A 267,500-nucleotide genomic window follows, 5' to 3' on the forward strand; every position below is an offset into this window, starting at 1 on the left:
TGATACTGCAAGGAGACGTATTGTGTGAAAAGAAATGTAAGATGTTGTTTAACTGCTGATATATTTATGATCCACATCACGTTTTCAGTTCCTCATGTTTGTCTAGAAGTCTTCTAATCAGGGCTCTATAAATACAGAACTACGGCAGATATGTAATATTTAATGCAGCCGAACCGTGTATTACAATGCCGTTATGTGATCACTTTCAAAGAGAAAAGCAAGCACACTCGGAATAAAGTATTTTATTTTTTAAAAATGTTTCGGTCTGTTTCCGGTATTTGTTAATGACGATGTGCTGTGAGATGTGAGACTGGAATTGCACAGGGGAAAATAACGTAGGCTATCTTTAGATGCGGATTTTGTTAAACTAATATGTTTTGCGCTGTGGACCAACACTATACATTCTTTCACACACACATACGGGTATTGGGCCGAGCGCGACACCGTACTTCCGGTCTGCGCCGTTTTACGCAAGGTGCAAGCAGCCGTACACCGTCTAGGTGTTGCTAAGCTTCCTGTACTGAATATCATAGTCTATTGCCTTAATCAATATCTAGTCAACTCTAAAATACCACATATATATGCAATGGCATGATAATATTATTGTGACAAGTGGGGTATTCACCTGGTGTTTCCAGAAGTTAGACGTAGATGCAGCCAAAATCGACGAAGGCCACTGTCGTTTTTCCATACATCTGCAGGCAGTCTGTAACAACCCACACAGCTCTAGTTTACGCTGGTAACGACCTAGAGCACACCCCTCAAGTCCAGAGATGTGATCCGAAGACATGCAGCGATTTCTTCGGTCGTTAATTCAGAAAAAAAACCTACTGCGCTCTGCCTGACTACGTTAGCTAGCTGTTTATATTTGCACTTCCAGGATATTAGCACCTCCAGGAAAATGGCGCATTTATATATATTTATATGGCGCGTGTTGCATTGTGGGTAGCTCGTGACATCACTGTGTGTGAAAGAATTGACGGGGAAGGGGGTAGCAATAAAGATAACACCATTAAACCGTTACATAACAGAAATAATATCGATAGCAGCGTCCCTAGCAACCACCTTGGTAACAATGAAAACTTCCTGAAGTAATCTTCGTAATAACTAGCAAACTAAAGATCATGTACATCCACTGCACACATAATCTGAAATAACAACTCATATTTCTCGCATCAAATGACATCAAAACGCATTTTAATGGCCAAACTAACTTTAAAAATAGGCATTTTTCCACCGAGAATAAAACGAAGTTCGGCCATGTTTTTTTTTTTTCTGCAGGGAGAAATTTGAAGATCACGTGACATAGACGCCAGCCATTGGAATGAATGGGGAAAAAAAACGGGGGTTTGTCAAACAGAGCACATGGTGTAGTTCAAACGATATGCTGGGGATTCTGGGTAGTTGTAGTGGGCTTCTGCCATCCTTTACTACGAATCAAAATTTGTTTCTTCCGAATCGAAGGGAAAAATACAAAGCATGCACACATTTAAACCAATCAATGTTGTGTAATTAACAAGGATAATTCTGCGTGTTTTTTGTCGAATTGAGTAGTGCAGGAATCAGATATCACTGTAAAATCAATCGACAGTAAGCTGGCATACATTACTTCCGGGTGTCCAATTCTCCGTTATCCAATGAGAATGGACGCTCACATTGCCTTTTCTAAGGGCAGCCGACACAAACGAATGCCGTGCTTCTCCATGACCGTCATTACCAGTAGAAATACAGTGCTTTTAAAATCGTGCTGTGCAACACGAAAAAAAGGGGAAAATCGTGTTGGTGAACACGAATCAATAGATTAAAAATCGTTGTTGGTGAACACAAAATGCCATGAGACTGGGTTGACCTACCATGAGTCCTCATTTAGCTTAGCAGTGTTGACTGATGTAGTTTGTTTATAGCCTTAGCATTACTTTTTGCATTTACACTTCAACTATTATAGAAGTAGTGTACAAATGTGGAGATTGTTGTTCTGAACAAAACCTATAACTATCATGAACGTACCAAAGAGCACATTTTCTGCAATATAACAAACTCCAATGGAAAATCCCATTGGCTTTTGGTCAGCCAGCACTTTCGATGCTATCTTCAGGGTCGGCCAACACAAATACTCATCTCGCACCACTCTTTAGTCTGTGATTTTCCTGTGTTAACCTAACTCATTCCCTTTTCAGTCCCACTGTGTGCTCTACTATATGGTGTTTAAGACTATTGCCTTTGGCAGGAGCTGAACCTGCTCGGGTTTGGTTTGTTTTAGTGCTACACTGATCGTGGTTTGTAGTGTATGCCCCAGTGGAGAACAAACACTCCAGCACACACACTTGTATGTACTGTAGTCCCTCTCTCCTTTTTACACACACTGCAAGCTGCCTTTCCCTTCTGACGAATCATCTGTGAAAATCAACAAGGATTGGGACCGCTATTTTTAACTTAATACCGTCCAAAACATACAAATCACATTACTTCTCAAAAGACTTTGATATTACAGCAATTAAGAGGTTTTTTCCCGTGTTTTAAACTAGCATATGATTTTGTTGGGAAAAGGTTATTATTGTAACATTCTTCCACCTAGTATTTGTGTCATGTCATATCTAGGATTATATCAAGGAGTTTTGACACATGTCAACTCAATCCCTGCTTTTTCAAAAACTAGACCTGTGCAGAATGCCAAAAAGCTCACTTTCACTTATCCAAATATTTATACTTTGTTTATATGGCAAAATGTAAGTATTTAGTTAGCAGTACTTATGAAGCAGCCTGTCCATGTCTTTGTATTTCTTCTGCTCTTTTTGTATGTGTGTGTGTGTGACGCAATTACAGAGCTGTCAAACAAAGCTGATGGAACGTGTACGTAGATGACACTTATGTAATGTTGAGGGAGGAAATGGGGAGTTGTGTTTAGATGTCACATGAATTGCGATATGGAAATAGGATGGTGTTGTGTGTGTGTGTGTGTGTGTGATGTGTGTGTGTTGGTGTGTGTGTGTGGTGTGTGTGTGTGTGTGTGTGTGTGTGTGTGTGTGTGCTGATGTGTGTGTGTGCTGATGTGTGTGTGTTTTGTCGTGTGTGTGTGTGTGTGTGTGTGTGGTGTGTGTGTGTGTGTGTGTGTGTGTTGTGTTGGTTGTAGTTGTGTGTGTGTGTGTGTGTGTGTGCTGTGTGTGTGTGTGTGTGTGTGTGTGTGTGTGTGTGTGTGTGTGTGTGTGTGTGTGTGTGTGTGTGTGTGTGTGTGTGTGTGTGTGTGTGTGTGTGTGTGTGTGTGTGTGTGTGTGTGTGTGTGTGTGTGAGATAACCTGTGTATCACTTCACTTTATCCCTGCTGTGTGTGTGTGTGATGGTGTCCAGTGCTGACACAGCTGTTTCACAGTAACCACACTGTTTTCTCCACACTATCTACAGCTCACTTTCTTCGATTGTTTTCTCTTTCTGGCCGTCCTGCAACTGTGTTCGTAGCATGCTTTGGTTCACCGTCAGTAGTTATACACATACCACTTTCGTCTCATTAGTATGCATAGAAAGTGACAGGTCACACCTCTCCCTACTTATTAAGCCCCGCCCACTTCCGGCTAAACCCCGCCCACTTCCGGCTAAGCCCCGCCCACTTCCACCGGAAGTCCCGCCCACTTCCACCGGAAGTCCCGCCCTCCATAAGCCCCGCCCCTTCCACCGGAAGTCCCGCCCCCACTTCCGGTTTTTCAAAATAAAATTAAAAAATATTTTAAAAATGATAAAAATAAAAATGCTGCCCCTACCGGTCACCCCCACTTCCGGTTTTTCAAAATAAAATTAAAAAATATTTTAAAAATGATAAAAATAAAAATGCTGCCCCTACCGGTCGCCCCCGCTTCCGGTTTTCAAAATAAAATAACATGAAATGTAACAACCATATATTTTAAAAGTAATGTCTCAGCTCTAAAGAGCAAGGTCCCGCCACCTAACCACTTCCTGTGCCCCTGTATACAGCAGTATTGACTGTAACTTACAAATACTTGCAAATAACAAGAAATATACAACCATATATTTTTAAAAGTACTGTCAATCTCACTAACTCTCTCTCGCTCTCTGCTATTCTCTGCCGTGAAAAGTTTGGTGAACAGTCAAGACAGGTGTGGGGACCATAAAACCCCCAGACATCCTCTGCGGGACAAATGGTGGGGCGATGGGGAGGACACACACACACACACACACACACACACCCACACACACACACACACACACCACTCACCCCCTCTTCCGTTCAGGATGTTTCTTTCAAGTTTTTTTGTGAAACTGCTAAAGAAGTATTTGTTTTGCAAAAGAGGTTATTTTCAAAAGATCTTATTTAGGTTTTAATAGTGTTACCTAAGGGTATTCTCTTTCAGTATATGGATTTGTGAACTAATGTGTAATTACTTTTATTAACTATAATTGCACAGGATCATTCTAAGAAGAGTGAGAGGGCTAATGAGCCAGCACCATACCTCCTCTATGCATTTTCTTGACCTGTATCTGATCATGAAAAACTTGACTCTTTTTAAAAAAGTTATTTTTCATCTATCATTTTCAACCATGCAACAAGAGATCAAATTTAAGAATAAGTAATAGTTTGTCACGATTTTACGGGAAATAGTCAGTGCGCAATGTCACATCTTAAAGACAGCTTTAACTGGATAAATGGTTAGTCTTTTTTCAAAACATACCGTACGTTCTGCATGTTAGTATATTTGGTCAATCGATTAGACCCTACTGCCCTAGACGCATGCCCTCAATAGGGAAGTCACGCTTTGGGAAGAGGTGTTTCATTTCACAGATCCACCTTGATTTGTTGTTGTGAGGGGTGAAGGAAGAGGGACGGGGGAGGAAAATTCAGAGGATGAAAAAGCAGAAAACATAACTTGTTTTTGTAAAACGGTCAGCACGTCAGTTTCAAGAAAGACGTTTGCATACATAAAAAAGTGTATCTTACAGTTCCTTTTGTGAGAGAATTACACACAAATCTGCAGAGTGTCACTAAAAAGTTGTAACACAGGGACTGACATTCTGTATGGGGTTTCACACGGACACAAAGTCTACTTCATTATCTACTTTGTCAGCTTTTATACACAAAAGTGTATCTTTCAGTAACTTTCTCAGAGAATTTAAGCATAAATCTGTCAAAGATTCTTAACGAAATCTACTTCATTATCTACTTTGTCAGCTTTTATACACAAAAGTGTATCTTTCAGTAACTTTCTCAGAGAATTTAAGCATAAATCTGTCAAAGATTCTTAACGAAATCTACTTCATTATCTACTTTTCAGCTTTTATACACAAAAGTGTATCCTTCAGTAACTTTCTCAGAGAATTTAAGCACGTCAGTTTCAAGAAAGACGACAATAATTAGTAGTTAGACATTTTGGAGAAATGTTCTCTGTCGTTCTTAATGCAAAAACAAATCATCTCTACTCCCTTTGGGTGAAGTCCAGGAATGTTCTCGGGGGGAGTGGACACTTGCTGTTACATGGCATAAAGCTTCTGCAGTGTGCCAATAAATGTATAGTTTTCCCTAAAGCACCATACATTTACACATATTGACTAATGACTCAGCACATGAGGGGTAAATACAAAACAAATCTAAATATCACCAATTATTCCAGAATGTGACTAGAATAGAGTCTAGAGAATGGACCCAGGCTTTGTCTTCAGCCATCAACTAAATAGGGGCGTGCTTTTTTTTTTGAATCACCAGTATGTTACTCACCATTGAAGACAGTGTTGAGGGGGCAAGCAAAGTGTACTCAGCGGCAGATTGCATGGAAGCAGAAAGGCCTGGCTCAGACACCATGTCTCCAAAGGTTGACGGGGAACTTCCAACCAGTTCCATCACCTGTTTAGCTTGAGGGAATTTAAACACCATTCAAAATATGGATTACAGAAAAACAATATATGTAGTAAATCGGGTAATCATTAATAAGGGGAAAATGTGCAAGTCTAACCTGAGTCTGGCATGAGCACTTGATCAATAAGGTGGATGACAATGTCCTTCTTGAGCACCATCTTGATGCCATTGACTGTTAAACTCTCGCCATCACAGCCTTGAAATCAAAGTAACGCTTCTAAAAACATATATTTTAGAAAAGTAATGTTAGTCATGTCAAGTTATCAAGACTGCTGTGTTTCATCGAAACAGTGTACAGAGCAGAAAGGGGAACATTTGTCGCCACATTAACATACCGACTCCTCTATCAGTTTTTGCATACATAAAAAGTGTATCTTACAGTTCCTTTTGTGAGAGAATTACACACAAATCTGCAGAGTGTCACTAAAAAGTTGTACACAGGGACTGACATTCTGTATGAGGGTTTCACACCTGAGCTGCTGGGGGGAGGGCGTTGAAAAGGGGGTGAGTATGTTTGGCTCTCTGGTGTGTTAAGAGTCACAGTCTTAAAGAAAAATCTGGTCAGAAAAAGTACTTAACTTTCTACCAGTTGTAAATTGTCTTACATATAAAAAAAGTAAGAGACTTACTGTTTCCTTTGTGAGAGAATTACACATAAATCTGCAGAGTGTCTGTAAAAAGTCTCAAAATCACAAACTGCAGACGCCTCAAGGAGAGACTTGAAAAGATCCATGCCGAGTGGGGGGAGAAGAAGAAGACTAATAACCAGCAGTTGACTGAAGCCAGGGACTTTTTTCTTTAAAGTAAAATAAAAATGGGAAACTACTATGCAAAACGCTCTGTATATATTGATCAGAATGTAGTCAATACCCTTTTAATAAGTGTGGTGATGAGGACGATTGAAAACAGAACGAGTAGTGACCCCTGTGTAAACAGAATGGCTGAAGTTTGTAAACTAGAAGACATTTTGGCTATCGTGCGTTCTGGCAGTACTATCCCCGGTCATTGGGAAACGATTGTAAACGAAACATTTAAAGTGGTCCTGGAATCTTCATTTTCCGAAACATTCTGTAACATTATCTCAGAAATGAAACAAACATCAAAAGTGTATCATGTGCTATCAGTGTATGCTCTGTTTGTAGATGTAATGCATCTCTGTGCAGAAAGCAGCATACACATGAATATTCTGACTGAAGTGAAAAAACTCCATCACGATATCTCCAGTCATATGGGGAACTCTAAGCTGGAGACGGTCCTGCGGATGTTGCAATCAGTATAACTATTTGATTTTTGGGTGTGAAAAATAAAAAAGTGTTTTTTACATTTAAAAACTGTTGTCTTCATTATAGCCAGGGGGGCGTGTCTGATACATGTGTATTACAGTCCTTCTTTTTGTGTTTTTCAGTGTTTTTCTGTGTGTCTGTGTGACAAAGCACAAATCATTTCAAACAAACCCTGAATCAAATTTAGAGAGGACCATTAAGAGTCAGAATCTTAATGAAATCTACAGACACAAAGTACTTCATTATCTACTTTTCAGCTTTTATACACAAAAGTGTATCTTTCAGTATATTTTTGAGAGAATTTAAGCATAAATCTGCCAAATGTTTCAAAAACAGCCTTGTTTCACTGAAATAGCCTCAAAATCACAAACTGCCATTAAGAGTCAGATGCTTTTACGGAATCTAATAAAACAGAGTATTTTCTACAGATGACTCCTCCCACTCAACGCAATAAGTACCATCCCATTCAGCAAATCATATAAAACTAAGGACCCCCACTAAGACGACCGTTGAAAGTAGCCATGAATCTGAGAAAAACCAAGTCTGATATAGCCTCCCCTTATTATCACCAGGATAACGGATATGGGCTTAATGACTGGATGTTACAAAGTAAGGGGGAGGATGTTCCCGAAGAAGAGCCCTCCTCTATATCATATCCATGTAAGGTCTTTAGGACAAAAGAGGACCACGATAACATGACATATGAAGAATATCTTTCTTTAAAAGAGGGTATTATAGATAACCTTGATAGAAACAGTATATCTCATACCACTCGCCAAGATCGCAAACGACAATTAGCAGAAAAGAAAAGAAAAAGTAAAGAAAAACGAAGAAAAATGAAAAGGAGAAGAAAAATGAAAAGCAAACGCAGAATGCGAATGAAAAGAAAAGGACGGAAAACCAAAAAGACAAAACGAAGGAAGGTGAAAAGAAAAAGGAACAAAGTGAAGAAATGTAATGGTGTTGTTGAGTCATTACCGGATCATAATAATCTTATAGATCATCTACCGCTAACCGACTGCTGCGAATGTGTTGAACAAATACCAAAAGCAATGGCAGAGCTTTGCTTCAATATAATGAGAGAAAAAGCACGATACTGTGGAATTGCCCAAATTGGTGACAGTGCCAGAACATGCATTAAAAGACTGTTGGAGGATTTCTATTCTAGTATCGGTTTTCATTACATCGAAGGATATGCCAAAACGTGTGACGACATAGACAAAGCTTTTGAAGACAATTATATGGTACCTGTCCTTACAGCTAAACAAATCCTACGCCAGGTATTCAACAGACCACAAGAAGCACAAGAAGCCCCAGAAAGGATTACATTCAGAGCTAATAACGGTGAAACCGAAGAAGAAGCAAAGCAGATTATAATCGTTGCGGGTGAAAGGATAGAGAATTTGCATGTGATGTTAATGCATTTATCTGATATAAAAAATGCATTTGTTTACTTCCAAGAGACCCCTAAACATCTACTTTGGCAATGTGAATTGAACGATAAACCGATCACTGTCAATGAAACGCGGAGAGAAGCAGCAGTGCAAATCGTTAAGTCTATTACCTTGTATGCACTACGGCATTAACTTGGTCAAATGTAATGTGTTTTTATGAAAGTGTGTTGAATGTTGTGTTTTCAATTAAACAACCATTACAAAATGAAAATGTGTTTTATTTTTTTTTGCTCTCATATATAGTAATAGTATTGTAAACGAAACATTTATAATAAATCTTCGACAGGCTGCCACACAGCCTGCAGTCCGTCACCCCCGACCCTCAGTATGTGCACTAAAGAATGGGCAAAGATTACGGCTTTTTCGGTTTTCTAACCACCATTAGGCGTCTAAAAAGAGTTGGTTTTACTGAGGCACCATTTTTTGCACGTAATGGATGTCCTGTGGTGCTGGTCAGTCAGAGTTGAATAGACCTGCGTCAGGGGTTCACACCAAAAGCCATAAAGGAGTCTTTTGTCATTGATGAGCGAGGTCATCTCTCTCCTCCACTGGCCAATAAACTTTCACATTCTCCACTTTTTTATGATTTTGTTTAGCTCACGGACCCCAAACAAAAGTGCAAAGAATTGAATTAATCACAGGGAAATGAATAAAGGATTAATTTGCATTGATTTTTGCTCCACCACAAATGGAGTCATTTTCTTGACCATAAGGACCTGAGATGTGCACCAACCTGGTGACCAATACAAGAAGCATCTGACCTATGTGCTGTCCAACAAGGGTTTCTCCACCAAGTACTAAGACATGTTTTGCAAGGGGATCAAATACTTATTTCCTCCACTATATTTGACTCTTCATTTGCTGTAACAAATATGCATTTCCTCTCTGGGGGACGAATAAGGGTATTCTGATAATTCCTCATACATACTCCTTTAAACCATTTTTTTAAAGTTAAGACATTCAATGGTAACCTTGTTAACAGAAGTGGCAATAACAGAGTGATATTGACTTTTAGTGATTTATTTATTATGCACTTTTTTCCTGCAGGTGTGGCTTGAGGAAGGAACACAGCGGCGGAGGAAAATGCCACAATGTCAATGGGGGTACATGAGCCAACCACCTTAGGTATAAAGGCAGGGTGGGGCTTCAGCAACACTCTCGTTTGCCCCGGGGCAAACTGAGTGCACGAAGGATGTACAGGCAATAAGGCTGTAAAACTCCTGAGCTCTGTGAAGTGTTTTCACTTATCTTTTTTATGTCTTGAGTATATTGTATGTTGCATTATTGGAGAAGCTTAGGACCCAGGGTTAGGTTTAGGATTTTCATTGCCTAAACAACGCTGTTGTGCATACAGTATGTCAATACAACTTGGTATGTTGAATTGAAACTTGTGTCCAACAGTATAATCAACCAGTGCTGCTATAAGCTGCCATCACGTCTCCCCCTGCCACGGAGCTTATAGCAGCACTGGTTGATTATACTGTTGGACACAAGTTTCAATTCAACATACCAAGTTGTATTGACATACTGTATGCACAACAGCGTTGTTTAGGCAATGAAAATCCTAAACCTAACCCTGGGTCCTAAGCTTCTCCAATAATGCAACATACAATATACTCAAGACATAAAAAAGATAAGTGAAAACACTTCACAGAGCTCAGGAGTTTTACAGCCTTATTGCCTGTACATCCTTCGTGCACTCAGTTTGCCCCGGGGCAAACGAGAGTGTTGCTGAAGCCCCACCCTGCCTTTATACCTAAGGTGGTTGGCTCATGTACCCCCATTGACATTGTGGCATTTTCCTCCGCCGCTGTGTTCCTTCCTCAAGCCACACCTGCAGGAAAAAAGTGCATAATAAATAAATCACTAAAAGTCAATATCACTCTGTTATTGCCACTTCTGTTAACAAGGTTACCATTGAATGTCTTAACTTTAAAAAAATGGTTTAAAGGAGTATGTATGAGGAATTATCAGAATACCCTTATTCGTCCCCCAGAGAGGAAATGCATATTTGTTACAGCAAATGAAGAGTCAAATATAGTGGAGGAAATAAGTATTTGATCCCCTTGCAAAACATGTCTTAGTACTTGGTGGAGAAACCCTTGTTGGACAGCACATAGGTCAGATGCTTCTTGTATTTGGTCACCAGGTTGGTGCACATCTCAGGTCCTTATGGTCAAGAAAATGACTCCATTTGTGGTGGAGCAAAAATCAATGCAAATTAATCCTTTATTCATTTCCCTGTGATTAATTCAATTCTTTGCACTTTTGTTTGGGGTCCGTGAGCTAAACAAAATCATAAAAAAGTGGAGAATGTGAAAGTTTATTGGCCAGTGGAGGAGAGAGATGACCTCGCTCATCAATGACAAAAGACTCCTTTATGGCTTTTGGTGTGAACCCCTGACGCAGGTCTATTCAACTCTGACTGACCAGCACCACAGGACATCCATTACGTGCAAAAAATGGTGCCTCAGTAAAACCAACTCTTTTTAGACGCCTAATGGTGGTTAGAAAACCGAAAAAGCCGTAATCTTTGCCCATTCTTTAGTGCACATACTGAGGGTCGGGGTGACGGACTGCAGGCTGTGTGGCAGCCTGTCGAAGATTTATTATAAATGTTTCGTTTACAATACTATTACTATATATGAGAGCAAAAAAAAAATAAAACACATTTTCATTTTGTAATGGTTGTTTAATTGAAAACACAACATTCAACACACTTTCATAAAAACACATTACATTTGACCAAGTTAATGCCGTAGTGCATACAAGGTAATAGACTTAACGATTTGCACTGCTGCTTCTCTCCGCGTTTCATTGACAGTGATCGGTTTATCGTTCAATTCACATTGCCAAAGTAGATGTTTAGGGGTCTCTTGGAAGTAAACAAATGCATTTTTTATATCAGATAAATGCATTAACATCACATGCAAATTCTCTATCCTTTCACCCGCAACGATTATAATCTGCTTTGCTTCTTCTTCGGTTTCACCGTTATTAGCTCTGAATGTAATCCTTTCTGGGGCTTCTTGTGCTTCTTGTGGTCTGTTGAATACCTGGCGTAGGATTTGTTTAGCTGTAAGGACAGGTACCATATAATTGTCTTCAAAAGCTTTGTCTATGTCGTCACACGTTTTGGCATATCCTTCGATGTAATGAAAACCGATACTAGAATAGAAATCCTCCAACAGTCTTTTAATGCATGTTCTGGCACTGTCACCAATTTGGGCAATTCCACAGTATCGTGCTTTTTCTCTCATTATATTGAAGCAAAGCTCTGCCATTGCTTTTGGTATTTGTTCAACACATTCGCAGCAGTCGGTTAGCGGTAGATGATCTATAAGATTATTATGATCCGGTAATGACTCAACAACACCATTACATTTCTTCACTTTGTTCCTTTTTCTTTTCACCTTCCTTCGTTTTGTCTTTTTGGTTTTCCGTCCTTTTCTTTTCATTCGCATTCTGCGTTTGCTTTTCATTTTTCTTCTCCTTTTCATTTTTCTTCGTTTTTCTTTACTTTTTCTTTTCTTTTCTGCTAATTGTCGTTTGCGATCTTGGCGAGTGGTATGAGATATACTGTTTCTATCAAGGTTATCTATAATACCCTCTTTTAAAGAAAGATATTCTTCATATGTCATGTTATCGTGGTCCTCTTTTGTCCTAAAGACCTTACATGGATATGATATAGAGGAGGGCTCTTCTTCGGGAACATCCTCCCCCTTACTTTGTAACATCCAGTCATTAAGCCCATATCCGTTATCCTGGTGATAATAAGGGGAGGCTATATCAGACTTGGTTTTTCTCAGATTCATGGCTACTTTCAACGGTCGTCTTAGTGGGGGTCCTTAGTTTTATATGATTTGCTGAATGGGATGGTACTTATTGCGTTGAGTGGGAGGAGTCATCTGTAGAAAATACTCTGTTTTATTAGATTCCGTAAAAGCATCTGACTCTTAATGGCAGTTTGTGATTTTGAGGCTATTTCAGTGAAACAAGGCTGTTTTTGAAACATTTGGCAGATTTATGCTTAAATTCTCTCAAAAATATACTGAAAGATACACTTTTGTGTATAAAAGCTGAAAAGTAGATAATGAAGTACTTTGTGTCTGTAGATTTCATTAAGATTCTGACTCTTAATGGTCCTCTCTAAATTTGATTCAGGGTTTGTTTGAAATGATTTGTGCTTTGTCACACAGACACACAGAAAAACACTGAAAAACACAAAAAGAAGGACTGTAATACACATGTATCAGACACGCCCCCCTGGCTATAATGAAGACAACAGTTTTTAAATGTAAAAAACACTTTTTTATTTTTCACACCCAAAAATCAAATAGTTATACTGATTGCAACATCCGCAGGACCGTCTCCAGCTTAGAGTTCCCCATATGACTGGAGATATCGTGATGGAGTTTTTTCACTTCAGTCAGAATATTCATGTGTATGCTGCTTTCTGCACAGAGATGCATTACATCTACAAACAGAGCATACACTGAGAGCACATGATACACTTTTGATGTTTGTTTCATTTCTGAGATAATGTTACAGAATGTTTCGGAAAATGAAGATTCCAGGACCACTTTAAATGTTTCGTTTACAATCGTTTCCCAATGACCGGGGATAGTACTGCCAGAACGCACGATAGCCAAAATGTCTTCTAGTTTACAAACTTCAGCCATTCTGTTTACACAGGGGTCACTACTCGTTCTGTTTTCAATCGTCCTCATCACCACACTTATTAAAAGGGTATTGACTACATTCTGATCAATATATACAGAGCGTTTTGCATAGTAGTTTCCCATTTTTATTTTACTTTAAAGAAAAAAGTCCCTGGCTTCAGTCAACTGCTGGTTATTAGTCTTCTTCTTCTCCCCCCACTCGGCATGGATCTTTTCAAGTCTCTCCTTGAGGCGTCTGCAGTTTGTGATTTTGAGACTTTTTACAGACACTCTGCAGATTTATGTGTAATTCTCTCACAAAGGAAACAGTAAGTCTCTTACTTTTTTTATATGTAAGACAATTTACAACTGGTAGAAAGTTAAGTACTTTTTCTGACCAGATTTTTCTTTAAGACTGTGACTCTTAACACACCAGAGAGCCAAACATACTCACCCCCTTTTCAACGCCCTCCCCCCAGCAGCTCAGGTGTGAAACCCTCATACAGAATGTCAGTCCCTGTGTACAACTTTTTAGTGACACTCTGCAGATTTGTGTGTAATTCTCTCACAAAAGGAACTGTAAGATACACTTTTTATGTATGCAAAAACTGATAGAGGAGTCGGTATGTTAATGTGGCGACAAATGTTCCCCTTTCTGCTCTGTACACTGTTTCGATGAAACACAGCAGTCTTGATAACTTGACATGACTAACATTACTTTTCTAAAATATATGTTTTTAGAAGCGTTACTTTGATTTCAAGGCTGTGATGGCGAGAGTTTAACAGTCAATGGCATCAAGATGGTGCTCAAGAAGGACATTGTCATCCACCTTATTGATCAAGTGCTCATGCCAGACTCAGGTTAGACTTGCACATTTTCCCCTTATTAATGATTACCCGATTTACTACATATATTGTTTTTCTGTAATCCATATTTTGAATGGTGTTTAAATTCCCTCAAGCTAAACAGGTGATGGAACTGGTTGGAAGTTCCCCGTCAACCTTTGGAGACATGGTGTCTGAGCCAGGCCTTTCTGCTTCCATGCAATCTGCCGCTGAGTACACTTTGCTTGCCCCCTCAACACTGTCTTCAATGGTGAGTAACATACTGGTGATTCAAAAAAAAAAGCACGCCCCTATTTAGTTGATGGCTGAAGACAAAGCCTGGGTCCATTCTCTAGACTCTATTCTAGTCACATTCTGGAATAATTGGTGATATTTAGATTTGTTTTGTATTTACCCCTCATGTGCTGAGTCATTAGTCAATATGTGTAAATGTATGGAGCTTTAGGGAAACTATACATTTATTGGCACACTGCAGAAGCTTTATGCCATGTAACAGCAAGTGTCCACTCCCCCCGAGAACATTCCTGGACTTCACCCAAAGGGAGTAGAGATGATTTGTTTTTGCATTAAGAACGACAGAGAACATTTCTCCAAAATGTCTAACTACTAATTATTGTCGTCTTTCTTGAAACTGACGTGCTTAAATTCTCTGAGAAAGTTACTGAAGGATACACTTTTGTGTATAAAAGCTGAAAAGTAGATAATGAAGTAGATTTCGTTAAGAATCTTTGACAGATTTATGCTTAAATTCTCTGAGAAAGTTACTGAAAGATACACTTTTGTGTATAAAAGCTGACAAAGTAGATAATGAAGTAGATTTCGTTAAGAATCTTTGACAGATTTATGCTTAAATTCTCTGAGAAAGTTACTGAAAGATACACTTTTGTGTATAAAAGCTGACAAAGTAGATAATGAAGTAGACTTTGTGTCCGTGTGAAACCCCATACAGAATGTCAGTCCCTGTGTTACAACTTTTTAGTGACACTCTGCAGATTTGTGTGTAATTCTCTCACAAAAGGAACTGTAAGATACACTTTTTTATGTATGCAAACGTCTTTCTTGAAACTGACGTGCTGACCGTTTTACAAAAACAAGTTATGTTTTCTGCTTTTTCATCCTCTGAATTTTCCTCCCCCGTCCCTCTTCCTTCACCCCTCACAACAACAAATCAAGGTGGATCTGTGAAATGAAACACATCTTCCCAAAGCGTGACTTCCCTATTGAGGGCATGCGTCTAGGGCAGTAGGGTCTAATCGATTGACCAAATATACTAACATGCAGAACGTACGGTATGTTTTGAAAAAAGACTAACCATTTATCCAGTTAAAGCTGTCTTTAAGATGTGACATTGCGCACTGACTATTTCCCGTAAAATCGTGACAAACTATTACTTATTCTTAAATTTGATCTCTTGTTGCATGGTTGAAAATGATAGATGAAAAATAACTTTTTTAAAAAGAGTCAAGTTTTTCATGATCAGATACAGGTCAAGAAAATGCATAGAGGAGGTATGGTGCTGGCTCATTAGCCCTCTCACTCTTCTTAGAATGATCCTGTGCAATTATAGTTAATAAAAGTAATTACACATTAGTTCACAAATCCATATACTGAAAGAGAATACCCTTAGGTAACACTATTAAAACCTAAATAAGATCTTTTGAAAATAACCTCTTTTGCAAAACAAATACTTCTTTAGCAGTTTCACAAAAAAACTTGAAAAGAAACATCCTGAACGGAAGAGGGGGTGAGTGTGTGTGTGTGTGTGTGTGTGTGTGGGTGTGTGTGTGTGTGTGTGTGTGTGTGTCCTCCCCATCGCCCCACCATTTGTCCCGCAGAGGATGTCTGGGGGTTTTATGGTCCCCACACCTGTCTTGACTGTTCACCAAACTTTTCACGGCAGAGAATAGCAGAGAGCGAGAGAGAGTTAGTGAGATTGACAGTACTTTTAAAAATATATGGTTGTATATTTCTTGTTATTTGCAAGTATTTGTAAGTTACAGTCAATACTGCTGTATACAGGGGCACAGGAAGTGGTTAGGTGGCGGGACCTTGCTCTTTAGAGCTGAGACATTACTTTTAAAATATATGGTTGTTACATTTCATGTTATTTTATTTTGAAAACCGGAAGCGGGGGCGACCGGTAGGGGCAGCATTTTTATTTTTATCATTTTTAAAATATTTTTTAATTTTATTTTGAAAAACCGGAAGTGGGGGTGACCGGTAGGGGCAGCATTTTTATTTTTATCATTTTTAAAATATTTTTTAATTTTATTTTGAAAAACCGGAAGTGGGGGCGGGACTTCCGGTGGAAGGGGCGGGGCTTATGGAGGGCGGGACTTCCGGTGGAAGTGGGCGGGACTTCCGGTGGAAGTGGGCGGGGCTTAGCCGGAAGTGGGCGGGGTTTAGCCGGAAGTGGGCGGGGCTTAATAAGTAGGGAGAGGTGTGACCTGTCACTTTCTATGCATACTAATGAGACGAAAGTGGTATGTGTATAACTACTACCGTCCTTGTGTTCTGTGTGTAATGTGTTTACAGTTCTGGATTTTCCTTTTAGTTTTTGACTGCTTTTTGGAAACTGTCTATCCTAGCCTCGTCAAACTCTTACCTATCGATCTAATCAATCAATATTATTAAGTTCGACGCTTTGCGATCATCATGCGGACTCCAAAATAGTTGACCTAAGTCACGTTCACCCAAAATAATTTCAAACTAACGCAATCTGTTTCAGAATTACATTTTAATGGACAGTTTGCTGTTTACAGCGATGATGAAGAAAAATAAAAAGTCTGTCGATCTTGTTCCCAGTATTTAACAGTTTTTTCACTACACGGCAAGACTGCAGTCATTTTGAGCCAAACCTTCCATTTCCAATTAATCTAGATTTCAGAGCCTCAGGCTATCATCAGCGGCAGTGTGCCAGGAGGCAGTGGTGGAACACTTTGAGAAATAATAGTGTTGAGTCCAAAGCAGCATTACATCCAGGCAGTACACTAGCTGCATTTCTGTCATGTCATATTCAAGGTCTGACTGATGCTCTCTTAATTATATCTTCTTGTTTCACCCTCCACTTCTGCAACTTTTCTGACAAGCACCACCTAAAGCTTATCTCGATGAAATACTCAAAATAATTGCACACCGTGGATTGAATCTAGCATTCATTTTAATTGCCCTTTTCAAATGTTCTCAAAACTCAGTTAAAATGTGTGATACAGCATGATGGACATTTGGCTAAAGATGCTTCCTAATCAATTTCATTTGCACATTTGTCATTGTTTATTTTCCATGTTTATCTAGCTTTTTAGTATTGAATTGATAATCACTATGAAGCTTAGGCTGAACAGTGTTTGAGGTAGCATATCTATATTGGTACTTTACGATTTGTATCCATTTTTAAATTAGCAACATTCTAAATGTAATGACAATGTTACATCATAATGATAGTTATCACGCAGCAAAAACGGCCAATGACTACTTTTCCAGTGGAAATGTATTTTGCCCAGTCATCTTAGGTGGCCTGTCCTCAGTCGAACTGGAGATGCCTCTCACTCACTGGAAAACAGACTGATGTCAATGTCCTAAAACAAACAGGAAGTCAAGATACCTGGCATGGTGTCACTATGAAGGATTAACAAAGAGGATATAGTCTATTTTACAGACTACTTTCGATCATTATCTGATTTAAAATGGTTCTTTATCAACAAAATCACTTACAGGATTGGTTTAGTGTGTAGTGAGACTCTGTGAGTGTAAGAAGGAGGATTTCAGCCCCCATCATCCAGGCTGAGAGGCCCCTCAGCTGGCTGGGAGCCACGGGCAGCAGGGAGGTCAGGTATTTTAATACACCTTAGCCAGGAGAGGACATTGTTAACATCAGAGTACAAGAGGCAAAGAATGGGAACAACTGTTTCGACTTTGCATATGCCATCAGACAGAACGAATATAACATCAAAAGAGTCTCTTTTTAGAAGTTAGTGATAAGTAACTAAATGCCTATCAATATTCTTGGCCACTGAAAGCCCTCTGTCAATGTCCATGGAGCAGGTCATTAACACTCCATGATACACATTTGTGGATCTAGTCCAATACAATTAGCACCTGTTGATGCATAGTGTCTTCACATCTTTCCCCACAGAGCCAAAAATACCCAGCTATTGTGAAACGTGACGGATTCCCAAGTCAACCTGTTTACTTCACTTTAGGGATTCAAGGATATTCGGTTTGTCATTCTGCAACGTATGGCACCAAAACAAAATGCATTTTATGCCTAGTACATTTTTTGCTACACTAGAAAACAGAACAAAAACAGTAACTTACCTCTGTTTTCCCCAATTGATTCCTGCTGTTAACATTACATTTCATGTTATTTAGCTCATGCTTTTTTTCCTTTTCGAATCGACTTACATATACTAACATACTGTAAACATGCCTATATGATTAATTAAGAGTTGGGTATCTTGACCAAGGACACTAGGACATGTTAACTGCACTGACCCTTTGGTTGGTAGCTCAGCGCATTGACCCTCCGTAACTGTGGCTAGTGGCGATCAAGGGACACACCGAACACAGAGCAGTGACTGACTTTAGCTGTGCAGCAGATGTCGGGGGGCCCCTTTTTTGTTTGTCTCCCTAAAACAACATGCCGTTTTATTCCATTGGAAATAATACTGTGTGTACATGTTCGTGTAGATGCGTGTACACAGCCGCAGAAACCAGAACAGAGTGGTTATGTTTTCCGAGGACGTATGCTAGTTTACTCTGAGAGGAAAAACCATGCAGCAAACAACAGCCACAACAAGTCTAAACAGAGGTAATGATTTGTATTCCTTCAGCCCCCTTTCCTGTTTTCTCCTCACTCTCTCCCTCTTTGCTCTGTATACGATGTCAGTTGGTTGTGGTTTTTTGTGTGTACTGTTACTATGTGGATGTAGTGATTTGGTGAAGAAATACAGAGCGCTCTGCTTCTTTGGTGCATGCATGTTGACACACAGGAGATTAAACGCATACATCTGTGAATTTTGGCAGTAAAAAAAAACAGGAAAAATCTGCACGATCTGTTCCTCATCCCACTTATTTACAGCTGTGCGACTCACAGCGGCGTTGAAACTGTCACTCAGCATCTGATTCTTGTTCACATGTGGTGATTCTGACCGCCTGTTTAAAAAAACAGCCATCATGTTTGACAGTGTTGTTCTCTATGGCTTCACTGAAGACATGATTCACAAAGCCTATTTTGACATTTGCTTGTACTTGTGAGTTTGTGCATGCGCTCTTATAGGGAAAAGTACGGAGCCCCCTAGGGGACATGGAGAAGAAAAAAAAAAAAAAAGTTTTGCGAGATCTCGCAATACTTTTGCGAGATCTCGCAATACTTTTGCGAGATCTCGCAAAACCCCTTTGCGAGATCTCGCAATACTTTTCATTTAGTACTTCCTGGTCAGTTCGGCTGCTACGGCAACACAGAAACCACAACAATGGAGTGGTTCATCGATTTTACTTTGAGCTTGGCCTTAAATATAAAGATATAACATCAGTGCTTGGCAATAGGCACGGGTTTCACACATAGACTGTATATATAAAGGGTTTCACATAAGTGAAGACACCTCAAGAGAACACTCAGAGCGAGGGGACATGCACGTCCCTCTGAGCTGAGTTATTGACAGATTCGAATTTCGCGGATCAATAACTCATGAACATAACGTTGTAAAAATACAAACAACATGACTTTACAATCATAGCAAGGTAGACAACGAGCTACAGAGTCGTTTTTATCCGAACAGTTCGATACGCGCCGTCATCTGAGCTAAACATCAAAAATTGGTCACAATCTGCAGCTTGAGGAGGGAGAGGAGTGCTTAGGGACCGTCTACAAACTGCAACGGGGTTTTGTGAGATCTCGCAAAAGTATTGCGAGATCTCGCAAAGGGGTTTTGCGACATTTTATTTTTTTTCAAATAAATTTTTTTTTCTTCTCCATGTCCCCTAGGGGGCTCCGTAGAAAAGTGAATGTTCCGGATGTTGAGGCTCATGTTTTAACTATTTTGTCCTTGTCAATACTGCCACAGTTGTATACTCTCCTCCAGTCTCTTTCATGTATGCAAGACATGTGAAGAAAAATAATCCACAAAAGCAGTGGCAGAAAGAACTTCAATGGCTTTCTTAATCGAAGCAATGTCATTTGAAGATCAGAAGAAATTCCAGTTAACAGAAATACACGAGAAACTGTATGCAGGTCAAGTATGTATGCAAGTCATTACTTGAAAGACAAAAGATTTGTTCAAGATGTTCAAAAGAAATTATAAATACTTGAAACTTAAAAATAGAGGCAATTGTACCTCATTTTCAATTTGCAGGGCAACTTTTACATGTCATTAGCCATATATACTATAAAACATTATGATTTCTGGTTATTGATATTTGTTTTATTTAAACACTGTCACTAGCAGTGTTTCCGCCAGACCAGGGCTGAGAGGGCGTCCACCCCGAGAGCGGGGGGTGGTGGGGGCGTGTGACGTCACTTGAATTTTTAATTGAGCCGTCCCTTATAGATACTATCTCTTTACGTATTAGTGATGGGAATTCCGGCTCTTTTTAGTGAGCCGGATCATTTGGCTCGGCTCACTAATGGCGCGTTTCCACTGCAGGCCTCGCTCGGCCTAGCTCGGCCTCGCTCTTTTTGGTTAGGCCTTATTAGGCCCAGCTCACTTTAATGCTGCGCTTCCATTACAGTTTAGGAACTGGGGTAGTTACTATAGTAACGCAGTGTAGGCGGAGCCGTGACGTCATCTTCAATGAGCGCCCCAAAAAACAACACAGCCGTTAGCTCTTAGCACTCAGAGCTCACAGCTCCTCATATCTGTTCAGAAACTAGACAAAAGTTAAACAAGTACAAACCACAGACTGCCTGTGTCATGGCGAATACAGTCGCTGGTTTATTTATGTCTGTATAGGCCGTTGTTGTGAGTGTGGACGGTCGGAGCATATATAACGTTAGCTTAGCCAAGCTCCATTTAGAAAGCACGCATTTTAAAAGGGTTTTTCGCCTGCCGTCTGTCTGCAGACTTGTCAAAGCATTAATTCATGGTTTTTACTAACCGGTATCAGTATGTTGTTACTTCGGCATCATTTTGAAACGTGTATTACAATTAAATCACGGTCAAATATGTTCATCTTGTTGTAGTTGTAGCCCCCTTTCCAGCGATTCTCTCTCTAGTTTAGCATACTCAGCCCGACTCAGCCTGGTTGTTCCTGGCCCTTGAACCACGATTTAGTCAGGCCAGAAAAAAGGTGAAAAAGTAGCCCCGGGCCAAAACTAGGCCAAGTGGAAATGCAACCAAAAACGGGCCCCGCACGGCTCGGCACGCTTAAAGCGAGCTACCCGCTGCAGTGGAAACGCGCCATAAGAAGAGCCGGCTCTTTCGACTCCTAAATGGCTCTTCATTTTACCACAGTTTACCACGGAGCCTAAGTTTCACCGCCATGAACCGTTAAGGCTCGCCGACAGTACACTTTCCGTCACAGGAACACACTTTGCCGGCGGCGAAAATAATCCCACCAGACTCCTTTGCCCCTCCAACAGAGGGATGTCCTTGTCCTTTTTCCTTTTCGTCATTTCAAGCGATTAAAAACTCTCGATCTTCTCTCGAATTATTTATTTATTATTCCCTCGGCTCGGGTTCGGAGCGTTCTGAGCTGAATAAGGGCGTCAAATGACGGCATTACGCCCCCCTGGCGGAAACGCTGGTCACTAGTTGTAATCATGTGACAGGATTTTCATCTTTAGATTGGTAAAAAACCTGAAACTCTTCTTGCATCTAGACTGGGGAATAGAGTTAGAAATGGTATTACCGTAGCGATTGCTCTTACACATGCAGGTTTATGTATGCCTCTGGTCCCAAACAAACCAAAACATGATCTAGCATGCACATGGCCATCGGCCATTGAGCATGGGCAATAGTCGGAAAGCATTTAATAAATTGATAGTCACGGATGCAAGCGATTCCTAGGAACTGGAAAGCTAGGAACTGTTTGTCAACGGGAACTCCATTCCCATCCCTAGTCATCACTAAATATTTTACAGCTGTGAACTGTACAGAACCTTCATTCCATTATCACTTAATCTTTTAGATCAGATACTGTCGTTTATGGTGCCTGGAAACTTGGGCATGCCAGAAAAAAATCATGCAGTGATTAAAGTCTTTTTTCAGTGGTGACACACACACACACACACACACACACACACACACACACACACACACACACACCACACACACACACACACACACACACACACACACACACTTGCATGCACAGCCACAGACCTACATTTTTCATACAGTACACTCCTCTAAAATAGTACATCTTGATTGGAAAATACCAGTTATTATGGAGTGGTCTCCAATGCTACCTTTAAGGTCTGTATTGAGTCAATGGCTAACTATTTGTGTAAGAAAAAGAAAAGCAATATTCTTTCTTATTTATAAATATAATGTGAATAGCATTCCTCGTACGGTAGTTGTTTTGCCAAATGGGTTATACTGTCTCTCCCACACACTCCTCCCCTCCTGCCTGAAACTTCTCCATAGGACTCCTTTGTTTACTGCCATGACATAGTGAAATCACTATGTAACACTATATTCTATTGGCAAGCACTCCAACACATTGTACGTGATAGGCTAAGGGGTGGGACGGGATATCTCTAAGCAAGTGACCAATCACAACGGAGCCGGCCAGCTAACCAATCAGCAGACTGGGCTCTGGTTTCAGACAGAGGGTGAAAAGAGGTGCTGCAGCACAGGCAGTATGAGAAAAATAAAGAGATTTTTGAACATTAAAGCATGGAGACATGTCAAAGTAGAGGAACAAAATACTAATATCAACCTGAATAATAGGGCCCTGTTACTACATAGTTGTCTGCAAGTATCCGGATTTGCTTTCAGAAAACGCTGAGAACGACATGTAAGAAAATCTCCTCCACTGTGAAACACTGAGATACGTTCCACTCGTAGCTTAGTGTTTTGGACTAGTGATTTGTAGCTCAAGCTTTATAAGCCTGGCTGTGTAAGACAGAGTCTCTGCGTCTTTGTATCAATTCCTCCCCGATAAAAACATGTTCTAATATTTATGTCTCTTCTCTGCGTATATCCTTTTTGCTGTCCAAGTCAAACTCTCCCTGCATTCATCATTGATGTCAGAATACATTGACAGTGGAAGCAGACCAGGCTGCATCACCTATAGGCACTCTTTGCAAGTAACCCGGACATTACAGAAATCCAATGAATGATTAAAGGAGACATGTCATGGCCATTTCCACTGATCATAATTCTATTGTTGAGGTCTACTAGAATAGATTTATATTGTGCAATTTTCCAAACTCACATTGGTTTCTCAAACAGCATCTCTGTAAACTACGTGTATTCACTGAATTTCACTCTCTGCCTTTAACGGCTCGTTGTAGCTCCAATAGCTCCAGCCCCCACCCTCCCTGTGAGCACAGTGTGCTCTGATTGGTCGGGACGTTGTGAATCGCGCTGAGCTCCGTGGAGGTGTTGTTTCCTTGTTTAGCGACAGCGAAACACAGCCAAACTCATCCTGAGCACACACAAAGTCACAGCCAAAGTAAAAAACAATAAGTGTGGCTTGATATTGAGTAAGAAAAAGGTTGATAAATGCTGTGAGAATGGGTCTGCAGAGAGAATATTGCCGCAATCCCAACTGTCTGTTATCAGCCTGCAGCCAGGGAGGAGAAATCAGCAGAGCTGCCTGCACTGAGTGTGTGTGTGAGGAAGTCCGTGGATTGGTTCATTTGGACCAATCAGCCTGGTCATAGCTCTGGGCGTGGCTACTGGGTATTCAGACGTCACAATGCCCAGGAAGAACATGAGAAATCTCCAACGAGGCGTTTTGGGGAGGTCTTTTCTGTGTTAGAGCTTTACTCCCTACAGGGTGCACTTTGAGGGTTTTTGACTCTGCAGACCGTTTACATGCATAACAACCTTCATAACACACAAGGGGGACAGGTAATAACCGGAAAAGCATGACATGTCTCCTTTAAGGTTCAAAACCATTCTTAGGCCCTTTCCTCATTTGACATGAACTGAACATATTGTTCCTGTGTATTGTTTTTCATTTGGACGCTGTGTTTATTTCTTGTCAGAATGCCCCATCAGTTCTTGGAACAGCCTGGTAAACGTGTTGTTCACAGTACTCGTGTCTATTTTCTCATTCAAGTTCAGCTATGTTTTTATGTACAGGATGTGCGGGTAACTACAAAAGAGGAAGGGAGAGAGCGAGAGATGGAGGGATAGAGCGAGTGATGAGTCATTTTCTCTGTCAGACGCTGTTGTTTTCCACTAAGTCCTGTTATTTTTGCTCATAAATGGATGCCAGGTAGTGGGTGGAAAGAGTAATTTCTTTTTCTTTTGGTGTAATTTTCAACGGGGGGCGGGCTGTGGTTGAACTTGAAAAATGTGCATGGATTTGTCCCCATTTAACTTCTCCCTTTCTTCTATATAGAGTAAAACATGTCTTTTTAAAAATGATTTATTACATGAAATATTCATAGCTTTAGTATGTTGTGAATAACGTGTCAAGTTACAATACAAAGTTGTGCAATAACAGATTTTTTGGCAACAAAAAACTGAAGATATTATAGTGATATTAGTAATTTGCCTGGCCGCCTAAATGTAAGTTACTCTCCTATAGCGCTGTGTTGGTCCCAATGTCATAAGGGAAATATATGAAAACTTTATCTTTGCCCAAAGCTAGTTGTCTGTCTGCTGGACATGTAGACAGTCAATCAATCAATGTTTATTTATATAGCCCAATATCACACATTTTACATTTGTCTCAGTGGGCTTCACAGTTTGTACAGAATATCAGTATGACAATAAGACACCCTCTGTCCTTAGACCCTCACATCGTACAAGGAAAAACTTCCGGAGAAAACCCACAGTTTAAAGGGAAAAATGGGAGAAACCTCAGGGAGAGCAACAGAGGAGGGATCCCTCTCCCAGGACGGACAGACGTGCAATAGATGCCGTGTGTAAATCGAAGAGATAATACATTTACAACATATAGACCGAATGTTAGGAAATGCATGTGTCTATAATAAGAAGATGAATCCACGAGGATGTCAACAATCCTGTGGGAGCCATCAGGGAAGTAGTATGATGAAAGTCAGACAGGACCGCAGAGACAGGCCCAGCCACGACCCGAAGTCCAGGACTCAGATCAGGACTCAGGACTCAGGATCAGCCACGACTCAGGATTCCGGCGTAGATAGACACCAAAAAGAAATTTGGGGGAAGCTGGGTTATTTGGAACATGAGTACACAGGTACAGACAGACTGTATTTCAACAGCTGTGTGCTACATATAGAAAGACACTGTGAGAGCGCTGGAGTATCCCAAAACAGTAAACTTGCGGATCCTAAAACAAAAACAATGAGCTGAAAGAAGCTACAATGGTCAATTGAGCAGAGGGGACTGCCCTTGAACCAAATATTACATTTTGTTAGATAATATTTTAGTCAGTTATGAACAATATAAAATGTGATGAATAAGGTTTTTAAAAATCAATCGTACATCATACTTTATGTTGTGTGTACAATACTACACGAAGAAGCAATTTTTTCAGTTTGACTGATTGCTTGTTAAATGTTCATAAACCATTGGCGACATGATGGGGTACTGCTAGAAGTGGCTGACAAGTTGCTCAGCACAATAACCAAGCACAGGTAGCGTAAATCTGTCATGTTTCGCCAGCAGTAGTGTTTGTGCTAATCAGGAAAATGATTTCCCTGTTCATCTCTCCTGGAGACACATGAGGGCACTTTCCCATTAAGTCTCCACTACTTACTGGGAAAGTCCATTTAGTTTAACCGTTACTCTATTTGATTATAACTTTTTTGCCGGTTAACAACTAACATAACTGTTTACATCAATACCGCTCATTCTTTAGTGGATGTTATGCAAAGGTAGTAAAAGTAGATTTATTTTGTCAAGGCCCTAGAAATTATGCAGGAAGTTGAGATGCTATGGTAAACTTCATAGTGTTTCATTTAGATTCATTCTTGCCAAAGCCATGTGAAAGATGCGTGAGTTGGTGTGTATCGTTTACAATAATGTTGACAAGCCGTCACGTGGTGTTGCTACATAGAGCTATGGATATGAGTTGGCAGAAGCAACATGTGCTTTTTTTGTGTGCCAAATTGAAGTGGACACCATGTCTGTTCCAAGCTGCACTGTGCTGCTCAGGTTTCCGAGCTCACCCATGAAGGTCATCAACATCCATGTACTGATAAGATGCAAGCTGCCCTGCCCCAACAGGTGCTACACAACAGCTGAGTGAGGAAGGCATCAATGAAACATAGTCTGTATACAACCTAACAGTCTAGGGCAGAGCTGGCATCGGGAAAAGTACAACAAACTCTTGTGTAGGCAGGTGCTAGATTTTAGCTAAATAAATGTTCTATAGCTTAAGAAAATAATGTATCACCATTTGTTTTAACCAAATAACTCTATTATAGGGTTGTCCATTAATGAAAATGTTGATCAATAGAAATGTGGATTTATAGACTAAGAGGGTAATGACAGAATATAACTGCCAGAACAGTGTGGTACATTCAGAAATGTACATAATTTGTACTGTCTTGCAGCCTTAGAAAAACAGGAAAAGACGACACAATATCCATATTATATCCATATATTTCCCCAGGCCTAATAACTAGTGGTTTCTTGTGAACATAAATATTGTAATGTCTCATTTGAAAGGGAAGGGAATATTACATGTGTAATAGCTGTGCTTAACTGTGTTGATTGACATATTAGAGAAGCAATAGATTTGTGGCATGACATTGAATTGGATAATCAGCGTTTGAGTGAGAGCTCATGTCTCTGTTTGGGTCTGAAGGATCTCCTTCAAGAAGCCATTTTCACTCTGCTAATCTGCCTGTGAGAGTTTCTGCTTTTTATCACGGCGGCTAATCTCGGCCCTGGCCGCTGCACTGTAACCACTTCTCTCCCGCCATGACTCGTATAAGATTGTGTGCCAGCCACTCACAGTGGAAGCCATTGTAGAGAGCGGCATTCATCCCGTATCTGTAGTACTATGTTTCCGTTGGCGCTACTACTATCAATTATTCTGGATTTCTCAAGAGAACACACACATTTCAACATCAGACCATGTTCAGGCTCATAGTCATAACGAATCATTTTCACTAATGTGTGTTTATATATAAATATGTATGTAGCTACACTTTTGTACACACACTATACATCTTACATTTGCCCACAGCCTATCCTCATCTAAATTATAGCCACCGGTTGGTGTTCTTTAATGCTCATCCATCACCTGACACACCATACACTCCTTCATTTGGCAGGACCTCTACACGGAGAAATATAAACACACTTATGCCAAATAGCTTATAGCTCGGTTTAAAGCTTCTGTTCTTACCTGTTAGGTAAGGATACAGAGGTTGAATATTTTTTTTGAGAGATGTAAACAAGTGGACACCTCATTCGGCGACTTTAAAGTCGTAACCTCGCCTTATTTTCTTTTTCGGACAGTTTTTTCTCATTCTTAGCATCACATAGTTCTTTAGCAAAACATCTTTGTTTTTCTTGATCAGCTTATAGTGTTTGGATTGGGATGTGGTTACCTCAAATGACTTATTTTTATGGTTTTTTTTCTCCAATTTTTCCTTTCAAGAAGACTATGTACTGCAGCTATTAATTTCCGTGGCATTTTAACATGACTCATTTTCTGTGTCCTCGCCTGTCTGACTCACCAGACAATTACAGTTTAATACATAAATAGACAAAAAAGGGCACCTTGAACACATAGAATTCCACCAAGGCCAACCCTCTATATTCCATTGCTATTGAAAGCTAAAACAAATGTGTATATCTAGCAATCCAAAATGTAATTGGTTCTACATACTTGAACCAAGTTTCATGAAGATCTGGGCAGTGTGTTTTTTTTCCGTATCCTGCCGACAAATGGTCAGAGAAACAATCAAAGAAACAGAAGTGAAAATGTGACCTTAGCTGGAGGCTTTATGTTAAATGATCAAAATATAATTATTATAATAATATATTTATTATTATAAAATAAACTGCAGTAGTACACTTTTTACGCATCAATTTTACATTTGTAACCACAGACCAGCATTGTTTTGTTTGATTTTCAATGTTTTAATCACAACTCCTATGATGGTTTAACTTCAACAAATGTTGAGCCTACATTTTTAGGGATAACTCTGTTACATATTAAACACTACATTTAGAGTATCTGGTGCCTGTTAAAAAAAGCCCGAACTTAAACAACCACACATTGTTGCAGTTTCTGGACTGTCTGGTTCTGCTATCAGCTGAAATTATGATTTACAGCAGCTCCCTACTATCTTATAAATAACACTCTATTATCTTGAAAGGGCTCTTCTCCTCTAGTAAGAGGCCCTTTTGCTTGAGTGCCAAGCCCTTCTGCTTAACAGCTCCTCTGCTTTTAAAGAGCCTGCAAAGCCACGTCAACGACTGAGAACGAGTCAAGAGTTTTCAATCACAGACTCAAGGTCCATCACTTCACTTTATTATATTCTAACCCCCGCCCTGGCCCTGAATTATGGCCGTTATCATAATCACCTGGTTTTTATGAGGTTGTACGCTAACATCTAAGCCAGGGGTGGGGAACCTCCGGCCCCCGGGCCGTATACGGCCCGCGAAACCATTTGGTATGGCCCTCGAGGTAATTTATAAACACACGCAAAAAAGAAAAAAATTAAAGAAATCTAGACCGCAAAATAATTAAACAAGCGAGTGCCTTTTTTTTCTGGCAACGGTCATGGTCCTTGAACACAACACGAGCCTAACGTGTCATCACGTGGTATATGTCTCATCTGACAGGGGTGCAGTACTGACGGAGAGCACCAGAACGCCACTCCGGGACTTCAAAAAATTGCAGTACCCATAAGTCCGTAGGCTACACATGCTGCAGTTTCTGCGTGGCTGTGTCTTTAGTTGAAAGCCCAGTGGCGATCTGTTCATCTGTCATACTGATCATACAGTCAATAACTTTGTTGTTATTAGCATCTGGTTAGCTAGCTATGCTAACGAATATAAGAAGCTTTTTCTCCAACCAGTGAGGTAAAGGCACATCTTTATATGATCATTATAGTTATAAAAAAACAAGAGAATAAAGTAAACAGGTATAAAATACTATGACAATAAAAAAAGTTATTATTAATAAACAAGAATACAGTTTGAAAAGAGAGTGATTTGTAAAATATCCATAAAGAAAAAGTAAATCTGCTTACAGTTCTGTTTCATATGGGTGTTGAGAGATGTTTCCATAGATCTCTTAATTTTGCTCTCAAAGTGCACCAGATTGATGCTTTCAACTTCAATATTTAAACAAATATATAAGACAACATAAGGAGCATGCCCCCGGACCCCCCTAGAGGAGGTTAGGTCCCCCCCACTTAAATCATGTCCATGGATAGGAAACTAAATACATTTGCACACATCTTGTGTCCATATCTTTCTGTTTGGTGGTCACGCCACAACCGTGCACGTGAATGCATGCGCGAGTCATGGCAAGATATCTGGATTAAGAGGTTGCTTTTTCTTTGCACAGCATGAAAGAAAGGCCAAATGAATGTGCTGTGATTTTTAAGCAGAGGTCAATAATTTGTACGGCCCTCGGAGGATGTTGAACAAATTGAAATGGCCCTTGAGAAGAAAAAGGTTCCCCACCCCTGATCTAAGCGATAACACTGGGTAACCTATTTGTTTGTTTTCTTGTTGAACTGAATATTGGTTTAACTTATGTAAATCTTGCTTAAAGCATGCCGTTGCACTTCAAATTCCAGGGAAGTTTAAATGTCAACTGTGTGTGTGTGTATGTTGGTGGAGGGGGGCGTGGGGGCTGTATCGGTTTACACCAAGCGGCAACTCTGGGGAAGAGCCGGGACGCCAATACGGAAGTGCCACACACTGCAGTTCATCTAGTGGCCAGTAGGAGCAGGCTGCAGAAGGGAGCAATTTCCATAGACCCCCATGTTAAAATGCCCAACTTTACAGCAGAAATAAACATGTTTACATTGTGGTTCAAAAAACCATATTCTCTGTATAGTTAGATTCCCCCTTCATGACTACTGTGTGGGGGGTGAATTTTTTCTCAACTCATCTGTTTCATTAATATCAAGCCTTAAAGCTTTTGCATAAATTAGGGCGTGGTCACTTTGATGGACACGTACATGCCTCACTGTCAGCTAACAGCAACTTGTCCACTCTGCTAGGCTACAACCATAGAGGCTACAACGTTAGTTAGTTGTAGTTACTGTACTTGACCCTTTAGCCGTGTTCGTGGTGATTGTGCCTTTTTGGGAATATTGTTACAAATACCAGACAATTCAAATGTTGTGCTGTGCGCTTGAATGTACTAACAGAACTTCCAAGAAGTCTAAAATGATAATATTATACATGTTAACCCCGTTCGCAGGTGTTTGTGTGCTTGGTAGCTTAGCTTGTTACTTATTAGCCAGCTAAGGACGTAACCCTTTATACATACATTCTTTCACACACACATACAGGTTTTGGGCCGGCGGCGACACCGTACTTCCGGTATTCGCCATTTCACACGAGGTGCAACCAGAATATCAGTCTATTGCCTTAATCAATATAGTCAACTCTAAAATACCACATATATGCATTGGCATGATAATATTATTGTGACAAGTGGGGTATTCACCTGGTGTTTCCAGAAGATAGACGTAGATGCTGCCAAAATCGACCGAAGGCCACTTTCGAGAGTCGTTTTTCCATATATCTGCAGGCAGTCTGAAAGGGCAATCGGACAACCCCACACAGCTCTAGTTTACGCTGGTAACGACCTAGAGCACACCCCTCAAGTCCAGAGATGTAATCCGAAGACATGCAGCGATTTCTTCGGTCGTTAATTCAGAAAAAAAACCTAGTGCGCTCTGCGTTAGCTAGCTGTTTATATTAGCGCCTCCAGGATATTAGCACCTCCAGGAAAATGGCGTATTTATATATTTATATATATATGGTGCGCGTTGCATTGTGGGTAGCTCGTGACGTCACTGTGTGTGAAAGAATATACATTTTAGTTTATGATTCAGCCTTGGGTAAGACTTTTATAGTCTATGGATATGACGCCATAATGCTAAACGGGAGCAAATGTTAATAGGGGACCCAATTATCCCAGTGGTGGCCGCCGGAGCTAACGGAGCCGCAGGGGGGCTAGCTCCAGCCGGCGTCCCGGAGCTAGCCCACAGTGGCTCCGTTAGGTCCGGGCGGTGGAGTCCGTCTTTTCTCCAACGTGTGAATGACAAGCATTAAGAATAACAAAATATAGCTAATTCTCTTGCAGATTGTCTCATTTGATTATGAATGTAACGTTTATATAGGGGAACTACACCGTTAGCAGTAACTTGGTATGCATGTATTTCATATTAGCTTAGCTTCTTAGCCTGAGCTAGCTCTGTTTACTTCCAGTTCAGAGGCAGCAGGTCCCGCCTCGGCTCCGCCTCTTTGCCCTTATTTGGAGCAGGTGGGATTAGACTCTGACGTCACAGTCGAGCCGTTAGTGGCCGACTCCGCCTACTAAGGGCTTCTCGGCAACTCTGCAGAATCCTATGAGTGACGTCACGGACACTACGTCCATTTATATATACAGTCTATAGTTTACACCTGCATACTTGGCAGTCTAGACAAACAGGGAGGAGTCCACCAGCACAAAACTGAGGTACAAGATAAACTGATACTAGGCTTAATGTTGCTATAGAGTGGTGCAGTGATGTTGACTCGGAAATTAGCATCACAAGCGCTACCTCAACAAACAAGCCAAAATGGGTTTCTGTGTTTCCTTCTGTGCCACCTTTGTATGATGCCTGATGACACGTTTTGCAACTTTTAAAATAGTTGAAGTGTAAATTCTACCAACACATTTAAATCAGAATAAGAATCAGAATGTCTTTATTGTCACTACACTTTGGTACAACAACACTTCGTAGGCCCCTCTCGGTGCAGTAATAGAAACAGGAACATATAAATAAAAGCAGTGATAAAAGCAGTAGTAGCAGCAAAGAGTAGCAGCAAAGAGAAGGCACTGGGTAAATCAAATGTAGTTCTACTTACACATTTTACAAACTACAAAATGAGCGGGTGTTAATAAATAGATGCTTAAAAAATAAACATAAACTTAATGTATAAACGTAGCTAACGTAATGCTTCAAAACAAATACATGACTTCACGTAAACCGTACTAAGCTAAAGTCGGACTTGTGTTGGCCTGATGACATTGAGTAGTGTCATTAAGTCACATGTTAGAAACTCCCTTTTTTTAAGACACGTAAAAGCTTCCGACAAGCTTCAGTGGGGTATTTACTGACGTATTTCATGTCGTTGAACAACACGTGAGACTTTTGCGTGAATTAACTGCAGTCTTTAATTTCAGACAGCTACATAAAAAACACATTAGACAAAAATTGAGTTGTGACATAATACCAAGTTTGTCACCATTTGTCTTTTTCTACTCAACCCCCTGCCTGTTCCCATTAAACGTGTGCAAATGAAACACAAAGGAATAACCTTTCTGGCTTTGCAGAGGATGAAGTCGGTTATGAACTTGCAGTTGCATTCCAGACGGGCTTATCCTGTCTTTTCGCAGTTAGTGGCTCCTACAAAAATGCCCCCCCCCCCCCCCCCCCCCCCCCCCCATACACACGAAGCACAAGCTTTCAACTTAGGAAAGAACAGTATTGGATTTCCCTCAAATGTCCAAGCTCAAAACAGGCATTCAAAGATTGCTCAAAGTTAGTCCTAATACAAAATATATTGTGAAGCTAGCTCAGGTGTGATTGGAGCAAGGGAACAGGAAGTAGAGGGTAGGAAGGAGGGCTTTATTGTAAGTGATTCCTTTTCCTGGTTTTAATAGCTGAATTACAATAAAGTCATTCTCCAAATGAACAAGACTTCGCTATTAGGAAGTTGGAACGGAGCCATTGCAAACGGACTATTATTCTATTATGTATTTGTTCTCTAGTCGAATCTCAGGTTTAACATTAATTATAACGGTGCTATAACGGTCTGTTTGCATTGACAAGATGTGCTATTCACGCGGGACACCTGATGGCGGGTGTTATAAAAGATATTCCAGAATCGGTTTTCTTCATATATTTTATGTATCTTTCATTGTTTGTTCACTAAAAGGTCCAAGAAGTCCCACAATTGAATTTAATATTCATTTGACATGTTAACTATATCGTAAAGCGCTTCATCAGGAGTAATTGTGGGATGATACATTTTCAAAGTATCACGATATGTATCGGTTGAGTATCGGTATCGTTCAGTGGTATCGGTATTGGTATCGTAAAAAAGTCAACGATATGCATCCCTAGATGACAATAACTTTAGTTCAGCTTCTGTTTGTTTCAACATCAGTAAGATTTAATACAACCGCAAGATGACTGGTTCTAGCTCTACACTGCTGACACACCTTTGCCTACAGAGAACAGAATGTTTTATTTCCTTGAATGATGTTTCTTCAAATAAGTAAACAGCAAGAGATGCTTTTCTGTGCGCTGTAGGCTGACGTAGAAGAGTAGCAGACTACATTTTCAGATACTTTCGGTCTGCCACAAAACCTCAGCTTAATGGAGCAATAATCATTTAATAATAGTCAAAGGAAACTATTTCTTGATGATAATGTTTCCAATTCCAGTTAAGTTCCCTCTTAGTGCTATCTGGCCACATTAAGCACCTTACATTTCAATGAGCTAATATGTTGGCTTTGGCCTCTTGCCTTTTTTTTCCTGTGACATGGGGATTTTGGCAGAGGGCAAAAAAGGCCTCACTTTTTTCTTTTACTTTCTTGTGAGGTGATGAAATCACTGGGACTCTTGATCTGTGGACTTTGCTGCATGTTCGCTCAGAAAATGTTTACAACACCATAATGGTAAATCCATGAAGGAAAGTAACCATACATTTAAAAAATAAAGACTTAATCCTTTTAAATGTCAGCCTATGTAGGTTAATGTGCTAAAAAGACAATGAATGAATAACCATGTAGATAGATTTTTAAGTTTAAGTTTCATTTAATACAACTTTAAATCTTGCATACTGTTTCACTCTCCCCATCAAAAGCCACTTTAATGCATAATGTATAGTACATTAAACTTCCTGAAAAAAGCAACACACTTACGTTTCTACTGACTTTCCTGTCAGGTCAGATCAGATCATATCAAGCTCTTGAATATTTAACCCTTTCATTGAATGAATCCCTTTCTTTCTAAAAACTCTGTACTTATTTAATAGAAAGTAGACAGCAGTGTTTCTGTTAGCCCGTAATTTCCGTAATTTAACCGGCAAAAACATACCTTTTTTAAAGGGGACCGATCATGCAAAATGCACTTGTGTACGTCTTTTATACATGAATATGTGTCCCCGGTGTGTCAGGGAACCCACCAAGTGTCAGAAAACACAACCCTCTCTCTTTTCCTCCATACCCAAATCTCTAAAAACGGGGCTGCAATGGATCTGATTCAGACTGATACAGATTTTAAAATAGTCTGACGTCAGTGACGAGGAGCTCCGCCTATATGGGCAACTCTCCACCTATCAGGGGAATGGGGGGTTGCCGTGGCATGGTAACAGCATGGTAACATGACACTCGTGCCTCGCCCCCCTCCTTTGCAAAATGCATGATCTGTTTGGTATTTTGAAAAAAAACTTCACAGACATGTTTTATATAGGTATGGCCCTAGAATATATTATTCAAATATGGCATGATAGGTCCACTTTAACCAAAATGTGTGTTTTGATTTGTTTACAAAACGTTTTGTTTTATTTATTTATTTATTCATCTATTAATTTATTAGATTATCTGTCAGAATTATATGGAAACCAATGCCTAAAATCTGCTAAAGGCCACTTTAAAATCGGATGGAATGTTTTGATTTAGACCACAGTCATTTAAGGAGATATATATTTAAATTCAATGTATTCTTCAGCAGAGAAAGATGCACCAGAGCGTTTTGGTGGGTTTTATCTATTGCCAACAAATGCACATAATATATCCAGAAATAAAATCAACAATCATTCATTCTCCACTTTCCCTATTTGTTTCTTGAGATTAGGGTTGCAAAGGGGCGAAAAATTCATGGGAAGTTAAGCTGGGGAATTTTGGAAATATTAGATGCAAAATTAAACACAAAAACTGACATTTCAACAGATTTTTTTTTTTTTTTTTAAGTAGAACAGAACAAGTTTTAATTATTTTATTGAACAATTATTTGTTTCATTGAAGAACGAAAACAGGAATGTTGAGTTAAATATTACTCATCCCCCCCCAACCCCACTCATTAAAAAAATAACAAAAATGCACCCCCCATCCAAAAATCCCCACAAAGTCCCATTCAAAATGTTAAATGAAAAGAGCCCTTCTCCCTCCAAAAAGTCCCATTAAACATGCACATCTTCCTTCAAGCAATCCTCTGCATTTTTGCTAAACCCTTTCAGTCAACGGGCTCTTCCTGGGCCTCATCAACATCCAACTCTTCCTCTTCCTCTTCAGTGTCACTGTCCAGCCTTGTTGCGGATGGCTCTGTGTCAGGCTCAAAGAGCCTTAGGTTTGCCCGAATGCCAACCAGTTTTTCCACTCTCACATTTGTGAGCCTGTTGCGAACCTTTGTGTGGGCTCAATAGCTATGTGCTATCGCATGGATATTCAAGTGTACTTGAATGGCATCTGTTTGTTTTAGTCAAGATTATGCTAAAATATACTTTCCCCAACTATATTTAAGTTCCCTATGAAGAGCCAACCTTTAATTTGGAAAATTCCCAGTTTATTCCCATAAATTCCATCTTTGAAAATTCCCGGAATTTTGCAACCCTACTTAGGATTGACTTCCTGAAACTATTTGAGGCTTAAGATACTCGCCCTAAGTTCATTGCCCTATAGCATTCCAATGTCATGTGGCCTGCACCCTTAGCTTAGGCCGGTTTCACCGACCTAAAGTAGTAGTCACCAGATCTGTCATGCATCGGTCATATGGCTTTGATGGTGACCTTGGGAAACCCCATCTTGTCAGTAGTAGTCTCATGTTGGCATGTTATGGATACCATAACATGCAGCAAGTAATCAGCAGCAAACCGCTTCAACACGTGTATTTCGGTTTATTCACGGCATTCATTTTGTTATTCTACAGTATTGTTGTTTTATAGTTATTTGTTAATGTATCCAACCCAATTTGTGTTCTTTGAAATTGAAAAGGATATTGTATTGTGTTTGTTACTTTCGTTGCAGTTGTATATGATATCAGTGTGAGAAAAAGTTTTTAGAGAGTACTTGTCCATGGACAAAAATTGGGGCCACTGGAATCTTCTTCTTCGCCATCGTATTTTACATTTTCCCACGTTTTTTACGACACCGCTAACGTAAGTGAGCGGTAAGATTTTACTGCATCACACATACAGTGTAGGGGTGTTGAAAATAAACGTTTCAACGATGCATTGCGATGTGGACGTGGACGATTCGGTATCGATGCAGTGTCGGAAGATAATCGGTTATAGCGTAGTAACGTTGCTTCCTGATTTTCCGGCCGCTGCGTTTTATTTTCTGTCACTTTAATATCAAATCGGTTGGTGACGCAGAGATCAGGGAACAGACGTGACAGCGGCACAGCAACACCAAACACGGAGCAGTCTGCTTTATCCACCAACACAACACACCACCAGTCCAGAACCAACAGCAGAAGGACCCGCTCTGAATCACTCCGTGTCGCTGCGGCTCAGGGATTTATGTTTTTCAAAAATAATCGGGTTACAATCATGTCAGGTTTTTGGTGGATTTAATTAAGTCTTGGATTGCAAAGTATGAATGTCCTCTAGCAATTTTCAGACGATATATACTTGTGTAAAGTTTGTGAAGGCAGGAGGAAAAAAGCTTCCACGATCACCGTCTCCTCTCCGTTCCTCCAAACCCCGCCCCCTCCCTGAAAATAATGAGTGACAGGCTGAGAGTGACCCGATAGAAACTTTATTATTCACTTAATCACTGAGATATAATGAAGCTAACTTAGTCTCATACATTCATGGGATTTATGTAACAGTAAGACAGAGAATGTAAGTGTGCACCCATATGCACTATTTTTGTTTTTATAATGCTGTTGTAAATACTCCTGTTGTCTGCTGTGTTCAGACTCAAGTCCTGTGTGTGATGCCACATTCAGGACATTCAGTGTCCTTTTTTTAACAGAAGACCGTTGCTAGAAGCTGCAGCTAGACTGCAGAAGCATTATTTTTTTGTTTTTGAGGATGGAACAACTTCACACACAGATATAGGGAGGCTAGACCTATACAATTCATTTATTTTGGTTTATAAATGAATGTCAAGACATTTATGTTATTGATTTCTGAAGCACTTTCTAAATAATAAAAAGAGAGTTCATATGTATTTACTGCATGTATGCATTGATGAAAAATAAGCCATGTGCAGTAATATAGAAAATTGAGGATGCAACGCATTGGTATGAATCGTGATGCATCGGGATATCGAATTGAATCGAATCGTTGACAGGATAATCGTAATCAAATCGTGAGACCAGTGAAGATGCACAGCCCTATAGGGTTGGGTGTCGTTTTGATTTTAACGATTCCGGTTATGCTTTTCGATTCCGGTTATTTTCGGTTCCGGTTCTTTGAGAGGGTAAAAATAAGTCCCATGACAAACTGGGAGAAAAATATATTTATGAAAACATTAAGTCAAATCTGTATTCCTATTTACAAATCACTTCACACTGTTGAATTTCGTTACGGTTATTGAATCAAATTAATCTCTGCATTGTTTAGTTAGTTCTAAGTGGTGCAGTTTGAGAATGTACAATTGGCCCAGTCTCCTCTGATGTTACACTGCAACCTGCCTGTGAGACAGAGTCCAACCACATATGTCCAACACATAGGCCTAATAATAATAATAATACATTAGATTTATAGGCCTAGCGCTTTTCTACAACTCAAAGACGCTTGCACGCTTACACATGTCCTGCAATACACATGCTGCAGCTGCCCAGCTGCTTACTGTTTGTAAAAGTAAATAAATAGTATTTTCATTTCAATAATGTACTTTCTATACCCTGCTTCATAAACAATACTGACATCCCTGTGCTCCTCGGAGTCTGGGGGTCAAGGGATGTGACGACAGCGCGAGGACACAGACAGGGAGGCTGCTTCACTTCATAAAGGAAATGGCGGTCAATATTAACAACACAGGAGCTAAAACGCTTAATAACCTTCATTACGTGTTAGAGAAAGAACATAAGAAAGTTTGACAAAGATGAGGCTGTTAAACGGGCAGCGGATCCGCTGTGTGTAGAAAGAGAGAGAGAGAGGGACGCTGAGCTGCAGCGATCAGATGATCCGGAGCATAGAGAGAGAGAGCTGCAGTCCGCGGGGCTCGGCCTCGCCTCCTGTCCTCACAACTCTTATTAATCCCGATACTGGACAATTGTTATTTGTTCTTACTCGGAACCGAGTTTTGCTTCCCAACCCTGCCACTGTGCTACACGTCGTTCTTATTATACATCCATGGTCCCGCCCCGCCCCGCCCACATCTAACAGTACAGAAAGCGGCGAGATGCATTTCCTTAGGAATCGACAAGCAGAACCAAAACTAACATTTCTAAACGAACAATGGCGGACACGGACAATTTGCGAATGAGTTCTGCGTTTTGTAAACTGAATTTATCAATAATTTGTCAATAAATGAAGGCGAAAAAAGTCACTTGTCCACCGGACAAGTCAATTGAAAGATCTACTTGTCCGATATCGTAAGTAACACGTCCCGGACGGTGGGACGTGTGCTTTTTCGCACACTGATATGTCTTAAGTGTAATTTGGCTTGGCTTCCTATTTTGTATGGACATGCTTTTATTTTGAAGGAGAGTTAGCGCTGTTGACAGGAAGTTGTTGTTGCTATGGAAACAACGTGACGGAGATTAACAGAGATAAGTCATATCTACATATAAAGACGGAGAAAGTAAACGATAACGTTTATGGTTAAGTGTTAGCACCCCCCGAAGAGGCACAAGCTCTTACGTTGATATTGGAGATTTCAATAAATTCAATCAAAAACGAAAAGAAAAAACGAATATCCGAATAACGAAATTGAAACCCGAATAGTACATTACATTACATTACATTGCATTTAGCTGACGCTTTTATCCAAAGCGACTTACAATAAGTGTGTTCGACCAACAAAATACAACCTTGAAGAAAACAGACTCATATAAGAACATCAGGTTTCATAGAGCAAAAACATTTCAAGTGCTACTCAACTGGCTTTAGATAAGCCAGTCCTTTATTAGTATAGAAGTGCTTTGTTAATAGTTCTATCGCTCGAAGTGGAGTCGAAAGAGATGAGTTTTCAGTCTGCGCCGGAAGATGTGTAAGCTATCTGCTGTCCTGATGTCAATGGGGAGCTCATTCCACCATTTTGGAGCCAGGATAGCAAACCCACGTGTTTTTGCTGATGGGAACTTGGGTCCCCTTCGCAGCGAGGGTGCAGCGAGCCGTTTTGTTGATGCAGAGCGGAGTGCACGTGCTGGGGTGTACGGTTTAACCATGTCCTGGATGTAGGAAGGGCCAGATCCATTCGCAGCATGGTAAGCAAGTACCAGTGTCTTGAAGTGGATTCTAGCAGTTACCGGAAGCCAGTGGAGGGAGCAGAGGAGTGGCGTGGTGTGGGAGAATTTAGGAAGGTTGAAGACCAGACGAGCCGCTGCATTCTGGATGAGCTGCAGAGGTCGGATGGCACATGCAGGTAGACCAGCCAGGAGGGAGTTGCAGCCTGCGTGAGATGACGAGAGCCTGGACCAGAACCTGCGTGGCTTTCTGGGTCAGCTGGGGACGTATCTTCCTGATGTTGTAAAGCGTGTATCTGCAGCAACGGGTTGTAGCAGCGATGTTTGCAGTGAAGGACAGGTTGTTATCTAGGGTCACACCCAGATTCCTTGCAGTCTGAGTCGGGGAAACAACAGCGGTGCCGATGTTGATTGTTAGGTCAAGAGTGGAACAATCTTTTCCTGCGAACGAATATTCGGATATTCGGGTATCAGCCCTAGATTATAGATTATTTATTCATCGTTTTGCAACAATTTAATTTATATTTTGCATCTCGGAGATGCACTGTGAATAAGATCTTGTTTGATGCATGATTTATAAAGTAGCAGGAATTTAGTAAAATATGAAAGCGAAAGCAGTGCTGTTTATTTAAATAGAAATGTGAAAGCACAAACAATGTAGTCCCTTCAAATAATGAATAACCGTAATAAATAGTGATTATCTCAATGCTGCTAAAAATAATTAAGAGATTGCAATAAAAAATTCCAACCAAGCTTTTCATCACATTGTTTTCAAGTTGATATTTAACTAAGAATGACTTCAGTTTTATTAGCAGTTATTATAAACTGGCACTTACTTCTGGCTCCAATAATTGGTCCTGGACACAGCTTCTGTCAAAATGGCTATAATAATTGCAACATCAAAGCCCTCCATTTGCATCCAAGCGTCTGAATTGAACCATTATGTTGTTGTCTCATTTTTCAAATTTAACATTCATGAGATATTAATGGAATTATGGGTTGTAAAACAAAGCTGGCATCACTTTTAATGAACTTTAATAACCTTTCATCACGCTCCCTTGATTTGCATCACAGTGTAGTGGGTGAGAATATTGTGCAAGTGTGTTTGCACAGAGGTAACTATATGTCAGCTTCACTCATAGTTAGGGAAGCCTTCTTTCTTTTGCTTTTGTTTTCTTTTACATCCTAATTTCACTCTTCTTTCCTTGTTTCCTTTCTCTTTACTTCCTTCCTTTTTTCATCTTTATCTTTAACATTTTCTTGGTCTAAACTATCTACATTGTGTCCATTCCACTCTAAATCTCTCCCCATACTGTCCTTCCATTCCCTAAAGTCTTTCCTCATGTCAGTGTGCTATATTTGTGGAGTTTGCCCTTACCCTGCTGACCGCAATTATCAGGTCAACCATTAACTTTCAGGTTTCACCTTGTAAGCCCTTTGCCCCCATTCTCGTCTACACCAACAGTGCTTTTTGGCCGCGTCAAAACATACAAGCCGCTGGCAGAAAAGAAAGACAGAGAAATGCGTGGTGGTGTAGTGGGAGGATAGGATTTGAGGTGTAAAGAAAAAGGAGCATAGGGACTATCAATGAGTGTCCAAATTATTGGAGCAGCTAGAGTGTTAATCCAGAGGAAGGGTGGCAGTGCGAGTTATAGCTCGCGACCCTGGGGATTTTTTTCTGGAGGAGTGTCGACTTTAAGCTACCGTGTTTGGCTGCTGGGAAGAAAATGGAGGAAGCTCTCCCATAGTAGTTAAAGGTCAGTGGCAGAGGTAGAAGAAGTAGTCCGATCTTGTTGTTGGGTAAAAGAAGAAGCACCAGAGTTTACGAATACTCTGTAACAAGTACAATTTGTGCAATCAAGTAAAAGTACAAAGAATTTGCATCAAAGTAAAAGTACTCAATAGGAAGTGTGGCCCATTTCAGAAAAATATGATATGTTTTGATTATAATTATTGATACATTACAGTGTTTATCAAAGCTGGTAAAGGTGCAGCTAGTTTGAATGACTTTGGCTGCATCTCACTTCGGTTAAATGAAATCCTTGCGTCCCTCACTTGCGTTGTTTCCACGAGAAGCAGGGAAATGTTTTAAGAGCAATGGGACGTCCTTTCCTCCGGAGCGTTACGTGAAGCGACGTCCGTTTGTGATGACTCCGCACAGCTGATCGTTTGACAGCAGCCAGCTCTGTCCCCGTTATTTTCACAAACACCCCCGCCACACATTTACTGACATAAACATTTGTATCATCTGTTGTAGACCCAAATAAATATAATAAAATAAGAACTAATTCTCAAAAAAGATAAACGCCATTCTTAAAATGTATAAACGTACAATAGTTTGATTAATATTGATTAGAGTGCACAATATAAAATAATTGAGAGAAGAAAAAGAGATATGTTATCTATCGGATAACATATCTCTTTTTCCAGTTAGATTAACATTCATTGGATTGCACACTTTGTTTGTTTGTGTGGATATGTAGCACATTAACATTTTAAATAGTACTTAATGACTGACTGTAAAACCAAAAAAGCGATCATGAAAATGTTTCCAATAAATTGTTGTTCAGATATATCACATATTTGTAACTAAATGAAACATTAATTGAAACAAAACACAGTATAAACTGAGGAGTGAGTCCCGTGAGTTTCATGTTTTCTTCACTCCGCTGAGAAACTGCTCTCATGTCAAGAAGCAACAGATCAGTGCATGCGCTGCATCGTCCAATCAGTGAGCGATACACAGTAATGGGGCGGGGCGAGTGTCTGAGGATTTCACCGGAGGATGGTCTGGCAGTTCCTCGATTATCGCTCCTCGATCCTCCGGCACAACTAAGGCCACTGGGACGCTACTCAAGATGGCGCAGACAAATCAACTTCCGGTGATACCGAGACCGAGGAGCGAGGAAATGAGAAATAACCGAAGTGAGACGCAGCCTTTGTATACTGCAGGGTAGCTTTTGAATGTTACTCCAGGTGTAACAAGTCTTATTTAAGGGTTGATTACTGATATTTCACATAAGTAATCCAAATCTGCAAAATAACTTAGGTATTAAACAAATGTAGTGGAGTGAAAATACACAATATACCTCTGATTTGTAGTGGAGTAGAAGTACAATGAAGCAACAAATGAAAACACTCAAGTAAAGTACATAGTATTTCCTTTATATAAGATTTTATTCATCTTTTGTAATTCTATCTGCAAGTCTTTTTATTCCTTGGAGATTCTGTAGCTCATAGTTTTCTCACAGGGGTCATGTATGATTCATGACAGGATATGCCAGCATATTAATTACGTGTACTAATGGACATGTTATGCTCTGTTATGGTGTCTTCTATTTTTGTTTGAACCAGCATGCATTCTGTACAAAATAACGAAATTCACTTAAACCAAACCAGATGAGTAACCATACGATTAAAACAAAGACAAAAATAGCAGTGGGTGGAAACGAAAATCCCCCAGAAAACTCTTCATTTAAATTGTTTTGGACTTGAAACTGGTAATGGTGCAAGTTTATTCTTTCTCGATCTTTTTAGATTATTTTAAATGTTATAATGGATACTGCTTTATTGATAACATTTATTTTTGAAAGACACATATGATATCAGCCTTTTAAACGTGAATATTTTTTGAACAATAATCTATTTTTTGTCATTCTAAGTTAGCAGTTTTGACACTTTTCTGCTAATTTATTGGGATTTTCCTTCGCTTGTCAGTTTATTGGTACAATATTTGGCACTTTTCACTTTTGAGGGTTTTTATAGGGTCAAATAATAATACATTGATATAGGGCAGTGGTTCTCAAAGTGGGGGGCGTGCCACCCAAGGGGGGCGCAGAGGCATGACAGGGAGACCAGGAGGAAAAATGGTTATCAAAAATATTTTGAAAAATTATTGATTCGAAAATAATATGATACAGTACTATTATGTCTGGGTCTCTTTGTTTCATTAAAGCGTGGTGTGTGTGTGTGTGTGTGTGTGTGTGTGGTGTGTGTGTGTGTGTGTGTGTGTGTGTGTGTGTGTGTGTGTGTGTGTGTGTGTGTGTGTGTGTGTGTAGTGTGTGTGTGTAGTGTGTGTGTGTGTGTGTGTGTGTTGTGATGTGCTGTGCTGTGTGTGTGTGTTGTGTGTGTGTGTCGCTGATTGTGTGTGTGTGGCATAGTTGTAGGTGTGTGTGTGTGTGTGTGTGTGCTGATGTGGTGTGTGTGTGTGTGTGTGGTGTGTGTGATGTGTGTGTGTGTTCGTGTGTGTGCCTGTGTGGTGTTGTGTGTGTGTGGTCGTCGTGTGGTGTGTGTGTTGTGTGTGTGTGTGATAGTGTGTGTGCTGTGTGGTGTGTCGTGCTCGTGTGTGTGTGTGTGTGTGTGTGTCGGCTGTGTGTGTGTGTGTGTGTCTGTGTGTGTGTGTGTTGTGTGGTTGGTGTGTGTGTGTGTGGTGATGTGTGGTGTGTGGTGTTGTGTGTGACGAGCCAATTTTGACGTGCTACTAGCGCAGAGCCGAGAGAGCACCAGTACCGGAGATTGTTGTTATTAGCTTCTGGTGCTAGCAAGCTATGCTAACGGATATAAGGAGTTTTTTCAACAACAAGGTGGAGGAGAGTCCTCTCCTGTCAGACTGAGAGACTCAGTGAACTAAAGGACTCTCAGTGTTATCTCAGTGGGTCTCAAACGTTTTGGTCACGATTAATGTAAACAATTATTTCCGAGGCACACGTTTATATGATCATTATAGATATAAAAAATTAAGAGAATAAATAAAAAACAGGTATGAAATAATATGACATTGAAAAAAGAATAAAGTTTAAAAGGGAGTGATTTGTAAAATATCCATAAAGAAATAGTAAATCTGTTTACAGTTCTGTTTCAAATGGGTGTTAAGAGATGTATCCATAGATCTCTTCATTTTGCTCTCAAAGTGCACCAGATTGATGCTTTTAACTTCAATATTTAAAAGTCTTCCCGGGGGAGCATGCCCCCGGACTCCCCTATGTGAGGTCCACACACCACCTATACAAATAGCACTTTACCCCTGTTTACACCTATATGCCGTGAGCTGATTATCGAGCCTTCATTGTAACAGTCGCGGGTGCACTGTGTATATGTGTGGGGATTGTTGCAGTGGAACATTCCACTGTAGCGACCGGTACATTAATGGGAAACCCTAAATGTTTGAGCACCCTCTATGAAACGTCAAGCTACCCCACATCACCCCCAAATAAATCTCTGGCGCCGCCACTGAGCCTGACTATTTGTGTTGGGGGGGCCCGACTTTTTTTTTCTCCAAAGGGGGGGCCTGACAGAAAAAGTTTGAGAACCACTGATATAGGGTTACATATATATACACTAGGGCTGTACCCGAATATCCGAATATTCGTTCGTTCGAGTACTATTCGGGTTTCAATTTAGTTATTCGGATATTCTTTTTTGAATTGATTGAAATCTCCAATATCAATTTAAGAGCTTGTGCCTCTTCGGGGGGGTTGTAACACTTAACCATCAACTTTATCGTTTACTTTCTCCGTCTTTATATGTAGATATTTATTTTCTCCGTTAATCTGCCTCACGTTGTTTCCATAGCAACAACAACTTCCTGCCAACAGCGCTAAATCTCCTTCAAATTAAAAGCAAAATTACAAATTACACTTAAGACATACACAACTGCAACGAAAGTAACAAACACAATGCAATATCCTTTTCAATTTCAAAGAACACAAATTGAGTTATTTACATTAACAAATAACTATAAAACAACAATACTGTAGAATAACAAAATGAATGCCGTGAATAAACCGAAATACACGTGTTGAAGCGGTTCGCTGCTGATTACTATGCACCCCCCTCCCCCCGTGCGGGCCGAATATCCGAATATTCGCTGCTGATTACTACCGAATATCCGGAGCCCAAAAAATGGTATTCGGGACAGCCCTAATATACACATACACATGCACAGACCACACAGAAACTTGTCCAACAGCTTCACTAGATGAATGTTCAGGCCTAAAAGAGGCTGTCGCTTTTTTTTGGGTTGTTAACAGTCGGAGCAGCATCTCACAAGAACACAACTTATAATGTATCTTAATGTTGTCCAAACATATTTAGCTTGGAGGTCATATTTCTATGTGATAGGTAGTTTGTCTGTGGAGGTAATGGGTGGCATTCTGGAAGATGTCTTTGACGGTTTTAACATGTAAAATGGATGCCCTTTAGTAATCGTTAGTAGTGCAGTGATGACAGCTTTCTGTTAGCTGATCCAGAAGATGGGATTTTGCCCATTGAATTTTGAAATGTGCAGAATATTAAATTAAGCTTCATGGGAAAAAAAAGCGTTGATACTTGTTGAAGCGTAAATGCAATCACCAGAAGTAAAAAGCAAACGTTGGGCTATAAACAAACTACATCACGATAGTATGACTTCACAACACCACCGCCACGCTAAAGGCGGCTAATGTTCGACGTGATGGCGTAAAAAAGTCTTATTATTTTAGTCATTTATTTTAGGCATTAGACCAAAAACCCATTCAAATAACAATTGACTTACAAATGTAGCACCTCATTTCAGACAGTTTGAAACGCGAGGGCCGTGGCCGGCACAGGGTCTGACCTCGCTCAAGGGAAAACCTCCAGCGTGACTTGAGACCGCCCCCTTGATAAATAAATGTAATTATAATGAAGCCAGCTGCAATGGATAATTGATCCACCAGGGGGTGCAGTGGGGTTCCACACTGGAGCTCATGTGAAATAAACTCTGATACAGTACGGCAGATTTATGTCTGGTCGGCTACTACTGTATAGCGGATCTTTGTTAAGATCCATATGTCATGGATAGGATCATACTCTGTGCTAAATAAGAGTAGGCTACAAAACATCACCATGTTTTTATTTAACGAAATAATGTTGGTTAGTCTACTGTACAAAAAACATCAGGAAGCCCGCCGGCTCCAAAAACGAACAGGAGGAAATGCTCTCAATTTTTCATTCTAATTGAATCATCATCTTCACCACGATCATTTATGTTCGCCGAATTTACATGAAAGCACTGACAAATATGAATATACTGTAGTCAACTTAATTACAACTTTATTAACGTGCCTAAACTCAGTAATTCACTAAAAATATTTATATTTTAATGGAGCCTCGTCAGGCAGATCAGGGTCCCGACGCGTAGCGGAGGGATCTTGATCTGGATGATGGGTGTTATTTTCCCCATAATGACCAAGTCGCTGCACATTATCCCGCTTATTACATGGCCACATTCTCAACAAAGTAACGACATGACTCCCAATATTAATTGAAATGCTTTTATGGATTTAGAAAATGTTTTTATTGATTTAAAAAATAGTTGTATTGATTTAACACTAGAACCGCCAGAGGTCGCTGTATACCTAAAACCGCCAACGGGTAAAATGTACCCGCTATTGATTTTCAAGGTACAGTGTTCTTTTATTTATCATACAGAACAGTGAGTTTTGATCGCACAGGGATGAAACTTATACCAATAGAATCTGTGGACTCTCAGCTCTTCATATGATATAGTTTGTGCAGATAGCATGAAGTATAAAATATCGCTAAGAGTGCTGATTTAAACGCTTGGTGTTAGACTTGTATTTTGTTTAGGTACAAATCTCTCTCTCTATCTATTTATAACTATCTATCGATCTATCTGTAATGTTCTGTTCTATGGACATATAATTGTCTACATTAACAGACGACATGGACTACTTCTCTCATTCCGAGTGTCCATCTTTATTCAACTGGCACGTAACCTGCACACATGCATTACGTCCTCAACGTGAGCTCAGTCATCCAGTCATATTTATTCAGTTTGGATGTACGATTTTTATGTTATTAGTATTAAATACATATAAGTATTTTTACAACTTGTATTTAGAAATACTCCGTTGTAATTATTGATGCATAAATGTGTTCATCCCTTCAATGTGGCATCTGCTATAATTGGGTTAATGTATGATATTACTTAATAATACAATACATTATAATATATGATATGATAATTACATTTCAGTTTTATTCATTTCTTATTTCATAGAAACGTATCAAACATGTAGGCTAATTAAAGAATGGTGATATACACAGTGATAGATGTTAGGACTAACGTTTATAATAAATAGCCTAGCATTTATCCATATTCATAATAATATTTATATATTCAACAACAATTTTTAATGTAAAAGGTTAATAAAATAAAAACACAACACTGTCATTGCAAGTCACACTCAGTTGACTTTTATGTTCAACTGCTAAATTCGTTACTGATCAAAAAGGTCTTCTACCTAATTACCTTAAATAAACTCATTAATCACGTAAAATTATAAAATACGGCGAAAGTTATTAAAATATATGTGCTTCCATTTTTCATACTTTTGAAATATATTTGTATTAACTTTATATCATCGTATCTCCGTGTTTACTGGGTCTTTTTGCATGAAACAAAGACTGGCATATAGTTTCAAGCCAGTACTTGTCCGGACTGTTGTTTTTATGCGGCACCGGCTTGAACAGGTCATGTGATCTGATCACGCCGGCATTATTCTTATCATTCTTTATGAGCGCAGTAGCCTAATGGTAAGGTAGTCTATCTAGCCTAATTACTTATTTTTAAAGTGGAGACAAGGCAGAAATCCTACAATGAAGCGGGACAGTGTTCTCCGTGAGATCCAGAAACTAAAACTAAATTATTTTCAAATTCCAATTCTTGACGGGAAGAGCGGTGTAATGGGTGGCAGATATGCATTTGAAAATAAATAGTAATCACACAGTTATCATACAATAGGCTTAAACAAATATAGCTCTACACCCCTGGCCGAAATGTCCTTAAAATGATTCATGTCCTGCCAACACTGGCAGGACAGAAGGCGACACGCCCGTTCTAAGCCGTGTCCCTCACTTCTCACATCCCAAGCTGCATCTCCAAAAAGTGTATTATGTTGTTACATCGTTTCAGATGTTATATATAGAAATGTTTATTGATTGGGATAAACCCCTTGAGATGCACCATCTCGTTTTCAAGGGGGTCCGGACAATAGCAACAACTTACAGACATACATAAACAAAAAGACAAAATGCAAAACATGACACACAAGACAAACCACATACAGTCTGTTCAGTAAAATTCAAGCAATGCACACAATCATTACAATTTGAGACGGTCAAGCAAATCAGTTTCATCAATATCAGTTTAATTAATAACAAGTACAGACCAGTTGAAAGTGAGATGATAATGCATGTTTAAATATACCCAATGATGCAAGAGATCTAATGGCAGCAGGTAAAGTATTCCAGTCAGTTGGGGCTTTAAACATGAACGCTCTTCTGCCAATCAATTTTTTTGCAGAGGGGACAGAGAAATAAATCTGAACAGAATGTCTAACTTGATGATTTGGTGAGTAAGGTACAAAATACTGCTTTAAATAAGGGGGATAGTTAAGATAAATGCATTTAAATATCAGCTGAAGCCAATGCGTGTGTCTTCTTACATTTAAAGAAGGCCATTTAAGTTGGTTATACATTGTGCAGTGATGTGTACGAAAAGGACAACCAAGAACAAATCTGCATAGTCTGTTGTAGGCTATGTTGAGTGGAGCAAGATCTGATTTATGTGCATTTTGGTAGACAACATCACAATAGTCCATAATCGGAAGAATAAGTTGAGAAGCAATTCTCTTTCGGACACTGAGCGTAAAACAATTGCGAGAGCGGTTTAAAACACCGATTCCGTAATTGACTTTTTGTATTACATGCTTTATATGTAGTTTAAATGAAAGTTCTGAGTCTAGCCATACACCAAGATATTTAAAGCTATCAACTTTATGCAGAGAAGTGCCATCCTTACATGTTATTACTGCATTAGGTTTGGATTTGAGCTTCTGCCTGGTACCAAAGACCATGGTATAAGATTTTGATTTGTTAAGCAGTAGTTTATTGTGTGATAGCCAGTCCTGTAAGATATTAAAATCTGATTTATGTTATGTTTCAGTTGTGCTCTTGATAAGCCATTAAAACAGTAAAAACACGTTCAGTTTCCTTTTGCTTTTTGTGTCTCCTGTACACCAAAACGTACCCATCAGACAGGAGTTTTACTGTATTCAGTAATCAGTAACTGATTACATTTACAAAGTAACCCTCCCAACCCTACACTACACATTTTTCTTGGATTTTTTACAGGGTTCGTACGGGTGCTTGAAATCCTTGAAAATACTTGATATTTGACGTGGTGTTTTCAAGGTTGGGAAAGTTCTTGAATTTTGGGAATGGTGCTTGAAATTGAGATAAAGTGCTTGAAAATGTAAATGCTTTACTTTTACAATAAATTGCTGTCTGACTGAATAGTTCGCTTTTTAGATTAAAAGAAAATAATTGCTTCGCTTCTACATAAAACAGCTCCGCTGCACCTTCCCGCGCTATGCGCGCGACCTGCAAGTGTTTGTGTTACGTGTGACCTGGGCATTCTGATGAGAGTGATAGATGACTGTGTGCCAGGAGGTTGCAGTTTCAACGAACGTTGGCTAGCAGAAGACAAATACAAGCCATGGCTAAGACGAGGGTCAAGCCCACGAGTAGCCTCCTGCAAAGTTTGCAAAAATAACGATGCGAGAGTCTGTGCTGACGAGCCACATGAAAGGTACGCCGTAGTAGAACATTTTAGATTAGGCTAATATTGCATGTTACGTTTGTTTAAGCTAACGTTAGCAAGCTGAATAGCGAACTCGATTGAGGGATAATAATAATTGCAGGGGACAATCATTTCAGAGGAGCGTACCTATGTTATGTGCGTTACAGTCGCCATCCTGTGGTCTTCAGAGGATGAAGCACTCACGGCATTTCGTGTTATAGTCACGAAATATAATCTATTGATTCGACACAGAGCGATTTTGAAAGCAATGTATTTCTACTGGTAGTATGTTTCGTGCCTAAACCAAATGTGACTTGATCTATCGAAATCAGTCACATTGACCCGAAGACACATTTTCGTTTGTATTACTGGTCTGGGGGAAGCTCGCGAGTGTGTGTGTGTATTTTTGCGTTTGTGTACCGGGGAAACACTTACAAGACACACCAGCTGTTGTTATGCTTGCTGTGATGTTACATTAGTCCGTTCTCCGCTTGTAATTATGCCGAAGCTTCAAAGTTGTATTTATCATCTGAATTTGCCGAAACAAGTTTAATATTCTGAAAGCCAATACTTTGTTTATTTGAAAACAGATGAAAACAAACTGTCTTTTATATAACATTGAAGTATTATACAAGTAAAACTACATGTTGCTTTAATCCCATGTAATTGTAGAATGAACACAGTCTTCCTTTGAAGATGTATAAGTCAGGTGTCTTGAGTAGTCAGCATCACCTACAAATCATTGTACACATTTGTAAATATTATTTTCCACTTGTTACCATTGTGAGACTATTTGTATGCAGCTCTGCGTGATTGTGTGGCTACAATTCAGACTAATACACTACCAGAGGTGGAATAAGTACAAGTACTCAGATCTTGTAGTGAATTTATAAGTACTCAGATCTTGTACTTGAGTAAAAATAGAAGTACTCGGATCTTGTACTTAGTAAAAGTAGAAGTACCAGAGTGTAGGAATACTATGTCACAGTAAAAGTCCTGCATTCAAAATCTTCCTCAAGTGAAAGTAGAAAAGTATTCTCATCGAAATATAGTGAAAGTAGCGACAGTAAAAGTATTCGTTGTGCAGATTGGTCCATTTCAGAATAATATATATGATATGTTTTATAATGATTGATCATGAAAGTGTTCTCAAAGCTGGTAAAGGTGCAGCTAGTTTGAATGACTTTGTATACTGCAGGGTAGCTTGTGAATTTACTCCAGGTGGAACTAAAGTCTGATTTAACACTTGATTATATTTCACATCATTCATCCAGATCTGTGAAGTACCAAAAGGTATTAAATACATGTAGTGGAGGAAAAGTACACCATTTACCTCTGACTTATGTTTACTGCCAACCTAAAAGTACCTCAAAAATAGTAATCAATAATGTATTAAAGTAAGTTGTAAGTTATTTGGCTGATTGTTTTATATTGGCTCAGACAGGTTATATGGGATACCCAGTCTACGTACAGATCACTCATTTTGAAATATTAAATGTTGTTTTATTTTCTTGAATTTTTCATCCTCATGTAGAATGCTATCACGAAACACACATTTGGTTGTTTATAGCATAAAGAACATCTGATTTAATGTGAGGTAGGGAAATAATCATTTGAGTATGTGTAGATAAATATGTAATTTACAACAGCTGTAAGATGCTGGAAAATGCACCTTGAAAATGCTTGAAAAGTGCTTGAATTTGACTTTGGAAAAGGTGTAAGAACCCTGTTTTTAACACCATAGTCCCTAATATATTTGCAGAAAGGCAGGAAATTGAATTGAATCGGAATTTTTTTTATTGTGTTCTGTGTCCTCCCCTCCCCCCCCCCACTTCTCAAACCAAAGTTACACCCTTGGATTATAAACAAAGTCAAGACCTGTTTTTTAAATGAAATCTGACGGCAGGCAGGCAGCTCTGATCACCTAATGATAAATGCGCCACACCTAATCGCCGGCCATTCAGCCACAGCTCCCTCTATGCAAATCAAACTGTAGACGGTGTGAAAGCGCCTATTGTTTTAAATAATGGTCGGAATGTGAGCCAGAGAACTCTAAACAAAAACGTGCAATCAATAAAGTAACATCTTATCTTATCTTAATAATATCTTCATATTAATAATAAATCATACAGTAGGCCTATGTGTCCGAAAGGGAGCAGGAGGAAGCAAACACCAAAAAAACATTACAAAAAATATACTGCATATTAAAGCAAACTATTGTAAAGGTATGAGGATAACAAATAAAGAAGTGTAAACATTTACATTATAATTATGATTATTTAATATATAAAGACTATATATTATTGAATTACAAGATTAGATATACTTTATTTGATCTAAAATATTGATGTTTTTTCGTTATACTGTAGTAAAACCATAACAAATATGTGTGCAAATGCTCTTCACCAAAACACAATTGAAGTACTGAAAGTCTATGAAACTTGTCTTTCTGTATTTGTGAATGAAGCGCCATCTAATGGTTAAATCCTGAAATTGAAAATCTGGCAACGCCCTCTTGGAAAATAGTGGGAGGGCTTAACATTCCCAGCCGCTGGGATCCGTTGGGTCTTTGGCAGGAAGCTGTTGGCTGGAGTCTGTTCTAGAGTGCTACATCTGTATTAAACTGATTTTTTGGGTTTTAGGCAGGGCCGGACTGGGACAATAAGTCAGGCCGGGAATTATACACCCAACCAGGCCACTACCAGTTTCTTTTGCATAATTTTCCTGGATTTATTTGTCAATATTTACAGCGTTGCTGCCCATAGTGATAGTCATACACTTAAAACTACCCCAGAATAAACATATGGACATGGGTTACTATTTAAAAAAAAAAAGTGCAAATCTATTTAGGAACCTATCCATGTGAACATATTTTAAGTGGAGGTGGACATCAAATCCTCTAGGGGGGCCCGGGGGCATGCTCCCCCGGGAATATATATTTTGTTTAAATGTTGGACTTAAATGCATCAATCTGGTGCATTTTGAGGGGGAAAAAAAGAGACTACACCCATATGAAACAGAACTGTATCCATTTAAATAAAATCATAAGAACATGGCCATAACCAATAACCAGAGATGGGGTCGTTACTAAAAAAAAGTAATATATTACATATTATATATTACACTACTTCGTTACTATCTAGCCTACATAACGTAACTCGTTACTTTACTCGTTACTTTACTCGTTACTTTACTCGCAGGGCCGGCCCGCCCCTCCCTACAGGCAGATCACGCAGACTGCGGCGCACCTACAGTGTAAGCGCGCCACAGTTTTGCCTCTGCGAGACTCCACTTGCACCCCCAATTACTATTGCATTAAGGAAGACATAACACAAGTCTTTCTTTTTATATGCTCTAAAATAGGCTACCAGCCACACAACAAGCTAACAGTCTGTGAAACGTCAAGACACTAATGAATGAAACCAGTTCAAGACGCATTATTCTATTATCATTCTTTATGAACGCAGTAACGGTACGGTATACAGTATATACTGTATAATTACTTATTTATTTAGTATTCCATAACTTAGTAACATAGATGGTCAAACTAAAGTGGTAGAGACAAGGCAGAATTCCTACAATGAAGCGGGACATTGAACTGTTCACCCGTGAGAGGGCGATCAACAAAAGAGAGCGAGCGGCCCCGTTGAGGGAGTTTACAGATGAGAAGACTCAGCCATGTTTATGCAGCACTGCACGTGGAGATGTGGTCTCGCAAATCGCGCAGATTACATAGGCCTACATGTATATAAACCTGCGGCGGAAACCCCTCTTGTCTGTCAGTGAGTGTGATTATTTTTATAAAAGTAACGAAGTAACGCGTGTCGGGGCAATGTTAGTAACTGTAGTGTGATTACTGTATTAGTAAAGTAACGCGTTACACTACTCCGTTATCGACAAAGTAATATTATTACAGTAACTATCTAAACACTCTAAAGTCCTTTACCTCACCTGGGGCCTCATTTATAACGCCGTGCGTAGGATTAACGTGGGAAGGTTGCTTACGTAGTAGAAATCCAAAAAATAGGTACAGAAATGTTCCGACATTTTCCGATTCACCAAACATTGCGCACCGGCGAGGAAAGTGCGTGCAGCACTTCCTACGCCGGTTTCCCTTTATAAATCACAATCGACTCGAAATGCGGTGCAGCTTTTGCGGGCTTCACGTAACGCCCATATTAGCCTATAAATAGTCAAAGAAATGCCCATTCATTCATTCATTCTGACTGACTTTATGAAGAAGATAGCAGGAAATGACGACAGAACAGCTAAAAAAGACATCTCACGCCGTGTCAGATTTTGGTTATTTTGGGGAGGTCGAGATAAATCATATTGTTTGGTGGATGCAGTTTGAACCAGAGTAGCAGCATGGAGGTCGGATTGTCACCAAAATAAATAAATAAGTGGTCCGAAAAAGGTTCATGACAAAAAAAACACACATAGCCTTCCTCAGGCAGTGTGTTTGTACCGGGGACAGGAGACCCCCCCTTGATGAGAGACTGTAAGAAATGATCGGGGAATCCCTCCGGAGTGGAGTCATGACGACTGGATCTGAATTATGTTTTCGTATTTGGTGGTTTGTGTCCCAGCTGTCGATCAGCTGTGTGCAGCGTCTCCACTGCAGCAACTCTATATCCACCAGTTAAAGGAAATACAACCAATGTGTTGTGTTATATTAGCTGTACAATTTACCACATATGGTGTTCTTAGTTTCCATACCTCCTGTGTTTTATGAGCGATTTATTAAGTCTTAGCAAACGGCATAAAACATGATTAAACATGGTAGTATATAAAACCATGCTCGTACAACCTATAGAAATGCAAAACCGCATCATTTATGAGAAAACATTTCATAACATTAACACAACATATTCGAGGTGGTTTTAAATAACATATCCGTATTTATTTATTTCTCCAAGTTATGTTTTTGTGTGCACTGAGGAGTCTCAAACAGGCGTTTGTTTAATCATTTTAAGATTGGCTTTAATCAATGTTTGAAAATGAATTCTTCATATCTGATAAATGAGGTAACATTTTATTTATGGTATTATTTCCACATATTTCTCTCCATTCTTCCTTCTGCCAACGGTGTCGCAGTTTCTCGTCTCACCCGTTGTTGTGCTTAGTGCGTACGCATGGGTCAGAGTTTGCGTGGAGGACCGCACGTTTTCCCGTCAAGTTAGTATTTTATAAATCGCAAACTTTGTGTAGAAACTGGCGTACGCCATTTTTTGAGCGTATATCCCTTTATAAATGAGGCCCCTGAGCTGTAGTTATCAGTCTCTCAGTCTGACTGGAGAGGACTCTCCCCCCACCTTGTTGACAGCTCATTATATCCGTTAGCGCCGCTAGCTAGCACCGGATGCTAACAACAACAATACACGTAACCGGTGCGCGCGCTTTCTCTCTCGCTCGCGCCACACATACACACCCTCCCGAGCTTGAATGACACACAGAGACCAATAGAGGGCTTTAGTGTATGATCTGTTTGAAAGTGGCCATGTCGGCAGGCCATATCATGTAGACAGCCAGTCACCCTCTGTGAGGCAGAGTCAGACCCACCCACATTTGCGCAGCGTTGCGTTCACAATACATACATAAAAAAAAATCCTCAGGCCAGCAGGCCACTTAACAGGCCAGGCCATCGGGAAACCTCCCGGTCCTCCCGATGGCTGGTCCGGGCCTGGTTTTAGGTCTCATTCCTGCACCACTCTATACCAGCCTAGTGCCTTATAGAGTCAGATGAGAATGAAGGTTGGCCAGTGAACACAAGAAAGTAAAAAACACTTTACTGCTATTAGAAAAATTGCAATTTGTGGCCAATATTTGTAATAGATTTCAATAATCCCAATCATCTTTGTGGTTCAGTTACACATGCTGTGACTTGATTTACACATTTTGACTCCACATGACACGATGCCCAGTCAATCAGCTGGTGTCCTTTTGCCCTTATTCACATTTTCTAGGTCAGCAATTGACAAGGATCTATTGATTCTCCATGAGTGAGCCTCCACTCATCTGTGCATGCATACACAGAGAGGGATTTTTCCGTCAGTCTTGTCAAGTTATTGAATTTGGTTTGGAAATGTGTGTGAACATAAACTACAAACAAATAGCATAATGTGCAGGTAGATTTCTATCTGACTGTACGGCATTAAACCCTTCTGCGGTTGAACTTCTGCCAAGATCACTTTGCTTCTAATCACCAACAAACAAAAAGAAAAAGCACTGGAAAAAGGATTGTCTTAGATCACATGAAATCGGTTTATCTTTATAATTTTCTTCCCTCTTATTCCCACTTGCTTGTCTCTTTTCAATATACCTGCATTTCCTCAACCATGTGTCCTTGCCATCGTTCTTAATCTTCCTTTACCAACATGTTTTTTTCCATTTCTCATTATTTTCTTTCCTCCTTAACCCCTTCAACCCATCTCTCTTTCACTTTCTCCTTTCATTCCTCAGTTCCCGCCTTATTTATTTTTCCTTGTCAATGCTTGATTCCTTTCTTTACAAGCTGCCCTCTGTCTCGCCCTCTGTCTCGCCCTCTCTTCCTCTGGCTCCGCCCTCTCTAGCAGCCCGACCGTCTGCTCGTTTTCATCCTCTGCCTAGAAAACAAGGTCTAAAGTTCAAAGCTTGCTGTAGTGGATTAGCAGCAGTAAGGGGGGGGAAACACAGGGAAGACTGGCCCGGGTCAAAACTGATTTAAATCTTAAATCGATGGAATTTTAATCTAATCAGACACCACATTTCAATGTTGTATTTGTCCAAACTTTTGTCTTCTTGGATTTTGTTTATGTCAAACACATTGTCCTACAATCTTTAATGCATTCAGAAGTATTTGAAATGCAACATGGAGTAGATTTAGGGGAAATAATCTAGGAGAGGAGTTAGTGAAGTGATGTTTCAAACACGTTTTGATATGTTATTTTGCCTTGGAAGAGGACACTTCTTTTGCTTTTATGCTTTTACTCTTAATTAGTGTGGGACCTATATATTCTGATTGGCTTGTCATATTCATATTCTCACATATGCCACTGCTTGCTGTACACCCACTCGTGTGTTTAATTTCATTTCTAGTTTTCGTGTTTTTCCGGGCTGCTCCCATGTTTAAATCTGTTTGTGTTTGAGACGGAGATGTGTGTGTGGGTTAGTCTGCCGCCACCTGCACCATTAAGAAAAATAAAGAAGAAGAGAGTGAAAGAGGATGCCACCCCTCTTCTATCCCAGCTCAGCTTTCCTTTCCCTGTTATTATAGTGCCTTAAGTAACCCCTCTACTTATGTATACACACTAACACACCATGCAGACAATTAGCAGCATCTTCAGCACTTCTGCTGGGGAGTAGGCGTGTGGGAAGGAGATACAAACATATTTTGGTACGTGTGATAAATAAGTGTGGTTGTATGTAAATGAAGGAGGCTGTATTTCATTTCAGCTAATGTGCATTTGAGCATGATAGGGATGTTAATCGAATGATCCTTTATTACTGGAGCATTTAATAGATAAGATAAGTAAATATATTTGCAATTGCACTGCATCAGTGTAAGGGCAGCTGGATCAGTTAAAATATGTGACTGTTACTGCACAACACTTATTGGTCACCGTTTTAAAAGTTGGGGCTTTTACAACATGATGGATGCACTTTAAAACAATAAAAAATAGAGCATCAAGTGCATGACATTTATTTGTTGGAATAACAATTATTTTGATTACAATCTAAAGGTAAATATAGTAGTAGTATTATCTTAAACGTGGCTGGTTATTTAGCACATTTTATAATGTTTAAAGCGATCTGAAGATTCTATAGAGCATGGACTGAATCTCAAAGCATGTTTCTACATGTTACTTTTACAGAATTAAAGGAAGATTTGTATAGTACAACACAACATTTGATATTTCTTTAATTTGTTTGTGCGGTTTAGCAGACAACAAATCTTCCTTAAGTCTTTCTCAATGTGGATAGTTGTGTGAGTCTGATATTGGTTGAAGCTAGGGCCACTTAATTGTGTCAGGGGCGCGCCATGTAACAGCCAATCACATCAGTCCCTCTGTGTAGGGTTCATTTGCAGCCAATAGGGACTCTCCATTAGAATCTTTCAAACAGACCACACACACACACACACACACACACACACACACACACACACACACACACACACACACACACACACACACACACACACACACACACACAGACACACACACACTCCGCCTTCTTTTAATGGCCTGAAGGCTCGTTTGTTGTTTTTATATGGTGCTATAATTGCTGCTCGAATGGATTAATTTGTACGTCCTACTGTGTATATTATATATTCAAATGCACTTTCTTTTATGCCCTTCCAAACTTTATTACTTTATAACTTTGTTTGCCACAGATCCATAAAAATTGTCTAAATATTTGTTTATATGTGAAGGAATTTCAAATTCCTGTCGCATTTACGTCACGCAGATCCAGATAGAGAATTTTGTCTTGTTATATACTCAATGCCAGTTAGCAAACTAATGCTGTGAAACAGGCCTGCAATACATTCTCCCGTTTATACAGGTTATTATGATCTGTCTGTGTTGGATGTGGTTTGGGGAGATAATAAAGGATGTTGAACATCTGTACTGCATTATACAGTAAGGTGTTTCCATCATTTAGCCTTCCTTCATTGGTAAATAGGGCGAACGAAATAATAGAAACACGTTGTTACTAGGGCTGTCAGTCGATTAAAAATAGGTAATCGCGATTAATCGCATGATTGTCCATAGTTATTCGCAAATGAATCACACATGTTTTTATCTGTTCTAAATGTGCCTTAGAGGGATAGTTTTTAATACTCTTATCAACATATAAGTGGACAAATATGCTTTATGCAAATGTTTGTTTATTATCATTTGAACAATGACAAATATTCTCATGAATATTAAACACAACAACCTCTGAACATTAAAAAGATTTGCCTCAATTCAACCTGGAACCTCTCTCATACGTTTGCGTGTGCGTGTGGAGACACTGTGATGGATCGTTGGAGCTATGTGCAACTCAAGGCATATGCTCGAACGGGAGCTGCCTGGACGCTGCAATCATGTTGCGCGCACTATCTGTGCTGAGTGTGCTGACTTTTGTCCCACTGTCCACTGTCCCACTGTCTGGCTGCCTGCATAAAGTCAAGTGTTCGGCGCAGTTGTCGGCGAAATGTCGCTCCTCTGTTTTCATTGAAACAGCTCCTTATATCCGTTAGCGCAGCTAGCTAACACCAGATGCTAACAACAACAATACACTTAAGGCGTTCTCTCTCTCGCTCGCGCCACATTCACACACCCTCCCGGTCCTCCCGATGGCCAGTCCGGGCCTGCCGGTGAGCGTGGAAGTGTGGTCTGCCGCAAGCGGGCGGCAGGAGCGGGGCTGTCAGCATCAGCTTGTAGATGGTATTTTAAACTCGATGCGCTCTGAAACTACGGGGCGGCCGAGGACAAAAAATACACATGCGTTAATCGCGTTAAAATAAAATTGTTTGCGTTATTAACGCGTTAACTTGACAGCCCTAGTTGTTACACAAAATAATATTATGTTCAGCCTACCTAAGATGGATGGATGGCTTTGGAACATAACTATGGATCCGTTTTAATTTCCATTACCCACTGTTGACTAGAAACAAAACCCCTAGCTTTGATCTTTTTGTCCCACATTGAGGTTGAACCCAAAGTTGGTTGTTGAGGTTCACATGCTGCGCGTCCTCTGGGATTTCTTAGTTTACCTTTTGATGAGGATTTATGCAGCCAAAGAAGAATCAAATACCTTGGGAGCAACTTTTTATTTTTCAATTGATCTAACGGAATTTCACACATTTCACTGTCAAGATCCGTAAACACCCCAAAGATGAGAGGAAATCATCGTGAGGAAACATGAGGAGCTGCTGTTTAGTTTTCCAGCGGATGGTTGTTTAGTGTGTGTGTGTGCGTGCAAAGCTCTGCCCTGCTGCCGCTTTGTTGTATTGTACTGGACTGGGTTTTATGGCAGTTAGCTGTTAGTGAGGCCCACTGTGAGGCAGCTGGTGGTAAAAGTAGGCCATGCGCCCTGTTGTGCCGCCTATAGAGTGAACCCCTCAGATTTCATTTCCTATGGTACCCTCCTATATGGAGCCATATACAGTACTGGGTTACTGCTGGGCTTTGAAGGGAAACTATGTGGAAGGAGAGGGAGTGAGGGTATCATGACTCTTTGTTGAGAATGTTACTCGGCCTGACATTCTTAGGAAGTGAAGCCCACCTGAGGGAGCAGAGAAGAAGAGGATGCTTGTCTAAATCGAAACATCTTCATTTTAAACAGATGGGTACAATCGATTCAAAGGCTTTATTGTCATATGCAAAGGAGCTATGAGTCTCATTCTCCTCCAACGATGCAACATATATATATATATATATATACAATACATATATATGTATATACATATACAAGACATAAAACGATAATAAATAGTACAAGAAATATCAGACAAAAATAAAATAGTAAAAGAGAATGTTGCAAGACTAATGTGCAAGTAATGCAGGAGAAGTGAAGTGTTGTTGAACAAAAATAAGAAGAAAGGAGTCGGATTAGTTTCAATTCCTGCTAAAGTGAGAAAAGTAGACTTATCTTATTCATCAACATGTTGCTTCTCTGCAGGTCTGACTGTGGTCCATCTATTAATAGGATCTGATTCGTTCTGCAGCCATGCATTTGCGACAGAAGTTTATATATGCTTGGCCTTCGTTTTCTTGCCGGACTAAGCAGCTATACATCCATCTTGGCAGTATTCCCATAGTCTGTGTAGATGAAAAAAGTCAACTTCTTCCCTGTAAGCAGATGGCAATTCAAACAAAGAGGGTCCTCTTTCAGACAATGGCGTCACTTTATTGATCCCAGTGGGGGAATTGTCCTTTCTCTTGGCACCTCCACTGGGAGGTCGGAGGTCGGGGTCAGCCTGGGAGCAGCAGCACTGCAGCTGGCAGGGTGTAGTCTGGGTGTAGAAGTTCAGGGACACTTATGTAGTGTTGATGCCTGCTGGGTTGCTGGGGTGAGCTCCGGTTTAGGGACAATCTCTTGAACCTTTATGCCTTTATGTCGCCTGCTTAAACCATAGACTGGACATAGTGTCCGTGAAGTCACCCATAGGTTTCTGCAGAGTTGCTGAGAAGCCCTTAGTAGGCGGAGTCGGCCGCTGCCGTCTCGACAGTGACGTCAGAGTATAACTCCAGCCTGATCCAAATAAGGGCAAAGAGGCGGAGCCGAGGCGGCATACGATAAGTCCGTTATTTAAATGAAGAATACGCCACCAGGCTCCAACACAACAAACACGTCCAAGTTCAAGTTGTGTTCCCCGGATCAGCCTCACAGCTGAGCCCCTGTAGCATCCTGCAGCTAACAGAGCTAACGGAGCTAACAGAGGGACAGAAAGCTAGAAGCAGCAGTCACCGCAGAGACCTGTCCATCAAAGTGACCACGCCCTAATTTATGCAAAAACTTTAAGACCTAATATAACTAAAAGGGGTGCGTTATAAAACAATTCACTCCCCAATCCATTGTCATGAAGGCAGGGGCGGATCTACGGGGGGGCAAGGGCAGCTGCCCCCCCACTGTAGAGCCTTTCCCCCCAGCTGCCCCCTTAACTTTTGTGTCTCTAAAACTGTACTTGTAGAAACAAACCTACACTATGTCCACAAGCTTCTCAAGCAACGAAATAAGCAGTTCATTAATTAAAAGTGAATTATTTATCATCTTAGGCCTGTTAAAAACTTAGCTACGGCCCTGCATTAAACTGCGGAGCGGCGTTCACACAGACAGCGGCTCTCACAGCTGCAGAGAGGTGGATCAGCTTCCCCTGGGAGCATTTCCCCTTCCACTAGTTTTGTTTTTACTAAAGACGAGAGCTTGAAACTAAAATATTAATAAAACGCTGCCGTTTCAATCGATAGCGTTTAACAGACGGTCGCTGTGTGGGACGTTACGTTACAAAATACTGCGCAGACAGTAGTGTTGCACGGTGTACCGATACTTGAAAGGTACCACGATACCCTGCCGTTAAAAACGTTACGATTCCTCCGTTTCATTAGTATCGGTACATTAAGAATGACGGGGAAAGGTACTCCGGAGAGAAAGCGCCGTTTTAATAAGAGCCGTGTGTATTCAGCGCTCTGCTTCCACTCCGTGCCTGCAGTCCCGCCCCTCTCAAGCACGCTCTAAGTCCCTCCCCTCTCTCGTGCACGCGCTAGCTGCCAGAGCATGTGAGAAAGCGAGAAGCATGTCTGCAAGTGGGAGTGCAACTGCCGCTGCGCCTCGGCTTGTTGACAAAAAAGACGCCAGAAGCGGAAAAACAAAAAGTTGTTTATATATGATGCTTAATTGTATTTAATACAAATTCTACCCCTTTTTTTAAGAATAGTATCGAAAAAGAATTGGAATCGCAATTCTTGACTTGGTATCGGTATCGAAACCAAAATGTTGGCATCGTGACAACACTAGCAGACAGCGCTAGCTGGGAGATCGATCCCTTTATTTGCTAAACTATGCGGTACTATTAAATCCACGTAAATTACACATCACAGCAATGAGGCCAGATAAATGAAACCAGGATACATTCTTTACCGTCAAACTGGATCTAAACACAGCTGCCTGTGTGCGTTTGATAAATACCTTCTGATTTTATATTTATTATAGGCTACTTATTAGCTACATGGCCCTAACGTGTAAAGTTATACAAGCATTTGTACCAGTGCTTTTCACAAGTACTCTTGCAGGCCAGAGTAGCTGGAGTGATTCAACAACAACAAAAATAAGTGGTCAGGACGAACAGAAAAAGGAAAAGAGAGTACACTGAAGACACCTGGAGGGTCAGAGCAGGAGAAAGCCAGGAGGAGATGAAGACATTAGTGAAGAAGAAGAAGAAAAGAAGAAGAAGAAGAAGAAGTGTCAGTCAGAAAGAGGGACAGAGGCAGTGATCAGGAGGCAGATGAGACTCCAGCTGGACCACATGGTATGTTTTTATTCTCCTTGCATCCATTAAAGCAGCACAATCTAGTAGTGCTGTGCATCTTCACTGGTCTCACGATTCGATTCGATATCACGATGCATCACGATTCATACCAATGCGTTGCATCCTCAATTTTCTATATTACTGCACATTCTTTTTCATCAATGAATACATGCAGTAAATACATTTGAACTCCCTTTTTATTATTTAGCAATCAATCAATGTTTATTTATATAGCCCAATATCACAAATGTTACATTTGTCTCAGTGGTCTTCACAGTGTGTACAGAATATCAGTATGACAATATGACACCCTCTGTCCTTAGACCCTCACATCGTACAAGAAAAAACTTCCGGAGAAAACCCACAGTTTAAAGGGAAAAATGGGAGAAACCTCAGGGAGAGCAACAGAGGAGGGATCCCTCTCCCAGGACGGACAGACGTGCAATAGATGCCGTGTGTAAATTGAAAAGATAATACATTTGCAACATAGGTAGTCCAAATGTTTGGAAATGCATGTGTATATAATAGGAAGATGAATCCACAAGGATATCCATCCAGGACCTATGATCCAGGACCACAGCCACGACTCAAGATCCAGGGCTCGCAATCCAGGACACAGGACCGCAGGGTCATCCATGACTCCGGATCCCAGCATATATAGACACCAAAAAGAAATACATTTGGGGAAGCTGGGTTAATCGGAACATGAGAGTACACAGGTATAGACAGAGAGAAGGAAGAAGTAAGATGTCCCCCGACAAACTAAGCCTATATCAGCAAAACTAGGGGCTGAATCTAATCAGCCCTAACTATAAGCTTTATCAAAAAGGAAGGTCTTAAGCGCACTCTTAAAAATGGATAGGGTGTCTGCCGCCCGAACACAAACTGGAAGCTGATTCCACAAATGTGGAGCTTGATAAGAAAAGGCTCTGGCTCCCATTGTACTTTTAGAGACTCTAGGAACAACCAACAACCCTGCATTCTTGGAACGCAATGCCCTAGTAGGACAGTAGGGTATAATGAATTATTTAAGGTAAGATGGCGCCTGCCCATTAAGGGTTTTGTAGGCGAGAAGAAGAATTTTAAATTCTATCCTGTGTTCTATAGGGAGCCAGTGTAAGGCAGCCAGAACAGGAGTAATGTGGTCCCTTTTCCTAACTCTGGTTAGTACACGAGCCGCAGCATTTTGAATCAGCTGAAGCGACTTGACTGACTTCTTGGTACACCCTGATAATAAAGAGTTACAATAATCCAGCCTTGAAGTAACAAATGCATGGACTAGTTTCTCTGCATCGTTTTGAGGCAAGATATGCCTGATTTTTGCAATGTTACGTAGATGGAAGTAGGCGGTCCTTGAAATTGATTTTATGTGGTCGTTAAAGGATAAATCCTGATCAAATATAACACCAAGATTCCTTACAGTCTCACTGGAGGCCAAATTAATGCCATCCATAGTTAGTATATCTTTAGATAATTTGTTTCGTAGATTCTTCGGGCCAAGTACAATAACTTCAGTTTTGGTCGTGTTTAACATCAAAAAGTTTAAGGTCATCCACGTTTTTAAGTCCTTAAGTCAGTCTTGAATTTTATTTAGATGATTAATTTCATCAGGCTTGATTGATAAATATAGTTGAGTATCATCCGCATAACAATGAAAATGTACAGAATGATTCCTTATAATATTGCCTAACGGAAGCATATATAATGTGAACAAAATAGGTCCGAGCACTGAACCCTGTGGCACTCCATGGCTAACTTTGGTTTGCGTGGAAGATTCATCGTTAACACGTACAAACTGAGAGCGTTCAGATAGATGGGACCTAAACCAGCCTAAAGCAGTTCCCTGTATGCCAAATAAGTGCTCTAGTCTTTGCAATAGGATATCATGGTCGATAGTATCAAATGCAGCACTGAGATTGAGCAAAACAAGAATAGAGACAAGTCCCTTGTCTGAGGCTATTAGAAGGTCATTTGTGACTTTAACCAGAGCTGTCTCTGTGCTATGATGTGTTCTAAAGCCAGACTGAAAATCTTCAAAGAAATCATTGTTTTTTAATTAATCACATAAGCAAGTGCTTCAGAAATCAATAACGTAAATGTCTTGACATTAATTTATAAACCAAAATAAATCAATTGCATAGCTCTAGCATCCCTATACAGTATCTGTGTGTGAAATTGTTCCATCCTCAAAAACAAAACACTAATGCTTCTGCGGTCTAGAGCTTCTAGCAACGGTCTTCTGTTAAAAAAAGGACACTGAATGTCCTGAATGTGGCATCACAAACATGACAACAGGAGTATTTACAACAGCATATAAAAACACAAATACTGCATGTGGGTGCACACTGACATTCTCTGTCTTACTGTTACATAAATCCCATGATTGTAGGAGATTAAGTTAGCTTCATTATATCTCAATCAGTGATTAAGTGAATAATAAAGTTTCTATCAGGTTACTATCAGCCTGTCACTCATTATTTTCATGGGGGGGCGGGGTTTGGAGGAACGGAGAGGAGACGGTGATCGCGGAAGCTTTTTCTTCATGCCTTCACAAACTTGACACACGTATCGTCTGAAAATAGCAAGAGGACATTCATACTCTGCAATCCAAGACTTAAGTAAATCCACCAAAAACCTGACATGATTGTAACGCGAGTATTTCTTTAAAACATAAATCCCTTTGTGTCTGAGCCGCAGCGACACGGACTGATTCAGAGCGGGTCCTTCTGCTGTTGGTTCTGGACTGTTGTTCTTGTGTTGGTGGATAAAGCAGACTGCTCCGTGTTTGGTGTTGCTGTGCCGCTGTCACGTCTGTTCCCTGATCTCTACGTCACCGACCGATTTGATATTAAAGTGACAGAAAAAAAACGTTATTGTAAAGCCGCGGCCGTAAAATCAGGAAGCAACGTTACTACGCTATAATCGATTATGTTCTGTCACTGCATCGATGCAGAATCATCCACGTCCGCATCGCGATGCATCGTAGAAACGATTAATTTCAACACCCCTACAATCTAGCGGCTCTTAGTATTGACAAATATGTATTGAAATGTGTTGCTGCACAGGTCACCTTTTGCTCTCTTAAGAGATGGGTGATGTCATATGTGTAATTATAACTACGTAATTTTACTCTACTTACATTAAACAGAATTCTAGGGTATCATGAGTATTTTCTGCTGTTTTATACTATATTTTAGTTTGTTTCTCTGAACACTTTGTTTATCTTCTACATTAAGAACACTTGTGTTAGGGCAGGGGTCTGCAACCTTTTTGACCAAAAGAGCCATTTTGCCCCCTTTTCCAACAATTTGTTTTGCCTGGAGCCGCAACACATATTTGATAGCTTATAAAGTTGTATTTATTGTTATATCATACACAAAAACTACAGTTTTTTGCATTTATTATTTATAAAACTGTTAACCTCTAATAAGAAACAAAGAACTCTAATAAGGAGAATAAAAACAATTATACAGGCCTACTTTAAAATAAATCAATACAGCACTTGGGGAGTCCTCTGCACATTTGAAGGAAAAAAAATACAATTAAAATTCACCCACTTTGAAATAAATAAAACATATAGCTGCACCCTAAAAAGAGTTAAGTGATTGAATTATGACTGAAGATCGTCAGCTGTCTTCCTCTTCCGTGTTGTTCCTCGATACGTAAAGGCACCTTTGACAACTTCTCTCCACATATCAAACATACCGGTAAACCAGCATCGTTTGCTGTGACAGCATATAACTCTGTCCACGCAGAATTAAACCCTCTGTGTTCCTCCGATACTTTTATTTTCTTTGATTTATCCATAGTTCGCTCATCGAGCCGGGGGTCAGGTTATTCACCTGCAAGAAAAGGCACTGGCGGGGGACCGTAGCAGGATATGTGATGCATATTTTAGTTGACGTAATTAAAACCGTTTTGTTTTTTATTTATGTGTCACAGTATCAACTCAAAATACAAGATACGAAACCTTTTCAACCATGCAACAACATTTAAATAGTCCTACAAATACTTTAATTGAATGTCCTTCTTATTTATGTCTAAACTCAAGGGAGCCAGAGCAGAGGGCTTAAAGAGCCGCATGCGGCACCGACCCCTGTGTTAGGGCATGATTTAACAATAAATAGGTTATATATACAGTATAAAATACCATGTACTCTCCGCCCTCCTATGCCACCCTGGCATGACCACTTGCCCCCCCTTTGCCACCCCATGTAAAATGTTCTAGAACCGCCACTGCATGAAGGTGGAATCTAACTATATCCAGAATAATTTGTATTGCATCCAGGGGTAGAAACATGTTTATTTCTGCTGTAAAGTTGGGCATTTTAACATGGGGGTCTATGGAAATTGCTCCTTTCTGCAGCCATCCCCTATCGGCCAATAGATGAACTGCAGTTTGTGGCACTTCCTTATGGGCTGCCCCAGAGTTTGCCGCTTGGTTCAAACCTCTTAAGCAGCTTGTGGCGTCTGCAAACACGGGATATAAAAGGGGGGAAAGGCACCAGTCAAGCAAGAATGTTAAATATTATTTAAGTGAGTTTATGGCAAGAGTTGAAAGGTATTGACAGAGGAACTTCAGTGTGTTTTCTCTTCCATTATCCATAACTCTTTGATCACAGTGGGATTCCGTCATCAGAAAGAAAACAGTAATTCATGCTGTTTGTAGGTACCTGTCATCATTAATAAATTACAATGGTAACATAGTCCTAACCTATCTGACATCATTCTGAAAAAAAAACATTCTTAGAATTGGTTTGCTCAACTCCTTGTGGGATGGACCTGAATACAAATTGGCATCACTATGTATTTTGTAACATCCTTTTTTTTTAAAGCTCAGAATCACAGCATAATATGTTTATTTTGAGTTCAAGCGGCTTTAATTAACCAGAAAATATATATTTGCGAATAAAACAAATTATCTTGCAGCAAAACTTGCATGAGTATAATGAGCGAAAAATTGATTTGCGTTTGGTTTGAAAACAGCATTAGACATTATTTTTCTAGCGTCTTTCCAAAAAAACTACTGCAGTACAGTTTAAAAGGACATATTATGCTAATTTTAAGGTTTCATATTTGAAATATAGAAACTCCTTCTGGCGTGAGTTTGGATATTCACATGCACAAAAACCTGTATATCACCCTACAGGAAAGGGAAAACCCCAAATAGGGCCTCTTTTAATACTAAATCTACAATTCCAAATGGGGTACAATATATATTTTTTAAGTAGATCTGTCATTCTATGTTATTGTACACAAACCTCCATTTCCACATCATCCCAAACCATTTATTCCACTAAAACCTAGCCCCCACACCAGGCTGAAATTGTTGTTTAGCAACTTTAATGATTTTATTCTCAGCAAAAAAATCAGTTTTGTCGGCCTGTGGTTTCTGAAAGTATTTCTCATATTGTGTAAACAGCACATTCTGGTGAAGGCCAACACATGATCATTCATTATCAGACAGTATTGTAGTGGCAAAAAGCTCAATCATGCTATTGATATTGGTACTGGTGCAGGTTAATCCATACATTGATAAGACCACCTCATACTCCATTTAACCGAAAGCCTCTTTCACAAGCTTGTATTTCTAAGACTACATTGTTTATTACACAGTATTTAGACTGCAATATCATTCTTATGACATATCATAGGACATGTTCCTCTTTCCAGGAAGGTGGTCTTGTTGTTTTAGCAGCTCATGGGCCCTATAGGTTTTTTTTTTTTAAATGGAACATCAGATTTATGATGGGAGGAAAGCCAAACAAGCAGAGCACAGTAGTTGGACTGGCCTCCAAGGGGTACAGAAGGGGCTGCAGGGAAACAGAGAAGAACAGCACACAGAAAGTTACATGGAGCTTTTGAATGAGGTACAACAGTTTCTGCACTGTTGTAAATTGGACTGTGTGGGCTTTGTCTATGTTGATACAGTACTTTTCAATGCAGAAGCAGGTCATCATTTTGATAAAGAGATATAAGTGGTATACTAATGGAAATGTTTTTATTTGAATTACACTGTTGAAGGTAGGGCTGTGCGAATATGGCACAAATCATAATCACAATTATTTCTGGTCAATATTGATATCACGATTATTAAATACAATTATTCATTGACTTTGAAAATATCCATTTATTGAACTTTAAAACAAATTAAAATAATAATTTGAACAGTATGTTTTGAACAGTTGAATACCCTGAACTTTAAGTATAATTCAACTGAAGAACCAATAAATAAAAAAATAATATATTTATATCTACATTTAAATAAATAATATCAAAATGATAAATACCAATAAAGAAGATAAACAAATATTTTTGAGCGCACTTCCACAACCTACTAAACATATATAAATATGATAACTAATGTCAGTCACAACCTGTAATGTTTAATTATACTGCTACACGCAGTACTCTTATTTTGGTAACCCCTTATCCGGAAGCCAGAAGTAGCGAGCTAAGAGGCTCCGGCTTGACGGGGTTAGTAAAAGTTGACTGAATGCTAGAGACCGGAGAATAAAGACACGGCAACTAAAGCTTCCCTTGTAACGTGTTTATATGGATTTATTAAACAGACTGCAAGCCACAACACAACCTGGCTGAGAGGGCTTTTAAGGAGGGGCGAAAGCGCAGGATGTGTAATGCAAGATGAATTGAGAGCATCATTAGGCGCGTTCACACCAAGTACTTTTCCCACAAAGGTTCCTGAGAACTACGATTTAGTTGCGTTCACACCAAAAAGTCCCAGGAACTAAATTAGTTCCTTTTTTACCCCCTTTTCAGTCCCTGCTAGAGAGCAGGGACTTTCGTGGGAGAAAAAGGTTCCTGTGTCTGATTGGCTGGGCGGAATGCAAACCACGCCCTGTCAAACTCCCAAAAAATGTTGTGAAGCCGCCATTTTATTATCCTCGCATTGCATTATTAGCATTAGCATTAGCCCAGCGCAGAAACGCAGAGAGACTAACTTATGACAACACAAAATAAAACATGGGAGCGGTGGAGATGAGGAGGTGTCGGCGTTCTGGCCGTTTACTCGGAAGGCTTCAGTAGAAGCTGCTGGGACTCCCAGCAGCTTCTACTGAAGCCAGTCCCCAACTCCGGGGACTTCCGGCCGGGGATTTTGGGCGGCAGTATACACCGTGAAGTTGTTTGCGGCCTGCCAGTAAACCCAAAGCAGAAGAAGAAGAAGTGACGTCAGCAGCTTCATTTGCCTAATCCATCCCCAGGAACTAATTTCCGGTGTGAACGCGATCTGTACTTAGTTCATGAGAACTAAAGAGTTCTCGGGAACCTTTGTGGGAAAAGTACTTGGTGTGAACGGAGTGCTGCAAAATAATCGTTTTTTTTCGATTACGTTGTTTTCATAATCGTTACTTGCAAGCCAAAAATCGTAATCGAGATTAAAATACGATTAATTGCACAGCCCTAGTTGAAGGTTTTAAATAATGTTATGCCTCAGCAACAACCAGCCGAAGGAAGATGCATGTGTTTAGGCGGTATGTCGCTCCATCAGTCCCTCAGTACATCGGTATGTCCGTCTTTAAGTCAGTCTGCTGTCTTTCCGTCTGTACCTACTCCTGTATGCCTGTCTGTCCTACTGTACGTACAGCTGTATGCCCCTCTGTTTAAAAAAACCCCAACAATTAAGATTGAACATCTCTTTTATAAGACAGTCCTGGCCAAGCTTGGCAGCAGCACAGTAACAAGCAATAATCGAAAACAAGAACAGAGAACATTTTAGTCACAATCTGAATTGCGTCATATAAAGCATCTATTGACTGAGTTGCCTGCTTCTCGGTCATTTAGAAGATCCATACAAATTCCCTGAGTTTCAGCTCATATAGCAGCTGAATAACACCAATAATAGCCTTATTAATAACAATATGCCCCCTGAGTAGGTTCTTCTGTACGACAGTTTGTGTGTCCCTCTTGAAGTTTTATTTTTGTATTTTATTTAACCTTTATTTAACCAGATACATGCATTGATACAATCTCAATGTCCCTCTGTACATCCATCTTCACATCCCCTGTACTTTCGTGTGTACCGCCACATTGTTCATCACAGTGTACGTTCCTATGTGTGTCCCTCTCTACCTGTCTATCCAAAACTTCTTTCTATTATCTTAAACCCAGTATTTTAGTAATGCCTTGACAGAATTTCATCAATACTTTTCTGCTAAGTCTTTTAACCTCTTGTTGTTGACCAGTATGTGCATATGTACTTAAGCACTGTTCTTAATCTATTGTCATCATTGTGTGGGGAAGTGCAGTCCCTGTCCTTAGTGGCAGGTTTCAATGATACCCTGCACGATTCAAAACAGAACCCAAAGTTACTAAAAGCTTGTTTTTATACTGTGAGCAACCAACCTACTTGAGTAACCTTTACCGGTGTACCACAGCATTGTTTTTGCAAATACCAGCTGATCCATTAATGGGTTTAGTGTGAGAGCTTGAATGGATTCACTGCTTTTTAATAGGCTCCGTTTTATTTTGACGCATGTCCTGAATGAAATACTTATGTGTGGAAAGGAAAAACAAGTTCGGTAAGTGTTGCCAAATGTCCTTTATTGAATACTTCTTTAGCACACTGCCTGTTGTTGGGGTCTTAATGGTCGGCCTCCCGAGACCGAGTGTTTACGTGCAATGAGGGGATTTATGAATTTGAACACGACGGGATGGCACTCAGCTGCCGCGCTGCTCCGAGAGGAAAATAAACAACAGCATCAGCGACTGTCATCCAGCCTGATTATCCCTCTCACTGAATCTTTCAGCTGTTGACATTAGATGGCACTCTCAGTAGCATCATGGACAAATGTGTTTACAGTTTACAGAGGATAGAGGGAGATTAATGCACAGGGAGGGAGAGAGGCCTCTAACGGTAAGGGAAGAAAGAGATGGAGCTGAAACTGGGGCTTCAGTTTTAAAGGGGCATTTATTTTGCTTTTTGTTGTTTTTCCCTTTCCTATAGTGTGTTATGTAGGTTTTTGTGCATGTTAATGGTCTGCAAAGGCTAAAATCCCTGTGTTCCCTTCAGAGAAAGACATCGGGACATCACAACAGAGCTGGCCAGCTAACCAATCGGAGCAGACTGGGCTCTGGTTTCAGACAGAGGGTGAAAAGTGGTGATGCAGCACAGGCAGTATGAGAAAAAATAAAGAGCTTTTTGAACATTAAAGCATGGAGACATGTCCCAGTTGAGGCAATAAATAATAATATGAACCTGAACATGCACATAATTGGGTCCCTTTTAATTTAAATGTTATCGTAAGTGCTTTATGGACTAAAGGCAATAAGCGAAAAATATTTGGTCATGGACAAATTCTGGAAAATATTCTGAATAAAGTATTGTGGTGCAGTTGTAATTGCAATATCAGTGAATCTAATATCAACTAGTTATCATTTATAAATGATTAAGCCCTAGATGAAAAAGATATATGGATGGCATGACAGGAAAAGGATCAACTATTGCCACGACACAAGAAACTTGACTTGAGTAACATTGTATATGTCTATAGTGCAATGGTTTATAAGAATGATGTGCTGTTAAAAATTCGGATTTTTTTATGTTTCTGTTATGTTTTCATTTCCAAATGTTGTAGTACACGTCCAACATCCAGCCTCTGTTTCGTTTTTATGGGCTCAGAACAGTCTCATAATACACACATGCACACAGAAGGATTCACATTGCACAGTATAAATCTATTCTAGTAGACCTCAACAATGGAATTATGATCAGTGGAAATGGCCATGACATGGGACCTTTAAGGTACAGCGCCACTTTCTGAACTATTGATGAATGCTTGTGTACATAAAAACGGCAGGCAAAACCGTTTTAAATGTGTGTTTCCTGTATGGCAAATACAGCTGCTTTATTTATGTCTGTATGAAGTTGTTGTGAGTGTGGAGGGAGCACCTACAGGTTAGCTTAGCCTAATCGATCAGTGCACTACGAAGCCAGTGCTAGACAGTGAACTGTCAACGGGGGGAGCCCCGCCAGTCATTATCGGCCGATATTCACTCTTAATAGTTTGATCGGTGCTCTCTATAAAGGCCGATCAGGAGAACTGGATCTGATCGATATGGACATAAACGCGAGTGAAGTATAATCGGACACGAGAGAGAGATCAGATCAGCTGCTGAGTCTGACTGAGACACGCAGCTCTGCATGATCACCTGAAGCTCCGCCCTCTGTTTAGCGAGCTGACCGGACTGCGCAAAATGCGTATATGAAGTGTCATGAACGCAATAAATCATACCCTCGTGGGGGCGCGCTCATGTGATTGGCTTAGAATGAAGGAGACATCTGATTGGCTATAGATAGAAAAAATTACAAGTACGAATCGGGTGAGCGTCAGGGGAGTCTCAAAAAACCCACACACGAATGCACAGCGATCCATGCACAGAAAGCTGTTTGTGTTTGAAGGTTCAGAGGTTTTAAACGGAAAACAAATATGTGAGGATACATGTGGATACATGTGTAAAACTTTTTTCTGTATTTGGATTGTATTTACATGTATATGAAACGGAACACATTTGTGTGTGCATTGAAAAACACAAGTGTGGATCCGGAAATACAAGTGTGAATCCTTCTGTGTGCATGTGTGTATTATGAGACTGTTCTGAGCCCATACATTTGACTTATTTATACTATTCTGCAGATGTACACTCTTAGGACCCACTTTCAGGTGAAAATGAATCACTTGGATTTCGTTTCACCACAGTTGTTTCAACTCTGAAAGTTTGCAAAAAAAACTTTTTCTGTGTTTTGCAACACTATTGACGTAGCATTGGATTTGTTATTGTGTCACCAGCAAGGACTGGTGGTGCAGTGAGTGATCGAAAGTTACAAGGCTGTAACGGGGGGAACAACAGTGGGCTAGCTTGACAAAAACAACAACACAGTTCTACTTTGTAGCCATCCTAGGACAGTCAGCTGGGTAAACATGACCCAAGGGCAAGTCTGTAAAACGTATGCTTTAGGTACTTTCAGAAAATAAATCTTATATGTCCTGTACACTTTAATCATGCTCTTGTATGACCTTTTAGTTGTGTATATTTTAAATAACTACAATAATACATACTAAGTTCCTGATGTGGCCGTATATCGGAATGAAGTGTGTGTGTGTGTGTGTGTGTGTGTGTGTGTGTGTGTGGATGTGTGTGTGTGTGTGTGTGTGTGTGTGTGTGTGTGTGTGTGTGTGTGTGTGTGTGTGTGTGTGTGTGTGTGTGGTGTGTGTGTGTGGTGTGTGTGTGTGTGTGTGTGTGTGTGTGTGTGTGTGTGTGTGTGTGTGTGTGTGTGTGTGTGGTGTGTGTGTGTGTGTGTGTGTGTGGTGTGTGTGTGTGTGTGTGTGTGTGTGTGTGTGTGTGTGTGTGTGTGTGTGTGTGTGTGTGTGTGTGTCATTGATTTAAGGACAGCACAAAGTCTACACATATTTAAAGTAGCACTTAAAATGTTTGGCTTAGTTAAATCCAAACCGGTAGCACTCAAAGTGGTTTAGCTTATTAAAAGCACCTGCAGGATTCTTGCTTTTTATAAACAATATTTATTGTTGAATGCACTTATTGTACTTTGGTAAAAAGCGTCATCAAAATTTGATAAACTGCACTGTTGCGCAGTATATAGGTTTTTACTTAGTGAAGATGTTTAAAAATGTGCAACTGGTTACATTTAAAAAAGGATATAACTGATGTACTTCTTTAACCAGATAAGTGAATGGTGCAGGAATGCTTTTGAATGCTTTTTTGGTTAGCAGCCTGACAAAAGGATGTGAGAGAACTTCAGAGATGTTTTTGTCTTTTTCTTCTACAACATTAAATACAAAATACTAGCCCCTCATGATTGTCCAAAGCCTATGTGTCATAAAACAGCGGTTGCTAACAAGTCACTAAATCAGACAACTATTACAACTATGTACTTAAAGGTATACTTGACTAGAATAAACGTTGTTTGTTTATTCTTTGCAAACCATGAAGCAAGCTTGCATAAACAAGAAAACAATGTATTATTACTTTCTATTATGCTTGCCAACTCTTCCTGATTGTGCTTTGTTTATGCCAGTGGTTCTCAAACCTTTTCTGTTTGGAGAAAAAAAAAAGTCGGGCCCCCCAACACAAATAGTCACGTAATGGACCAAGTTAACATTTATTAAAATACATCAATATGAACGTGAGCATTCCTTTAAAAAAATAGAACAGTGACTCTCTCTCTCTCTCGCTCGCACACAAAATGGCTCGTTCCACACACACACAGAGCCGAGCTTGAATGAAACACAGAGACCCAGACGTACTTGTACTGTACTGTATCATATTATTTTTGAATCAATAATTTTCCAAATGTTCATATCCATTTTTCCTCCTGGTCTCTCGTTCCCCCCCCTGCCCCCCTGGCATGCCTCTGCCCCCCCAGGGGGGGGCGCGCCCCCCACTTTGAGAAACACTGGTTTATGCCAAGAGGGAACATGTATTAGTAATTCTACAATCAATATGAACTTGTGTATGTGCTTAAAGAATATCTTGGTGTCTTCCACACACACAGACATGACCTTAGACGTGTAACTCGCTTAGTAAATCATTTTTCCGGTGTCTACTCATGCATTGTGAATGAAAATGGATCTGTGAAGAATCCATTATAAATGTCTGAGGCCTGTTTTGTTCAGCAAAATTGCTTGTCTTGTTTCTCTCACTGTAATTTGTCCTGTTGGCTTGCATGTCATATTAACTGGTCTGGTACCCAAGCATCCAAATAAACATTTAAATTGAACAAGTGATCCACAACATTTGATTAGTGAAGCATTGATGACAATCTTTGTAATTGGTGCCCATTTTTCTCTAGTTGCATCTCCTGAAAAAATGTATCATTTCATCTATGTTAATAGTGTACTACTGTTATATCGCTAACAATCTTACACAAAATAATCTAAATGTTAATTATAACCATTAACTAGGCAATTTCTTCTTATCTGTATTGCATACGCTTTATTTTCATTCCTCTGTCTCTCTCTCATTCTTTATAAAGCATTTTACACACGACAATTAATTAACTGATTCACAAAATAAAATAACAATCAAACATCTCTTCTCTTTTTGTGAAATTAAAAACTCATGAGTTTTTCACAGACTGCTGCCTCTAAAAGAGAAAAATGGTGATGAAGATCACCCTCGTTGTAAATAAACCAATAGCTAATAAGGTTCATCTGTAGTCCCAATAGGAAGGTTTTTGCAACATTAATGGACTAATGTTGTCTACACAATGCTTCAACAAACACAACAGTCCAACACAATTCAGTATAATACAGTAAAATACATTAGAAAACTGGCAGTGCCACAAATGAAGATTATGCTGATTGCAGAAGAGATATGTTGATTGGCAGATATAAAAACTAATGTACTCATGAGTAAAAACAACACGGGTTGTTTTGGTAGACAGAGATTGAATTTTGCAGCTAAAGTCTGACACCTATTCTCTTCCAACTGATCATGATGACTAATTCATGCTAATTACCAAGGCAGTGTTACAAATGAGAAACAAGTGAGATAAATGGAGTGATTAGAGGACAAATAACACCAGACATTAATTACAGAATGCTGTTAATTAGCGTCACTAATGGAATTGTTTTTGTAGATTTGTTTGGATGTTCGACACGTCGCCTCTCAATTTCCCCCTCTCCGTCTTTTTCATTATTCACTTGTTTTTGTGACGCAAGGATTAATGGTGTGTGTCTTGTTGTTGTTGTCTGTCAATGCGCTCCTCAACTCGCACTCTGACACAAAATCACTCTTTTGTTTTGTGAATGAGACAAGCCCTCTTTCTTTGCATTAGGAACACATGATTGGGGAACATTTTTAATCTTTTCACTTTTATTTAGACGAAAATTGCAATTGAGAAATGATTCACATTATTGGAGGGCGTTATCATTTTTGCATCGTTATTCCTTTTATCATTGTAAGACATATTTCATCGTGGTGTGATTTATTTTCTTTTCGGATCTGTACTAAACAAATGTGTTTTTATAAAGTCAACCTAATACGATTGATATGCTTCCCATAATCCATATATTGTGATTAAATTCAAATTCATTTTCCAGCCCTAATGAGCATGTGAACCATCTGCACACCATTACACACTCAAAAAACCACGGCAAATGTGGTCAAGATGCATTAATGTGATACTCCACCTGCATTGAAGTGTGTGTTAGTGCGTGTCTAGCTCTCTCTATGCAGGGCATTCTGGGTAATGGGACTGATGCTTCACAGCCAGCAGCAGCTCATGGCTCAACTGGTGCTGAAGCTTCCGCTAGCCAACATGTAATGAGAGCTAATGGACTCAGCTTGTGTTTGCCTTCCATCCCTCTCCTCTTTCATTATTTCTCTCCCACCATCCGACACTCCGCCGCGACATTCCCTCCTATCTCTTTGTCCTTGTTTGACACCATCCTGAGTGCTACTTCATTGCACCCCCACCCCCCCTCAGGCTATATTCTGCAGTCACGTGATCGGGCCCAAGTTTGTTTTATGCACCACCTCCCCTCTTTGTCTTCTCCTCACATGACCTCTCCCTCTCTCACACATAGCATATCTCTGTATTGTTTGTCTAGCCCAGAGGCCTGTACGATGAAGCGGGTTTTTCGCTTAGCGAGCTAACTTCAGGGAAAACTCTGGGTTTCCGGTCCTACAACGCTGGTTTTCTTCTTAGCGGTCTAGATCTCCATGTTAACTTATGCTGAGCGGCTAACCTGGTCCGGAGCAACATCATCACTCCAATCTGACTTCAGAGGATCTTTCTGTACACATTGATATGGATGAGTTTGCTTGCAATCGGTGTGTGTTACCCTACTGCTGTTTATTTCATAACGGACAGCCAGATGGTGTGAGTGTGGAAAAAAACGACAAATCTCAACTTGGCAGTATTAAACGTAAAAGTCATTTCTCAGCCTTTGGCAGAAAAAGCTCCATCATTCCCATTACCAGTGTAATTTCCCCATCATTAATAATACTGTGTGTGTGTGTGTGTGTGTGTGTGTGTGTGTGTGTGTTGTGTGTGTGTGTGTGTGTGTGTGTGTGTGTGTGGTGTGTGTGTGTGTGGTGTGTGTGTGTGTGTGTGTGTGTGTGTGTGTGTGTGTGTGTGTGTGTGTGTGTGTGTGTGTGTGGTTGTGTGTGTGTGTGTGTGTGTGTGTGTGTGTGTGTGTGTGTGTGTGTGTGTGTGTGTGTGTGTGTGTGTGTGTGTGTGTGTGTGTGTGTGTGTGTGTGTGTGTGTGTGTGTGTGTGTGTGTGTGTGTGTGTGTGTGTGTGTGTGTGTGTGTGCAGCTATTAGCCAATAGCTGCGAGAGTGTGGCTGTCAATGCTGAATATGCTAATAGCCTGACACCTGTTTGTATAAGAAGAGAGAAAACACACACCTCCCCGTCAAAAACTCCCACACAACACACGAGCAGAACTGATTTTGAAGCTTTGGGGCGAGGTTGGTGAAAATCATTGATGCGGAAAGATAAAATATAAAAGATGAGGAATGTGCTTTCTGCTAAAGGAGCAAGGCGGGAGTGTGAACAGGCTCTGATGTCTCCTCTCTTTTCTTTCTTTCTCTGCAGTGATGGAGCCCATGACGGTGACGACGTCGGTGGTCGGACCGGACGAGTTCGACCGCAACGCCCCGCGGATCTGCGGCGTGTGTGGCGACAAGGCCACTGGCTTCCACTTTAACGCCATGACGTGCGAGGGCTGCAAGGGATTCTTCAGGTGGGTGCTACGTCCCTGAGAGGAGAGTCCTTTGTTGCTTTCTGTGTTCTCTGAGTGTTATATTCGTACCACAACAGAGAATAAAGCTTTCAAATGAGTTATGGATTCTGTCTCCTATAGGCGCAGCATGAAGCGTAAAGCCTCCTTCACCTGTCCATTCAATGGGACCTGCACCATCACCAAGGACAACCGACGTCACTGCCAGGCCTGCCGCCTCAAACGCTGCGTCGACATTGGCATGATGAAGGAGTGTGAGTACACTTTTCCTCACCTTAGACATTACAATTGCATTTATTAAATGTTTTTGTAATGTAGTTGCACTTTGCCCTCTTGATACAAACGACAAAACTTGACACAGACCTAGAACTATGTAGGTTGAATCAGATTCAGTCATCTAAAGACACATTATACACATTTTAAGGTCCATATTTGTATTTTGTCATTCTACTGTGACATGTTTCCATGCTTTAATGTTCAAAAAGTTCTTAATTTTCTCATTCTGCCTGTGCTGCAGCACCTCTTTTCACTCTCTGTTTTGATTGGTCAACCGCTAACATGTGTCACGCCTCTTAGCCTATGATGCACAATGTGTTGGAGCACCAGCCAATACATGTGTGACTGTTACATAGTGATGTCACTATGTTGCTGAAGTAAACAAAGGAACAATGGAGGCGTTTCAGGCAGGGGGGGGGGGGAGTGTGTGAGAGAGAAACTCCCTCTGGAGGGAACTTTGGGATTTTAGCCTTTGCAGACCATTTACATGCACAGAAAACTATATGACACACTACAGGAAAGGGAAACCACATAAAAAGCTAAACAGGGCCCCTTTAAAAAAACGTTTACATTAAAGGACTTCTAACCAGATGTAATTACTACATAATCTCGTATAAAGTAGTTAAAAAATGAATTATTAGGTGGAAATATGTAACATCTTGTCCTCATCTTGACATTGCTTTGATGTTAGGCATCTAAAGCCCCTCCTGATGCTTCAGGACCCCTGCTTTCCTTGAGTCCGCAGCCATCGCTGCATGAAATACAGTTAACTCTTTATTATTTTTGTGCACTAGCCCAGACTGTATTTTTTTTAGCAGTGCCATTTTTACATTACTCATAGAGCCAGTTAGAGGACGGCCCCCTACAGTCTAATTTAATGAGCTGTTGTGTCTCGCTCACCTAAACCACCCCTCACCGCCCCAGTTTTAACATGTCAGGGTCCAATTAGGACAGTGGAGAAAAAAGAAAAAAAAGCTTGAATCCAGTTTTTAGATCAATGCATTATTGAAATCAACCCTAAATCTGAAATATTAATAATTTATTTTAGTCCTGTTTTTTTGCTGTTATTTTGTATTGTTGCTTTTTATAATCATTCTACAATTACACCTAACATACATTGATTATATCATCTTAATGTTCTTTTTTTTACTCCGTTTTAGTACTGAAAAAATCAATATATGCATTTTTAGATGTACCAACCGCCTGGAGAGATAAGTGTCAGGTTGGCTGGTGTAGGCAGTACACTGGCTTCCTGCATTTAATCTAATACTTAAAGAAATTCAGGGAGAGCAGCAGCCAATAGAAGCAATGGTCGGGTGCAAATTGATCCGATTTGAAACAATAATGGATATACACACAAAAAGGCAGGATGTGCCATATGGCAAAGTCAGGCGCGGGATAAATTAATTAAAGTTAATTTACTTAATTCTGCCAGATGGGGTTTCATTATTAATGTGGTGTAGATGGCATTAATCAAAGTAGTTATTTATCTTAAATTGATGTAAAGAGCATGGTTTTATGTTTGAAAGGCTGTTTGACGAGAGTCTGCTCTTACTTCTTTGTTATTCAGTTCCACGATGTAATACAAGTCGACAGGGGTTTGTGAAGGGAGATTGAGACATCAGCTCGATCCCATGTTAACACGAAATGACACATCGTGTCACAACTGATTCTAAGATAAATCTTCATTCTGCAAGCAAATTATCATTATCTGGTAGTTTATACTTTATCCGCTCTGCGTCACAGATTTATATGTCAAACAGTGAGGAAGCACCGTTTTTCTTCATAACATTGTTACAAATGTGCAAATGAATTTTAAACAAACCAGTAGGAAGTAGCACCAACAGTAGAGTATCAGCTTAACCGTGACAAGAAGTAGACAACAAGAGTGGAATGAGAGAGTGGGAAGGGAGGAAGGAAGGAAGCCAGGGGGGGTTAGGTCCTGTTCAACAATGGCTGTCTTTCTATCACTATCACATCACCCATTGGCTTGTGGACTACCGTTTCGAGGGCTTGGCAATTTGGCCGTCACCATCTTTGTTTTAGCAGTTCAAAGTGACAAGAACGGGTGAAGCCAATAGAACGCTAAAATTGATCTTTTAAGGTGACCAAAAAAGTAACCGATTAACTTTTATGAACCAAAACCAAACTGATAACGGTTAAAGTTAGAAGAAGATGAACACACAAACTACACCCAAACAGGACAACACATAAGCAAGGCCCTAAACATACCTTGCTTTATCATCTCATGTATTCCAAATGGGACCATAATTTACTAAATCATTATGCAACGGTCTATTAAGGAAAACGTGATGCTAAAAATTGAGACCATACACTCATTTGGATAATGTTTACTTAGGTTATAAATCTAGTGACCAGTAGGGTCATTGTTTCATAGACTTCTATACAATATCACGCGATGGCAGAGCGAACAGGTACAGGCAGAGTCCATAGTGATAGCCCTATAGTTTAAATCTACTACCAACAAATAAACATATGGACGTGGGTTACTATTTTTAAAAAAAAATGGTAAATGTATTTAGGAACCTATCCATGTGATTTTAAGTGGGGGTGGACCTCAAATCCTCTAGGGGGGTCCGGGGGCATGCACCCCGGTAGGATTTTTTTGTTAAATGTTGGAGTTAAATGCATCAATGTGGTGCACTTTCAGGGGAAAATAAAGAGACTAGATCTATGAGAACACCTATATGAAACAGAACTTTATACATTTCAATAATCATAAAATCAAGGCCATAACCAATAACATACCATTTCCAATATGAAAAAACACTGAAACTTGTTTATTTATTTATTGTTGGTTCATTTATAGTTGTGAGTGTGTCTGTGCTCCTTAACCAGCCTCTCCTGTCTCCCTCCTCTCCCCCTGCTCCTCTTTGAGGCAGCAGCAAAGACTAGTTTTAGCTCTCAACAAGTTGTAAAAGTTTATCTTACCTTTTTTCACCTACTTAACTTTTTTATTTTTTTTATTCATGCATATTTTACTAATCACTACCGCTCAAATGGAAATATGTGTTTAGATAAATGGTGACCAAAACATTTAAGACCCACTGAGAACTTAGACTAAGTTAACTATCTAAACACTCAGAGAGTGCTTTACCTCACCTGAGCTGAGGTTATCCTGAGCTTGAATGACACACAGAGACCAATCAAGGGCTTTGATTTATGATCTGTATGACAGTGGCCATGTCGGCAGGCCACATCATGTAGACAGCCAGTCACCCTGAGTGAGGCAGGCCACTTAACAGGCCAGGCCATCGGGAAAACCCCCGGTCCTCCCGATGGCCAGTCCGGGACTGGGTACAGGAGGCGTAGAGCGAGGGATCATTGTCCACAAGTTAATCGATCGCAGATGGTGTCGTGGTCGCGGACGAAAACAAATTAAATTAAATGGGTCGCAAAATATACTTGGGCGGCCGTTAATATACCTGGTCGGCCCGCCCAAGTATAGTCCAGGGGCCCTTCTCACTTCTCTTATTTTTCATTTCCTCGCTCCTCGGTCTCGGTCTCACCGGAAGTTGATTTGTCTGCGCCATCTTGAGTAGCGTCCCAATGGCCGTATTTTTGCCGGAGGAGCGAGGAGCGATAATGGAGGAGCTATAATCGAGAAACCACCAGACCATCCTTCGATGAAATCCTCAGACACTTGCCCCGCCCCCTTACTGTGTATCGCTCACTGATTGGACGATGCAGTGCATGCACTGATCTCATGCTTCTTGACATGAGAGCAGTTTCCCAGCGGAGTGAAGAAACATGAACCTCACGAGAGTCACTCCTCGGTTTATACCGTGTTTTGTTTCAATTAATATATCATTTAGTCACAAATATGTGATACAACAAAGTTGACAAAAATCATTTTATTCATTTTTTGGAAACATTTTCATGATCGCTTTTTTCGTTTTACATTTTCATTTATTGTCATTTCCATTCAGTCAGTCATTAAGTGCTATTAAAATATTAATGTGCTATATATCCACACAAACGTTAATCTAACTGGGTTTTGATAGATAACATATCTCTTTTTCTTCTCAATTATTTTATTTATATTGTGCACTCTAATCAATATTAATCCAACTAATGTTCGTTTAAATACATTTTAAGAATGGCGTTTATCTTTTTTGAGAATTAGTTCTTATTTTATTTAATGTATTGGGATCTACAACAGTTGATACAAATGTTTGTGTCAGTAAATGTGTACTAACAGAGGCGGGGGGGTGTGTGGAAATAACGGGGACAGAGCTGCTGTCAGACGATCAGCTGTGCAGCGTCATCACAAACGGACGTCGCTTCACGTGACGCTCCGGAGGAAAGGACGTCCCATTGCTCTTAAAACTCATTTCCCTGCTTCTCGTGGTTTCCTTGCGTCTCTCCATGCTTCCCTGGTGGGAGGGACTAGTCGCAGGGAAACGACGCAAGTGAGGGACGCAAGGAATCCATTTAACCGAAGTGAGAAGGGCCCTATGTGAGGGAAACCCTGCTCTCATGCAGAGATCCCACAAAAAATACAGAGCACTCACTCCGACACCCCCATAAGATCCAACAAAATAAAGGCCATGCACTTTGATCCTGGAAAAGCGACCCAGCTACCTACAACACTGAGGTGGCACAGCTTTACTTTTCACTGTGTCGACCACAAATAGCCACATGACACATGCAATGAAAATATAACAGGAGAACAAGCAGGATGAGAACAACTTGTCAGTACAAAGCAGTCTCTTTGTTTCTGACAGCTAGTTATCATGTCCGTGGGGTGAAGGAAACCCACTGTACTCACAGCTGAGTATCACAGCTGCTCGGCTCTCCTGCTTCTACACTGTCCAATTGTCCAATGCCCATTTTTTTTTTTTCCCACATAGAGAACTTCCAAGGCAACAGCTTTTTTCATATTCTGAATTGCCCGTACAAAACCTGACCTTCTGCAATAACAACACAAGAATGTTGCATTCATGCCAACTGCAAGGGCAGAATCCCTCCAGGGGGGCACTGAAGAGAAAGCTGGATGATATGCTAGCAATTAGTGCTTGGCAATAAAATAGTTTGTTCACATTATTGAGTCTTCTGAAAAACGCAGGTATGTGTTTGCCTGCGGTCCGTAATTGGAGTGACGTGCACTGTCAAAATGTTAACATGCACTTCAGATCCACAGGCTGCATTTGTTAAATGTTTTGCAACGAGCAACAGGCAGGCAGAAAATAACCAGACACATGCGGTATAACTTTAATTAATATCATACTGTTGTCATTGTTTTTGCAGTGCATATCAGTACTCATTGGAAGAAAATGTAAGTCTATTTTAGAAATGTACTGGCAAATCTGTGTTGATGTCTGCACACTCTAATGTCTTTGCTTTCATTTCTCTGATTAGTTTTCCCCCATTATAAATGTACAGAATCCCTCTGTCCAGAAATATGTATTCTAAAAGCTGCTTGAGAATATTGAAAAAAGAACAATCACACAGCCCAATATTTCCTAGTTTTTACATATATGGCCTTTGGATAGTGGGCGCAAGAAGATAAGTGAAGTGGCCTTGTGCATTTGCCCAGTTTATTTTCCTATTTAAAATAAATGAATCCAGTTTAAGTATGTCATGGTTGATTTTCTATTCTTGCCTTATTTTAAGTGTTACACAAAAAAAACATCAAAATGCCTGCTGATGCCAGGATGAAGGTGGCACTGAGCATTGATTGGTGGGATGTTGACTCATAACCAATTATACAGTCTTGTTTGTTAAACAAATTGTTGTGCATGTAAATGGTCTGCAAAGTCTAAGATCCCACATTTCCCTCCAGAGGGAGTTTCTCTCCCACACACACTAAACTTTAAATCATGAATATGTCACAGTAATGGCACAAAATACAAATATGAACCTGAAAATGAGCAAAATAGGAATCTTTAACTAGAGCTGGGTCCAAACACAGACAAAAATACATGGGTGCACTGCACACTAAGCCGCATGTGGAGTTAATAATGGATGCACTCATAAAGGTCACAGAATCAAAGGCAAATTCTACAAAACAAACAAAGACAACAACATGTAAGATGATCATATGACTACAGACAAAAAGGAGGATGTTTACATGTTTGTCCTATATACTTATTTCATCAATATTGTCAACAACAATGACAAATGTGATAAAAAGGGACTTTTTCCTTTATCCTAGAGACATGTACTGTGACGCTTAATGACAGTGTCCATTGGCACTTGCAGATGAATGTACGTATGGTAATACCACTTTTTTAAAATAATATCTGATGAGTTCTTGGAAAGATAGGATCAATTGTCACAAGGATCATGTTTCAAGATGTACTCATGCGTTGTTTAGATGTCATTGAATGCGTCATTGAGGACTGATTATAATTCAGATCCCCTGTGTTTTTGTGGGTAAGTGGTTGTCTGCCTTTATGTTGCCCTCTTTATATTGGCAGCATCAACACATCAGGTGTGTGTGTGTGTGTGTGTGTGTGTGTGTGTGTGTGTGTGTGTGTGTGTGTGTGTGTGTGTGTGTGTGTGTGTGTGTGTGTGTGTGTGTGTGTGTGTGTGTGTGTGTGTGTGTGTGTGTGTGTGTGTGTGTGTGTGTGTGTGTGTGTGTGTGTGTGTGTGTGTGTGTGTGTGTGTGTGTGTGTGTGTGTGTGTGTGTGTGTGTGTGTGTGTGTGTGTGTGTGTGTGTGTGTGTGTGTGTGTGTGTGTCCTCTGTGAGCTGTGCCAGCTGAGCTCGTAGTAAACACCCCTGTGCTGTCATGGTTTGACAGAGGTTAGGGAGATGCCAGGAAAAGATTTCCACGCGTGTGTGAATGTATGTATTTGCATGCTCGTCTGTTTTCAGGGTTTTCTTAACAGGATTATTATCACGGGAGAGTTTCTGAAATGTTTCAGCCTTTTGATGATTGAATTCCCGCACTCGGTGTCTTTCAGTACCAAATCTTCTCCTACGGTGCTGCCCTCCATTTGCCTCCCTAATTTAAATTCTCCATCCTCTCTCGGTTTCTTTTGTATTCTGTCTCTTTGACAACCTTTACACCTCCATTACCATAAGCTCAAGATGCTTTATTTATAGTTAGGTTGACATGTCTAAAAAGGGGTGAACCTATATGCAGAGCATACACAAAAAAAAGGTCAGTCTATATAGTTTTGTGCGATGAGCTGATTGATATTTAATTATTGTGTGCCTTTTAGTCTTTCAGGGTTCCTGCAGATCCTTAAGAAGTCTCAAAAGACATTCATAAATCAAATTGGTATAAATCTATTCTTTAAAAGTAATTGCTTAGACACAAGAAGTAGGATTTTATTAAGCCCTTTTTCTGATGTTTCAATGTACGATTTCAAAAATATAACTTTAAATGGGCTCTATTATGCTAATTGTTCAGGTTTATGTTTGTATTTTGTGCCTCTACTGTGACATGTTGACATGCTCTAATGTTCAAAAAGTGCTTTCTTTTTCTCATACTCCATGTGCTGAAGCAATGTGTTGGAGTGCTAGCCAATAGAAGTGCGCGTGTTACATAATTATGTAATTTTGTCACAGTAAACAAAGGAGTCCAATGGAGTCAGAGAAACTCTCTCTGGAGGCAATTTAGGGATTTTAGCCTTTGCAGACCATCTATATGCACAACAAACCTATATAACACACTACAGGAAAGAGGAAACCTTAAAAAGCAGAATAGTTATAATACATATTTTTTTAAGGTGCCTTTTTTAAAGACACCCAAGGTCACCTTACAATGCATAAAATAAATACTGTAAAGGCAAAAATACATAAGATTCAGGGCAGACGGAAAGGTAGACAATATTTATACAAATTAAAAAAAGTCCCTCTTGCATTGACAAAAATGTGTGTAAAATGGTGTTATGAGTGGCATTAAAAACGTCATTAAACTAACTTACCTTAAGCTGTTGGATCCTTGTTTTTAATTTGAAATAAACCACACTGTGAGTGTTGATTAAAGGAAAAAAAACGTTTTACCTAACCAGAAAAGTGGTTAACTACAGCCCACATAAAAACATGTTATTTAAATTGCTATGTAGACGCAACTAAGTGTTCCCAAATGGGTTTATATCCCACATCTTCCTGCCTCCATGCACAGTGCCATTGTGAGCTGTTGGTAGCTATGTTTGCACTCGGCATGTGCCCTGATGCCTGACTGACCTGAATTCACCTCATGGAACATCACTGTCCCAGGCCAGCAGTGCAGTCATATTGGCCCTGCACCAAATCCAGCTTGACATATATCACACCAAATCTGAGTAGCATGCATTGTGTTTAACTGGTCGCTTGGCTGTCTAATGAGTAAGCCCGCTGTGAACCTCCACTGCAGGGCCTTTCCTTCCATGTCAGTGTCTCTGGCATTATCAGTGCAACCCCCACCCTCTCTGTTTGCCTTTCTTTCTTTCTGTCTTTCTTTCCTAACCACATCACAGCATTCAAACAGTCACTTTCTGAACAGAAAACGTTCTTTTGGCAAACTGCGGTGTGTTTGCCAAGCGCTGTGGGGTGGTCAACATGTTCCTTTTTATGGTCTGTTGTTTTTTTATGTGGACTGCCGCCTTAATGAGGCTCAAACTTGGCCGGGCACTGACTGGTTCAATCACGTTCTCGCCCTTAGAATAGCTTGCTTTGATGGCCCTTGCCAAACTTGACCAAAAACTGTGCCTATTCGCAATGGGGCTTCGTGCTCCATCCTTGGATGTCTTCACCACAAGGAGTCCTTGGAGGCTCCTGGCTGGACTTGGACATTGGATGGCAGCCAGAGCCTAATTAATGACGGTGGTTTAAATGAGATGAAAGCCAAGTAAATCCTTTGGTTAGTTTAGCAGTCATTCAGTTGCCTTTTTAAGCCAACAACTGTTGTTGTCGTTGGTGGCGTCTGCGTCGGCACATTAGTGGTTATGTAAAGCAGCCTCGGTGGTTTCAATCCAGGGTACAATCACTGTAAATCCTCTTTAAATATAGATGTTTACAGCTTCCAGGAAAACAAGCAGTATTTAGTATTAAGTTAGTATTAAGTTAGCATTATTTACTTTAGAGTCTTTTATGCCATTACATTGGCCCCTTAAATGATCAGTAACTGAAAAGTATGTATTTATTTGGTGTATTTCATATAATCTTCTATATTGTCAAGGCAATCATTTTTGTTCTATGACAAGTTTAAAGCCAGGTTCAAAAAAAAATGTGTATTGTCATATTAGAGTCAAGGGTTATTACAAATATAATTTTGAATATCTCTATCACTCAATAAATCTATAAACAGCTATTACAAATAATACCGTTTTGCTATTTTTTTTTTAAAGTAAAATGTTTTATAAATGAGACTGCTATATACAGTATATACAAAAACAATGTTAAGATAATGGATAGGAATCTAACTGTAACGTTTGGTAAATAGTAGTGCTACTGAAGTCAAGATGTTTTTGTCTTTTGTCTTATATAATTGAATCATTAAAAAAACATCCTTTAAAGATAACTATTGTAAAATGCCATGCATTTTGTAATACACACAAAAACAGAATAACAATTGTGAAATAATATTAATATCACCATTAAACATCCCCAGGTGATTACTTGCATTACCCAATTATTTGTTGTATTACAATTGTTTTTGAGTTTTTTTGCACTTGGATATAAATATTTGTGCTTAGTGACAGTGCCTGAAAAAACAATGTTTTTGCTTTAACAAATTAAGACATTAAATAAGTTCAACAAATAAAACGCAGATTTAGAAGACGTTACTACAGCAGCCCAACAAAAATAGCGTATACAAATATTATCCTGCATTTAGCCTACATGAACAAGTTATCATATAAAAACTGTAAATGTCATGCCTACAAATTTGATGGAGCCACATTGATGTGCTTGCCGTCACCTCATGGCTCCGGGCCTGTCTCTCTTTGGCAGTCATGGTGTCTGTCTGCACAGTTGAGCGCTTCATGGGTAATCGGTCACTGTGTCAAAGAGTCAAAAGGATAATACGAGCGGAGGTATCCAGGGGTCAGTACATTACTCCCGCAGGCCAGGAGGAAAAGGATACTCATCGTAAAATACATTTACTGTTATTTTATTGCAAATGTTTCCTTTATTCTTTGTTCTTTGTGTGCTAATTTTAGGGTGTCACAATATACTGAAGACAAAAGCCTGTGAGCAATTTACTCAATCAAAATATGAAATATGGTTTTGCAAATATGGTGCATCTCCTTTTGTTTAGTGGTACATATTTGCTCTGCGTATATAACCGAACAGTTTGTTTTGTGATGTTTGCTCTGCACAGTTTCCTGTGTGAGTACTGGGAAGCCTGCAATGTGTTCCTGTTGTCGTCAGCAACATCAAACACTGATGGCATAACACTGTTTATCTGGGTTTAGAGAAACATCGTGTTCTGATATAAATGATAGATAAAAATGTACCTGAAAAGGGTATTTGAAAATGTAGTGTGTGTTTGTTCTTTTGTAATGAGCATTATAGGCAGTTATTGTTGACATTTAGAATATAACATCTCCATTAAAACAATGACCGTTATGAAATGTGTTTCCATTTAAGTTCTTTTTTACATAGAAGCCTTAAAATAATTGTTACACATTAAGTTTTTTTAACTTCATTACATATGTCACATCCATACATGGAACATTAGAACTGCCTGTTTTTCATTTTTATAAAAATGTCTTCAGGCATGGCTTGATTCAGCGCTTCCTGTTTCACACCATGCGTAGCCTCTCCGCACCACACATCCAGATGTTTGGTCATTTAGTCCGTTGCTCAGAGGCGTCTCTAAAAGAAAAATATTGTTCTGCAGGAATTGTGCGTTGGGTTAGGGTTTTGGCATTCTGCCTGACTATTGAAAATAGCCTTTCCACAACTGATCTAGAAAAAGAGCTCTAGAGATTCAACACTGAGTGAGTCATTTTAGAAAGCCGATAGATTGCTGCAAGAATGAGTACTCAAACCAGGGAATGAGTCGGCATGTTTGCACCGGTTCTCTTGTCTTGACGTTTTTGTAAGGTGCCTGAAATCAAGTATGTGTTTTAAGAGTTTTTTTATACAGTGTATGACATTAAAATACCTCACACTCTTGGATTTTGAGGCCTTTACATTTCTACAAAAAGGCCTTTGCTAACAGGTGCCTAAATGAGACTGCAGATGTGTTGGGGACATTAAACATCACCAATATTTTTAGATTTATAGTCATTTCCAATTATTACTTCTTTGACTTCCCAAACATGAAGATACAAGTTAGGTAGTGATGTCGAAGTCATGTGGTGTAGTTTGCTAAAGGTTTAGCTTTTTTTTCTTTTGGTGATTTCATTTTCGTTTATTATAAAAATGGTGGTTATTTGGGAGGATAACTCGATACAATTATTATAAACTTCATCGAGTTCTCAACCACAGAAATTAGTTAGCATGTTTGCACTTCTGTTCACTTATGTTGAGGTTTTGAGGTGTCTAAAAAAAGGTCTATGGTTACATCAGTTTAGGAGCTTTTGATTATTTATTTTCTCTCTTACAACATAAAATACGTCATTCAATTTTCAAGCGTTTACATGTCTTCACAAGGTGGATGCCTACAAGTGCCTGAGATTGCAGATGTCGATAACATTTAACGTTGTCAATAGTTCGCCTCACAGCCTCGTGACTTTGTTTTAGTTTCTAGTATTTTCAAATGTTAGTTTTGTATCACTTTAAAAAAACAAAACAAGATACAAGTTGGAAGCTTAGTTGTGGGGATAGGGTTAGCCGATTTGCTTATTGTTGTGAGGAACCAGAGTGATGCTAGGTGTATCTTCCCTGAATAAATCAATAGGCAGAGGTGCAGTTGCTACTGTGTCTAAATTAGGGATGGGAATTTGAAAGCAAATGTATATTTGAATATTCGACCCCCAGAAAAACGGTTAACCGATTAACCGAAATGTACATAACCTAATTTAGAAAAATAAATAAATACATGTTCAAATAAGTATAGAAACCAAGTCGAATTTGTCAAATGTATTGAACTTAAACGCGAGTGAAGTATAACCGGACGCGAGAGAGAGAGAGATCAGCACCTGCAGCTCTGCCCGCTGTGAGGGACCGGTGAGCGGAGCAAAACACACCTTTAGTCACCTAACACATTTAGCTGTGGCACTATCGTATACATTGAATTATTCCATTTGATAATATGTAATCAACTTAGGCACCCCTCCCAAAAAAATAAAAAAAATAAAATAAAATTACAATAAAAATATTCATAACTCATATTCTCACACCTGAATAATTTCGAATATTCGATTAATCGTTCCCATCCCTAGTCTAAATCAGTATCTCCACTAATGGCCTTCAAGCTGGATTTTCAGTACTCAGTTCATAGCATAGCCTTATCTAACACGGCTTGGCAACAGTCTTTCTGTCATTCACACTATATTTTCACAGCACAGGTGCCGAGGTTTTCAGTTCTCCCCTACTCCCTTCTGTTATTTTACTGCAACAATGATCCATAAGGCTACAGAGCACATCCTGCACTCTTCCCAATAACAGCATTTTACTGTGAGGCAGTGGTTGGCTCATACTAAAATGCCACTTAAATCTAATTTATTTGTTATTTAAAAGGTATAACAACTCTTATACTAATCATTCTTTGTCTTGGAGTGCATTGGGTTTCATATCAAATAGAGGTAGATGCAAATCTGTTCTGATCCATAATGAATAATGAGTGTTGTGAATATAAGATCACAAAGTAATGTAATTCTTTCAGGCATGTTGAAGTGGCATGCAAACCCAGGAATTCCCCAACGCTTCATCTCAGCGTTCCTCTCCGCCTGCAGTCTCCGCTCCTGCAGCATGAATAAGGCAAAAGGCACATAAACATCCAACACCCGCCGCATCAGCCGTATGAAAAAGCAGAAGACAGCCTCTCCTGCGTGCCAAGCTCAGGAGATGTATAGTTCATGGATGAAAATATTTGGAGCTTACATTACAGCTCCTTCACTTAGTTCTGAAAGCTTGTTTAACTGCTGACAAGTAGCACTTATTTTTTGTTAAATCCACAACCCATCTTTAAAACTGAGTGTTTTCAAGGTAACACATCCAATTTCTTCCTTCAGTGTTGGTCAAAACTAGGCGATCTCAACTTTTCTTGGACAGTATATTGTCCCCAAAAATAAGGGCAATAAAAGATATAATGGTATTTGAAGAGAAACTCCCTCTGGAGGGAACTTTGGGGATTGTACCCTTTGCAGCCCATTTACAGCCCATTTACATGCACACATTCCTATACAACACACTTCAAAAGAATAATAGGGCCTTTTTAAGGGAACTACAAAATTAAATAACCCCCCGAAAAAGCATAACATTTTAAAATACCACCCTGTAATTGTAAAACACCTTGGAGAGAAGACAATAAGCTGAAATTGTAAGATGATATTAGCCTGATGCACAATACATATAATACATTACAAACTAGGGGTGGGGGAAATAATCAATACAGCATAGCATCTCCTTTTCAGGTTCAAATAACACAAAAATGTGGGTTATTTACATAAACTATTCATATTCAGTGTTGTGCTAGTTACTGAAAACCAGTAACTAGTTACTTCATTTCAAAAGTAACTCAGTTACTTTACTAATCACTTACACAAAAAGTAATGCGTTACTGTGAAAACGTTATCGTTACTTAAAAAAAGGGCTCCCATTAATGCCCTTATAGCCTTCATTTCAGTACTGTTATTGCATTGGAGAATAATACAATCTGTTGATCAACTTGACATGCCTTATATGCAATCTGGATTGCATCGATATTAGCTGGCTTTCCATTTTTGCATATTCTTTCTCCAGGTAGTTGGAAAACGTTTTCCGTCCCATATGCCGTGTGCCGCCCGGACATGCTATCATGCTAACTAGCTCCCTGAAAGCGGGTGACTCCACTGTAGCAATAGCCTGCATGTGTTCTACAACATACCGTGCAATGGCTTTATCGACTTTTCCCTGGCTAGCAGTCCCTTGGTTAAAATCCAGCCGCTGTTGCTTAGGTGGAGGTGGAGTGGCGTCGGCTGAGTCTCTGTGGTCTTAGCTACTAGCTTCGTCCCAGCATGTTGTTTTTGCAGATGTTTTAAGAGATTTGAATTACTGGTTTGGGCAGTAGATAGGCTCTTTGACCCGCCAGGACACAACTTACATTTAACTAAAACGTTCTTTTCTTTGTGCTCGACAAAAGTCAAATAGTGAGAATATCTCCAGGTGGAGAAACTAGACTTGAGCTCCGCCGCCGCCATGATAGTCTTTGTTAGTAAACAACACAAACACGCCCGTCTCCGCACGTGACACAGGAAGTATCTAAGTACATTTACTCAAGTACTGTACTTAAGTACAGTTCTCATCTCTGTTCGCCTGGCTTTTGACTATATAAAAAAACGTAGTAACGGAGTAACGCACCATGTAGTAACGGTAACTGAGTTACTGAATTTAAAAAGTAATGCGTTAGAGTACTAGTTACTGCCAAAAATAACGGCGTTACAGTAACGCGTTAGTCCCAACACTGTTCATATTGCAAATACATTTTTTCACCAGGAAGGGAAGACGGACATGGATATATGACCCATGTGATTTGCAATATTGCAATATATTGTATCGCAATACTTAGCATATCGTAGAATCGCAATACTATCGTATCGTGGCTTAAGTATCGTGATAGTATCGTATCGTGGGGAGCCTGATGATTCCCACCCCGATTACAAACCGAAAGGCATATCATGAGAAAACGTTTTATTTTTATCTTTATGCAGTTGTATTACTATCCTCTTTCACACAACGACAGATTCTCCTTCGTTCCTGCACGCTTACCCCTAGTTTCCACTGGGTCCGTCTGCGTCGTGTTACGGGCGCGTTGCGGCTGCGCTGCGGCGTCCACAAGGATCGCGGCCACTCTAGTCAATGGGTGCTATTCCACCAGACGCGCCGCGTTACGGCTCAGAAGCGTCACAGAAGCGTCTCGCCGTTGGGCTCCGCTGGAAATAGGATTGAAGTCTATTTTTCGACGCGACGCAGCCGTAAGGTAATGTCGGGCAGGAAGTGGAACGGTGACAGCATCCGGCCCACCCCCCAAAACCGGTTCCTTCTCCTCCCCCAATCCCTCCTCTGTAGTCTTTCCAGTAGGAGAATAAAGGCCAGCGTTCTCCTTCGGTTTACAGGCACTGTGTGTAAATTATATAGAATAATTATGATGATGAATGCATTTTTTTTTACCACTAAAATACAGCAACCCATCTTTGATTCATGTTGCTTTTAACTGGACTATTACAATTATTATTAATTATGTCTGTAGTCTACAACACATCAAAATAGGAAATAACAACAATAAACACGATTTAAACAGACACAAAAATAAACCATTTAACTACGTAGCCTACTTACTTTCTTGTAGAAGTACAAATGTCCAGGAAATATGCCCAAATCAACAAGAACTGCGATCCGGCATGCACGACGCTCCGCTTCCGTAATGCTTCTGAAACGCTCGTGAAACGTGCCCGGTAGGGTATGACGCTGGAGGAGGCCGGACCAAAACCGCGGCGCTAGGAAACTAGGGGTGACACTCCTCAAGTAACAATTATGACCGTTGGTTTTTTCCTGTGCTTAACACCATTGATATGCAGATAGTATAAGGAGAGCTACACCGTGTGACACCACGTGTGTGGACCTGTGGATGTGTTTACTTTCACTGGATTAGACACAATGAGAAGATCAGTTACAACCTTGTGATACACGGGGTGTTAATAGAGTTACCTCTTGATGCAAGACTTGTTTGCAGCTGTCTTTTGGTTCTTTCATTAAAGATAAAAAAATACTTTAAAAAAAGTTTTGCAATGTTTGTATTGACATGACTGCGGGAATTATTTTCTTTTTCTTTGAACTTTTCTTTTGGCACATTCAATATCAGTATTTGTGAAATTGTGTGTTTTTCTTTTTACTGTTCTTAGCTAGAGATATTAAATATATCCTCTGTTTCATCTGGATTGCAGTCATCCTGACAGACGAGGAGGTTCAGAGGAAGAAGGACATGATAATGAAGAGGAAAGAGGAGGAAGCAGCCCGTGAGGCGATGAGGCCACGTCTAAACGAGGAGCAGGCCCGCATCATCTCCAGTCTCGTGGAAGCCCACCACAAGACTTACGATGCCTCCTATTCCGACTTCTCCCGCTTCAGGGTGAGTCCAGTACAAAGTCTCTTATTTTACCAAAACCACAATCATATTATCCTCAGTTCAGCCCTAAGTCACTTTGTTGTTAACTGTGGGGGAAACTTCTGTGTAGCAATGCAGTGGGAGTCACCGACTCATGAAGGAGACACGGGAAGAGCAGGAGCTTTGATGTCAAACACTGATGGTTTATTTGGAGTTACGGCCGGAGAATTCACAAAACAAGTCACAGCAGCCACGGTCTGACTGCACGGGAGAGTTGCCATGTCAATTCTGGAGTGCCTCTCTCTCGTTAGCCCATTTAACTGGTTTCACAGAGAGTAATCAACATATTTGAGAAGATAGCCTAAACAGTTGGGAACACTGAGTTACTTGCGTCTGACACTTATGGCCTCGAAGATTTCACACCTTGGAGTCCACAAACACCGAGAAGGAAGTGTTCCAGTGTACCCACAACAATAAACCATCTGTGACCTAGGGTTGCCCGGTCATAGAATGGGAAAAACAACATTATGGCTGAAGCAGCCTATCTCCTTAAAGGAGATAACAGACGTCAGGGTTGGTCATGCACGTCATATCTAGGAGTCTCGGACAATTATTTCCCTAACATTAACCATAACTATGGGTGGAGCAGGACATGATGTCATGCAATGGAAGGGAGGGTTCCCTGAAGCATGGTATCCGACCATAATAATACGTGTTATTTTTGAAAAGTAAATTAATACAGAAGCAATATTTACCAATCGAGATACATACTAGTGTTGCATGGTGTACCGATACTTGAAAGGTACCGCGATACCCTGCCGTTAAAAACGTTACGATTCCTTCGTTTCATTAGTATCGGTAAGAATGACGGGGAAAAGTACTCCGGTGAGAAAGCGCCGTTTTAATAAGAGCCGTGTGTATTCAGCGCTCTGCTTCCCACTCCCTGCACTGCAGCCGTGCCTGCAGTCCCTCCCCTCTCAAGCACGCTCTAAGTGCCTCCCCTCTCTCGTGCACGCGCTAGCTGCCAGAGCATGTGAGAAAACTGTGATAGATAACATAATTACATCATGCTCAAGCCCATGCCCTCAAATCTAAGTCAAACAAGTGTAATTTATTTTGTGACAAACAAACGTTTTCGTAGTTTGACGAGGCAAATAATGGCAATGATAACTGTCTAATATGGCTATCTTTTTAGCTAACTTACCAATGTGGCTAACATCTGCAATGTACATTTGGTCAATAATTATTTATATTACTGTAGCCTACTATTACATGTTAATAAAATATAAAGTTAACTATCAAAGAAATCACATAAACTCAAGTATAAAGAAGAGACCACGAAAAATAATCGGAATCGCAATTCTTGACTTGGTATCGGTAACGAAACCAAAATGTTGGTATTGTGACAACACTAATACATACAGCACATTGTATGCGAGTTAGCCTTCACTTTATGAATAAAGTAGATGAATACTATATTCCTTAGATGTCCAATGCTAAGTCCTAAGAACTGATCAAACAAAACAAAACAATTCGACAATAGGACATGGATGCCATCTGCTCTGGTTTACCACACCACAACAGACCTTGGCATTCTCTCTCTTAGTTTGTACCCTAGCCGTAATTGGTTGAAGGTGAAACTATGTAACTGCACTTACTCACCTTCTACCATGGCCACTGATAATTTCAGGTTTTTGTTGGCTGGATTAACTTTTAGTAACGAGACAGTATAACCCAACATCTTTGGGTAATTTTTTTGTACTTCTAGATGATCTCACCATTATTAAACTGAACGCAACGAGTCAGAACAAGTGAGGCTTTGGTACACATCTTGGAGCTAGTCTTTTTTTGTGCTTGGTATTAAATGACTCTTGATGTCTAAACGGATTCAGGAAGAGACTTTGAATGCATTGGTAAAAGGCCCTCGTAGTAAAGGAGTGCACTCTGGCACAAACTGGACTGTTTGCTAACTGAGTGCTGTTGAAACCTACTTTTGATTTTCTCAGCAGTTCAGTCCCTGCACGACAGAGCAGCAGAGTGCAACAGTGATTGTGTGCATGTTACGTTTTTACTGTACTACTTAATAAATCATTAAGCTAGCTAACTTGCTTAGCTAAGTCCTCTAATGTTAGCTTATCGTCTACGCTTTTCTATATATATATATATATTTGTAAGCATATTGTTACAGTCTATTGTTAATAAGCAAGAGGTGCCACGTTTTCGTTGTAATACGTATCAATAGGAACTTTTTTTTGTCAGTATTTCAAACAAGAAGATCTTTGTTTTATTCTCTGGTGAATCCTATGGCAATTAGATGTAATGCAGGTGTGCTTCTAGGAGTTCAGTTTACGGTCACCTGTTTTATTAAAACAATTCTGAGGCTTGGGAACTGTATTCAATGTTTGTACATAAGGATTACATCTTGAAAATGTCCAGATAAAACACTTATATTTTAAATATGGTGTTTTTCTGGCAAGTGGCTATGGTATAAGGCAGGGGTGCCCAACCAGTCCCGACCGGTCGATCACGGGGAGATTCCCAGTCGAATGTGTCTAAAAATAGAACAACAATATTCTGTTTTATCGAAAATGTCCTAGAACATAATCTTCCTGTGCCAGAATAATGCACTTGAACGCATCAAAGCTTTGTGATTGGCCGGCGTGACCCCATGTGTTGGGGCGTGGCTGGTGGGAAGTGGGCACTATTTCGCTGACGTTGTTCGTGTCAACAGGAGTGACAGTCCGCACACACACAAGACCGCAATTATGGCAGAAGCAAAAAAGCCCAAAATATATAATTTTCACTCCGAGTGGGAGGATGATTATTTTTTTATCTATTCCAATTCAAAGTCCATCTGTCTCATCTGCAATGCGAGCGTGGCTCTATCGAAGAAGGGTAATTTAGGAGGCATTTCAAAACAGTGCACAAACGCTACGAGACGGAATTCCCTCCTAATTCTGCCCTACGCTCCCAAAAGGGGAGGGGCCTGAAAGGACAGCTAAATGCACAGCAGTCCATTTTCACCCGGCCCAACAACAAGAGCAAGGCTGCTACCAGAGCATCTTATCGTGTCAGTCACGTTCTTGCGAAACACATGAAGTCTTTCAAAGACGGCGAAGTTGTGAAAGAAGCATTCCTGGAGGCTGCCGACGCGCTTTTTGGGGACAGTAAAAATAACAGTAGCATTTCAACAGGTTTTTGATATAATAAAAACTCAAGTTAGATACTGTTATTAATCAGCTGTAAGTTTTAGTTTGTTTGAACTTATTCATTATATTTATTGTACAAAATGGTATAAGAATGCAAACTTAAATTGATTATAGTCTATTATCAATTCAGGTTAAGAAACTAGTGTTGCTTGCATCCTATTTTAAAGGCATTTATTTTTATACTCTACTAAAATGCAAAAAAAAAGGGTTTGATTCTATTAATTTTGTCTTTTTTATTGCACTTTGGCAGCAGATTCCTGTGTAGCTTCAGATCTCAGTTGTCTTATTAGTAAGCCTCATTTATACTTTTGTAGCAACACTATTTTTATATAATGGCAAAGAAAGGGTTCAGAGTATTTTCACATTTTTACATATGTGGCAGCACTGTTCAATGTTTCTTGAAAACATTACCCACTGTAGTATGTGACGTGTGAATAAACTCCAACTCTGTATCAACAACACTGTTGTGTAACTTCAGTTAAATACTTGTATGATTAAAAAGAGGTAAGATAAAGGATCTGCTGCAGTATTTTATGAAGTATTAATCGTACAAAGGTCAGTTTTATACAAGTAAAAGTGTGTATTTACCTGGTAGTAGGCTGTCAGTAACTACGCCTCTCTATTTGGACTGGTAGATCTCGGCAGACTGGCAACTTTAAAAGTAGCTCTCAGTTCAAAAAAGGTTGGGCACCCCTGGTATAAGGGTATTAATAAGTAATTAATACATACTAAAGTGTAATCACATATGCAATGGTTTTCACTAAACAAACCAAAATGTACAAGATTAACTTAAGCTGAATTGTTGTTTAGCTTACTGTGCTCTTCTCGGATCTTCAAAACAGTTTGGGTAAAGGCACTTATACATGTGGGGTGGTAGTGACAGTCTGATTTATAATAAGTGTTATCAAATGAATGAAAAGCCATAGGATTTTAGTTCCTGTGATCGTGGGATAGCTTTATTTAAGGCCCCGGCCACACGAGGACGAAAACGCAATCGCAAAAAAGCTTCTGTCCACACGCAATATTCACCGGATAGTGTCTGTCCACATGAGACAGCTCCGTTTAGCTCCAACCGCTGGAGAAGCTGCAGTACATATGCAGGAGCCTGTACGTGGCGCTGTAACTTCCTCCACAAAAGCAGTGAAGAAGCATGGTTGTCATGGTTGCTCTTCTGTTTATTCTCCGCGGTGGGGGCCGAGGGAACCGGGCAGAGTTGTTCGCCAGTCAACGTGTATTAAAGTTTAAATCTTCCTGACAAAATTATAAAAGTGCCGGTCAAAGGTCTTCTTTGTTATTTATTGAGCTTTAAAACAAATGAATAACAAATCTATATAATATAATAATAAAATACATGGAGCCTCTCTTTTTCCTCCCTCTCTTCGGACAGCGTCAGTGTCTGTTTCATGCAGCAGCTGATCCAGTAATGAGTGACCCGGCCGACAGTAAAAATAAACATATTTATAACTAGTTTAGGTAGTTTGAGCGGTGTCTCCGTCCTGTCAGATTAGACTTCACTCGCGTTTATGTCCATATCGAGAGAAAGATAAATAATCTGAATTCAGTGTGCAGTTTACTTTGACGCTGGGGTGAGCAGCAGAGGTGGGGAGAGGTGGGGCTATTGCCTCATCATTATCAGAAAATTATCGTATAGGGCGTACAGCCGTTGGACCCCCCAGAGCGTTGCGTATGCCGTTCTATCCACCTTGGGACCCGTTATCGTTTCCGCAATCGTTTAGTGCCGTATTCGGTCGTCCTCGTGTGGCCGAACGGTCTATATGACACAACGGTAACGCAAACGACCGTTTTCGTCCTCATGTGGCCGGGTCCTAATTTGTGTAACCACAGCCATATTTACTTCACACCAACACGTGAGCCAGCATTGCCCGTGTGTGTTTTAAATCTACTCGACACCCGTAACACGAGTCAACAAAGGCGTTTATCTGCCCGACAGAGGCGTCCTCTTTTCTTCCTGCACATCATGAACTCGATCTTTTCAGACGGCTTTCTTTCTCTGCAGATCAAAACAATCAGGTCGCCCTGGGATGCAAAAATGTACCTTACTATGTTATTAACCATCTTTTTTTTATAATGATGATACACAAAGGCATTTTCAAGGTCTGCAAACCTAATCAAATGTATTTAGTTTCATTCCAAGCTTCCATTGAGGTTTTCAAATTAATAATAATTCATTTATTTTATATAGGTTTTCGAATTAATTGGAAAGGTTTTTTTTTTATTACAGTGAGAATGTTGTTTTTGGAAGGCTATACACGAAACAATATGGATTGAAGCAGAACATTTAATAAGATAAAAACATGTTTTGAATTTGGAAATGATTACATCTCTCATAAATCAATAGCTTTCCACAGTAAGTGCTCTCTGTCCTGAGTTTTAGAATAAAGCTCAAGCTTAGATTTTGCATTGATAAGGTCATGGAGATACAACATTTTCTTGTCAACACACTGTGTCCTCGTCTGTCAAAATGACGGCGGCCTTCAGACTTTTCCATCAATGTTAAAACAATTCAGTCAATGTCGCAAAAATATTTTCTTAACACCACCTCTGATGAGAGGATTAATTGAACTAGATTCTTAACCATCCCCCAGCCACAGGGGCCTATTGATTATTCAGTGTATTACAGTGACATATTAGTATTGATATTAATATTTGTCTGTGTGTATCCGCAGCCTCCAGTGCGTGAAGGTCCAGTAACACGCAGCGCCAGCAGAGCCGCCTCCCTTCACTCTTTGTCTGACGCCTCCTCTGACTCATTCAACCACTCACCTGGTGAGTCCTCCTCTTGGGGAATGCAGCGTGTGCTGTCACCCCTCCCTAAAAGCCCTCTCAGTCAGGTTGTGTTGCAGTCTGTTTAATAAATCCATATAAACATGTTACAAGGGAAGCTTTAGTTGCCGTGTCTTTATTCTCTGGTCTCTAGCGTTCTGTCAACTTTTACCATGGATGTATAATAAGAACTGGATACAGCGTGGGAGGCGGGGCCTCATTCATTCCTATGAGAGTTGCTCATTGGCGCATGATGATAAAATGGCCCAACTTTTGAGAGAGTGAAACGTCACAGATTACCCAGCATGCCTGAGAAGTACCCGTATGTGCGCTCATAGCGCATGCGCAACTTTAACCAAAATGCTCGTGCGCTCATAGCGCATGCGCAACTTTAACCAAAATGCTCGTTCACATCAAGCACGTCAATCTGCGTACACGTAACAGCACCGCACGTTCATGATGGATTTGATATTAACCAGGCGGCAGTTAGCAGCTAGCGGCTAGCTAGTAATTATGCTAATGTGAACATCAATCGTTATGTACTTATATTACGCTGTAACAGGATCTAGTGATATCCAAGCAACAGAGCTTCATTTAGCATGAAAGAATGATTGCACTGTATATATATATATATATATATATATATATATATATATATATATATATATATATATACACACAGTGCAATAAGCTTCTTAGTGCAATAAGAAGCTACAGGGACGTTAATCTAACGTCGGTAATATTAACTTTAATTTAATACAACATTTACGGTACAAGATTTAATCATACAGCCCATGTAGTATAATATTTTACAAATGATGAATTACAGCAAACATGTGCAATATATCCATTCTTACAGCTCCGTGGGATGGCAGTAAGGCGATATGGGTCCGTTCTTATTGTGCATCCATGGGTAAAGAATAAGATAAACTCATGTAGTGCTGAACACGTAACATGAAGGTGCCGGGCGGCGCGGTCCCGTGGGTTAGATGCGCATAATGCAGAGGGAAATAACTCTCAGAATAACGTTATTAGCACATTTTTACAACTTGAGGAACTAATGTTTTTAATAAGGGCTATACAAGTGTTCATACTGGGTTGTTTATTTAGTTAAAAAAAATATATCCAACAATTTACAGACCACTCTTTCCCCATGTAAGTCAATGGGAAAAAGTGTTTCCGGGCCTGGCAACCAAACGGAAGTGTAGTACCGCTGTTAGGCTACCACGAATATTTTCATCTGAGTCTGGCGCACTTCCTGGGGGCTTGACTTTTACTAACCTCGTCAAGCCGGAACCTCTTAGCTCGCTACTTCCGGTTTCCGGATAAGGGGTTACCAAAATAAGAGTACTGCGTGTAGCAGTATAATTAAACATTACAGGTTGTGAGTGACATTAGTTATCATATTTATATATGTTTAGTAGGTTGTGGAAGTGCGCTCCAAAATATTTGTTTATCTTCTTTATTGGTATTTATTATTTTGATATTATTTATTTAAATGTAGATGCAAATGTATTATTTATTTGATACAGTTTTGTATTGGTTTTTCAGTTGAATTATACATAAAGTTCAGGGTAATCAACTGTTCAAAACATACTGTTCAAATTATTATTTGAATTTCTTTTAAAGTTCAATAAATGGATATTTTCAAAGTCAATGAATAATTGTATTTAATAATCGTGATATCAATATTGACCAGAAATAATTGTGATTATGATTTTTGCCATAATCGAGCAGCCCTAGCTAAAACTATTGCTTATAAACAAATTCAATATTAATATATACAGATAAGTTACAAGAAAACCCTTTTTAAAGATGAACCAAAACAAAAATAATGTAATAAATCCTTGGTTAACCCCCTGGACATCTTTATATTAGTGCCACTGTAATGTCATTTGATGTCTTTCCTTGTTTTCCATCTCTTTAGCTTATAATGTTAGGAATGTTCCTTTTTGTCACCTCTCCTTACCTTGTTGTTCATCTTGTGTCCTATCGTCTCCTCAAACAGAGTCTGTGGACACCAAGATGAACTTCACCAGCCTGTTGATGATGTACCAGGACGGGGCGAGCAGCCCTGACTCCAGCGAGGAGGACCAGAAGCTCTCCATGCTGCCCCACCTGGCAGACCTGGTGTCCTACAGCATCCAGAAGGTCATCGGCTTCGCCAAGATGATCCCAGGCTTCAGGTACGAACTGCCATGATGGCTGGTAGATGTTCAGGTTCATCACAGGAGAGCAGCAGGGACTACTGTCTTGCACCCTGTATTTTTCTTCCTATCACTCAACAAAGTCAGATGTATCTTTTATGTCACAAAATAATATGCAATACTGCAATTTAATGTCTTCTATTGGTGGGCTGAGACAGATTTTTCAAATTTGGTTCTACTCGAGGAATTAAAAATGAGACATTGGATCTTATAAGATAACAATATCGTTTGATCTTTATCTTATAAAAAAACAAATCTATTCATTGTTTGAGTCATTATCAAGTGAAAATGCCAACTATTCGCTCGTTCTACTCTCTGAAACTGATTTGCTGATTCATTGGTTTTAAATAATAATGATATTCTGTAATAATTAGGGCCGGGACTTTAACGCGTTAATTAAGATGAATTAATTACACAAAAATTAACGCATTTTAATCGCACTTATTTTTGCACCGCGGAACGTTTCTCACTGGATGAGTTTCAGGCGTACCGATTATACTGGAGCACCAACTAATGTTCATGACTTCAGACAACAACAAACCACAGTGAACAACAGTGGGAAATGTTGTTTTAAAAAACGGACGGATGGAAGCGTCGATAAGAGCACGGTTGTGTGCAAATTATGCAAAAAGGAATTCGCATATCACCGCAGCACATCAAGCCTCAAGTATCACCTCAATGCAAAACATATAGCAGCTAGCGTGGACGTTAGCCTCTTTTATCGCGTTCACACCAAAAAGAGCCGGTACTCAAATTAGTTCATGAGAACCTTTTTACCCCCACGAAAGTCCCTGCTAGAGAGCAGAGAGCTGCTAGAGAGCAGGGACTTCCGTGCGGCTCTCTTGTGAGAAAAGAGCTATATTTCTGATTGGCTGGGCGGATTGCAAACCACGCCCCGTAAAACTCGCAAAAAGTTTTGTGAAGCCGCCATTTTATTATCCTCGCATTAGCATTATTAGCATTAGCCCAGCGCAGAAACGCAGAGAGACTAACTTATGGCAACACAAAATAAAACATGGGAGCGGTGGAGATGAGGAGGTGTCGGCGTTCTGGCGATTTACTCGGAAGGCTTCAGTAGAAGCTGCTGGGAGTCCCAGCAGCTTCTACTGAAGCCAGTCCCTAACTCCGGGGACTTCCGGCCGGGGACTTTGGGCGGCAGTATACACCGTGAAGTGGTTTGCGGCCTGCCAGTAAACCCAAAGCAGAAGAAGAAGAAGTGACGTCAGCGGCTTCATTTGCCTAATCCACCCCCAGGTTCAAAGAGTTCTCATGAACTAAGTTCTCATGAACCTTTGTGGGAAAAGTACTGCGGTGTGAATGCGCCTAATGGTATACTAAAATCCCTGTGAAAAAAATTGCTTCTCACTGTTCTCAGGTCAAATATTTATATGTGATTAAAAATGCGATTAATTTCGATTAATTAATTACAAAGCCTCTAATTAATTAGATTAATTTTTTTAATCGAGTCCCGGCCCTAGTAATAATATTTCCATTCGTTCTGCAAAATTATGGTGGACATGTTTATGTATCGACATTTTATGGAAAACATAGAAAATGAGACTGATCAAGAAAATAATTGTCAGATGAATTAAAAGACACAATTTGTATGTTGTAAGGCATTATAGACTGGATTTGAATTATTCTAGAATCACATGCAGAACAATTTGAAATGTATTACTTTTTTTAATTTGTATCTAACTTTTATTTTTACACTATTCCTGTTTAGGATGAATCATTTTCTTTACATTGTATAGCTTTATTTATTTTTAAGCTTTTTCATTAATTCATTTATCTTTCTATTTTTACTAATTTGCATATTTATTTGCCTTGTTTTTCTTTTTAATAAGCTGTGTTGTATATAAGGTGTCTACCTTAAAGTATTTCCTCGTAGATTGAATCAAGTCTGCTGAAGCGGCCTTTGCTCCCAACTTTGTTCATAAATATATATTAAATCCACTGGTACAATAAATCATATTGTGGCCATGTTGAAAATTAAACTTTGTTCCCCTGCAGCTCTCTGCTGCTTTGCTGAGTGCTGTAATGATTTGTTGTAAAAATCCTGCTACATCCAACCAGTAGCACGTACAATCACAAAGGCTAGCAGCCCAAACAGGCCTCTCCCACATGCAGAGCACTTTGATTTGCTGCCTGCCAGTATGCAGGACAGCATTGGGTGAGGTGATATGTTATTATCGCTCCCAAACAAACAAGCTCTTCCAGGAATACACAGGAACAAGCTGAGCTTTATAAATGCACGCTGTGCTGAGAGATAAGTTTCTAAATGTATGCACATACAGAGAGCACATAATGAAATAATAGAGGAGGCACATATGGGCATACATAATGCATACGTGTGTGTTTGCATGTAACGTAAACAGGAATATAAACAGAGGGACCTTATATTTTTGGTATATTTAAGTATATTCCTTCTGCTTGCCTTATTATGATCTCAGCTGTGTGTAGTTAGGAGGCTTTCCTGTGGGAAAATAAAGAGAATGTATTGCAACAATGTCATAACGTATAGCTCTGTCGTCAATGTTGAGAGCTGCATTGTTAGGGCCTGTGACGAAGGTAACTTCGTCACTGTGGACTGACGGCTTCGGGGCCTTGTAACTCAGCAATTTAGTGAACAGTTTGGCATTGCATATTTGCACATTTTACATAATTTATACTAATTATTGAGGTAGTATTTATTAACTGATTAAACCGTATTGATTGGAATGTCGTCTGGCAGGTGCTGGTCGGGTCCTCGGCTCCGCCTGAAAAGATAGGGGATTTAGCGAGAGCGCCGACAGTATTTATGCTGGTGTAAGAATGACAGCGGTTGAGAATAATCAGGGTGCAAATAATATGTTGAGGGTGTGAGAATCATGACGTTAAGCTGCATTAATTGTACAAGTTACCACTGTGTAAAGTTGACATATCACTCACCCATGTCTGTTGCTGCTGATTGTGTGCATCTGGTGCCCTGTGTTGTCTCCTCCCCCCTCACCTGTGTCTTGTTGATTGATTAGTCTGTGGGTATTTAGGCTCTGTGTTTCCTGTTTGTAATGTGGTGTGAGATCCTTGTGGCTGCAAGATGTGTTCAGGGAGAACAGCAGGATTGAGGCTGTGAACTATGTGCACATGATTTTAATAAATGCCCACACCGGGTTGCATTTGGGATGTTTTGCCTCTGCCTCCTTGCTTGGTCGGGACGCTCAACGGTCAGTCTAACAGGGCCAATACTATTTTCAATTTTGGTAGACAATTAATTGTCCTACAAATAATTACACAAACTTTAAAGGGGCCTTAACCTGCTTTTCAGGGTTTCCCTTTCCTGTAGTGGGTTATATGGGTTTGTGTGCATGTTAATGGTCTGCAAAGGCTAAAATCTAATAGTTTCCTCAAGAGGGAGTTTATTTCCCACACTCCTTTGTTTACTTCTGAAACATGTGTCTGGAGAGGCCTGTACTACGAAGCCGGATTTTCGCTTAGCGAGCTAACTTCAGGGAAAACTCTGGGTTTCCGGTCGTACGACGCTGGGTCACTTCTTACCGGGCTAGATCTCCATGGTAACTTATGCTGAACGGCAAACCTGCTCCTTGGTTCCAGGATAAGAGATCAACTCAGTGAAAGCACCGCCTGCTGACCAATCAGAGCTCAGTGTGTGGAGTTTAAAGCTCTCAAGTCATATTACAGGAGAAAGGAAATACAGTTTAAACTGCCGTTGCAGGAAAGACGGCCGGCAAAAATCACCGACTGTAAACATGAAAATGAATAGAATATCACCTCCCATCTTCAGAGCAATCTGACTATTATAACATTAGCGTTAAGAACGCTTACTTAAATATCTGCCACAACACAAGTAACCGGATCAAAGTAACATTACGTACAGTCTGCGGCACTGAGTGCCCCATTATCATCATAATGTATCATATCTCCTTATCTGAGTCAGCTGAGCCGTATCTGGCCGTGCAACACTCAGTGTCACATACTGTATGCAGAAGTATTATTTTAAGCAACACATTAAGTTGACGAAACACTCGAGTCAAATGTAATTAAAGTCAGATCCACTCCTGTCTTAGACGGGGCAGTGATATCATAAACCTGTTCATGCACGCATTCAAACACTTTTTTTTTACCAGCTATGTTGCTTTTATCCTGGATTAAGTGTTTAAGTCATGGATGTTTAAAGTTTAACGTCTTCTTCATATTTGTCTAATATTATAGTTTTCTTCTCATTCAGGAAGTATGACGCTGCGCTGTCAGTATGCTTGTCCATGTTTGTGATAGGTCAAATGTTGCTAACCCCGCCCCTTTCATGTGAACACCCACTCAGCCGGACAGAGAAACCCTGGCTTGAGTTACCGAGTTGATAACCAGCGTCGTAGGACCGCTTAGCGAGATCGCGTTTGTTTTGGGTTAGTTAAGCCGGGGTAACTCAAACATATCCAGGGTCTGTTGAACTGGATTCGTAGTGCAGGCCTCAGGTGCACTGTGCTTGTGTTTGCGCTTTTCATGGCCTGTTGTTACCATACCAGTGTCTGAAATGAGTCCAATAAAGCCTAAATGTTGAATCGTTAATGGGCTAGAACTCAAGTCAGTACGCCAATCTGACTTCACGTTATCATATTATTTATCAGCTCATTTATGCTACGAAAGAACAACAACAACCACGACAACAACAACACGTCACTCGCTACCCGATCTGTCCTCCCTTCCCGTGAGAGTACTAATGTTGTTTTGAAGTGAATTCTCATCCCACTTCATTTGCACCACTTGAACTGCTGTTTGTTTGTTTGTTTTCCACACACTGCCAAAGGACGTCACCTTTGGCATTTGCTGCTGTAGTTAGCTAAAAGCTATTGCCGAATCTATGTGTGTTACAGTGTTTCTCTTGTGTCTTTAGTGAGACATATTTATTTTATCTTGTAAGCAGATCTCTAACTAATCTTTTTTTTTCCAAAATGAACTTAAGACAAAAATGCTTTTTTAATTTTGGTCACATTTTAGTCATTTTAATCCATCTTAGTTTGAGTCCATGAAAACTCAAAACCTTTACTCCAGTTTTTGTCGACTAAAGTCATTACATTTTAGTCAACTTTTGGTATATATTTCTTGTCAAAAGGTTTTTTCTTTTAATTTTGTTATATTTTTCAAAACGTTGACATTTTTGTGAAACGAAACTCACAACATTTTATCCTATTACCATCCCATGAAAAACACAAGTTTAATTATTAAGAATGCAGTTTTGCTTAAAATGTCCATATTAACTTGTGTTTGTGACTCTGTGTTCCAGGGATCTGACGGCAGAAGACCAGATTGCTCTGTTGAAGTCGAGCGCCATAGAGATCATCATGCTGCGTTCAAATCAGTCGTTCAGTCTGGAGGACATGTCCTGGAGCTGCGGAGGACCCGACTTCAAATACTGCATCAACGACGTTACAAAGGGTTGGTTACTCCTCACAGTCACAGCACCACAGTGAAACTAAATAAACAAGAGTGGCAGTTTCATGAGTTCTAACTGCGCAATCAATAAATAAACACATGAGCAGTTTGTTTGGATAGAGCATGTCAGAGTACAATACACACAGTCCTCTATACGGAAGCACATCTTGCCAGTTAGAAAAAAACAAGATGAAAAACTTTAAAACAAAATATTTCCTCCTGACTTAACATGTCACAGAAAAGAATAGTTTCACAAAACAATGACTTAGTATCTCAAAATAATGACTTAGTTCCTCAAGAAAAAAAACTGAGAATCTCTAAAAAATATCTATGTATCTTGTTTGTTTGTTTGTAGCCTTTATTTAACCAGGTGAAATCCCATTAGGCACTTTCACACCAAGTACTTTGCCGTACTTAGTTCCCAGTACTTAGTTCATCAGAACTCTTTAGTTCTGATGAACTAAAGAGCAGATCGCATTCACACCGGAATAAGTCCCTGAGGGAGGATTAGTCAAATGAAGCCACTGACGTCACTTCTTCTTCTTCTGCTTTGGGTTTACTGGCAGGCCGCAAACAACTTCACAGCGTATACTGCCACCCGAAGTCCCCGGAGTTGGGGACTGGCTTCAGTAGAAGCTGCTGGGACTCCCAGCAGCTTCTACTGAAGCCTTCCGAGTAAATCGCCAGAACGCCGACACCTCCTCATCTCCACCGCTCCCATGTTTTCTTTTGTGTTGCCATAAGTTAGTCTCTCTGCGTTTCTGCGCTGGGCTAATGCTAATGCTAATAATGCTAATGCCAGCAAATACAATGGCGGCTTCACAACATTTTTCTGAGTTTTACGGGGCGTGGTTTGCAATTCACCCAGCCAATCAGAAATGGGAACCTTTTTCTCCCCAGGATAGTACCTGCTCTCTAGCAGGGACTAAAAAGGGTGTGAAAAGGTTCTCATGAACTAAGTTCTAGTTCCGGATTTCTTTTGATGTGAACACAAAATTCCAAGAACTATCGGAACTATACTGGAAAAAGTACTCCGGTGTGAAAGCGCCTATTGATATCAACAATCTCTTTTTCAAGGGAGACCTGTGTTGGTTACACATGAAAAACAGAAAAACAACAGAAAACAAAAAGGACATCATACAACATAATTACAGGGGTACAATTTACAAACCTATTCACAATGACAGGTACCAAGAGTATCAAATAGCATTTCATCCAGCCAAGCTTTAAAATGATGCAGGGGAACCAAAATGCTTAGTTTCAAAATAAATTGCAGAGTATTCCAAGCTAGAGGACCTGCGCACATAAAAGCTTTAGTACCTAAAACAGTCCTAGCACTTGGCACATGTAATAAAAACACATCCTGGAATCTTAGGCAATAGCCACTTGCGACTCTGTGAGATCAGAGAGCAGATATAAGTTGGTAGTTTACCCAACATGGCTTTATAGATTAATATATACCAATGACTGAGCCTCCGAACAGTAAGTGAAGGCAGACCTGTCCTGGCATACAGTGTACAGTGATGAGTAAGTACTTTACAGTTAGTAACAAATCTCAGCGCACTGTGATAGGCGGCATCTAACTTGATCAGGTAATGGGCAGGTGCATTCATATAGATCAGATCCCCATAGTCCAGCACAGGTTAAAAGGTCACAGAGACTAGCCTTTTCCTGGCCTCAAGTGAGAAACAGGACTTGTTTCTGAAAAAGAAACCTAGCTTCACCCTTAGCTTTCTAAGCAGGTTATTGACCTGAAGTTTAAAAGAGAGACAATCATCAAGCCAGATACCAAGGTATTTATAACAGGTAACCACTTCCACTACTTTCTTGCGCAGTAACAATATCCAAAGTGGTCTCTGGTGTCTTTTTGGCTTTTGAAAATAGCATTACCTTAGTTTTATCAACATTTAAAATAAGCTTAAGCTCAGAGAGCTGAGTCTGAATAATATTAAAAACAGCCTACAATTTAACAATAGCCTCCTTAATGGAGGGACCTGCACAATACATCACGGTATCGTCCGCATAAAAATGTAAAGTTGCTTCATCCACATTTTGACCTAAACTGTTGATATAGATGGAGAATAATAATGGACCTAAAACAGAACCTTGTGGTACACCATTTGTAATGTTTAACCACTCAGAAGTGAGCCCATCAAAATGAACACATTGGGACCTTTCAGAGAGGTAGTTCACAAACCACCCCACTGCATGGCTGGATATGCCAATACTAACTGGCCTCTGCTTCAGGATATGATGATCGACGGTATCGAAAGCTTTGGAAAGATCAATAAACAGAGCTGCACAACTCACAGCTTGTTGTCTAAGATACCCGCAATATCATTCACCACTATCTCTAAATAATTACTAGTTTGACAAAAAGATCACTTAAAGGGGACCTATCATGCAAAATGCACTTTTTGATGTCTGTTATACATAAATATGTGTCCCCGGTGTGTCGGAGAACTCACGCAGCGTCAGAAAATAAAACCCTCTCTCTTTTCCTCCGTACCCAAATATCTAAAAACTGAGCTACAACGGAGCTGATTCAGATTTGCGTCCTATATGACGTAATATCGGAAATGTAGGCTGGCTTTACACCCACGGCCCTGTCAGAAACGTTGCTATCAGGAACAATCCCAGACTGTTTTGGACTTAATATGGTCGGTGCATGTTTACATTAGCATCGCTAACACTCAGAGCTAACCTGTACTGGAGAGCATGTGTGTGAAGAAGCAGGAAATAAAAAGGAACTCACATTGTGGTATAACCGGCAAGAGAGAAAGCCTTTGAGCTCCATACTGTTTCAGAAATGATCCTTGATAATCCATGATATGGCGTTTCATCACCGCAGTATTTAGTTTAGACAGTATCTGCCGGTAGAATCTCCCGCATGAGCTCAGCCCCCTCCTTTTTTTTTTTTTTTTTAAAGCTTTATACCCCAAATCAGCACTTTTGGAACAGGAAGTGAAATGGAGGGATATGAGGCATGGCTAGAATGGGTGATCTGTTTGGTATTTTGAGCAAAACACTTTATAGACGTGTTTTTTATATATTTGTATATGTCTGAGACCTATGCTATTGCCTAAAAATAGCATGATAGGTGACCTTTAAGTATCTTAAAATAAGAACTCATGTGTCAAAATAATGAACAAGAATTGCAAAAGAATGAGTTATGTTAAAGGTCCCATGTCATGGCCATTTCCACTGATCATAATTCCATTGTTGAGGTCTACTAGAATAGATTTATATTGTGCAATTTTCCAAACTCACATTGGTTTCTCATACAGCATCTCTGTAAACTACGTGTATTCACTGAATTTCACTCTCTGCCTTTAACGGCTCGTTGTAGCTCCAATAGCTCCAGCCCCCACCCTCCCTGTGAGCACAGTGTGCTCTGATTGGTCGGGACGTTGTGAATCGCGCTGAGCTCCGTGGAGGTGTGATTTCCTTGTTTAGCGATACACAGCGAAACACAGCCAAACTCATCTTGAGCACACACAAAGTCACAGCCGAAGTAAAAAACAATAAGTGTGGCTTGATATTGAGTAAGAAATAGGTTGATAAACGCTGTGAGAATGGGTTTGCAGAGAGAATTTCGCCGCGATCCCAACTGTCTGTTATCAGCCTGCAGCCAGGGAGGAGAAATCAGCAGAGCTGCCTGCACTGAGTGTGTGAGGATGTCCGTGGATTGGTCAATTTGGACCAATCAGCGGGGGCTTAACGTAACGGCTCCGCGGACGTAACGTAACGGCTCCACGGATTGGTCCATTTCGTTCCGGGTACGGATGACATCATGCGTACCCCGAAGAATCAAATGGACAATGACGTATCTCCAACGAGGCGTTTTGGGGAGGTCTTTTCTGTGTTAGAGTTTTACTCGCTACAGGGTGTACTTTGAGGGTTTTGACTCTGCACACCGTTTACATGCATAAAAACCTTCATAACACACAAGGGGACGGGTAATAACCAGAAAAGCATGACATGGGACCTTTAAAGGTAGGGTAGGTACGAATGGAGAAACCAGCTCGAGTGCGCTAGAATTTGAAAGTAAGCATCCGGAAAAAATCTGCCACTTCCTTCAGACTTCCTTACAGAGCCCCTCCTCCAACACACACGAACGCGCACATGACCAATAATTATAATAATAATAATGCATTTTATTTATATAGCGCTTTTCACAACTCAAAGACGCTTTACAGTATGAGGGAGGGTAGAAAAATAAGGACAAGCAAACAAGTAAGTATAAAATACAAAATAAATAAAATGGCAGTCAAGAGGAAGTTGATTGAGAGGGGAGGGGGGGGGGGGGGGCTTATGGGTAGACAGAGTTGAAAAGATGTGTTTTGAGGCGGGACTGTGAGGGACTCAGAGTCACGAAGATCTTGGGGGAGGGAATTCCAGAGCCTAGGAGCTGCCACTGAGAAGGCTCCGTCCCCAAAGCTGCAGAGTGTGGATGTGGGAATGGATAGGAGTCCGGCTGCGATGGGAGACAGGAAGCCAATGGAGGTCTTTGAGGACTGGGGTGATGTGATGCCATGATTTGGTATGCGTGAGGAGACATGCAGCTGCATTTTGAACCCGTTGGAGTCTGTTGAGGGATGTAGTGCTGATGCCGTAAAGAAGTGAGTTCCAGTAGTCAAGGCGGGAGGAAATTAAGGCATGGATTAGTCGTTCGGCTGCGGGGCGGGTGAGAGAGGGTAGGATTTTTGCAATATTGCGGAGGTGGAACAATTGAGGTTTTGACTGTTTGGCGGATGTGAGGTTCGAGGGAGAGGGTGGGGTCAAAGATTTCGCCAAGGTTGCGTGCCTGATTGGAGGGGGAAACAATGGTGCCATCAATGGTGAGTGTTTTGTTTGTTTGTAGCCTTTATTTAACCAGGTGAAGCCCCTTGAGATCAAAAGATCTCTTTTTCAAGGGTGACCTGCAGGACATTAGTTACGCATGTAACATAAAAACAACAGAACAACAATAAGGATGACAAACAACATAATGTACAGGGTACAGTTTACAAACTCTATTTACACTGACAGGTACCATGAATATCAAACAGCATGTCACCCAGCTGAGTTTTAAAATGATGCAGGGGAACCAAAGTGCTCAGTTTTAAACATGTTTGCAGACTGTTCCAATTTAGTGGAGCTGCACAACTAAAAGCTTTCTTCCCTAAGACAGTCCTAGCACTTGGCACATTTAATAAAACAACATCATCAGATCTCAGGCAATATGTACTTTCAATTCGTCGAGAGATCAGAGAGCAGATATAAAAAGGTAGTTTACCCAACATGGCTTTGTAAATGAACATGTACCAATGACTGAGCCTCCGTACAGCTAGTGAAGGCAGACCTGCCTTGGCATACAGGGTACAGTGATGAGTAAGTGCTTTACAGTTAGTAACAAATCTCAGTGCACTGTGATAGGCGGCATCTAACTTTTCCAGGCAATGGGCAGGTGCATTCATATAGATCAAATCACCATAGTCCAGCACAGGTAAAAAGGCCACAGTGACTAGCCTTTTCCTGGCTTCAAAAGAGAAACAGGACTTGTTTCTGAAAAAGAAACCTAGTCTAACCCTCAGCTTTTTAAGCAGGTTATTGACATGAAGTTTAAAAGTAAGACAATCATCAAGCCAGATACCTAGGTATTTATAACTGGTAACCACTTCAAGTACTTGTCCTTGCATAGTAACAATATCCAAAACAGGCTCTGGTGTCTTTTTAGCTTTTGAAAATAGCATTACCTTGGTTTTATCAACATTTAAAATAAGCTTAAGCTCAGCGAGCTGAGTCTGAATAATGTTAAAAACAGCCTGTAATTTAACACCAGCCTCCTTAATGGAGGGACCTGCACAGTACATCACGGTATCATCAGCATAAAAATGTAAAGTAGCTTCATCCACATTTTCACCTAAACTGTTGATATATATGGAGAATAAAAGTGGACCTAAAACAGAACCTTGAGGAACACCATTAGTAATGTTAAACCACTCAGAAGACAGCCCATCAAAGTGAACACATTGGGACCTTTCAGAGAGGTAGTTCACAAACCAACCCACTGCATGGCTGGATATGCCGATACTGAGTAGCCTCTGCTTTAAGATGCGATGATCGACGGTATCAAACGCTTTGGAAAGGTCAATAAAGAGAGCTGCACAACTCTGCTTATTGTCTAAAATACTCGTAATGTCATTCACCACTTTCATTGTGGCATTGATGGTGCTATGTTGTTTTCTGAAGCCTGACTGATGTTTAGACAGGATATCATTTTTACATAAAAACACCTGTTCACTCACTAGGCGTTCGAGCACCTTCGCCAGAACTGACAATTTAGAGATTGGCCTATAGTTATTTAAAATAGTTGAATGTTATGTTAGTGACCTTGCTGAGGGTGGATTTGGAGCCGATTAGGAGGAGTTCTGTTTTGTTGCTGTTCAGTTTTAGGAGGTTATGTTGCATCCAAGTTTTAATAGCTGTCAGACAATGTGGGTAAGGGGTGGGTTATGGAGGGATTTGGTGCTGAGGTAGATCTGAGTGTCCTCAGCATAGCAGTGGAAGTCCAGGTTGAAGTGGCGGAGTATCTGACCGAGGGGGAGGATGTAAATGATGAAGAGGAGGGGGCCAAGTACTGATCCTTGAGGAACACCTTGGGTGACTGAGGAACACCTTGGGTGACTGAGGCTGTGGCAGAGGTTGGGGAGGGAGATGAAGTGGGATCGTTCAGTGAGGTAGGACTGGAGCCATCTGAGTGCAATACCTTCAATACCAATGTCCCTGAGTTGGGTGAGCAGGATGGTGTGGCTCACGGTATCGAAGGCTGCACTCAGGTCGAGGAGGATGAGAATATTGAGGGAACCACTGTCAGCAGAGGTGAGGAGGTCATTGAGGACTTTGAGGAGTGCCGTTTCTGTACTGTGGTGAGGACGAAATCCAGACTGAAGGGGTTCATAAAGCTGGTTGGTTTGGAGATGGCAGTGAATTTGTTTGGCTATAATGCGTTCAAGAGTTTTTGAGAGGAATGGTAGGTTGGAGATGGGGCGGAGTAACGGCAGCAGTTTTTGAAGGCAGAGGGGACGGTTCCATGGGACAGCGAGGAGGGCACGAGATAAGTTTGTGCACAGATGGAAGGCTGACAGGCAGGTAGGCCATCCAGTTACTTTAGCCGGGCCGGTGAAAATAATTGGTCGTGATTTTTACAGCGCCACGGCTTCCACTGATGACATTTTTTGTATGTATTTATTGTCAAAGCATTTAATATATTTAGGGATGCACGATAATTATCGGTCCGATATTAGGAATTATGACGTCATCTCGATAAACCCGATACCAGTATTAATAGCCCCGATAATATACAATATATTTTTTGGGTAAAAAAAAAATAAAAAAATACTGCGGTGTGGGTGGATTGGGATGAGGGGCGCTTGTTTTTCACTCGGCTCCTCCCGTTTTGCCAGTACTGTGGTATTAGTGGTTTAGGAAGAGGGGACTTCTTCACAAATCCAGCGCTCCCTAACTCATGCCTGGCTGTGACGTAAATGGTGTGCGGCCGTGAAGCCAGGACAGTAAACAAACATGTCGTCGGTGGTATGGGCGTTGGAGCTATGTGCAACTCAAGGCATATGCTCGAACCGGAGCTGCCTGGACGCTGCAATCATGTTGCGCACTATCCGTGCTGAGTGTGCTGACTTTTCGTACAATGTCCCACTGTCTGGCTTCCTGCATAAAGTCAAGTGCTCGGCGCAGTTGTGGCGAAATGTCGCTCCTCTTTTTTCATTTAAACAGCTCCTTATATCCGTTAGCGCAGCTAGCTAGCACCAGATGCTAACAACAACAATGCACGTAAGGTCTCTCTCTTGCTCGCTTGGGCCACACATACACACACCCTCCCGGTCCTCCAGATGGCCAGTCGGTGCCTGCCGGTGAGTGTGGAAGTGTGGTCTGCCACAAGCGGGCATCAGTCAGCATCAGCTTGTAGATGGTATTTTTAGGGTTAGATGGTATTTTAAACTCGATGCGCTCTGAAACTACGGGGTGGCCAAGGAAAAAAAATACACATGCGTTAATCGCGTTAAAATAATTAGTGGCGTAACATTTTTTTTATTATCGGTTATCGGTATCGGTCTTGAGAAGCAGGAAGTTATCGGTATCGGTATCGGTTTCAAAAAACCAATATCGTGCATCCCTAAATATATTCATTGCTATCGGGATGTTAAGAGCATTCCATGGAATATAACAAAAAGTGTTTCTGATGTGAATTACCTACCCCACCTTTAAGTGAATAAATAAAGAGTATTTCAGAAAATGACTTATATTTTGAAATAATTACAAAATAATGTGGCAAAAAGAAAGTTTCTCATCATTGTGTGATACTAAGTCATTATAGGTTTCTCATTATAAAGACTTTTACAATAAAAACATTTCTTTCAACACATTGGCATAAATAGGCTTCCATACTTCATCCTTGTGTAGCCAGCACTCCCGATGTTTCCACCAAGGCCGCATCATTGAGTATTGCATTGGCAAAAGGTTCCTTTGCACGCAAGTACACAGTCTCAAGTACAGAAGCGTGTTCAACGTTGAAGCTGATGACACAGCTGTGATTCCTTTTTTCTTTTTTCTTCTCACACCTTATATAACGTACCCTTACAAGCGTCACCCACATGCTGCTTTTCTATGCACACTTGCACATTACTGTGAGGTTTTGACTGCAGGTATTTTCATGGAAGCAATAAAGCAGCTACACACACTCAGTCCTTTTTCACTCACACGTGCAGGGCAGGAAGCAATGCTCTCTGTCCGCAATGGGGAAATAAACATTCTCCACTGCTGTATAGAGTGTGTTTTCACTTATAAATCAACAAAAAAGCACAATTCATGTTTGCAGCACTAACGGTGTGTTTGTGTTCTTTTTCATGTTAGCGGGTCACACTCTGGATCTGTTGGAGCCGCTGGTGAAGTTCCAGGTTGGTCTAAAGAAACTCAACCTGCACGAGGAGGAACACGTGCTGCTCATGGCCATCTGCCTGCTCTCCCCAGGTACTGCTTGTGTGTTCCAGTGTTTTTTTTTAAGAGAGAGTGTTACTAGATTGACTAATAACAACACTATGTCAGGAGAGTACAAACAGTGTAGGTCTTCAATACTGAAAAAACATGAAGGTACAACACAGTGTTAGAAAGGAATGACGCATATCTATGCTGTTTGTGCTTCATTGGGCTTTTCAGCCGAAAACAGTGAATTAACGTAATAATTGAACGAGGCCAGGGAGGAAAGCCGCTTCAAGAATAGATGACGCACACTAGGGATGAACGATATACCGTGTCATGGCGATAACCGCGGTATTCACACCGCAGGGACATGCGGTTTTATTCTTTTTTTTTTTAAATGCTAACGCACTTTCGCACAGAATTCAAAATAAAGATACCCTTATTACTTATCGAAACTGCACATACAATATATCCGATTAAAGCTGAGACTCCACAGATTATTTAAGTATAGTATCTAAGCGATCCGATCTCGCAACAGGGGAAGCAAACACAGACATCACAACACGTACCTTTTACGGAGCTTTTACGGGAGATCGTCTCACCGTAGCTGTCAATCTGATCAAAAAACGTGTTCAATGGCATTAAAACGAGAAAGAAAAAACGCTGCTGAATCGGTTGATTGTATCTGTGGCTTTGAAGCAATTGTTTATAATCCATAATTCCATTTTTATGTAAAAATAGGATCACAAAAGTTAGCTGCTAATGGTAGCCACCTTGGTGGTATGCAGCTTCCGGTTTTGGCTACGCGTCGTCACTCTCACTCCTTATTTTTTCATGTGTTGGTGTGTGTAGAACTTCCCCTGATATTTGACCTTTTTAGACAGATTTAGCACACAAAAAAACCTCTTTTGGGGCCATTTGGGTGGATTTTCCATATCTCTGGCCCACCTTGCTGGATTTTGACATGTGACATCTCTTTCTGACCGTCAGAGCCAATGGAATCGAGGGAAAATCACACAGTCCTTATTTTGTAATGTGTGTGTGAGAGACTTCCGCATAGCCAAGACCGGAAGCAGCAGCCACTCTGGTGGCTACCATTAGTAGCTAATTTTTGCTCTGCGATATTTACATAAAAATGGAATTATGGATTATAAATTAAATCATTTTTTTATACAGAGACGTTAAAAACCTATGGATTAACCGATTCAGCCGCGTTTTTTCTTTCTCGTTTTAATGCCATTGAACACGTCTTTTGATCAGATTGACAGCTACGGTGAGACATCTCCCCTCGAAGCTACGTGTTGTGATGTCTGTGTTTGCTTCCCCTGTCCGAGTTCAGATCACTCAGTGATGATACTATATACCTAAATAATCTGTGGAACCTCAGCTTTAATCGGATATCTTGTAAGTGCAGCTACGATAAGTAATAATAAGGGTACTTTTATCTTGAGTTCTGTGCCAAAGTGCGTTAGCATTTTTCGCTCAGGTGTCATTTAGATGCTTCTTATGAGACTTGTGTTTTGTTTTGGTATAAAATGGTTTGTATCGTCAGTTAGCTGAGTTATTTCTGTTAATCTGGTATAACACATTAATAGGTTCTTAAATATTACGATCCCCTGAGACACTGTCGTGAAAAAAAAAAGTAAAGTACCCGCCGGGACTTTGGGGTTTAACAGGTTAAAAAAAACGCAATATATACCGCAGGGGGGGGAAAAACCGCGATGTCAGTTTTTTTCAATACCGTGCAGCCCTAACGCACACTCGCTATTGGAAACTCAACATTTTCCACAAGCTTGAACACTTTTTTTCAGCCAAGGATGGCCTTTTTTTAAACATATGTTCTCTCATCCCCTTCGAGAAAGGAAACAAGGGCAGTGATCCACATTTTTCATTGATGTTTTTGATAAAGTTTACAATAAGTGGTAGAAAGGGATAGTTGTTATTTTGTTGGATAAACGTCCTACATGGCTGCTGCTAGGCGAACCATTAATACAGGTGCGTGCATCCATTTGTGTGAACATTTTGTTTTGAGAAAGTTCAAATGCCAACAAATATGGATTGATGCTGACTTCTCATAAGATAACATGTGGATGTGGATTTTGCAAATGATCACATCTATCGTTTTTCAAATAATTTCGATTTCACGAGTCGAAAACAATCCTGCGCAGCCACCACTGTAATGCAGTTCTGCAAGTAGTATGAAACTAATAATATATATATTAGGAATGTAGAATATTAGTTTGATCACTACAGTCTAAATCAACACAACGATCTGACTGATGTTCTCTTTCCATCCATCCCTCTCCCCACCTGAACCCTTCTTTCCTCTTCCTTCTCCCTGTGCCCTTCCTTCTCTCCTCTTGCTTTCCTCCTTTCCTCTTGGACCTCCCTCACAATTTTCCACCACTGCCCCCTCTTCATCCCCTGATGGGTAGATCGCCCTGGAGTCCAGGACCACGGTCGCATCGAGCAGCTGCAGGACCACCTGTCGGAGGCGCTGCAGGCCTACATCCAGGTGAACCACCCGGGCGGACGCCTCCTCTACGCCAAGATGATCCAGAAGCTGGCCGACCTGCGCAGCCTGAACGAGGAGCACTCCAAGCAGTACCGCTCTCTCTCCTTCCAGCCCGAGCACAGCATGCAGCTCACCCCGCTGGTGCTGGAAGTGTTCGGCAGCGAGGTGTCATAGCAGTGGAGGAAGCCCGCTCACACACACACACACACACTCACCACACATCACAGGAAGATATACCGACCCCTGCCGCCTTCTTTTCCCCGACGGAACCCCAGCTCTGATAGACACAAGGGAGAAGGATGGATAATCCCGTAGGTAGATGGTCACCTTCACCTCCTCCTCATCGTCACCTGACCTCGAGCGGCAAGGCTCCGGATTTCCGGATTTAAGACACCTGGATATGCTCTGCATTTTTGCAGCACCTTGGATAACCAGATTATATTTTAACCTCTGGTACACAGTACCACATTAAAGGTCAGGCAGATATCCTGACTCTGAAGTAGATCGACATCCTGATCCTCATTCGCAAACTCAAATGAAATATCGCCTTTTTCTGCTCACCTCCTTTCCTTCCGGACATCACTGCTAGATTCCTGCCATTTTCTTTTTGTTTTGACAGCGTGACGGATGTGACGGTCACATCCCCTTATAACCTTCATCCTCATAACAAGTGCGAGGAATAAATTCACAGATTTACATCTATTAACCACGCTGGCACTTGTTAGGTACAAATTATACGCAAGCAATGTTCCTACACCTAGATCGCTATGTTGATTTATCGACAGCAAAGATATCCAAATATATTAAACATCAACACAGCCAGCTAGCTTACGATAATATAGTGGAAAAACTTTAAAAATTCTTGGTTAAGACAGGCTGTGTTTCTGTGTATGTGCAGCTGGAGAAAAGAAAGGAAGTTACAGTAGGAATGTTTCAGTGTGGTAACGGTGACAAGAGAAGTTGGATTTGGAGTCACGGAGGTGTGGTAGCTGGAGGGAGGGATATGCTACGGTTGGAATTCCCTGTTCACAAGACAAAGGGAATTTCACAAAACAAGAATGTATGTATAATGCTATATAAATATAAATGATACGTATAAGCTGATATATATGGGTATATAAATATATATATATATATATATATATACATATATATATATTTAAGAGAGCATTCATGGTTGCTTCCGTGGAAGCAAATATTGTTGTATAATGTAGAGGATCTGAAGGCCCCTCCTCAGTTCTGTGTGTGTCGTCACATATAAGAAAGCGATGAGAAGTGTGTGAGGAGTCCTTTTTTATTTTTGTGATGTGTGTACAGTATATGAGAATCCTGATGGACCACAAGGGGGTGCGTGCAGGCTTTAACCTGAGAGTGCATGCATTTTGTAGACTGACATAAACAAACATTGTGGATAGAGATTATCCCCAACAAAAAAATGTACTCGGCTGGTTAGATTGCTGCTAAAACAGTTAGGGCCAGGTAGTTGGACAGAAACCGACTTACCGGCTGTTGCCTCAGGGAAAAGTTTGTCTGATGATTTTGTGTACTTGGTGTTTATGGTGTGTGTGGCGTTAGCTTACAATCATAAGGCAGAGATCGTTTTCGAAGCTCTAGGCATCACTGTGACTTCTAATCGAACTACATAACAGTATAAGTAAGCTAAACGTTTTTTGAAATAACAATTACTACAAAATGTTTACTCTTTATCTGTTCATGAAAAACTTAAGATGGTTTGTACAATCCATTAGAGATCACTGTTAAAGCTGGTCTTCTCATTAAATGGCCACATTAAAAAAAAACAGTGATTTATATAAGCCTTAAGGTAATTTTATTCAGGGAAAAGTAAAGATGAAGGAAGCATTGTAACGTACAGCTGAACAGAGACCTTTTATAACGAAACACGTAATCAAGCGCCATACTTCTTCTTTTTTGGGTCACATTTTGATCCATTTCAACACCAGCCACAGAAGCAAGGTTTAGGATGTTAAAACATCACTACATATCATTTCTCTCGACACAGTGCATGCTCACCCTCTCTCGCAGGCCTGCATCGCCCCCTTGTGGACAAACTCTGTAAATACCACTTGCTAAGTCTGTACATAGTTAGAGATTAATGTAGACAAAATACTAAGAGAACTCAACTGTCGATGGCAAGATGCTCTGGAGATGCAGCACTATATGCAATTAGGAGATGGACTCTTATGTTGTATTCAACTAGAATGGACAGAGGTGGAGATCCTGGTCATGTGACTGAGCTGGTCGGAGCGTTTGAAAAAAGACTGCTGGACACGGGTTGGACCAGAAAGCTGATATGTTTTTTATTTTTACAGTATCACTTTCTATGATACCTATCTATACCTTAAATGCATTATAATCTGCTTATGGCACTGTCTCATTATTATTGGCCTTATAAATATTCTTAAATCTTTAAAACAATATCAATTTAAGAACATGTTATAATGACTTATAAGGTCAAGTATCATACAACCTTATAATCACTTGCGTCATATATCTTTATTCCCAGAGTTGTAATACTTTATACTTTTTTTATATTATGCATAGTCACTGTTATAATGCACATATGTTACTTTAAGTGTGTTCTTGCATATATATATTGATTTATACTTTAACCACTTAGAGTAATTCATATTCAAATTATAATGCATAATAGCAGAGATAATAATGCATAACGCAAAAAAGTTTTACAACTATCAGAGTGACAAATATAAAGTATCATGATGCTTGGCCTTATAAGTCATCATATAAATGTTTTATTTTGTATGATTGAATATTTTTGAGGTCTTTAACTATAGTGCTATAAAAAGTATATAACATATTTGAATGATGTCATAACGCATGGCCTCATAGAAAGTGTTACGCTTATCATTTTCAGCCAAGTTAAAACTGTTTTATATAAAACAAAGATACAGATGGTGTGTCACAGATCGACCTTTACCAATGTAATCCCTAAAATAATAATATTTGTAAGGGAAACTTCTGCAGAAAAAAATACTTGCGATTACTTTGACTAATATTTTAATTGCAATATGATTCACGGTATTGGAGGGATTGATCCTTTTTGCAAAAATAATCGTCTTATATATATTTTAAGAAGAAGCTTTGTGTCATTTTAAGAGAGGATCCGAAACAAACAAACATGTGTTATTATCTCCTATTGTGCATCTTTCAATTTTAATATTGCACAAGTGCAAGTTCCGTCTTTGATACAATTCAAATGCATTGTGCAGTTCTTATAATAATGAATAGTAATAATAGGTGTCCAGCATTGGTCCAACCCTGTCCTGATTAGGGTTGCAAAGGGTCGGAACATTTCCGGTAAATTTCCGGAAAGTTAAGCTGGGGAATTTTGGAAATATTCGATGCAAAATTAAACAAAAAACATGACATTTCAACAGATTTTTCTTTTACATTTTTTTTTTTTTTTAAGTAGAACAGAACAAGTTTTAATTATTTTATTGAACAATTATTTGTTTCATTGAAGAACGAAAACAGGAATGTTGAATTAAATATTACTCATCCCCCCCCAACCCCACTCATTAAAAAAATAACAAAAATGCACCCCCCATCCAAAAATCCCCACAAAGTCCCATTCAAAATGTTAAATGAAAAGAGCCCTTCTCCCTCCAAAAAGTCCCATTAAACATGCACATCTTCCTTCAAGCAATCCTCTGCATTTTTGCTAAACCCTTTCAGTCAACAGGCTCTTCCTGGGCCTCATCAACATCCAACTCTTCCTCTTCCTCTTCAGTGTCACTGTCCAGCCTTGTTGCGGATGGCTCTGTGTCAGGCTCAAAGAGCCTTAGGTTTGCCCGAATGCCAACCAGTTTTTCCACTCTCACATTTGTGAGCCTGTTGCGAACCTTTGTGTGGGCTCAATAGCTATGTGCTATGGCATGGATATTCAAGTGTACTTGAATGGCATCTGTTTGTTTTAGTCAAGATTATGCTAAAATATACTTTCTCCAACTATATTTAAGTTCCCTATGAAGAGCCAACCTTCAATTTGGAAAATTCCCAGTTTATTCCCGTGGAAAGTTTCCATCTTTGAAAATTCCCGGAATGTTGCAACCCTAGTCCTGATGATGCTCTTATGAATGTGATGATGGGACTCCGACGAAATTTGTCGTGTAATAATTGAAAGGGTTCATGTAGCCGAACATTCCCAGTGGTGGAAGTGTCGATCATTCCGACTGGCTGAGTCTCGTCGCACCATCCGGCAGCCTTTCTAAAAGACTCCTAACAGCTCAGTGCGTCCTCACCAGGAGGCGTCTGCTCTGTCCATTCCGAGCTTATGGATGTATATCTTTTCTCTTTCTCTGTTTCTAAAGTCTATCGATAAGCTTTTGACAATTATACAGTATATCCATTTCATTTTGGTGAAAATCTGTTTGTTTTGCTTCTCTTTATTTTATTTTCAAGATTGTCAATTTGATTGTGTGTCAGTGTTTCCCTGCTAGCGCTTTGGCTTGCTGTGCTGGAGCCCGGTGGACTTCTGGAGCCTTTTTCCTACTGCAAGATGAACAACTGGATTTCAAGCAACTTCATACGAATTAGTTGGACAGGGAACGGACTCATTCTTGTTCCTTTTGTTTGTGGAATACGAATAGAACCACCTGGAGCTCCACCCAAGAGGAACAAACACACAGAAGAGAAACAATCGTTCCATTGACAAAGAAAAAGGCAGATCCCCCGCTCTGAAAAACAAAACCCGACATGCGCTTTCCAGAAGCAGCATGTCAAACATAATCAAGTGATCATGAACTAACACTGCCTCAAATGACTGATCCAGGAATTAGCCAATGGCCAACTGTTTTAGCAGCAGCATGGGCGTGCTTCCTCATCCGTCACCCAACCATCTAACCACCTCTTCTTCTGCAATAGCCAATCACAGCAGGATTACTCTTCATAGCTTTAACTCAGCAGCCACACAAAACGGCTGATGGGAGATGTAGCTGCTTTGGAATTGGACGTGTCACTTTCAAACTTTGAAAAAAAAAAAACAGACTGTAGAAATCGGACCCCAGAAAACGTTGGTATTTGACCTCCAGAAGACTGTGTAGAATCTGTACAGAAGATGTTAGGAGATACAATTATTTTTCAAAATGAGAATCTACAGATGTAGTGACGTGTTCTACAGGCAGCGGCGACTGAGGGAAAGTCGCCTCCAGAACCCAAAGTGTGACATTCATTTTCTGACTATTTCTCGCATTGCAGCTCTTGGAATTTTAGACTTTAAAAAAAAAAAAGCGAAAGCAAATACGAAATCCATTACAAAAAAACATTAGTTATTTAGCTTTGCTCCGCTGTTGTTCGACATCACAATGGAATACTACATTTGTAACGGTTGTACATGACAGTTTTTGTTCACTAATGGCTAACGTGAGTATTGTAGCTGATGCTCTCTCCCCTCTCAACCCAGGTCAGCTCCACCTCAGTAGCCTTACTTTCAGAAACCTCACTCTGGATACATTTAACAGATACCTCAATATTTTACAGGATGACTTCTTCACATCAGCCTTTAAGGGAACCAAACATTCACACAAACATGCCAGAACTCTCCTCAGTTTTTATTGCAAACGTACAGTAAACTAGTTGCCAGTAAACCAGTCAGTATACCAGTGGATCCCAATGTTTCTACATGTTAACCGTTTTTCTGCTTTACTCACGAGATCTCTGTGTTTTCTCTATCCGACTCTATACCGATGACGCTCCGCTAAGCTTTGGCGTGGCGTTTAACCCAACATACTACCTCTCCTTCTCCGCACATATATATATATTCAAACATATATATATATATATATTTGTCGCAGCATGATTGTGTTTGTGATAAAGCAACCATTTTTATTTGTTGACAGTAATTAAGGTTTATTTTTTGTATATGTACAGTAGATTCCTCTGTTTTCAAATGCTGGATTGTTTTATACCTCATATCTCAACATAAGCCTACACATCTTTGGAGTCAGTTTATTGGAGACCTCATTACAATCACTTTGTCACTGAAGTGTGGCAATGTGGCTTAAGACCAACGTTCACATAGCAGCTAAAAGAACCTCCGTTATTTTGAGCAGTGAACAATATCCAACCTTTTCGACGTTTGTTTTAAATAAACAAACGTAAATATTTTTTATATATATATTTCAGCGTAAATATATTTGCGCATTTTCTTCTCAAACTGCATTCACATGATATGCTAACTCGAGGTCGGGCACAGAGCCTTGCGGTGAAAACAGCTTGTCAGGTGATGTTTGTATTGTTACATCCACTGCTAGCTTGTCATCTGATTGGTTGCGCTTTGAATGTTCAGCGATAAACAATGTCAAGTTTACATAATTTGAACTTTGGACAATTTTGAGCGATGGGAAGCGCCTCCGCGTAGTCTTAACGGCTCCCTACATAGAAACACAACATCAACGTTAGCTCAGAGTCATTTCAACTGTGACATGTGAATGCAGCTAAACTCTAAGTACAAAAAAGAAGGTAAATGGCAAAGCTGTCAATCATTGAAAGGGTCGTAGTAGCACACTTGGCATTTATTTTTCAAGTGTTCATTCAATAAATGCCAAGTGTGCTGCTACGACCCAAGTTGTTCTCAATATAAGCAGTTAAAACCAAAAAGACTCTGCTGGCTAAGGTTTAGCAAGCAGGCTAATTTAGAGAATCCTTGATCCACCAGTTGTAAGTAACTTTAGCTTAAAGCCTGCTATGTGAATGTAGCATTAAACCAGAGGCCATGGTGGATGTCAAACGCTCGTGGTTGGACAATTTAGAGGGAAACTGGGCACCGAGAGTCAAGAGGCAGCTGCTGCTCCTTCAGTCCAGTAGACAGTTTTTTTGATATAGGCTACAGTTAAAGTGCTAGATTCACAGTGACAGACTTCTCGATCAGTCTTTTCTTCAGCTTTATGCAACAGTTCAGAGACAGGGACAGACGTCTTGGAGTTGATTCGTCTGACTCTGATAAGGGGGGTGGTAGTTAGACTTTTAAAACCAGCTCTTTCCTAACATCTAACATGTAAAAAGTGTCTCCCTCTGCTTGGCTTTGCTCTCGCAGGTTCCCTGTTGTGTTCGTCTCCCGCTGTGGCTTTCCTCTTAACGTCTGATAAGGGTTTATAGCATTGGGATCCTAATTTAGATGTCCTAGATCCAAATAGTGTGTTTCTTCGTTTGTTCGCTGCACTCACTCAGCTTTCAGGTAACCAGGCCTTCAAAATAAAATGCTGTGAAAGACACACTACGCCTTTAGTGAACACTCTGTCGACTCTTTAATTACGTTTCAGCTCATAGGAAGTAAAACAAGTTTTCTTTGGAGTATTATATATTTAGTGATGCAAGTCTTTTATTGCATCTATGTGTTGATTATCACTAACATTTAACGTACCGCGGAAAATCAGTAGGCTACTTTTAGTCATTTTGAGTAAAAATGGTGGCCCGTGTTTGGACCTGAGGAGAGCAGTTGCATAGATAGGAAGTAATTCGCTCTGATCGTATTTCTCTGCTACCTCTTTACATATGTGCTTGTTCATACACACACACACACGCACTTAAAGTCTCAGCCAAACACACAATACTGACAAAAAAAGCCAGACACTGAACACAACACAGACACGCAGCACATTTGTGTGCACTTCTTTCTCCTTCACCAGCAGTTCTTTGCCAATGATGCACTTGTGCTTTTTTCTCGTAATACTCAGCAAAAATAATCATCTTAAAAAAATAAAATACAAAAATATATTCTAGAGCAAGTCCTGGGGTAGCCAGGTCAGTAGATATACATTTAAAATTCATACAGAAAGTTCAAAAAAGCAAACATTAATATATTGCTCAGCTCAGTTGTACCTCGGTGTGCCTAGAACCCACAGCCTTATTTTGGGACAATATCAGGGGTTTAATCCAGAATACAGGACCCTCCGTCTTTGTATTGCTGACCGTCTCATTTAGTTTCCGCAGCAGATCCTTTTCCTCTCTTCATATCCACATATTTGTCGGTTATTACAATTGTTGCATCGATTGTATTCATTGTGGGAGGGGCTTGTCCTGACTTTTTCTGCTGGTTTATTCATTAATGTATTCCCCTTGGTTGATTATTTGTTTAGGTTGGTATTTATAGCCCAATTGTAAAGTACAAATCTTACTTTTTCTAATGAAATGATTTTCTTTTATTTGACTGAATGTAAGCGTTTTCTTTCCCAGCAGACTGGCCTCCCACAGAATGAACTAAACTCATTATTCGGCAGAACAAAAAGAAACAACTATAGTTATGTCCCAAGATAAGAACCTTTGACCTTCACACACGCACACCACTATATGCAGTAAAGCTCACCCGACCTCAGTGCAGGAACGTAGTCTTTTCAACATACAGCAAACAGTTGCCATGGCATCAGTAGCCCTATATATAAAATAACTAGTGTTATACAGTACCTTAACCAATGTCTCTCTTCGTGGTCAAAATCACCGCCTGTTTTTTTCGTGTCGCTCTTTTTTCTTTTCTTTTTGCTCTTTTTGTCTTTAAAGTTGATCCATTGTTCTTTGTTTACATGCATTGTATATGTAGTAAAATACTGATCATGTTTTGGGGAAATCACAAATAAAACAGCTGTACATAATGATGCAAAACACCCCTTGTGTTCCTGCTTCTCTTTTTTCAAGGTCTGTCGGGTTGCTGGTAAAGAGACGCATATGTTTTAGAGAAAGTTAATTTAATTGCTTGATTTCTTTGAAAGGAAGCAGTTATATTTAATAAATACATACCTATTTTCACTAAATTGTTTTAACTTATTTGATTTTTTTTTGGGAAAGGTTTATGGGTATTTTCCTGTACTGTGTTATATCGTTTTTTGTGCATGTAAAATCGCAGAGTTCACTCCCGAAACACCTACATTGGACTTTACTTATGTAACATAGTGACAACACTATGGAACATTCACGCTTCTATTGGCTAGCTAAGCGGTTGACCAATCACAACAGAGTCGGCCAGCTGACCAATCAGAGCAGACTGGGCTCTGGTTTCAAACTGAGGGTGAAAATAGGTATACAGCCTGTTTTTTCATATGCCTGTATAATACAGGCATATGAAAAAAATGAAGCCCCCTAATGTAAAATGATACGTCTTTATACTAAAAAGGTCCGGGGGTTTTCATACTTATTAGTAAAAACTATTCTGGGGAAAACAATGTAATTTATCTTTAATTAGTAACAAAAAAGGTTAGAAATGGGGATTTCTTGGCAAAAGGAAAAGACAGAAGTATCATAGATGTATACTCAGTTAAGATATGTTTGACATTATTCAGCACAGACACATTGGCCTATAAGTAGTTTGTAACCGTATTGCTGATTATAATTAATGTATATTTACAGTTTGTTTGAACTTGGTGCTAGTTCATGTTTGGTCAGTAGAGGGCACCAAGATGCTGTAGAAGTCCCGAGCCGCTGAGAGACCTAGAATGAATGTGTCTGCATGTCCATACAAAATGAGTTTCACCACCCCTGTTTTACTTGAATAGTTTTAGCTGTTTAATCTCAAATACTTCCCCAAAAGCTGTGGAGGGATGCAGCAGTGGAAGGCAGTTTGACAACTAGGGATGTTTCCATGAGTAAAAAATAAAGCGTGTGATTGAAATGTAATGGGTTCTTCCTTGGTTCTTCCTTGTTCACCATTCCAGCAAGTTTCATACAATCCAGGCTGGTCTGAGGTCAAACTAAAGTACAGGCACTTAATGCCAAGAACAAAAAGAGCAAATTCCCAGTCTGGAGTTAATATCAAATACTGTTTGTGTATGTTACGGCAGTGGCTCTCAACCTGAAGGGCCAGGACCCCTCCTGTGAGGTCCTAAGCTAAATCCGAACATATTTTACTCTTTCATGTCCATCATTTGTTGTTGGTAAAACACTGGATACCTCAACAAGTCTAAAAAGCATCAAAGTAGACTGACACATCTCCTCACATTTATATTTATTTTGGCAACACACTAGGCTTGTTTGAGACAAGCGAGACCTGCGCAGTTGCGATCAACGTCTTGCAAGTGCGTTGCATGATGGTTAGTCATTTTGTCCGACTTGCTCTGGAGGCTCGCCTACATGAGACGTTGAAATCTCGCGGGACAAAGACGCCCGCAGCCTTGAGAGCGAGGCGCGGCGAAGTGGCGCAGTTCCTCTCCACGGGCTGCGGAAGCGAAATGCTTGATGGGGAACGACCAAGCCCCCAGGAAGTGCGCCGGACTCAAATGAAAATATTCGTGCTGGCCAAACGGCGGTACTACACTTCCGTTTGGTTGCCAGGCCCGGAAACACTTTTTCCCATTGACTTACATGGGGAAAGAGTGGTCTGTAACTCGTAGGATAATTTTTTTTAAACTAAATAAACTACCCAGTATGAACACTTGTATAGCCCTTATTAAAAACATTCGTTCCTCAAGTTGTAATAATGTGCTAATAACGTTATTCTGAGAGTTATTTCCCTCTGCATTATGAACGCGCATCTAGCCCACGGGACATGTTACGTGTCCCGACCAATCAGAGCACACTGTGCTCACAGGGAAGGTGGGGGCTGAAGCTATTGGAGCTACAACGAGCCGTTAAAGGCAGAGAGTGAAATTCAGTGAATACACGTAGTTTACAGAGATGCTGTATGAGAAACCAATGTGAGTTGCGTTTATCTTTACCCATGGATGCACAATAAGAACGGATCCATATCGTCTTACTGCCATCCCACGGAGCTGTAATAATGGATATATTGCACATGTTTGCTGTAATTCATTATCATACTACATGGGCTGTATGATTAAATCTTGTACCGTAAATGTTGTATTAAATAAAGTTAATATTACCGACATTATTAACGTCCCTGTAGCTTCGTATTGCACTAAGAAGCTTATTGCACTGTAGGCCTATATAAATATATATATATATACAGTGCAATAATTATTTCATGCTAAATGAAGCTCTGTTGGATATCACTAGATCCTGTTACAGCGTAATATAAGTACATAACGATTGATTTGTACATTAGCATCATTACTAGCTAGCCGCTAGCTGCTAACTGCCGCCTCGTTCATATCAAATCCATGATAACAACAATCCATTACCATGCTGTCATGAACGCGCGGTGCTGTTACGTGTACGCAAATTGACGTGCTTGATGTGAACGAGCATTTTGGTTAAAGTTGCGCATGCTCTATGAGCGCACATACGGGTACTTCTCAGGCATGCTGGGTAATCTGTGACGTTTCACTCTCTCAAAAGGTGGGCCATTTTATCATCATGCGCTAATGAGCAGCTCTCATAGGAATGAATGAGGCCCCGCCTCCCACACTGTATCCAGTTCTTATTATACATCCATGGGAACGACCAGTGGCGAGCCGTGACTTTTATACCTAGGCCCTCTGACCCCCCTTTCCCTCGAGAAAAAAAAGAAGAGTTATTACGTCACAGCGTATTCTTCAGCGGAATATCAAAACAGCGGGCTGGGGTGCAAAACGCATCAATGACAGCGACCCTCTACCACACAGAACAACACCATTTATATAAACACCTATCATGACAGGGCACCCACAGCCAAGTAACAATTAAAAATGAATTAAGTCAGCACGGCGGCCCGCATTGAAAATGACTTGGGCCTACCTTTGATGATCAAATCACTTAAACACAAAGTCCATCCTCCTGTCCTATTGGATGAAGCACTTGATGGCGGGTAATTCAGCTGATCCTTTGCCACTCCAATTTATCATTGTAACTCAATCTTGAAAATGACTCGGTTAATCATTTCGCAACGATGTCATCACTATCACTGAAGTGAGCCATCATGAACGAATGTATGCTAATTATAAATCTATCGATCATAAATCTATCGATTAGATTTATGATTCGAAAATAATAAAAGTAGGGTAGACATGTGGATATTATCCGGCTGAACAAAACGTGCATTTATCTAACAGGTTCGTTTTCCACAGACCTTATTTCAAGCTATTTTCCAAAATCCTCTGGAGAAATCCCACTGCTTTCTGTCGAGGGAATCCGAGCGCAGCTTACTTCCGGGTTATAGGATGCGTCACTGCACCACTTGCATAGACCTCACAGCGGGCGGAACTTGTCTTAAAGTCCGCGAAAATAAAGCCCGCCCATTTAGAGGGAAGATATGATTGGTCAATTGTACTGTCATTTGACATTACTCTCTCGTTGAGTTACTATAGCTGGCCCTCTGTGAATGTAGAGAGGGACCAACAAGCTCTCCCGTCTTCACATAACTCGCAGAGACGGCATTTAACCCTTCACATTCCAACAGAAACTGAACAGGCAGATTCGAAGGATTTATTTCTTCGGAAATATTATTTTAAATACAATTAAATCAAGTTATTTTGGTAAAACTAATGAAAAATGTAACAACAACAAAATATTTTTTTAAATATTTGTTTTAAAACTTTTTTTTTTAATGTTTTCAAATATTATTTTTTAGAATATCTTAGGCCCTCACAGAGGGCCTAGAGGGCCCTGACGGCTCGCCACTGGAAACGACTCGCTGGTATCTCAAGCTGAGCGCTCATTGGTGGTTTACCACGTGCTCCTGATGAAACTGTCCAATTGGCTCGGCAAAAGTTTGTTGTTGTTTGTGTCAGTTTTACGTCGCCACTTCCATTCACATTTTTCATCATTGTTCCACAATGTTTATCATCATGAATATTCTTTCACACACAGTGACGTCACAGCTACCCACAATGCAACGCGCGCTATATATCTTTTTATAAAGACGCCATTTTTCTGGAGGTGCAAAAATCCTGGGAATGCTAATATAAACAGCTAGCTTATGTAGCCAGGCAGAGCGCACTAGATTTTTTTTCTGAATTAACGACCGAAGAAATCGCTGCATGTCTTCGGATTACATCTCTGGACTTGAGGGGTGTGCTCTAGGTCGTTACCAGCGTAAACTAGAGCTGTGTGGGTTGTTGGATGTACAATGTATGGAATTACGACCCTCAAAAGTGGCCTTCGGTCGATTTTGGCTGCATCTACGTCTATCTTCTGGAAACACCAGGTGAATACCCCACTTGTCACAATAATATTATCATGCCAATGCATATATGTGGTATTTTAGAGTTGACTATATTGATTAAGGCAATCGACTATGATATTCTGTATGCACCTCGTGTGAAATGGTTGATACCGGAAGTACGGTGTCGCCCTCGGCCCAAAACCTGTATGTGTGTGTGAAAGAATATACTATACTTGCACTGCTTACCGTTTTCATTCTTTATATATCTTAGCATATTCATACACACTGTTCAGTATACTGCTCACAGGCTGCTGTGTACATCTAGTGTATTCATACCCCTCACTGTGTATTCATCCTTCAATTCATTCTATCTTTTATTCTGTAGATTGTGTAGGCTACATTACTTTTCACTTTACTGCTTTGTGCACTCCTGGTTAGAAGCTAAACTGCATTTCGTTGTCTCAGTACCTGTAATATGTGCAATAACAATAAAGTTGAATCTAATCTTGAGCAGGAACAAATGTGTTTACTTAGTACATATCTGACATTAACGATTAAACACATGTGTGCATTCTTTATAAATGCAAACCGAGTCAAGCCGACTCCGGAGGTGGCGGTATGCACCTTAAAGTTGTTTGCATTCCGCTAAAAAACCGAGAGAAGAAGAAGAAGCCGACTCCGAGCTGTCCGACTTCAGGCGAGCATTTTGAGACCTCCCCCGGCTGCGATCGGCTATTCTCGTCTACTTTCGAGGTGAGCCGCAGCTCGTCTCAAACAAGCCTACTCTCACTCCATAATCGTCCAGGAGCGACGTTTGGTCAGTGTCCGTGGCGTGCAGTTGTGACGCTCCTAGGCTCCTTCAGCTTCATAAAGGGACGCAAATAGCTTTCAACTGATTGCAATGTATTCCCATCTGCGGCGGGATTTGACGCTCATGGAAGCACGGCATTCGTTTGTGTCGGCTGCCCTTAAAGGCAATGTGAGCGTCCATTCTCATTGGATAACGGAGAATTGTACACCCGGAAGTAAGTATTCCCCTTACTGTCGATTGATTTGACAGTGATATCTGCACTACTCATCGACTAAAAAACACCAGATTATCCTTGTTAATTACACAACATTGATTGGTTTAAATTGTGTGAAATGCTTTTGTATTTTTCCCTTTCGATTCGGAGAAACAAATATTTTTTCGAAGTAAAGGATGGCAGAAGACACTACACTACCCAGAATCCCCAGCTATCGTTTAGGACTACACCATGTGCTCTGTTTGAAAAACCCCGTTTTTTTTCACCATTCATTCCAATGGCTGGCGTCTATGTCACGTGATCTTCACATTTCTCCCTGCAGAAAAAAAAAACATGGCCGAACTTCGTTTTATTCTCGGTGGAAAATGCCTATTTTAAAATTAGTTTGGCCATTAAAATGCGTTTTGATGTCATTTGATGCGAGAAATACGAGTTGTTATTTCAGATTATGTGTGCAGTGGATGTACATGATCTTTACAGTAGTTTGCTAGTTATTACGAAGATTACTTCAGGAAATTGCGTCCATAGAACGTTTTCATTGTTACCCAGGTGGTTGCTAGGGACGCTGCTATCGATATTATTTATGTTATGTTTAACTGTTTAATGGTGTTATCTTTATTGCTACCCCCTTCCCCGTCAATGATAGTGTTGGTCCACAGCGCAAATGTATTAGTTTAACAAAATCTGCATCTAAAGATACGTTATTTTCCCCTGTGCAATTCCAGTCTCACATCTCACAGCACATCGTCATAAACAAATACCGGAAACAGACCGAAAACATTTTAAAAAAAAAATAATAATACTTTATTCCGAGTGTGGTTGCTTTTCTCTTTGAAAGTCATCACATAACGGCATTGTAATACACGGTTCGGCTGCATTAAATATTACATATCTGCCGTAGTTCTGTATTTATAGAGCCCTGATGAGAAGACTTCTAGACAAACATGAGGAACTGAAAACGTGACGTGGATCATAAATATATCAACAATTAAACAACATCTTACATTTCTTGTCACACAATACGTCTCCTTGCAGTATCAACACTAATTCGGCTGACTTTTATATTTGATCCAATTGGTAGATAGGCTGTATTTACACCATAAAGGTGCAGAGCTGATATAAAGGGACACCTAGTGGTTAAAGCATGTTATTGAATTTCATTATTTTTATTATTAGATATTAATAGGATCCCTATAAAGTATATTCATTACTCGTTATTCTCTACTAATAGTTAATTAAAGACTGTATATAATGACTATTTTGCACATCCCTTTCAAGATTTTCTAAGGTTTATTGACATATCATATACACAAACGGTGTAGTTATGCAATGAATGAAAAACTTGGGTCGCAGGTTCCTCAATAGTGCATTACAAGACATCTATCAATATTTGTGCATACCTCCAGCAATGTTAACTATGTTGAAGCACTTATTTTAACTGATATTATACATATGTATTATACTCTTATAAGATATATGTAGATATTTCATCTCCGGCCTTGTCAGGTATTGAACAATCAATAAATAAAGAACACAGAATTGTTAAATATAAAACACAGAATTTGTGTGATTATACTAAATGATTTACAAATAAACACCACTGCATATTTACAACTGTTACACATGCTGATGTAACGCAAATGTTTCCAACTTGGGATCAATAAAGTATATATTATCTTAAGCTGATCGATGGCTACTGCCATATTTGCAAAATTTGCCTCTGAACCTTGACAAGTGCATGTTTCAGGCTTATCAATTCATGTAATGTAATGTAATGTTATCAATTAACAACAGGAGGGGTCACAAACACAAGACCAGCTGTTAAATAAAGCTCTTCTGACCTTAGCTGGCATGTGGGTATATATATTAATGCTGCCCATTATGGGCACAAGCAATTTTCACCCATTTATTAATTATATGTTTTAAATTTGAGTGTTTCCTATCCCCTAAACCTCCAGGGATGTACAGTTTAATACTGGCAACTTCTTATTATGGGAAATACGAAAACGTCTTTTAAAACTACAACTCCCAGTAGAGACGTGCCATAGATAGACATGTTGCGAAACACTATAGCCAGCATGTGTAGTTCTGGGGATGGGGTGGGGGAGGGGGGGACGCGGTGGACCCGTTCAAATCCAGTCTTGGACAGTCTGCCGTGGTTCCATCCCATTTCAAGTGCTGTTCGACGCTCGGCGTAACCCTCGGAGCACACTCTCCAATCACAGAGCTTGAGGACTATCACAGGGTTTGTCAAGCGAAGCGGAAAGAATACTTACTTCCCGGTGTAATATTCTCTAAAGCAAATGAGCTGCTCCGACCCTCGGTCCTGACGGACTCCAACTTGTGTTTATTAATCAAACAAATAAATAAACACAAGGATAATTATGTGTTATTGTTGAGTAAATGGAGAATTGCACAGGGGAAAATAACGTATGCCACAATTTTAGATGCGGATTTTGTTAAACTAATACGTTTGCGCTGTGGACCAACACTATACATTGACGAGGAAGGGGGTAGCAATAAAGATAACACCATTAAACATTTACACAACATAACAGAAATAATATTGATAGCAGCGTCCCTAGCAACAAGTAGTTAATAATAATAAAATACATTAAGAAAAAGGCATTTTAAACAGTCATTAAAAAGCAACACAATCTACCTGCATTGCATTACTCTAAACGTGTAATAACGTGCTTTAACCAGTAGGTGGTTTGGGTTAAAAAGCTGTCAAGTTTAGTGTTAACAAAATAAAATATACTGCTGTTTCTGGTTTAGTTTACAACGGATATATTTAGTTATTGTTTTGATATTTGTAACACAAAAGCGATGGAAAAAACCCACAGCAACACAGAAAAGATGGTCTTAACATGACCCAGCGGTCTAGTAGTTAATAAAAAACAATAATATAAAAACAAAATATTACTACTAACTTTATTGTGAAATTCAAACTGAACGGTAAAAGAATAGTTTCCGGTCTATTCTGAGCCCGATCTCTGTAGATAAATAAAAATAAAGTACTACGACAGATGTGTAATATATGTAATGCAGCCGAACCATTTATTACAATGCATTCATGTGATGACTTTCAAAGAGTAAAGCAAGCACTGCTGAATAAAGTATGATTTTATATTTTACGAAACGTTTTTCATATGGAATGCAGTTGGAGGTCAACCAATCACAGAGCTTGAGAACTAATCACGGGGTTTGTCAAACAGAGCACATGGTGTAGTCCTAAACGATAGCTGGGGATTCTGGGTAGTGTAGTGTCTTCTGCCATCCTTTACTCCGAAAAAATATTTGTTTCTCCGAATCGAAGGGGAAAAATACAAAAGCATTGCACACAATTTAAACCAATCAATGTTGTGTAATTAACAAGGATAATCTGGTGTTTTTTAGTCGATGAGTAGTGCAGATATCACTGTCAAATCAATCGACAGTAAGGGGAATACTTACTTCCGGGTGTACAATTCTCCGTTATCCAATGGGAATGGACGCTCACATTGCCTTTAAGGGCAGCCGACACAAACGAATGCCGTGCTTCCATGAGCGTCAAATCCCGCCGCAGATGGGAATACATTGCAATCAGTTGAAAGCTATTTGCGTCCCTTTATGAAGCTGAAGGAGGAGCTTCACAACTGCACGCCACGGGACCCTGACCAAACGTCGCTCCTGGACGATTATGGAGTGAGAGTGTGTTGCTTTTGGGGAGCCTTTTTCCTCTTTTATTTATTAGAGTATTGTTGTGCAACGTTGCATTGATTTGTTTTTTTAAAAATACATCTTTCTTCAAATTGAACATTTCCTGGCAATAGTTCCTGTGACTGACAACCCAAACTCAAAAATGCTCACCTCTTGGCAACAACCAGGACAAATAAATATTAGACTTTCAACAACAGACAAAGTGAGATTGCATGGAAGCCGTTGCATTCACTTTCCTCCAGGTGTTTGACACCCATCCTTCTGGGCCTTGACACAGAATAATACAAGTTAGTGATTGTTGACAATTATGGACATTTCCTGATTTGTCAGAGTTATGACAAACCCTGTTCAACCAGACAGCGTGAATCAAACGTCTGAGAGTTTTTAGCAAACTCCTGCATGACCCAGGTCTGGATATACAGGAGGATCTCTGTCTGTGATGAGAGTCATCCAAACATCATTAGGAGCATTTCCTCCATGTGACCCTGCAGGAGACGCCTCAAATGCATTTCTGTGGGCTTCCTGGAAAGATAGAGGATTAAAAAAAGCCACTTTAATGACGTTTTTGCAAGCTGATGTTTTTGCAATAAGTAGCTTTTAAATGCTCATTATAAAAAGGTTTCCTAAATGCAGTAAATTAAGTGAGTATTTTCCTGTTGTTTATGTTCTTGCCGCAGCTCCTCATGGTTGGATGACTGTGTTCTCAGGCTTGAAATAAACTTCATCGACACTGCCACTACATTGCACTCATTGCGGTTTCGTAATAACTGTTTTTCCTATATTATGTCGTCGTCCCCCACCACCAACCAGTTGCTAATGGCTGTCGCTGCAGTGCGTTGATTGACTATTACCTCGCTGGCACTCCTGACTCATATAAACACAGATGCAGTTATGGATGATGACACAGAAAAACCAGGCGTCTGAAGTGCTGCTCCGGTCACATTCCTTCATAATAACGGCTCGCAGTGTTGTCGGGAAACATCTCTGACGCTGAGCTTACAGTATGTCCACTCCTGACACTGCAACCAATCAGGACTTTATGATGCTCCCATGCCCCTGAAAGTAGTTAAAAAAGCACATGGGAAACACGAGTGCTGTTTTTTTTTGTGTAAATACTCTGGATGTTGTGCATTTTTAGAAACCCACATCTTAAACAAAAGGGGTAACACATGTTGGTTTTTAAATGCCATTGATTATTTTCCTTGAATTCTTTCATTTCAAAGTATTGTATTTTCTCCAGATCTCTGTTCGCTTTCAGGATTTAAAAGCCACTAGTACAACAATGAGACACTTTACTATCCAGAAAAATCCAAAACATTACTAGTCATAAGTTAAAGGATAAGGCGGGAGTAGGCCTATCTATGTTTTCAATATTGCCAACAAATTCCCTGAAAAGACCGAAACTAAAAATGTATTAAGGCATGTTCCCATTGCACTTTTCTCGTTTTATTGTCCATTAGCAAAAGTTGCAAAAACTGATTTGTTATATTTTTTGGTTACACCTCAGTCCGTTTCCTTCAATCTAAGCAGAAACTAGAAGATCAAGTTAAAACGCTGCAGACCATTGATTGATCCATGACAATTAGGACTAAAGCTACATGGGGAAATCCTGCACAAACACACCATTTTAAAATAGCCATGCTATTGTAACATCACAAAGTGGCCAACATCTGATCAGCTAATTTTCAGACAGGTTTTTAAATAAATGGATCAGGACAAAAAGAGAGGGAATCGTTTTTCCTTAAACTTTCATAATCTCTTTACACAGAGGGGACACATATCTATTTATAAAATACATGAAAAAGTGGGATTTTGCAAAATAGGTGACCTTTAATGTTCACTTAACTTTCTGACCCTGAGGTTGCCTGCTGCCCAAAAGTATAATTTAATGTTCAAACAATGGCTGAATATTTCCTTAAAAAGTTGTACATAGTATATTTGTTGGGTATATTTTCAGTATTTCTGTGTATGCATAATGCTGCGACCCCTGAAGGGAGTCAGCTCCAGTGTTTCTCACTTGTCTCATCCTCTCATCACCATTTCCCAGGGCTGCAGCTTTCCCAGCAGAGGAGGAGTGTTTTACTGAATAAGGTTCTTGTTCCTGCAGCCAAGCATCCAACATCCACAGCTGTTGCAGCAGACAAATGGAGAAGTAGTTCTTCAATATTAGGTGATATTATGCCTCCTGTTGCTCACAGTAAATCAGGCTTGTACACTATTGCCTGCCATTTTCACACACTAAATATAATGTACAGCACACAGTGGCCCCACACACACACACAACTCATTCCTCATGTTGCTTGCTGGTGTCACTTTATACAGGCCGTTTGCTGAAGCTGTGAAACAGAGGCAGACGACTGTATGTGTTAATAATGATCAACTGTTTAAATGTTTGTGAATAGAGGATTGTTTGTTTGTCTCTGTCAAATGATTCCCAGCTGAGCAGATGGCGGTTGTTATCTGCTGCAGATGCTGCTGGTTTTAAAGGTCCCATGTCATGGCCATTTCTACTGATCATAATTCCATTGTCGAGGTCTACTAGAATAGATTTATATTGTGCAATTTTCCAAACTCACATTGGTTTCTCAGCATCTCTGTATAGTATGTGTATTCACTCTCTGTCCTAAACGGCTTGTTGGAGCTCCTGTGTGTGTGTGTGTGTGTGTGTGTGTGTGTGTGTGTGTGTGTGTGTGTGTGTGTGTGTGTGTGTGTGTGTGTGTGTGTGTGTGTGTGTGTGTGTTGTGTGTGTGTGTGTGTGTGTGTGTGTGTGTGTGTGTGTGTGTGTGTGTGTGTGTGTGTGTGTGTGTGTGTGTGTGTTACAGCCGCTGTTACCTTGTGCCCTTAACTCTGTTTGTGTGTGGGTATGTAAATGAGCTGTGCAGTTCCTCTGCTGTCATTGGCCGTCCCGACCTCGCAACATCCGCGGTGATTGGACGGACGTCACCCAATCCCCGCCCGCTCCTGCCACGTCATCCGGGGGAGGAGTATAAAGGCCGGGCACGGACACCATTCGGGAGGCTCTGTATTGTGTGACAGACAAATAAACCACCGGTAACATATACCAATTTCAATCTGGTCGTGTCGTGTCGTGTCCCTTTGGTCCCCCTAGCCCAATAGGGAACGTAACACGACCAGATTGGAATTGGTATATTACCGGTGGTTTATTTGTAACCAAAACAATGAACACAATAATGTACACGAACAGCCTGGACCAACAACAGACCAAACTGTTACGATTTAACAAAAGAGGACTCCAAAAGAGAGTTGCACAGTATGCTACAAAAGGAAAGAAAAGTACCTCACTTCGAAAGTGGAACAAAACGCTAAACAAAATGAGGCTGTGTGGGAACACAGCTGTTGCTGGTCAACAGGCAGGGGCGGACTGGGACTAAAATTCAGCCCTGGAAACTGACCCAGTCCGGCCACATGAAATATCAAATGTTAGAAATTCGCTGTTTATTATTTAAAGTTTTACGTCCGATTCGCTCCTTTTTTCCTCTCTGTACACAGCTCCAGTTTGGGCATTGGCCTGTCATCAGATTTCATTTTTAGTTGCTGCTGTAGCGGAAGTTTAGTACAATTATTTTTTGATGAAATTCTCCACCCTCCATAATTGCAATTGCTTCAGTTGCTTACTACTTTTTAAGGGTGGTGATGACAGTTACAGTACGAACTGAAGTTGATGCGATTTGATTGGATTGTGAGGCATGACGTGAGCCTCATCTGATTGGTCAATCCCTCAATTTCTTTTCAACAAGGGAAGCCAATTTTGGCTAGCCTCCTCTCGCAACAGAGAGTGCAATACTGTTTCATCATAACATCTAGAGGGGCACTGTTTCACTCTTTGTAAAATACTCAATGAGAATGGGGGAGAGATGGGCCGGCAGAATAATTACCGAAACTAAACAAAGTGTTTTTATTTATTTATTAAAATTATAACTACAATCCAAAAAAACAGGGGAAGCCTGGCTTCCCTTGGCCTCCAGGAGAAAACGCCACTGAGTTCAAGGGATAATTCTTACCCACCTCTTGCTCTTGCCCTGCACGTGTGCCAGTTGAGCTGGTTCTTCCAGCAGCTCAACTCTCTGTCTCTCATCATGAACGCAGGAGGCTGGCTGTATATCTGAACTCGCGCCCTCATCATTCTCTTCATCATCTTGCACTTGTTCTAAGCTGCTGATGATAGTGCTTGTAGCAGCGCTGCTGCCAAAAAGGTCTGTCAATTTGCGACATTGATATGCTTCACCTGCGAGTGACTTCACCTTTTTCTCTCTTGCCTTCTCGGCCCCACCTTTTTCTTTTTGTTTTCTTTGATTTGTATCCATGTTTTTTCATTCTCCCTGTCTGCCGCGGCGTCTAATCCCTTCGCTTCGTGTGGCCGGTCTTTTTTCTTCTTCGTGTGTGATTATTTGACAGATAAGAACCACACAACTGCATTAGCGCCCTCTGTCGGCCGTCAGTGCAATTTAAATGATGACGTTAAACTATTTTATTTTTTTTAAAGGGCCGGCCGGCCGTCAACGGACCTTGACGGCCGGCCGTTCTGTGGTTCTCCAGATTCTACAGATGGCCAGTCCGCCCCTGTCAACAGGTGCTAATCACCTGGGTCTAAGCAATACTTCCACAAATGCTGATCTACAGGCGCTAAACTAACCTGGGTCTAAGCGGTTTCACAATGTCAATAATCCTAAATGCTGTTCTACAGGAGCTAAGCAACCTGGATCTAAGCAATACACACACACAAACCCTATACTAACCACAGAACACTACGACACACTGCTAATCAGTGTGCTCGCACAGAAACCCTACGGAACACACTGCTAGGCAGTCTAACGAAGCACAGAATACACACTGCTAGGCAGTCTAAGGAATCACAAAGTATGGCAGTATCACAATGAGAGGCTTGAGGCGTCTGTCACACAATACAGAGCCTCCCGAATGGTGTCCGTGCCCGGCCTTTATACTCCTCCCCCGGATGACGTGGCAGAAGCAGGCGGGGATTGGGTGACGTCCGTCCAATCACCGCGGATGTTGCGAGGTCGGGACGGCCAATGACAGCAGAGGAACTGCACAGCTCATTTACATACCCACACACAAACAGAGTTAAGGGCACAAGGTAACAGCGGCTGTGTGTGTGTGTGTGTGTGTGTGTGTGTGTGTGTGTGTGTGTGTGTGTGTGTGTGTGTGTGTGTGTGTGTGGTGTGTGTGTGTGTGTGTGTGTGTGTGTGTGTGTGTGTGTGTGTGTGTGTGTGTGTGTGTGTGTGTGTGTGTGTGTGTGTGGTGTGTGGTGTGTGTGTGTGTGTGTGTGTGTGGTGTGTGTGTGTGTGTGTGTGTGTGTGTGTGTGTGTGTGTGGTGTGTGTGTGTGTGTGTGTGTGTGTGTGTGTGTGTGTGTGTGTGTGTGCGTGAGTGAGTGAGTGAGTGAGTGAGTGAGTGCGTGCGTGAGTGCGTGCGTGCGTGAGTGCGTGCGTGCGTGCGTGCGTGAGTGCGTGCGTGAGTGAGTGCGTGAGTGAGTGCGTGAGTGAGTGAGTGAGTGAGTGAGTGAGTGAGTGAGTGAGTGAGTGAGTAGCCCCGGATTGGTCCATTTGGGTATGGGCAAGTCACTGTACCCAGGCAGAAAAAGAGAAATCTCCAACGAGGCATTCTGGGGCAGCCTAGACACGTATTTTCTGTGTTAGAGTTTTACTAAATCCAGTATCCTATATTTTAGCTCCATTTGATCCCCACCACCTTTTAGAAGAATATTTGGCTCTTTAGCCGCTAATTGTCCACTATGTTTGCTATTTGTCAAACATTGATGGGCAGATAGTGTATTTTGTACATTTGTTTGATGAAAACAAAACTGTAAAACCAACTTGCTCCAAGAAACCAAAAATAAAAATACTCTGCACAACTAAAACTGCATTGACATGAAACGGGATTTTCTATATGCTCACTGAGAGGTGAGCAAACAGCTGTCACCTGATTGTTTGCTCGTTGAAAGGTCAGTGTTAAATGATGTGGATGTAGAAATAATTTGAACTTGGAGTTCAGCGCTCAGCCACAGTTTTGAGTGCTGCCCGACATCGTGTGTAGCGCTTCCGCCTTCCGCTAGTTAGCATGCTAAAACTCTCTTCATAGAAACACAACATCAACGTCAGTGCAGAGCTGTTCACCACTGTTAATGTGAAAGCAGCTTAAGTCGGGGGGGTCATTCTCTGTAGGTGACCCATGGTTAACGTACAAATTAAGATTATAAAGAGCATACATTTTCCCACGCTGTATGCCCATACCATATGTTTTCTCCAACCCAGTCTCATGGCATTTCGTGTTCACCAACACGATTTTCCCCTTTTTTTCGTGTTGCACAGCACGATTTTAAAAGCAATGTATTTCTACTGGTAATGTGTTTCGTGCCTGCAGCACGTCTTTTCAATATCAAGCCACAATTATTGCTTTTATTTTAAATCGTATAATTTCGGACTTTTGTTTCCGTCTGTGAGGAAAACAAATGGGGCTCAGAGCCTCAGAATACTTAAATCTTTTTTTCCTTCTAATTTGTTATTCTTTTCAAAATAACACACTGTTATTTACTCACCAATAACACACAATTATCCTTGCTTTTATTTAATGGTTTGATTCCATAATCTCTGGCTTTTTTGGCGTCCGTCAAGAACTGAATTTCAAAATAAAAATAACCGGAAACAGACGGGGACATTTCGAGCATCATTGCGATTGTCAACATTTCTGAGTTTAGGATGGCCGAAGACACTACACTACCCATAATCCCCAGCTATCGTTTAGGACTACAGTCCCCGTGATTAATCTTCAAACTCTGGGATTGGATGTTGGAGTGGCAGTGCGCCAAGGTTACGCCGAGCGTCAAACAGCTGTTTGAAATGGAACGAAACCACACCAGACTATCCAAAACTGGAATCGAACATCCTCCCAGAACTACACATGCTGGCTATTGTGTTTCGCAAAATATTCTATGGGACGTCTCTACTGAACGTTTTCGTTTTTCCCACAATTAGAAGTTGCCAGTATTAAATACATTGGTGTTATCAAATGTAAAACATATAAATAATAAATGGGTGAAAATCGCTTGTGTCCATAATGCGCAGCATTAATATATAACCACATGACAGCTCATTGTTACTTTGTAATTCTACTCCACTACAATTCAGAGGTTAACCTGGTATTTTTACTCCACTACACTTATTTGAGTTACTTTGCATATTCTGATTAATGATGTGAAATATAAACAACCCTTAAATCAGACTTTAGTTACACCTGAGTAAAATTCAGGGAAGGTGATTGTCAAGTGCCAACAATCAGGAGAGATATTTGATAGTTGGTGCTTGAGAAGACTAAACATTTATCTGCAATTGACATGAATGGACACGAGTAATAAAGTATATTCATTACTCGTTATTCTAATAGTTAATTAAAGACTATATTATGGCTATTTTGCACATCCCTTTCAAGATTTCAAGATTTTCAAAGGTTTATTGACATATCATATACACAACTACGGTGTAGTTATGCAATGAATGAAAAACTTGGGTCACAGGTTCCTCAACAGTGCATTACAAGACATCTATCAATATGTGTGTACCTCCACCATTAAACCGTCATATTCTGCACATTTCTTATTCTATCTACATACATAAGAGTATAATTCATATCTATAATATCAGTTAAAATAAGTGCTTCAACATAGTTAACATTGCAGGAAAGCAATATATTAGACGTTAAGTACTTTGTCAGGCTTAATATTTATCTGTAGATAGATAGCCTACCCCCAAAGTTTTTTTCTTATTTAAAAGAAGACCTTAATCTGTTATTTAATGTTTAAATAAAGGTTAATTCGTTTTTCTGTTTTGCACCTCCTCCTATTAATATCTTTGTACATCCTGCACTAAACTGTTTTATTGTAGAGATCACTTATAGTATCTTCTTGATTTTTTATATTCTATATTTCTATCACATCAATCAAATATAACACATACAAACAATAATTCAATAACGTGTTTTAACCACTAGGAGGTGCACACAAGGTACACACAGCCATAATAACTTTTTTATTATATTATTAGTGTAGGACACTTATGTATGTACAACATCTGAAGATGTGTAGTTTTATTCATGTTTTCACATAATTTTACAGCATATTGCTATACTATTTCAGACTCAGTATTTACATTCTTACATTCAAAGAAAATCAGTAATATCTTTAAAAACGACAAGTCCTTTTATATCAGCTGTGCACCGTTATGGTGTAAATATAACCTATGAATTAGATCAAATGTAAAAGTCAGCCGAATTAGTGTTGATACTGCAAGGAGACGTATTGTGTGAAGAGAAATTGAAGATGTTGTTTAATTGTTGATACATTTATGAACCACGTCAAGTATTCAGTTTTGGCGGCATTTCTTCAGTTTTTCCAAAGGTCTTCTCATCAGGGCTCTATAAATAAAGAACTACGGCAGATCTGTAATATGTAATGTAATGTGATGACTTTCAAAGAGAAAACCAAGAGCACTCGGAATTAAGTATTATTTTATTCTTTTAAAATGTTTTCCGGATTTCATATAATATAAACACCAAATCCCAGCATGCATTGCGGCTAAAACATCCAATCAGCGAGCTTAAACCATAGCTGAGGATCTTGGGTAATCGCTCGAAATGCCTACGTCTGTTTCCGGTTATTTTTATTTTGAAATTCAGTTCCTGACGGACGCCAAAAAAGCCAGAGATTATGGAATCAAACCAATAAATAAAAGCAAGGATAATTGTGTGTTATTGGTGAGTAAATAACAGTGTGTTATTTTGAAAAGAATAACAAATTAGAAGGAAAAAAAGATTGAAAAATTACAGATTTCAGTATCCTGAGGCTCTGAGCCCCATTTCTTTTCCTCACAGACGGAAACAAAAGTCCGAAATTATACGATTTAAAATAAAAGCAATAACTGTGGCTTGATATTGAGTAAGAATATGTTTTTATGAACCACACAGCTTCCGGTCTTCCATGACCCGACCGGAGAAAGAGACGTGCTGCAGGCACGAAACACATTACCAGTAGAAATACATTGCTTTTAAAATCGTGCTGTGCAACACGAAAAAAAAGGGGAACATCGTGTTGGTGAACACGAATCAATAGATTAAAAATCGTGTTGGTGAACACGAAATGCCATGAGACTGGGTTGGTTTTCTCTATGCTTCTTCCAACATCTGATTCCAGCCACATGACACAATGTTATTATAGCTGCAGTAGTATACAAATTGAATATTTTAAATGTCCTGACAACATGCGTGACGTATTTCCCCATTCAACTTGACAGATTTACTACTCAAATCAAACTCTGTGGGTTTGTTGGCTGCACAACATGTGCTGGTTATGATAGATTCAATGGTGGGTTTATGATTATTTAGACATCTCATTAGTTTTTTTTTTAACATGCTTTTGGAGAATTGCTCAACTCCTGAACTCATTGTATAAATAACAGAGTTGTGATTATGAAACTGGAAGAAAGGAGGGGGATACAAAATAGGAAAGAGGGGGCTCATTGAGAAAGAAAGAGATAGGAAGAGCGTGAGGAAGAGGACGGAGGTGGTGGGTGAAAACCAGAGGGTGGGGTGTTTGAAACAAGGACATCATGGGGTTACAGAGAGGCAGAGAGGCTGCGGTAACACTGCTGACGCACATATGAAACATGGAGGGGAGGGAAGGATGGAAAGGAATCTCTGGCAGGGATCATCAAACCTCGAGACGAGGTCAGAAAGCCACTGGCGACATGACGAACACGCACACACACACACACGCGCTAGAGTCGGGGTTGTAATAATAACACTAAATAGTAGTTTAATAGGTGATAATCATCGATTGGCTTCTGACTGTAAAACAAATAGGAGTGAGGGAACCAGCGGAGAACACACACAAACACACACACACTCTCCCATTCAAAGACATTTAACAAGTAGTGCATCTGTTTTTTGGGACAGCATTCCCAAACTTGACCGGTCCTGTTTTAACTGCTATTACATTAACACAAAAACCATTAATCATCACCAAATTTAATGTAACACCCTTTCAAACTGTAAATATTGTGTCAGACTACTGGTATACATGAAAAACTGCAGTAAATATACAAAGAATAGACACTGAACATGTATAGCGTGTGCCAGGTGTGATCCATGTGGGGGGATTGGCACATAAGAGCGGGAAATGTATCGAATTGTTCTGTGTGTGTGTGTGTGATTATTGTTTTTATTGTAAATCGTATAATGTCGGACTTTTTTGCCATCCGTGAGGAAAATAAATGGGGCTCAGAACCTCAGAATACTGAAATCTGTATTTTTTAAATCTTTTTTACCGTTTAATTTGTTATTCTTTTCTAAATAACACACCATTATTTACTCAACAATAACACACAATTATCCTTGTTTTTATTTATTTGTTTGATTCTATAATCTCTGGGTTTTTGGCCGTCCGTCAGGAACTGAATTTCAAAATAAATTCACCGGAAACAGACGTAGGCCTATAAGGGACATTTCGAGCATCATTGCGATACACAGCCACAGAACTGATAACCCAAGATCCTCAGCTATGGTTGAAGCTCGGTGATTGGATGTTTTAGCTGCAATGCACATTGGGATATGGTGTTAATGCGATATGAAATCCCAAAAACATTTCGGAGTTTAGGATGGCCGAAGACACTACACTACCTATAATCCTCAGCTATCGTTTGGGACTACAGTCCCGTTGCTTGACAAACCCCATGATTAATCTTCAAGCTCTGGGATTGGATTTTGGAGTGGCAGTGCGCCAAGGTTACGCCAAGTGTCAGACAACTCTTTGAAATGGAACGAAACCCACGGCAGACTATCCAAAACTGGACTCGAACGGGTCCAGCCCCCCCCACCAGAACTACACATGCTGGCTATTGTGTTTCGCAACATGTACTATGGCACGTCTCTACTGGGAATTGTAGTTTTAAAAGACGTTTTTCCCACAATTAGAAGTTACATTGTGTACATCCCTGGAGGTTTAGGGGATAGGAAACACATTGGTGTTATCAAATTTAAAACATATAATTAATAAATGGGTGAAAATTGCTTGTGTCCATAATGGGCAGCATTATATACCCACATTACAGCTCATTAATTATTTGTAGTTCTACTCCACTACAATTCAGAGGTTAACCTGGTATTTTTACTCCACTACATTTATTTTAGTTACTTTGCAGATGCTGATTAATGATGTGAAATATAAACAACCCTTAAATCAGACTTAGTTACACCTGAGTAAAATTCAGGGAAGGTGATTGTCAAATGCCAACAATCAGGCGAGATATTTGATAGTTGGTGCTTGAGAAGACTACACATTTTTCTGCAGATCCATATAAAGTATATTCATTACTTACAATTACAATACATGCGTTAATTAAAAACTGTATATAATGGCTATTTTGCACATCCCTTTCAAGATTTCAGAGTTAACACTGTCAAGTTTACAGTGTTAACACAATAAATTATACTTTCCAGTATAAGTTTCCAGATGTGTAATATTTAATGCAGCCGAACCGTGTATTACAATGCCGTTATGTGATGACTTCCAAAGAGAAAAGCAAGCACACTCGGATTAAAGTACTATTTTCTTTTTTGTAAATGTTTTTCGGATTTCATATCTCATAAACACCATATCCCAACGTGCATTGCGGCTAAAACACCCAATCACCGAGCTTAAACCATAGCTGAGGATCTTGGGTTATCAGTTCAGTGGCTGTGTATCGCAATGATGCTCAAAATGTCCCTTATAGGCCTACGTCTGTTTCCGGTGACTTTATTTTTGAAAGGAACGGCAAAAAAGCCAGAGATTATATAATTAAACAAATAAATGAAAACAAGGATACTTGTGTGTTATTGTTGAGTAAATAACAGTGTGTTATTTAGAAAAGAATAACAAATTAGAAGGAAAAAAATATTTAAAATATACAGATTTCAGTATTCTGAGGCTCTGAGGCCCATCTATTTTCCTCACGGCCAGCAAAAAAAGTCTGACATTATACGATTTACAATAAAAACAATAATCGTGGCTTGATATTGAGTAAGAACATGTTTTTATGAACCACACTGCTTCCGGTCTTCCAAGATCCGACCGGACAAAAAGACGTGGTGCAGGCACAAAACACACTACCAATAGAAATACATTGCTTTTAAAATCGTTCTGTGTGACACGAAAAAAAGGGGAAAATCGTGTTGGTGAACACGAATCATTAGATTAAATGTCGTGACTATAACACGAAATGCCGTGAGACTGGGTTGTTCAAATGCATGAGTGTGTGGTTGTGCCTCTCTGTTTGGAGGTTTACAGTATGTGACCCTACAAGTGATTCATGCATCTGTGTACGTTTGTGTACTGGTGCAAGTGAGATAGATAGAAAGTCTGATCGGTATGTATACGGGGCATGAGTGTGTTTGTGTATGTGTCTGTGTGTGTGTGGTTGCATTCTTATGTGAACATGTGTGTGTGTGTTCGGCCAGTCGGACCGTGGGAATGTGGTGAAGGATTTCTGCGGTATTTTTAATGTTTGTTATTAAATATTACCACAAGGGACCACGACCAAACCCCAGACACTCCTCCTCCGCTCCCGACCTCCTCCTTCTCTTTCTCCCTTTCCTCCTCCTCCTCCTCCTCCTCAAGTGACAATGAAACCAAAATGACTCACCACTTGTTTTAAAATAAATCCGACACTTAAGGAAAAAGCCAAGCTAAGTCAGAACAAACTATGGCAGGGGTGAGAAAGTCAAAATAACCAGGGTAACACAAGAAGTAAAGTAAACTACGGCAGCAGAGTGACACACAGCAGCAGGTGGAGGCATTAGTATGGGAATGAGGGAAACAAGCTCAGCTCACTCACTTGTTATATAGGAGTGAGCGAGGAAGCCTTGTCATAACAGGTCTGAAATGCCTTAATTGGGACTTATTACGCACACCTACTGAAAGCAAAACAATCATGTAACGTTTGTAATTTTGTCTTGTAATTGCACTGTTGAGGAACCTGTGACCTAAGTTTTCATCCATTGCATAACTACACCGTATTTGTGGATATGACATGACAACAAATCTTTGAATCTTGAATCTAGTTCTGCAGGCTGCCAATTTTTTCAAAGTCCTTTATATGAAAAGAAAGAGGTCGCTATTAACGATAGCTGTGCCCTTGACAAATGGCCATTTATGCAGGATATCCTACGTTGCAAAGTTACGATTTCCTCCGACCAATCCGTTTTCTGCCTTGTTCTGACTCCACCTTCTAGTGTCGGTTCAGCTTGCTAGCAACTTGGATTGAAGTGGAACCAAAACATGTGAATGGGTTCTTTTCCATAGGTGAGTATTTTAACGTGAGGTTCTCGAGTCCACCTCAAGTGGCCATTTGAAGAACTGCGGTTTTTGTTGCCTCCCAATAGTTAAAAATCATCTTTATGTTCTATTGCTCTTTAATAACTTTGATATACAGTAGTTACTTAAAATTATGTTAGGCTACCTATCTATGCAAAAACACTACATTTTCGTAAAGATGTAAGCATTATATTTAATGTTTTCCTCTTGATTTATTACATAATTTCTACCCTACATATCATACCATGAGGGTCTTCAGCTTCAATCCTGTGATTCACAAAGGGAGATAAAGTCAGTAATGAAACCAAACAGTCTGATGATGCGTTGGTCCAGATAAGAATAAACATCTGTTCCCCCCTGCTCTACATGTGTCTACGTGTTACTAACCATGATGTAAAAAAAGATTATTGATTCACTTTAGATGATAAGATTATCATCTTCTTGCTTTAGGCCTTATCTACTTGCCCTAAATATGAACTTGGTGTCCAACAGGGAACATTAATAGGTTCCCAGAAGTTCCAAAAAATACTAGTTGATAAAGATATAGTTTGACTGTAAATCCCGGTGCTTTCTCCATTGATTCTTACGCCTTTCCCCATTCTAAAATCTAAAAACTTTCCTCTGCACAGTGAAAGTATCAACTTTGGTTTAGGATATCAAAACACATTTACACTACATATCAATTTAATCTGTTTTTAGTACGATTTTTTTCAGTATAACGCTTCATTCCTCTGCCTGCAGTTTAAGCGGTCTGGCATTAAGCTACATTTTGCTCTCTTGGGTAGAGAAGTTCAAGTTTTGGGAGGAGCCGACAGATGGAGGAATTCATACCATACAGTAAACATATTTTTTTACTTTCCAAAATGTCGTTATTTTCTCTTTTTCCTCAGTTGAGTGCTTCCATCCTTCAACTCTCACACCATCGACATTCAGTTCCAACCAATGTTTTGTTTGTGAATCACAAATTCATCCCAGCTCTTCCTCTTGTCCTAAAGCCCCTCATATGTGTGTCATTGTGGTGATTTCCTGCCAAGGCACATTTACAGCAGATCAAAGGTCATAAACAGGAATTCAGAAATACACTGCAGGAGGGCTTATTTTTTGTTTGATATGAAGTACTTTTCTTCAGTTTTCCAGAAACGGGCGATGGAATTCATCCAATGAAATGAGGAAACAGATCGTGTTCTGGCACCATGCAGTATTGAAAGATTAACCTTTTGCAGGGTCACAAATTGAACTAATCAATACCAAGACACATTATGTGATGTTCATGGGTTTCAGCCTCAGAGCAGTTCCCAAAGGACATCAGACTTTATTCTTTTTGATCGTTTTCAAAATGTGTACTTTCCCAGTGTAGACTTGTGTTGCAAACTTTTGACAGGAGTCCTCACGTTCCCCCATCAGCCCCTGTTTTCCTTTTTATGTGATCCATCTGTTCCCAACTTTCTCCATTCCTGTGTTTATTCCCCTCATCTCTGACTCGCTGCCTCCCAGCTATCTTTCTTCTTTCTCTTTTTTTTGTAGAAGAAGTATGTGAGAGCGCAATCACGGAGTCTCCAAGCTTTTCCGCACAAGCAGCCAAATGTATCCTTGTGGTTTTCCGCGTGTTTATTTTGGGTTTTTCTTGAGGGACGACATATCTGCGGGAAAACCAAACGGCCCGGAGCGGGTGCTTTCCCTCTGGGGATCATCGTGGCGCGGGGTAAAAATAGGAAAGTCTTTTTTGGGAGATGGAATTAAGGATTGGTGAGTAGCTCCCGAGGGGTCTCTCAAAGCTGGGAGACATCATCACTCATTTATTCCTTTGTTTGTTTTTTTATTCCTCTCTTTCCCCCCGGCAGAGCATGTGAAAACAACAATTTGGGTCTTGTTTTAGAGACAATAGAAAGAATTGTTCGCCATTTATAACATCACTGTAATTTCCCAGAACAATTAGCACCAATACATGAACTAATTACTTTACACAAACCATTTATTAACACATTAAACCGTCTCCTCCTCCATTTTTTCCTTTTTCTCTGTATGTAAATCTTTTCCTAAGGGAGGATTCAACTCTGTCATCCCTTTCAAACCCTCTTCTACACTTTCCCCCCCTGTCAGCTGAACTCGATGGCTGTCACTGTAGGATGTGTGAGTGGGTTGTGAGGGATTCTGGGATAGGAAAAAACCTCCTCCGCTCTGACTTCTTGGTGTGACCTGTGTTTAACATGCCGTCTGCTTCAGCAATCTACTACTACTACTTCTGTTGAGATGCATTCATGAAAGAGTTCCTCTGCAGGGTGGGCGACCTGCTCAAATTGCATGAAGAGAGATGGTGGGCGATTTTCTTTTTTTTACTACAGCTAGCTGCAGAAGTCTTTATAATATCTCCCTTTGCTGATATTGGCCTTCATCCAGCAAATGTCCCAGATATGATGGAGGTTTGCCTCTGAGCTGTCAACACGTGAGAAAATATTTGAACTACGAAATCTAAAGCTTTAAATCCTGCAATTGTAACATTAGATATGTAAAAATTTTAAATGTTCAACATGAAAACCATCAAATGATATACCTATCTGTAATATCAACACGTTCTCACTCCCAACCCATCACATGTTGACGGTCGGTCAGGGCCCTTCCCCGTCACTCTATTACGGACAGGGTACCCCTTGAGAGTCCGTTTTCAACGGGCAGGGCTTCTCATAGACCTTCATAGACCTCCCATAGCGTTGATAATAGACGCCATGAGAACGCTCCCATACGGTCGGTTGTTATTGTCAATATTAATATAATAATTATTTATCTTTTTATAGTCACACTCGATTTCTCCGATTTTCTTGTTGCCCCAGCCGGTTGACACCTCTTTTAGCAGAAACAAAGGCTACATTAATGTATTAAATCGATGTTAATCCATGTGTGTGGTTGTGGAATTAATGGACGTACCGTTGTGCGATAGAGTTGTGCGAACGACGCTGAAGTTGACTTCCGATTCAGAGCATCCGATTCGGCAGTTAAGGGGAAAGTTAAGGGCAATTTAATTTACAGCGCTGAGTGAACAATCCTCCGTGTTTGAACCTCTTAAATCGCTGCATAGACGATTTATTTGGACTGGATTATCTCAGGGAGTCTAAAGATTCTTTATAACCCAGTTTCAGATTTGCGAAACCTTAATTCTATTTGTGAAAAAAGCAGCAACATCTTCCTTTTTTGTATTTTCACATCTAGACCACATTAGACCAGGTCCTGATCCAAAACCACTATACCTAGACTCATCAAATCTGGACTGAATTATCCCAGAGAGTCTAAAGATTCTTTATAACACAGTTTCAGATTTGTGAAACCTTTATTCTATTTGTGAAAATGTAAAAATGGGAGATTTCAGTGCTTTTTTTGCATCCTGACCACATTAGACCAGGTCCTGATCTAAAACCACTATACCTAGACTCATAAAATCTGGACTGGATTATCTCAGAGAGGCTAAACATTCTTTATAACACAGTTTGAGATTTGTGAAACCTTAATTATATTTGTGAAAATACAAAAAAGGAAGATTTTGCTGCTTTCTTCACATCTAGACCACATTAGACCAGGTTCTGATCTAAAACCCAAAAAATCTAAACATGTTTGTTTTTTGTGACCAGTTAGACTCATTAAGGCCATTGTTTCCCTTTATTATGCTATACTCTGCTATGACAAGTGCAACTACGGAAGTGGATTGGAGTCTTTCAGAGCCTGTCACAGTTCCAGATCATACCAGTGTAAAGCTATATGTACATTAGTAATCATAGTTTTTCTATGTCAAAAAAAGTATAAACAGCATCAATATCAAAACTTGCTAAACATGCTCATGTCTTTATTATATTTGTGTTGCAAAGGTCATGCCTTTGCAACACAATCTGGCAAGCATAACTTGTTTAAGAATTCAAAATGCAGCCTCCACTTCAATCAATAAAGTATTCCAAATATATATTATGTGCAGTGCTCATTAGTAGCCGTCATCCCATGCAGTTTAAATATACTGGGACCACAGTAAGGCAGCGTTACACTGGTGAGTACATGTGAAAGGATTTCAGGAGCCTTTTGCTTCATTTACATTATTGTAGTGGTTTGAGTACTTTTTAGAAATTCTAACAATGTATTTTTGAAAATGTATGAAACAAAAAAAAGTCTCCATACCTAAACCGGTGTTAAATAACAAACTAACTTTCTACAAATAAATTCAAGGTGTTTTTTAAGATAGACTATATACATGTTCTGAAGCCACTGTGGCCTCAGGATGCTTCCGACACAACATTCAATAGCTTTAGCCAAAGAGCTGCTGGGTCAGGTGATGCTGCAGCAGCTCTGTGCCCTGATGTGAGCTACATTATCTGTCTTTTGGAGTATGTGGTGTTCTAAGGCTCTGTGCCTGTTAGCATGTTAGCCTAGCTCCTGCTGGGTGACAGACCCTGCAGCAGGTGCAGCCTACAAACAAGAGCAGGGAGGAGGAGACACATGTTGGCACAGTCATGCATTACAATCATAAAGCAAAACAACAAAAACAGTTAGCCAAAAGCAAAGCATGAGCAGAACACTGAGAACACGCTGTGGTGTCTCATAGCAACGCGGTGCAAATCATTTATGACTGGTTCATTTATTAATTGCTGTTAAAGCATAAATAGTTAGAATGCTTTAGTAAGTTTTGCTTTAACTTTAATAAAATGATCCTGTGAGGATAATAAGTGAATTTGAAGCAGACTCAGTGTCGGGGAAAAATAGGACCCAAATGCAGTAAAAGGACTAAAAGGTCAGGTAAGAAAAAGCGAGCTTTATTTCCCTGAATGACAAAAGAAAACAAGGAACAATACCAAAACCGGGGGAGTACGAGGAAGGATCAGGACAAAAAAAACCCAGGAACAAACATGGAGCGTGACAGGTAGCATGGACAAGAGCAAAGAGACTAATGGCGCGTTTCCACTGCAGCGGGGTAGCCCCGTTTAAGCGTCCCTAAGCGTCCTCGGGCTGCCTCGCTGGCCGGCCCAGGCCGTGGCGCATTTCCATTACAGTTTAGGACCTGGGGTAGCAACGCAGTGTAGGCGGGGCGATCGGCTTTGTTTTTGTTCACATTTCGAGTTGTTCCGTCGAGCTCCCGCTGGATTTGATCATCCCCAATGAGATGAAGGAACGTCGTCACCTCCTCGGTCGACCACGGTGTGCTTTTCTTATTAGACGTAGCCATTTTTGTAGCTCATCCGTTTACAAAATGCTGTTTATAAAAATGCTGCAAGCTTGCTTCTAAATATATATGCGACGCTAGGGATGAACTCGCGCGCGATCTTGTGACGATACTCTCTGACCAATCAGCAGTCGAGAGTGTTGACGTCACTAGTTCAGCCCTGGCCCTGGTCTGAGGGAACCACGATTTTATGAGGCCGGAAAAAGAGGGAAAAAGTACCCGCTGGCCGGTACTAGGCTATATGGAAACGCCACCAAAAACCGGCCTGGCCGCTTGAGGACGGTTAAGGACGCTTAAACGGGGCTACCCGCTGCAGTGGAAACGCGCCATAACAGGTATCATAGACGAGAAGATGAGTGTCTAGTGGGTTCAGATCAGGGCCTGGGTTGCGTTCCGATAATCCAAAAATTAGCTCCTAAATTCTAACCCTATCTCCTATTCCTTGACCTCTGAGTGAAACGTCACGGGGTTAAGGGATAGTGGATAGGAGAATTCAAAAGGACTTAGGAGAAGAGACTGCGGTACTTTAGAGCAGCGGTCCCCAACCTTTTTTGCGCCACGGACCGTTTTAATGTCAGACAATATTTTCACGGACCGGCCTTTAAGGTGTGGCGGATAAATACACAAAATAAAATGATACAACCGGCATAAAAACTGGTATTTTCATAAATATAATATTAAACGTGAATCCACTGTGTACTCGTATGCAACTTTATTATCAGCGACCTCGGAACATCGCACCAACAACATAACATGAGTAACATCCTCTCTGCCCCCTAACACTCTCTGGTCGCTATGGTAACGTTTAAACATGCCTTCAAAATAAGATACAACACAAAAACAAATATAAAGTGCATGAAAAATACAGCTCACCATAACGCTAAATCAGTGGGAGCCCTGAGCTTGTTTCTCTGCAACGAGACGGTCCCATCTGGGGGTAATGGGAGACAATGACACCCGAAGTGTGTTGCTTATGTCCAGTCTACTCCGTAATTTTGTTTTGGTTGCTGTCACTGCAGAAAATCCCGCTTCACACAAATAGGATGTCGGAAATGGCAACAGGGTTTTCAGTGCTGTTGTGGCGATCTCAGGGTATTCTGCCGTGACTTTAATCCAGAACACCGGCAGAGTTGTTGTCTCGAACATACTTTTAAGGCCGCCGTCATTTGCGATCTCCAGCAGTTGATCTTCTTCTTGCATAGACATGCTTGATTCACCTGGTTTGTTGACAAATGGGTCGCGGATCCATTCCTTGGCAGTTCGTGGGTCTTTTGTGGTTGGGAAGTAGCGCTCGAACTCTTTTAAAAGCAAAGACAGGTGATCATGCACCATCTGGGAGAATGAAAGCTCGGGCTCAGTCTCTTCCAAAATCCCCGCGAATGTTTGAAACATGTCAAATATACCTCTGTTCACGCGCCGTCCCCACAAATCCAGTTTGGCTTTAAATGCAGCTACTTTATCTGCCAACTTGAAGACAGTTGTCATTTTCCCCTGAAGTGACAGATTGAGTTCATTGAGCAGGTTGAATATGTCGCACAAGTAAGCGAGTTTTGCGACCCATTCCTTGTCACTGAAATGTGCTGCCAGCGGTGACTTCTTTTCTGAGAGAAATCTCTGCAGCGGCTCTCGTAATTCAAACACTCTGGCCAGCGATCTCCCTCGGGATAACCATCTTATTTCTGTGTATAAGAGAAGGCGTCTGTGCTCCGCGTCCATCTCCTCACAAAGCTGCTCGAACAGGCGCGAGTTAAGGGCGTGTGCTTTGATGTGGTTAATAACTTTAACGACATCATTCAATACGCTGTTAAATTCCGGTGGCATTTTTCGGCTAGCCAGCATTTCCCTGTGAATGACACAATGCGTAGACTCACATTCAGGTGCGACCTCCTTAATCCTAGTAGTTAAACCAGACAGCCGTCCGGTCATGGCAGCAGCTCCGTCTGTGCATATGCCGACACAAAAGGACCATTTCAGTTTTCCTGATATATAATCATCCAGCGACTTGAATAGTTCTGCGGCTGTGGTTTTGGTTGGCAACGATAGAGCACATAACATATCCTCATGCACATCCTCCTGATAAAGATATCGCACATAAACAAGTAGTATTGCCTTGTTGTCAATATCTGTAGACTCGTCAACCTGGAGTGCGTACCACGGTGATGTATTAATCCTCTCCAACAATTGTGTCTCAATGTCCTCTGCTATTTTCTCAATGCGCCGAGTGACGGTGCTAGCACAAAGAGGCACCTGTGCTATCTTTTTAACCGCAGCCTCTCCTAGAAGTTCACGGCAAATGTCTTTAGTGGCGGGCAGGATCAATTCTTCACCAATGGTGAATGGCTTCTTAGCCTTAGCAATACGGTGAGCCACCAAGTATGATGCTCTCAGTACACTCGCATTTGTTGATGTGGCGGCCCTCAGGAATTGCTTCTGTCCTTCTTGTTCATGCTTTTTTCTTTCAAAATACTCCGAAGGCTTGTCTTTTAATGCAGGGTGCTTGGTCTCCAAGTGGCGAAGCAGTTTTGAAGGCTTCATTGCCTCATTAGAGAGCCGGTTGCCGCATATTATGCAGAGCGGGCTTGGTGCGCGGGCATCACCTGTTGCGATAAATCCATATTTTAAGTAGGACTCCTGGTATTGTCTGTTAAATGCAGCTTTTTTTTTTCTTGGAAGTCGTAGGCTCTTCTTCTGTCTCCTCACTGGGCCTTTTTCCCTTCGCAAAGAAACTTTCCAAAGATGTTTGTTTTTTACTCATTTTGCTAGTTTGTGGGTTTCCTTTTAGCGGCAACGGATTAGCGGCATAGACGGATGTAACAGAGGGAATCCGGTCAGTTTTCAAAATAAAACATTGTTCAAACTCAGATAATAAATAAAACGGAAATAATGTAAGTTATTTATTTTTTCTCTGCGGCCCGGTACCAAATGACCCACGGACCGGTACCGGTCCGCGGCCCGGGGTTTGGGGACCCCTGCTTTAGAGAATCCGAATGCACTTTCACTATCCGACGTGTTTATGATGCGCCAGCGGACGTCACTAGGCTTGTTTGAGACAAGCGAGACCTGCGCAGACCTGCGCAATTTCGATCAACGTCTTGCTAGTGCGTTGCATGATGGTTAGTCATTTTGTCCGACTTGCTCTGTAGGCCCGCCCACATGAGACTTTGAAATTTCGCGGGACAAAGACGCCCGCAGCCTTGAGAGCGAGGCGAGGCAAGTTGGCGCAGTTGCTCTCCACGGGCTGCGGAAGCGAAATGCTTGATGGGAAACGGCTCGCTGGTATCTCGAGCTGAGCGCTCATTGGTGGTTTTTACCACGTGCTGCTGATGAAACTCTCCAATTGGCTGGCAAAAGTTTGTTGTTGTTTTGTGTCAGTTTTACGTCGCCACATCCATTCCCATTTTTCATCATTGTTCCACAATGTTTATCATCATGGAATTAATATCTATATATTTTATACTATACTGCTTACCGTTTTCATACTTTATATATCTTAGCATATTCATACACACTGTTCATACTGCTCACAGGCTGATATCTAGTGTATTCATACCCCTCACTGTTTATTCATCATTCAATTCATTCTATATTTTATTCTGTAGATTGTGTACATTACTTTTCACTTTAATGCTTGTTGCACCTGGTTAGAAGCTAAACTGCATTTTTTTGTCTCAGTACCTGTAATATGTGCAATAACAATAAAGTTGAATCTAATCTGGAGCAGGAACAAATGTATTTACTTAGTACATATCTGACATTAACGATTAAACACATGTGTGCATTCTTTATAAATGCAAACCGAGTCAAGCCGACTCCGGAGGTGGCGGTATGCACCTTAAAGTTGTTTGCAATCCGCCAAAAAACCGAGAGAAGAAGAAGAAGACGAAGCCGACTCCGAGCATGGACTCCGAGCTGTCCGACTTAAGACGAGCTTTTTGACACCTCCCCCGGCTGCGATCGGCTACTCTCGTCTACTTTCGAGGCGAGCCGCAACGTGTCTCAAACAAGCCTATTGTGTGCGTCTGCTGCTGTGGGGAAACTATGGAAACTACAGTTTTCTATACAGCGGACTACAACATGGATGTTTAATAAGAACGAGGGACTACTGTAAACTCATCTAGAGACTCTGCACCGTGCTCTGATGCTGTTGCTTTATGCTTTATGAACGTGGACAACAGAGAAACATATTCTTCAGGACCAAAGTTAGAATTGAAATAAAAAAGGAAAGTGAAACTTATGCTCGTCACCCTCTCCCTCCGGTCCACATTAATACAAATGATCCCAATACGTATGATTGTATGAACTATTAAAATATCTTAAAAATAAATACAAATGTATTTATTATAAACGTTAGTCCTTAACATCTATCACTGTGTATATCACCATTCAAACATCTTTTAAAAGTTGAACAAACTCCACACAGCTCAGTGAAATGTTGACTTTATTTGATCATTTCAGTAAAAACTAACGTTCATATTTCTCTTTTTGATTATAATACTGATGAACGTTCAAAACAAAGCACTTTGGCAACTTACCACATACGTTTTAAAATGCGTCATAAGCACCGTAACTTTCATGATATAATTTCTCCCATTATCGTTTGTGTCCATGAACGGCCGACTGTTGTGTAACGTCAAATGCTGCGGCTGCAATGCATTGTGGGGCAGCATTTTCTCCTCTCCTTTCGGTAAGGGAGGTCCAGTGGTTCCTAAACTAAAGGAGGTTATAAAGGAAGTTTGAAACCTCCTTTCCTTTCATTTGGAGAATAGCTTGGTTTCAGTCACGTGACTTATATGACGCGCGAAATTCAAGTGGAGGTCAGGAAGTGAAAACGCAATCATTCATCAACGCAGGAATCATGGAGGACACCGACTATGGCTGCTTCTCAGGTCGACTATTTTCATTTCCTCGCTCCTCGGTCCTCGGTCTCACCGGAAGTTGATTTGCCTGCGCCATCTTGAGTACCGTCCCATGGCTCTTATTTCTGCCGGAGGACCGAGGATCGAGGAGCGAGGAGCGATCATGGAGGAGCGATAACCGAGGAACCACCAGACCATCCTCCGATGAAATCCTCAGATACTCACCCCGCCCCCCTTACTGTGTATCGCTCACTGATTGGACGAGGCAGTGCATGCACTGATCTGATGCTTCTTGACATGAGAGCAGAGTGAAGAAAAATACATGAACCTCACGGGAGTCACTCCTCAGTTTATACCGTGTTTTGTTTCAATTCATGTTTCATTTAGTTACAAATATGTGATATATCTGAACAACAAAGTGGTCAAAAATCATTTAATTCATTTTTTGGAAACATTTTCATGATCGCTTTTTTCGTTTTACATTTTCATTTATTGTCATTTCCATTCAGTCAGTCATTAAGTGCTATTAAAATGTTAATTTGCTACATATCCAAACAAACAAACAAAGTGTGCAATCCAATGAATGTTAATCTAACTGGGTTTTGATAGATAACATATCTCTTTTTCTTCTCTCAATTATTTTATTTCTATTGTGCACTCTAATCAATATTAATCAAACTATTGTCCGTTTATAAATTTTAAGAATGGCGTTTATCTTTTTTGAGAATTAGTTCTTATTTTATTTTATTTATTGGGGTCTACAACAGATGATACAAATGTTTGTGTCAGTAAATGTGTACTAACTCATTTCCCTGCTTCTCGTGGTTTCCTTGCGTCCCTCCATGCGTCCCTGGTGGGAGGGACTATAGGCAGGGAAACGACGCAAGTGAGGGAAGCAAGGATTTCATTTAATCGACCTGAGAAGCAGCCTATGTCACACCAATAAATGAACCTGCACGCCGCAGATATCGTGACAAAATCACAGCACACATCGGATACGATCCGTATCAGATGAAAAAAAACCGACTTTTCTCGTGATTTATCCGATTTGCCCGCTGTTGAGGCGATGGATATCACCAGCTACCTCGTCCTTCATACCTCCTACTCATAGACTGTATATATAAGCTCCTACTACACGGCTAGCCAGATGAAAGCGTATAAAAGCCTGGAAGCTTTCAACTACTTCGTGTGTGGATGGGTGAATGACCTCGGCACCAAAGAGGCATTAAACAAATGTCGCCTTGTTTTTGCCCGGGTGAGTGTTAACTACCTATACCTTCTTACCTCTAAGTAGCATTATTAGGAGACATCTAGCTAGCTAACTTTAGCTACATGGACTCATGTAAGGCAGTGTTACGGCTGTCGCCTTGCCTTCAGCATTAACTGGCTTGTGAGTGTGTTGTGTGTGTATATATGTGTATGTTTGTTATGTGTATGTGTTTAGCTTAGGATATATTGTGTTTTGTGTGTATAGACAGCTCAGAGCCTTTGAACAGCCTGCACTGTTTATATCACTCTATGTTGAGGTTAATATTAAAAACAACCTCTTTACCAAGACCATCTGGTTATGTGTTGCTTGTGATGTTGTTAAATGTATGTTACCAACTCGCAAGTTGTGAACTGGAGCTTCAATTGTGTAGGTCAACCATTCCCAGAGGTCTGGAGAAACACCATTTTTAAAAACGTGGATTGTAGCTAAAGAAGATGGAGAGGTTGTTACAGCACACTGTAACTGTATGGCTGGGTAAGTCATAAAATAAATATCCCAACCCAAAGCATATTTGACACAACACTTAAGCTCAGACAAAATAATGCCTGCTATAATATTCATGTTATACCATTACTAGCTTTTACGATCAATCTAGTTATTCTAGTATGTCTCTGTCTATACAGTTTGTCAGAATCCTGCTCACATGTTGGAGCAGTTCTGTTTGCAATCGAAGCAGGTGTGAAGATGAGAGAGACTGCATCCTGCACCACTGAGAAGTGCAAGTGGCTAATGCCATCACATGTCAAAAAGGTATTCAGACCCCAGTGGTCAGTCAGCTGTTCATGCCGTCCTTGCCTGTCTCATTGTTACACTGCACCTACATGTATGTTCACATACATGTTGGTCTGTCTCTCACATGTGCAGATTCCTGCTGCTCCAGTTGCGATGATAGACTTTTCATCTGCAAAATCCAAAAAGCAAAAACTGGATGATGCCATTGCTGGAAGGACAGGTGAGAAGCACACATTTCAGCGTCCCACAGTCCAGGGTTCAAAATTGGAGCGAGGATCAGAGAGGTATATGCAGTTTTTCAAGACTTTGAGCAGAAATTCCCCAAGAAGTGCTGCACTGATGTCCAGGGAACCATATTACAGAGAATTTGTCCCTAAATCTGTGAGCAAGCTACCTAAACCACTACCTCAGTATAGGACACCAGAGATGCTACAGCTATCCCCAACAGAGTTGCAGAATGCATGCCAGGACTTCAGACAGGAAGAGCTGACACAGCCACAGGTCCAGGCAGTAGAGGAGGAGACCAGAAACCAGAGCTTATCAGCAATATGGTTTAGCCAAAGAGCAGGAAGGAATCACAGCCTCAAGACTGAAGCAGGTTCGACAGACCTAGTCTTGCACAGCCATCAAAGTCCTTGATCAGTCCATATGCTACCAGAGGCATACAAGTTCTCTACAGCTGCAACAAGGTATTTATTAGGGATTAGGGAGACCAATCAGAAAAGCAAACTGTATACAGTTTTTCTCAGACGGGAGGGATACCGACTTGTTGTGAAAAGTAACTTACAATTCTAACCACGTGGTATAAGCGCTGATTAGATCACGTATATCAGTAAGTTACAGTACAGTAACTTATAACTAAATTCATATCATTACAAAACATGATTCACAAAAATATTCAATGCATAAAAATACTGTGTGTGGTGTGTGTGTGTGTGTGTGTGTGTGTGTGGTGTGTGTGTGTGTGTGTGGTGTGTGTGTGTGTGTGTGTGTGTGTGTGGTGGTGTGTGTGTGTGTGTGTGTGTGTGGTGTGTGTGTGTGTGTGTGGTGTGTGTGGTGTGTGTGTGGTGTGTGTGTGTGTGTGTGGCTGTGTGTGTGTGTGTGTGTGTGTGTGTGTGTATGTGTGTGTGTGTGTGTGTGTGTGTGTGTGTGTGTGTGTGTGTGTGTGTGGTGTGTGTGTGTGGTGTGTGTGTGTGTGTGTGTGGTGTGTGTGTGTGTGCTGTGTGTGTGTGTGTGTGTGTGTGTGTGTGCTGTGTGTGTGTGTGTGTGTGTGTGTGTGTGTGTGCAAATACGAGGCCAACTGCCCGAAAGCAGTATGATAGGAGTACCAAAGTCTGCACCACCAGGGTTTCAGCTGTAAAGACAGCGGGCTTTGGCTGAACCCTCAATGGCCATACATGGGAGCGTCGCCAGACGGATGTGTCACGTGCACCTTCCATGGAACTGGTATCTGTGAGATAAAGGTAAGTTATTTGTTCAGTATTGTGCTACAGTAAAGCGGGTAAGTATAGGATTGTGACGTGATCCTGAGTCTGGGGATCCTCTCCCAATACATTTTGAGCTGCAGACACTTATTTACAGTACAATATATTACTTTTCTTTTCATTGAACTTTTAGTGCCCACACAGCAAACAAGAGGAGGCCAATCTTCACCTGTGTGCTGGAGAACAAAGCTTCTGTCTCGTCAACGATGGGGGCACTGTGAAGCTGGACAGGAGACATGCCTACTACCATCAAATACAGGCTCAGCTCCACCTCGTTGATGTTGACTACTGCGACTTTGTTGTCTGGACTAAAAATGACCTCTTTGTAGAGAGAATTGTGCGTGATATGGACCTGTGGGACAACATCATTCCCAGAGTTGAGCGTTTCTTCAGACTATGTGTTCTCCCTGAAGTGTTGGGACAGCAACTTACAAGGGGAAAGGTACAAGTCATAAAGAGTTGGTGTGCTCATTTTTTTTCCACAAGAACATGTTGGTGCATAACTATCAGGTGACTAAAAGCCTCCTCTCCCTGTCTGCTGTTCCATTTTTCAGTTTCAGTTGCAAGATGATCAGGAGGGAGAGAAGGCGTGATTACCAGCACCTGTGGTCTGTCCTGGTCCCGGAAGTTGTGGTTCTCTCCTTGTTGCATTATTATTACGTGCCGTAGTGGGTGCTGGTGTTTGGGTGTGTGTGGGTGTCTTTTTCTCTCTTCCTCTGATCTCCCCAGGTGCTCCCAATCTCCAATCAGCGCCTCCATATAGGACATGAGGAAGGTTGCAGTCGCTCTCCCCTTATCTTAAGCTTTGTTTGACAAGTTGGCTGGTGAGCCCTTTTTCGTTGTGTTAATTAAAAGACCACTTTATGACGTCAGAGATCAGTTTCCTCTCCTTTTTCTCTCGGCCGGTTATGTTGTGTGTCGCTACTTCCCTTTGTACCCCTATATTTACAAGGGAACGTAACATTTGCACAGTGGCAGCTCTTTAACCTGCATTACAGCACCTTCATATTCACTGACCACACTCACTAGAGGAAGTAGGGCTGTGTGATATATTGCTATTGTAAAAAAGATGTTTACTGAAAAGATTAAATGATACTAAGACTGAATAATACATGGTTTCTTATTTACATTTACAATAACCCTCAATGGCCATACATGGGAGCGTCACCAGACCAATTGTCACCTCTAGAATATTGTTGAATGAATTAAGCCTGAATGTAGATGAAAGTTGTATATTGAGTAGGGCTACACAATTTTCAACACAAAAAGATGTTTACTGAAAAGACTTGAACACAAGATGTTTGAACACAAAAAGATGTTTACTGAAAAGATTAAATGATACTGAATAATACATGGTTTCTTATTTACAAGACTACAGCTCCATGACTTTACTCCAATGGGACGACAGACACTGACAGATTAGACAAGGCACAGCAAATAACCCCAATCTTGTCAATTAATGCTAGTGCCTCACCTGGTTTTGTTAGCATGTGCTCTATGGGCACAGCCCTGCTTTGCAGAATCTGATATTTTCTTCTGACTAATCCTATGACTCTTTCAACATGAATACGCACATTAGCTATTTTTCTTGTCTCTTCCACCTCGTATGATGACAGCTGACTTTTCCCCCTGGTGAATGCAGGCATCTTTAGTGAAGCACAGTAAAATCCCACACTATCAGCAATATCGAACCCACGGTCTGCTAGGACAATATCTCCAGGTAACAGGTTTTTTAGGAGCCCACTCTGTATTGTGATCTGTTTATCACTAACTCTTCCTCCCCAGGCACAAGATATGTAGGTAACATAGCCTTGGGGAGCAACACCAATCAGAAATTTAACAGTATGGTGATGCTTGTAGTTGGACCATGTTTGTGCGCTAGCTAGTAAATTAGAGGGCCTCTCAATAAAAACTTCAAAACAGTCAACAATCACAGCAACTCTACATCCAAATGCCTGAATACCATTGGCATTGTAGCTTGAAGTACATGTCGCTCTGGCCACTCAATTATAAATTCTGTACTCTCGTGAAGTATGTCAATTAACTTATGCCAAATTCTAGAAGCAGTGGAGAGAGAGATGTTGAACCTGAAAGCCAAATCTTTCAGAGGGAGATTTAGTCTCAGCCTCAGCAAAACTAAAATGAACTGTTCAAATTTGGAGAGCACAGACATAGGGCCACAGGGGATGTAGGGCTCGCACAGTTGAAAAACCTGAAGTAAAACTAAGAAGTTGGGGAGCCCGGTGTAAAACTTTGTTTTCTCTTCGTTGTTCTCAAAGGACTCCTGGTTGAACTTTGTGTCCAGTGCCTTTGTCCGAAGATCTCCCAGCTCTGTTGTGTTCTGTCTCAGAACATCCTCCATCCTCTCGATGTCCTCCATCATTAAATCAGTCTGGCATCCTGCATCTGCATACAATATATCAGTAGCAAGCATAATTAGTTATTTAAAATAGTCAAATATGAATGTGAATTTTTGTGAAGTTATCTTTTTGACAACCTTTTTACAGACATGCAAGTTCTCTGTTCCAATTATTGCAGATTCTCAAATTAGTGCTCTATTTTCTAAACCTAATTCAAAGTTTGCATTGATTTTCTGACAATCACATTTGTAATATTTAATAATAATGCTGGTGGTTAATTTACCTTGTTGGTCATTTAATATCCCACTGGTGTCCTCTGGTTGTGGGCTGTCAGACGGGGGCTGCGTCGGTTCTGGGCTCTCGGTTGTCTGCAGGAGATCCAACAAAGCCTCTGCACATTCTGATTGTCTTTGTTGGTCTTCCTTGAGCTCCATCCTCTGCTCTCGTCGAAGAGATGCCTCTGATCTGGGCTTACTTGTTGTGTGGTAACCGAGGCTAACAGTGGGAGCCCAGTCTACCGACTCAACGTTACCTAAAGCGCTAGGGCACCCTAAAAAGTCCATATTAGACTACAGGTAACTTAAACATGATCAGTATTACTAATTAAATACGCATTTAACCACAACCCAATAATACCTAAACAAAGCCACAAAAACCAAGTTAGCTAATACCTCTGATGAAGTGGTCGCTGCAGACCCGTGCATTAGACGATTCTGCTCCTCCCGACCGCAGATGTAGGTTTGAAAGCCATTTTTTCCGGCGTGCTTCGGTTAGCTTCTTAAATTGCTCAGCTTTATGGACGACAACCTTCGGCACTCGGTAAAACCTCTTGTTTTTCTCTCGGCCGGATCGATTGGAACAACCGTAAACTACACAACACACCGGCATTTTCACAATGGTAACAGCAGCTAGATCCTCTGTAGAAAATTACTTCCTGACCTCCAATGGAATTTCGCGCCAAAGGAACGCAACGGTGTGACGTTAGGAACGGCACTTATCATGGCTGCCACTGAGGGACTTCCGGGTCATTTCACTTGGTTAGGAAGGTTCCTAAGCTAAATGGACTATTGGACTGGGCCCCGGGTCTAACAACCCAGTCTCACGGCATTTCGTGTTCACCAACACGATTTTTAATCTATTGATTCGTGTTCACCAACACGATTTGACCCTTTTTTTCGTGTTGCACAGCACGATTTTAAAAGCAATGTATTTCTACTGCCTGCAGCACGTCTTTTTCTCCGGTCGGGTCGAGGAAGACCGGAAGCTGTGTGGTTCATAAAAACATGTTCTTACTCAATATCAAGCCACAGTTATTGCTTTTATTTTAAATCGTATAATTTCGGACTTTTGTTTCCGTCTGTGAGGAAAATAAATGGGGCTCAGAGCCTCAGGATACTGAAATCTGTATTTTTAAAATCTTTTTTTCCTTCTAATTTGTTATTCTTTTCAAAATAACACACTGTTATTTACTAACCAATAACACACAATTATCCTTGCTTTTATTTATTGGTTTAATTCCATAATCTCGGGCTTTTTTGGCGTCCATCAGGAACTGAATTTCAAAATAAAAATAACCGGAAACAGACGTAGGCATTTTGAGCGATTACCCAAGATCCTCAGCTATGGTTTTAAGCTCGCTTATTGGATGTTTTAGCCGCAATGCATGCTGGGATTTGGTGTTTATATGATATGAAATCCGGAAAACATTTTAAAAGAATAAAATAATACTTAATTCCGAGCGCTCTTGCTTTTCTCTTTGAAAGTCATCACATAACGGCATTGTAATACACGGTTCGGCTGCATTACATATTACAGATCTGCCGTAGTTCTTTATTTATAGAGCCCTGATGAGAAGACCTTTGGAAAAACTGAGAAAATGCCGCCGAAACTGAATACTTGACGTGGATCATAAATATATTCAACAATTAAACAACATCTTCAATTTCTCTTCACACAATACGTCTCCTTGCAGTATCAACACTAATTCGGCTGACTTTTACATTTGATCTAATTCACAGATAGGTTATATTTACACCATAATGGTGCACAGCTGATATAAAAGGACTGTAGTTTTTAAAGATATTACTGATTTTCTTTGAATGTAAGAATGTAAATACTGAGTCTGAAATAGTATAGCAATATGCTGTAAAATTATGTAAAAGCCTGCATAAAACTACACATTTTCAGATGTTGTACGAAAACAAAAGTGTCCTACACTAATAATACAAAGTTATTATGGCTGTGTGTACCTTGTGTGCACCGCCTAGTGGTTAAAGCACGTTTTGAATTATTGTGTTTTATTTGATTAAAAAAATATTAAGAGTACATACTTTCATAGGGGGAAAAGTATAAATATAGAATATAAAAAATCAAGAAGATACTATAAGTGATCTCTACAATAAAACAGTTTAGTGCAGAATGTACAAAGATATTAATAGGAGGAGGTGCAAAACAGAAAAACGAATTAACCTTTATTTAAACATTAAATAACAGATTAAGGTCTTCTTTTAAATAAGAAAAAAACTTTGGGGGTATCTATCTACAGACAAATATTAAGCCTGACAAAGTACTTAACGTCTAATATATTGCTTTCCTGCAATGTTAACTATGTTGAAGCACTTATTTTAACTGATATTATACATATGAATTATACTCTTATGTATGTAGATAGAATAAGAAATGTGCAGAATATGACAGTTTAATGGTGGAGGTACACACATATTGATAGATGTCTTGTAATGCACTGTTGAGGAACCTGTGACCCAAGTGTTTCATTCATTGCATAACTACACCGTAGTTGTGTATATGATATGTCAATACACCTTTGAAAATCTTGAAAGGGATGTGCAAAATAGCCATAATATAGAGTCTTTAATTAACTATTAGTAGAGAATAACGAGTAATGAATATACTTTATTACTCGTTTCCATTCATGTAAATTGCAGATACATGTTTAGTCTTCTCAAGCACCAACTATCAAATATCTCTCCTGATTGTTGGCACTTGACAATCACCTTACCTGAATTTTACTCAGGTGTAACTAAAGTCTGATTTAAGGGTTGTTTATATTTCACATAATTAATCAGAATCTGCAAAGTAACTCAAATAAATGCAGTGGAGTAAAAATACCAGGTTAACCTCTGAATTGTAGTGGAGTAGAATTACAAAGTAACAATGAGCTGTCATGTGGGTATTAATGCTGCGCATTATGGACACAAGCGATTTTCACCCATTTATTAATTATATGTTTTACATTTGATAACACCAATGTGTTTAATACTGGCAACTTCTAATTGTGGGAAAAACGAAAACGTTCAGTAGAGACGTCCCATAGAACATTTTGCGAAACACAATAGCCAGCATGTGTAGTTCTGGGGCGGCGTTCGATTCCAGTTTTGGATAGTCTGGCATGGTTTCATTCCATTTCACACAGCTGTTTGACGTAACCTTACGGGGACTGTAGTCCTAAACGATAGCTGGGGATTATGGGTAGTGTAGTGTCTTCGGCCATCCTAAACTCAGAAATGTTGACAATCGCAATGATGCTCGAAATGTCCCTTATAGGCCTACGTCTGTTTCCGGTTATTTTTATTTTGAAATTCAGTTCCTGACGGACGCCAAAAAAGCCCGAGATTATGGAATTAAACCAATAAATAAAAGCAAGGATAATTGTGTGTTATTGGTGAGTAAACAACAGTGTGTTATTTTGAAAAGAATATCGAATTAGAAGGAAAAAAATATTTAAAAATACAGATTTCCGTATTCTGAGGCTCTGAGCCCCATTTATTTTCCTCACAGACGGCAACAAAAGTCCGAAATTATACGATTTCAAATAAAAGCAATAACTGTGGCTTGATATTGAGTAAGAACATGTTTTTATGAACCACACAGCTTCCGGTCTTCCTCGACCCGACCGGAGAAAAAGACGTGCTGCAGGCAGTAGAAATACATTGCTTTTAAAATCGTGCTGTGCAACACGAAAAAAAGGGGCAAATCGTGTTGGTGAACACGAATCAATAGATTACAAATCGCACTGAAATCTGTCTTTTTTTAATTTTCACAAATAGAATTAAGGTTTCACAAATCTGGATTATAAAGAATCTTTAGACTTTCTGGGATAATCCAGTCCAAATAAATCGGCTATGCAATGATTTAAGAGGTTCAAACACGGAGGATTGTACGCTCAGCGCTGTAAATTAAATTGCCCTTAACTTTCCCCTTAACTGCCGAATCGGATGCTCTGAATCGGAAGCCAACTTCAGCGTCGTGTTGTACGATAGAGTTGCCTGCCAGGCAACGCAATAATTTACAAACTCTTCAACTACAACCCTAATTATATTTAAAAACATTTTAGAAGGCCTCACGAAATATTTTAATGTAAATGTAAATGTGAAGGGATGTGTGTAATGTGGTGATTGACATTATTCACCCACAGATCTATGGGTTGTATTGTTCCGCACGGACATTTTAGTTAACCGGACTTCCTGTTGATGTGAAATCCGAAAAAAAATCAAATAATACTTTATTCCGAGTGTTCTTGCTTTTCTCTTTGGAGGTCATCACATAACGGCATTGTAATACACGGTTCGGCTGCATTAAATATTACATATCTGCCGTAGTTCTTTATTTATAGAGCCCTGGTGAGAAGACTTCTAGACAAATAGGAAGAACTGCCGCCGAAACTGAATATGTGACGTGGATCATAAATATATCAGCAATTAAACAAAATCTTCAATTTCTCTTCACAATATAAGTCTCCTTGCAGTATCAACACTAATTCGGCTGACTTTTATATTTGATCCAATCGGTATATTGGTATATTATTTACACCATAACGGTGCACAGCTGATAGAAAGGGACACCTGGTGGTTAAAGCACGTTATTGAAATGTATTATTTTTATTATTAGATATTAATAGGAGACACAGACAGATAAACTAATAAGGCTTTATTTAAACATTAAAGAATACTTTAGGTTAAGGTCTTATTTTGAATAAGAAAAAAGCTTTGGGGGTATACATATTAAGCCTGACAAAGTACTAATATATTGCTTTCCTGCAATGTTAACTACTGTATGTTTAAGCACTTATTTTAACTGATATTATACATATGTATTATACTCTTATAAGATGTATGTAGATAGTATAAGAAATGTGCAGAATACGACAGTTTAATGGTGGAGGTATACACATTACACACACATTGATAGATGTCTTGTAATGCACTGTTGATGAACCTGCGACCCAAGTTTTTCATCTCCGGCCTTGTCAGGTATTGAACATTCAATAAATGAAGAACACAGAATTATTAAATATAAAACACAGAATTTGTGTGAATATACTAAATGATTTACAAATAAACACCACTGCATATTTACAACTGTTACACATGCTGATGTAAAGCAAATGTTTGCAACTTGGGATCAATAAAGTATATCTTATCTTAAGATGATCGATGGATACTGCTATATTTGCCTCTGAACCTTGACAAGTGCATGTTTCAGGCTTATCAATTAACAACAGGAGGGGTCACAAACATAAGACCAGCTGTTAAATAAAGCTTTTCTGACCTTAGCTGGCATGTGGGTATATATATTAATGCTGCCCATTATGGGCACAAGCAATTTTCACCCATTTATTAATTATATGTTTTAAATTTGAGTGTTCCTATCCCCTAAACCTCCAAGGATGTACACAGTTTAATACTGGCAACTTGTTATTATGGGACATATGAAAACGTCTTTTAAAACTACAATTCCCAGCAGAGACGTGCCATAGAACATGTTGCGAAACACGCAATAGCCAGCATGTGTAGTTCTGGGGACCGGGTGGGGGAGGGGGGGACGGAGTGGACCCGTTCAAATCCAGTTTTGGACAGTCTGCCGTGGTTCCATCCCATTTCAAGTGCTGTTCGACGCTCGGCGTAACCCTCGGCGCACACTCAAACATCCAATCACAGAGTTTGAGGACTATCACGGGGTTTGTCAAGCGGAGAGAATACACAGGGGACCTTGACATAATGTCAACATAGGCCGACCTGGGAGTGAGGATGTGTTGGTAATATCTCTTCGCTGATTTTATACCACTTACTTCATGTTTTTACCTTATTGTTATTTTTTAAACAAATACAAAAAAAAATAGGAATACCAAGCAGGCATCAAAGTTAGAATATCTCTGCATCTGCTGCTTATATTTTTTCAATTTTGTGCAACACTAAATTGTCGAAATACTCCTTTAAATCAAGTGAAATAGCTTAAAAAGGGGAAGTTGAAACGGCAATTGCCAGTATGAACAGTAGTAAAATGATAATTTCCTGTTTTTATCCTGTCCTTTTCCTGTAATTTCCCCTAATTATTGCGTAAACTCAAATTTTGTTAGAAAGAAAATGGGGATGTATATGGTTGGCATCAGCAGATATCATTAGGCTATGATGCAGAGTGGAGATATGTGGTGAGCCGAGGGAGAAGTGTGATGCAGAGAATAGCTACTTTGGGACAAACTCAAATGCAAAAACCAGAACAACATTTTACTTTTTGGAAGAAAAAAATATGCAACCTAAGCCAAGTACTGAACGACTAACATATTGTATAGTGTGACTGCTCTGATGGCTTTCTATAGCCAGTTTTCTGTGAAGCAGTATTGTGTCCACGTCATCACTGACTGCACACAGCTTTCCTCAGCCGGTCACTTGGGTGGAGTCGGGGCTCACTGTCACTGTGACAATTAACACAAATGTGCACATGTAAAAATAAAAAGAACTTTTGTGCTGGACAAGAAGAGTCTCGCTAGCTATCTGACATCCAAAACTCTTTAAAGAGGAGGCTGAATTGGCCAGTGTCTGCAGGAGAAATGCATATTCAAAGCATGGTTTGGATTGTGTTTGATATACAAAGTGGTTGTGTGAAGGCTGCAGCGGTGATTGGAACCAGAAACCAGGAAAACATAGAGTCAAAACATCTAGATTGAAGACACACAGGTTAAAGATAATTAAAGAGCTTTATCTATAAGAACAACATCAAAATCACACTGTCTCAAATCAAACACACACTGTGTGTTTGATTTGAAATATTCCAACTAATTCAAATATGCTTATTTGTTCAGGGTAAATTCTTACCGAATAAACAATAATTTCCCAGTAGGAACTAGAAAATAATCACCTTGACAAGACGGCAGACTCCAACTGATGATTGCCCAAGTATTATGATGAGTCGTGTTAAAGGAATTGTGAAACAAAGGGGGAAAGAGTTGGATAATATGAAGTTGAAGCAAGGAGACTGTTAGCTTAGCATAAAAACAGCTAGCAGGTCTCCCTCTAAACATCTTGTTATCCCTGTCGCAAGGACACTAGGAGGCCATTTTTCACTGCCAAGAAATAGTGACACAACCCCCTGTAATATCACAAGTCACTTTTAGTTTAAAAAGATGAAACAAAAGAGAGAGAATGAGTCAGCTAATGAAATGCAGAGGAAGCATTTTTCCCAAGTAACTAACTTAATGAGTACTGATATGTGTAACCAAGGCAGGAGTGCCCTTATCCTGCATTATTTCTAATTGCCAGGAGTGAGCAATTAGTCTGGATTAAAAAATAAGTCAGATTGTATAGAAGTCCATGAGAAAATGCCCCTACTTATTACTTGATTTATTACTGAAAAGTGGCTGTGTATCGCAATGATGCTCGAAATGTCCCTTATAGGCCTACGTCTGTTTCCGGTTATTTTTATTTTGAAATTCAGTTCCTGATGGACGCCAAAAAAGCCCGAGATTATGGAATTAAACAAATAAATAAAAACAAGGATAATTGTGTGTTATTGGTGAGTAAACAACAGTGTGTTATTAAGAAAATAATAACAAATTAGAAGGAAAAAAAGATTTAAAAAATACAGATTTCAGTATTCTGAGGCTCTGAGCCCCATTTATTTTCCTCACAGACGACAAAAAAGTCTGACATTATACGATTTAAAATAAAAACAATAATCGTGGCTTGATATTGAGTAAGAAAATGTTTTTATGAACCCCACAGCTTCCGGTCTTCCAAGACCCGACCGGACAAAAAGACGTGCTGCAGGCACGAAACATACTACCAATAGAAATACATTGCTTTTAAAATCGTTCTGTGTGACACGAAAAAAAGGGGGAAATCGTGTTGGTGAACACGAATCAATAGATTAAATGTTGTGACTATAACACAAAATGCCATGAGACTGGGTTGAGTTGGTACAAAGGAAGACTTTAGCCAATTTACAGGAGGAGAAGTGTAAATAATACGATTAATGATGACTGCTTCAGTTTCAATGTCCTGGCATCGGGAATGCTACTTGGACTCGTCCTTAGCGTTATCAGTAAAACCTGTAGGCCTATTATCTAATAGGACAAGTCAAAGTGTCTGCTTGGGAAAAATGCCCATGCAGATGAACTGAACTTTGCAAACGCCTCCATCAGGTATTAAGTACTGTCTCTCTGGACGATTCACCATCTGGAGATTTTTTATATTACGTCATTAGTGAATCATGAAAAAATATTGAAAATTGAATCACTGGCTTTGGACTGAAAATTAAGTTAGATTGCTTTCATGTGTGTTCACGGTTTCCCTAATTGTTTGTCTAGCTGTTTTCACACTCTATAATTAGGTGCAGAGCATTCCTGGAGTTCCTTTTTTCACAGGTCAGGACAAGGTCTCTAACCTCCGACCTGGTCAGGGGGGGATTGTTTTTATTTTTTGCATTTTTTCACAAGCTCAGTTTGAATTATTTAAGTTTCAGCAGTTTATACAATCAAAGTCAGAGTCTTGCCTTTTTCTTTTATTTATCTCTTTTATCTATATATGTTGATATGGCTTCTAGATAATTTACTCCATACAATTAAATTACAAATAAAAAGCTTTAAGTATGAATTCATTATCAATAATTTGGACTATAGTAGATTACATTTAGGTGAATTTGTGTATAATTATGTCTTTTTGTAATGCAAAAAGGGATAAGATTAATACAATAATTAAAGTGATTTTAAAGTTGTCACATCTGAGTCTTTTTAAAGAATATCTTAACATTCATGATTCACCTTTGTACATGTTATTTTGTCAACAAAGAAACTGTCTTGTAAATCAATTAAAAAAAATAAGATTTATCGATCTAACTGCATTGAAAATATATAATTTCAGAGCTGACGACTGCACCAGATGTGATTTGGAGCTCTCTACTGAAACTATAAGTCTGGAGGACAGAAATCTAGTGTGTGTGTGTGTGTGTGTGTGTGTGTGTGTGGATGTGTGTGTGTGTGTGTGTGTGTGTGTGTGTGTGTGTGTGTGTGTGTGTGTGTGTGTGTGTGTGTGTGTGTGTGTGTGTGGTGTGTGTGTGTGTGTGTGTGTGTGTGTGTGTGTGTGTGTGTGTGTGTGTGTGTGTGTGTGTGTGTGTGTGTGTGTGTGTGTGTGTGTGTGTGTGTGTGTGTGTGTGTGTGTGTGTGCAGCCACAGAGTCAAGGTCCCCCGTCGAAGAGGAAATGACTTCACGAGACCCAGAGGCCTCTGCAGTGCCTTGGGGGAGGGCTGGTATGCGACACACACACAAATACACAAACCTGCAAAGCCATGCATGATCGTACCCAGCAGGCCGCTACGCACAAATGCACAATTGCAAGCCACAAGCAAACACAACCCTGCAGGAACACACATATAGGCCTAGGTAAACACACTCCGGCCTGTCACCTCCCAGGTGGGGTGCCGAGTGTGTTATTTATCTTAGCTCGCCTGTGTGAGAGTTAAAAATGGAATGTTTCAGCGACATAAAACACTTCCTGTTTTCACGACTCCCTCACTGCTCTCCCACCCTTAGCTTAAAGTCCCAGAGCCCCACGTAATGACCGTCTGACACACAGGGAGAATGTGTCTTCATAAAATGTGTACATTCAGGGTGTATTTTACTTATTGCACGTTTTCCGCACCAGTTGTATTCAGACATGCTCTCCAGCAGGGGGCAGCTCCAAAAAAGTCTGATGTGTAGAAGAATATTAAAAATGTCCCCTCTTCTCACTTGATTTATCACCTCAGCAAACATCTTTATGAATAGTTGATGGTCTCTATTGCAAGTTTACGTCTTCTTCAATACAGTTTAATGTTCATTGAAAATGATCCCTTTGTCCCAAAATATTCTGGGTTCTGTATTTTTGTCTTATAAGGAAACCCTTTCAGTGTGTGTTTTCAGTCTCAAGAAACCAAGATGGTGGTGGCCAAAATGCCAAAATTAAAGAAAAATTGAAAAAACGGTTGTCAAATAAAAATTGGTTAACGTCACGGTTGTTTCAAACTCCACACCTCCAGTTTGTAAAGCATGCTTGATAATCTCAAGCCCAAACTGAAATAATTGCATCTTCAGCAAATGAAGAGATAAGCTTTTGTCACATGACAGGTAACCTTGAGTGCAACATGTAGGCCTTTAAACAATAGGTCCATTGCGAAGACAACACAAATACCTCCCTGTGAATATTATGTGCTTTTATAAATAACTTTTTTTAAATTGATTGGATGCGTTTTTGGGTCAGCCATGCAGGTTTAATAGATAACGTAGAATTATACATCAAATGTTTGCACTGTGTCCTAATTTTAAAGATAAGAATAACTACATCACTAATAATGACTTGACAAAATAAATCTGTTTTCTATGATGGTTTTATTTGCTCCCCAGTCGGCAGTAATATTAGTTAAATATAGCGATAGGATGCAAATTGTCATACACTCATGATTCTTAAATAGGATGCAAACAGCTCTTCAGTTTCCATTTACATTGAAATGCATCACTCCTCTCACTGTCATATTTAATAACCAAGCAAACCTCCTTTTTGTATGAAAATTGTAACCGTTCCATAGTTATGATTAAAAACAGTTAATCATCTAATGACAGGAATCCCAGATCCAGATGTCTCGTGATTTTTGGACAAATCTACCGCCTTCTGTCCAAACCACTCACAAGCTTTTCCGACATTCTGCTGACAAACCTGCAGAGAGACGGGAGCCGATTACATCTCTGCGCTGTGACTGCTAGCTGTGTGAGAATACAGGTGTTTCCGACAACAAAGTAAACACACACACACACACACCACCTTTAAACCACGAGCCCACCACTAAGACAAACACACATATAGACGCTTACTAGCTATGGGATGTAAAGTGTTTGCTGCTGCAAGAACACACACTCTTAAATGCATGCTCTCTTTTCGTCACATTTATCTTACTCACCCACAACTCTTCTCTTTGTCTTCACACATAAATACAATATTTTCACTCTCTCAGCCCCCCCTCCCTACACACACCCCTTCTCTTCCCTTTACCTCCCCTGTATGTAATCCCTGCAGCTGTTGCTCTTACTCACACTCCAGCCAGAACCTCATCTGTGTGTGTGTTAGAGAAAAAATATTCAGAATGAGCGAAGTGGGACAGACAGGCGAGATGTGAATGAGAGGATGGGAGATGGAGACCTTGGAGAGAAATCCCCCCGTTTTTTGTTTTTCCCCTGAGAGAGCCTCCGTCTTCCCTTTCTTGCACACCCATTGTTTCCCCCTCCTCACCTCCTTCCTCCCTCCATCCTCAGCACACACAGCGTTGGGATATCACAAATCTATCAGTCACATCTGGCTTCATCGGGAATGTCAAGTGGGGAGTTTAGATGTGTGCAATAACAGGCAGCTAAATATATATCAGGGGTATTTTATCTTAAGAGATGACTGTAGTTTGGAAAGGGTTCATTTGTTTTGTATTCTAAAAGAACAGTCTGATAAAGTAGTTTCCAAATGAAGATACATTGAAACTGAAAATATGTGTTCACTATGCTCTTGTTCTGTTTTTGGAGACAAAACAGATCATGAGTTTCCATAGAGTTTTGGCCACGTTAAAGGTTTAGGAAAGTCTTCCGTTTAACAGCCCAGCATCTTAGGCAGAATATTCCATCACCACAATGTCTGTCACTTTTATCTGTTTACAACTGAATGCAATACAATAGGCTTGCTGCGTAAACCTGTGCCACATAGTGCTGGGGCAAACACCGATTCCATTGCGACAGACAGAGACACACAGACACACAACACACATATAAGACCATTTAAGGGGCCCTATGTGTGAGGATCTGCAGTACTTCCTCCTTCTTTTCCCCCTTCTGTGTTTGTTTTGTCTGTTTGTCTGTGTGTCTGTCTTCCTGGCTGGGCGTGGCTGTCCTACTTTCGATTCCCGCAAACTCACCTCCTCAGCTGCTGCTCATCTCACTGATTGCCACTACTCACCTGCACCTGCTTAAAACCCTGGTTCCCATCCTCAGACTTCGCCAGTTCTTCGTTTATTCTTCAGTGGTAAACTATCGTCCAGGCCTACTAGTGGTTTTCCTAGTGACTTTTTGATGATCCTTGTGAAGGGAGATCATTTCCTAATCCTGCTTGTTTTTCCTGTTCCAGATCCACATACTCCAGCCGCTCTGCCTGCCACGTCCAGCCCTCCCTCCTGGTCAGCCAAGCTCCACGTCTTCCCTCTATGAGCTCTTCCTCAACTCCTTGCCAGTGTCGTGGACAAAATAAAGCCTTTTTGACACTTCACCACAGTCTCAGTTTCAGTGCTTGCATAGCGGGTTCTCATCTCCAGTCACTTCTCGGGAAGCCTAACAGAAGAACTGGCCAACAATGAACCCCGCAGGCACTGGAGCGGATCCCGCCACTGTCCATCAAGCCTTGTCTAGTCAGGGTTCCCTTCTGGGTCAACACGACCAACTCATTCGGGCGTTAGTAGAGAGCAATCAATCCATGGCTCATCATGTCTGAGTTAGCTTGCCAGATCTCAGCTCTAACTACCTCTGCTGCAGCTTCTCATGCCACTCCCAATCCAGCTATTTTTCCTACTCCACGCCAGGATTTTTCCATCACCGACCCTGAGCCATTCCACGGAGAGGTGGAGAAATGCAGAGGATTTCTTTTTCAGTGCAACAAGGTTTTTCGCCAGCGTCCTGTTTCGTTTGCCGCTGATGTTACCAGGATTAATTATATTCTGAGTTTGCTCTGTGGCAAGGCTTTAACCTGGGCAGAGGCTTTGAGCTCTTCAGTGGATTATGACTCTCTGCATTTTGAATGCTTCTCAGATCGTTTTTCTGCTGTTTTTGATCATCCCAATTATTCTGGCTCCGCCGAGAATCAGCTGCTCAGTTTACAACAAGGAAACCGGACTGTGGGTGAGTATTCCATTGAGTTTCACACACTCGCTGCAGAGGCTCGATGGGACGAGGCGGCTCTCAAGGCAGTGTTTTTGAGAGGATTAAAGGATCAGCTCCGGGATGAATTGGCAGCACGAGATGTTCCAGCGGATCTCCCATATCTGATTTCCTTGGTGTCCCGCCTAGACTGTCGTTTGCGGGAGCGCCGAGCTGAGCGGACACAGCGCAATCCACCAGTCTCACACAGTAAGCCCAGTTTTTCCACCTACCCTGTCCCCTCAGTGTTTAAGTCTCCCTCCGTTTTCTCACCTCTTCTCACGAGGAGGCTATGCAACTGGGGCGTGCTAGACTCTCTCCAGAGGAGCATCAGCGCCGGATGTGTGCTGGCCAATGCATGTATTGTGGCAACGCCGGGCATGTCATTGCCAACTGTCCAGTATGCCCAAACGAGGGAGCTCGTCAGTGAGATTGGGGGTCCTGACGAGTCGACAGCCATCATCTTTACCCCCTTCTTTAAGTCGTTTTCTAATACCCGCCAAGATCTGTGTTAACACTATGACTTTGCCTCTCCAAGCCCTCATTGATTCTGGTGCTGAGGATAGTTTTTTGGACCTTGAGCTAGCTGAACAGCTGGGACTCTGCCTGGAGCCTTTAGATGAACCTCTAACAGCCTATGCACTTAATGGGCAAATAATTTCCTCTGTAACAGCACAGTCAGCCCCTTTTGACATTGATCACCTCTGGCAACCACAGAGAGCTCATCCAGTTAAAGGTAATCTCTGCACCTTCCACACCTCTGGCATTGGGTTACCGTCTCGTCTCGCTAACTGCCTGTTATCTGCCGTGCCTCCTGTCTCTGTCTCCCCAAACCCTGCCTTCTGCTCTGCTGCTTCTGTAGACTTAACTGGAGTCCCTACGACCTACCACGACCTGAGATTGGTCTTCAGCAAGGAGAGGGCTCTCTCCCTTCCTCCTCACCGGCCCTACGACTGCTCCATAGATCTGTTTCCTGGGGCTCCTCTACCCACCAGCCGCCTCTACAACCTGTCCTGAGAAAGAGGCTATGGAGCTATATATCACTGACTCAGTGGCTGCTGGGATTATTCGTCCTTCCTCCTCCCCCGTGGGTGCCGGGTTCTTTTTCGTTGGCAAGAAGGATAAGTCACTGCGACCTTGCATTGACTTTCGTGGGTTAAACAACATCACTGTTAAGAACAAGTACCCATTATCCCTTCTCACCTCTGCTTTTGAACCTCTCCAAGAGGCAACCATGTTCACCAAGCTTAACCTTAGGAACGCCTATCACCATCCGTATCCTTCAAGGGGATGAATGGAAGACGGCTTTCAACACTCCCTTAGGTCATTTTGGGTACCTAGTCATGCCTTTTGGTCTCACTAACGCTCCAGCAGTATTTCAGGCTCTGGTCAACGATGTCCTGCGTGATTTCCTTAACCGCTTTGTCTTTGTGTACATAAACGATTATGTACGGTTCTCCAAGAACCAGGAGGAACACGAGAACCATGTCCGCCTGGTGCTTCAGAGACTGCTGGAGAACAAGCTCTATGTCAAGGCTGAGAAGTGTGAGTTCCACCAGAACCGGATCAGCTTCCTGGGCTATATCATCAGGCAAGGCAGAGTGGAGGCAGATCCTGGAAAGATCGAGGCTGTGGTGGAGTGGCCAACCCCTACTACGAGGAGGGAGTTTCAGAGGTTTCTGGGCTTCGCCAATTATTACCGCCGCTTCATCAGGAACTTCAGTAAGGTTGCTGCACCCCTCTCAAGACTCACCTCTGTCAACATTAAGTTCTTATGGACCCCAGAGGCAAATGAGGCTTTTCGCAAACTCAAGTCCCTGTTCACCTCTGCTCCCATCCTCATCCAGCCAGACCCTGAGAAGCAGTTTGTTGTGGAGGTTGATGCGTCAGACATTGGTGTGGGAGCTGTCTTGTCGCAAACAGCTGGTTCTAATAACATCCTCCATCCTTGTGCCTTCTTTTTACGCCGCCTCTCTCCTGCTGAGCGCAATTATGATGTTGGAAACAGGGAGCTTCTGGGAGTAAAGTTGGTGTTAGAGGAGTGGAGACACTGGCTCGAGGGCAGCAAGCAGTCATTCCTGGTCTGGACAGACCACAAAAATCTCGCCTACATCCAGTCAGCGAAACGGCTGAACTCTTCTTTAGTTGTTTCAACTTTAGTCGCATATACCGTCCAGGTTCCCGGAATGTAAAGCCTGATGCTCTATCCAGTAGGGATGGGAACGATTAATCGAATATTCGAAATTATTCAGGTATTCGAATAATTATTCATGTATTCGAACATGAGTTATGAATTTTTTTATTTTTTTTTTTGGGAGGGATGCCTAAGTTGATTACATATTATCAAATTGAATAATTCAATGTATATATATATATATATATATATATATATATATATATATATATACACACGACAGTGCCATAGCTAAATGTGTTAGTTGACGTCTAAAGGTGTGTTTTGCTCCGCTCACCAGTCCCTCCAACCCAGTCTCATAAAAAAAACGTGTAATAACTACGTTGGTCCACAACGTAGGACGTAGTATTTCTACAAAAACGCCTCTGAAATTGTAAGATCCCTACGTTTTTTTTCACCATTCATTCCAATGGCTGTAATTGGCTGCAATAATTCCTATGTCACGTGATCTTCACATTTCTCCTTGCAGAAAAAAAAAACATGGCCGAACTTCGTTTTATTCTCGGTGGAAAATGCCTATTTTAAAGTTTGTTTGGCCATTAAAATGCGTTTTGATGTTTTTTGATGCGAGACATATGAGTTGTTATTTCAGATTATGTGTGCAGTGGATGTACATGATCTTTAGTTTGCTAGTTATTACGAAGATTACTTCAGGAAATTGTGTCGATACAACGTTTTCATTGTTACCAAGGTGGTTGCTAGGGACGCTGCTATCGATATTATTTATGTTATGTTGTGTAACAGTTTAATGGTGTAATCTTTATTGCTACCCCCTTCCCCGTCAATGTATAGTGTTGGTCCACAGCGCAAACTTATTAGTTTAACAAAATCCGCATCTAAAATTGTGGCATAGATACATTATTTTCCCCTGTGCAATTCCAGTCTCACATCTCACATCACATCGTCATAAACAAATACCGGAAACAGACCGAAAACACTTTATTCCGAGTGTGCTTGCTTTTCTCTTTGGAGGTCATCACATAACGGCATTGTAATACACGGTTCGGCTGCATTAAATATTACATATCTGCCGTAGTTCTCTATTTATAGAGCCCTGATGAGAAGACTTCTAGACAGGGGCGGACTGGGACTAAAATTCAGACCTGGAAACTGACCCAGTCCGGCCACATGAAATATCAAATGTTAGAAATTCGCTGTTTATTATTTAAAGTTTTACGTCCGATTCGCTCCTTTTTTCCTCTCTGTACACAGGTCCAGTTTGGGCATTGGCCTGTCATCAGATTTCATTTTTAGTTGCTGCTGTAGCGGAAGTTTAGTACAATTATTTTTTGATGAAATTCTCCACCCTCCATAATTGCAATTGCTTCAGTTGCTTACTACTTTTTAAGGGTGGTGATGACAGTTACAGTACGAACTGAAGTTGATGCGATTTGATTGGATTGTGAGGCATGACGTGAGCCTCATCTGATTGGTCAATCCCTCAATTTCTTTTCAACAAGGGAAGCCAATTTTGGCTAGCCTCCTCTCGCAACAGAGAGTGCAATACTGTTTCATCATAACATCTAGAGGGGCACTGTTTCACTCTTTGTAAAATACTCAATGAGAATGGGGGAGAGATGGGCCGGCAGAATAATTACCGAAACTAAACAAAGTGTTTTTATTTATTTATTAAAATTATAACTACAATCCAAAAAAACAGGGGAAGCCTGGCTTCCCTTGGCCTCCAGGAGAAAACGCCACTGAGTTCAAGGGATAATTCTCACCCACCTCTTGCTCTTGCCCTGCACGTGTGCCAGTTGAGCTGGTTCTTCCAGCAGCTCAACTCTCTGTCCCTCATCATGAACGCAGGAGGCTGGCTGTATATCTGAACTCGCGCCCTCATCATTCTCTTCATCATCTTGCACTTGTTCTAAGCTGCTGATGATAGTGCTTGTAGCAGCGCTGCTGCCAAAAAGGTCTGTCAATTTGCGACATTGATATGCTTCACCTGCGAGTGACTTCACCTTTTTCTCTCTTGCCTTCTCGGCCCCACCTTTTTCTTTTTCTTTTCTTTGATTTGTATCAATGTTTTTTCATTCTCCCTGTCTGCCGCGGCGTCTAATCCCTTCGCTTTGTGTGGCCGGTCTTTTTTCTTCTTCGTGTGTGATTATTTGACAGATAAGAACCACACAACTGCATTAGCGCCCTCTGTCGGCCGTCAGTGCAATTTAAATGATGACGTTAAACTATTTTTTTTTTTTTTAAAGGGCCGGCCGGCCGTCAACGGACCTTGACGGCCGGCCGTTCTGTGGTTCTCCAGATTCTACAGATGGCCAGTCCGCCCCTGCTTCTAGACAAACATGAGGAACTGCCGCCAACACTGAAAACGTGACATGGATCATAAATATATCAGCCATTAAACAACATCTTACATTTCTTTTCACACAATACGTCTCCTTGCAGTATCAACACTAATTCGGCTGACTTTTATATTTGATCCAATTGGTAGATAGGCTGTATTTACACCATAAAGGTGCACAGCTGATATAAAGGGACACCTAGTGGTTAAAGCATGTTATTGAATTTCATTATTTTTATTATTAGATATTAATAGGATCCCTATAAAGTATATTCATTACTCGTTATTCTCTACTAATAGTTAATTAAAGACTGTATATAATGACTATTTTGCACATCCCTTTCAAGATTTCAAGATTTTCTAAGGTTTATTGACATATCATATACACAAACGGTGTAGTTATGCAATGAATGAAAAACTTTGTGTATACCTCCAGCAATGTTAACTATGTTGAAGCACTTATTTTAACTGATATTATACATATGTATTATACTCTTATATAAGATGTATGTAGATAGTATAAGAAATTTGCAGAATACGACAGTTAATGGTGGAGGTATACTGTACACACATATTGATAGATGTCTTGTAGTGCACTGTGTCCTCCCACCAAACACCTGCAGGATTGCTCCAGCCTCTACCCATCCCTAGTCATCCCTGGTCACATATCGCCTTGGACTTTGTTACCGGCCTGCCTCCCTCCCAGGGTAACACCACAATTCTCACCATTGTTGACAGGTTCTCTAAGTCTGCCCACTTTGTAGCTCTTCCTAAGCTCCCTGGAGACCTCCCAACTCCTCTCTGTACACGTTTTCCGGCTACATGGAATCCCTTCTGACATAGTCTCTGACCTCGGCCCTCAATTCACCTCTCGAGTAGTGTTGTCACGATACCAACATTTTGGTTTCGATACCGATACCAAGTCAAGAATTGCGATTTCAATACTTTTCTTAAAAAAAGGGAAACAGTCTTAAATGTAATTATTGTGCTTTATTTCACACCAGAACCATAACCATAACACAAACTTTTAAACAATGAGACCAATAAACAAAATAAATGTCAAGAATTCGTATTAAATAAAATTAAGCATCATCTCAAACAACTTTTTTGTTTTATAAAATATAATTTTTTTAATATTTTATTAACATGTAATATAAATAATTATTGACAAAATGTATATTGCAGATGTTAGCCACATTGGTAAGTTAGCTAAAAAGATAGCCATATTAGACAGTTATCATTGCCTCGTCAAACTACGAAAACGTTCGTTTGTCACAAAATAAATTACACTTGTTTGACTTAGATTTGAAGGCATGATGTAATTATGTTATCTATCACATTCGCTAACCTGTCTGTCTTTAAATTCTTTAAACAGCTCTGGATACCGGTCGGCGAGGTGCTTAGACAAGTTTGATGTGTTGGCTCCAAGCGGCAAACTGTGGGGTAGAGCCGGGAAGCCAATAAGGAAGTGCCACACACTGCAGTTCATATATTGGCCGATAGGCGATGGCTGCAGAAAGGAGCAATTTCCATAGACCCCATGTTAAAATGCCCAATTTTACAGCAGAAAAAAACATGTTTCTACCCCTGGCTCCATACATTTTTATTATCGATATAGTTAGATTCCACCTTCATGATTATGGATCTGTGAGTGAATTGTTTTCTAACGCGACCCTTTTATTTATATTAGGTCTTAAAGTTTGTGCATAAATTAGGGCGTGGTCACATTGAGTGACGGCTCTGTGAAGTGACTGCCGCTGTTAGCTTCTTGTCTCTCTGCTAGCTGCTCCGTGAAGCTAGCTACAGGGACTCTGCCTGCTCAGCTCATCCAGGAAACACAACTTGTAGCCGGCCGTGGTTGTTTGTTCTTCATGCTTATATATCTGACTATTGTGACTCGCTCTGTGGTTAAAACAGACGGTGCATGAATGCGGTTTTGCGGTAAGTGAAATTCGAGTGCTTTATTTATGTGTTAATGATTTTAATCAGCTACGTATTGAATGGTAAGGCTTGGGTTAGCATGTAAGCTAGTGGTAGCTACATCGGTGCCAACGATGCTAATCGTAGCCTCCAAGTTAAAATCATAGACTGTATATATAAAGGTTAAAACGAAATAGACAAGTGTTAAGCGTTAAGTGGGATAATACTGTTGAACAAACGGCTTCTGTTTGAGGTTGATAAAATAAGGTTACATCCTTGTAACTTAGAGAGATATTTTATTATGTAGGTAGGAACTGTATGCATCTAAGGTTAATTTAAATTGGCTATGCTCAAGTATGTAGACAAGCTAATGTCGAAGTAGTGTATGTGAAATCAACCTCACAATAAGATGTGTATATTACAATTATTAATGTCATATTTCAAGATGATTACTTAGATATTACAATATGGTTGGTTGAGCTGGAGTTCATTATTGAGCTTACACGTTAACGTCACAGTCATCTGAAGAACGAACCCAAACCTTGTTGTTTTTATTAATTGCATTACCAAATGGGTATCAAATAAACAGTAAGCATTGGTAACACAACTTCCAAAGTTACAGTAAAATAAAAAGGACCCTGACTCGGACAATACACAATCCAACATGTTCAACAGAAGAGAATCAGTTATATTGTTTGTACACATGGTACTTTACATATATATCTGTTTGTTTAAAGTGTCCAGGTGATGCAGACAGGCTGGACCAGAGAGTGAGAGACAGAACTGGACTCCTCACAGCAGTGAACTTCAGCACAGGTACAAAGACTCTATTTTTCATACTGTACAAAGAATCAAGAAAGATATTGGTTTAAATGAATGAAGTATTGACTTGAATACACTAATATACATTCCATTAAACAATACTAAATACTAGATCACCTACACATCAGTTAAGTTGAGTGTTTTTTCCATGCAAAAAGTTACATTTAGATATTTAGCAATATGACTTTGTCAGCTTTCTAATTTAATGTATTGAAGGCAAAGATATTTAACACATAGTGAGAACTGCTACTATTTATCCCTCAATATTGTCTGTAAAAAAACGTGGTAAAAGTGATTCTTTCAGTGAGACAACAGAGCAAGCTTCTACAGTTGCACTACGTTTTGATAACAGTTAAATATTATTTTGATAATAACATATATTTCAATGTTGATGAACTTCATACTGTTCATTCATAATCTGATTGTCTTTGTAGCTCACTGTTAAAATAAAAAAAAAACATTACAATTACAAAATAATTATATCTACAGCCCCTAAACACACAAACACACCGCTTTCATAAATAACACACTTGTTCTGCAATAATATGTTTTATGTTTCCTGTCATTTTTGTTAGGAAAGGACATGCCTGAAAGACACGGCATTTTCTCCTTCTCTGAGGGTCAAGAAGAACATCCAAGAGGAACATTAAAAGCTGATGTTATGAGATTTTAAGACCAGTACAGGACATTCACTAAGAAACTACTTTTATTGTAAAAACAGTCAGCTGATCGAATGCAGCTATTTCCACATCTACACTCCATCCGCTGATTATTTATATTTGCCTCACTTTATGAGCTTCACATCACTTGTGCCTTGTACCGCAGAGTTTGCAACGTCACAAATAAATGGGGCCAATCTTCAGTCAGATGTGAATGTGTAATCTAACATTTTCAGTAAGAATAATGGACAAAAGGAGTGCAAATACAATTTATTGAAATGTGAACCAAAAGTTAATCAAACATGTTTTAAATAAAAAGCACATATGGACAGAAGGTGTAAACCTATTAAATGTATAAGTAAACACATTTAGTCAAATAAAGTGACAGACTAGGCCTGTGCAGTTGGTATCAGCTTTGCCCAGCATGGGCTCTTTCATCAGCCCTGGTCCTCCTCGCTGAGGAAAGACCCTCAGTCCTCTCCAAACCAACAGACTGGACGTCCATCACACGGAGGTTTCTCCCTAAAGTCTCTGCTGCTCTCTGGACACCACGCTGTCTCAATCCGTCCACACTGAATATGAGAGGGGAAAATGAAAATAATAAATGCTTTAGACAATAAGAAACATAAAGTTGAGTTGCTCAGTTTTTTTAGATTGTCAATACTATTACTGTATAACTAATATCTCAGGTTAAGAGGCACATTCAAATAAAGATTGGTCTTTTGAATTGTTTGTCTAAAGTCAAGGATCTAGAACTGGTACTTAGTTTTAATGATACAGTCTGGTTATTATGCTGTTTGGAGGAGGCCTCACAGGTAAGAGCACTAACTAGCTACCATCACATGTACCTTAGCTTGACTTAAATGTATTAAACGTATAGTTAAGTGATATCAAAATATAAATAACTAATGTCATGCAAACATATTAATATTTGCTTGATTCCAGTGTTGAATTTAGCACAATTGCATACAAACGTTAAGGGGTTTTAAGATTCTGAAGTATTATGCTAAAAACTCAATAACTTAGATTATTATTTATAGTTTTTCTGAATAGTTTCATGTCCGCTTACCTTAGAAACGTAAAATGCGACGGCAGCGTGCAGATGGGGAGCATGTTAGCTTGGTAGCTTCAGCTAGCTCTGGAACTTCCAGCTCGGTGGCAGCAGGTCCCGCCTCGGCTCCGCCTCTTTGCCCTTATTTGGAGCAGGCGGGAGTTGAACTCTGACGTCACTGTCGAGCCGTTAGTGGCCGACACCGCCTACTAAGGGCTTCACGGCAACTCTGCAGAATCCTATGGGTGACGTCACGGACCCTACGTCCATTTATATATACAGTCTATGGTTGGCTCCCTTGATTTGCAGGGATCTAAAACATTTCTCACAGACAGGCCTCGTGGTGTCCGTAGGCTTGCCCTCACTGTCAGAGATATAGCTCAAATACTTCCAAATTTCGCTTCTGGCGTCTTTTTTGTCAACAAGCCGAGGCACAGTGGCAGTTACACTCCCACTTGCAGCCATGCTTCTCGTTTTCTCACATGCTCTGGCAGCTAGCGCGTGGCCGCGTACACGAGAGAGGGGAGGCACCTAGAGCTTGCTTGAGAGGGGCGGAACTGCAGGCACGGCTGCAGTGCAGGGAGTGGAAGCAGAGCGCTGAACAAACACGGCTCTTATTAAAACGGCGCTTTCCCACCGGAATACTTTCCCCCGTCATTCTTAAAGTACCGATACTAATGAAACGGAGGAATCGTACCGTTTTTAACGGCAGGGTATCGCGTTACCTTTCAAGTATCGGTACACCGTGCAACACTACTCTCGAGTGTGGAAGGAGTTCTGTCAATCCCTGGGAGCTTCTGTCAGTTTAACATCTGGATATCATCCCCAGTCAAACTGAGCGAACCAACCAGGACCTGGAATCAGCCCTCCGCTGCATCGTTGACCGTAACCCCTCTACCTGGAGCACCCATCTTCCCTGGGTTGAGTACAAGTCAAGTCTCAAGTCTCTAAAAAATAAAAGTCTCATGTCTCTTCTGGTTGTAATCAGTGGCGTTTTCTCCTGGAGGCCAAGGGAAGCCAGGCTTCCCCTGTTTTTTCGGATTGTAGTTATAATTTTAATAAATAAATAAAAACACTTCGTTTAGTTTCGGAAATTCTTTGTTGTGTGATGCTGCCGGCCCGTCTCTCCCCTATGGTCTCTCCCCATTCTCATTGAGTATTTTACAAATAGTGAAACAGCGCCCCTCTAGATGGTATGGTGAAACAGTAGATTGCACTCTCTGTTGCGAGAGGAGGCCAGACGAAACTGGCTTCCCTTGGTGAAAAAATAGAGGGATTGACCAATCAGACAAGGCTCACGTCATGCCCCTGCCAACCTGTGATTGGTCAGGGCCATGCCAAGGGAAGCCAGAGGCGGCTGGCTTCCCTTGCCTCACAATCCAATCAAATCGCATCAACTTAGTGTTTCAGTGACGAGTCCTAAAACCCGGAAGTAAGCTGCGCTCGGTTTCCCTCTACAAAAAGGCAATGGGATTTCTCCATAGGATTTTGGAAAATAGCTTGAAATAAGGTCAGTGGAAAACGAACCTGTTAGATAAATGCACGTTTTGTTCAGTCGGATAATATCCACATGTCTACCCTACTTTTATAATTTTCGAATCATAAATCTAATCGATAGAAGATAGATAGCGTCACTGCACCACTCTCACCGCCGTTAGAAAGTAGCAAGCAACTGAAGCAAGTGCAATTATGGAGGGTGGAGATTTGGAGTATTTAATCAAAAATAATTGTACTAAACTTCCGCTACAGCAGCAACAACAAATACAATCTGATGACAGGCCGATACCCAAACTGGAGCTGTGTACAGCGAGGAAAAAAGGAGCGAATCAAACGTAAAACGTTAAAGGTCTCCTGATTTAGTTTGTGAATGAATGCTTATTAGAGTTTCGGCTGGAGAGTGCGGACCTGTCGGTTAGATAACAGGCGTGTGTAAGTCCTGCATATGTATGATACAAATGTGTGTAAAATGATACCGGGTGCTGTAATCACTCATCTGGTTACGTTATTATATTGACCACCACACCCCCGACCCAAAAGAAAGGACGTATTATTGGCTTCCCCTAATGTTTTCCCCACGCCAAGCTACTGGTTGTAATAAGCCTTCAATTGTCTGCTGCTATCCAGTCTGTTAAGAATACTGCACAGCTATATCTAAGAAATTCAAAGCATTTACTGTATTATTATCACTCCTATATCTATTAGCATACAGTATCAATACTGATTAGTTGTTTGTTATATGATCACTTTAAACAGGCTATTGAAATGCAATATGAGGAAAAACATCACACTTTAGCTAAATGCAAACAACTTATAAGCAAAACACTTCAGAATCAGAAATCAGTATCACAAATACTTTATTAATCCCCCGCAGGGAAACTGTGTTAAAAGTACTTAAAAGTAAACATTTGTTCTGTGCCATTTGCAACTAAAAAACTATTGCTGCAATATTATCTGAAATATACTGAACTGGTGATATTAAAACATGACCTGTTCCAAAAGAGATATCTACCATTAACACCATTTACCAGCCAAATGCTGGTAAATCATGCAAGTAGCTGGTACTGTATGTTGCACGCACCAGCCAAAAATAACAATGGCAATCTATCTATTGAGTGGCTGATAAAATTTCAACATTCACTAGGCTGGCCATTTGGCCAGTGGACAAAAATGTTAAAATTTGACCTCTGCAACCGTATTGTTTAATTACACTGGGTCTCTAATTACATCTTTTAAGTCTACTATAAATAAACATATTCCTCTATCCTCTCACTCAAACGCAGTGTAATGGTAACCTGATAAACCTGTAACATTTACGTTACGTGGTCAACAATAAACCTGTAACCTGCCTATAAACCGACAGATGTATTTATGTATGTGACTATGTATTTTTCTACGTTTAACGTTAGCCAGTAGATGGTGGCAGCGGAACGTAATGATTAACGTTACCGACCTTTTTTATGTCATGTCAAGAGTTGGATGTCAACGTCATTCAACGCAAACAAGTGTGACAAGCAAACATTCACTCATCTTTTCAAATATTCAGTTACAAAGCTAGTAGCAAGCTAAGTTAACATTACATAGCTGATGCTGAGCTAAACATGTTTGCTAACCATCCATATGCGTTAATGTGACTGACCTCTCCGGGTGAGTTTTCAAGTGCCTGATGAAATTTGACGTTGTTGCACCAGCATCCTTGATTTTAATATTGCAGACTTTGCAGTGTGCGCTCCTTTTGTTGGTGCCGCCGGCATTTTGTTCGAAGTTTTTATAGTTGAACCTAATTACAAGCGGTACAGCTGCAGGTGTGACGCCGGTCGCCATGGTGTTACCATGATGTTAATGTTAATGTTAAAGGTGGGGTAGGTAAGTTTGAGAAACCGGCTCGAGATACACTTTTTGTTATATTCCATGGAATGCTCTTAACATCCCGATAGCCGGCCCGGCTAAAATAACTGGATGCCTACCTGCCTGTCAGCCCAGTGTTGCCAACTCCATAGTAAGGAAAGTAGCTATTGTGTAGCTTGTGTCCTGGAAGTCGCCAGAAGTCGCTAAATGACCTCATCGCCTAATTTGCATAGGGGAGTACAAAAAAACGTTCCCAACCCTTCAAGGATCAACACTTGAAACCACCGGAGTTAAATCCAGACGACAGTAGATCAGAAATGTCTTTGCCTTTTGAGTATGTTTTGGGGTTTTAACATGACAGTTTGGCATAGAAATCCCCCTTACAATAAAGGCAGTATGCCCGTGTGTCATCTCCAATAAATGGCTTCAACCATCCTTTATACTCAGGGTTTGATTCCCACTCCTTTCTGTATTTTTGAGAATACAATTTAGACTGTGCCATGATGTTTAGCTTGTCACAGAGAGGCACACACACAGTGGACGAGGTGATTGAGTGACTGAGGCTGTGTGAGTCAAAGCAAAGCAAAGCAGTTATTTATTATAGTGTGAAAGTACGGTGGCCGGCAGGTGCAAACGCGGAACAACGGCCCAAAACGCATACATAAGCAGGAAACAGCTGCAAATAATGAAATGAAAAACAAACAAACCCTGAAAACAAATACAACAGAAAAACGCTGCATTTACAGAAATGTTGCAAACTAAATACAACACACAAACCCCGAAAGCAAACGCAACAAAAAAACGCTGCAAATACCAAAATGATATGCAAAGTCCAAAGCACGTACAAATCCCAAAACACATACAAAAAAAACATTCCGGAAGTGCTCCAGGCCTCTAGGGGGCGCGCTACGTGGAACGAACAAGAGTGATGGAAATCGAGAGGAAAGAAAGTTCATTTAAGTGGAGAAAGATATAAGAAGGTAAGTTTTGTTTTAATACATAGAGCGTCATATTTATATAGCTAGCGTTAGCGTGCCTAACTACTACACCAGCTGAGGAGAGGAGAGCTTCACGTGAAGAGAAGATAAAGTGAGGGAAGAACATTTTTTAAAAAGAGATGACAAATCAAGTGCAGGCAAATAACACGGGCCATAGTGAGTACCGCGGAAAAAGGACATTTGAATTCTTAGCAGTTTGTTTATATGTATATATTTGTGTATAGATGTTGCAACTATACAGAGCTTTAGCAATTACCTGTAACTATGGTCATGCTAATAAAGCTATTGAATTGAGAGAGATGTGACAACATGTGAAGAGGGACAAAGTAATGACAGGAGAGTAGTGTGCATTAGACATGCTCAAGAACAAATATAGAGACATTCAAGGAGAGAGAGCACACAGATTCAACGGTAAACATGATGTATCTTTCTATTTATTTAGCTAACCACTATTTAGACTATGTGTTTTTGATTAACTTGATTAAATGGATTTACTACATCAATGTATGTCTTTTCAGGCTGCCATGTTTTGTCCTTTCTGTGGCCAGAATCTGGGGACAGTTCAAGTGTTCTGTGGCTCCTGTGGCAAACATGTACAGTTTTTGGCAGAAGTTGAACACAACAGTAAGTTCACTTTTTTTATTGTATCTGTTTCAAATGCAAGAAATAAGGATTCAACACACTACTCTGTTTAGAATACGAATTGGCAGATGCATACACTAGTTATCAGCATGAAGGACACATTTTTTCATTGTCTGTTTATGTGAAATATGTAGAAGCCATCATTAAATTGTAGACCAATGCATGATTAAATACACAAAACAGCTTATATTATACATTCATAATTGTGTATTAGTTCTATCTTTATAAAGAACATTATACATTTAGAATCAGATTTTGAGACAGTGAGCGGCTGGGAAAGTCACACCGCCATGGGGCACAAACAGTTGCTGACGTGATGTTTTCTTCATTCTCAGGCATTCCATAAGGAGGGTCAGGAACTCACGCTTGGGACCACCATTGTCCCCTCCATCCTCAGTGTGTCCCTCATCATCAGTGAACTTAACTGACATCTCATGAGAGGGATCGAATGAGGCACCTTTGAAGCCGCGGATTGCTCCATCGCACACACTGGCTCTATTAATATTGAACCTGCTGCAAGATGTATTTGTTATTTTTGCAGAGAGTTCTGCAACAATGTGTGCCGCAGTCAGGTATTCTGTGCTGGGAAAGACAAAGTGATGTATTGTAATATTAAATGATGAAGCTAGTAATAAGATTTACAGAATAGAATAGAAAAATTAAGTGGTAATAGTAACAATTTATACCTTTGCTCCATTGTGTCTTCTGGCTCAGACTGGCTATCAATAATGATAAGTGCATACACAGTTGTGTAGTTGCTGCAGTGAGAAGACAGTTGAATAATTACTTTCAAATACCTAATATATGCATGACAGTCATATTTACAAAAGGATGTCGATCCTCTTCCTGTTTTTTCAATACATTGGGTTCTAAACTGACAACAGCACTTTTGTCATACTCCTGCACAATCCTTGTAAACATTTGAAATGGATGCAACAAAAAATATCTGATCTTTGAAAAATATTTGTGGGTGTTTTTTGTATTGTCTTCACTAAGATGTCAGATGTTGTGGGTGTCATTTGGAAATGTATAAAAGTATAATTGTTCTGCTTCCTGGCAATGTTACCCACTGTGATTGGAGGCTATACAAACAAACAAATGTAAAATAAAGATACACAGCAAACAACTGTGTCAGGATGCAACTGTCAACCTCGTTTACCTATAGAAGTGGTTCTGACCCGGGGCAGACTGGACCTCTTCCTGGAATGGGGTTGGTGCTCCATCCTATTTTTACCCAGGAAATAAGTGCACACAAAGGTATTTATTGATTTCATGTTCACAAATTCAAACCTACATGGTATAATTACATTTGTAATTAGTCTTACCCAATCAGACGCTGGTTGTGGGTGCCTGAGAGGTCTGATAAAGGTTAACAACAAATATATTCAAACTACTGTACTGTTAAAACATTCTGCTTCTTGTGGCACAAAATAATATGTTGACAATGTTTTATTTTACCCTGCAAACTGTTGTCCATTCGTGGAGTGCTCACTTTTGGAACATTTGGAATGTCCCACACCTGCATACAACACACAAATGACTGACTGAAATAAAAATAAATTCACTTTAATTAAGAATAAATGCCACGATAAATCCAAACTGACCAAGGTACATTATATTGTTGACCGTCCTTTAACTCTCACATTAGGATTGACATTGAAGCACAATAAACCAACTCCTCTCTGCACCTATAATATATCTATATGATGTCAAGAGTTACATTTAGGTGCACAGACAGTGCTGTCTCTTGACTTGCAAGCTCTTTCACCAAACAAGCTAACGCTAGCTGGGTAAATATGACGCTCTTTGTATCAAAACAAAACTCACCTTTTTATATATCGTCTTTTTCCACTTCGATCAACTTCGTTTCCTCCGGCTTCAAATTGCAGCACTCTTGTTCGTTCCCTCTATGTCTGGTCAGACATCAATCTGTTCCACGTAGCGCGCCCCCTAGAGGCATGGAGCACTTCCGGAATGTTTTTTTTTGGTATGTGTTTTGGGATTTGTATGTGCTTTGGACTTTGCATGTCGTTTTGGTATTTGCAGCGTTTTTTTGTTGCGTTTGCTTTCGGGGTTTGTGTGTTGTATTTAGTTTGCATCATTTCTGTAAATGCAGCGTTTTTTGGTTGTATTTGTTTTCAGGATTTGTTTGTTTTTCATTTCAGGATTTGCAGCTGTTTCCTGCTAATGTATTTGTTTTTGGCCGTTGTTCCGCGTTTGCACCTGCCGGCCACCGTATGAAGAGAGTGAAGAAACATTTACATTCAACATTTAAATCCCGCTCAAAACCAGGACGGCTTGGCAGTTGGCGCATGCGCAATTCATTTGCAGCCTCGACGCGGGGGAGTGTGGTTGTCTCCTCTCTGCTCTGACTGAAGCTGCGGCCAGACAACTGTCAGTCTGAGCGCCTGTGAGTACTATGGGAGGGAGGCGGGGCTCACGGCAGCACCCGCGGCTCGTTAACTGCAGAACAATACGTGAGTCTCCAAACACCAGAAAAGTCCCTAATAACACCATTATAAATTGTTAGATTAGTCGTTAGTCGCTTTTGACACAAATAAGTAGCCGGAGGGTTTGGAAAGCCGCCAAATTTAACGAGAAAATCGCCAAGTTGGCAACATTGTGTCAGCCTTCCATCGGGGCACACACTTATCTTGTGCCCTCATTGGTCATGTGCGCGTTCGTGTGTGTTGGAGGAGGGGCTCTGTGAGGAAGTGGCAGATTTTCTCCGGTTGTGTATTTTCAAATTGTAGCGATCTCGAGCCAGTTTCTCAAACTTACCTACCCGTAACCCATGGGCGTAGGAAGCATTCTGAATGTGGGGGGGGACATTGATAAACGGGGGGGTGCTTCTCCTCCATGAATTTTTTTTTTGATTTCCTGTATTCTGGTGCATTTTGGTGGTTTGATACTTTTATGTGGCTAGTGCTAGCATGAGGGAAATGATGGGTACATTTTGTAATTTCATCCATTAGTAAAGAAAGGAAACATATTTGATTATTAATTCTGAGCCGTCTTTAATAAAAAAAACACTCGTTATTTATTTAAACTCAAGCATCCCTTGCATACAGTTGCAATTTCTGTTAAATGCATTTATTTAATGTTATCAAATGATCAATCAGATTAGACCAGAGGTTCCCAAATTCTTTCAGCCCGAGACCCAAAAGAGACATTTGGTGTTTCCCCAGGACCCAAACTTACAAAAATACATCACAAATTGCCATAACATCAACATTTAAAAACTACCGATAAAGAACACAACAAAACATGAATTTTAAATGTATATGAAATGTATTTAATTGTAAAAAGAACATTACAAAACTCTGCCAGTTGGCGACCTCATAAAAACAGGTACGCGACCCATTTTGACCCTAACTTTGGGAAAGACTGCTCTGACTAAATGAAGGCCTCAAAAACATGCCTTCTTGTATCATTTGCAGAGATAAAGAGCTGGCAAATCTCTTCTATGTCAACTTGATCAAGTTTGTCTTGGTGGATGTGGCAGACACCCACATTGTTCAAACGACGTTGACTCATGTGCCCCTTTCACACCAGCGCTTTTTCAGCTCCGGCTCGGAGCTGGAGCCTGAAAAGCGCCGGTTTTTCCTGTTCACATCGCAGCGGCGCCGGCTCTTAGCTCCGGAATCGGGTTCACTTCCAGCTCCAAAAAATTGTCGGTCTAGAGGCAAGAGCTTCGGAGCTAAGAGGTGGCGTCGCTTACGTCTCTCTTACGTCGAGGCGTGCAGGAAACTAAACCCTCCTCCCCTGAACATGGGTCGACTGTCATGCCTGCCTACAAGCAGTAGTGCTTATACACACACTTTATAAAGTCAGGCAACACTAACCAGGCTTCGTGTGATTCTGTTTATTTGTACCTTACTTTGACCATCCGTTCATTGTTATTGATCATTGTGGAGAGAGGCAGACGTTTTGTTTTGTATTATAGCAGCTATCGGATGGAATCAATACATGGGCTGCACAGGTTGTCGTGTCCGACTATCACAAGTAGAATCATAATAAAAATACGCTGGTAAAATGTGCCTGTAGAAAACGGTTTATGCCACAATAGGATAGCAATAGCAAGTAGTCAGTTTAGCTTCGGTTGCTATGCTAACATCACCCATTTTATACCAGAGAAACTTTCATAACAGCGTTGTGATACCAAACAGCGTCAATTCAGACTGACACACATTCACTTAGGCTAAGGGGAACTGGGGATATGTATCAGCTGCTTGTGTGAGTTGGACAGTGAATACTTTAGAGCGGCCGCAGCAGTGTGAGCTAACTGGGAGCTAACGGAGGAGAATAAACTCCCATGGAAGAGCAGCCAACACTGCAGCGGTCGGTAAATGCTGCAGAAACACATTAATAAACAATGAACCACGGCACTCTGGAGCAAAGTATATGGTTGGAGAAGTCGTTATTCAATTTAATCTGGCTTCGTGTGATTAAAAGCAACACGATCATCGACCCGACGCAGTTCCCCGTTGTTGTTGTGAGCGCCGTAATGCCGTTGGGGAGCAAATCAGCGATGTAAACGATGACGTCATGACGCAGCAGCGGCAGCACCAGTCGGGTGCTGGGCAGTGTGAACAGAGCGGGAGCAGAAAAGGGAAACCGGAGCTGAACCAGAAAAGCTCTAACTCGGAGCTAGAAAGGGAAAAGCGCTGGTGTGAAAGCCGCAAGAGAGGAGCGGAGCCATGTCTTAAGCCTTCTTAAGGCACTAAAACTTCGTTCTGCTTCGGCTGAGGAGCATGGCACTACAAGAAGAAGTCTAACCAAAGTCTCTACTTGGGTAAAGAGAGCACGGACTTCTGGCAGCATAGCTTTGAGAGTGTTTACTGCGTCAGTGATGGTGCTGGATGGATATTGAAGCTTAAACATTGCCAGCTGCACCTCCAGTGAATTGCGATTCAGTTCTGGGTAAAGACTGACAACCTCTTCAACCTTTCCAGAGACTAGCACCCTTTCAAACTTGTTAAGAGTATCAAAGCTGCTCTGGTCAAAGCGCTTGGTCAACTGTACATCAACAGCATCTAGCACTTTGAAGAATTCGATTCTATAGTGCTCTTCAGTTGATGCTGGTGTGAAAGCTGCTGCATTTCCTGTGTAGCGCTTAGGAGGTCTCCAGATGTGAGGCATCTGGACGGTCTCAATGCCCATTTCACTGATCATGTCACAGGCCCTTGCATAAATCTGATGGAAGCTTTCATCAGACCTCTTCACTCTAAGTGTTTTTTTCACGCAATCAACTGCAGCCAGCATCCCTGTGACGCTTCCAGTTTTGCTCTGAAGGGAGCGGTTGAAGCACTCTAGTTCTTTAAGGGCTTCAGAGGCAAGAAGAAGGCAGAGCAAAGTGTGCCCCTCCTGAAAGCGTTCCAGGAGTCCTCTTGCGGTTGTGCACGTGTCAGAGGAGCCAGATGCAGCCATTTCCTCCAGACTGAGCAATACCTTTTCATACTGTCCTACAACTGCCTGAATGGCCACTAGCCTCACAAGCCATCGTGTAGGGCAGAGGGGCTTTAGAGTTATGAAACTCCCTTCTTCAGATTGGGCAATCTCTTTAAATATAGTCTTATATTTTCTAAACTGGTGGTAGAGAGTGCCAAGTTTGTGGACCAAATTCAGTCTATCAGACACAACAGAGGATGAGCTACAGGCTGTCTGAGTCACAAGGTTGACACAGTGAGGACCACAATGGACATACAAAACAAGAGGTTACTTCTCTCTGAGAAGTGCTTGAACTCCTTTGCTTTCGCCGGACATGTTTGCAGCTCCATCGTAGGTCTGCCCTCGAAGACAGGACAAGGGCAAGTTCAACCGCAGGAGAACATCAGTTGCCACCTTAGCCAAATTCTTCTCTGTCGTTGAAGACACCTCATATAGACCTACAAAGTCTTCATGAGGGATAAGGTCATGATCCACATAACGGATACATATGGCCTCTTGTTCAACTCCCGAAACATCCTGAGTTCCATCAATAATAATGGAGTACTGAAGTGCGGGCAACCCCTGTACTGTATTTGTAATCCTCCTAACAATGGAGTTGGCCATGATATTCAAAACCTCATTTTGAATTACAGCACTTGTGTAATTGTTTGAGGGCTTACTCAGCCATCTCTTCAGCACATCATCATCCCCGATCTGAGTCGTAGAAGCTGCCATAGGTTGCCTTCATCACTGTCATGGCCACGCAGAGCTAGACCCTGACGAGCAAGAAAGCGAATTGACTGAACTACTTTGAGCAGACATGATCTCGCCTCTCTTTGCTGCTGTTCCTTGGCTGTGGACAGTTACAACACTTTGCGCACCTCCGCCAAAAAAAGAGCACCGTGTCATTTGAAAAAAGGCGCATTTGCGTACCAACATAGAGAAGAAGAGGAGAAGTAGAAGAGAGCAGAGAGAGTAGAGAGGAGAGAGAGTAGAGAGAGAGAGAGAGAGAGAGAGAGCAGAGAGAGGAGAGAGATAGAGAATAGAGAGAGAGAGAGAGGAGAGAGAGAGTCTCTCTCTCTCTCTCTCTCTCTCTCTCTCTCTCTCTCTCTCGTCTCTCTTCCTCTCTCTCTACTCCTCTCATAACTCTCTCTCTCTCTCTCCTCTCTCCCTCAGGGCCAGCCCGTAGCACTGTCGTCAATAGATTGTTCGCCTAGGGGCGCCAGATCTGTGGAGGCGCTGCGCTGGCAGCTCTGGGAGGGAAAAAAAACATTTTTGACCATTGGGGCTCATCCTAATTTTCGGCCTTGATGTAACAATATTCACAATTAAGTAAATGTAACACCCTTTTCACCCCGGTTACACGTTTCATTTGCCCTGTACGATGGGCGCTGTAAGTGATGAAAATGGGGGATGTTGGCTTATCTGGCGCCTGCAGCTCACAGCCAAAGTGCGAGTGAGCGTGGGAGAGAGGGAGGGTGCACCGGTTCCGGCGCTGTTGTTATTAGCATCTGGTGCTAGCTGCTCTAACGGAAGAAGAAGAAGTTTCTACAATGATGTGGAGGGAGAGTCCTCTCCAGTCAGACTGAGAGGCTGATACTACAGCTCAGTGAGGTAAAGGACTCTGAGTGTTTAGATAGTTCACTTTAGTCTAAGTTCAAACGGTTTGGTCACAATTTATGTAAACACTTATTTCCAAGGCACTCCTTTATAATTATTGGGATAAACAGGTTTGAAATCATTCCAATGTATACTATAGGACAGTAACCAAAAATATCCTTTAAAACTGGAGAGATAAAAAAATATGCATAAATAAATAAATGTTAAGGTAAAATAAGATATGAATGAACAACATACATAAAATAAGTTACATTAAATTGTTATTGGCTATGGTAGGTTATTGGTTATGTTCACATACTTATTTGATTACATCCACTTTTCTAAGATGACAACAGAGACTTTCGACCCAAAACCAGCTGTTGACTTGTGGATGCAAGCAGCTAATCACAGACTCAACCAGAGAGAAAGTAGTAGGCCTACATCATCAGCTACCATGTCTGACAGAGAGGAAGACAGTGAGGAGAACAGTCAGGAGGGTAGTGATGACAGCTTGTAGGATTACTGGTCGTGCTAATGTTGTCTTGTGTTCACCTCTGCATGTATGTTCTGTGTTCACCTCTGCATGTGTGTTCTGTGTGCACCTCTGTGTGTTCAGTGCCGTCTGGCAAATAAAGTCAAGACCCCCTCAAAAGTTACGGTTTATTTCATTTTAAGGATGAGCACAAAGCAATATCTCCAGGTGCTCCTTTGAGAACCAGGGCAAAAAAGTTATGTGCACCCCTGTGCATAATGCTATATTTTGCGGCCACACGCCGTTGCCAAGCAACGCTTATTGTTTAGGTCGTTTGATAAGCAGGCAGTCATATCATTAACCAGAACTAGCTAGATCTGATAGATTTGGACAAAAACGCGAGTGAAGTATAACCGGACGCAAGAGAGAGAGATATCAGAGATCAGATCAGCTGCTGCTGACCGAGAACACGCAGCTCTGCATGATCACAGCTCGTCCGCTGTGACGGACCGTTGAGCGGAGCAAAATACACTAAGAGTTAGACCTAACACACTTAGCTAGTTTATCTACTCTGGAACTAGCTAAACTAGTTATAGGCTACATATATTTATTCTTTACTGTCGGGTCACTTATTACAGGTTCAGCGAGCTGCACGAGCCTGACGAGCTGTCAGGAGAGGGAGAGGAAAAGAGAGCGCCCCGTTTATTGTTCCCATTTTATTATCCAGAATTACTGTAAACCTTTGAATAAAGTAATTAATCTACTATTAGTAGTTTGTTTAAATGCATTAATTACGTTTAAAATAATATAAATCTCACGTACCCCCTGCAGTACTCCAACGTACCCCTAGGGGTCCGCGTACACCCATTTGAGAACCACTGTTGTAGACCCTCACTCAACATATGCACAGACCCCAATCAATATTTGGTTCAGGTCTCTTGGCTTGATTTCCATAGTGTCTTCACCAGTTCTGATAACAGCTGCAAAACATTTCCCAAAAAACTACTGTTCACCCCAGATTTCAGGCTCAGTGTCAATGCATAATCTCTCTATAAATCCCCCCACAGGTGTCGTGACTGCAGTGACAGAGCTGCTTTACAGCCCTGTCATTTTAATGGACTATATCAAATGTGCATGTCATATCCAGATGTCTAAATTCACACATGCAGATGAAATATAGCTTAACACAGTTAGTGCACATGCAGCAGCACACACTTGAATGCTCATTTCTCATTTGACACTTTGGTTTATAAATACTCAGCCGTTATAAGCTCTACAGGTAATAAGTTACCTCATGGTGATAGCTATTAACTTTGAATGCCATTTAAAAACATGAGCTTCCTGGATTTGCTTGTTTTCTTTAAATATTGAATTAATTAATTTCATCCACTTTTGTTCATTTTAGTCTTCCTTATGCAGAGGTTTGTAACTTTTATTTGTCAGTTTAGTCATTTCTGACACTGCCATATGACTGTGTGGCTGTTATAAACAGTTTTAATGAGCTGTACAGAATGAACTGTCTACACTGAGGCTTGTATACTTCACTGGCAGCATCATGTACACACTGATGTTTGGACGAAACCAGGATTTATTTACAGTCAAGTAAAGCCGTAAACACAAGCTGTTAAACCGTCTGAAATATGACTGTGTATGCAGGAAGTGCACTCCTAATGATGGGCTGTTGTTAGGGGCTGCATCATAGCTGTTTTGATCAGATCGTCATGCTGGTAAATTAGCTTTTTTTTGTAGTATAGCAGATTGGCACATACATAATAATTATATCAACTAATATGATCAAGCATAATCAGCTGGATATCATAAGGCTGTAGTTGACATTCTTAAAGGTCCAATAGCCGCTTTCACACCGCAGGACTTGCCGTACTTTAGTGCCGGCACTAAAGTACCACGGCACTGAATCCGCCAGGGGGCTAGTGCCAATCGCATTCACACCGCAGTACTTTCCCTGAGGCAAGATTACGCTGACGTCACTTCGTCTTCTTCTTCTCTGGGTTTACTGGCAGGCCGCAAAACCACTTCACGGCGAGTACAACAAAAAACGAGAGAAGAAGAACTACACGGGGGGGGGGGGGTGGGGTGGGGGATATAAAGCCCACCCGCTGTATGAGGCGTTTGTTTACTTTCCGACCTCAGACATGGAGTTCATAAGGGTAATTTACAAATAAAATACCCCATTATAACAATGGACTTTATCTTTATGTATTTATTATATATTACTCCCTCAGGCTGATTTTGGAAAAGGACATTAACCCTTGTTTGGTGTTTTTCCCTTATTTATCTAAAACAAATGGCATGATAAATTACTTGTGTTTATGTGTGTAAGACTTGTGTTTCTGCCCCTGCCATTGCTGCACAAGGTTGCAACATTGTAGATAAATTCAACCACCGACACCTGTCTGCTCTCACATTCTTCTATTCTGCAAATTTGGGGAGGGACACAATAAATAAAGCTTCGCCAGTTTGTTTGTTTTATTGCACAGTCAAGACATAACAATAACGGCATCACGCTGTTCCAGGTGTGTCGTATGCATGTAAATTGAAGTTAAATAAAAGTGTGAAATGTAAAATAAAGTGTAAGTAGTTTCAAAACAATGTAACAGTGGCAATATATATAGCAGCAGACACACCTTAGTGCAAGTTAGGTGTCAGTATTAAAAAACAGTGGCAATATATATATATAATAACAATAGAAAATCGTTACCACTCTTATTATTGTGGTCTTTAATTTTTTTATAGTCCTGCCTGAGTTTCTTTATTTTTACCCGGCATCCGTGTGCACTGTGCACGATTCCCAGCTCAAGTAGCTTTTGCGAACATCGCTCAAAACATTTGGAGTTGGGAACTGCTTTCTGTAGAAGCTGCTGCATCCCGTCCTCGGAGTAAATTGCCAGAAGCGCCGACACTTCCTCATCATTCCACCGCTCCGGTGTTGTAGTACGTGTGGTCATAACTGCTTTAAAGTACAAAAAAACGACTCGCTCAGGTGTGGATGTGATTTTGTAGCGAGGAAAAAAATGGCTGCCCAACAAAACAAATTCAGTCTAACGGGGCGTGGTTTGCAATTCGCCCAGCCAATAGAAATAGAATAGAAATTGGCACTCTTTTATCACCAGGTTAGTACCACCTCTCTAGCAGGGACTAAAAATGGCCAAAATAGTTCCAAAAGAGTTCCCGGCCCTGAGTAGTCCCGGCGGTGTGAACGCGACATTATTGGTACTAACGGAACTAAAGAACCAAAGTACCAGGGAAAGTCCTGCGGTGTGAATGCGCCTCATGTCATGCTTTTCCGGTTATTACCCGTCCCCTTGTGTGCTGTGTAGCTTTTTATGCATGTAAACGGTCTGTAAAGTCACAAACCCTCAAAGTACACCCTCTAGCGAGTACAACTCTAACACAGAAAATACCTGTCTATGCTGCCCCAGAACGCCTCGTTGGAGATTTTTCTTTTTTCATTTTCTTCTTCCTGGGTATAGTGACGTAACCATACCCAGGTCCAAATGGACCAATCCATAGAGCTCCTCACACACACACACTCACTCACTCAGCCTTATCTTTTCTCAGCCGCAGCTCTGTGGATCTCCACTCACAGTTCGCCACACACTCACGTGTGTGTGCTCAGGCTGAGTTCCGCGGTGTCTCGCTGTCTCACAGTCTCGCAGACTGTGGGGGGGCAGGAGCTCCAACAAGGCGTGTAGGACAGAGTGAATACACATGCTATACAGAGCTGTTGTATGAGAAACCAATGTGATTTTGGAACTTTGTAAATCTATTCTAGTAGACCTCAACAATGGAATTATGATCAGTAGAAATGGCCATGACATGGGACCTTTAATATACTACTAAAACAATGCAAGCATATCCATAATCAATATTTCACATAGTCAGCAATTCACATTATGTGTCAGCAATTTTTTTGCTCAACCATTTACCCAAATGCATGCGTATTAACAGGGTAGTTTATCATCTCATGACCAAAATAAAGCAATATCAACACACTTTCACAGCTTTATTTGAACATCTTAATAACAGTCTTTAATGGAAAAAAAAGAGACAGTTGGTACAGGACACAGGCTTTGATCGTGGCCAAAACACACTTTTACTCAGACTTGTCATCCAAGGGTGGGTGGATTGGTCACTGCTATTTGTGTCCCATGTGAAACTAAAGTCAACTTATTTGAACTACAATACGTTGCTTAAATTAGGTCACATGGATAACATACCTAAAGGAGCGTAATTAGGCTCATTTTCAGGTTCATATTTCATTTTTACATGCTTTAATGTTCAAAAACACTGCCTGTGCTGCAGCACCTCTTTTCACCCTCTGTGTGAAACCAGAGCCCCACTGGAGGGCTATAGCCAATAGAAGCGCAAGTGTTACATTGTGATGTCACTATATCCTTTGAAGACCATTTACACACCAAAGCATAGGGCCCCTTTTATGGTCTCTGTCTGTCGCAATGGAATCGGTGTTTGCCCCAGCACTATGTGGCACAGGTTTACCCAGCAAGCCTATTGTATTGCATTCAGATGTAAACAGATAAAAGTGACAGACATTGTGTGTGGAGTCCATTGGAGGCGTTTTAGGCAGGGAGGAGTGTGTTGGGGAGAAACTCCCTCTGAAAGGAACACAGTGATTTTAGCCTTTGCAGATCATTTACATGCACAAAAACCTATAGAACACACTACAGGAAAGGGTAAACCTGAAAAAGCACAATAGATTATCTTTAATTTACATACATAACATAAGTACAGTAAGGTCAGAAATGATTTGACCTAACCCCAACCTAAATGATCTTCAAATCAAATCAAGTTTTATTTATATAGCACATTTTTTAAACGATTTTTGGTCGAGCCAAAGTGCAAAGTACATACAGTAAAAATACTTTGCAATAAGGACACTTTACAGCAAATACAACAGCACAATTTGTACAGAATATCAGTATGACAATACGACACCCTCTGTCCTTAGACCCTCACATCGTACAAGGAAAACCTTCCAGAGAAAACCCCACAGTTTAAAGGGAAAATGGGAGAAACCTCAGGGAGAGCAACAGAGGAGGGATCCCTCTCCCAGGACGGACAGATGTGCAATAGATGCCGTGTGTAAATCGAAGAGATAATACATTTTACAGCATAGGTAGACCAAATGTTTGGAAATGCACGTGTCTATAATAAGAAGATGAATCCACGAGGATGTCAACAATCCTGTGGAAGGCATCAGGGAAGTAGTATGATGAGAGTCAGGCAGGACCGCAGAGACTGGTTCAGCCACGACTCGAAGTCCAGGACTCAATCCAGAACTCAGGATAGAGGATCCAGGACACAGGACCACAGCAACAGGATCAGCCTCGACTCCGGATCCCGGCGTAGATATAGACACAAAAAAAAGAAATTGGGGGGAGGCTGGGTTAATCGGAACATGAGAGTGCACAGGTACAGACAGAGAGAAGGAAGAAGCAAGGTGTCCCCCGACAGTCTGAGCCTATAATAATAATAACAATAATAATAAATGGAATTTATAAAGCGCCTTTCACGGGACCCAAGGTCGCTGTACATGATGGACAGACAAAACAAAACAGACAATGAGGAGCGAACAAAACAAGAATAAAAATGACAAAGGAAGCCAGGGGACCAGGAAAGGACTAGGGTCCGAAGGCCATGGTGAACAGGTGCGTTTTTAGTGAGGATTTGAAGATGTCCAGTGAGGCAGCGTTCTGGATCTCGGGAGGAAGTGCATTCCAGAGGGTGGGGGCCGCAACACTGAACGCTAGGGGTGTAACGGTACACGTACCCGTACCGAAATTATTCGGTACGGGCCCTTCGGTTCGGTACAGGTGTGTACCGAAGTGTACCGAACGAATATAACGTTAAACGTAAAAAATTGAGAACGTGAACAACTTGTTGGAAGTAATCTCAGGTGCTGCGTCGCAGCATTCAGAGTAATTTGCTCACATTGGGTTCAACGCGTCAGAGAGCGAGCAAGTCATTTCATTGGATGAGAGGCACACTATGAGAGCTGGTCACAGGGATGCGTTCAAATGTAGTCAGTAATTTGAGGAACTGTCGAAAATTAATGGCGAACGCAGATAAAGTTGAGCTCGAAAATCCTCCAGCATCATTGAAGTCTCCGGTTTGGGAACATTTTGGTTTCGCAGTTACGAACAAGGATGAAGGACAAAGACAGGTGGACCGAACCAAAGCTGTTTGTCGGCATTGTTCAACTAACATTGGTTACGCGGCTGGCAATACATCAAACTTGCACACTCTTGAAAAGGCATCACCCGAACTTGAATATCACCGGTACCAAAAGAAAAAACACTGAAGTGCAAACCCAACTCCCGCTAGCATGTAAGCCTCCACCACTCGCAGAGAGTTCAGACCGAGCCAAAGCTATTACAAACGCCAAATATCCTTATGTTGCCTCGTTAGCAAAGCGCTACCTGGCTGTATCTGCTACCTCTGTCCCTAGAGAGAGGGTGTTCTCCACAGCAGGAGACATTGGTAGTGCCAGCATATCTGCCCTTTCGACAAGTTAATTTTTCTTTAAAAAAACATGAAAATACAATGACAAGCAAGTCATAATGTCAAACTGGCTGCTTAGGAACTAGTACAGTACAGTTCAAATACAGATTATTTCAGTTCATCGAAAAGCTGCACCTTAATGTTTATTTTATTATATTTTGTATTTATTTGAGTGAATATTCACAGTTTAATAATAATTAAAAACCCAAAACTAATAGTTTATGTTTTGTGAGTACTAATAGCCTACAGTAAAGTTCAAATACAGATTATTTCAGTTCATCGAAATGCTGCACCTTAATGTTTATTTTATTATATTTTGTATTTATTTGAGTGAATACATTATTCACAGTTTAATAATAATAAAAAAAAAATATATATATATGTTTTGTTTTGTGAAAAAAAATTCTGCTGTACCGAAAACGTACCGAACCGAACCGTGACCAAAAAACCGAGGTACGTACCGAACCGAAATGTTTGTGAACCGTTACACCCCTACTGAACGCCCTGTCACCAACAGTACGAAGGCGAGAGCGGGGGATGGAGAGCAGGCCCGTGAGGACCGCAGACTCAAAGAGGGGGTGTAGGGATGTAGGAGGTCTGTTAAGTACTGGGGGGCGAGGGTATGGAGGGACTTGTACGTGAGGAGGAGTGTTTTATAGTGAATCCGGGACTTGACCGGCAGCCAGTGGAGGTGGATGAGGGTGGGGGTAGCAAGTAAGAAGTAAGAAACAGAGGTGGAGAGGCACACGCAGGGAACAAGGTCCCCGCTGGAACCTTAATTGGAATTGGTGAGAGGTAAGGAGGTACGCTGTGACTACGGTCATAACACTCCCCGGCCGGAATAGGCCTCTCTGCAACCTGTTACCCTCTAGAACCTCGAGAGGTCAGAGAGGGGAAAGGTGACCTAAATCTTGACCTAAACAGGAAGTTACACAATAAAAAAAACACGTTTCAAAGTCCATCAGCCTGCACATTAAAGAGAAAAGTGACGACAGGAGGGACCTGACCAAGCTGCCGTGTGTGACGAGTTCAGAGTGTGAACATGTTGCAGGGACAGCCTTTTCTTTATGATGTCATCAGGAGATTAATCCTGGGAACGCCTCATTAGAGGTGTATGAATGAGTGTACCGCAGCTTTGTTGCTACAGCAACAGCACCCATGGGTGTTTTGGACACACCCTTTGTTTCATAATTCACAGTCAAGCTGTTACTGGCGTTGCATAGCAGCTTTACATTCTTGATGATCTCATAGGTGTGTGTGTGTTTGTGTGTGAGCAGCAAGTGTGTGTGCCCTATGTGGTTCACTAGCTGTGAAGAAAAAGACATGACCTGTGTTGGAGGGCTGCTGTATGAGAGGCCGTCTAGCTCACAACTCATACTTGGTCTTACAAACAATATCAGAATCTCACACATACACCATTAAACTCTTTTATACATATAGCTAAACACTTTTACACACACAATCATGCTCTCTTTCACACACTTTTGTCTGGGCCATAAATCAAACTTACTTACATACCAAACTGTACTTTCTTAGAAACACTATTATTCCCACTTACAGACAATATCATACGACAATATAATAATCTAGTAGTGTATGCAAGATAGAAAACTTTGTGTCTGAGAAAGAATGATAGTGTATAAGAGAGAGGAATTGTAGTATGTACGAGGGCATAGTAGTGTGTATGTGAAAGACAATGCTTGTGTTTTTGAGAGCTTATGACAGTTTATGAGAGGACATTGTACTGGTTGTGAGAGAGTATACTTTAAAAGGAAGTCAGGTTGATCCAACAGGAAGCCAGTTTAAATATTCATTCCTTGACTGGTTTACAGCCTTGAAAACAAAGCCTGAAGCTGCTCAGAGCACTGCTAGCTAAATTTGAGCTGCAATAATAACTTTTGTTAACACTTTATATTAAGGTACACAAATTCACCATCAACTAGTTCTTAATTAACATGCTTATTAGCAGTACTGTATATTGGCTCTTTATTAGTCATTATAAAACACTTATTAATGCCTTATTCTGCAAGACCATATTCTACAAGTAATAGGCCATTAGTTGCGAGTTTTTCCTCAATAACCCTCTAATTGGTGCTTATTTATTGCAAGAAAGGAAGTTGTTTGGTCTTATTATGCTCAATATGGGCCTAATAAGGCAGTAGTACCACAAGAATAGTAATTCTCCCATAATAACACTTAACAAATATGATCTATCCTTATGTAACAAGACATGAAACTATAAGTGTTAATTAAGTCTACATAACGCAAAACTAGGGCCACCAGGGTGGGTGGAGGGGGTCTGGAGGACGGGTCTTGGGCTGACAGCCCAGGGGCACGGCAGAGGACCAGGAAGGGGTCTCGGGCGGGCGGCCCGGGGGCAAGGCAGAAGCCGAGAAGGGGGACTCGGGCGGACGGCCCGGGGGCAAGGCAGAGTCCAAAAAGGGGGACCCGGGCAGACGGCAAGGCATAGTCCAAGGTGGGGGACTCGGGCGGACGGCCCGGGGGCAAGGCAGAGTCCAAGGTGGGGCAAAGGCCAAACAGCTCCGGAGGCCGGGCAGGACCCGGTGTCGGCCGAACAGGAACCGGAGCCGGTGGGACAGGCTTCGGCAGGATCCCCCACGGAAGAGGACCAGGAGTTGGCAGGACCTCCGGCGAGACAGGTGTTGGCGGGGCCTCCAACGGAACAGGACAAGGGGTTTGCAGGACCCCCGGCAGAAGAGTTGACGACGGGACCCCCAACGGGACTGGACACAGGGTTGGCAGGACCCCCGGCAGGAGAGTAGTCGGCGGGACCTCCAACAGCACAGGACATAGTGTTGGCAGGACCCCCGGCAGAAGAGTAGTCGGCGGGACCCCCAACGGGACAGGACATAGAGTTGGCAGGACCCCCAGCGGAACCTCCAACGGCACAGGACATAGGGTTGGCAGCACCTCCAGCGTAACCTCCACTGGCACGGACATACGATTGGTAGGACCCCCGGCAGAGGAGTAGTCGACGGGGCCTCCAACGGGACAGGACATAGTGTTGGCAGGACCCCCGGCAGAAGAGTAGTCGGCGGGACCCCCAACGGGACAGGACATAGAGTTGGCAGGACCCCCAGCGGAACCTCCAACGGCACAGGACATAGGGTTGGCAGCACCTCCAGCGTAACCTCCACTGGCACGGACATACGATTGGTAGGACCCCCGGCAGAGGAGTAGTCGACGGGGCCTCCAACGGGACAGGACATGGAGTTGGCAGGACCCCCAGCGGAACCTCCAACGGACCAGGATATTGGGTAGGGACTTGAGACGTGACTCGAGAGGGGACTCGAGAGGGGACTCGAGAGGGGAACCAAGGGGGAACTCGAGAGGAAACTGGAGAGGGGACTCGAGAGGGAACTGGAGAGGGGACTCGAGAGGGAACTGGAGAGGGGACTTGAGAAGAAACTGGAGAGGGGACTCGAGAGGGAACTTGAGATGGGACTAGAGTTGGGACTATGGCAGCTGGGGCCAGAGCTGGTTCTGGAATCATGGCCGCTGGGGCCGGAACTGGGGCCGGGACCATGGCTGCTGGGGCCAGAACTGGGTCTGGAACCATGGCTGCTGGGGCCAGTACTGGGACTGGAACCATGGCTGCTGGGGCCGGAACCATGGCTGCTGGGGCCAGAACTGGGGCCGGAACCATGGCTGCTGGGGCCGGAACCATGGCTGTGTGGGCCGGTTCTGTAGCCGGAACCATGGCTGCTGGGGCTCGGGCTGCTAGCCTGGCCTTGCGACGACTCCTCTTAGCAGCCGCCTGAATACTCCGTGGACCTCCATAAGCCAGACGAGTTCCGGAATACGACTCCTGGACAGGAGCAGGAACTGGGGCAGAAGCACGGGTTGACTTCAGGCGGAACCCACCAAGGCGTATGGTGCCAGGTTGGGAATTGGGAGACATGGAGCTAACATGCCTGGGGCTAGCAGGCCGGGAATCACATGTTTCAAGGAAGTCCAAAATCCAGTCAGGTAAGAATTCAACAAAACATAGTTTCTCTGCTGCCAACCGGTGTGCCTCTACCAGAGCGGCCCTCTTCTGCCGAACACTGGACGCTCCCTTCCACCAATCGAAGCAGCAAGCCAGATAGAAGGTAAAATGCTGTAATTCTACCTCCCATGGATCATCTGCTGGGTCCATTTGTTGGTTGGTTCGTAATGTTACGGTGTATGTTGGAAGCAGGACCCAAATGCAGATATAAACTGAAAAAACTCCTTTATTTCAAGACTAGGGATATAAACAAAGACAAAACAGAACACTCACCGACGAACCAACACTGAACACAGGAAGAGAACAGACTAAATACAGGGAGGGGTAATCACAAGACGAGAAACAGCCGGACAGGGGAGGAGAAACACAAGGGCCACAGGTGAACACAATCAGACAACTAGACACACCAGGGAAACTAACGACAGGGGAAAAACACAGGAAGAAGGACCAGACAATATACAAGGAGGAAAATACCCATAACCAGACATACAAAACTACAAACGTGACAAAACATGAGAATCCTGACAAATAAGCTAATAGTTTGACTCTAATTGACCTGAACAGGTTCCCTATTCTAAAGGTGCCTCCTCTTCACACTTTGTAAATACATTATAGCACACAACTACTGAAATTAACCTCAACAGCACATGAACAAATTAGGCACACGTTGAAATATCTGTTTTATTAATGAGGTTCACATCCCAAAACATGTGAAGTTTCTCCAAGGCTGAGAACACATATGCAGCCTGTATACTTCTTAATAAAAACTGATTTTTAACAGAGATTATCTATTTGTGATCATACTGTGGGACCTGCTTGTATGTACTTACACAATAGGTGTACTGTTCTCTCTGTGTGTTGTACTGTCTCAGTGTGAACATAGATTAAACAGCCAGCCAAACTCTTTTGAGAGCCAGGGAATGAGCAGCCATGCTCCTTTATTGACTTATTTGGAGTCCACTGACATTCAAACGGAGTGAAACTATAAAAAAAGAAGATACAAGGCACTTAATGATCTCATACATGCAAGTGTAACATACACAGATTAACACTTAGGACCGATAAGTGTAAAAAAGGTAAATATAGCTAATGCTCCAGTAGCTGTAGCATATCCCTCCGAAATATGGTCGTAGACTTTACTGATGATTTAGAATTTATTGAAACTCCAGAGTCAACGTAAGAGCTATAAAGACACAGAAATAACAAATACATTTAGGCTTAAAGGTGGGGTAGGTAAGTTTGAGAAACCGGCTCGAGATACACTTTTTGTTATATTCCATGGAATGCTCTTAACATCCCGATAGCAATGAATATCTGAAGTGCTTTGACAAAAAATCCATACAAAAATGTCATCTGTGGAAGCCGTAGCGCTATAAAAAGCACAACCAATCATCTGAGCCGGCCCGGCTAAAATAACTGGATGGCCTACCTGCCTGTCAGCCTTCCATCTGTGCACAAACTTATCTCGTGCCCTCATTGGTCATGTGTGCATTCATGTGTGTTGGAGGAGGGGCTCTGTAAGGAAGTAGCAGATTTCTTCCGTCTGTGTATTTTCAAATTATAGCGCACTCGAGCTGGTTTCTCCAAAATTACCTACCCCACCTTTAATCCGTATTAGAATCACTTTAGCATACTACCAAAAGTTAACTGTAAACAGACCGCAAAGCTACAAAACAGCTTATAAACGAATTAGGACACAACCTACAATTTTATATTATAGTAAATACCAACCTTGTGCCTATTCGGGGGATGGGGGGGGGGGGGGGGGTGGGTAACATTTAAACATACTCGTTATTCTGTACTTTCTCCATCTTTATAGATGAGAGTAACACCTATGTCACTTCCGGGCGAAAATTACGGCCCCGCCCACTTATGGGGGAAAACAACGCTGTCATTTGAATACAAATTACATTAGCATCTGCAATCTTTTCTACGTCATGCTATCTGTACAAATGCTGGTTACATTGAACATTAAAATGATCAGACAGTTCAGGGAGAATCGAAGGAAGGCAGGCAGCTTTGCATGACATTCTTCTGGACGTGTTTCATTGTGGTGATAGTGAGGGTAGTCAATCGTTTTGTTGACAAGATAGTAGTGACGGCCATCTTGGTGACGTGTGTTGTTGTGCGAGACCAGAAATGTAGTTCATTGAGCGGTTTCACAAAAAAAAAGTCTTACTTCAAAGTTTTACGGCAAAACCTTCTTTTAAAAATTATCTTTTAAATTGACAAACATCATATTTGTAATTCGTGGCACAATTCAAACGGGATCGAAAGATAACTTTTCTCTCGCCATTGACTTCAATACATAATCTTTCCGAAATAAGGTCCCATGGAGGTCCACCGGAAGGGGAGGGACTTCACCTCTCTATAGAGGATATTTATTTTCGCAGTCATGTTGTTTCCCTAGCAACAACAACTTCCTGTCAACAGCGTAAACTCGCCTTCAAAATAAAAGCATCTAAATAAAACAAGAAGTTAACCTAAATTACATTTAAGACATATAAAACTGCAACGAAAGCAACAAAAACAATGCAACATCCCCTTCAGTCTCACAGAATACAAATGGGGTTATTTACAATAGCTGCGCAATAAGCATGTGTACGGGCTAGTAAGGCTAACGCTAGCGTGTATGCTAGTAAGGCTAATGCTAGCGTGTATGCTAACACTATCGTGAATGCTAACGCTAGCGCAAATGATAACGCATTTTCTCATTGAGTTTAAACATCTCCAAATGTCATCACATAAACACAATCCATGTTACTAATCCTTACAGTGTAAGTGTAAGGCTTACACTTACAGTCATTACTGACGGACTTGACCCTTTTACTCTTCAGGTTGCATAGGGAAAATTAGTAGCATTCTATTGCCTTTCTTGGGTGGTGTCCGTCAAACGAAAAACGTAGAGCCAATCAAGAACTGAGAATTTAGTCCAACTTCCTTTTCAATCAAACTCACTTCCTTTTCAATCATACTCTCTCACACTCATAACTATTCTTATGCACACACCCTATCATTCTGTTTTATACACCTATATAGTCATTCACATGAACTATTATTACCTCTTATAAGCTATTATTCGGCCTTTCATTCACTGCTATTCTGTTTTACATATATGACTATTATTATTAACATGAAATACTATTCCCTCTTATAGCCTATAGGTTATTATTCTGTTTTACATAGATTGTTTACCGATTACACACATACTACTATCCTCTTTCACATACACTATTATAATGTTCTATTAGATTATAGTTGTTTGTACGAGAGTATGATGGTGTGTTTAAGATTTTGTTTTTGTGTGTGAGAGAGAATAGATATTTATGTATGATAGTATGATAGTAAATTAATAATTTACAGTATGACAGTACGTTAAAGACGATATGATACTGTGTGTGAAAGAATCTGGTGGTGTACATGTGAGATTCTGATATTGTTTGTAAAAGCGCATTTCCACTACAGGGCCTCGCTCGTTAGGACTGGCTCACTTCGTTAGGACTGGCTGGCTCGTTAGGACTGGCTCACTTTATGGCGCATCTCCATTACAGTTTAGGAACTGGGGTAGTATCTATAGTAACGCAGTGTAAACAATAGCTCTAGCTAATGCTATCTGCCTAGCTAGCTAGCCTTCGGTGCTCCATACAAGCATGGGTTGTCGAACATAAATGTAAGGATAAAATAGACTTCTTTGTTAGAAGTGAGCTTTAGAACAGATAGGGACACAACGCTTTCAAGCAAATAACAGAGTGTTAGCAACAACTTACCACGCAGAGCCTCCAGTAACGCCGTTGCTGAGTCCAGACCTCCCTCCCTCCCAACGCTAGCCGGTCTATGGCCGTAAATGGTGTCCATTAGGTCAAACCACTTCCAGTTTTTCCTACTGGCATCCCTCGTGTTGTTGTTGTCCTTCACTATGCGATACTCACTCTTCATCTTTTTCAGTTTTTCCCTACACTGCAAGACAGTCCTCGAGTAACCGCTTCCGCACATCAGTGTAGAGACCTTCTGAAATACTTTCATATTGCGAGTTGTCCCGTCGAGCTCCCGCTGGATCTTGTCATCTGCAATAAAGTGTAGGAACGTTGTAACTTCCTCGGCGGACCACGGTGTGCTTTTCTTTGCCATTTTTGTTGATCATCTGTTAACAAAAAAAACACGTCGACGCGTCGCATGTAAATATATGCGACGATTGTCTCTGACCAATCAGCAGTCGAGAGTGACGTCACAGCCTGGTTGTTCCTGGCCCTAGAACCCCGATTTTATGGGGCCAGAAAAACTGTGAATTAGGAACCGCTAGCCGGCACTAGGCCAAGTGGAAACGCAACCAAAAGCGGGCCGCTGACGTCACAGCCCTCTTAAACGGGGCTCCGCGCTGTGGTGGAAACGCGCCATAAGACCAAGTATGAGTTGTGAGCTAGACGGCCTCTCATACTGCTGCTTTAGAGGCCAGAACCACACCACTTAACCTCTGCACACACACACACACACACACACACACACACACACACACACACACACACACACACACACACACACACACACACACACACACACACACACACACACACACACACACACACACACACACTCATTCACTGTTAAAGCCCCAACATATGGATGCTATAAATTCAACAGACCCATACATTCTTGAGCAACCTACTTCAATGTTTCAGTAGAACAATTTGGACTCCTTTGGGTTTGATGCTGGTTTAGAAGTTAAAACCATAACTCTTAACTAAAAGACAGCTGGTGTATTAAATTGACCATGATATTGCCGAGCCGTCCACTCTACCGGCTGGGGGGGGCTCTGTTACATTTTTGATAAGAAGTTTGAAGCGTGGGCTGAGATATTTTGTTAAACAGGAAAAACACTGTGATCTGTGTTGCTTTTTGTGAATGAATACATCAATGACATTTCGCCCTTTTAATAATAACAATAATGTGGCTATAATAAAACTGCTGGAATAAAAAAGTTTAGAAACTCAAAACAATTCACCCCGCCAAAGTCTGGAGAAATGTTAAGGCCCTGCTTCCTAAATTACTTAGTGTTTCAGCAACTGCTAATAAAACAAGATGACAAAATAATATGCGTTGCTGAAAATCGGTTAGAAAGTGAGTGAGTGAGTGAGTGAGTGAGTGAGTGAGTGCTGGCAAGCCGGGGAGTATTGCATGTCATCTAACACTAACATTCTTTAAGTAGGTCAAGTAGAGAAGTGATTCCCAGCCTTTTCCGTAAACTTACTGATGTAATGCTGACCTACAAAACAGCAGCAGCTGCTGGGATCAGGGGTCTGGACCCCATCTTTCCCCTCCTTCCTCCTCCTGCCCCTCCTACTTGTTCTCCTCCTTTCATTTCCTTCTATTAGTAACACCTTTGCTCCTAAAAGTAGCCACATGGTTTTGCTGTCAACATATGTTTGCCATAATCTCAACTTTTACCAACTTGACTTATCTTAACACTAACCATTATATTTACTCGTCTAAACTTCAACTTAAACAGCAAACATATGTTTAGCTTCCATATTTTACTCATGCAGAGTTGGCTATAAGTGAAGTTTAGATGTGTCTGTGTAATGTTGATAGCTTAACAAAATGAAGCCTCAATGTTGACGTCTGGGTTTCATTGCAGTGATTATGTAGAGGAGGCTCCCATCTCTTCATAGAGTGGTGCAGTGATGATGTATTGTCGTAGGCCGACCCTGAAGTTAGGATCGCAAAGGGTTCCCTCGACAGAGAGCAGTGGGATTTTCTCATTGGATTTCGGTATATTGCAGGATATAAGCTCTGTGGCAAACATGCATGATACTTAACACGTTTTGTTCAGCAGGATAATCTCCACATATTCATGCTCAATTGCCAGAAGTAAAAAGCTAACGCAAGGCTATAAATGAACTACATCACAGTCGCATGGCTGCACATCATCACCGCTAAGCTAAAGGCTAATATCTGGCGTGTTGACGTTTTGTAGTCTCTGCAGTTTGTATGTCACTTAAAAACGTTGGACATTCACGAGTGGGGTAATTACTGACGTATTATATATCAGAGAACAAAACGGGAACATTCCTTAGACTTGTTTTAACCACAGTCCTTATTTCAGGATTCTATTGTCAAAAAGTGTCGAGTAGCACTGTGCTCAAAGTTCAAATGATATCAACTTTGACCTTGATTGCCACTAAAAGTCCTGTTCCTCTTTTGAATCCAACTACATTAGCCAATCTGTTGTTTTGTGGAGGATTGTCTAACCCTGCAAATACTACTTAGGGCTGAAAAAAGCACTTCACCACCTTGCATGTTTTATTTGTTTAAAGCTCAAGGAAAGTAAACACACAGTATGTACAATATTGTGTGTGTAGGTGTGTGTGCTCGTACCAAACCTACAGCCATGTCTGATATTTTGATGTCATTTTCTCACATTATTGAAAAAACCCTTGGACTTCAGGCTTCGCATGTTTCCAATAAAAACAATCAGACATGGCTGTAACATGTAAAGCCTTGACCTCGCTGAATAAGTCCTCTTGTTTCAGTTTGAACCACCACTGTGCCAAATAAATCTGATCTTCTTTCCAGAAAATGTCATCAACAAGCCGAAGCCCATAGTTTTCTCAATCACTGGCAACTCCACACGACTGACCGTAAATCTGAACAAACATTTCTTACTGTAAGTGATTTGATTTACTGAAAACTCATGGTTAGCCTGTATCCTGAACAGTAGCTGATCATGTAACGTAAAATAAAAAAGTAAATCATCACACATTCTAGTAACCTAATTGTATAAATACCTAACTAAAGTAATAATCAAGTACATTTTCTCCAATTATGATATTGGGGTTGTCATTTTACTGCACTTGTTACACTCTTTGGGTACCCTTGTGATTAACAGGCTAGTCCATTGTATGTGATTGTTCTGCATGTGTGTGTTTCTTCTGTTGACTAATTAGTAAGGCATAGCAGAGACGCTGGTAACCAAAACAGAGGAGGGGAGGTGGAAACACACAGCACGCTCACTCATAGTACGAACATCACACCCACATCTGGAGACATCTTCCCACGTGTGAGTGAGAGACGGCGAGTGTGAACGGGAGTTTAGTCACAGAAAGAATAACAGATAAGGTGTGTGTGTAGGACAAAGACTTATGTGTTATTGCTGTTACACAGAAGTCAAAGGGGTTGCTGGTTTGATTCTAAGTAGTGACGTTTCCAAAGGCAGATGAGGACAAGTGAGGCCTTGTGTGTGCTCTTATTGTGTGTGTGTGTGTGTGTGTGTGTGTGTGTGTGTGTGTGTATGTGTGTGTGTGTGTGTGTGTGTGTGTGTGTGTGTGTGTTTGTGTAGATGTAGCTACCCACCCCTCCAGAGGGACCTCGCCCTTGTATTCAGTCATTTTAATGATAAACACATTGTCTGTTTTTGGATACAAACACATACTTTCTTATTTTGCCGCACACACTCATTTTCACACACATGGACAGACACTCCTTATGTTTGCCATGCATTTGACAGTGACGCACACAATTGTTTTCCTTGGCTGAAATGAGACTCAGATGTGTTGAACTGGTTTAATAAACAACTTGCAGCGAGCCAGCCGCTTCATCATGTGCACATCTGACCTTTTGCTTCAAATTAAATATTATTAAAATGTTCATCCCCGGGATCCAAATGAGAATGTTGTGTCTTACTGCCGGACCCCGGGTTGAATATTGCTAGCTTGTGTTCTGGTGGGATCTGCCAGAAAAAAGCTCTGTAACCTATTTTGGGTCCATGCCCCCAGTTTATGAAACCTGGGAGGGGAACATAATAGTACCACAACTGATTCTCATCATAAAAAACTGATGTTCCTCTGCATCTCAACCCTGATTTTAGTAATTTAGACTCATAGTTTTCTTTGGATGCTTGAAGAAAAACCTCCACAGAGAGCTCCACATGAGAAAAAAGTTCTGCTTTAATTAGTGTTTTTACAACGGGACCGTAATGCTAGATTTGAGTGTTGATGGAATTTGTATCTATGGTTTTAATATACATGTATCCAGCTCACAACAAGGCTATGCAATACTTCCCATACTTGTCACAAGAGAGCTTGCAAAAATATATCAGTTAGAGCATAATCAGTTTACCAAGAGATCTGTCATAATCTCAAACATCAAACTCAAGAGTATTCAAGAGAAAAGGCAACATGTAGTGCAGTTAGACTTTTGGCTCAACATTGGATATTTGGAACATCCACCCTACTTGAGCAACAGTGGACTGCATTGTTACGTTACAGTATGTGCAATAGAAACGTAGTTAAAACGTATTTTAGACTAATTTGTTTTAGGGTTATTCTCATCATCTTAATACCAAAATTAGTATATTTTGACGCTTAAATATAAATGGCAGTTAATAAAAAATAGAAGCCTTGATATACAGTGGGGAAAAAAAGTATTTAGTCAGCCACCAATTGTGCAAGTTCTCCCACTTAAAAATATGAGAGAGGCCTGTAATTTTCATCCTAGGTATACCTCAACTATGAGAGACAAAATGAGAAAACAAATCCAGAAAATCACATTGTCTGATTTTTAAAGAATTTATTTGCAAATTATGGTGGAAAATAAGTATTTGGTTAATAACAAAGGTTCATCTCAATACTTTGTTATATACCCTTTGTTGGCAATGACAGAGGTCAAACGTTTTCTGTATGTCTTCACAAGGTTTTCACACACTGTTGCTGGTATTTTGGCCCATTCCTCCATGCAGATCTCCTCTAGAGCAGTGATGTTTTGGGGCTGTCGCTGGGCAACACGGACTTTCAACTCCCTCCAAAGATTTTCTATGGGGTTGAGATCTGGAGACTGGCTAGGCCACTCCAGGACCTTGAAATGCTTCTTACGAAGCCACTCCTTCGTTGCCCGGGCGGTGTGTTTGGGATCATTGTCATGCTGAAAGACCCAGCCACGTTTCATCTTCAATGCCCTTGCTGATGGAAGGAGGTTGTCACTCAAAATCTCACGATACATGGCCCCATTCATTCTTTCCTTTACACGGATCAGTCGTCCTGGTCCCTTTGCAGAAAAACAGCCCCAAAGCATGATGTTTCCACCGCCATGTTTCACAGTAGGTATGGTGTTCTTTGGATGCAACTCAGCATTCTTTCTCCTCCAAACACGTCTAGTTGAGTTTTTACCAAAAAAAGTTATATTTTGGTTTCATCTGACCATATGACATTCTCCCAATCCTCTTCTGGATCATCTAAATGCTCTCTAGCAAACTTCAGACGGGCCTGGACATGTACTGGCTTAAGCAGGGGGACACGTCTGGCACTGCAGGATTTGAGTCCCTGGCGGCGTAGTGTGTTACTGATGGTAGCCTTTGTTACTTTGGTCATTGACTAGGTCCCCCCGTGTGGTTCTGGGATTTTTGCTCACCGTTTTTGTGATCATTTTGACCCCACAGGGTGAGATCTTGCGTGGAGCCCCAGATCGAGGGAGATTATCAGTGGTCTTGTATGTCTTCCATTTTCTAATAATTGCTCCCACAGTTGATTTCTTCACACCAAGCTGCTTACCTATAGAGAGGCGAAGTCCCTCCCCTTCCGGGAGCCTCCATGGGACCCCGGAAGCGGAAAATTATACATTGAAGTCAATGGAGAGAGAAAAGTTATCTTTTGATCCCGTTTGAATTGTGCCATGAATGACACATATGATGTTTGTCAATTTAAAAGAACATTTTGCAAGTCAAATTTTTTTAAATGTGTCGTAAAACTGTGAAGTTACACATTTCACAGGTCTTGCACAATACGCGTCACCATCACAAAGACGGCCGTCACGTTAGCAAATGTCACCTGTTTCTTTCAAAATGAGGCGAAAAGTATAAAACGAGGTGAACATCACTACAAGTCTGGGCATGTTGAGAGCTGTACATACACGAAAGGGGAGTTAGTCGGTTCTGTAAGAGCCAGCATGCAGGACCGGCTTTACAAGGTTTCGGTGAGTAATATGAGTGCAATGTGTAACGTTAATGTCAGCTAGCTAACATTAGCTAACAAGGTACACTAACGTGTTTTGTTTTAGCAACTAGTTTTCTCCTTAAGAACTTCGTGGTCTCTGTGTATGCTGTGGATAACATTAGTGTTCACAAGAACAAGGTACAGTACACTCCCGTGTTTTGTTTTAGTTGCTCTTCAGATTGAAGCGGCCAGTTTTATATCGACTATACTGTATGTGTGATCTCCTTTTACATCTCGTTGTGTCATTTGAGTTTATTTGCTGTGTGTAGATTCAAGGATTTTGGTTATCTTGTCAATTTGTTTGGTTATCTAGGCACAGCTGTGTGTGACTCCCTCTGGTACACTGGTATGTGTTTTCCTAATGTAGAGAGCATTGATTAATTAATAAACTACACACTGAGTCTAGATCCTGACCAAATCCTTTTTTATTGTTGATCAAATGTTTTTCAAAAATGTATTCATACACATTTAGAAAAATACAATGTACAATCACAACCAAAACAACACAAATTACAAAAAATAGAGAAAAAACAAACAATAACAACAATCAGACAAGAGGACAAAACTATGGAAAAATAAACCCTCCCACCCCCAGATCTGGACCATCCTTGTATTATTGCTCATTCAATCTATTATAGCATGCTAACAAATGGTACTTACTTTATTTTTACAGATCTGCATGGGAGACGATGGCGCGATGCAGAGCGCTGTCTGTGATTGTGCACGGGGGATGTACAAATGCAGCCACGCTGCAGCATTGGCAATATTTTCCATGTGGCAGATCAGCTCCACAGATGTTGAGTCCAGCCATTTTGGTGCTGTGCTGCGGTCGGGACTTTCATCCACTCCATGCGCGTCCCTCATGAAGAGGGTGCTTGGGGGGTACAACTTGGACGGAGTCATGGCTGTCAACTGGGGGGTTGTAAATGGGGGTGAAGGCTTTTGTGCAGGCCTATCGGGTGACAGTGTTCGAGTCTGGTCTCTTTGTGAGTGAGTCGGGTGTTTTGGGAGCATCACCCGATGGACTTGTGCAGCCATCTGCCCTGCTGGAGGTGAAGTGTCCACACAGCCAGAGGAACATGACCATCGCGGAGGCAGTCCAGTTACCATCCTTCTGTCTCCGTGAGGAGGGTGGGTCATATATTCTCAAGGAGAATCACCCATACTGGCACCAGGTCCAAGGGCAGCTGCACATCACAGACCGGAGTCTCTGCTACTTTGTTGTGTGGACCACGAAGGAGGCGATCATCATCCCCATCCCCAAAGACCCTGCATGGCATGGAAATCTCCTCCTCCTGGAGAACTTCTACACCCAGCATATGCTCCCTGTGTTGGCCAGTAGGGAGGAGGACATTTAAATAAACATACTCTTAACACCCTCGGACTCTGCGTTGTGTTTGGTATGTGTGATGGGGTGTTATGCAGAGGGGAGGAAAACAGGACACAGCAGATTGGGATTGTGGTGTAGATGCTGAGCAGTTATTTAATTGTTGCATGTAATTATTATTATACTGCGTGCTTCTTAATTATTCCATCTTTTGCTGTAACATGGATCTGTATGTATATTTACTTGTTATCTACCACACTTCCTTCTACATCATACACCATCATTATACATGATGGTGTATATAGGATATATATATATATATATATTTGTATACATATCTGTAAATTGTATAATTTCATTTTTCGTATTTAGGATTGTTGGAAATGTCTTTTTGATCTCTCTGTCTATAAACACAAACTGAGTAAGATTGACAATAAAGTTAACTTTGAAAAATATATATATTCTTTATGAAAATAGTTGACTGTTGTCAAATGAATCCAAATGAAACATTGGACTGAACTACAACTACGCCTTTAAATCTCTATGGACTGTTTTTCAGTGGGATGGCAAGTTCCTATCTTTAAACATTTATTAGTTTTTTCTCAGAACAGATTTGATTTTCTGAAGTTAATTTAACTTTGGCGACCATGTAAGGTCATTATTAAAAGGTACAATCAATTTGTTTAGGGTTGACTAAAATAATGAAAAACATTCATTTGGATAATTTACTGACAAAATAAGAAACTCAATGATGCTCTACTCACCTGTTCCCTTTTTATAAAGTGAAACAGTTGAAACGATAGATTTTAGTAAACTTAAAAACAACCTTCTCCAAAAGCTATCAAGGAATATACCGAATACTTGTTTTAGAACTTTATTACATATTTTTTAGGGCTGTCAGTCGATTAAAATATTTAATCGCGATTAATCGTATGATTGTCCATAGTTAATCGCGATTAATCGCAAATTAATCGCACATTTTTGATCTGTTCTAAATGTACCTTAGAGGAATATTTTTCAAGTTTTTAATACTCTTATCAACATATGAGTGGACAAATATGCTTTATGCTAATGTTTATTATCATTTGAACAATGACAAATATTCTCATGAATATTAAACACAACAACCTCTGAACATTACAAATATTCGCCTCAATTCAACCTGGAACCTTTCTCATACAATAATACAATACAAATGGTGTGTGTGTGTGTGTGTGTGATGAATCGTTGGAGCTATGTGCAACTCAAGGCATATGCTCGAACAGGAGCTGCCTGGACGCTGCAATCATGTTGCGCACTATCCGTGCTGAGTGTGCTGACTTTTCGTACAATGTCCCACTGTCTGGCTACCTGCATAAAGTCAAGTGCTCGGCGCAGTTGTGTGGATAGAGCGCTCCTCTGTTTTCATTTAAACAGCTCCTTATATCCGTTAGCGCAGCTAACTAGCACCAGATGCTAACAACAACAATGCACGTAAGGTCTCTCTCTCGCTCCCTCGGGCCACACATACACACACCCTCCCGGTCCTCCCAATAGCCAGTCGGTGCCTGCCGGTGAGCGTGGAAGTGTGGTCTGCCACAAGCGGGCGGCAGGAGCGGGGCTGTCAGCATCAGCTTGTAGATGGTATTTTAAACTCGATGCGCTCTGAAACTACGGGGCGGCCGAAGAAAAAAAATACACATGCGTTAATCGCGTTAAAATAATTAGTGGCGTTAATTTTTTTTTGCGTTAACGCGTTATTAACGCGTTAACTTGACAGCCCTAATATTTTTATATAAATAGTTTGAATGATCCATAATTGACAGAAGCTTGTGTTTACACTGACCTGTTACTCATATATTAATGTCTTTGTAACTTCAGTAAACCACTACCTCACTAATTTCTTTCATTCATCACGGTTCAGTAAACTAAGTGATACATGAACCACTGAACCAGTTTAATCATTATAATAACGTAGGATTGCAACTCTTTGAAACTGTAGGTGGCTCTTAATAGAGCCGTTGTGTTTGGGTGTGATGGTCTCAGGTCAGTCTAAGCCCTCTCTCCGCGGATGCGGCGGGCCAGCTGGATGTCCTTGGGCATGATGGTGACCCTCTTTGCTTGGTTCATCTTACTGGGGGGCAGCTACATGGATGTCGGTGCAGTCCACAATCATTGTGCAGTTGAAGGCAGAATGAATGAAGGCAGAAAGAATTTATTATTGACTCCGAATGAAGCACAACTTCATGTCATACAATACATTGACTTTATTTGTAATTGTGTAAAAAAATATGAGCATTGATTAGCAAGCAGGACCTGCAGGAACAGAGAATGGTGATGGATGGAGCTGGGAAGAGAGAAGAATAAAGAAAACAGATCAACTTTATTATCGGATATTAAAAATTCAATTTCAAAACAAGTTGCCGCTCCTACAGTTTTCTAGTATGTAAAGATGATTTCACATGACCTATGCAAAATATCACACTCAATACATGTGTGTCTCTGGGGGGTGCATTGTGCCTTTGATGTATATAAATAATATACCATAACCAAATACTATTACGTACAGTGGAAATCAGGTTGCCAGAGCAGGTCAGTCCAGTGTGCATGTTCCTCAGGGTCTCAGCAGTTACAGGTGAGGTAAAGAAAATAAAAGAGAAAAAGGTCAGTAACAACACTTTAAAGTAACAACACTTTGAATAATTATCTCTTTTAATAATTTTCTCTCAGTAATCACTCAACTACTGTCTTTCCAACAAACAGATTGACTCACCCTCACTATCATCACAATGAAACACGTCCAGAAGAATGTCATGCAAAGCTGCCTGCCTGCCTTTGACTCCCCCTGAACTGCCTGATCTTTTAATGTTCAATGTTAACCATTTGTGCAGATAGCATTAAGTAGAAAAGATCGCCGATGCTAATGTGCCGTTAGCTTACCTCCCGCCCCCTTAGCACCTGGTGGAGGGGGCGATAGGCTACTCTTCAAATGTTTCACAAAATACTTACCATCATGACTACTCTTACTGTTTAACATTTTGGTTTACTTCATGTTAAGGCTAATACAAATGACAAGGCTAAGTAATGTGATGCTAACTAACGTGCTCGCTACTAGCTAGGTAGCTAACTTGACTATGTTCCATGCAAAATATGTATATTACCTGATATGTTTGGTCCAACGACTCCTGGTCCTTTCATCAGACGGGAAGCGATAGAACGAGCAAGTGGTATGATCACTTTTGTGATTACAACCTGGTACAAAGCACACAGGCATCTTGTAAAAGTGAATTTATTGGAGCAATCTCTTATATTTATTGGAGGGAATAAATCAGTTATGAGATCTTCTTCTTCTTCTTTGCTTTAATTGCGAGTCGCAACCAGTCTTGGAGCATTATCGCCTATGACATCACTTACGCGACCAAGAATGGGATTTGGGATTTGTAGTCTTTCTAGTTGCGTATTTTTCATAGTCTTATATCTCAACAGTTTTACGACAAACTGTGACTTTTTTACATGGAAATGATTGTTTAAGATTGACAAACATCATATGTGTAGTTCGTGGCACAATTCAAACGGGATCAAAAGATACGTTTTCTCCATTGAATTCAATGTATAATTTTTCGCTTCCGGGGTCCCATGGACCGGAAGTAGATGGGCGTGACTTCACCTCTCTATTGCAGATTCAGTCTTCCCAGCCTGGTGCAGGTCTACAATTTTGTTTCTGGTGTCCTTTGACAGCTCTTTGGTCTTGGCCATAGTGGAGTTTGGAGTGTGACTGTTTGAGGTTGTGGACAGGTGTCTTTTATACTGATAACGAGTTCAAAGAGGTGCCATTAATACAGTTAACAAGTGGAGGACAGAGGAGGCTCTTAAAGAAGAAGTTACAGGTCTGTGAGAGCCAGAAATCTTGCTTGTTTGTAGGTGACCAAATACTTATTCTACCGAGGAATTTACCAATTAATTCATTAAGAATCCTACAATGTGATTTCCTGGATTCTTTCCCCCCATTCTGTCTCTCATAGTTGAAGTGTACCTAGGATGAAAATTACAGGCCTCTCTCATCTTTTTAAGTGGGAGAACTTGCACAATTGGTGGCTGACTAAATACTTTTTTGCCCCACTGTATATGTTTCATCGCTTTCGAGCCACAATGCTTAAAGGACACAAAAGTGAAGTATTATTTGAAATTATGTTAGCATAAGAAGCCAATGTTGAAGCGTGTCAAACTTGCACTCCTCCTAATGGCCAAGACTCTACTCGTTGCAAAAAGAAGGTTGTATAGAAGTCTAGCAGATACAAAACCTCTTCTCACTTAATTTAGCACTTCTGTTAACATCTTCCTGATGGGATGTTGGTCTCAATCAATCGCTAGTTTCTGCTAGTGGCCATGTGACTGCAGAAAAGCCTCTTCGTTGTGGCACTGCGAAAACGTATATTATATTTAGGTTATTTTGATGCCTTTTCCTAATTTTAACCGAGTAGTTCCAGTTGCTGAGCAGTCTGAAATGTGTAAACAACCTTTGGATTAGGCTGTTCACAGCAGTTTAAAGTCAAATCTCCAGATAGAAAGGATGAAGAGTGCTGAAACAGGAACATGTAGAGTTAGTACGGCAATGTGTACATCAAGTTCTTACATCAAACTGTTCAAATATGGCAGCTTGGCCTGTTGCCCTTTGCGTCAAATTGTGATGTTTGAGTAGCGCTATAACATCAGTTTGAATGTTCAAGCCTGCCTCTAGTGGCCGTAGTGATTATAATGGGAATAAAGGGAGTCAATGTAGTTTAACGAGAGACAAACATCGCATCAGCAGGAAATGGGCAAAAACCAAAGTCAACATTGACTTATTTCAACTTGCATTACAAAATTACCCTTACTTACGTTAGTTATTTACAATAAGCTACGTAGTAGTTTTGTTTGATTCGGTACGTTTCAGGTAGTCTCAATCATCAATCATCCTTATGTGACAAGTTTGCAGCGAGGATATTTTACAACCATTGTACCTGAAATATGTTTCCATACATCCCTCATAACCAGAGTTGGGTGTAACGCGTTACTGTAATAATACTACTTTTGTCGGTAACGGAGTAGTGTAACGCGCTACTTTTATAATTCAGTAATCACACTACAGTTACTAACATTGCCCCGACACACGTTACTTCGTTACTTACTAAAATCACACTGACAGACAGGGTTTTATATGGTTTATATGTACGTAATCTGCGCGTCCACATCCCCACGTGCAGTGCTCCATACACATGGCTGAGTCAGCGATAACTTTCGAGGGGTGGAGGGTGCTAGGGTGACCAGACGTCCCCGTTTTCCGGGGACAGTCCCCGTTTGTATAGGCCTGTCCCCGGTTGAAACTGTCGCCGGAAATGTCCCCGTTTTTTTAATATACGTTAAAAACACATAGCAAGGTGAAATAAAACGTTTCATGTCAGGAAACACTAGGTAAACAGACTGTGGTCAAGCCAGCCCCCACTTCGGAAAACACAGTCAAGCTAGCCCGCACGTTGTATTGCGGTGCGCGAATATCCTATGCATTACAGCCCGTCCACACAGCGGCGTGCGTTGACGCTTGGAGATGGGCGTATCTGAAGCTTGGGGATTTTTTGCGAGCAACGCGACCAACAACCAATCACATGAATCTCCCGCCCCCGACATACAAAGCAAAAGCAATGTTAAAACGAAGTAAACTGGATATAAAATCCCCAAACAGGCGAAAACCTACCAGTTTCATCCACTGTCTCTGCCACCTGCCTCCATGCCTCGCTCCTCCGGTTTGTATCCCGGTAGATGAACAGAGACTGATCATACAGCACCGGGTGATTCACTACCGCTATAATGAATTTTCCCTCCATTTTTTGGAATATGAGGAAATGACCTGCGTAGTCTCTCCCAGCATACACGCGGTTTGATTGGCTAGCGCTTGTACTGGCAGATTTGCATAAACGGGATTTCATTGGCTGACGCTTCTGCCGAGGCGCCAAAAGTTGAACATTGCTCAACTTTTGAAGCGAGCAACGCCAGCAACGCTCCACGTCGCTTCCCAAAATGCAGTTCGGCTAAAAGTGACGTCACCCCATTCAAAGTGAATGGGCAGAAGCATTGGAAGCTTCAACGCACGCCGCTGTGTGGACGGGCCGTTACGGCCCCTACACACGGCGGCGTGCGTTGCCGCTTGGCGGTGGGCGTGTCTTGAGCTTGGGGAGTTTACGCGACCAACGCGACCAACAACCAATCACATGAATCTCTCCTGTCAATTGCATAAAAGGTTTTACATGTTACACTTTATATGATGAACATTTATGACAATAATGCCTATGGTGCTATTTTACGCAACATTCCATGCTGGCTAAATACTGTCTATGCCTGCTAGCTTTCCATTCAAACGAAGTACACTGGATATAAACTCCCCAAACAGGTGAAAACCTACCAGTTTCACCCACTGTCTCTGCCACCTCCCTCCATGCCTGGCTCCTCCGGTTTGTATCCCGGTAGGTGAACAGAGACTGATCATAAAGCACCGGGTGATTCCCTACCGCTACGATAATTTTCTCCTCCATTTTTTGGCATATGAGGAAATAAACTGTGGTCTGTTTCTCCTAGCATACACGCGGTTTGATTGGCTAGCGCTTGTACTGGCAGATTTGCATAAGCGGGATTTGATTGGCTGACGCCTCCGTCGAGGCGTCAAAAGTAGAACATTGCTCTACGCTTTGCTCCCACAATGCAGTTCAGCGAATCGTGACGTCACCCCATTCAAAGTGAATGGGCAGAAGCGTTGAAGTGGCAATGCACGCCGCTGTGTGTAGGGGCCGTTACGGTAGAGGCCTGTAAAAACTGCCTTCAAAATAAAAGCGTTTACTCGGTCAATAACAAATATAACTAAAAAACACACCAAACATATTCATATATACTGGAGCTTAAATTAAGAAATATGTACTATATAATGTGATCAATAATAATGTAAAACAAACTGCGTATAACTCCCACATCATAACTGAGTGAATGTAAAATGTAAGGATACAGTTATGAAGACATATCTGACATTTCCACTGAGTGACTAATTTCAATTGATGTTGACACCATCTAACAACACTCCTAAAACAACATTACTTTCTGAAGCACAATTTAAAATGTATGCTATTTAAAATCTCAAATTAGATCTATTGTCCATCTATATTTTGATTATTATTTAATGGAAACCGTCCATAATCAAAGAGTCATTCGAATTCAATCCAATACTTATTTCACTTCAGGGTGATAGCAGGAGACCCCATCTAGTCAATCAGAGAAAATCAGGACAATCTGATGTAGAGTTTCAAAAACAATGAAGAAAATTGGATATGTTAGTGATATTTTGACAGCAAAAATCAAAATGTCCCCGGTTTTAATTTTGAAAATCTGGTCACCTTAAGCCGGTATGCCCATTATTTTGAGTTCGTCCGAAGAATAGACAGGAATGTGACGCTGAGGTGCAAACTGTGCCCAGGCCAGAAGCTGTTTTCCACTGCTGGAAACACCACGTCAAACAACACATGCTAAGGTGAAGCTACCGCACACGCTATTTGTTGTTTGTTTATATAACGTAGTCTGTTCTTCTTCTCTGTCTTCCGGTTGTTGCCTGTTTTGAAAAGGTAAGGAGAGTTATTGCCACTCACGCATGCGCAGTTCGTACGTGCTCGGCTGAAGTCTTTGCGGTGTGCTCCAGTCTGGTTCCAGTGCAACACATGGCCAAGACGCAGGAGAACACGCCGACGCAACAGCGTGAGCAGAGATAGACTGCGCAAAATACAGATAGCAGGAGACAGAGGACAGCCATGGTCAGATAGGAAAACATTCAGGATCTGGATCAGTCTTATGCGACAATGGAAACTGAACTAAAGAGAACATTTGAAACTTTAGCAGTCTGCGTGATCTGCCCGTAGGGAGGGGCGGGCCGGCCCTGCGAGTAAAGTAGCGAGTAAAGTAGCGAGTAAAGTAACGAGTAAAGTAACGCGTTACTTTATGTAGAGAGTAACGAAGTAGTGTAATATATTACTTTTTAAAAAAGTAATATGTAATATGTACATGTTTTTTAGTAACGACCCCATCTCTACTCATGACACCCGTGTGTGTTTCGTCATTGCAGCACATGAAATGTTACTTCCCAGAAAGAACAGCCAGAAACCTGAAGAACTAAACAAACAACTTCAGTATTGATTGACTATATCAACCCCCCACCGATTACTACAGTCAGCTTTTGTACAAGCAGCTTGTTCCCTTCAACAACTGATTAATCAGTTCCTCCTTATGCACTCACACACACACACACACACACACACACACACACACACACACACACACACACACACACACACACACAAAGGTTGACCCGGAGGGGAGGAAATTGAATTAGCGGGGTGTAATGCAGCTCCTTGTGTGTGTAATCAGAGCAGGCTTAGAATACAGAGCCATTGTAAGTCACTGTGGTCGAGTCTGAGAGCCAGCGACCGCTGGGGGAAGCTGCCCTTATCACTAGATATGATTACTGCTGGGGGGAAATGTGTGTGTGTGTGTGTGTGTGTATGTGCGTGCGTGTGTGTGTGGGAGTCATTGCTGACTGATTGCATGGGGAATGTGCGTCTACATGCTTGTGATCATGGGTATGAGAGAGAATATGTTGAAATCGTGAAGTTTGCCAAAAAAAAGGTCAACGCTTTTCTTTTTGGCACTTACAAAAATAATCATCACTAAGCCCTCAGATCTTTCTGGATTTGGGGTTTTTATATCCTGTTGTAACAACAAGAAAAAAGCTTTTTCTGCACGTTGTTTCCACTATCATTGTTCGCCGCAGGCTGCAGCCTGTATTTTCCACGGTGGATGTCATTGTTTTTCGCTGTCTGTTAATAATTTTTGTGCTGGTATTTTGCCTCCTCCTGATATAGTGTTTCCTGCTATTGTCTTGTTTTTCTATCAGGCTGGCTGCCTCTGGACTTGAGCCAGCCGGTCCCTCCTCTACACACACACACACACACACACACACACACACACACACACACACACACACACACACACACACACACACACACACACACACACACACACACACACACACACACACACACACACACACACACACACACACACACACACACACACACACACACACACACACACACACACACACACACACACACACACACACACTTCCATGTCCATGAATACACACTTTTCTCTCCCTTCCTCCTCCTGGCACTTGAGAGAAAACACAAAAAGTCAGTGATACGGCAAACCAACTGTGTGTGTGTGTGTGTGTAACGGAGGGAGAGAGTCCACCAGTCAGTTCAGAGGGGTTAATCTCTCTCTCCCTCTCTCTCCCTCTCTCTCCCTCCCTCCCTCTCCCCCTCTGTTGCCTTTTGTTGCGGCCCCTCACTTTCTCAACACTTGGACAGAGGGAACTGATACTGTGCCTGCGTTTGAGTGTGTTTCATGTGTGTGTGTGTGTGTGTGTGTAGTTTGGGCATCCTCACCACTCTCAATCTTTCTGGACTGAACTGTACGTGAACATGACTGACAGGACTTCCTAACACACTGCTCATTCTGAATGTTCACACTAGACTGGTAAGACAGCGCTCGGCTTTGGAAATGTGTCTGACTTCATGCGGGAGTGTGTTGCAGAGGGCTGAGTGTGTGTGTGAGAAAATGCCACTTTGTGTGGCAAATGCTGTCTGGAATGCAACAGGTTGTCAGTAAATATGCGTTTCTTTATTCCATTTCAAATGTCAAGATGTGGGGACGTGAAGATGTGAAACTCTGTCTTTTTCCTGCGCTCCCCGTTCCACTTCTCCTCCTCATCCCCCCTCTCCCTGCCCGGCTCGGAGTTACTCAAGTTACCGGCTTCCTCCTGTTGTTATGAGCCCTGTGGTTTCTGTGCAGCACTGCGAGGGCGCTCCCACGCTCTCCCAAAGAGAAAGAAAGGAAGGAAAACAGGGATAACCATTTCAGAGCCACAAAGGGAGTGGGAGAAGCATTTGCTCTGTTTCTTCCCGTGTCTCCCCTCGGCATCTGCATGCACGCTTTGGTCCCTTTAACACTTAGCAACTCGGAAAACAAATGTCTTTGCCCTTTTGCTCGTCTGGTTGTCTTCTTTTTTGGTTTGTTTTTTGGACCTGAGTTTTCTCTTTTCTTCAGAGGTGGTGAGAAAATTGGAAACAGAGCCACCCACAGTGGAAGTGAGTCAGCCAGGCATTTAGTGCAGTGTTGACTTTGGAAATGGCAGAGATTTGGGGGGTGATAGAGCTGCTGGGGACAGATGAAATTGTCAGAAGAAAAACAGTAAAGTGTCAGTTTGTTCGTATTTTCTGCTGAGGGTCCCAGAATCCCTGCAAACAGAGGCTGCGTAATGTTCAACAGGCATTAAAGGAAAGAAGAAGAAGAAGAAGAGGTTGAGTGGTAGAAGCCAGAGGCTGATAATAAAGGGAGGAAGCGGCTTGTGTCCATCTGGGACAATCCCAAGTGCTGAAAGCTTCCCCACCCAGATCCCAAACAACCCTCTCCCCCCCCTCCCTCTCTGTCTTGCTCCTCGTCTCCCTCTTTTGCTCCTTCACAATAATGTGCAAGTGGCTACATTTTGATCAGCAACATGTTTCTAACTTGTTGCATTTGTTCTTTTTACAGACACATTCTGCGTACTTTCCTGACATTAGTTGTCATTTTTCCCTTATCTATTTGTGCATGCTGCTCATCTGTAGCCGTATGCAGGCACATGCACACAAAAAACACAAGTTCATGTTTGAGTGTCCTATAAATATAGAATAATTGTAGTCCTTAATGTGTGTTATTTCAAACATAAATAGCTAGTGTGACGTGTGGCTAGTTTAAACTACAACAAGTATGCAACAAAGCGTTGATTACGTTTTGGATTGAAGTTCCCCACTGAATACTCAATATTTTCTCCTGGATTTTGGTCCCAGTTTTTTAACACGTGGTTAGCGTTGGTCATTGAAACATATTTACTTATTTAGATTAAGGCAACAAACCTACTTTTAGTAAGGTTTAGGATCATACAAATATATTTGTTTTTTAACTCAACCCAAACACATAGTTAACAATAACTTTTCGGACATGAACAGTGATCTATTGGATACAAATCTGGTGTTTATTAGACGTTTTTTCCATCTCTTACACTTTACGCTTTTACTTTTTTGTGATGTCTTCTACACATGCATGTCTGATGCTTTGTTTTCTTGCAGAATACATTTCACCCATGTTCTCTACCTCCTAGTCTTTGCCTTTTTTAACTAGAAACCAGAAAATCAAAAAACAACAACTGGTGAACACAGCCATATCTGCCTTCAGTCCTCTCCCTTTGTCTAGCCTGTTTGACCATCCTCCATCTCCTTCTCCTCTTCCTCTACCCTCCCTCCCTGTCTTCCTCTCTCGCGCTGCCCGCCTGTGTATCCAGCGATAAGGGGACAGCAACGGTAGCACTTCCTCTCGCCACAGGAAGCAGGAAGTGTTTATTTCCACCGCTGCTTTCCTGGGCAAACTCTGCGCTCAGTCCGCTGGGATCCTCACCGCTATCACACATGCACACTGTGACATGTAAGTGCATGTGCCGTGTGTGTCACCTGTCTGCAGACAATGACTCCACTATATCTGCACTGCATGGTGGTTTTCATGGGAAAGCACCTGGGAAGCAGCCCACTCTGTGTCTCTTTGACCTTGGGGTTGCCTCGCAGGTCAGAGGATGATTGGGTAATTATTCCTCTAATCACTGCCAATGTTTTGATATCACCCTATTTGGCCGCACAGGTCGTGGGTGGCGCTGTTGAGCTTAAAAAAAGACAAACAACCATTCATCAGCTAATGGTTACAGTGCTGGGTGGGTGTTGGTGGAAAGAGGGAGGGAGAGAGGCTGACATTAAGAGAAAGACGGGAAAGACAAAGAATAGGGAGAGCAGAGAGCATGAAACGCTATATGATGGATTAGAACATCGAAAATAAGATTTTAAAATGGTTGTGGTGGTTTTTCTTAGGTTTGTAGTGCCACTTTGAAAAAAAGAGCTGTAACATTGTGTTCAGTACCATGAAACTTGTTGCAAATGATGGCAGAACACACCAGAAAAAATGACTTTATACCAGAACAATTTGGAAAATAGTAGGGCTTCCTAGTTCAGTTCATGACGCACATGAACTCAGCACGGTCAGAAACATACGAGTGAAGGCAGGATGGATGGAACTAAGTTAAAAATAGAGGGATTAAGAGAAGAAGTCTGAAAGCAGGAGTGTGACAGTCAGAGCGAAGAAGAAGGAAGGTTAGAAGGAAAGTGACAAAGAGGATATGCAAACATTTTCAACACATTTCTTTTCAATCCTTTTTTACGCCTCTGGCTTTGACATTTCTGAAATGTCTCAGCTGTCATTGAACACCCCTTGTATGTTGAAAGAGTAGTCGGTCACAAAAACAACAGATCTCAGCGTGTACAATGCACTTAAAGTTCATAGTTATCAAGTGTGATTTTCTATTCCTAGATGCTCTATAAACTAGAATTGTCATTCAAACCAAAGATATAGATATGTTTACTCAACTTAGCCATATGTAAATAATGTGTAAAAAAGTCAAGTCAAACTTATAAATGATAGCTGTTCGAGAGCATTTGAAGACAAATATGTTGGTTATTAAATATACTTTTTTTGTTTAAACAAATTAAAAAACAAGGATTACATATCTGCATCAATTTCAAAACAAAAATGTTTGCTCAAACCTTTTTTTAATTAAATATAATAGAATGATTTTAACATATTACTAGAATTAAATGTTTTCAGAATTGATAAATATCTGAAAACACTTTTCAGATAAATTGTTGAATCTATTAAACACATCAGAATATTCCAATCATAATTTCGCAAGGCCAACGTTGATCAAATCAAATGTCTTATTATGTTTAACCAGTGTTGTGCTAGTTACTGAAAACCAGTAACTAGTAACCATTACTAGTTACTTTATTTTATTTGTCACTTTACTAGTTACTTACACAAAAAAGTAATGCGTTACTGTGAAAAGTAACGTTTTAGTTACTTACAAAAAGGGGCTCCCATTAATGCCCTTATAGCCTTCATTTCAGTACTGTTATTGCATTGGAGAATAATACAATCTGTTGATCAACTTGACATGCCTTATATGCAATCTGGATTGCATCGATATTAGCTGGCTTTCCATTTTTGTATATTCTTTCTCCAGGTAGTTGGAAAAAGTTTTCCGTCCCATATGCCGTGTGCCGCCCGGACATGCTATCATGCTAACTAGCTCCCTGAAAGCGGGTGACTCCACTGTAGCAATAGCATGCATGTGTTCTACAACATACCGTGCAATGGCTTTATCGACTTTTCCCTGGCTAGCAGTCCCTTGGTTAAAATCCAGCCGCTGTTGCTTAGGTGGAGGTGGAGTGGCGTTGGATGAGTCTCTGTGGTCTTAGCTACTAGCTTCGTCCCAGCATGTTGTTTTTGCGGATGTTTTAAGAGATTTTAATTACTGGTTTGGGCAGTAGATAGGATCTTTGACCCGCCAAGACACAACTTACATTTAACTAAAACGTTATTTTCTTTGTGCTCGACAAAAGTGAAATAGTGAGAATATCTCCAGGTGGAGAAACTAGACTTGAGCTCCGCCGCCGCCATGATAGTCTTGTTAGTAAACAACACAAACACGCCCACAGCCCGTCTCCGCATGTGACACAGGAAGTATCTAAGTACATTTACTCAAGTACAGTACGCATCTCTGTTCGCCTGGCTGTTGACTATATAAAAAAAACTAACGCAGTAGCGGAGTAACGCACCATGTAGTAACGGTAACTGAGTTACTGAATTGAAAAAGTAATGCGTTAGAGTACTAGTTACTGCAAAAAATAACGGTGTTACAGTAACGCGTTACTGTGTAACGCGTTAGTCCCAACACTGTGTTTAACTGAATATCCAAGACCCTTAGACATTACATTTGGTATGGAGTAAATTCAAGCAAAGGTGGCTCATTTTCAGATTTGAAAAGCTGTAACTATCTTTATACAATATACTATATTTTATTAATAATAATGAATGTTATTTGTATAGCACACTTTAAAAACAACGTCATCTCTAGGCGCTTCACAAGTCGATGAAAAAATAAGATATCTGAAACATACTTCATAAAAAAGTAGTTTAAACACCATTGGTTATTTTTGCAAAGAAAAGGTTCATATCTTTCAGAATAACGGACTTCATGACTCACCCTTAAAGAGGTCTATAGCTGGGACTTGACTGGCTATTGCTATTAGGCCAATTTCTTTAGAAAAGAGAAAACCACATAAATAAATTGAGGATGGCACTTCATTGAGTAGCTGAGGAGATTAAAAATGACACCTGTGAGTATGACAGAGGACTGGGTGAGGAGAGAAAGGAAAGGGGACTATGGGAAATTGAAAGAACACGGAGAGATTTGGGGCGATTAAGAGATGTGAGCCTAAACTCTGAGCGGGTCAGGGGTCAAGAGGGGTGAGGAGGTCAGAGTGGGCCCAGCAGCTCTACTTAGAACAGGATATCCTGCGAGGAAAAAGCCATCTGTCTCCCCCTCTTTCTCTCGCTTCGTCTCCTAAATTCCCACAGAGGGCACAGCGGAGAGGAGAGGTGTAACCTTTCACACCAGAGAAAACACACGTTCCCCTCCGAGGGGCTTCACTTTCATCAATCATCGTGACTGAGACAGATAGCAGATATAATGCACGCCCGATGTGTCTTGACCTGACAGGCTGAGAGTGTATGAAGTGTGTGTGTGTGTTTGTGAACAGCTGTATGATGTTTCCATCCTGTGCTGCTGTTTGTTTCTGTTTTGCTCCAACTCGCTCCAACTCGCCGTAGGGGCGACAACCACCAAGATCAAGTTCCCTGTAGGGACAATACAGTTTATCTTACTAGGTCTTATCTTAGCCAAGCAGACAGTTTGTAAGGATTATGCAACTTTTTATTTTAAATATAATGAGGGTTATTGTTAATATTAGCTGGACAATGTAAAAACCTTAGAATTGGTGGTATTGGACAATTTTCCTTATGTAAGATATTTATGCAACAATTAGGGTTATTCATAAAATAATGCCGTTTGAGGTTCAAGTTTGGGTTTCCAGGTATAGGGTTAAGCAAAATATGTGATTGCTATACGCTAACTCTAAGTCTAATAATTAAACAGAATAAACCTCAAAGGATGTCAAGAAAGCAGGTATTTTACACCAATTCTCACCAAACTAGGATTGGCTGTAAAGCATTGTTTTCTTCATAAACAGACCATTAAATTAGGAATACAAATTAGAAAATTGTACTCAGCCAATTACCGATAGCCAATACATTTATCCATTCGTCCAGAGTTGCCTAAAGGTTTCATAGTCTCTATTGTAATTCTCTTTTCCATGTAACCTGTTCTCAGAGCGATGCCTTGACTACCTGTGGCAGAGGGTTACGTTATTAGGGGAAACAGATCAGGTTTTTATCTAGATGTGATTGTATGCTGTAGTAGAGGAATGAAGTGCCTTTGACATGGTATCAAACCAATTTTATTTAAGTTGTCTATTTCACTTGGCCCTTTTGAGAACAAAAACATTTAAACTCAAATGTCACAAAATCATAGTACAAAGAAGGCAGAAATGGTTCGGCTCTATAAGGAAACTGTGATGTGGTCTTTCAAAACTGAAAATAATGTCACCTTATAATTGAAATGACCCATAGAACAATTTGTTGTTTTGTAGGTGTGGACATCTGAGAGCCAACTTCTCTGTCACATGTGGCTGTGAACACTACGCAGTGTGTGTGTTACGTGTATGTGTCAACGACTATTCTTGCATACTACCAGATTGATCTCATGGTTGTGTTGATTCAACGTATCAAAAGAAACTTGACTGTTATACCGTCAATTTCTGCTGACTACTCACTCCTCTTACCTCGAAGGTAGGGGCAACAGCTTTTTGGAATTTTGTTTCTGTTAGGGATTAAGAATTGTTCCTGTCCAGATTTACTTGCAAAGTTAGGACAGTGATGGTTTGTATCCATTTAATCAAACAGTAGTCAGCCAGTGGTCAGCCAACACAGACAATGTTGACTTTTCTATTCACAAAGAGAGTTTATTTTTGCCATAATTTCAATCAGTAAACCCTCTTTATTTACTCAGTATAACTCTTTTTGGAAATTCAAGGTTTTTGCCATCATTCCTACAGTATAGGTAAAGGTACCAGCACATCAGAAAAGCTGAATTTGTATTTACTGTCCAAAGTTGTTGCTTTAAAGCAGTCAGACAAGACAAGAAAACCTAGACCATAGAGATGAACAGTACCATTACTACCCAAACTGCAAACATCCGTAATAGTTTACAGACTTTGCTGAAGGGGTGTCGACACATTCCCAGATATCAGCAATTACTTGAGTGAATGCAATGTTATTGTTACCGTAAGATCTGACCGCCAAAACTATGAGAAACAGATCCTTAAAGCACACACTCAGTCTTAATATAGCTCAGGTTGATATTGCCAAGTCCACGCCAACATGCTTTGCTTATTCAACTGCAATTACATTTGTTTAAAAATCTCAAACCTTGCAGGATGACAGGTTACTAAGACTGTCCAGTAAACACGCTCTGTGTGAGTCCATGGGACTTCTGTTTTGAAGCCCTGCTTCACTTGTAATTGGGGATTTCGGAGCTAAACAAACTGACAAAGTTGGCACCATGGTTTGGACCCAGGCAAAACATCTGTGGGTGTGACAGGGTCCTAAAAACGGAAAAAGATGCAGGACACTGAAACGTGTTGGCGGTATTTTCATTTGATTGTTACAATTGTCTCAAGGACTGTCTTATTTCTCTCATCGCCTTTATGTTTCAGCTACATTTCAACCTACTAATGTTTCCCTCATGTGAGAAGCCTCATGTTTCCCCTTGTGCAACGGTTCTGCCAACATATTAATTATTCTCTCCATACACTCAGTCATATACTCAGATTTTCTCACATTAATGTGTGGTCGTAAGTGGGTAATATTTTCCGTATAGGATGCATTTTTGTTCCTACCAGTGGTACATACAAGCGAGACATATTGAGAGAGAAAGAAAAAAAGAGCGCGAGGCATTGAAAGCGAGAGATGAGGAACGAGTGTTGAGCTATTTTTGGCTTGTCTGGGTGTTTCCTACACACACACACTCACGCTTCTCCGCTTGTTGTTGTTCAGACTGGTGGGTGTTGATAGGGTGAGTTTTGATTTGATTCGTCTTTAAGTTTCGATTAGTTCTTATGTGTGCACTGTTGATGTCGCTGGAATTTTCCTCTGCTTCTTATGGTTTCTTGCTGTGTTTTGAACAACTTGCCACAACTCCAAACATCCTTGGGGGTGTAAAGATCCTTAGCCCATCATTACACACTCTGATAGCCCTGTCGCCGGGGTTGACCTCAGCTCACTTTCAATTTAAGATCAAACATCCAGAAGAGGCTGCATTTCATGTTGATACGACTATCTTTGAATTGAAGTCTCAATCTCTGTATTTGCTGTGGCGTTTCTGCATAACACTTCCCATAATCCCACTGTCTGGAAAACTGTTTTGATTTGTCTAAAGACTGGTTCATAGACTGGTTCATAGAAAAGTGTTTTGAACTTTTGGATCAGTGCTGCCGTCTGCAGTTACTTTTCTTAAAAGCAATACAGTCATTTATAAAACACCATTCTTAGTAATGAGTCCTGATTGCCCTGTCAAGTTATTTTATTAGTAATAACCCACTTGCTACACAATATCTCTTAATTGTTGAACTTGTTTTTAGGGGGAAATGTCCAAATATTTAACCTCTCTTTAGACCTGTGTAGTGATGACTGCACACATGACACCGTTGCTCTGTTGTGGAAAATGTCTGTCAGCGATCCATTGTGTTTCTGAAGACTGCACATGTCACTGAGACTTTCTGTGAAGCTATGTCTCTCTCACTCACATACCGGGGAAACATTGTGAACATGTGTACGGTCTGTAAGGGAACATATGATTGTGTCTTCTTTGTGTTTCCATTCTATATGCAGTGAAGCGTTGTGTGATTGTGTGGGATATAACAGTATTTATTAGGTTATCATGCAGGCATATGATGTGTGGGACATTGAATCCTATTCAGACAGTATTAAGTCAAAGCTAACATGTATCAATATGATCTTTAAAATAAACTCATATAACTGACAACATTGTGCATAAAAAAGGCAGGATTTTATTACATCAGAGTAATCTTTAAATACAGAAGCTTTTCTTATTGATCAAGAAAAAAATCCTAAAATCCGGATATTAGTTAAAATGTACCCACTGACGCTTCCCTTGTTGTGAAGTCGATGTTTTTTTAACAGGTTTTTGACTAGACGGCGGAAAAACATTTCTGTGTTTCGCACAAGCCATGAGAATTTCACATTTTGTTATACGACATTGAATCAGCCTGTCCTCCTCCAAAAAACGACCAAATAGGTCGATTGTTCAGCAGCTTATTACGACCTATAGTCACGTTTGAAAGTTTAGCACCTCTAGTGGTCGTGTAAGAAACAACAATTTTGCGGCATATGGGCTGATGCAAACACTCCGGAGGGTCGTATATTCACAAATAACCCTCTCTGAAAAATCCTAAATTGTAGAATAGTTTGACCATTAAAATGCTTAGATTTCTAGCAAGAAGTGTGTATTGTACTTTTAGAATCCACGCCCAGAGGATGTGTAGGATCTATAGTTTGATAGATATTACGAAGATGATTTGAGGTCTCGCCAGGAGAACGTGTATATACTGCGTCTTTCCCCAATTCATTTCTGTTGACGGCAGCGTCCATGTAAAGTTGGCGTCAACCCTCACGGGGTGAAAACAGTATTTCCGGTCCCAAAATGTTCATAATAAAACCGGAAGTATTCCCCTCACTGTCAAATGATCAGTGATATCTGCACTACTCATCCACTAAAGAACATCAGTTTATCCTTGTTGATTACACAACATTGATTGGTTTAAATTGTGTACAATGCTTTTGTGTTTTTAACCTTCGATTCTGAGTTTAGGATGGCCGAAGACACTACACTACCCATAATCCTCAGCTATCGTTTGGGACTACAACATCTGCTTTGCTTGACAAACCCCGTGATTAGTCCTCAAGCTCTGTGATTGGATGTTGGAGTGGCAGTGCGCCAAGGTTACGCCAAGCGTCAAACAGCTCTTTGAAATGGAATGGAACCACGGCAGACTATCCAAAACTGGACTTGAACGGGTCCAGCCCCACCCCCCACCCTCCAGAACTACACATGCTGGCTAATTGTGTTTCGCAACATGTTCTATGGCACGTCTCTACTGGGAATTGTAGTTTTAAAAGACGTTTTCGTATTTCCCATAATTAGAAGTTGCCAGTATTAAACTGTGTACACCCCTGGAAGTTTAGGGGATACGAAACACAGTGGTGTTATCACATTTAAAACTAAATTAATAAATGGGTGAAAATTGCTTGTGTCCATAATGGACAGCATTAATATATACCCACATGACAGCTAAGGTCAGAATAGCTTTATTTAATAGTTGGTTTTATGTCTGTGACCCCTCCTGTTGTAAATTGATGAGCCTGAAACATGCACTTGTCAAGGTTCAGAGGCACATTTTTCAAATATGGCAGTAGCCATCGATCATCTTAAGATAAGATATACTTTATTGATCCCAAGTTGGGAAATGTTTTTGTGACAGCAGCATGTTTTTGTGACAGCAGCATTTGTTCTACTCCACTACAATTCAGAGGTTAACCTGGTATTTTTACTCCACTACATTTATTTTAGTTACTTTGCAGATTCTGATTAATGATGTGAAATATATACAACCCTTAAATCAGACTTTAGTTACACCTGAGTCAAATTCAGGGAAGGTGATTGTCAAGTGCCAAAATAAACTATGCAATCTATTCAGTGTTGGGCAAGTTTCTTTTAAAAAGTAACTAGTAATAGTTATAGTTACTGCTCTCAAAAAGTAACTAGTTAGTTTATTAGTTACTAAATTATAAAAGTAACTTGTAACAAGTTACTTTACTTTACTTTAAAAATAATAACAATAAAATTGAAAATGAAATGCTTTCACTGGTATTTTGCTGACTGATTCTCTGAAGGCAACAGACTCGACCGTTGCGATGGGCAGCATGTCCTCAACAACATACCTGGCAATCAATCTGTTTAGTTGACTCTGGGTGACATGTGGCGATTTTAAAAAATCGTTTTTGGGCTGTTTAGATGGTGTTGCTCCATCTGGGTCACTGCCGGTGGTTGAGACGGTGGGGTCTTTGGCGACTAGTTTTATAGCCCTATGTACATTACTTAGGTGCTTCAGGAGATTGGCATTGCTGTTTTTCGAAGTGGACAATGCTTTTTATCCTGCACACAGTTTACATTTTACCGTAATATTTTTTGCGTCCTTTATCCCCACAAATTGAAAATAGTGGTTATATTTCCAAGTTGCAAACTATGCGCTGCTGCTCTCGCTGATACTTGCATTTGCCATTGTGTGTGTGCTGGTGGTGAGCGTTGCCGTGTGTGTGGTGTGTTAGCATTAGCAAGTGTTCGTGTGTGTGTATTTTCCCCATAAGGCAACTCTGTCTCTGATTGGCTTACCCTGAAATGTTACCCCGCGTTAACCAATCATCACTCCTCTCTGCTTACTTTGACTTTTCCATGGTGCTGTGAGAGGACATCGCTGTATTCGCCTGTAAATTACATCCGCAGGGAGATTCGGTTCAGTTCCATCACATAATGTAACGCAGTAACGCACCCATTTAAATCACAGTAACTATAACGGCGTTAACTAATGGGAATAGGTAACTAGTAACGCTATTAGTTAGTTACGTCCTGCACTAAACTGTTTTATTGTAGAGATCACTACAGTATCTTCTTGATATTTTATATTCTATATTTCTATCATTGACCTTCTACTTTCCCCATATTCAACAAAAAAATGTCAATAACGTGCTTTAACCACTAAGCGGTGCGGGTTAACAAACCTTCAAGTTTACAGTGTTAACACAATACATTATACTTTCCAGTATAGAAAGGTATATCCATCCTTTAATTGTAAGCTGTTGAAATTATGATTCCATAGATGTGTCTCCCATCACCCAAAACCCCCTGACTATTCTCTCAACTCAGATACATTCTTTAATTCAAAGAAAATCAGTAATATCTTTAAAAACTACAAGTCCTTTTCTATCAGCTGTGCACCGTTATGGTGTAAATATAGCCTATACTGTACCAATTGAATCAAATATAAAAGTCAGCTGAATTAGTGTTGATACTGCAAGGAGACGTATTGTGTGAAGAGAAATTGAAGATGTTGATTAATTGCTGATATATTTATGATCCACGTCACGTTTTCAGTTTCGGCGGCATTTTTTCCAGTTTGTCCAGAAGTCTTCTCATTAGGGCTCTATAAATAAAGAATTACGGCAGATGTGTAATATTTAATGCAGTCGAACCGTGTATTACAATGCCGTTATGTGATGATTTTTTTTTAATGTTTTCGGATTTCACATCGCATAAACACAATATCTCGACGTGCATTGCGGCTAAAACATCCAATCACGAGCTTCAACGATAGCTGAGGATTATGGGTAGTTCGATGTTTTAGCCTATTAAAAATAAATGTGTCTCTCAGAATCAAAAGGGAAAAACCTATGGGAAAAACACAAAAGCAGTGTACACAATTTAAACCAATTAATGTTGTGTAATTAACAAGGATAAACTGATGTTTTTTAGTGGATGAGTATGGCAGATATCACTGTAAAATCATTTAACAGTGAGGGGAATACGGTTTTATTATGAAAACTTCTAGACCGGAAATACTGTTTTCACCCCGTGAGGGTTGACACTAACTTTACATGAACGCTGCCGTCAATAGAAATGAATAGGGGGAAAGACGTTGTTACGAACACTGAGGATGTAGGACCCAATTGCAAGACCCGGGAGACAGAGGTAGAATATTTGTAAGATACTTTATTTTCCAAAACAGCATTGAACAACAAAAAAGGTAACTATCAAATCTCTAGCCGAAATGACAAAAATAGAGAACAAAAAATGAAAGCGCTCCGTAGTGAGGAATCAAACTTTTCAAGAGTACAAGGAGCATAGACCTGACCATAGCAAGAGACAATACGCATAGACCTGAATATGACAAGAGACAAAACTAACTGATACTGAACACTGGGAGACAGGGGAATTTAAACACAGGGTAACGAGACACAGGTGGGAACAATCAGGGGCGGGGCTGACGCTGATGAGCACAGGAGACACCGAAGGGATGACAGGTGAAAACAATCAGGAAATTAGACACACCAGGGAAACTAACAACAGACAGGAAAACACGGGGAGAAAGACCAGACAATACACAGGGAGGAAAACATGACAAGGAAAACAGAAAAACACCCACTACCAGACACACAAACTTAAAACCGTGACAGACGTAGTATATATACACGTTCTCCTGGCGAGACCTCAAATAATCTTCGTAATATCTATCAAACTATAGATCCTACAAATCCACTGGACGTGGATTCTAAAGGTAGGCCTACAATATACACTTCTCGCTAGAAATCTAATCAAAAAGCATTTTAATGGCTAAACTATCCTACAATTTAGGATTTTACAGAGAGGGTTATTTGTAACCCTAACTAGAGGTCGAAAACTTTAAAACGTGATTTATAGGTCGTAATAAGCGCTTGAACAATCGACCTATTTGGTCGTAATAAGGGCTTGAACAATCTACCTATTCGGTCATATGATTTGGAGGACTTGTTGCATTGCATATAGCAGAAGATACTCCATTTGTGAATGTCTGAAGCTTTATTGTGTTACAACTAGGGCTGTCAGTCGATTAAAATATTTAATCGCGATTAATCGCATGATTGTCCTTAATTAATCGCACATTTTTTATCTGTTCTAAATGCACCTTAGAGGGATATTTTTCAAGTTTTTAATACTCTTATCAACATATGAGTGGACAAATATGCTTTATGCAAATGTTTGTTTATTATCATTTGAACAATGACAAATATTCTCATGAATATTAAACACAACAACCTCTGAACATTAAAAAGATTTGCCTCAATTCAACCTGGAACCTCTCTCATACAAGTGTGTGTGTGTGTGTGTGTGTGTGTGTGTGTGTGTGTGTGTGTGTGTGTGTGTGTGTGTGTGTGTGTGTGTGTGTGTGTGTGTGTGTGTGTGTGTGTGTGTGTGTGTGTGTGTGTGTGTGTGTGGTGTGTGTGTGTGTGTGTGTGTGTGTGTGCGTGTGTGTGTGTGTGTGTGTGTGTGTGTGTGTGTGTGTGTGTGTGTGTGTGTGTGTGTGTGTGTGCGCACTGTGATGGATCGTTGGAGCTATGTGCAACTCAAGGCATATGCTCGAACGGGAGCTGCCTGCCTGCTGAGTGTGCTGACTTTTCGTACAATGTCCCACTGTCTGGCTACCTGCATAAAGTCAAGTGCTCGTCGCAGTTGTCGGCGAAATGCCACTCCTCTGTTTTCATTGAAACGGCTCCTTATAGCACCAGATGCTAACAACAACAATACACGTAAGGTGTGCCTGTTCTCTCTCTCTCGCTCGCTCGGGCCACACATACACACACCCTCCCGGTCCTCCCGATGGCCAGTCGGTGCCTGCCGGTGAGCGTGGAAGTGTGGTCTGCCGCAAGCAGGCAGCAGGAGCGGGGCTGTCAGCATCAGCTTGTAGATGATATTTTAAACTCGATGCGCTCTGAAACTACGGGGCGGCCGAGGACAAAAAATACACATGCGTTAATCGCATTAAAATAATTAGTGGCGTTCATTTTTTTAAATTCTGAAATCCAATGAAGAAATCCCATTGCTTTTTGTCGAGGGAGCCCTTGTGATGCTAACTCACTGGTCCGCCAACAAAAATACGTCATCACTGGACCACTCTAGAGGGCCGTTATTGCAAATGTGACTGCTTTCACAAAATGTAAAGTTTCCATAAAACATTTTTATATGCTAAAGGAAATCCCAACGATACTGATCCTGACCCGATATGTGTTGTGGTTGTAGGGCAGTAGGCCTACCATATCTTCACTGAGCTCAGTCTCTGGAGGCTAAATGTGTAATTTTCTTCCATGGCGGCATTATGCATTTTCAGTTCTTTAAATAACCTCCATGGTTATCTTCCATGAAGCAGGAGGGTCACAAACAATTAGAGCGGGTATGTGTCGATGTGCTAGGTCTCTGTTTGTCTGCATCTCATGATTATCAACTGACCGCCGCAGGACTAAAAAAAGTATTCTGCTGAAAGAGCTGTCACACATGGAAAAAGAGTACTGCAGGTGTGACACTTCTGGCAAAGGGGATATTTTAGAAAGGAAATCCGGCTAGAAGAGTTTGAGTGGAGTTCAGTATTGCAGCTGACTCTGATTCTTTTTCTCACGTATAAATATGCAAACAAACACATGGATATCCGCACGCGCAAAAATAAAAACACGCTTTTCCTCCCAAATATTTTCCAGCCTTATTATTTGTATCCTCTTTGTTCTGGTTTTTAATCCGCCTGCTAAAGATAATAACCCTTTTCCACAGTGTCTCGTATTTCTCCCTGCCTTCATCCCCCCTTCTCCCTCTTTCTATCTTCATCTCCTCTTCCTCCTCCTCCTTCTTCCTCCTCCTCCTCCTCCTCCTCCTCCTCCCTCCTCCCTCCTCTCCTCCTCCTCCTCCTCCTCCTCCTCCTCCTCCTCCTCCTCCTCCTCGGCTTTTCTTTCTTTCCCATCACCCTCCCCTGTTTCTCCTCTGCTCCTTCCTTTTTCTTCTTAGAAGCATTCCTCACATTCCTGCTGGCTTCTTAAGGGGAAGGACCCCGCTGGCAGCACAAGGCCAAACATTATTACAGCGCTCTCAGCTTCTCTTCTCTCATCCCCTCTTCTTCTGAGTGATCCTCCATTCACCTTCTCTTTCTGACTTTACTCTTCCTCAATCACTTTTATCTTTCAAACCCCCCCCCCCCTTGTTCTTTCACTCGTTCATTTCTCCCCTCTTAAACCTCAATCCCCTCTAATTCCATGTGAGTATGCTTGAGACCACTGTGTTTCATAATTAGTGGAAACACAGGTCATACCCTCGTCTGTTACGTAAAACTCATTCATGTTTATACAAGCGTGTGTGCTGTGTTTCTTTCACAATGACACACGCTGCGCACATAGGAGATAAAGAATCACACACAAACTTGCTTTCAGAAAAGTCACAGTGACACTATAAAAGTGGATTGAGCATATCAAATCTTCCATAGTGTCTGAATGCATGTGAATGTGTCATGAATTAACTTAGATACCGACATTACATTTCCAAATTGTGTTTTGATTTGTACTCTAAGAGGTACCACCTCACTCATCAGCTCAGTAATATCTTATTAATACTGACACCACTGTATATAATCTGATATACAGTACAATTTACTTTAGTTTATTTCGTTTTTTGAATTCAGTTTTATTTTTACATTAGGAAAACGTAAGTATTCTTGATGTAATTGATTAAAACATACACGGATGAATACGTTTATTTGGAGTCATTATTTTGATCATGAATTAGATAACTGACTTTCTCTATGTGGATCAATAAAGGGTTCTTCTTATCTTATCTCATTGAAACAAATCTTAAGCCCGCTGATCATGTGCAATGTCTTTGTATCATGGGACTGGGAATCTCTTTAATGCTCCAATTTATGTGAAAATGTCCTTGTTTATGAGGAAACACACACACATGTATGCAACTGGTTGGAACTCAAAATCTAAAAGATATATTGGCATCTTCTTTTTTTTAATATATATTACTTTAATCAACATTTCCAATGTAATGTGGCGCAGTGGGCTACCGGCACTGCAGTTAACATGCCGTTGTGTCCTTGGGCAAGACACTCCACCCTAATTTGCTCCCGTGGGTATTGTCCACAGTGTTGATCCCATTACATTACAAAAAATATATAATATTACCATTGTGATTTAATAAAAAATATTTAACGATCTGTTAATCACCTTTGTACCACATACATAAAGACATTAAAAGAAAACACGGGTTATATAATCTTTTGGTAGTATTTCTACCAAATTCTACACCTTTGTTTTGATATGACACCTGATTTTGGGTACTGATACCAAAATAATACTTTATTTCAATAGCTTACTTTCATAAATATGATCTCCAAAACATTTGTATTCATATATTCAATTTCAGATGTCCTGTGAGTATGTCAGTTTAGTTTTGTGAACCTTTTCTTACGGGGAATTATTGTGTCTAATGTTGTGTTGTAACAGAAGTGCGTCTCTGCAGGTGGGAGGCAACTGCTAAGCATACAGTTGACCACATCCTGCCCATATAGCACTGACACGTCGCACTAACACGTCATACTGACTGTTTTTAACTGTGTCATTTCAGCTTGATTTACATTCATTTACACTGGTTGTTTTTCTGAACACTTTATTTTGGCTCTGAGAAACGTTCTATACTGGCCTCACTTCCTTTTTATAAAGTTTTGAATTAGCAGCACTATATTTGTATTTGCAGTGCACACTCACAGCAGACATTTGATTTATCATTAAAGGTCAATAGCCTCATAAAAAATTAACTTATATAATGAGGTACTCAGATAAGTAAGTAGAACAAATGTGGTCTTAGAATACTCAATTACAGGTACAAGTCCTGAATTTAAAGTGTTACTTACACTAACTATGTGTTTAATAAATGTAGTGGAGTATAATATGTGCCTCTTACATGTAGTAGAAGTCTAAAGTACCATCAAATAAAAATACTCAATCAATATGTCAAATAACTACATTTTTGTCACAGTTGACTACTGCCAATATTAATTTGCCTAAAAAAGCATTTCTACAGGGTAGAAATTGTGCGTTTGTTTGCCAATTCATACAGATTTGCTCCAAATTGGTGTGTTCCTTCGCCCTTCACCCTTCTTCCAAGATCATGAAAATCAAGCCAAAAATGTGTTTGTGATTCTGAAATACACCTTTTCTCAGTTTCGGATAACATTTAGTACTTTTATGTTTTTAGTATATTCGGGGGTAAGGGTTTGATTACTAAGGGTTGTTAGTGAAGCCCAAAATACAAAATATCTGCCAATGGTGGCAGCTGCACTGTTGTTAGTTCTGTGTGGAAATGACAATGAATGTAAAAAACAACATAACCACCTAAATAAATAGACTGAACGGCGACTCAAACTGTATAATGCCGATTTAAAATGTCCTAGACCATGTATTAATGTGTGGCTTTAAGTATACTTTAAGTACCAAAACTCATTATGCAGAATGGTCATTTTCAGAATGATATATTATATCACTCAAGTATAACTTGTGAGCCATTAACATGTTCCTCATTTACATTTTGCAGAGTTACTTTTTATCATGCCACTTAATCCATAGTGCATGAAAATTAGATTTTCGATGTTTGTGTTTTATGTAAATATAATATGTTGAAATGAACCCAGGAAGCTTTGTAGAGGATTTTTTTTTATATACAGTATATAACATATAAGTTTGTGGATAGTACTGACCAGCTCCTAGACTGTGTGTGTGTGTGTGTATATGTATGTGTGTGTGTGTGTGTGTGTGTGTTCCTCTCTCCTGTGGGCGGTTGCCTGCTGCGCTGCTTTTCTGTCACCCTGTGGTTTTGTTATTTTCAGCTCGAAACCGGATGTGATTCAGACTGCATGGTAGATTGTGTAATTGAATGGACTAACCACACATACACACACACACACACACACACACACACACACACACACACACACACGCACATGCACACACTCATACAGACACACAAAATATCTTGCACACACACACTTTATGTCAAGGCACATAGCTATCACACACACACACACACACACACACACACAGTTATGTAGCTTGTGCGCCCACACACTGAGGGTTTCTGGGAACGGCGCTGGGCTCCCCCCTGTTCAAAGAGGCACCCGAGGGTGAGCGAGCGTACGATGGAGCACCAGCAGCAGAAGACACACACGCATGCTTCGTGGTTTCAATATTCGTCTGAAACATCAGTCATTGACCTGGCTGATGCCGAGATCGGAAAAAAGGATAAAACGCACAAACATGCTTGTGTTCCGTGGAAACAAGCAGACGGTTGAAAGTGGGGGAAAACACTTAAAAGTGTTAGTGAAACTAGTAACAAATGTTGGTTTCTGCGTCAAATGATTTAAAATGTGCAGTTTAATTTTAGAAGGGGACGAGATTGAGGAGGACAACAAAAATACTTCTGTGATAAATACAAAATAGATTATAAAAAGGCCTTTTGTTAAGAATGTAGCAACGAACTTGAGCCTTTAGCCATTTTCCGTCTTTTTTATAATTGCGAATGAATTGCAGCACGTATATATATTTTTTATTTTATGTTGGAGATGTGTATCATTACAGAGACTTTTAGCATGCTCACCTTACTAAGGTATATGTGACGTGTTAATAAAGGATGTACATGACTCAGATCATTCTAGGAAGGCCATAGACCAGAAAACTGACAAAGCCATGGTCCTGCGTCATGCAAGATACAACATTAACGTAGGCCTATGTGCCGTAGGTGTGTGTAAAAAAACGTGTGTGAAAACGTTCATAGGCAGGAGGGTCTGCTTCCTCATGGTGCACATGGTCAGAGAAATGAAGAGAATTAACTAGCTTTTATGCCCGTACAAAGTAGTTACAACCAGTATAACATAACAAAGTGTTACATGTATTTGACCTCCAGTCTGTCCTTATGATAAGGAAAGGAAAAACCATAACCATATTATGAAAAGCATCCAATTCAAATTTCTTTCCACATGACCAACTGCTATTACTATTATAACTTAAAGGGTCCTCATTATGCTAATTATCCCGTTCATTTAAGTATGTTATGCCTCCACTGTGACATGTTCAAAAAGCTCTTTATTTTTCTCATACTGCCTGTGCTGCAGCACCTCTTTTCACCCTCTGTCTGAAACAAGAGCCCAGTCTGCTCTGATTGGTTAGCTGTATAATACTGTATAATACTGTATGCGAGGTTGTTTCTAGAGTGATATCATTTTTTACTTTTTTTCAATAAAATATTAAAGTCTCCCAGTCCGTGACGTTTCCTGAAAGTGTGTTATGTAGCACCCTATGTTGTTAAAAATGGTCAATATGAAGTCAGATTGAAGAAATCGCAAAAAAAAATTCCGCCCAGCGGGTCATATTGACTCCACCCCTTTTCGCGTGTAAACAAACATGACGTGTTGCTATAGCAATAATATATTCACCCAACAACGACAACCGCCTCACGAAACGCTATGTTGCAGCGTTAATAAACGAAACAATTTAACAAAATTGCTTGTCAAAATACCAATACCACAGGATCATTTTTATTTTTAAATCAATACTTGAATACCTTGAATACCTTGAAAATCAATGCATTCTAATACCGGGTCAATTTGACCCCGGTGGCGGTTTTAGGTATAAAAAAATCTCTGGCGGTTCTAGTGTTAAAGTAGGTTTACTGTGTTTATTATTTACAGTGGTAACCAAAAGGCACTCGGAGAGAACGCAAACCTCTGCCAAGGCTGCTACCATAAATGAATGAATGTATCCACCCTCTTATTAGGATCCTCTCCAAAATGTAATTGGTTAATTATTGGCTCTTGCTACGTCATTCAACCAAGTTATATAAAAAATAAGACCTATATTTATTTCTGAATCTAGCTGACAACAAACCAAAACCCAACATAACCTCCATTTGCGGAAAATTGGAAACACAATAATGTTAGTGTGTTTAAAAGTATAGTAACAGGGTGTCCGCTGGGTCTTAAAAAGTATTAAAAGTTGATAAATCAATTAAGCGAAAATTAGGGCTATTAAAAAGTATTAAACGGCATTTTCCAAAGTATTACATTTTGTAGCTTGTTTTCAATAAGTATATAAATGGTCCAAAGAGGTTGTATTCTACAGTGTGCCTGAATGTAATCATTGCGTAGGTGTGTAGTGTGATTCTGTGTAGTTTATTTATGGCATCCCGTTGGATTGGACGTCATCTGAACAGGACATCGCACGCTCACTGCTTGATAGCGCGCGAAGGCCCGTTTACGCCGGTTGTTAAACAACATCTTTATGGGGAAATGCAAGTCTGCGTCCAAATGGTTGGAAGATAAGGAGGAAGGACAATCAATACTGTATATAGTCAATGTGAGGTAAAGTGTGTCGCCAATGTAACCGGTTAAAGTGGCGATGAGGTCTTAAAATGTATGGAAAGGGTCTTAAAAGGTATTACATTTGACTTCAGGATTCCTGCATATACCCTGAGTAAGGATATTAAACATTTTTCAGGAAATCTACAATGCTGATGTGGTACTGTAAAATACATTATGATAAAACCTATTTAAAAGCAACAAAAGACGTATTGCTGTACAATACAACAGCTATTCCCCTGTGGGTTTCCAATATTTAAAACTAATCTGCTAACCAAAGAGCGTAAAAATGCCCATGTGTTGCTTTGAAGAATGTTTTGGTTTCATAACACACTTAAATAGCTTTGATTCTATGCTGATATAATCTTTATCCTAAATATATGAGCAAATTAGTTTTTAATCTGATGCATTACAACTGCACGGTTGTGTATTGTAGTGTAGGCCTTTCAGTGAATGAAGAGTACAGTAGGGAGTAAAGCTGTTATAATCTGCTCAACAATATATGACATTGTTGCTGGGCCCACAGAAGGTATTTCCTCACAAAAGCCCTCCCAACAGGTTTTCTTCTTCTGTTGTTGTTGACGACATAAACACATTGTTCCGGAGTGCGGTTGTCAATCAAATTATTACAAGTTGAAGCATACACAGCTATATAATAAAGGTAAATGTGTTGTAAAAGGCTTATAAGGTTAGGCTTTAAAGTGAAAAAATATTGCCGAAACATTCAAGATAACAACCAAAGGCACTAAAACATGTTCACTGCAGGACACTAAAATTAGAAAAGGTTTGTAGACACATGGTTTTGTGCCAGAAACCTCATTATCTTTCCCAAAATATTTAGGATAGAATATAAGTATTTTTTAGTTGTTCCTCATTGTTTTTAAGGTTGGCCCCCAACAAAATGTAAATGTTTTAAAGGTTACATTAGACATTTGGTAGACATGTGACTCCCTTAAGAGATTTTCTTGTCAAAACCTACATTACAGTTAGGAGTAGTATTTAATATGCATACTTTCAGACTTATGCATTATGTTATTTAGAATGTCACAAGCTCAGGAACCAATACAATGGACACATCATGGGAACGTTACATTTCGAGGTGAGAGCCGGTTAAAAGAGCTGGTCTAAAAGATACTGTTTCGACCTTAAAAAGTGAACACACTGAGTGTAACAGTATAGGTTGTTTGTAATCGTTGGAAACATGTCTCTACTAAAAACGCTTGCATATCAGCACTTTAAGAGAGCCGTGTGCAAAAGGAGAAGTTGAGCATTCAAGGGCTTACAAAAGTGAAACCAAACTTGCTCACAATTGTTTCCAAGGACCTCCAAAGGTGTGGCAGGACCCCCCTTTGGCACAACATTCATGTGCCTGGTGCTGTTGGTGGTTTTGAGTGGTTTGACAGCAGATGGAGCCACAGTGTAGGGGCCATTTTCTTTAATTGAATCAAGTTAACGTTTTAAGAAGCCAAGCGCTGATTGGCTGCAGAGTTCACCCAATGGCAGTGAGTCGCTGCGGGAAAACAATAGTTCTGAAGGTCCGTGTGAAGTCAAGGCTATTTTTGGTGGAGCCCGCCTAGCTTGCTATTTCTGTCAGCAGGAGAGCGGAGGGGGCAGGACTTGAGGGGCCGGACTTTTCTTTTCTGCAACTTGCCTCTGAGAAGTCTCTTTTCTTTTCCTCCTCCTCTGTACTGTCTGCTGACAACCCCAGCGGAATTCACCATCACCTCCAGTCGGCTTTTTGCAGCTCTTTTCGGATGTACGAGGTCTTGTTTGGCTGGATTATTTTCAAGATTTTGGACTTTTAAGAAGCAGTTAGGTGTTGCTGTGTTGTGTTTTACAAGGTAGGAACACGATGTGTGTGGGAAACAGCTGGGAGTTCGTTTTTTGCTCTTTACTTGTTAATGCTGTTTTTGTATGGGACTTTTGAATTGCTACGTTAAAATATGCTTGCGCAGGTGTTTTAATTGCTCACGAGCGCACCGAAGTGAAACGTTTAATTGCGTCAGAAAAAAAGAACTCCGAAGAAAATGGCACATAATATCTAATATGTTGTATTAATAGAATTGTTTAAGTGTTTTTATAGTGATACATGGGTGTACAACTACCGGAAAGTCACTATTAACTATTTATAACAGACATGATGTTACCACTGCAATATTAGGGTAGAACATTAAAGAAATTATAGAAATTAAATAACCCTATCCAGTTTGGATTTGGATTAAGTCACCGTAGACACTCCGTAGGTCCCAGTAGAAATATCTTTATTTTGTGGTTTGGTCCCTTAACAGAAAACTTTTTTTGTTGTTGAAATAGCTTTAAGTGCTAGCTCCAACGCTGTCATTTGTAATCAATGACATAGAAGATAAGATACTTTAGTTACATTATTATTACACACACACACACACACACACACACACACACACACACACACACACACACACACACACACACACACACACACACACACACACACACACACACACACACACACACACACACACACACACACACACACACCACACGCACGCGCACACATATACACGCATGCACTAGTTGCCTACTTTTCTACTTTCTTTGACTCAATTGTGTGTGTTCATTTCTGCCAAGCCACCTTTCCCACACACATTGTGTGATCCTTCTATACAGATCCGTGTGAAATATTAGGCATTACATCACGAGATTGTGCCCAGCCGCACCCATCAGGTGGCCAAGTCTGCTAATACAAACATTAAAGCAGCATTGAGTTATCTATGACTTTTATCTGCCTCTGTTGGCCACTAGCAAGAATTACAGCAACTTCTCTGGGATAGTTTATGGTGTTGAAATGAGAATTCTAGACATGCAACAGCATTGTTTTGTAGCTCAGAGCTAACACGTGTGCTTGTTTTATTCATAAAGTGTTATGTTGTTTATTTTTGCAGCATTTCACTCTTTTATTTTTGTCTCCACAGATGGAATCAGCACCTACAGGAACATCATAAAGACAGACATACAGAACAACATATTTCTTGCAGTGGCAGGTAGGACTGTTAAGCTCTAAAGAAAGCACACTAAATACCAACTAGGGCTGCTCGATTATGGCAAAAATCATAATCTCGATTATTTGGGTCAATAATTGATATCACGATTATTAAAAACGATTATCCATTTACTTTGAAAACATCCATTTATTGAAAAAAAACATTTAAACAGTATGTTTTGAACAGTTGATTTCCCTGAACTTGAAGTATAATTCAACTGAAAAACCAACACAAAAAAAAATAATTAAAAAAATAATCGTTTTATTTCGATTATGTTGTTTTCATAATCGTTGCAAGCTAAAATCATAATTCCGATTAAAATACGATTAATTGAGCAGCCCTAATACCAACTGTAACTAAATGAGTAGTTGTGTTTCAGGTTTTTTATATTTGACTTGTTAAAGTTAGACCTCCGTCCACCGCCAGTAGCTCTGAAACATTCATATTGAAAAATGCTGCTAGTCTACAATCAACCCCCTCAGGACTACATCTTGTCCTCTTTACAAGATGTTTACAGCGAACACACACAGACATTACACAGCCTTGGTGACAGAAGTTTTTTCAGTGAGAATGATCTAAGCTGTTTCATTCTCAGAAGAAGTGCAGTAAAGTGCAGAACAGGTGTTGGCCTAGTTGGAAAGACGTACTCGGCCCGCTGTGTTTCTTTACGTGTGGGTTTAGAAATGCTGCGGGTCATGCATAAGTGTGGTAAATGATGTGTCAGACTTTACATTTATGTTCAACACAAGGTAAAAAAGTTAAACACATCCTGTTTTAAAAAGTGATGTAATCCTGAGTTCTGATAAGTCATGTGGGAAATGATGCTGATATATATGTAGGATTAACTTCAAAATAACTTTCCGATTTCTTCCTTGTGGTCTGGTATACTTTAAATCCTGGCATTTCATCTTTCAAATGTGTTCTTGTGCAATTGAAACAGACATTAGATCTGGAAACATAGAAACCTATTTCCTGCAAATGTTCCCCCAAAAATGTCCAGTTGCAAGTGTTTTTCATTTTTCATCACGTAACTGCTGTGTTTCCATTAGAATGATTTTATGGTTGGACAATAAAGATGTCTACTCTACATTGATAACCGGTATGACGCAGGGTGTAAAGAGCTTTTGGTAACCCCCAAACATTTCAACTTATTATGAAACTTAGCGCTGACTCTTCCACCTGAGATCAAAATGTATTTGATCCGCTGCTCCACCCATCAGGAACAAGTCACCCGGCTGTTTCTTTGTGTCCTGCCTTTTTAGTTTAGATTAGCATTCTCCACTGTGTGATCACACTGTGTAGGATTACAATGCATGACTCTCTGAATGGGAGCCGACTCTCGCTGTGCCAGGCTCCGCTGACTGTATGCTAACCAAGGCCCCGCTATGTGCCCTGTGTGTGTACGTGTGTGTGCGGAAAAACCCGGTGAGGTCATGGCCGTGGCTGTAGGGTCTGGTTACATGTGTGTTGTCCACGCAGGGCAACTGACACTGGCTCTTTCTCCTTTTGTCTTCCTTTCTAATCTATCTCTCCTGACTCCATATAACCTCAGATTAAAGCTTCTATTAACTAGTGCCGGGCGCAGCCGTCTCTGAAGTTGGAGACTGGTTATCAGTCTAAGGTGGCAGCAGTCTGGGCCAGATGTGTTTTTTAAAAGCTTCTACAGCCTTTTAAACTACCCAGACTGCTATAATAGTCCTGCAGGCCACCAGGATTTGCAGTAACCGCAAAACTCTTCCCAAAAAAGACTCAAACACATGTGTTTTCAGGAAGTGTGCACACTAACAGTACCTGTCTGGCTCACTTAAGTAGGGAGAAACTGTAGGGCCAGATAACAATATCACATATCCTCTTCCTGGTCTTGCTTTCCAACCACTTGGGTCAGCTGATTCAGGCTCTTTGTTTTTCTTTGTCACTGATTTGTGCTAAATGTGAGAGCTGAGGAAGTGTTAGTTACAGTTGATGAAGTGGAAATGCTGGGGGAAAAGAAAACCAAACAACTATTGATTATTTAAATAGTCAAAATGTAAGTTCATTAAATCCTACATGAGTTGACTAATTGTTTCCGGATTGACATACATTCTTTTTTTTCTTACAAATGTTCGAGGCAGAGCTTCTATGTTAAATGATTTTGATATGTCACTATTGTGCAGGATTGACCAAAGATTATTACTTTTTTGTGGAAGTATCAACATTTAATCATAAAGAGTTGATGAAGTGACAAAGCTTTATTCAACAAATCTCCTGTAAAACTCTGTTTTAATGTTTTTTCTTTATCCTGCCACTTCTCTTCCTCACTGCTTTTATACGTTGCAGTAACCTGACCACACTTCAACAGTGTTGCTCTTTATTGAGCGCTGCCGTTAGATATATATATATCACTGAACAGCATACAGGAATGGTAACACTGCTGCTACTACTATCCTGTTTATCCAACACTAAATAACGCTCCATATTAAATTCCTTGTGTGCGTAGTGTTTTTGTTCCAAAAGTCATTAAATTCCGTCTGCGGCCCCCTCCCCCGAAAAGAAAATCACCTATTTTTTGTACTGATCAACAACCACAATGACCTCTGAAGAAATATTGTGGTCCTTTTTGACCTATGGGACCCCCTAAAGCCAAAAAGCAGTGCAGACGCAAGCTGTGCTGTAGTTGTGGTAGTAATGGTAGTAATAGTAGACGGCAAGGAAGGAGGAGGTTATTTTTGAGTCGCTGAACAAATGGCTCGATTGTCCTGCCTCTAGGTGCATGAAATCACTTGATATGTCAGGGGTAATGTAATATAATGCGCTCCAAGGGGGCCCATGGCACTGTTTGTGTGTATGTGTGTCTTTTTCTGTCTCTCTGCACGTATAACTGGGACACAGAGGCTTGTGTGTAAGTGTATGCGGTGTGGCCTGAGGTAACATTGTCCTTAACATTTTAGTAGTGTGTCAAATCAATTTATGTTGCGTTAACCTTTGAGCTACAGGCTCCTTGCTGTGGTCAGCTGGGTAATTGGTGTGCTGTTGGCCTCCAGCTGCAGTCTGCATCCAACTCGCTCTCTGGCTCTCTCACACACACAGGACCATCACGTAGACAGTGACACACGTAATCCAGTTTTCCTAAGGATTTATTCCTGTGGCATTGGGGGGGGGTGGGCTTTAATTTTCACCCACTGCTCGAACCAGAAACCTTGGACAAAAGTTCCCACGGTCATGGAAAGCTTGGGAGAGTCATTGAATTTTTAAAACTCATATTCCAGGCCAATAAATGTCATGGAATTCTGTTATGCTTAATATAAATAATTGTTACAGTTATCTCACTTGGGGTTTTAATCTGAAATGTTAAATAATGTAGAGCAAGTGGTTATTACATTTGAGTAAATGTTTAATATTATGCATTATGTAGGCTACTTGTGGTGCTGCATTGCTTCTCAGATTTTCATTCTAAATGAGTTTGTAATCAAGTGCACTAATTGTACACTGGAAGTATAACCAGATTAAATTTAGCTTATGCTTGATACTCGGTTCTTGATAATAAAGGGAATCTGCTTTTAGTTTACAGTATTTTAAATACATAGGAACATAACTGACTATAAGAAATGTGAGAAGTTTGCAGGATATGTTTTAAACAGTTAGGATTTGAAATACAATATACCATGCCGTTCTGATGTGTAATTATATGATGCAAATGGTCATGGTCATTTTGATAATCGGTCCTCGAAAAGTCATGGAAACATTTTGAAAATCTTTTAGAAAACCTGCATGGATCTAAAACAGCATTTTGAGTCTCAGGTTATATACACTGTATTCAATCCGATTTTTTTGGATAGCTTAATTCCACTAAACTATGTGAGCCCGCAATGTTGAGTAACTCATGATTGATATTCTGACCAAACCTTATTCATTCAGTGACGGGAACATGGTGGGTGCCTAAATAGAAAGAAAACATCTTTTAAATTAAAATTCAATTTGAATCATTTATGAAGCTTAGTTTTTCTATTTTAAGCATCAAGCTCTGTCAGGAATGCTCATCTGGTATTATGCATGCTTGAATGCTTACATTGATATAATGATATCTAATTTAAAGCCTGCCCTATATATCAGTCTAGCTTCAATCACAAGTTTTCCAACCAGACACCTCGCAGAGAGTAATGGACGGCTCACATTCACTCCAGAGCACTGAGGTTACTGACACTAACCTCGGATCAGATAGCTTGTCGTTGGCACAGAGGCAATAAGATCCTGTCTTGTCTCTATAGGCGCATTCACACTGCGGTACTTTTCCCACAAGGTTCATGTGAACTTAGTTCATGTGAACTCTTTAGTTCGCATGAACTAAGTACAGATCGCGTTCACACTGGAAAAAGTCCCTGGGGGTGGATTAGGCAAATGAAGCCGCTGACGTCACTTGTTCTTCTTCTGCTTTGGGTTTACTGGCAGGCCGCAAACCACTTCACGGCGTATACTGCCGCCCAAAGTCCCCGGCCGGAAGTCCCCGGAGTTAGGGACTGGCTTCAGTAGAAGCTGCTGGGACTCCCAGCAGCTTCTACTGAAGCCTTCCGAGTAAATCGCCAGAACGCCGACACCTCCTCATCTCCACCGCTCCCATGTTTTATTTTGTGTTGCCATAAATTAGTCTCTCTGCGTTTCTGCGCTGGGCTAATGCTAATGCTAATAATGCTAATGCGAGGATAATAAAATGGCGGCTTCACAAAACTTTTTGGGAGTTTTACGGGGCGTGGTTTGCAATCCGCCCAGCCAATCAGAAATATAGCTCTTTTCTCACAAGAGAGCCGCACGAAAGTCCCTGCTCTCTAGCAGGGACTTTCGTGGGGGTAAAAAGGTTCACATGAACTCATTTTAGTACCGGCTCTTTTTGGTGTGAACGCGATAAAAGAGTTCACATGAACTAAGTTCACATGAACCTTTGTGGGAAAAGTACCGCAGTGTGAATGCGCCTAATGGGACCCTGCCTTTAGATTATACTGTGAGTGTGTTGATGGGGAATTGCATCCAGTGATGTTTGCAGATTCAAGCTGATCTCAACAGCCAGGTGACGTGAAGGAGGAGAGACACCATGCATGTGTATTTCATTATTTATTGTCTGCCTGTCTTTGTGTCTGTCTGGGTGTGTGCACACCACTTTGCAGAAAACAGACAACACTACTGCAGAAAGCTGGAAATATGAGGGAATAGTGAACTATGCAAAAGGGTGGAATATGTTCAATATCACAAGGAGGTAGTATAATAGATAGCACGATTTATGCATGTTTGGTATTCTTCTTTATCATATTCAGATATGTTGATGTGGTCATTTCACTTATTATCATGTGTTACATTATATTTAATGTATGATATTTCTAACTAATGTATGCCACATGAGCTCACTGTAAAACAGAACTATCATCAGCTTCAAACATGAACTGTTCACTACCAAATAGTACCATTAATAGAACCATTTAATATGGTGAAAACAACTTACCTGAAATCTCAAGAACCAACCTAATGCTACTGTTTTCTGTTCATATCATTGTAACTTCTGTCAAGTCATAGCTCTGGGAAACATCAACAGCCTCTTAATTTATCCGATTACACAATCAGAAAAAAACACTTTGAGACTCTTAGCTGAAGTTTTTCAACTCGAGGTGTTTAGCGTGCTCCTGCAAATACACAAGGCATTGAAAAGAAAATGAGAAGCGATCAGGAAGCAAACGCTGGGGTTGAATTCTTTACTCATATTGAAAACATTTACTTAAAAGTTGCCCTAAGCTGCTAAAACACGCTCCGTCTGATATATATAGTAAGTGGTGTTGGTCTACCATAAACCAGAGCGCAAACCATTTTCTCTTCTGCTTAAGAACCTATCAAGCCTCTTAAAAGTTCATAATGGCTAAGGATTTCACAGAAATGTAAATTCTTAGAAAACCTTAACAATACCTTGGTTTTCTTAGAGTTATGTCACGGGTAACAACTCATTGAACAAGGAAACATAGTGAACAGGGCCCCAGGCCATTACAACTCATGTGCTGAGTTATGGTTGTTGTGAAGTCTGGGAAAGTGTTATTTATGTTACTATAAGCTAACTCTCACATGAAAAAGACATTCAGATTGAAAACGACTTGATTTATCCGAGCAACAGTCCAAAAACTCAAAGAAATGTAGTTTGCTATCATCTACGAAGACACACCAAATAATCACATTTCAGGTATAACTGATAAATCATTTAGCAATAGCTAGCTGTTTACCAACCTGTCGCTGAATCAAAAGAAAATTGTGAATAGTGTTTAAACTCTGTTACAAATCAAAACTAGAATGGCACTCGACCACAGACCTCCACCAAGCCAATTCACACCCTAAATTGGCCTTCAATTTCTGATGTTCTCCAAAATTGTTTTTTTTCCTTGGCCCATGCTACATCCTTCCACTTAGATTCATGAACATTGGGCCATTAGCTTTTCCGCTGACGGACAGACAAATAGAAAAAACCGAGCCAAAACATATCTGCCTTGGCAAGGTAACTATTGATTTTCCAGCTACTTTAAGCCTTCCTAAATGCAGATAATGTTATTTCTGCTCAAAGCCCTTCACATCTTGTGTGTGTGTGTGTGTGTGTGTGTGTGTGTGTTTTCACCCCTGACCAGAGTGCAGAGCATGTGCAGGAATGTTAATGTCTTCTGCCTTTGTTGTCCGTGCAGACAGCCGAGTGTGACTGTGCATATTCATGAAGCTTCCTTCCTGGAACACGTTAACTTTTACCAAGGAATGAAAAATAAGATGAGAACAGTTGAAAAAAAAGCAGAGAGTACAGAGATAGATTCCCAGTGTGTATGTTTATATATATGAAATGTAGATTAAAATAACAACAGGAAGTAAGTAACAGAGGCAGATCAAAGACTAATGTTGATTCATTCTACATCAACACTTGAGATCATTCATGTTTTGCAATTGCAAGAGGAACCAACATTGTTTTTCCGTTGTCTGAGAATGTGTTGTCCCTATAAACACAATCGCCATGTGATAAGGTCATACTCTACAGCGAATACATCATAAGTTATTGGAGTTTCTTGCCCCTTTTTGATCGGGGAAGTCAAGGTGCAGGTCTTTACTGTTAGTGATTTCTCTTTTGCATTTATTAAATTCAATTTTTTAAATATTTGAAACCAGTTTATTGAACTGAAAGGGAAATGGGGAACTTGTCTTTGTTTCATAGCACAATTTATAACCAAAGTTGTGTTCAACTTGACCAATGTTTTAATATGAGCTTGTGCTAGGCTAGGCTAAGACCTAGCTGCTCTGGTTGTTATCAGCAGAAAGGCCTGTGCTGCTGATTGTAGTCTTTGTAGCTACCAATCTCTCCTCCACTCACACAGGCTATCAGTGTATCAGTCACCAAGTCACCACTGTTTTCATGACTCACTGTTTTCACCACTGATAACAGCGAGATCATTCAGCTCATTGGAAATCTTTTCCCTTTCAGCTTTGCAAAACATATTTGTGAAGAGCTTAAGCAATGAACACTGAATCATTGTGTGGCATTTTTCTGTGCAATCCAGCATTGTGTTTTCAAGTATCAGTGTGAGTATCCCGTGTGTTTGAGTGTGTGTTATACAACATAAAGGGGGGGAGCATCCCTTTCAGTGAGCTGCCTTTGCGTTGAGTGGCTTTATCTGTGTTTGGAAATGTGGAGAATGTGTTTGATGTTAAAAGCAGAAGTGTGTGTTGGTGTTCAGGTAAAGTGCGACACTGCAGTGATTATAAAAATGTTTTGAGACCTGAGAGAAAGTAAATCGGGAGTTTGACTAAGCACATACATTTTAAGCAAGTGTATTTTTAATGTGTAATGTGGAAAATACTGGAAACGTAATGCAAATGATGTTTGGTTGAAGCGAGGTGTGGTGCATGAGTCAATATACCGTCACACAATGTTTCTTATAATTTTAATGAAAACATTTTCCTGCTGTCAATTCGCTGCTTGTTGCATGCATACAGAAATAAACTACTTCTCTCTTTACTTGAAACAACATGGTTATGTTATGGAAAAAAGTGGGATTTGGTTAAAGTAAAAAAAGTGGTAAAGTTTAGTCAACATGTTGTTTATAATAAGTGTATCTCTTGCGTTTGAATTGACAACTTTGGTTACTTACAGACAGATCCTTAGTCCGGTCGTCTCATCAATCAGACGCTCTTACTGCCTTGTAAATAACCAATCTCCTTCACTCACTGATGCTTGTTTTCCTCTAGGTCCACCAAGCCTAGAAACATTAGAATGTTCCCAACAATGTGCCCATACACGGACATTTCACTCATTTCGCTAACAGGGTATTGTCAGTTTAGTATCTGGCCTGAATGCTTTGGACATGTGCACTCTCACATCTCTTAAAAATGTTTTCAGAGATGCAGTGCATGTGTGAAAGAGGCTTTGCAGATCACTTCAGACACAGAAGACCGCCTCCTTTTTGACACTGCTGAAGTGTCCACGGGCCAAACAGTGAATGCCATCTGTTTGTAACCAATCCAATAGTTCACTTGTCAATCAGACATGGTGCTCATTTCCCTGTCTGTGTAGTAACGTTACCTTCAAGGCTAATGTTCAACCACTTCTTCTGTTCACTCTCAACAAACGAGAACCAAAATGTCTCATTGTATTTTCCCTTGAGGATTGTTCCGAACTGATAATAGAGATATGTTTGTTGACTGGAGTAACACCAGATTGCCGAGCAGTGACTGAGTGGTGACTCTTAGATTGTGCCTTTGAAGTCGGTGCAGGAGGAGCATTGTCTGTCATGTGTCAAACTGCACAGTACACCTGGTGTCTCCTCTCTCTGACAGACATTCATTTATTACCTGGGTGTAATGGATGAGTCCTTCTAAACGTCCGGCTTCAGGCCAAATGCAACACCAAGTTGAGCTAAAGATGACAGACAAACGAGGAATGTTAATCTGTGTGTGTGTGCGTTGTGACCTGTGTGTGAGTTATGTAAATAGCTTTATTATTGGCATGCAGACCTAAGGCACTTGTTTATTTGAAGCAGAGCAGGATGCAATCGCTTACTAGGATTCCTCTTGAACGAGCTCGCACCACGTTCATAAATCTCTCTGAGAGGACCAAAAGGCCGCCAAATATAGCGTTTGGCAACATTGTTTCCTGTGATCACTTTTTGTCAAAACATAGATTTTCTCCAGATGTTTAGCATGACCCTAAACAAAAGCTCTATTTGAATTTGATAAGACACCAAAAAGAAAAATGACATCCTTGTACTTTACATTTCTGATTCTTCTATTACTATTGTGCATTTCTAACATTTCAACAACACGCTAATTCTTGGTAATGTCTAGCTTCTTAAAATGAAGAACTGTTTGTGCAGAATCTGAAATTCAAGCATTAAAACAAGTACATTTCATTGTAAGTGATAATATATGGCTTATGCATTGCCATTGTCCCAGTGTTCAGTCCTTCTGATTGCAGACTGTAAAAATCAGTATACAGTAAGTGTGCTGATGTGGCATTAAATGGTGATAATGGTGCTCGTTAAAAGTTCATCGTTCAGTCATCAAGGAATAACTCATCAATCAGTTTGACTTACTTTGCATAAATACATCCTACATTTGCTCTCTCCCGACACATTAACACCCATTGCGTTTCTGCAAAATCTCCACATGTCAGTATGAAGAAAATGGGGAGAAGAACACAAAGTACTCCCCTGTACATAACGTGACAGATCATTTGGGAGTTTCTTAGCGTGGATGTCTATTCTGTAGAAGATGAGAACATCATTTCATCCTTCTTTTGAGGAAGGCTTTCATAAAGGGGGACATAAATATTACAAGAAACACGTGGATGATTTAGGTGTCCTCACTTAACCCTCCGAGATGTGAAGGCCAGCTAAATGTTCCCACTTAAGAGGGTCATCTACATCTCGCTACCCTTGTTACACACACAGACACACACATACCCAGCAGAGACTGGTTCTTAGACTTGTCGACAGCCACACACACTACCATTTACACTTGAACACACTCAAGTATGCACCAGCGGAGCAACAACACAAATATAGACATAGTTGGGAGACAGCTGTAGGCAGTCAAGCTGTCACACACGCACGCACGCACATACACATACACACACACACACA

The 267,500-nt window shown here is 40.6% G+C and overlaps 3 protein-coding genes across 8 annotated transcripts in view; all 3 read left to right on the plus strand.

Annotated features, from left to right (window-relative positions):
- Window positions 1-16,648: 16,648 nt before the first annotated feature.
- Window positions 16,649-129,296, plus strand: LOC117532823 (vitamin D3 receptor A). Of its 5 annotated transcripts, none has more exons than XM_034196346.1 (9): window positions 16,649-18,908; window positions 78,964-79,111; window positions 79,232-79,362; window positions 95,375-95,559; window positions 101,432-101,531; window positions 103,537-103,714; window positions 109,017-109,168; window positions 118,079-118,195; window positions 120,580-129,296. In XM_034196346.1, the coding sequence occupies exons 1-9, from the start codon at window positions 18,872-18,874 to the stop codon at window positions 120,831-120,833; spliced, it is 1,302 nt and encodes a 433-aa protein (XP_034052237.1). In that variant the 5' UTR covers window positions 16,649-18,871; the 3' UTR covers window positions 120,834-129,296. The 5 variants fall into 5 exon arrangements, with proteins under 5 accessions (XP_034052237.1, XP_034052241.1, XP_034052240.1 ...); XM_034196350.1 differs by lacking the exon at window positions 16,649-18,908 and adding an exon at window positions 40,376-41,518; XM_034196349.1 differs by lacking the exon at window positions 16,649-18,908 and adding an exon at window positions 72,485-72,518.
- Window positions 129,297-162,930: 33,634 nt separating this feature from the next.
- On the plus strand, window positions 162,931-164,459 carry LOC117532827. Its single transcript, XM_034196358.1, has 4 exons — window positions 162,931-163,073; window positions 163,459-163,562; window positions 163,712-163,838; window positions 163,953-164,459. The coding sequence occupies exons 1-4, from the start codon at window positions 162,966-162,968 to the stop codon at window positions 164,457-164,459; spliced, it is 846 nt and encodes a 281-aa protein (XP_034052249.1). The 5' UTR covers window positions 162,931-162,965.
- Window positions 164,460-233,585: 69,126 nt separating this feature from the next.
- The window catches only part of hdac7a (histone deacetylase 7a), a 72,060-nt gene continuing 38,145 nt past the window's right edge, over window positions 233,586-267,500 (plus strand). Inside the window, exons 1-2 of one of the 2 annotated variants that reach the window (XM_034196364.1) lie at window positions 233,586-233,747; window positions 257,314-257,382. The gene's annotated coding sequence lies outside the window, so the exon portion shown is untranslated. Of the gene's footprint in view, window positions 233,748-255,934; window positions 256,204-257,313; window positions 257,383-267,500 lie in introns of those variants that run through there. The other variant, XM_034196363.1, reaches the window with a different exon arrangement.

The sequence above is a fragment of the Gymnodraco acuticeps genome, unplaced genomic scaffold, assembly GCF_902827175.1.
Source record: "Gymnodraco acuticeps unplaced genomic scaffold, fGymAcu1.1, whole genome shotgun sequence".
Lineage (NCBI taxonomy): Eukaryota > Metazoa > Chordata > Actinopteri > Perciformes > Bathydraconidae > Gymnodraco > Gymnodraco acuticeps.

What these genes read in the sequence shown, in the direction of transcription:
- LOC117532827 (XM_034196358.1), top strand. Translation starts at nt 162,966, where the DNA reads ATGAAAGCGTATAAAAGCCTGGAAGCTTTCAACTACTTCGTGTGTGGA. An exon ending in CACTGTAACTGTATGGCTGG is followed by an intron (nt 163,563 to 163,711) that starts GTAAGTCATAAA and finishes CTGTCTATACAG; the next exon opens with TTTGTCAGAATCCTGCTCAC. An exon ending in TGCCATCACATGTCAAAAAG is followed by an intron (nt 163,839 to 163,952) that starts GTATTCAGACCC and finishes TCACATGTGCAG; the next exon opens with ATTCCTGCTGCTCCAGTTGC.
- LOC117532823 (XM_034196346.1), top strand. Translation starts at nt 18,872, where the DNA reads ATGCAGCAAACAACAGCCACAACAAGTCTAAACAGAG. An exon ending in CATTGGCATGATGAAGGAGT is followed by an intron (nt 79,363 to 95,374) that starts GTGAGTACACTT and finishes TCTGGATTGCAG; the next exon opens with TCATCCTGACAGACGAGGAG. An exon ending in CCGACTTCTCCCGCTTCAGG is followed by an intron (nt 95,560 to 101,431) that starts GTGAGTCCAGTA and finishes GTGTATCCGCAG; the next exon opens with CCTCCAGTGCGTGAAGGTCC.